This window comes from Xyrauchen texanus, chromosome 12 (assembly GCF_025860055.1).
Source record: "Xyrauchen texanus isolate HMW12.3.18 chromosome 12, RBS_HiC_50CHRs, whole genome shotgun sequence".
NCBI lineage: Eukaryota > Metazoa > Chordata > Actinopteri > Cypriniformes > Catostomidae > Xyrauchen > Xyrauchen texanus.
This window is the reverse complement of record NC_068287.1, coordinates 9,797,794-10,070,026: the sequence shown is the minus strand read 5'-3', so window position 1 is coordinate 10,070,026 and position 272,233 is coordinate 9,797,794. Positions and strand designations below refer to the sequence as shown.

The following is a 272,233-nucleotide window of genomic DNA, read 5'->3' as shown; positions in this document are numbered from 1 at the left end:
TGTTACATACTCTCCACGAGAGCCACGTCCACCCTTTTGTGTCCTCCTTCACTCCTTACACACACACACACACACACACACACACACACACACACACACACACACACACACACACACACACACACACACACACACACACACACACACGTTGTGTTTCCATGTTTTATGAGGACTTTCCATAGACATAATGGTTTTTATACTGTACAAACTTTATATTCTATCCCCTAAACCTAACCCTACCCCTAAACCTAACCCTCACAGAAAACTTTCTGCATTTTTACATTTTCAAAAAACATAATTTAGTATGATTTATAAGCTGTTTTCCTCATGGGGACCGACAAAATGTCCCCACAAGGTCAAAAATGTCGGGTTTTACTATCCTTATGGGGACATTTGGTCCCCACAAAGTGATAAATACACGCTCACACACACACACACACACACACACACACTTTCATCTCATGTATTATAGGCTTATGTATTACCATATGTAACCATGTTACTGTTTAGTTTGTAGTTGGAAGTCAAAAGTTTATTGACTGCATTGTATTGATTATTGATTGATATTACTGCATTAATAAATTTTGTTATACTTTAAAGAGAAGTGTTTTGGTATTATTCTGCATGCACCTGTGTCAAGGGCTGGCAGGGGATGTCAGTGCTCGGATTCAGGCCTTCATTGTTTTCCTTTTGAATGTTGATGTTCTCTGGACGTTTTCTAAGAGAACAATCCTATATTGAGGGGAGTGGATACAATGACACCTTGGACAGAGCGGTTTTGGCAACCTTGGTGTGTGCACATGTTAAGTTTGTACATTTTTACAGAGATGATTTCACTTTAAAGAAATAATTTGTGCAAAATAAATGACTAAAACATCAATTGCGAGTGGGGTAGCCAAGCTTCGGTCAATGGTGGCCAAGGCCAGCCCTGGCCACCTGCTAGCTCTGCCACTGACAACAACTAAACTACACTTTAACCCCTCTATTTGTTACCATCTACAAATGGTTGTTAAGTGAAAACATATGGATATTTACAAAATAGAAAAGGAGCTGCTATACCGGATGACATCACTGCATTTCTAACAACTTTTTTAATGAAGATACTTACAATTTTTTTTGACACTCAAAAACATCCAAAGTCAAACAAGAGTAAATGGAGCTTGAAATCTCTGTCAGTAAATAATTTTAATAATGGTGTTCTGATACAAAAATGAATACATTTTTATCAGGGATGTAACTGAAATTCTCTACATTTTCAAGTATGCCCCCATTTCAATCTTAATAAAAAAATAATAGAATAGAATGGAATAATTTATCCTATTGTTGCCACAATTTTACAAAAGCAATAAGCTTTTGTCACCTCAGTTTATGGGATGTTAGACATGTTAGACATGTCACATTGCCAAAAGTAATGATCTCACACAAAATATTTTATTCATAACTGGTCTTGATTTTCTAACATTCCTCAACTCCTGCCTCTTTTACATGAGTTTACAATTTTTTTACATGATTATTATGAATGTTAAAAAAAGAAAAGAAACAAAACATAATTCGTTATAACTTGTTTAGTAAATTAATCATAATACATGCATTGCTCCTGTTAATAAGCGGTTTAATAATGTTGATCAAATTCATAAATTCATTAATATATATTTTAACAATTACTTATGTAATTGAAATTTTTATGGAAGAAAAGATTTTAAATATATTGTGTGTCAAACATTATTGAAACAAACAAACAGAAGCTGCCACTTTCTCTACCTTACACAACAGGGTGTTCTGTGCTGTACTGTCGAATGGACTGCAAGGAGAACAGCACACATGCTTCAGAATAGCTGACCCTCTCTGTTCCTCAGAAACAGACACAGTGTTGCCACTGGCCATGTCTAAACTCTCTCATAAAGGTCAAGCAAGACAACTGGGCTTATGTATCAACCCTGTCATTCTCAATAACATTTACAAAACATGAAAGCTGGCTGTTATTTATATGTAACTATTATGTCTTTACAGGTTGCCTGGAGATATTAAATATGCAATAACTGATCAAATGTTTCTTGAATTCTAATATTACAAACACGAAAATTAAAATATTTTGAATGAAAGATTTATTATTGAGATATTTGGGAATCATGCATTGCACACAAACGACAAAATAATCATAAATAATATCAATAAATCAATGCATTCTATCTGTTTTTGGTAGTTTCAAGACAAAAACACAAGTAAGTGTTATTATGTAAATACAGAGAAAATAGAATAAAAAACTAAGTTTTAATTTAACAGTAAGACCTTTACTGTAGGTGTCCCATAATTAAGGTGTGCCTCAGTACTACAGTAGTATTGTGGAATGAGAGAGACACATAAGAAAACACATAAAATACACCAAATAATCCTACAAAATGTGTCTCTTATTAATTTCTATGTATAAATAAATACTATAACAATGAAAGCTAATGCCGCAGTTATCTGCTATTAATACACAGTCATAAGCCATGCGCCATCAGAGTCATAACCTTCAGCCACTGTGTCTGCCTCTGAGCAACAACCACGATCAGGCATAAGATCCACCTCTGTGCTCAGTTTCTATTTATGTGGCGTTGCACCGGGCAGCCCCATCTGTGGTCTAAAATCCTTCCCATAACTGTACTTTAAATCTACTGTAGTTAAAAACAATGACATTTTGGCTAAGGATGTCACACCTACTGACAGTTTTATCAGAGATCTTACTCTTTGTCCTTGCCTCCTCCACAGAGGATGTGTCAATCAGGTTTAGAAGTATCCACTGCTCGACTATTTCACTAGGCAAGGTCAGCAGTTCTCCACCATGGATAAAAACAACCTACATAAAACTATGCTACATACCCCTGAGCCATCTTATGGTTTTCAAGAACCTCTTTGAGGCCAACCAAAAGTCCTTCATTAAGGCCTCCACAAACTCATTCTACAACCAGGATTTTGCTTCCACAACCACAGCTGCGGTCCTTCTGTCTTGCCAGTAGCTGTCAGCTGATTTAGGAGTCCATCATGCTAACCAACCCTGAAAGGCCTCCTTCTTCAGCCTGGAGGCTTCCTTCAAAGCTGATGTCCACCAGTGGGTTCTTGGGTTGCTGCCCTGACAGGCACCAATAACCTTACATCCACAATGCTATGGGAAGCATTAAGGTTGCCCAATATAACTATGGATTCCCGAGATGGCATGCTTTTCAGGACCACACTCAAGGTCTCCAAGAAGGAGAAGACTCTGCGGTTCAGAGCATAGGCACAGATCACAGTCAAAACCTTCCCCCCTGCAACATGAAGTCGCATTTATGCGACCCTCTTGTCTTCTGGGCTAAACTCCACATCCCATGTTCCAAAAGATAGTTTCTGTAACCAAGGGTCAGTTCGCCTTTGTTTGCCACCCGTTGGTTTGCCACCCTATTTATCTCCTTGCAGGCCCACAAGGAGGCGGCCTCATTTGGCTGAGCCAAGTCTGGCTCCAGGAGAGGGCTGTACCTGTCATCTGCAGATGTTGACAGTACTAAAGTTTACCTAAAAGTAGTCATAGTGTGCATGCGTTAAATGCGTCTATACAGGTTTACAGTCAAAACAATGTGGTTCAATGAGGTACATATTGAGGCAGTTTCCTGGTGAACTAAACAGTTGAGATGCTACAATAACAACTTAAGTAACAATGTGTTCGCTGTCCATTCTGCATAATGCGGCGGCTCATTACTGTCCCCACAATGGCCAGTCCACCCCTGATCGTCCCCAAAGAGTGTCGGCCCACCAGGAAAATGCCTGGTATGCCAGATTACCAGTCCAGCCCTGGGTATGAGTCCTGAAGAGCATGTGACCTGAAAGTGTTGTTGAAGCACCACAAAAGGGCGTTGTAGCTTTAGCAATTGTGTTTTTATCTCACATTTGCTTTTATGACATTATGGGTTAAGTTTAGGTTAGGGAAGTATGTTTTGTTGATTTAAAACTTCATAGAGCATTAACCCGCATAATGTGATTTTGCAAAAATGTTTTCACAGTCACATATTTTAGGTTTAGGCTGCAGAAAAATTAAGCATACCCTTTGGCTTTAGCCAGCCATCATACAGTAATATATCCTCACATGTGAACATTAAAAGCATTAAATAAGTGTAATGTGCTGGTTATTAGGGAACAGAGAAAATGGAGAGCTAGCAGCACATAATACCTTTTAGGCCTCTGGTGTAATGTAATCATTTTACTTGGCAAACAATTATTGTCATGTCAGTTTTCTTGGGTTCTGGGTAAAACATCGCACGTAAGACAACAGAAGATTAATTGCATTAGAATGGTGTCTCCACTCACCACAGCCTCAGGAGACAGAAGAAAAACAGTGTGAAATGTGTGTCTTTGGCTCAGCAGACAATCTTGTCATCAGTCTTAATAGTGGTGCCATGGCACGCACTGAATAATTATACCACCGATATTTCAAAGAAAAGGATTATTTTTCTGTAATATATAATCCTGTATTTTTGAACCCTAGCAATTGTACAAAAAAAGCAGCATAAATGTGTAATAAATGGTCCATACAACTCGTGTGCCATATTTGAATGCAAGTAAAAGTGAATAAGATAAAAAAATAACTTTTTTTTTTTGGACATTTTTGGTGCCTGATTGCCCTACATAGTTTCCATTCACTTCTATTGTATGGAAAAGATCAGTCTTTACAATCTGCCAAACATTACGTTTTTGTGTTTCACAGAAGAAACACATACAGTGTCAAAATGACATGAAGGTGAGTAAATGAGAAAAAATTTGTAAATTTTTTGTGAACTCTTTAAAGCTTCAACATTATTATAAATATTTAATATTTTGAGACTTTGGAGATGTTGTTGTTATTGTAAGAGAGGTTGGCCCTGATTATTACAGTACTTTTCAGCACCCATCTCAGCAAAATCAGAGTTCTAGATTTTAGCACAAGCTTCCAAGTTGGAAATCCAATTTCAAATGGCATCCTATTGCACTTTTCCAAGTAGGAAAGTAGGAAAGACATTATGATTTGAATGGAAAGCAGCACTCTCTCTGTTCCAGCAGCACCTGCATCTTTCACTGCATTTCCAAGAATCTGCTTCCTAGCAAAGATAATGACCTTCAGTTATCATGCACGAAAGAGAGTTATATTTCTTTAGAACAGGACTAAATCTTTTAAGCCATTTTTTTCTTAAATTATTAGGTGATAAACTGAATGAGATTATATGCTATATGAGAGGGATTTGAGATGATTGGAAAGAATGAATGCCTTAAACAGCTTTTAGACCAGCAGTTTCATTATCCATCCTCACACAGTCTAATTCCATATTTGATATTTCATACTGAGCTTCCTTAATTTATTCTGTCTAATGCCTAGGTGAACTCTCTGGGAGAGTTTATAAATCTGGGCCTGCATTAACAAAAACTCTTAAGGCTAAAAGTAGCTCCTAACATGGAAATTATGGAGCATTTTTTACATTTACATTTATTCATTTGGCAGATGCTTTTATCCAAAGCAAAAGAGGAAACACATAAGTGTGTCATCTAAAGGAGACAGTAGTACAAAAAGTGCCATATTACAAAGATTCACTCGCATCAAAATAGTATTCAAAACAGATTAAAGTGCATCAAGTGACTGGTTAAGTGCTCATGGAAAAGATGTGTTTTAGCCATTTTATTTGAAGACAGAGAGTGAGTCAGCTTCATGGGTGGAGTTGGAAGGTCATTCCACTAACATGGTATGATGAAGTCGAAAGTCCAGGAAAGTGTTTTGGTGCCTCTTTGTGTTGGTATGACAAGGCAATGTTCCTTAGCCGACTACAAGCTTCCAGTGGGAACGTAGCTCTGCAGAAATGATTTTAGATATGCTGGAGCAGACCCAGTGACTGTTTTGTATGCCAGCATCAGAGCTTTGAACTTGATATGTGCATCAACCGGCAGCCAGTGAAGAGAGACAAGAAGTGGTGTAACATGCGCTCTCTTTGTTTGATTAAAGACCAAGGCCCGCATCCCTAAAGAATTTTTGTGCAAAAAGTGGCTCCTAGCGGCCAAATTCTAAGAAAATTCTCAGAGTCATGACGTTTTCTTAGAATTTCCCCTAAAAGTGACACGAAAATCCCAGTTAATATAAAAGCTATTCCTCAAGATTCCTAGCGCTTAAAAGGGCTCCTAAGGCGAGATCTGCTAAGAGCAGGGAAGAGGACTTTTAGTGGCTTAGGAGTTCCCCTAAGCAGCTGCACAAAATGGCCAACAGAGGAAGCAGGAGAGATGTCCTGCAAACACTGGATGACAGGGAATTATTGAGACGCTACAGATTGGATCGTGCAGGAATCATGTTTGTGGTGGATCTCCTTAGAGATGCAATTACTTCACCAACTCGACGCCACAACGCTATTACACCGGAGAAGAAAGTAATCACAACCCTGAGGTATTTGGCAACAGGGAAAATGCAACAGTGCAGCAGTGATGACTTGGGTCTGTCCCAATCCTCCGTCAGCAGAGTCATCACCCAAACACTGACAGCTTTGTCACAACCTAATATTGTGACACAATTTGTTTCATTCCCGCTGGATGCCCGCACATTATACACACATAAAAGGGCATTTATGGACATTGCAGGATTCCCTGGCATTGTGGGTGTAATTGATGGAACACATGTGAGAATAATTGCGCCATCAGAGGACGAGGCTGTCTTTGTTAACAGGAAGAATTTCCACAGCATCAATGTGCAAATGGTGTTCAATGCGGCCTGTAAGATTTTGGACATTGTGGCTAAATGGCCAGGCTCCACACATGATGCGAGAATGCTCTCCGAGAGTGGCATCAGACAGCTTTTTGAGAGACGCTATGTGCCAGCTAATTGCCACTTGTTAGGGGACAGTGGCTACCCATGCAAACCATGGCTCCTTTCACCTTACCTCCAGCCACGCCAAGGGCCCCAACTAAACTATAACAGGTAAGCCAAACAATACAAAAATCATGGAAATGAAATGCAAGCAATATGTTAGAGCATCCAAGTAGTGCAATATTTCCATCAAATAATTAAAGGTCTGTATTCTATTGTTGGACCCACAAGACAACAAGAGCGGTGGTGGAGCGTGGCATAGGCCAGCTTAAGAGGCGCTTTCATGTTCTCCACGGAGAGGTGCGGCTGAGGCCTGAAAAAGTCAGCAAAGTCATCATAGCCTGTGCAATATTACACAATATTTGCAAGGTTAGACAGATTGCAGAACCTCTGGAGGATGGCGATGAGGATGAGGATGAAGACAACGATGAGGATGGTGGTGAAGAAGATATTCACATTCCACAGGGGAACCTAGCCCAGAGTGGACTGCCTTACAGGGCAAACTTCACAAATTTACATTTCAGGCAAGCTGTAGCCCCATGTCATTTGAGAACTTGTGATGGTATTAAGAACTACCACAGTTTTACTGCACATCACCTGCAATTGTTAAATGCAAGACACAGAACACAATCTCTAAATGGTTTATTTTTTAGGTGTTCAATTTTAAGGCGGTAGTACTCCTCCTGAAGGGAAAGGACTTTTTTTTGTTGTTCAAACACATCAGTTGTGAGTTGCAATCTTCTCTCCTGCAGGGATGCTGACGGAGCAGGTGCTGCGGATGGGAATGGTGTTTGATCCGCCGGGCTATCCTGAGTAGCAGCTGCAGATGGTTCAGGCGGCAATCTTGTCGGCAAACTTGATGGGCCCAGTTCTTGTGATGGCTCCATGCTACAGAAATACATAGGCCTAGTTTAATTATTGTTTTGATTAAATTAATTTAATACAATGAGCATGGATAACACATGAAATGGCTTCTGCAATGAATAAACACTGTTGATATGAATAACCCTGTGTCCTACCTTTGCTGCATTTCAAGGGCCTGCATCATTGACGTGTCAATGCCTGTTGGCAGCCCGGTGACACTGACCTCAGAGTGTCCCAGGACTTGAAAGACAGTGTCGGCCACTTGGGACAGCCGCTTTGCAGGTGGTCCACCCCCTAGAAAGAAACAGTCAATGAACACAGTACTTAGGCATGTAAATTAACTTTGCCAGCAGGAGCAAGTTGCCAGATTATGTGGTAGGCTATAGTATTTTGCTCACCTGTGAGTGAGGATTCCCGCTTGTGTGCTGCAATCTCATCTTTTTGCCTTAGACTGCAGCACATACCACCTTTCCTCACAATCGTCGCCTGTCCGCACCACCAGTGGAAAAGAGGCATTGATTGTTTGGGATATTGTGTCCCAGGCGCACCTCTTGCCTTGGCTAGTGACAGTTGGGCCAAATTTTCCTCGTAACATACCTTTATGTTCGTTCACCAACTGGGCCAGCAACAAACCTTGTTCCTCAGTCCAGTTCGGCTTGCGATTCCTTTTTTTCTCCATTTTCTGTGTTTGTAGGATATTTGTTAACAAGCCTTCATAAATAGACCAGCCAGCAATCACAGACATTGGTAAAAGCTGAGCCGTGTTACCCTCGTTAAGACCACACTGAGTTGTAACGTTGCAATTTCTACTTCATTAAGGACAGCCCCTTGAGATAGGCCATCTTGTTTTCAATGGGGTCCATATGGGAGTGAAAGTACAAAATATGCCAGCTAGGATATTAATATGAGCAAATAAGACACGAATCATTATTTGAACAGGGTGTAATGAGCTTAAGTTTTCACATATTTTAGATTCTAATGTTAGGCTATAACCCCTACAGCTTACTATTCATTTTCCAGATATTTTCTTGAATGTGAAATATTATTTACAATTACAGTCTGCATAAGATTAGAGTATATAATTATGTTTATTGATTTGAGGGTACATCCTTTGCTCATTATCACCAAAAGTAAATTTTCATCAAACTTGTAGGATCAACCAATCACGGCTTTTGAAATGATGACTCATACCTAGCAACGGGGTCAACCACACCTCCTCACTAAGATAGGATTTTCCATCCATTCCTTGCTCAGAGTTCACTGAAAATGTTCTGGAATCACTTCTAAGCTAAAACTCCTGGCAAGGAATTTTTAGGTTAAGTTAGGAGCTATCTGAGAGGATTCTCAGAATCTTTAGGGATACGGGCCCAGATGTGCTGCTGCATTCTGGATCATTTGGAGAGGTCTAATAGCACATGCAGGGAGGCCTGCAATAAGAGTGTTACAGTAGTCCAGTCTAGTTATGACAAGTGAATGAACAAGAGGTTGTGTGGCATGTTCAGAGAGGAAGGGTCTTATCTTCTTGATATTGTTGAGTGTAAATCTACGCAAACTTGCAGTCTTTGAGATGTGGTCTGTGAAATTTAGCTTGTTATCGATAGTTACCCCTAGATTTCTGACCGTTTTGGAAGATGTTACTGTAATTGCACCTAGCTGCACAGTGATGTTGTGTTCAACAGCAGGGTTGGCTGGAAAGACAAGGAGTTTGGTCTTGGCTGGTTTTAGGTGGTGTTCCTTCAGGAGCAATTCATAAAAAGTAGGGGCATGCCACTCCTAGCTGTAGGACTTTAGGAGAAGATTTTAATCTAAGTGTAATTCGTGAAACATTTTAAAGCTAAAAGTAGCACATAAACCAACGACAGTTTAGAAGTTGTCCTGAGGACTTCTTAATCCCTAAGAGTGACCCACAAACGATTTGAAGCATGACTGCTGTCATCAATTCACATTCAAAACAATATATCAGAATATTATTATGACTTAGACCATTTTAAGAGTAACTGCCTGAATTACAGTTTAGTTGATGTATTTAAATCATATAATATTATAAATATTATAATGTTGACATTGACCTTTATAAAACGTTTCGCCTTAATCACGAGGATGTTTTCATTATTGTAAACTTCGTTTTGCAGTTACCACTCCCACAAACACAAACAACCAAATTACATGGAGATAAAGGTTTTGACAACTCTGCGCTCTCTGGACACATCAAAAGGAAACTGTGCAGCACGTCAGCAAAATCATCTATAAAATAGATATGCCCTCTACAGACCACACATCTTCAACAAAAAAAGCATATTTTTTCCTGTGGATTCACGCTTGCTTGAATGAAAAAAGGGGCCATTCACAGGGAATCGCAGCAATTGCGGGGCTACCTGGTGTTTTGATGCTAACAAGGTAGTGTGTGTGTGTGTGTGTGTGTGTGTGTGCGTGTTTTTGTGATTTACGAGGACAATTTTGTAAGTTACAAATTAGTAATTACAAGGGTATTATGCTATAAATGTGATTTATGAGGACATTTCTAGTGTCCCCATAATTCAAATCGCTTAAAAATCATACTAAACAATGTTTTATTGAAAATGTAAAAATGCAGAAGGTTTTCTGTGAGGGTTAGGTTTAGGGGTAGGGTTAGGTTTAGAGGATAGAATCTATAGTTTGTACAGTATAAAAGTCATTATGTCTATGGAAAGTCCTCATAATGATAGGTAGACCAACATGAGTGTGTGTGTGTGTGTGTGTGAGCAAGAGAAAGAGAGAAACTGAGAGAGATCGTGTTTGGAATTACCTGTGTTTAAAGTGGCACTCGTCAGGAATAACAAACGCTTCAAATTGCCAGTGTAAGTTTAAGTACAGCTTTTCAATTGCTAAACAACTGTTTACAATCCCACTGAGTCACGGGGGTGCACTGACTTTGCTCCCGAGAGAAATTGCGTGAGAGAGAAAGAGAGGTGGAGGGGTTGTGCGACGATACTTTCCACTATAGCTATGTGAGGCTAATTAGGGTGAAATACATTGAAACATTAAAAGTTACACATATTACAATTTATTTTTAATAATATAAACTGTTGTATTGATGAAGTCAAACTCAAAATCAAGAACAAACTCTGCTTGTTGGTCATGACTCGAGTCTCTATGGGTGTGTGTGTGTGTGTGTGTGTGCGCAGTTATGTATGTGTGTGAGCGTGTGTAAGTGAGGGTGAGACACTAAGGGGCATGCTCTTATATAAGCCAGCACAAAAGAAAACATGTACACCCCATATCTTCCCAAATTTTTCAACATCCTTAAGGGAAATATGCATTACTTTAAGAATTTCTTCATATTTCTTACGTTTAAGAAAATAAACAACCTTTCCTTCTTTTTATGGTGTTCCCCAACCCATTCACATTCCACATAGAGAGAGACAATCCGCTCATATTCCAACATTCATATTCGCTCACACGACCATATTCCAACATTAAGGCAACAATCAAACCCCGAACATCCCCCAGAACTAAAAAGACCAAATATCATATAAATATTTAGCGGCCATCCTTAGTATCATTTCTCAATTTTGCCGTTATTGAATAGTTTCTTGCATTCCTCGAATCGATCAAGTCTGGGAACAAGTAAATGCTGTGATTTATGGAGTTAATTTTGTGCCATAATTAAACAAACAAATGCAGCATTTTGCAAACAAACTCAATCTGCTTTGCAAAGGAAAACTCGACTCGCAATCAAACAGAAAGCAATGTGCAAATACAAAGGTCAATTTGAGTGAAAATGAGCAGAGGAGTAACAAATATGTATAGTGTTTTACAAATATAAATAAACGAGCCAAGATCATATTTTACAAATAAATACAAACCATCCTACAAATTGCTTGTAACCTTTGAACAAATACCAAACCTATTGCATACAAATGCATACCTGTCTGTTACGACTGCAGATGTCTTTTTATGAGATCTCTCGGCTCGATTTTCTCACAAATGTATCCAGGCAGATTTTCTCACAAATGTATCCAGGCAGATTTTCTCACAAATGCAGTTGAGCAACTTCCTCTTCCAAAACAGTAGATGGCGCTAAGCTATGTGATTAATTTAGAGTTAGTCTCCCGGGAGAAGGACTGGTTTGGAAACGCGTGCTTGACGTTGCCTACTACAGCTGTGGAAAATGAGCGGTGAACAGGTGAGTTTCTGTCTTCTTACTGCATCTATAATTAACCTTTTGAGGTTTTCTTTGCAAAATGTTTATTACATATCTAGACAGAAATCCACATTAGCACTTAGTAGCACTCCACTCTCTCTAGGATAGTGCATTCTAGCTATAAGCTGAAAGCCCTGCCGGCATGTTGCTTTTTAAAAAAAAAAAAATTCTACATCGGACTCGTGCGAAATGACTAAATTGGTGATTATGTCTACACTGAACGACTCTATTTCTTTCTTTCTCCATAAATTAATGAGAACATTAAATTTAATTTGAGATTCTCAAAAAGGAGGGTTTAATTTTTCTGTCCAAAATAATTTGGGCACTACATACGTCACCGGCAAGTTAAGAAACAATTGTATATTTTTTGTTTCGTTCATTAGGCCTAATTATTTTATTGCATTAACATTTAAGCTGACTGAATTCCAACTAAATAAATAATGAGAGGCTGAGACCCTTTCAAAAAGTAGACAAAAAAAGTTGTCAGTGGACGGCTACAGAGTGAAAGATATTTTTATCATGTGTTATGCTTTTTCCTTATTACATTTCACGTTTTTAATGGGACTTAAGTACTGTACTACTACCACCCTTTCTAGAACATTACAGTCTTGCATTCCAGATTACATTTTGTATAAACCATTATTAATGTTTAGCATATTGCAGTTCAAATTGTAATAACTATCTGTCTGTGTCTGTCCATCGATATCCCAGGTGGTTCGCATAATGATGGACCGGCTTCAATCTCGACTTCAGCACATTCTCGGTCGGCAACCTCTGGACCTAGACTATTTACAGTTCATATGCACACAGGAGATGGTGTTGTTTAGTGCATTTTCTGATCAGGTTTATCTTCTTGAGAGTATTGCGGATGGTCTCGCAGAACTGTACAGATTAGTAACTGAGGAAAAATCTAATCAAGTCGTGGAAGTGTTAATTCAAGTCACTCATGGGGCAGCTGGATGTCCACGCTTTGATGTGTCGCAAGATTACCTGCTGCATCTACTCCATCAAGGTCTCCCTGTGTCATGCATTGCCAGTCTTCTCGGAGTGTCTAGGCGGACAGTGTACAGATGAATGGCAGATTTAAACATCACAGTTAGAGGTCTATACAGCACTTTATCAGACTCAGAACTTGATAACCTTGTTGGTGAAATCAAAGAAAGCATGCCACATGCAGGTTATCGGCTTGTTAAGGGGAGTTTGCAAGCCAGAGGACATAGGGTTCAGTGGGAGAGAGTTAAGGCCTCAATGCATCGTGTTGACACCATGGGTATCCTTTCCCATTTGAACATGCTAGGGTGTGTTGTGCGGCGCAAATACTCCGTTCCTGGACCAAAATCACTTGTACACATTGATACCAACCACAAACTGATCCGGTGAGTGAGTGTCTATCTGTCTCTACATCTTTATGTCTGTATCAATCAACTTTTCAATGTAGGTGATTTTGTTGTCTCAAAGAAATGCTTAATTTTAAAATGAGTTGTCTATTGAATACTTGGGTACAATATAGTCATCTTTGGTGGCATTGATGGATTTTCCAGAAAGGTAATAATATCTTATAAAACACAAGTCAACAAGGTCAGCTTGACCAAACTTTTTTAACTAAATTATATCCTGCTTTTTTCCGATAGATCATGTACCTAGGTGTCACAAATAACAATCTGTCATCTACAGCCTTGGCCTTCTTCCAGCAGTCCATTGAACATTATGGATTTCCACTGAGGTATTTTAATAACTAAAACAATAGTATTTCCAGCAACATCTATATAGGAAATGCATATATATATATATATATATATATATATATAGTATATATATATATATATATACACTGACGTCGTGGTCTGGGTAGGCAAACTAGGCACTGCCTAACCTGCCAAAATTCAAAAATAAAATGTTTATTAAATAATAAACTTGTATTTGTATTTTTACTTTTTATTCTTGTGATTTATATATGCAATATGTTTGTTATTCCAATTGTTTAGACATTATGATGACAAATGTAGCAGTTACGCATAACAAACTAAAAACAAATGGTAGAATAAGCAGTGCTTTTACGGTCCATTCATTGCAGACGACAAGCGGAAAACCCATGTTGCGCATGCGCACTTCGATCCTGTATTCTTTAACATGTACGGCAAAAAGCACAAATCTGCTGTGCCTTTTGACGTAAATATGTTATGCCCGTAATCATCTCCGTTACGTATCAGACATGGACCAATTAAAATCGAGATATTCCTGGACATTTGCGTAGCTAACGTCATTACACCACAGCTAGCGTACATGCCTAATCCCCGCCAAATTCAAAATCAAAATGACAGCACCGGCCGTAATCATGGAATTAAGAAATTTTTCCAAGCTCGATTTTAATTCCAAATAGGAGTTAATTGCAAGAGGGAGGTCTACTCGAGCCTTAGATGGACTAGTACAGCAAAAGGGCACAAAAAGTATCCGATCATTTCAAACTGATTGGTATGTAAGAAAAAATTGGCTATGTGGCCGCGCTAACAATCAGCGGCTGTACTGCTATCCCTGCCTGCTTTTTTCAACCAGTCAGACTGTTTGGACTTCAGCGGGATATTGTGATTTGAACAAACTGCCCGCAGCTTTAACCAAGCATGAAAAGTCGTCAGCTCACATCCAGTGTCAAATTACACTGAAAACCTTTGGAAAATCTCGGATCGACCTTGCACTTGACAAGCAAAGGAAGCTGAATATAACCTACCACAATGAAAAGGTAAAGGATTGTTGTATTGTATCTTCTGTTATAAAGATGAAGATTGCACATAAAAAAATAAGCACATAATGTTGTAAAAAATAAACAACTTATGTTCTGTGTTTTGACTACTGAATTTTGTATAATAATATCTAATGAAGATATATTAACAAAATCGTATATATTATATATAACACATATATAAAATACATACATTTCTTGATATGCCGCGCTTGTGCGTAACGTTCACTGTGTGTGTGTGTGTGTGTGTGTGTGTGTGTGATGAGAGAGAGAGAGAGAGAGAGAGAGAGAGAGAGAGAGAATACACGATATACATACTGATTTTTTTTAAAAAAATTTTATTGACAAATAATTCATCCTGATTTTTTAATTTCTTGATATGCCGCGCTTGTGTGTAACATTCACTGTTATTACGTATTATTAGCTTAAACAATAAATCAGGTAATCTGGCTTTCATAACTCAGTGCCTAGCCTCTTTAAGACATCACCGCACGTCACTGTATATATATATATATATATATATATATATATATATATATATATATATATATCTCAAGTGGAAAATTTAAAGTTCGAATGCAGAGGAACATGTGTGTACTCTGTGAGTGCGTTTAGTTTTCCGGTTAACCCTGCTAATTCTAGCATTAAACAGTATTGAGCTGAAATTTCACATTCTGCAGTTGTCAGTTTTAATTGGGTGTCTAAATAAAACCTCCATGCATGATGTTAAAGGGTTAGTTCACCCACAAATTATCATTTATTCATCATTTACTCACCCTCATATCTTTCCAGACTTACTTTCTTCTGTGGAATATAAACAATGTGTTACCAATAAAACAGTTTCGATTCCCATTTATGGACCAGAAAGTCACTGGGAATTTAAACTGTTTTCTTACTGACATTCTTCAAGATTCTTCTTTTGTATTCCACAGAAGAAAGACAGTCATGCAGGTTTTAGTAAATGATGAAAGAATATCATTTTTGGGTTAACTATCCTGACTATTTTTATATGAAGCTACATAAAAAATAAGGCTTTGACAGGAAATTGATGTAAATGCTGCATGTATTCACTTATATTTATTTTTAGCATGATTACAATTCTTCTTTAGAGTAAGAGGTGACCATGGTGTAGAGAATGTCGACATAGCACGCCTGATGTTCACCGTACGGGGTACAGGAAGGTCCAGCTTTATTGCTGGAAAGAGTGTCCACAATCAGAGGCAGGTAGTTTTTCTCTTCTCTTCAAATGTATTGTTATGGTATTTTTTTTTGTTGTTGCTTTATATGTTTGTAGGACTTTGGTTGTCTACAGGATGCATTTGGTTTAAAGATCCGTTGCTTTTAAATGGCAGATGTATCAAGTTTCCTTACATTAAATTACAGTGTTAAAAACATAATTCTAATGAGACTAGTAAATGTATAATTGTACATTAATCACTTAAAAAAAATAATTATAGTGGCGCTCTAAAACCTGTAGTGTTAATTATTTGCCTTTGGTTTTGTAGAAAAAAGTAATGTATCTACAGGAAACTATGTTTGGCATGAGACTAACTTCATTAAAAAAATATATATATATATTGAAAATAATTATTTATAAAATATAACTTTTTCAGGATTGAGAGGCTGTGGAGAGACGTGTGGTGTGCAGTAACCACCATATACTACAGTGTGCTGCACTCACTGGAAGATGATGGGTTCTTTGACCTATCTAACAACATGCATCTTTTTAGTTGCCATTATGTGTTCTTGCCCAGAATACAAGCTAGCATGGACGCATTTCATGATGGATGGGATAACCACCCAATTCGAACCGAGGGGAACATGACACCCAATCAGCTCTGGGAGATGGGAAACATTCAGCATGCGGTGGCAGAGCCAGAGTTTGAAAACACTGAGGTAATAAAATGTCATCAAACAAATTGCAGCAACATTAGGAAGTGTAAGCTTTCTTTTGTAGAAGATAGAAATTTGACCTTGCTGACCCAGCTAATGTTATTCAAATATTTAGTTAAGCCATGTTATATAACTTGCTGATATAAAGAAATTGAATATTACAATTTATAAATAAAATACTGATTAATCCGTTTTAGGAACTGTACCTTCAACACCTTGACTGGGAAGATTGTGGCCTGCCTTATGATTCACAACATGGAGTCATTGTTCCCATGGCTGACCGCCTATTGAGCCCAGAAGAGCTAGCAGGACTTCAGGCAGCCATTGATCCCATGGGACCCTCAACGTCATATGGCACAGATATCTATCTGGCAACCACTCACTACATACAGCACATACTGGGCAAACAGTAAAGAACAGTTTTAATGTTATTCTTTTCAACTTTTTATCCATGTTGAACTTTCAGTAAACAAAATGAAAAGACTGACTGTATGTAAAAATACAAAAGCTACAGTTACATTATATGAACAGGTTGTATAGCACATATCACTGCATAGACAGTGAAGAACAGTTAGGTTATTCTTTTCAACCTCTGTAGTGCTTTTATTTTTTCAAATAAATCAAGTAAAAAAAAAAATTGAAATTATATAAACAATTCCACCTCACTATCCATGAACAAGGATTAGATATCTATATCCATTAATTCTGATTCATAAAACAAGAAATAGACCTAATACTGTTAAAGAACAGTAATGACACCAGCCCAAATCCTGTATCCACAGTACTGATGCAGGCAAGTAATTCTTTCTTGAATGCTGGGTAATCAAGATACCGTGATGGAAGCCGTAGGGTCTCAAAGCATGTGGATGCCTTAGGTAGGTTACAGTTGGTTACTTCCAGTTTGAGGGAAGTAGTGGGAACCTCCCAACCGACCCAGAACTTAACGAGGGCCTTCAGCTCATGACTGGAGGCTGTGAATATATTATAGTGACAATTTTAAAAAAAAGAAAAATAAGGATATCCAACTGTTTCTATTTATTTCCATTAATAGCACATTGGCTGATGTATTTTTATCCTGCACATGCATCTAAATATGTAACATATATATATATATATATGTGCACTGTCAAATCGATTAATCATATCTAACAAAAGTTTATAACACACATATATATATATATATATATATATATATATATATATATATATATATATATATGTTACATTTCATTATTTATTTAGTTGGAATTCAGTCAGCTTAAATGTTAATACAATAAAATAATTAGGCCTAATGAACGAAACAAAAAATATACAATTGTTTCTTAACTTGCCGGTGACGTATGTAGTGCCCAAATTATTTTGGACAGAAAAATTCAACCCTCCTTTTTGAGAATCTCAAATTAAATTTAATGTTCTCATTAATTTATGGAGAAAGAAAGAAATAGAGTCGTTCAGTGTAGACATAATCACCAATTTAGTCATTTCGCACGAGTCCGATGTAGAATTTTTTTTTTTTAAAAAGCAACATGCCGGCAGGGCTTTCAGCTTATAGCTAGAATGCACTATCCTAGAGAGAGTGGAGTGCTACTAAGTGCTAATGTGGATTTCTGTCTAGATATGTAATAAACATTTTGCAAAGAAAACCTCAAAAGGTTAATTATAGATGCAGTAAGAAGACAGAAACTCACCTGTTCACCGCTCATTTTCCACAGCTGTAGTAGGCAACGTCAAGCACGCGTTTCCAAACCAGTCCTTCTCCCGGGAGACTAACTCTAATTTAATCGCATAGCTTAGCGCCATCTACTGTTTTGGAAGAGGAAGTTGCTCAACTGCATTTGTGAGAAAATCAGCCTGGATACATTTGTGAGAAAATCAGCCTGGATGCATTTGTGAGAAAATCTGCCTGGATACATTTGTGAGAAAATCGAGCCGAGAGATCTCATAAAAAGACATCTGCAGTCGTAACAGACAGGCATGCATTTGTATGCAATAGGTTTGGTATTTGTTCAAAGGTTACAAGCAATTTGTAGGATGGTTTGTATTTATTTGTAAAATATGATCTTGGCTCGTTTATTTATATTTGTAAAACACTATACATATTTGTTACTCCTCTGCTCATTTTCACTCAAATTGACCTTTGTATTTGCACATTGCTTTCTGTTTGATTTGCGAGTCGAGTTTTCCTTTGCAAAGCAGATTGAGTTTGTTTGCAAAATGCTGCATTTGTTTGTTTAATTATGGCACAAAATTAACTCCATAGTGATTCTTCCAAGAAAGCCATCAATTCCTTTTTTTTTTATTTGTTTTTTTACAATTTTAACATATAAGCATTTTTAAAATCGAAAGATGTATATGTTAACATTAGTTAATGCACTATTAACTAACACGAACTACCAATGAACAATTGTATTTTTGTTGAATAAATACTGTAAACATTATATTGTTAATTGTTAATTCATGATACCTAATGCAATAACTAATGTTAACATAAACATCTTTCGATTTTAAAAACGAATGCTTATATGTTAAAATTAACCTTAACTAAGATTAATAAATGCTGTAAAAGTATTGTTCATTGATAGTTCGTGTTAACTAATGTTGTAAACAATTTTTACATATGGAACCTCATTGTAAAACGTTACCGTCTTTTTTAATGCTTTACTTGTGTGCCACAATAATGTAATGCATTTTAATTATCTGAATTATAGATTGAATTATTGTTATATGAGGGGCTTTCTCAGCAAATATTTATATATGCGATTACCGCAATTAATTAATCAGCAACTATGTAATTAATTTGAATAAAATGTTTAATCGATTGACAGCACTAGTAAAAATACCATACATATTCTCAATAGAGAAATAACATTTTTAACAATATAAACCTTTCAATACAGACCTCATATGAGCTCTAAGGTTAGGTGATGATATATTCTTCTGTAGAAATGTTTTATTTATATATTTGTAAATCATGCTTAATTGCAGAAATGCCAGTTAAGAACTACACTACCATGATCATGAAGAGAAAAATCCACCAATCAGGCAGGTTGATTATGGCAAAAGAGCTCAGTAGTGACTGGCCAGGCCCATTAAGCCTTGTGAATGATGTAGTTTGTATATATGCAAATATTTAGCAATAAACTTGACTGTAAGTTATTATTTTTTTATTGTATTGCCATTTCTTTAATTTGATTTCATAATTTGCAATACTTAAAGGAATCAGTAGTTCCTTGCCTTATAGAAGACGCTAAATACACAGTCTTGTACATTTTTGTGACATTTTTTTAAGATACTTTTCATGAATCGTTTTGAATCAAATGCTGTAATGTTGTGATTCATCTTGGAGCTGGTTGGTTTGGTTCATGGCTTAGAATTCTTAACTAAAGAAATAAAGCTTAAATTGAAAATTTCAAGCTCCAAAAATGACAGAAAGGCAGCACAAATATAATTTGTATGACTCAATTGGTTTAATCCATGTCCTCCAAAATGATACAATCGGGTTTGGGAGAAACAGAACCTGCCTTTATGTCCTTTTTTGGAGCTTGAAAGTCCCCATTGACTTGTATTCTATGGATATAAACAAATAATTATTTATGTAATGTTTGGTGAAACACCCATGCATTTAAGGAATAAACAATAAAGATACACATTGTTGTCGTTTGGGTTTTAATATTGATCAAGGTCATCACTAACAGCTGCTTGCTGGATGAAATTGTATGACCTCACAGCTCCCTCAAACAGCAGTCTATCTCTCTTCACATGAGCAAAACAGTGAACATGACATGAATTACCTTAAAAACTTTTCATGTTTAAGCAATTTATCTTGTTAAAAATTTAATTCAGATAATGGATAAATTAGAATGTTCCGTTGCTTAATGCAAAAACAATTTATGTCTCATTAAAGTATGTAATAGTGTTGGAACGTTGTTATGTTTGGATAATTAAAGATGTTGCTAAAATTGTGTTTGATGGATTTTAACATTAATTTATTATTAATCATTAGATTCAGATGTCAGGTTATGGTATGCAATTCTTGAAACCGGTAATGGTCCATTAAATTTTCACATTTAATGCATCTGTGCTATCTTTGTAACCTCTCCCAAGCACATACCTTGAATTTAGTTTATTTTAGAAATGCACCAATACTACTTGGTAGTACTCGTATCGGGCCAATACTGGGGGGTAATTACTCATACTTGATATTGGTTTCAACATGTCATATTTCAGAGTATGAGTACATTTACATACTGATGTGGTTGCACATTCTATGTAAATACGGTGCTTCTAAGACCATTTTGAAAACGTAAAATTTAGATTTTTTTTTTATTGCAGATACCTGGAGGATATTTTTGATTTATGGGATCATTTAGTGCAGGAGATTGTACATTTTGTAAAAATTTTAGCACATACTATTAATATCACTGTAAAGCACACCAGGAATTTCTGAATACAATTGTCTTTTTTAAAGAGGCCTGCAGGGGCTTGAATACTTTGACAACTAAGGTGAATTTTAAACCTACAGATATTGAAAAAGTCACTCTCTCTCCCACTGATGCTGTAGTGTGGCTCTTAAATCTCCCTCCGCCATCACTCTAAAGAGAGACAGGTGTTAAAGATCATTGTGAACCAGGTGACAGGCCTCTCCACTCTCTCTCTCCCGCAGACCGACACATAACCACGCCCCCATGCCACACATACCTTTAGAGGACTGATCAAAACTCAGCTGATTAGGTTTCTTGGATGATTCATATATTGAAAAGAAATAAATTGAAACATAACTACACAGTAAAATCGAATTAGTTGACCTAATGCATCTGTGATTAAAGTATCATTGTTTTTATTGAATTATTTAAATTGAGTTATAGAACGTATTTTACAGTATAAGGGAAATTATGACTAGATGGTAAATTAGCCACATGGCACATTGGATTGTTTTCCTATTTGTGTGTGTATATATATATATTGTAAAGGGATTAATGGAAAGGAGGCGAGAACCGGCTTGACAACATAAATAATAGTTTAATATAAAACTGAACCAAAAAGACACAAACACACACACACACACACACACACAGGTGTTGGGCAGCTGTCCATTAATCTCTCTCTCTGTCGCACTGCCATCTTCGGTCTGCCTTTATACCTCTCAAGGGCTAATTAGCCTGATTAGGGGCCGGGTGTGCGGAATCACGACCCAGCACCGCCCTCCGCCCTGCCACATATATATATATAGATATATATAAAATGTTTAGCTAGGGTTGGGGAGTAATGGAATACATGTAACGGTATTACCCATTAGATTCAAAGTGCATTTGAACAGCAGTGAAACACTTTCTTATGATGTGTTACATTCATACGAGCAGAAAGAGAAGTAAGTTTGGAGCAGAAGAAATAGAAATAAACCTTGTATAAATTGTCAACTTTACGCTAAACTAAAATTGTATTTCTAGCCATTTTACATGCACATGTTACCAGACCCAATTATATTTTTATCAAGGAAATTCACATTGGTGGGCCTGGGTAGCTCAGCGAGTAAAGACAGGGACCACCACACCTGGAGTCCCGAGTTCGAATTCTTACTGTGAGATGTTACCCCACTCTTCCAACAAGGCACTTGCAAGTTCCCAGACATTTCTGGGGGGAATGGCCCTAGCCCGTGAAGCCCCTAGCGATCCAAAGGCCAAAACCGTGACTCGCCAGTGAAGAGCACTTTTTGCAAGACCTGTCTGGTCCAGCGAAGGTGGGTTTGTGCCCATAGTCGACGTTGTTGCCGATGATGCCTGGTATGGACCTACCTTACAACAGGACTACAAGCCCTCAGTCCAGCCTCTTTCAGCCTATTGCGGACAGTCTGAGCACTGATGGAGGGATTGTGCATTCCTGGTGTAACTCAGGCAGTTGTAGTTTCCATCCTGTACCTGTCCTGCGGGTGTGATATTCGGATGTACCGATCCTGTGCAGGTTACACGTGGTCTGCCACTGCGAGGATGATCGGCTGTCCTTCCTGTCTCCCTGTAACGCTGTCTTAGCCATCTCACAGTACGGACATTGCAATTTATTACCCTGGCCACATCTGCAGTCCTCATGCCTCCATGCAGCATGCCTAAGGCACATTCACGCAGTTGAGCAGGAACCCTGAACATCTTTCTTTTGGTGTTTTTCAGAGTCAGTAGAAAGTTCTCTTTAGTGTCCTAAATTTTTATAACTGTGACCTTAATTGCCTACCGTCTGTAAGCTGTAAGTTTCTTAATGACTGTTCCACAGATGCATGTTCATTCATTGTTTATGGTTCATTGAACAAGCATGGAAAACATTTCCAATAAAGATGGATGAAAACCCTTTGCAATAAAGAGCTTTAAAGTTATTTGGAGTTATATACACACACACACTTCACTCAACGGTGCTGCAGCATTGTGTTTGAAGACTGAAAAAGTTCAAAATATGTTGTTTTTGGTGGCTATATGCCTGTTTATGCCCTAGACTACACTATAAGCTGTTTCTCTGATTTACTATCATTAGCGCCACAAGGCACGGAGTCTTGTGATGGTGCAAATGCTTATAATAGTTCCCATCCTGCACAAGTATTTGCTAATATAGCCTAATCCTTTTTATTTCACGTTGAAGCTTATGCTTATTGTTCATGGTAAACATATAACAATAACACTAGTTCCCCTTCTGTCGCTCTCTCCACGTTGTGTCGGAGAAGCGACACTAGGGGTCTCTCTTGAGTGCCGATATCCACCTCTAATCTATGAAAAAAGGCCAATGAGAGTTGGCAGCCAGTATTTGCATGTCCCGCCCCCGGACATACGGGTATTTAAGCGGCGCAAATACGGGAGTTCATTCAGAAAATTTCTTCGGAGCCGATGGTCTGTCTGCAGTTTGCTGCGAGTTTACATGACCATGACCACGTTGCGGTCGCGGCTTGCTTTCAACAGAAAGCAACAGAAAGCAAGCCACCCCAGCTGCACCCCGCATTGCTCCTTCTTCCCACGGGATTGAGGACGATGCGGTTGGCGCTGGGGGCGATTTGGGGGCGGCAGCGGGTGCAGTTTCGCCGGGTAGCCCCCGCGAACCTCCCGTTCCCCGAACGCTCGCTGGTCCCCGTCCACGCTCGCGGCGATAGCGGCTCGCCTCACGGCCTGGCTGTCTATCCTCCCGAGCCCGAAGCAGATGAGCTCGCCGCTGCATCGGAGAGTGTGATGTCTGATGCCGAGGACTCCCCTGAACTGCCGCCTTCGGGCCAGCAGGCCCAGGCTGAGGCAGACGCTCAGATGTCTGATATGCTTTCCCGGGCCGCCGTGAGCGTGGGGTTGGATTGGAACCCTCCATCCTCCCCACAGTCTTCACGGTTTGATGACTAGTTCCTGGGGGCAGCGCGCCGTTCGCGGCCTTGCATCCCCCGGTCCCGTTTTTCCCGGAGGTGCATGACGAGCTGACGTCTACATGGAGAGCCCCGCTCTCCGCCCGTCTAGGTGCCACCCGCTCCACTCTCACCACCCTCGACGGCGGAGAGCGCCACGGATAGGGGGCGATTCCCCAGGTCGATAGGGCAGTTGCGTACCATCTATGCCCCGGTAGCCCTACCTCCTGGCGTGGCCGCCCCGTACTCCCATCCAAGCCCTGTAGGACAACATCCTCGCTCAACACGAAGGCCTACAGTGCGGCTGGATGCGCTGCCTCCGCCCTGCATGCGATGGCCCTCCTACAAGTCTACCAGGCCAAAGCACTCATGCACGGGGGTGGACCTGATCCTGATGTGCTGCAGGAACTGCGCTCAGCGACCGACCTCGCCCTGAGAGCGACGAAGGCCACAGCGCAGGCACTCGGACAGGCGATGGCCACCCTAGTGGTCCAGGAATGCCATCTTTGGCTCAATCTGGTCGAGATGCGTGAGGCCGACAAGAACCGCCTCCTGGACGCACCTGTCTCTCAGATTGGCCTTTTCAGCGACACCGTCGAGGACTTCGCCCAACAGTTCTCCGCGGTGAAGAAGCAGATGGAGGCCATCTCTCAAGCATCATGCCCCGCCGCAGACCTGCCACTACGGGCCCTGCCCCGTCTGCCCACCGAGGGTGTCCCCCTGCGAAAAAACCAGCTCCTGCTCCGCCTCAACCCGGGCCCAGCACTCAGCCCCAGCGTCGAGCACCCCGCAGGCGGCGCACGCCCCCTGTCTCACGAACCCCCTCTAGGACCCGGAAGGCTCCCAAGCGTTCCTGAGACAGCCGACCCAGAGCCGAAGATGTTAGCTCCGGAGGTGGTAAGACCGTTCCGTCCCCCGGTGGAGGGCCGGGAGGAGAATCCTTTGTTTTTTCATTTGCCACACCCCTTGACGGGGGCTATGGTACCCACATTCTCAATAAGAGCTATTTCCTTTGCCTCTGGGTCACCCGGCCCGCAAATGCCATTCTCACGGCAATCTGCTTTCAGATTACGACAGTCCCGGTACACCGGACGCGGCGATCCCGCCTTCCGCCTGCCCACGACTGTCCCCCGGCCGGCCGTTTCAGACGAGTCCAGAGGACGCCGACATCAGACCTCCTCCTCAGTCACGAACCCACCCCCTGCCGGGTGCGCGGAGCAAGGTAAGTGCTTTGAGTCTATTCTCAGCACCTCAGCCTCAGGCCGCAATGAAGCCGCCCGACGCTGCATTACCTGTTCCGTCCCGCTGCGAGGCCCCGCCGGGTACATCCAAAATACTCGTCCCTTTGGTGCCCCTAGCGCAGATCCGGGAAGCGTGGCTTTCGCTTCCCAACGCATCACGCTGGCTGCACCGGACCATTCGACTCGGTTACGCAATTCAGTTTGCCCGGCTCCCGCCCCCCTTCAGGGGCGTCGGCTTTTCCGCAGTACATGGCGAGCATGCCAGTTCCCTGCGCACGGAAATCACGACCCTCTTGGCCAAGGGCGCGGTAGAGCCCGTCCCTCCAACCGAAATGAGGAAGGGTTTCTACAGTCCTTACTTCATTGTACCCAAGAAAGGCGGCAGCTTACGACCAATCCTGGACCTGCGAGTTTTCAATTGGGCCTTGTTAAAACTCCCGTTCATAATGCTCACGCAGAGAAATATTCTGGCTGGCGTTCAGCATCTAGATTGGTTCGCAGCGGTAGACCTGAAGGACGCGTACTTCCACGTCTCAATTCTGCCACGACACCGACCCTTCTTACGGTTCGCATTCGACGGCCAGTCGTTGCAGTACAAAGTCCTCCCCTTCGGCCTGTCTCTGTCCCCTCGCGTCTTCACGAAGGTCGCAGAGGCGGCCCTTGCCCCGCTACGAGTAGCCGGCATCTGCATTCTCAACTACCTCGATGACTGGCTCATCCTAGCACACTCTCGAGAATTACTATGCACACACAGAGACCAGGTGCTCCGGCACCTCAGCCGCTTGGGGCTTCAGGTCAACTGAGAAAAGAGCAAGCTCACTCCGGTTCAGAGCATCTCTTTTCTCGGGTTGGAGTTAGACTCCGTCTCAATGACAGCACGTCTCACGAGTCAACCGTGCTCAGTCGGTGCTGGACTGCCTCGCTTCCTTCAAGCCAGGCAGAGTGGTCCCTCTAAAACTTTTCCAGAGGCTCCTGGGGCATATGGCGTCCTCCGCGGCGGTCGCGCCGCTGGGGTTATTGCATATGAGACCACTCCAGCACTGGCTCCAGACTCGAGTCCCGAGACAAGCATGGCACCACGGCACGCATCGGGTAAGGATCACCCCCGCCTGCCTCAAAACACTCCGACCCTGGACAGACCTCTGCTTTTTACGGGCAGGAGTGCCCCTGCAGCAGGTGTCCCGACGTGTTCTGGTCACAACCGATGCCTCCCGGTCCGGGTGGGGTGCCGTGTGCAGCGGGCATGCAGCAGCGGGCCATTGGAAAGGGGCCCCGCTGCATTGGCACATCAATTGCCTGGAGTTGCTGACCGTCCTTCTTGCTCTCAGGAAGTTCCTCCCGTTAGTTCGGGACAAACATGTCCTCGTGAGATCGGACAGCACCACGGTGGTGGCGTACATAAATCGCCAAGGTGGCGTACGCTCCCGCCACATGTCACAACTCGCCCGCCGTCTCCTCCTATGGAGCCAGCAGCGACTCAAGTCGTGCGTGCCACTCACATCCCCGGCAAGCTCAACGTTGTAGCGGACGCGCTATCACGACAACGCCTGCCCGGCGGGGAGTGGAGGCTTCACCCCCAGTTGGACCAGCTGATTTGGGAACGGTTTGGCAAGGCTCAGGTAGACCTGTTTGCCTCCCAGGAAACCTCCCACTGCCTGCCCTGGTACGCCCTAACAGAGGGTCCCCTCGGGACAGACGCGCTGGCACACAGCTGGCCCTCGGGGCTGCGCAAGTACGCATTTCCCCCAGTGAGCCTTCTTGCACCGGTGCTGTGCAAGGTCAGGGAGGACAAGGAGCAAGTCACGTTAGTGGCCCCCTACTGGCCCACTGGGACTTGGTTCTCGGAACTCAGGCTCCTCGCGACAGCTCCTCCCTGGCGAATTCCCCTGAGAAAGGACCTCCTCTCTCAGGGACGGGGCACGCTCTGGCACCCGCTCCCAGACCTCTGGAACCTCCACGTCTGGTCCCTGGACGGGATGCGGAAGAGCTAGCCCACTTACCGGCGACCGTTGTGAATACAATTAACCAAGCCAGAGCCCCCTCTACCAGGCACCTTTACACCCTAAAGTGGCGCTTGTTCGCAGATTGGTGTTCTTCCCGAACTGAAGACCCACAGAGATGCGCGATTAGGTCAGTGCTCCTGTTCCTAAAGGAGAGGCTGGACAGGAGGCTGTCCCCGTCCACCCTCAAGGTGTATGTTGCCGCCATTGCCGCCCACCACAATCCTGTAGACGGCAAGTCTTTGGGTAAGCACGACCTGATCCTCAGGTTCCTGAGAGGCGCCCGGAGGTTGAATCCCTCCCGGCCAGGCCTAGTTCCCTTCTGGGATCTCTCGGTAGTCTTGGCAGGACTCCAGAGACCCCCCTTCGAGCCGCTTGAATCAATTGGACTCAGGGCCCTCTCTCTTAAGACGGCCCTGCTGATTGCGCTCGCCTCTATCAAGAGGGTCGGGGACCTGCAAGCGTTCTCTGTCAGCGACACTTGCCTGGAGTTCGATCCGGCAGATACGTCTGTGATCCTAAGACCGCGACCGGGCTATGTGCCCAAGGTTCCTACCACACCCTTCCGAGATCAGGTAGTGAACCTGCAAGCGCTGCCCCAGGAGGAGGCAGACCCAGCCCTTTCATTGCTATGTCCAGTGCGCGCCCTGCGCATTTACAGGACCGCACACAGAGCACTAGATGCTCTGAGCAGCACTTTGTCTGCTTTGGGGGATGGCAGAAAGGGAATGCTGTCTCCAAACAGAGGCTCGCCCACTGGGTTGTCGATGCCATCACACTGGCTTATCACACCCAGGCCGTGCCCCTACCCTTGCGGGTCCGAGCTCACTCAACAAGGGGTGTTGTGTCCTCATGGACACTGGCCAAGGGCACCTCCCTAGCAGACATCTGTAGAGCCGCGGGTTGGGCAACACCTTCGCAAGGTTTTACAACCTCCGCGTTGAGTCGGTTGCGTCTCGTGTTTTCTCAGGTCCGAGCCCGTAGAACTCGGTAACATGCAGACTGACTGGCCGGGTGGATCGCTTGTGCCCAGTGCCCTTTTCCTGATGTCAAGGTAAAGTAGTGCGCCTTCTTCCCAGGGCTCCCCACTCCGAGTTGGGCCCCTGGTCGATTCCTCCCCAGCCCTCCGGGTCCGCGGTTCAGCGGAGGAACTCGCCGACCCAAGCCACTGCGGGTACCCTGATGGCTACCCTGTACTGGTATAGATGCTCCACAGGTAAGGCCTCCTGCGCGGACTCCCCCTGTGTGTAATTCCATGGTTCTGTCCCCTTACGAGCGGACCCCCGTGTCTCCCTTAGGCAGTTACAACTGCCCCGGTCACCGTGCTGTAGCAACTCCCCCCTTTCGAGGCTGGATCTACCACCGCACCATACTTTCCACACAAGCCCTTAGACGGCCGTGTGACGTGTCTACCACTTTTCCTCCCCAAGAAAAAGGGCAGGTGTGGATTCCGCAGGGTCTGGGTAAGACCCCCTTCCCTATATGCGTGTAAGGGCCCCGGCCGTGATTGCTCTATGCGAGAAACATAGACAGAAAAGAGGCCCAGCCAGGCTGGCCCGTTCCCATGTTGGCAAACATCGCCTTGTTCCCCTCCCAGGGTAACTAGAAGGATTCCGATGTTCTTATGGGGCATTGGGGAAGGGTACGTGCAGCCAGGTACAGATGATGCGCGGCACTGGATGAAATCCCTGCCCGCCTCTGTTTCGGCGGTTCACGTACACGGTTCAGCGCATGGCAAGATTGGAATGGGTCCCCTAGTGTCGCTTCTCCGACACAACGTGGAGAGAGCAACAGAAGGGGAACGTTTGGTTACGTATGTAACCTCCGTTCCCGAGGGAGGGAACGACACGTTGTGTCTTTCCTCCGCCATGTCGCTGAACCGAGCCACTGTTGTGGCCGGACCATTTCCGGCTCCTCAGAAAAATCCTGAATGAACTCCCATATTTGCGCCGCTTAAATAACCGTATGTCCGGGGGCGGGACATGCAAATACTGGCTGCCAACTCTCATTGGCCTTTTTTCATAGATCAGAGGTGGATATCGGCGCTCAAGAGAGACCCCTAGTGTCGCTTCTCCGACACAACGTGTCGTTCCCTCCCTCGGGGAACGGAGGTTACATACGTAACCAAACGTTTTAAAATAAAACATTTTTAATCTATATTTTTGTGAGGATCGATATTTTTGATACAACATCAGTGTCTGAAGAATCAATATTTTAGGATCAATCTGCCCATCCCTACTTCACACTGTAACGTGTAGGCAGGCTGAAGACACATGAGCAGATGAAAACGATGAAGTGTGTGAACCCAAGTGCAGTTTATTTATATGAGTGAAAAATCAAAAAACGTGAATCCAAAACGAACATTTCAAAAGCCAAAAAGTCCAAAAGCCTTTTTTTTTTTAACAATTTGAGATAACCATTAGTATTTACAGAGTATTCAGAAATATATTGATTAACCATTATATATTGCATTAACTGTCCCTAAATCTTCCCATAACAGAGTGGACACATTATGCTTGACCACATATGATTAACGTTTCAAAATAAAGGAAAACATTAATAGAACATTAATAAACACTTTTAAAATACGTTTTGCATTTCAATTAGCTCTAAATGATTTAGCTGAATTGCTGATTTCACCTCCAGTGTCATTAATTATTACTGTAATTTAATAACATATATCTTCAATTAAAGTTCATCATGATATAACAGGGTAGAAAATAAGTGAACAGGTGCATAAAAGACCTCTGCTATCAGTGTTAAAATGACACATTACCACAAATGAATACATGTTATAGAGAAAATGCAATTGTAAATACTTAATTTTATGGAAAGAAAAATAATCTGATGATTTAGAATTTATTTTACAAAGTTGTTCGACATGCAGCTGTGGAGACATGAAAAATTACATTAATCCAATTAATTTGGCTTTTAGGCCCACAGCAATTGAACTTTTAGGTCTCTCCAGAGATTTTCGATTGGGCTCAAGTCTGGGCTCTGGCTGGGCCATTCAAGAACATTCACAAAGTTGTCCTTAAGCCACTTAATCCAATTAATTTGTCCTTAAGCCACTTAATCCAATTAATTTGCATTGCATTTTCTTGGCTGTGTGCTTAGTGTCATTGTCCAGTTGGAAGGTGAACCTTCGGCTCAGTCTGAGGTCCTGAGTGCTCTAGACCAAGTTTTCATTAAGGATATCTCTGTATTTTTCTGCATTCAGCTTTCCTTCAACCCTGACCAGTCCCCCAGTCCCTACCGCTGCAAAACACCCCCACAGCATGATGTTAGCACCACCATGCTTCTCCGTTAGGACTGTATTGCACAGGTGATGAGCAGTGCCTCGTTTCCTCCAGACATGATGCTTGGAATTGAGGCCAAACGGTTCAATCTTCCTTTCATCAGACCAGAGAAGTTTCTCAAAGTCTGAGAGTCTTTTAGGGGCTTTTTTGCGTCTTGCACCGAGGAGAGGTCTTTTGTGTCTTGCAATTGTGTCTGGCCTCTCTAACATAAAGCCCAGACAGAGTGTTGCAGTGATGGTTTTCCTTCTGCAAGTTTCTCCCATCTCCACACATGATCTCTGGAGCTCAACCAGAGTGACCATCGGGTTCTTGGTCACCTCTTTATCAAGGCCCTTCTCCACCGATTGCTCAGTTTGGCCGGGCAACCAGCTCTAGGAAGAGTCCTGGTTGTTCCAAACTTCTTCCATTTAAGAGTTATGGAGGACACTGTGCTCTTGGGAATCTTCAATGCAGCTGATTTTTTTTTTGTAGCCTTCCCCAGATCTGTGCCTCGACACAATCCTGTCTCGGAGCTCTGCAGGGAGTTATTTTTTCCTCATGGCTTGGTTTTTGCTTTGATATGTCTTTTCAGCTGTGAGACAGGTGAAGACAGGTAACTTATACTTATATAGATAGTAGATAGATACGCAGTTCACAAGAATGTTGCCCCAGCTCCAAGCCTTACCCTTACCCCAACACCTTTGACTGATAGGAATGTTGTTCTAGGACCAACAAGGATGTTGATTCTCACAAACTACTTGATGCTTACCTGCACCCTACATGGAAAACATGGAAAAATTTGATAGGTAGGCAAACTTGTGAAACCGAGTTTGAGTTTGTATGTGCATGTACATATATTTTTGTCGATGCTCCATAGCATAATGCTTTTTGATGGGGTGTAAGATGCAAAAAAGCCTCTGAGATGGAGTCACAGAGCGTGACCATTAGATCTTTCCCTCAGGCATGGTGCACGAATTCTCTGTTCGCCACAAACATTTGTTTCATTACCCCCTCACAAGGCTGTCACAGTCGGACCCTACATCTCATCTGGGATGTTGTGAGTGCTCAGCAAGCGCAGATGAATAAGTTGATTCTTTCCATCTCGCTCTCCAGCTGTTCAGATTTGCTGCTCAGTCAGAGACAGAGCTGTCACTCATTTGATGTTCATTAGCAGATCTCAAACAACAGAAACAGATATGGCAATATAGAGATTTTGGTTGGGAAAAACATTTACACATAATATCTCCCTGGTATTTTACATTAGTCTTGAAAATTAACTAAGTGTTATAATCTTTCCGATCACCAAATGGAACTAATCACACAGGGCCATCTATAAACTATGACTAATAAAAACCTTTATAAATTAATGATGGGCCCCATTCCATCTAACTTCTCATTACCTGAGTGTAGGAAAAACTCCTTCATTATTTCTAATTCATATATTAGACATTTTCTCAGTGATAATATCTTTGAAAGTGATTCTCAGCTGGTTGGCCGTGATCCAAGAATGGGTTGCAAGTCTTGAATTTTCTGGGGAGACTGATATATAAAACAATATTGAAAAAAACCAAAGAAATATTGCTATTGGTTTATTATCATATTATAATTTTTTTTTACAATAATTATCACCCATGTATAGAAAAACTCCTTCTGCTTCTTTATTGAGTTAATTTTATATGACCCAGTTGTTCAGTATTTAATTTGTTTTAAAATCGTTCAGTAATTTGATTTCAGCAATATTTTCATTTTTCTGCCACATATTGGACAGAAGAAAATAACATGCATCATTTGAATGGCCATCCTGATTGGTTAGTTTAGTAATGAGAAGAGCCTTTATGCCATTAACCTCTTCTGGCATTTGTGCAGCAATTAAAACTCGCTTTGGTTACCGCACATAGTGTGTGTGTGTGTGTGTGTGTGTGTGTATATATATATATTACTTTACATGCATCTGAATTATGCACTTTAGTAGGCAAACTGATTAAAGCAACAGTTTTATCACCTTAGTGGTTACATTTAACTTGAATCTATTGTTGCCTCCTCTGATGGTAAATTAAATAACATTAAATTAAATAATGTAATAATTCTATAAGTGTATAGAATTTTTACGATATTTCTAATTGTTAAGAGTATACTGTATAACATGCTGTGTCTCGTCGCCAAACAATTGCAGCATTACTGCATCATGGTTTTAAGAATCTATACATGTGTCCTTTTCAATGAACGTGGGAACGTGCAACAATCTCTAACTCAATCAAGATAAATATAATCAAATCCGCACATGCATTTTCAGCAAGACGTAAGACAAAGTAGAAGATCTGGTATACGTCATATTAAGCGATGAACAAAGAATGGGACTGTTTTGAAAGGGGTTGTGAACAGTACACTGAAATGTTTGTGTAAATTTACAGTAACATTCTAACAGCCATAGAATTTCTGTTTAAATAATTATTTCTGTTTAATAATTACAAAATTCTGTAACTTTTAAATACAATTGTTTGCTATTAAAATATGTGCATTCTGGGAGATCAAGAGCAGGCTCATTAAGATTAGTAACATCCTAAAATCCTAAGATCCTTGTTTCATCTTGGTTGGCAAAAGCAAGTGACATTTTCAACATACATTTTAAAAGTAATAGAGCTGTGGAAAATAGCTGTTGACACATAAGCACAATCCTGGTTGCAATCCTGCCACCCTGTCACATAGCCTTCACTTGTCTGTATACTAAAAAGTACAATTCAGCCTCATGGAATCCCCAAACTGCAAATACAAAAACTGAGTTTAGATTTTGCACCGAGAATATATGTGGCTGAAATGTCTTAGAATAGGGTTTCTCAACAACTGGGTCACGACCCACTGTCTGCTGGGTTGCGAGATCTTTTCTGACGTGAGAACAAATGACCAATTATAAGGATGGAACTGTGCATTTGCAATGTTTGGGCCAAAAGTGACCGCTATTGCATAAACAGACATAAGTAAGAGGCTGCATTTCTCTGACGTAAATTATTAGCCGTCCGATCACAATAATCCATCAATGCTATGAATCGCACTTTTTCAATGCAAGCTCCATGTAATACCGTGCTAGTATAAATGCAATCCAATCTCTGGACATTATCATTTCAGAGTGGCAGTCCCAAGTAGGGTTGTCAACATCCCAAAAAATACGGTATTTAAAGATTAAATGATGCGTCCCGTATCGAATCAATACAGATGATGCAAACTTTCCCGTATTTAAGCTATTCAAATGCCATCACTGTGAAATGTTTCAATATCATTAATTTAACATTGATATTTGTTGGAAATTGTGCCTAGTGAGTGTTAGGGACCATCTGAAAAGTCCTCACTTTGTGCTAACAGGTGCTAAAACTGTGGAGGGTGTGGTAAGGGCCTGTCTGAAAATTTCAGCCAGCAGCACTACTGCACCAAAGCTACAAATATTGGCCTATAGATATTAGGCAGCTATATTATAAGCATATAAACATAACTAGATTAATTAAGTACCTATTCATTTTTTTCTCGACAACGCTCCCTTTGGTGGGCCATGAGTGACTGGCATTAAAAACAAATGGGTCGCAGTGGGCAAAAGGTTGAGAAACCCTGTCTTAGTGCAATTACTTTTTTCTCAGAAAAAGTAGCAAATTGCATTTTGCACCATTTCATTAACATACAATACACCCACAGTTTGCATACATATACCCACCGTCAGTACAAACTCTCCCACCAACACCCTCACATGCATTGGGCTGGCATGGAAAATTGTGCTTAGAATTAGTGGTACACAAAAATTGGATGAGAAGAAGCGCACGGTCATCGTGCATTGCTAGAGAGCCCACAGAGTGGAAAAAATAGTTTATTACTGGAAAAACTGCCGCCAGTAACATGCTGTATTTTTCAGTAACTGGCTGGGATCCCTGCTGCGAGAAATAGAAGCATAGTGTTAAATCTGTCAGGAAGACTTGTAGTAGCATACGCCATTCATTCAATTCAGGCATCTCCTCCAGTTATAATCTAGCATCTTCTTTATAACTCTGCAGCTGTCAGTTATCGCTCATGTGCCTTCTGACACCTAGTGGTAGGCTATTGTGCAACAACATTATTAAATTCAGTCAAATAACCGAGCAATACACCTGGGTCATAATCTAATATGGTAACAAAACATGTCCCTTGACTTTCAGTAATGGTAATGATTCAAATAGTCATAAACCCCATTTAAAGGCATCTTTCTATAACTCTCCTTATTAAATAATTTACATGTTTTGATTTTACTGTTTGCACATTTTAGTTTATATATTTAAATGGTCAATCACCTGATGATCGCTTGTTCCCTTTCACCTGGTACACCAGTTATGTAATCTATGTTTATTCTTCTAAGGTAAGTGGTGTTAGAGCTAGGGCTTTTAAGTGTGCAAACTAATCATTTAATTAAACTATTGTATTGTCCATTGTCATTGATGTTTATTGCAAATGATCATGTGAAAGATTTTATTGCAAATAATTATTTAATGGTATTTTGATTTAGTTTGATTAGTGGAGTGGTTGAAAAGATTTTGACACCATTTTATTATTAATCTCTTTGAGAATTTGTCATTGTGTTCGTCACTGGTGGTTCAACAAAGTTCTACCCTCATCTTCTATGGGCAAAAACGGAAATATAATTTAATAATCTTAATTTCTGTAGTCACCTATATAGTGTATGACTTGGATAATTTGCTTAACACATCTGATAACCAATTTAACAGGGGAATTAAACTTCACATAATTTGTCCTCTTAATCTGCCCCCATGCCTTGCATGGGTAACCCTTTTCTCGCTAGAGTAGCATAATTGAAAGCTCAAATTAATAATAAAAAACCTTATTACAGCATTGTTTTTCCTTTTCATGGGTATTTCACAAACAATGCTCCCCTCCCTTAAATCCCATAGTACATTTGTTACTCTTTCAAGGCTATTGCACAAACAATGTTCTCCCTATTCATGGTTCAGACGCGTCAAAAGCATTGTAATCCTTTTCAAGGTTATTGCAAAAATAATGCTCCCATTTTCAGGGCTTGCATGCATAGCTAAGCATTGGTTATTCTTTTTTAAGGGTATTGCAAAAACAATGCTCACACTATTTAGAGCTCAGACACATCATATGCATTGTTATCCTTTTCAAGGTTATTTGAAAAACAATGCTTCCCTTGTCAAAGGCTCGGACCCATAGGTAAGAATCGGTTATCCTTTTCAAGGGTATTGCACAACCTGTTTTATGTTTCATACAATTATTTCTTTTTTTCATCTTCACCTTCTGAAGACCTGCTTTGTCTTTCTGAGTTTTTTCTTTTACTTTTGAGGGTTTAATTTTAATTAGGCCTAAATTCCTTTTGAGGTAAGTTCCCCTCCTCTGCCGTCATCGTCTTCCAATAGGATCTGACGGTTCATACGGGAATCTTCTCGCTGAAGTGTAGGATGGGGCATATGCCAAAGGAATCTATTCTATCCTCATATTATGATTATTCTAACATATTTTTTCTTTCTGGTAGAACTGTACTGTATTAATTTTAAAATCAGTATCTGCCAGCATTTGATAATTCCAGTAAAAACTGTATATTTGCAATATATTGCTGGCACCTCTACTGCCAGCACTTTACTGTAAATTTACCAGGACATTTTACACTGCAGGAAAAAGACAGTGTTAAGGGACCTGATGCTGACTTCCACCCCTGGAGTCGTGAGTTCGAATCCAGGGCATGCTGAGTGACTCAAGCCAGGTCTCTTTAGCAACCAAATTGGCCAGGTTGCTAGGGAGGGTAGAGTCATATGAGGTAACCTCTTTGTGGTCGCTATAATGTGGTTCGCTCTTGGTGGGGTGAATTGTGTGTTTTTTGCTTCAAATTAAATGTTGAAATGTTGTAATGTTGAGACTGATCTTGGAGCTGGTTGTTTTCGTTAAAGGCTTTGCAATCTTTATTTTTATTATATTTTTAAATCCATGTGGAGCAATTGAAGGTCACTGAAAAAATAGTCAGACACTGTTGCACTCTTGGCCGCGCAGCCCAGATAAACCCTTCACACGACTACTGTTAATCACAGGCCGCTCAATGTGCGACACACATCAGGTTTAGCAGCGCTGCAGTGGAGGGTCGCGTGAGCAAAACTCATCTGCTTTGCATTGGTCGTGGTGTATGGTTGAGCAGAAGACAGCCTACAGTTTTTTTTTATTATTATTAGTTGCTTTTTGCTTTCAGAACAGCTTACTTGCCTGTTGTAAATAAATAGTTACCGCTGAGATTATCAAGCTGGCATACACGGTCCTTTACGTTCGACACATACAATTCTTTCTTTTTGGAGGAGGTTTGGCACAGGGATTAACAGTGGAAATTAAAGATGTCACTTTATGCAAAAATGTTGCAGACCCCTGCTGTCCCTGCTGAAAAGACCAGCTAAAACCAGCCTAAGCTGGTTGGCTGGTTTAGCTGGTCACCCAGTCTAGCCATCCTGGTCAGTTTGCTGGTTTCAGAGGGGGTTTGAACACTTTTTAGCTGGTCAGTTTGCTGGGAGACCAGCTAGACTCCCAGCTTAAACCAGCTTAGACAGGCTGACTAGCCAAGACCACCCTGAACAGCTAAGACCACATGGACCAGTTAAGACCAGCCTGATGAGCTAAGACCTACATGACCAGATAAAAAAAGTGTTCAAAACCCCTTTAAAACCAGCCTGACGAGCTACTGTATGACCAGGCTGGTCAACTAGCTAAAACTAGCCATCTTATGCTGGTTTTAGCTGCTCTTTTCTGCAGGGCATCATTTAATTATTATTTAAATAGCTTTGCAAATTAAACAACATGAAATATGTACATACATTAATATGGGATAGACGTTTATAAAGGCATAAAATGCAGTACTCAATCCAAAATTAACGGGGGTCCTGTCTCCGTCTCTCTACCCACAAAGGGGTCCTTGGCCTGAAAATGGTTAAAGACCCTGTATGATCAATGATCAACCCATTTTTGAGGATGAAAATACTCACCTAAGCAGTTAATGTAATAATTAAATATGTTTCTGATTTTAGCATGGTTGTACTGCACTTGTCATTATATATAAATATATACTGCGCTTGTTTTTGACAGATGTTGTAGCTATTGCTAAACCAGGGCAGGGTGCTTGATCTGTTCTGTTAAATCACACAGTGTATCAATATTTACACAAAGATGTCTTTGCTTAAGGCAGTGGTCAGGTAATCTATTTTGATTTGAATCAGTGATCAAGCAGAATGTGAAGCAATTTAATTTTATTTTTTTAGATAAGAGCATGTAGTGTATCATGCCTTAGAGGATTATATAGTAATATTGAGGTCACTGTTCCATAAAATATGAAGCTATGCAAGGAGTACGTGAGAAATGACCATGAGCATATTGGAAGAGACAGATTATGTTTACACTGTAATGTTTGTGTGTTTGGCAGCTGTTGATATGTAGTTGAGTGTCTCTGTACTCTAGTTTTGTTCATGCATCCATTTGTCATCTTTTTTTAATGTGAAGTGAGTGGACCATTGTTAAAGATATCGGGCTTGGGGTTTCTGCTAACAATGTAATGATGGATAAGTCCTTATGTCCAGTCTTAATCAAGGATGTCCGGTTGCTCAACCCTAAGAGATCAACAATCTGCTGGTGCATACACACCAGGTAAGAGCCAATAAATTGATCCATAAATGCCATGTGATGAATCACTTTAAAGCCACTGGAAAATGATGTCCTGACAATGCCGATTGGCTCCATGAGAACACTCACAGTCCCAAGTCCAAACTAGAGACTATCCTGAGCTGTTACATTGAAAGCAGCAAACAGGGAAAAAGACAAGTCCAAAAAAACAGACAAAAAAGAATATAATTACATTTGTGTGGATTATATCTTGCTTGCTAAAAAAAAAATGTTTTGGTGTTGTTATACCATCTACCATGTTAAATAGGGTTGCCAACCATCCCGTATTAATAACAAAATGATGACTGCATTTTCCCGTATTATAGTGGAAGGCTGAATGTCTCATATTGAAGGCATTGTGTCCTGTATGGAAGCAAAAAAGAAAATGCGCAAGCATCCCGTATTGGCTTGATGAATAGATTAGTTAGCAACCCCGCCGCATCTCGACCACTCTGGTCAAACTGTAACAGTAACAGATGGGGTTGTCAACTCTCCTTTATTAGCCAGGGCTTTCCGTGTGTTGCCGAAATAAAGGTGTGTGTTATCTCGTATTTAAGCAGCGAGAAACTCGAAGGCAATAAGCCCCCAACGCCCTTTAAAATATTACAATTACAATCCATATTAAAGCCATATTGATCACCAAAACATTTGGAATGGCAAAATGCTCTTTGTGACCCCATTCCCATATTGAAGCTTTCAAAATGCTCAAGAATACCATATTCATAAGGCGAAAAGCTGGCAGTCCTATGTATATGAATGTGTCCCATTTGGGTTTATTGAGTTTATCTAACCTTGGGTAAAATGAATGCTGTTGCAATGCAATAATTACTTCCAGCCAGACAAGAGACTGTTAATGACTTTATTCTGAATGAGAAAATTACCTTTCAGAAATGTTCTCTTTTATTCACTTTAGACCACCAACCACTTGCAAGAAGGCATTGAAGACTTTTTTTTTTTTATATATATATAAAAAGGTTTTAAATTTAAGGAAAATAATAGTCATTTTGACAAATGTTTAAATGTACATAATTGGAATTTCCTTCAAAATGGCCTTGATATTGAAATCACATGACCAGCAAAATTACTCACTTTATCTCTGTCACCCCCCTATTATCTGACACTTTTACTTGCAGTATAAATGAATTCTGGATGACAAATAAGACTGAGAATAAAGTATTTTAACAATGGCATAGGAAACCAAAAAATTGGTGCTGTGCAGAATGGTCAAATCTGTCTTGGATACCATTATTCTGATGCAGTTGAAACTTTGTAATACAGCACTTTTCATACTACTGTCTCTTTAAGATAAATCGCTTATTATATATAATTCCTCTTTTGTAAATCGCTTTGGATAAAAGTGTCTGCCAAATTAATAAATGTAAATGTACATCCACGCCATTAGGTGGCAGTATTAAGTTCAAGAACATGGATCTTAATATCAGGCGTAATTAGATCTTTAGGCCAGAAACATACTCTATGCAAATACGTGTTGCCTTGTATGTAGTATTTGTTGTAGCCAGGGTTGGGAAGGTTACTTTTGAAATGTATTCCACTACAGATTACTGAATACATGCTGTAAAATTTAATTTGTAACGTATTCAGTTAGATTGTTCATGGTCAGTAACATATTCTAAATACTTTGGATTACTTCTTTTTTCACTTATTTTGACAATAAAAACTCTGAACGGTAAGACAAAATGTTAAAATACATTCTCTGAAAAACCTAAATATCTTATGCAGTGTTTTTTCTAAAACAAGATAAATCAAATTAATATTTAGGTTATTTAGATATTTTTTTTACAAAAAAGAACTACAAAAATTATTATCAAGAATATGATTTTTGCCCTAATATCAAAAGTGTTAATAGAAAAAAGAAATTATGATCGAATGTGAATTTTCGATAAAACATCATCGTGGCTGGTAACTTGTGCATGTAAAATGGCTAGAAATAGCATTTTAGCTTAGCATAAAACTAACAATTTACACAAGGTTTATTTCTATTTCTTCTGCTCCAAACATACTTAAAACATACTTCTCCGTCTGCTCGTATGAATGTAACACATCATAAGAAAGTGTTTCACCGCTGTTCAAATGCACTTTGGATCACATCATTTATATGTATAAATGTTTTCCCTCTGAAAGGACTAAATATTAAATTAAACAAAAGACAATAAAATGCAAAGTAATCTCATCAGTAATCAAAATACTTTTTGAATGTAACAGTATTCTAAATACCAATGATTTAAATTGTAACTGTAGTGGAATCCAGTTACTTATATTTTGTATTTTAAATAAGTAATCCCGTTACATGCTGTGGCAGGGCGGATGGCGGGGCCGGGTCGTGATCATACACACCCGGTCCCTTATCAGGCAAATCAAGCCTCCGAGAGGGATAAAGGCCGACTGCAGAGGATTGTGCGGAAGAGAGAGATTGTTTACGGACATGTCCGTCATGTGTGTGTTTGTGTCTTCTGTTTAAGTTTATTATTAAAATATTATTTATATTGCCAAGTCGGTTCTCGCCTCCTCCTTTCCATTGAACAACGTTACACATGCATTCCGTTACTCCCCAACCCTGGTTGTAGTTATATTACTCCAACGCAAGAACACATAATAAGTATGTTCAGCGTGACCACATGCTTGCAAAGTGTTGGTCAAGCATTTGAATCAGCTTTTTATGTTCTTGCATAAAGCATGTTTCTGGCCTTATTCTCTTGTGTTTTGTCTATATTTAATCACTCACACTGTCTTTTTCTCTTTTGCCAGCTGTTGAAGAACTCCTGAGCGCCTGTTTTTTGTAGCCTCAGGCTCAGCTCATCCAGCTGAAAGAGACACTCTGTCCAGACAACACAATGTATTACAACTATGTCAAGTTTGCTTAAAAGACAGATAAAACACAAACAAGAGCTAATCAGTGCAATTTCAGTCAACATTTCAAACGCTGATCTGTTAGCCTTCTTGTTATGAATCTATTCATAATGATGATTCAACAGTTTGTTTGAGTCATCACTCAAATTTTTCATGGAAGTGTACAGTACATGTTAGAAAAACATAATGTGTGTAGGATGCTGTTTATCTCCATTCATTGTTATCTTAGTGCATTTGTGTTTTTTAGTAAGAAACAGAGTGCAAACATGCCTTGGTAATTGTATCTACGCTGTATTTTAGTTTAAACATTTTGAATTTTAACTACAATGGCTGTTTGAGGGAAATTCTGGTTCCTCTTGGAAAAAAAGAATTAGTCTGTTTCAAAGTGAATACAGAAATATATAATGAATATCATCAAAAGGCCAATCAATTTTGAGAATTATGTTTTAACTATATAGCCCAGTTCTACTATATATTCACCTGTATGAGCTTGATTGTGCTATTGAAGGAACAAATTAATTACATAGCAAAAGCAAAGGACTATTCGTTCATTTTCTCGAATGTGACAACCTGTGTCATCGTTGCACAGCTGGCCTGAATCATGCAATAGAAATGCACTTCCTGTGCAAGCAGCTCACAACAAAGACCACATGTGGTGCACAGTATGTTTTATAACAGATGGTCTTGTAGGGGAATTTGTTTTTAATTTACTTTTTAATTAACATACTTGATTTGCTTTTTATGGACAGACTTGTTAGCATATGCAAATTTCAGATAATCATGTTTTAAATGTAATTATAACAGTAAGATATACGTACAAAGGTCACATTAAAAGTTTGTTAGATCATATTAGGGATTTTTACAACCCTTCATTTTCACTTATTGCACCACATGTAGCATGATTACAGTTAAATTGGCTTTAGAATTTCCTCACAGCTGTTCGGAAAATTTATTTAATGTAATTGTCAAATAGATTAACATGACTTCTTTTCTGAGCCTATAGTCATATAGGTATGCAACTGAACATTGGTTTGTTGAACCTGAAAATTGCTATTGATCCTTTACAAAGCTCCTCCTACCTTGCTTATTGTGGCTTGCTCAGACAAGCTGTACAGGATGTCGCCAAGGAATGAATTGGAGATTACCATGAATAGCACAACTTTCAGTAAAATGTGCTCATAAAGTGGTAAAAATGTAATTGATATTATATTTACATGCTGTGAAGGCAAATGCTTGTCAAAGTTAACTAGATGACACAACCGAACATTAATGAAGTTGAACAGAACATATATTACATACTTTGCTACAGTGAACTCTTTAGATACTATTACCACTACTATAAAATCACTACGTAAATAGAAAATATTTAAAAATAAACAATAGTAATAGTTACTATAGTAATAGTCAATAAGTAAAAATTCATTGACATTACCTTTGAGCAAATGTATTCTACGTTGTTATAATGTCATTATATAGACATTAAAGTGGGTATTTGCAAAGAAGTTCTCAGTTATATCCAATCTGGTTGTCCAATACACTTGTCTTTCTGTAAGTGTAAAAAAGCCTCAGCTCTAATATTTCCTTTTCTATTGTACTTCTCATACCCATACAGTCAGTGGTTGTATAGAGTTGAGTATTCGCCCTGCAATGGTTATTCATATGTAACATTTCAGTGAAACCATCATTTTTAATGATTGAAAAATTATACAGAAGTGTGCACACCAGTTGGGTACAGGTGCAGCAATAAAAAATAAATAAATAATAAAAAAAAAATAGAATTTGTAGCATTAATTTGACTTCTCAGGTCTCATAAGGATTTAGGTCAAAAGTTCTCGCAGTGAGCAGTGGTTTTGTATGTTGGTTTCAAACAACTAGGTCAAACCCATACACAGAAATCTGATATATGTCAATATTTGTAAACCAAATATGAAATATATGTTCATATATGGCTTTCACTGATATACAAAATAAAATACTTATACATATATGGAACATTAAAGAATTTGTTCACTCAATAAAAAAATGTAGTAATCGTTTACTCACCTGTGTTGTAATAACACAGTACGAATTAATTTTTTCTTAACACAAAAGGGAGAAATTGTGAAATGTTGTGATGTCATACAATGGCAGTTTATGGTGACCATCTCTACAATCTTCAAAAGAACACGAAAGTATAATTTAGAAGTCTAATACATTATTCCATGAGACTCATGATTGCTATGAAAGCATATGATAAGGTTCGGTGTGAAACAAACTGAAATCAAATGTACTTTTCACAGAAAACATTCACTGACCATTATACTCCTGTGCATGTTCATGAGTCTGCACAGAAGCTTTAGAGGTCTTTGCATGAGAGCAACAGTAGATACGCAGAACCTGTGAGATGGGGCGTTCAAGCGAAAACAGGACCACCGTCATAATTAGCAACAAAAAAACACAACATAGCTGCACACAAAGCAGGGAACGGAACTTACAAAACATGCCTGAAGGGTTTGTAGTGGAAGAATAGATGCATTTCTATGTCCAGCCTTATTTGTTTGTCCAGATCCTCAATCAAAAAGTGTGATGGAGGAGGCTGAATGTAGCTACCAGTACAGCTGCTCCCCAGTCGCATATTACGCAGTGTGCGTGGGGCACCAACTCCCTAGGGGGCACCATCTTACCCGAGGGGGCACCAGAAACTCCACCGGCTGCCCTTACTCGCACATTATACCTTATTCAAGGAACCGAATGCAGTTGCGAATGCCGAACGCCTTACACTCGGACCGGCATTTTGGACAGACATTGAAATACATTATTCTTCCACTACAAACTCTTCAGACATGTTTTGTAAGTTCCGTTCCCTGCTTTGTGTGCAGCTATATTGTTTCTCTATTGTTAATGTCACTGGTGGTCCTGTTGAAGTGAAACAAAATGCGTTCTGCATAACAACTGTTGCACTCCTGCAAAGAGCTGCAGACTGATGAACACGTTTTGAGATGTGGTAGTTAGCAGGAAGTTCTAATAGGTAACTGGGTTTATTTGACAGATAATTATGAATGGACCCACATACCTTGTACTGAACTTCCAGCAGGGTAGCAGCAGCTTGAGATCCCTTGTGGATAACCAGACCCTTTATCCAGGCTGATAGTTGGGGTGAGGGCACCTCCACCAGTCAGCCTGAAAGGGTTGCGGTTGGACCGCTCGCTGTAGCCGGATGTGTGCACTGTCCCTCACCCTCTTGCTACGCCTAATCCAATCTTCCACCGCTGGCACTGTAGATGGTTTTCCTGTCCAAGGGAACATCGGGGGTTGGTAGCCCATCACGCATTGGAAGGGTCCCATTGGACTAACCTCCAATGGTTAGTCCCATTGGAGGTATGAGTGAGGGAATTCTGTGCGTATTCAGACCAGGGCGAGAAGTCACTCCACTTTTCCGGTTCATGGCTACAGTAGCTCTGAAGATATCTGCCAATCTGTCCGTTGGCTTGGTGGTGATAGCCTGAGGTGAGACTCACATTGATGTCCAGTTACTTACAGAATGCCTGCCAAATTTGAGACGTGAATTGTGAACCTCAATTGGACACGATGTCTTCTGGTAACCCATGGACTCTGAATACTTGGTGACAGAGCGTTAGCGGTTTCCATAGCAGTGGGTAAACCCTGGAAAAAGAGGAACAATTCTACATGATTTTGAGAATCGGTCAGATGGCCACCAGAAGGAATTACGTACCATTGTGATTGTTCTTTGGATGCCAGGGTGTCCTGTGCTCAATGAAGTGTGGACCCACTGGATAGTACTCGAACGTAGAGCTTGTGGTACAAAGTGCTTGGTTGGGGGGCCAGTCAGGTGGTGACAGTTCATGCTGTAAAAGTGCATCTGCTTTGCAATTCTTGCTGCCAGGGTGGCAAGTGATGGTAAAATTTAACCTGGTGAAAAACAATGACCATTGGGCTTGATGTGCATACGGTCTCTTGGCTGTTTGTTTGTATTCAAGGTTCTTGTGATCAGTGATAACTTGGAATGGGTGGACTGCCACCTCTAACCAGTGAAGGCACTCTTCGAGTGCTGACTTCATGGAAAGTAATTCCTTGTTCCCCACATCATAGTTTCGTTCAGCAGAATTTTACATTCTGGAGAAAAATGCACAAGGGTAAAGCTTGCCCGGGGTACCGTGATGTTGTGACAGGACTGCTCCAATTCCCAATCCAATCAGAAGCATCTACTTCTTTGAGGAAAGGAAGTCTGGGGTCAGGGTGTTTCAGTATAGGAATGGACGTGAAGCTTGACTTGAGACGAAGGCTTGGTATGCGGCATCGTTTCATGGCAACTTGTTGGGTTTTCCCTTGAGCAATGACGTGAGAGGTGTTGCAATGATACTGTAGTTTCTGATGAAGCAGCGGTAGAAATTGGCAAAGAAAAATATTTCAAGGTTCAGGCCTCAATAGTCGATACATGGACGTAGACCTTCATACTTTTTCACCACAAAGAAAAAATCTGCAGCTATTGAAGAGGGATGTATGTAACCTTCCTCAATGTGTGGTGGTGTAGTGGTCCTCAATGTGTAGGAGTGGTGGTGGTGTAGTGATCTAAAGCACTAAACTGTTAAGCTGAAGGTTGTTGGTTCGATCCCCACAGCCACCACCATTGTGTCCTTGAGCAAGGCACTTAACTCCATGTTGCTCCAGGGGGATTGTTCCTGTAATAAGGGCTCTGCAAGTCGCTTTGGATAAAAGTGTCTGCCAAATGCATAAATGTAAATTTCCATAGCTAAGGTGTCGGGCGTGAAAATGAATATGCCTTGCTTCATGGTGGAGCTGTATTAGGCTGAAGTTCAAAGGCGCAGTCCCATGGACTGTGAGGAGAAAGTAGAGTAGCTTTAACTTTACTTAAAAACGTCATTGAATTCTGCATACTCCTCGGTAATCATGGTTACGGTTTGGAATTCAGAGCTTTCAGTGCTGGTGGTTAGACAAGGCATGGGATTAATGACAGAAACTTGACCATTTTGTGAGCTCACCCTGGTTTCAGGATAAAGGATTGTGGATGGCCAGCCAATGATGACCCAGGATAAATGCGTGATTGGGTGAGTTGATGACATACAGTGAAATTTCCTCCACATTAAATTGTCCAATCTTGACGGTTATGGGAACAGTTTGTTGGGTTATACCTGTACCAATGGGAGCATTGTCAACTGTGGTGATATTAATCGATGGAATGCATTAAAAGGCGGGAATATTGAGTTCTTGTACGATCTCTTGATTTAGGAGATTCACAGCAGCCCCAGAATCCACTAAAGCCATAACAAAATTTATATAATCACCAATAGGGATCTCTACAGGCAACAGGAAGCTGTGAAGGATAGGTGATACAAAGTTTGTGGTACTCACTTTCAGGGGAACTTAATTTCTTGTATGGGCATGCAGCATTGAGATGACCTGGTTCACCACAGTAATAGCAGTTTTGTAAAAAGTTGTTACATCGACGTTCCTCCATAGAAACATGGGTGTAAACAACTTGCATATGTTCGGGTGATTCAGCGGATGCCTGTGCCTCTACTAAGACTTAGAAGCGGAGTAAAACTGGGGCTGTGGAGCATTACGAAACAGGTTATCCATCTTGATAGCCATGATAATGAATTCAGACAGAATAGCCTTGAGTTCTTGGTGAAGCCCTTCGCAGAAAACAGAACTGGATTTGAGGATCTTTTTGTCCCAAACAGTGGCTGCCCAATCAAGTGCTTTACCGGTAAGCAGAGCCATCATAAAGGTTCATTTCTTGGCATCTTGATTAAATGAATCAGGTAGATTAGAGACATAAACTTTATACTGTTGTAAAAAACCCCAGCATTCCTCAGCAGAACCATCACACTTGTCAGGAAGAGCAAGGCTTACTGGTTTAGCATGGGGAGCTGGCAGTGAGTGAATGTAGGGAGTCAAACATTTGTTGGCGACTCGTAGGTTGTTCAGCTGGTCTTGATAACCATTTAAAACCTCACACTGGTTTGCAAATGCAGCCTGGAGCTGTGAATCTTCCGCTGGATACATGGAAGGCAAAGTATTCTGTAACAAACTGGCCATGGAAGAAGGTGTTAAGATTTTTTTATTAGTTTAGGAAGTTTATTAAAAGAGATACAAGCAAGCAATCCAAAACAGCAGGCAGAGAGTCATAGTTGTAAAGCAGGCAGATAAATCCAATAAACCAAATAGACAGTCCAATCAGGCAAACAAATATAAAGGGTTATCCAAAAAGTAGAAAATCCAGAAAAACAGGCAATGGTCATAACATGAATCAATAAACAATGGCAATGGCAAAAAGCAGGGTAAACTGGCAATACTTCACACAGAACAATGGCAATGCATGGCTATATATACATGTGGAAAACAGGAAATGAGCAGTGAAGAAATGGGTGAAGATCAGTATTTGGGAGAGGGCTCCCTCTGGTGGTTGGTAGGATGGGTAACAACCTCACATATTACAATAATACATTCGATTTCAGTTTGTTTCGCACCAAAACTTTTCATACGCTTTCATTCCAATCATGAGTCTCATGGAATCATTTTATTATATATTAAATATTATATTAGACTTCTGAATTATACTTTTGTGTCCTTTTGAAGCTTGAAGAGATGGTCAACATAAACTGAGAACTAAATTATTTTAACAATTTCTCCATTTGTGTTAAGAAAAAAAGAAAGTAATATAGGGTTATAACAACACAAGGGTGAGTAAACAAATTCTGAATTTACATGTTTGGGAGAACTAATCCTTTAAGTACAATTTCTATATAATCATACTGTACTTTTGCTAAAGCTGATAGGCTAAACAAGTGAACACAATATATCCACACTAGATTAATGAATCAATACAGATTTAAAATGAAAATGTAAATTATAGTAACTCATAATTTCTTTAAATGTTATGAATTTATATACAAAAGCCTATAGTGTGATAGTATGCTCTGTTATTGGGGCAAGTTGTCACAAAAGGTTATCAGACTGAAAATGTTTAATAGCACTGAAAAATATTATATTTTTTCTATTCTATTCAGGACTAGCCTGATCTCCCCTTTAATTTACGAGAGGAAAATACTCTAAATATCTAGCAGAATTGGGTAAAATACGGAGTACATTGCTGTGTGTGCAGTTTCATGACCCTATAGGACATGTTTATGTATCTTGTTTTATTCCTGTGACAACATTCCTGTCAAAGAAACAAAACCTTAAACCTAACTATAAAATCTGATTAGTTTATATAAATATTGTTCCAGCACCAAAAAGAATGCGATCGAAGAACTTTCTGACAAAATCATGGTCCTACAATTGGTGGCCATACAATTGAAAGTTAATGAGTATTCAGTTTTGGGGCACACATGAAGAGATTGGACAAATGGAGAGAAAGCAAAAACAAGAGAGCGAGAGGGGTGTGTCCTGTTTTTGACAACAGCAGGATGGGCAGTATGGGTCACACAGAGATTACACCCAACAGCATGTTGGCATAACTAACCATAAATCAAATGTTCCCGTTTGAGAGAACCAGTTTTAATGCAGAAAAGGTTTTTTTTTAAGACAGGCTTGCATGTGAGAATGCAGGCTCTATAGATTTATGACTCAAACAATGAGAGTACTGTGACAGTTGAGTCTGAATACAGTATGTGTAGAGTCTGCAGTGCAACTGTGCAGTTGGTTCTATAGGTACTCATAACATCCAGTCCATCTCATTAACATCAAGTTCTGTCACTGGAATGTGGAGAAGGCACATTTATGACATTTTTGACTGAACATATCACTGTCTGCTGTGCTGAACAATAAGCCTCTCAAATTGATAGTATTAACCTCATCAATTGGCCCCTACTGATATTATTAATTTGTATGTGTACTGAGGTGTGCTATTCCAAAAGTAATTGCTGATATTTCTTTGGAGGGCAGGGTTTTGGAGAGAGTGTTAAGTGATAAGGATGTATTAATTCAGTCTACAGCATATATTTAAGCACATATTTTGCAAATAAACCGCATTTAGATCCTCACCACCCGTCTGCCTTCTCCTGCCTTCATAACAGAACAATCGACCATAATGGATCTAGCGGTGCAACGGGCGAATTATCGACTGCTCAGCCTCATGCAAGAGGACCGTCCTGTGGAGGACCACATTTGTGACTTTCTAGAGCTGGCAAGTGTAGCGGACTTCCTGGACTACTCCCTGGTGGTGTTCTTCAGGGCTAACCTGAACCGTTCTCTCAAGGAGCGGTTGCCACCGTCGATGTGCGGCTGGACGCTCCTCGAATTCGTGGAGGAGACTCTGCTGGCCTGCGGCTCGCCGTTCACTGTGGGCGTAGTTGAGGAGGACCCTGCCTCTCCTCCCACAGTGGTCACCCCCCAGTCATCCATGGCTCGTCCCTTCATGCCTGCCATCATATTGAAGTTTACATTAGCATTCATTAATCCATCCAGACATCCATCCCCTTAAAATGTAAGCTTTTAAGAACTTTCATTAGCAATTTTTGGATTTGGATCATTATGAAGTTTTCATTACCATCCATCCATCTACCCATCCATCCCCTTAAAATGTGACCTTCTGAGAACTTTTTTTTTTAATCAGCATCCATCCATCCATTCCCTTAAAATGTGACCTTCTGAAAAGTTTTTTTTATCAGCATCCATCTCAGAACTTTGAATAGCAGTTTTTAGATCTGGATCATAATGAAGTTTTCATGACCATCCATCCATCCATCCATCAATACCTGCATCCCCTTAATATGTGAGCTTCAGAGAACTTTCAATAACAATGTTTGGGGGGATTTGGATCATAGTGAAGTTAGTTATTTATGTCATCAGTTGCTTTATAAACCATCACTGAGGTGATAATGAATAATAATGTATTCAGCACAGCATGTCAGACCACTTACAGTATTACCTCACACTGTCAGCAGTCATTGACATTTCTCCAGAGACCTGAAGATCTGGTTACAATCAGGCAAAATTACAATGATCCACAAACACAACAACAGCAGCAACACAACTCAGCCCACTTACATTGTAAACATGCGTGGAAGTAAGGCAGTTTAACTCAGAGAGAGAGGTTTAAGAGCTCCCGTTTAAGAAGCGTCCCAGTAATCACATCAGGAATGAGTCCATTAAGCTCTAATGGAACCGATAACAACCTGACAGGAAGCAAAGGTCCCAATATGAGCAATATTTTTAGCAGATATAAAATTGGCCCTCTATCATTGTCAATTTGACTTTTGACCATTATGTCTGCACGTCATGAACATAAAGAAATAAAAGGACAGAAATTACACTTCAACCGTCTATCTTCAATATCATTGGACAGAGCAAAATTGGTCGTATTTAGGCTATTTTTGGCAGGAAGTACACATGTAAACTAAAGCTCTAAGTGAGTGTTCGCTGTCATCAAGGCACACATCATTGATATTATTCAGAAAAATTTACTTAAGTACATAATATGTGAACATTAAGTGAATTTGCCTTGGAGGTAATTTTTCCACTAATAATATAATTAAATGCCCATGACATTGATGTATATTGTTACTAATTACGTACTTTATGTAGATTACTATATGAAAGTAAAGTAATGCCTCAATAGGTCACCAAAGCTAAACTTTGGCTTATCCTTAGAGAAATAGTTCGTAACATAGCTCCAAACAGAGTATACTGTTTTGTTTTCTGTTGAAACACAAAAACAGAGCTTTTGAAGAAGGTTCATGCAGCTCATTTCCATAAAATAATAGTTCATTGTGACCATGGCTGTAAAGCTCCAAGGACAAAAAATACCTTAAAAAAGATTCTTTCAATTTCTTCTTTTGACATACAATGCAATCATATGGGGTGAGTAATAACAAAATTGTAATTCTTTTGGTGAACGTTTCATTAAAATGTTCTTTGTGTTCTTTGTATGTACAAACATGAGCATTCATGTAAGCGTATTGTAAAGTCCATGTAATCGCCTGTGACTGTTCCAAGCACCATCTGCCCTAGAATGAAGCACTAGTAGTGCATGATGAATGGTGTGGAAATGATGTGGGGCCCAACAGATTATCGCACTCTCGAGTGAAGTAGTGCTGTTGCCAGGATATAAGCAAACAAACTGTGTGGTCTGAAAACAAAAGAGAGGCTACTGACCAAATACGAAACACGATCCCCCCAAATATACCACAGAAGACTACTGGTTGTTTTAAGCATTTAATGGGGCTTGTTAACTGTAAAAGTGCATCATAAATCTTGCCACACAGTATGAGGCAGACCACTGTGGTGATATAATAAATAATAATTCATGGTAGCATTTAAAGCAACATGTGATAACAATGCCCTTATATGGTCATATTCCAACATCAGTCTCTCACAGTGCACAACGCTAGCTCCCTAGATCATCAACACTCAACACATTTGTCGCTTCACACTGTGTCTCCCCTTTGGAGAGAAAATCACAAATGAGATCTCTTTAATATTTCTATTGTTTCTCGAGAAGCCAGCATGTTGTTTCCATGAGTTCCGGTACCCTAGGATCACACGCATTATGCCAACTCACCAACAAGGGCATCTCCTATCAGACATTTTTGCATCAGCTCTGGTGTGTTTACTTCCCCTGTGGTGCAACCATAAGTGCATTGCGTCAGCAGGGTGGGAGACCCGAGTTTGACTCCCCCTTTGAAACCAGGAAGAAATCACATTTGCATAATCAGCAACGAGTGATTCAGAGATTGAATTTTCCTCTCAAACATAATATTTGTAATCCAATGATGGTTAGGTTTAGATTTGTAGTTTGGGGATTCTGTTTATAAAATATGCATATCCAATGCTGACCTGTCTCGTATCTTTTATCCCATACTGTTCAGACTGAGACACATTAAGAAAAATCTGAGTTTTATTGTGTTCCAAACAACCTACGAATGTGGTTGGAATCATACTTGTAAAAATCAGATTTTTGTTTGTCCTGTTCAAAAACCTAAACTGATTTGAGTCAGATGGGCCAAAAACATCTGATTTGTCTAATTTGTGACCATTTTTATTTTTCCCAAGGAATTTAAAAAGAAACATATGAGACAAAATTGATACTTAACATTACTTTAATTAGCAGATAACTGAGGACATATTAAGTGTCATAACAACCAGGGCTTCAGTGGGAAAATGTTCAGTGTTTAAGCTATGAAAAGCATAGAAGCGAGAAGCCTATGATGAAACTGACAGATTTATTGTTTGTCTCAATAGTGCCTAGAAATAACCCCAAACACCTTAGATACCACCTAACAACCAGTAAGAACACCTTAGCAACAACCCAGCAACCACCCAGATCACATTAGAAACCACTGAGCAGCAACTCAGAAATTTACAAAAACACCTTAGCAACCACCCAGAATACCTTAAAAAACACCTAGCAACTGCCTAGAAATGAACCAAAACACATTAGTAACCACTCAGAACACCTTAGCAGCCTCATAGCAACCACCCATAGAAACCAACTGACAACTTCCTTAACATGACCAAAACACCTAAGCACCTGCTAGGCAACCACTGAGAACACCTCACCAAGCACCTAACAACCGCTTATCAACCCTAATCCTAGTCTCACTAATGCCTAAAAACAACCCGAAACACATAAACCTAACAACCACATAGCAACCACATAGCAACCACCCAGATCACCTTAGAAACCAAAGTGCAACTACTTAGAAATTTCCCAAACACCTTAGCAACCACCCAGAACACCTTAAAAAACACCTAGCAACTGCCTATAAACGAACCAAAACACATTAGCTACCACCTAGCAACCAACAAAAATACCTTAAAAAACACCTAGCAACTGCCTAGAAATGAACCAAAACACGTTAGCTCAGAACACCTTAGCAGCCACCTAGCAACCACCCATAGAAACCACCTGGCAACTTCCTTAACATGACCAAAAACACCTAAGTACTTGCTAGGCAACCACTGAGAACACCTCACCAAGCACCTAACAACCATTCAGAATACCTAAGCAACCACTTATCAACCCTAATCCTAGTCTCACTAATGCCTAAAAACAACCCAAAACACATTAACAATCACCTAGCAACCACTGAGAACACCTTAGCAACCACCTAGCAAGCCTAGTCTCACTAGTGCCTTAAAACAACCCTAAAAACCTTAGCAACCACTAGGAACAACTTAGGACACCTTATCAAGCACCTAGCAACCATTCAGAACACCTTGTAACCGCTTAACAACCCTAGTCTCACTAGTGCCTTGAAACAACCCAAAACAACTTAGCAACCACAGAGCAACCACTGGGAAAACCTCACCAGGCAACCACTCTAAACACCCTAGGAAATGCATAGCAACCATTAAGAATACCTTTAAATTCAAGTCTCACATAAACTGTCCTTAATGCCTATAACCTTAAACTTTTAGTCAAGACTTTGTGAAGCCATTCATTGTTTACACTATTAGTAATAAAAAAGCCGGGATTTGGGGATTTTGATCATTCAATGTTGCAATGAACTCTAGTCTGTGTAACAAAACAGACCCATACCGGAGCTATTTGTCTATTAATAGTGAGAGATAAACTACACACATTTTATTTTACTTGAATTTATTTTTTCACAATTTTCATATCAGAATTAATAAAAAAACAAACAAACAGAAAACATACAAGCACAATTTGTATCTACAGGTTTGCAGGCCTTCTCTGTTCCTCTCGAAGTTTAGACCAGCCATCACCCCATCTTCACAATAAGCAAGATATACAACACCATAAACAATAGAATACTCTATTTCTGAACAAAACTGTCTTCACTGCAAGCGTTGTCACATTACATGGCTTGATTGCAGTCTAGGCAGCATCGTTGATTATAATGGGAGAATTTAAATTTTATTGTGCCGCTTGTTATGTAAATGAGGTGCATGCCATGGAACACAGACACTGTGATAAATAATAATACAAATTCCTGTGGGAAATCTTTACTGAGGTATACACGATACAATCAATCAAAGACACTGCAGTAAGAAAAAACACTATTTCAGAGGCAAAATAAGGATCTCTTGTCATATATTTGTAAGGACCATTTTTTGTTGGTCATTTTGTTTCAATATTTTCATATACTGACATCTTCTATTTACTGTTTTGGGACCAACCAAAGTTAAGGGAATAACTTCACAAGATCCCAAAAGGAAAATTTTACATGTACTCATCGTTATGTCCAACCTAATTTTTTTTCTTCCTTGGAAAATTAAATAAGATGTTAGGCAGAATGTCTGAACTGCTCTTTTCCATTCAATGAAAGTGTATGCTAATTTATACTGCCAAGACACAAAAGGACCCATAAAAGTAGCCCATAAGGCTTGTACGTTATTGTGGCAGGGCGGGGCCGGGATTCCGCACACCCGGCCCCTAATTAGGCTGATAAGCCCAAGAGGGATAAAGGTGACCGGAGATGGTAGTGCGACAGAGAGAGAATTACGGGCATTTTTTTTCTTCTCTCTCTCTCTCCCTCTCTCTCGTGTGTGCGCGCGCGCTCTCTCTCTCTCTCTCCCCCACTGCTGCTCTGCATTAGCCTCTTCCCTCTCTTTTGAAATATTAGTGTTTTAAATTGGTACCTTCGCCGTTATGGCGTACAAGTACCGCATTTGTTTTTGTTGTGTCCCTCCCCTTGTCCCCTCCCAGATCCAGGAAGGTGCGGAAGACCTGCCGGCAGACGGGGCCGGAAGGGCATGTAATTGTATGTCATGCCGGGTGCTCCCTGGCCTGAGAGATTGCAGTAAGCAATATTTTTTTCATAAAAAGGGATGCAAAAATGTTCCTACTCCCTGAAAGATATTACTGAAAAAAGTGTCATAATATGTCTCACCAGTCGCTATGACAACTCTAGACTCTGTAAACAGCAAACAAAAATGTGTCCGCAGGCCGAGGTCTCTGACGCTTTCGTCCTGTCAATAATGTTTGCGTGTTCTCATAGTGTTGTCATTGTAGCAAATTATTGAGACTTAATGCCATATTCTGATTTGTAATTTGTCAGTTGAGGGTGCTGTCACTACTGTTGTGTTTGACAACCGTGAGAACATGCTTTGTATTGGTTTCAACATTATCGGTGCTGTGTTATGGAGAGAGAGGGTGTGGCTAAATCAATGGCTCAGTCTCGAGGAAGTTAGAATGGCTAAAGTCACTTACATCTTTACAACAAGTGTTACGTCAGATGCCATTGGTTCTCTTAACTTATGATAGATTATGACATGCTAATGTTTATTTTTTTTAATGAGATGCAGCTGGCTTCATCGAGAGGAAGATGTTCAGAGATTAAACTTCTATTTTCCGCTGGAGCTATCATACGATTTCAGAGGACTTTAAAAGTCATCTGGAATACTTTTATGGTGCTTTTTGTATTTTTTTTTATATATATTATTGCGACTGTATTTTTATTTGCTTGTTATGTCTTTATTGTTGGTTGATTACAGTGATGATGTTATATATAATTTGTTAGTTATAGGTGTAGGGGTGGGGTTAAGTGTTCAAAAATATCTTAAAATGACAGTGTTGAGACAAAACTTACCAGCCAGATGCATGTTTTATATTGATATGATAATGTAACTAATACATTTATAAGTAGGGGTAAACAGTGAAGCCACTATCTGTATCTGTATCTTTTGCGATCCAAAATAGTCTGATCTGTATTCAGATATAACCAGATGTGGGCAGGGCTTAACCCGGATGTGCTTCCATACGAAATGAAAATTCAATTTTTAAATGTAACTATTCTATTCATTGTTCCATATAGCAAATATGACATATAGTTCAACAAATATTTCTTCTTTTATCAATATTATTATTATTTATGCACTCTGAGGTGAGACCATATAGGCTATTCATTTCACAGCTTTTTGTGGTGTAATAATCACATATAACTATACCACAATTGTGATGTTTTTATTCATTGTGCAGCCCTGAAGGATTGTGAAATTCGTTTAATGACACGCTCTTTAGAAAATCAAGTGGCCAATTAAAAAGTGCATTAAAATCATTGCGACGTTCACGCCTGTTCTTTGCAGGTGACTTGCGTTCGCATTGTTTTATAAAGAAATCACGTCATCCCTCCCTCACCTCACACACACTTCCTGCTTGAGGGGTGACAGAGCTACAGATGCATGTTCTCGCTCGAAAGGTTTTAAACATAAACAGACATGTCAAATAGTGGAAATTGTGTATGATATAGTGTCTTAATGTTACTCTTGACAACTTCACATTTCTGAGACATGCAGAATAAACAGAGTCTGCATCGCAGCCATCTGATTTAAACTTGAGATATCACATTGTCATTTTGCATATGTTTATTTAAAATATAAGTCTATTCGTGTGCTTGTTGTTGGATATCAGTCTAACGGATATATTTTCTATTATTCGGTAGAATTCGTTATTTATTATTGAAGTCATTATTATAAGGTTTTTTTACATAAAGCAGTGCGATAAGCATGTGCGATAAAACATGTGCGATAAAACCAAAGATTGCAGAGCCTATAGAACCGTTTGAACTGAGTTGAGAATGGTGCATGATGAAAAAGTCCTCGTCATGAGACTACCCTGTTTATGTTGGGTTTTATTTTTTCGTTCTTTTCAATGCTTGGCAGTATAAATCTTCATCCACTTTCAAGGTATACAAAATAAAAGCTTGGAAATTCTTCCAAACATGTGTTTGTGTTTCATTTGTAGTAGAAAAGACATGAGAATGAGTAAATTATTACATTTTTATTTTTGGGTTAACTATTTCTTTCAGAACTATTGGTAGTTATCACCGTCTTATATCTTCTGATGCTTATATATACACTCACCTAAAGGATTATTAGGAACACCACACTAATACTGTGTTTGACCCCCTTTCGCCTTCAGAACTGCCTTAATTCTACGTGGCATTGATTCAACAAGGTGCTGAAAGCATTCTTTAGAAATGTTGGCCCATATTGATAGGATAGCATCTTACAGTTGATGGAGATTTGTGGGATGCACATCCAGGGCACGAAGCTCAAGAAACCAATTTGAAATGATTCGAGCTTTGTGACATGGTGCATTATCCTGCTGGAATTAGCCATCAGAGCATGGGTACATGGTGGCCATAAAGGGATGGACATGGTCAGAAACAATGCTCAGGTAGGCCGTGGCATTTAAACAATGCCCAATTGGCACTAAGGGGCCTAAAGTGTGCCAAGAAAACATCCCCCACACCATTACACCACCACCACCAGCCTGCACAGAGGTAACAAGGCATGATGGATCCATGTTCTCATTCTGTTTACGTCAAATTCTGACTCTACCATCTGAATGTCTCAACAGAAATCGAGACTCATCAGACCAGGCAACATTTTTCCAGTCTTCAACTGTCCAATTTATGTGAGCTCTTGCAAATTGTAGCCTCTTTTTCCTATTTGTAGTGGAGATGAGTGGTACCCGGTGGGGTCTTCTGCTGTTGTAGCCCATCCGCCTCTAGGTTGTGCGTGTTGTGGCTTCACAAATGCTTTGCTGCATACCTCGGTTGTAACGAGTGGTTATTTCAGGCAAAGTTGCTCTTCTATCAGCTTGAATCAGTCGGCCCATTCTCCTCTGACCTCGAGCATCAACAAGGCATTTTCGCCCACAGGACTGCCGCATACTGGATGTTTTTCCCTTTTCACACCATTCTTTGTAAACCCTAGAAATGGTTGTGCGTGAAAATCCCAGTAACTGAGCAGATTGTGAAATACTCAGACCGGCCCGTCTGGCACCAACAACCATGCCACGCTCAAAATTGCTTAAATCACCTTTCTTTCCCATTCTGACATTCAGTTTGGAGTTCAGGAGATTGTCTTGACCAGGACCACACCCCTAAATGCATTGAAGCAACTGCCATGTGATTGGTTGATTAGATAATTGCATTAATGAGAAATTGAACAGGTGTTCCTAATAATCCTTTAGGTGAGTGTATATATATATATATATATATTTGTATATGTGTTGTTTTTTTTAATTCACCAAATGCATCTCATGTTACATCTTAACATCTGCTACTAAAAAAGCTTGGCTCTTGTACCTCTGGGATCACTGACTTGCACAGAAAGGGGGCTAGACCCTTTCGTTCCCAAATGTAATTTGCCCTTCACAAATTTTGGTTGAGGTTAGATTTAGGTGGAGTGCCTGCTACAGCACATTCCCCTGCTGACAGGCAGAAGCGGGCAAGTTCACAAGTTCATGCCCTTTGATCCCATGTTGCGATAAAGAATTTCCCTTTTTGGAAAAGAATGTGTAGCATGTTCTTCGTAACAGTCTTTGACCTGCAATTATTACAAAATAGCCGCCTATACTTTACCTTTAACACAGATTTATCTCTGTCTGCTTCACAGAAAAGGCAAAATTGGCCAATTTCTCTTTTAAACTGATGAACTTTAAACCAGGACCATAAGGATTCTCTCACACTCCATGAAGCACACAAGCACAAAATACGCACATCACAAAACAAAGTCATTACAAATCTCAACAGGCATATACTGATATTTACATTTCTAACAAATATAAATTAAAATTGTGCAAATTGCCCCACACAGTTATTTGCAATAATCATTATCAGCATGTGTTTGACGATCCAAACAAAATATTATAAATGTGCATCTTTTAAGCACACAAACACATAATATAGGACATCAGCTGCTCATTGTCATCATCTGTGTTGACTGTGGCAACACCTTTGCAAAATAATATATCATGGTTCCCTATATGCAAGGGCGTAGATTTGTCTTGAACACCCCATCCCCCTGGAACCTACACCTCTGTATATATGTATCGCGGCAGTTCCAATGTGAAATTTCCAATGTGGGGCCCTAAAATGCTAAATGTAGGTACAACTTGATTCAGTGAGACCAGTATGTTGATTTCTATGCCAATGGCGGCTCCAAACAGATTAGCAAAAATAACTAAATTTAACTTTCCATTTATTTTCTGTTTGGTCCCACTAGTAGTGCAGAATTTACACACTTCACCTTTAAACTCTTCTGCAAAATCATTTTGGTGGTGTGATTATGCATTTTTAAAGCAATTACATGTTGAACTGAGCATGAAAACATCCTTTGAGCAAGGAATTGCTTTGATCAATGTCTTAGGTTGCAATTTGTTCTAAATGTTCTCATTGTTGCCGCCTGTCTTCCTTGCGGATACTCCTACGCTTCATGAACTTCTTTCAAAGATCTACGCCAATGAATTAAACTGCCTATCAGGAGATAAGAAACACGCAAAACAGGTAGCCAACGAATACTGACTGTTATCAACATGTCTGGTGGAATGTCATTATCGCTTTGACCAGCGACACAGGACCCATATCTGGCATGCAACACCATTAAGGCATTGAGCTCGTTTACATGGACACCAGAAACCTATGTGTATTAAACGGCTTTCTCTTAATCCCTTAAATGGCTTAAAGAAAACTGCATTCAAGTTTACATGGCGTTTCAGAATGCAGCTTTCTGCAAAAAGCCTGGAAAAGACAATTTATTAAGTGCATGTAAATGGGTTCATTGACTTAGACCCTTTTACATATGGGTATTTTTTACATGCTTGAGTATACCGAGCATGTTTCCTTGAAGGGAGCACATCATCTTGATTAATAGTGGCACATTCACATAACTTGTGCTTGAGCTCATGCTCAGAGTACAGAATTTGCCTTAAGCAACCTTCACCTCTGAATTATATATGTGAGACTAATGGATTTGTACTAGACATGAATTGTGTTGCACTGTATAATCTTTGTGTTTTTGTAATATTTGGGTCTGTCACCAACAGAAGAAGTACTGTTTGATTCATTCTTGCCTTGACAATAATTTCTAACCAAGTCAAAATGGTTTTAATTCAACTAAACAAACAGCTTTAGGGTCAGTTCACACAGGACACATTTTTGCATTCCATTTGCGATTTATTGTATTTACCAGACAAACATCTTTTGCCCCTGGGGCATGTTTTGTTATTTTTTTTTTTTAGCACTTTGCACCATGAGCAACAGATTGTAAAGTTTTACAAGTTAAATTTATGGATCAATGTAAGTTTTACAACAATGGATAACGGACCAACCAGATCACTCTACGGATGGGATAAGCAACTCTTACATATTGAATGGGTACATCAGCAATGATGTATGGGAGTTAATGCACCTATAAACACGCCTTCTGTTCAATAGAGCACAGCAGTCTGGTTTCGGGAGTAAATATCCCATACATTATTCCATATTTACGATAATTTATAAACTTTTAAAGAAAGACCTACGGTTAGCTAAGAGGTTGTCAATCAATGGTATATGCTTCTGATTAAGCCATCAGTCTGCGTTATTTCAACTTCCGGAACCAAGACAGCTGAAAAAGTGGGTGGCCACAATTGCACTCTATTACAATCCATTCCGTCTAGCTTGCCAATGCGTCCTGTGTGAACGCCCCCTTACTTGTTACATGTATGCAAAAAGCGTCAATTGTTTCCATAAAGAGATTGAAGGGATGGGTTATAGAGAAGATGCTGTTAAGACAAGAACCTGTTGGTTTCTCCTTGTCCTCAATAATACTATCTGGAATGCATAAACCAGTTTATTTAAGTTCAGTTAAGCGTGTCTCTTCTTATAGTCCATCCATCCGAGACATTGTAGATGTGTGGTTATGATGGTTCCTTTTGGTCCCATGCTTGATTTTATGTTTTTTCGGTGTGTATTTGTCCAGACGGGTCTCCTGTATTGAACCACCAACATAATACAAATCTATACCAGACTAGATGTAAGACTCACGTTTTTTAGCATGTACACTTGTGCAATTCCTTAAGGTATTTCCACCTTTTAGTATTACTGATCTTTCATGAGATCCATCATGAGCTGCCTGCTGAGCTTTAGAGACAGCAGGTGTTCTCACACACTCATCCAGGCACTGTTGGCACACATACACATCTTTCGCTCCAGCTAGGACCAAGGGTTCTGGTTCCTTGTCCTTAGGATGCGAGAGTGATCGAGCTAAGGATTGCCGCTGAGACACGTTTCCTCCAACTCACAGGTTGCTCTCAGCATTGTCCTTTGAAATGCTATAACGCCGTGCCCTGTCAGCTCCCACTGGATCCTCTGTTAGCGAACTGCAGATGAAACCATCTTGTGGAGTAGAGGTGAACTGCAAGCATCCTTGCCCAGCTTCTATACCGTTCTGGCTGCTAGACACCAACATCTGCTTCTCCTCTGGACTGCAGAGCATCGAGGTTGTGGTGGCGATATCGGGCAGTCGGGGCAGATTGGGTGGATGGACCATGATGCTGCAACTCTTCATCTGCAAGGTCTGGCTGTAAGTGTGGCGGTACTCTTCTTCAATGTCCCTCCCAAGCTTCCAACGTCTCCACTTCTTTAGAATCTCAGACTGAACCTGAACAATCAGACAAATGAAAGGTCAGGAAACGGATTTGCAAAAAAGTTGGGTATTCATTTAGAAAAAGGGAGTCAAACTCACCTCTTTGTTTACAAAGCAATATAAGATTGCAACCAGCAGCCCCTGTGAACATATCAGAGCATGAATAAACAAACTTTACTACCATTTACTGTAAGACTTCATCTGTCTACAACTAGTTGGTGTATGTTTTGCAATATAGAGTGTTTTGTGCCTGACAGGTTGATCAGCCGTACAGGCTCAATCAGGATCGGGTTAGGGGAAGGTTTAAAGTTAAGGCTTCTCTACTCTAACCCCTGAAATCATTAGGAAACAACAGATTGATTAGATTTATGTTCAAGCCCCTAATCTCAGCTCTAAGCCAAACACTATTCCTGTGAATCCTAAAATGTGGTTAATAAGAATGTTGTCCCATGGCCTACAAGGAAGTTCACCCAGGAACCTGTCCAATAAGGCTAAATTACTTTAGCCATGTTGGCTAGGTTAAGTTTTCCTGGTGAATATGCACATCTACTAACAAGACCAGCACTAATCACCACAAACCAGGATCAGCTGGATCAGCATGGAAATTCAAACTGGTCTAGGTTGGATTTCCAGCAGGGTATGCCATGACGTTGCTGTAGCTCAACTAGTATAGCATGGTGATAGAAATGTCACAGTCACTGATTCACACATACTGGTAAAAGTATGCACTTTTTAAGTATGCATACCTTGAACGCACTGTAAGTCTCTTTTGCTAAAAGCATCAATCAAAGCATAGATAAGTGTTCTGAGAATTGCTTTCACAGCCAGAAGCCCAGCAAAACACCATCTTTTGAGGAGTTCATAGTCATATATAAACAAATACCGATACTTTCATAAATCTATAAAGGTAATAATAGCTAAACCTGACAATATACACAGACAATTTGAATTAGGAGTGTACTGAGTGCAATCTGCAATAAGTTAAAGCCAATTAGGACTGAAGTGTCTACAGATGGATACATACAGTAGCAGTCTATCTTTATGGTCTCTCTCTCTTTCAACCTCCCTCCCTCTGAATCTTTAAGCATGAAAAGTCTCATCAGAGCTATTGCTCCAGGCAGATGATACGAATTTGACACATTACAGCTGCGCTCCACTTTAGTGTCATTATCAGTTTGTCAAAGGATATGTCTGCCAATTTACACAGCCTGCTCACTCAAAGTAATTAGTTCTGACACTGTAAAATAAGCTGCCTCCTGATCAAGGGACATTCCCACTCATCTCTTTAATTAGCAGCATATGAGACTATATAGGAAAATATGCTGTATATTGGCAAGATGTATTTGCCAAAAACGAGCAGTATACAACAATGCACAATGCACGGATTACTTAATGCCACAATTGGTAATAGAAGGTCAGGCTGAGTGCATTACATTGTGCGATACAGTATACTGCACATTTAGGCAAATCTACAGTATGCATACAGACAATTTCAACCTAGTCTCATAGAATGGACATTAGAATAACAACATTTTTGCAAACTGAGTTTTACGTGATGCTTTCTACGTTTTGCTGCAGTTGCCTGGTGTGATTAACACTAGAGGTGATACAATATCTGAGTTTTATTCACTTTTACACAAATCAAGGTTACTTTGGCTGTTTATTACTTTTTTTTAAGACTTATTACTTATTACTCACACACTGCAATGTAATTATATCAAAACTTTTATTTTAAAGCATCATTTGAAAAATGATACATTTTAACTAGGGCTGTCGATTTAATGCGTTAATTCAGTATGATTAATTTTATTAAAAATAACACGTTAAAAAATTTATGCAATTAATCGCATGCCCCCGGACTGCAATAAGGAAGATTCCTGAGAAATGCAAGCTTGTAGTACCACCTGTTTACTCCGGAGGGCAGTAAGTGAAACTTCAGCTGTATGGCAATGAGCAGTTTATACAGTGAAGAAAACACTTCAGTAGGCAGAACAACACAAACATACGTTACATTCTTGCATTCAAAACACTTGATGGAGCGCAAATTCGAACTAAGAGATCTCAAGATGTGTTTTAAGTATTAAACTACATTTAACTTGACACAGTGACCTAAAATACGCACCCCGAGACGCTACACAAGCTAAATTGACAAGCTTAAACAAACCCTCATAATAAATCTCAAACTGATTGTCAAATTCACTTGTGAAATGGATTGCTGTGAACTCAGGGCCATATCAAGACAGTGTGGTGCCTCTGGGCACTATACCTCAAAAGGCCCCCCCCAAAAAAAAAGTTCGATCACGCGCGCGCGCACACACACAAACACACACACACTCCAGCATTGCAATCTTGATCAGACTGTTCATTATGCGAAATAAAACGATATGTATCGCTATTTAGTTTTATTTATTTTTATACCGTGTATTCTCCGTGTAAATTCATGCACCGAGACGTAACGCCCGTACCGTTTCGGTTCAATACGAATAACTTACATGTACCGTCCCACCCCTAATATTTATCTTCATTAATGTCCTCTTCCTCACCCAAGTCTTCCTCGCTCCTGTCTCCCCCAAGGACAAGGAGAATATCCTCATTCGCCTGGCGGTCATCGCCGACGCCCTGACTAACATTAGCAGCTGCTGCATCTCCCCCGCTAGCAGCGCCAGCAGTGTCAGACTTAGTGCTGCTGGTGTCTGCAATTCCCGTGTTCTCCCAAAAAACTAGTGATTTAACAAAAAATTTGTCGATCCCTGGAACATTTTTTATTGTAGCTAAATGTCTAGCAAACCACTCAATTGCCGTCTGTCCATTTTGGATTTTGATTCATTTTCTGTAGAAGCCGTTAAAAAAAAATGACACATTTGCGTGTAATTGTTGTGGACCAACTCAACTCTGACAGATTGGGGAGGGGGGGAGTGATAGTGGTCATGTAATCTTCATTTATTTATAATTTATTATTATTATTATTATTATTATTATTATTGTTAAATTAGTGTTCATAAACAAGTTATGTATGGTCTTTCAAGAATTTCAAGTTAATAATATAATAATTTACGAAAAATATTTTTAAAGCTTGTGTCATGTGGTGCCCCCCTAGTGGTTGTGAATGGTTGGTGCCCCTGGGCACTGGCCCAAGTGCCCTTATGGATAATCCAGCTCTGTGTGAACTGTGCGCCAATGATTGACTAATGATCAATAATATGGTCGTAAACAATACATTGTATTCTAAAGACACTTTTTATATTGTCTTATCAATGATTAACTCTTCTGCTACAAGAATGTAATGCATTTTAATTATCTGAATATTTTTTATTTTATATATAAATATATATAATTTTTTTAAAATATTTAAAGATAACTATGTATAATTATTTCATCATTATATATAGAATTATTATTATATGAGGGGCTTTCTCAGCAAATATTTGTATACGCGATTAATTGTAATTAATTAGATAAAAAAAAATAATTGATTGACAGCCCTAATTTTAACACTTGTATTACCCACCAACCTACATTTACCGTATTTTCAGGAATATAAGTCACGCTTTTTTTCATCATCTGAAAGGTCCTGCGACTTATAGTTTGAAGTAACTCATATATACACTCACCTAAAGGATTATTAGGAACACCTGTTCAATTTCTCATTAATGCAATTATCTAATCAACCAATCACATGGCAGTTGCTTCAATGCATTTAGGGGTGTGGTCCTGGTCAAGACAATCTCCTGAACTCCAAACTGAATGTCAGAATGGGAAAGAAAGGTGATTTAAGCAATTTTGAGCGTGGCATGGTTGTTGGTGCCAGACGGGCCGGTCTGAGTATTTCACAATCTGCTCAGTTACTGGGATTTTCACGCACAACCATTTCTAGGGTTTACAAAGAATGGTGTGAAAAGGGAAAAACATCCAGTATGCGGCAGTCCTGTGGGTGAAAATGCCTTGTTGATGCTAGAGGTCAGAGGAGAATGGGCCGACTGATTCAAGCTGATAGAAGAGCAACTTTGCCTGAAATAACCACTCGTTACAACCGAGGTATGCAGCAAAGCATTTGTGAAGCCACAACACGCACAACCTTGAGGCGGATGGGCTACAACAGCAGAAGACCCCACCGGGTACCACTCATCTCCACTACAAATAGGAAAAAGAGGCTACAATTTGCAAGAGCTCACATAAATTGGACAGTTGAAGACTGGAAAAATGTTGCCTGCTCTGATGAGTCTCGATTTCTGTTGAGACATTCAGATGGTAGAGTCAGAATTTGGCGTAAACAGAATGAGAACATGGATCCATCATGCCTTGTTACCACTGTGCAGGCTGGTGGTGGTGGTGTAATGGTGTGGGGGATGTTTTCTTGGCACACTTTAGGCCCCTTAGTGCCAATTGGGCATCATTTAAATGCCACGGCCTACCTGAGCATTGTTTCTGACCATGTCCATCCCTTTGTGGCCACCATGTACCCATTCTCTGATGGCTACTTCCAGCAGGATAATGCACCATGTCACAAAGCTCGAATCATTTCAAATTGGTTTCTTGAACATGACAATGAGTTCAATGTACTAAAATGGCCCCCACAGTCACCAGATCTCAACCCAATAGAGCATCTTTGGGATGTGGTGGAACGGGAGCTTCGTGCCCTGGATGTGCATCCCACAAATCTCCATCAACTGCAAGATGCTATCCTATCAATATGGGCCAACATTTCTAAAGAATGCTTTCAGCACCTTGTTGAATCAATGCCACGTAGAATTAAGGCAGTTCTGAAGGTGAAAGGGGTCAAACACAGTATTAGTATGGTGTTCCTAATAATCCTTTAGGTGAGTGTATATATATATATATATATATATATATATATATATATATATATAATTTATTCATAACTGATGTCTGCCGGTCAAACACAAAAACAGATGAAAACATCAGTCATAGAGATGATAGAAGTGTTTTAAAGTTGCCACTTTTCTTTCATGAAACATAAGCAGAATATGAAAAACTGTTACATGCAATAATTGTCCTTTTTAAAACAAGCCCAAAAACACTGTGGTACAATGTGTAGATTCTGAGGTAGGCCCACTTTAATCTTCACTGCATGAGCACATTTGACATTTGAGCTTCTGAAGGGAAGTCGGACGGCTGCTCCCAGGTCCTAGTGAGTTCATATGCAACCTCTGTCAGTGCAACTTATACAGAGATGCGACTTATCTGTGTTTTTTTCTCTAAACAACGTAATTTTGACCCATTGTGACTTATAGACTTTATTTCCGCAAAATACAGTACACACTTATTCCAACATAATTAGCTTCTGGTAGCTCATCTGATAGATTGTTGGACTTTGGACTCGGAAACCAAGCCTCGAGCCCAGGCAAGGCAGCTCGAAATTAAAGTGAAAGTGAAGCAATATTGCCATAAATGTGACACAATATGACGTGGTTGCACGTACACGTGCTTTTCATTCGAATTTGCTTTTAGGACACTATTGGTTAGGTTTAGGTTAAAGTTTTAGGTTAGGGAGGTATGTTTTACTCATTAAAATGTCCATCTTATATTAACCTTAAATACCTTACATAATTTCACTCGAAACTGCATCCAAATGTGTAATAAAGCATGTCATTTTGGTTTGCAAAAATGTTTCCATTGTCTGGAAAATGTGCATACTGCACTCAAAATACATGCAATATACTGCAGCAATAGTAAGAGTAGTAAGGTAGTATGCTATTCTGAACCTAGCCAATGTGTATTAAGAACCTAAATTACTATCTGACCTGAAAGGAGTTGAAGAAGAGGTCAATGAAGAGCTTTGTGAGGCGCAGTGGTAGAGCACCATGTAAGGTAGACTCATCAGTAACAAATGAAAACAGGACCGAATGGATCCCCAATAACGGAATCAGGGTAAGGGTGGACTTAGCAAGCCTGAAAATGAAGAGAAAGAGAAAAAACAACAACACTGTGTTAAAGGAATAATTTAGGGTAAAAATGTTTATGAGGAGATCTGTAGGACACCCACCGGAACTTGTAGTCAGAATATCTCATTTGATGTGCCCTCAGTTTGGACACAAGGATCTTAATGATGTGCATGAAGATGAAGAAGTTAATCTGAGACAGAAGAAAACAAAACAACATCATAAGGCCCTGCTTAAGACCATTACATCATATTAGCAGGACAAAACTGACACAACAGTTTCCTCACACCACAACAAATGACTCAAGACAGAAATGAGGGGCTGGGGCGGCAACGACCATGGGGAAGGAAGTCAGTCGTGCTTGGCGGAATCTGGGAACAGCAGCTGAACCGTCTCTAACCCTGTGAGAATGCAAACATAGGAATTCCTGTCGAATAAAGAAGCACTTGAGATCTGGACGGTTGTGCAGAAACATCACTGCGCATTGTTAAATGATCATGTGCACCTCACAGCCAATGCGCCCTTTATGGAAGCAATTTTGAATAGAGAGCCTTTCAATGCAATCATGTGGAATTAGCAGCTGGAGGAAGAGGGTGACTCTTTGCAATCATGGCCGTAGGACTTAAAGTGAATGTGAAATTACATTTACAACCGATTTAACTTCTTTATTTACACATACAGTATTTCTGACTATTCAACCTGAAAAAAAAATAGGACGCAACTTCAACTCTCTCTGTAATCTATTGTAAGTCTAACTTAATGTATTATTGTGGCTTGTTCTTGATATACTAGCTTGTTTGAAGCTCTATCAAGTATACATTTAATCTTTATTATGCAAGTGAACAATTGTAATATGATGTACTGCCACTGTCAGAAAAAAAAAAAAAAAACCTGTTAGGAAATTGTACATTGTTGTTTTATTCACATGGATCTGATCGCTGCTCTCCCTGCTCTGTCCATGCACGGGCAGGGAGTTTGCCCAGAGCAGAAACATCCCACCAACACCACCAGATTGTCATATAGGTCAATAAAAGTATTCATTTGATGGAAGTGGTCCTGACTGAAATTTTGTTGTAGAGTGGATGTTGTTTTGTTAAGGAAGAGTGGGAAATGGAAAACCCGGAGTAGAACTGTAGTGGAGTAATTACAGAATTTTTGAAATAGCATGCACCAATGAAACGTGCACAATAACTACCAAACTACAATTAAAGGGATAGTTCACCCAAAAATTAAAATTCTATCACCATTTACTCACACTCATGCCGTCCCAGATGTGTATGACTTTCTTCTGCAGAACACAAAGATTTTTTTGAAGAATATCTCAGCTCTAAGTTCATACAATGCAACTGAATGTTGACCAAAACTTTGAAGCTTCACACAGTTCATAAAGGTAGCATAAAACTAATCCACAAGACTCCAGGATAACAGAAAAATAGAAACAGATAAACATTTCTGTCGTTTTTACTATAAGACTCCACTTTCACTTTCAGAATATGAAATAATGTAAGTGTTTTATAGTAAAAACTATAAATATTGATCTGTTTCTCACCCACATCTATCATATCACTTCTGAAGACATAGATTTAAGCACTAGAGTCTTATGGATTAATTTTATGATGCCTTTATGTGCTTTTTGGAGCTTCAAAGGTGTGGTCACCATTCACTTGCATTGTATGGGCCTACAGAGCTGAAATTTTCTTTAAAAAAAATCTTCATATGTGTTCTGCAGAAGAAAGAAAGTCATAAACATCTGGGATGGCATGAGGACGAGTAAATGATGAGAGAATTTACATTTTTGGGTGAACTGTCCCTTTAATTAGAATTTACTGAATTTTACTTATGTTAAACAGTTTTTATCTTCTTGGCAACAATTGAGGTTTGGTTAATATTATGTTCACCCTTTTTAATGAAAATCAATTGGGTGGACTTTGTTTTGTTATGGAGGAGTGGGAAATGGAAAACCCAGAATGGAGTTCGAGCGGAGTGAATACAGATTGCTTTTGTTGTTTAAAAATATATTTGATACTCGATGCACATACTCTGTTTGGAATAACATGCACTGATGAATCACGCACAACAAGACCAAAGTGCATTAAGGTAAATAGGGTCAATTTTGATTTCATGTTGACTTCGCAACATATTCCGCAATCATATTTATATTCATATTTCCTAGAATGCAATATTTATGGCACTGTGCTTTATGACTTCAATATTGAATGGTGTGTTTAATACAAAGGCGAATGCAATGTAATTGGTTGTGACAGTTTAAGCATAGATGGAAACTGCAGGGCATGAAACAGAATAAAACATTTAGCCTGGCTGTGCTCTTTGCCCTATTATTATGTCAAAAAAAGGCCAGAGGGCTGAGTAATGGTAAAATCATTATCAGAAATGTTACTATAGCATATTTACCATGGATATGGTATATGGATATGGTTGGTGTTTATATGCTAATAGTGTGGATTTTGATTAATCCCAGTGACTTTTGAATCTGTTTGTCAAACAATCTCATTCAGATTTATTCACAGATTTAATCAGTGATCTATTAGGTGGCCAACAGTGAGTGAGGTATGTACGTAAACTCTAATTATTTTATACAAGCTTGATTTCATGCATCGTTGTGTTATTAAATGTATGTTCATAACAAACTGCATGTACACATCTTCTATGGTCATTTTCCTCTTTCAGGTCAACTAAGTTAGATCTCACTCACCAGGACAGCCAGTAAAATGGGAGAACGAATAATCCACCAGTACTCCATGTGTTTGTTCTGCACCCAGCATCTGATAAACAACAAGAGTCAGAATACCTTACTTTAGTGTAAATAAGCAAATATGTCTTACATATGTTCACAAAATAAACTTCTATGGCAGAGGGTAAGATTTTTTGTAGTAAATATTCATTTAAATTTCAATCTGTTCCCCATACAAAGCTTTTGTAAAGCTGTAGAATACTTGGAATACAGCATGCAAGTTATAAGGACTACTTTTATGGTAATTCTTTGCCCTCTTTAGAGCTTAACGGCTGCCAATACAATAAACAAAAACAAAAAATTAATTTGAATCTTTCTGTCAAAATGAGGGTGAGTAGTTGCTGACAGAATCTTTAATTTTAGGTGAACTATTCCTTTAATCCTGAAATACAGTGTTATCTCTGAATCTGTAACACCATCACTACAGAGTTAAATCTGTGCAGTATTTACCTGTCGATGATGGTGCAGAAAAAACAACAACACTGCAACAAATAACATCACAGACACATGAGAGACGATGTCGTTTGTTGAGTAGAGAGCTACAGTTAAAGAGTGGAGACAGTGCTTGGCTTATCAACAAGAAGGAAAGATTATTTATCTGCTCAGGGCTGTTTAACACAGCTAGATGGACAAGTGATGAGTGTGGAAGAGTATCAACCTAGACTGCGTTTCCCAATATATATATATATAGCCAGGTTCAATGTTGAATGCTATGACAGTTCTCAATGAAACCCTCCTCCTTCTCAGCACCACAGGTCAACATCTGCTTCACAGGGATTGTATGCAGGGTTGGGAGGGTTACTTTTGAAATGTATTCTATGTATTCTAAATACTTTGGATTACTTCTTCAGCACTGGTAGATTTTTCACTTGTTTTGAAAATAAAAACTCTGCCAGTACAGTAAGACAAAATACACAGGTTAAAAATATATTCTTTGAAAAACCTAAATATCTTTTGTGTTGTTACTAAAACAAGATCAATCAAATTGATCTTGTTTTAAGTATTTTTAGATATTTTTTTTTACAGGAAAACAATTAAAAAATGATCAAGAATGCAATTATTGCCCTAATATCAAAGGTCTTACTAGAAAAAAAGAAATTAAGATCTAACGCGAATTTTCTTGATAAAAAAAATATGTTCGTGTCTGGTAACTTGTGCATGTAAAATGGCTAGAAATAGCATTTTAGCTTAGCGTAAAGCTGACAATTTACACAAGGTATATTTCTATTTCTTCTGCTCCAAACCTACTTCAAACTTCTCTGTCTGCTCGTATGAACGTAACACATCATAAGAAAGTGTTTCACCGCTGTTCAAATGCACTTTGGATCGCATCATTTATATGTATAAATGTTTTCCCTCTGAAAGGACTAAATATTAAATTAAACAAATGAAAATACAATGCAAAGTAATCTCTTCAGTAATCAAAATACTTTTTAAAATGTAACCGTATTCTAATTACCAATTATTTAAATTGTAACTGTAGTTTAATAGTTACTATATTTTGTATTTTAAATACATAATCCTTTCACATGTATTCCGTTACTCCCCAACCCTGATTGTATGTATGTCTAATTGTGCAGCAGCAACATGTTTTACAAACTCATAACAGCATGTCTGTGTATGTTCTATCTGTACGTGTATGTTCATACTTGTTTTGCTGAAGCATAAGCAGATCTATTCCATCAAGACTAAACCTACTAATTTGTTAAATCCATTATAATAATATAAATCTTATTCTGAGAGTTGTCATGACTAAACTGTATTGTACTTATTACATTATTATTTTTTTTTTAAATCTGGGGCAACAATGGGTGTTTGGTTGAAACAATTGTACCCCTTTTTAATGAAAATCACCCTTTAAGACTAACTTCTTGGTAACTTCTTGTTTTGTGAGTCTGAAGTTCATTTCCTACTTCCATACCTGCTCATGATCACAAAAATGAACTGTTGATTGTTATCAAGTGCTCAGGTCTGCTTGCAAGGCTCTGGATCTTGATTCTATCACAATTTAAGCAAAGTAATGTTGTCTAATAGACTACATAGCATGCATTAAGTGTCATTTTACAAGGCTTCCGTGTCATGGTACATGACTAAATACCATAAAAACCTTTAACCAAGTATACATTTAAAAGCATGGTATAATTCAGTGCTGCATTGCTTGAGTAAAATGAATAAATAAAGAGTGAGTAAAAATTACTTGGAAAAAGAGAATTGCAAAATACACTTTACTTGAGAATTTCTAATTGAAGAGACCAAGAATTGTGTGTAGCCTTTACTTATGGTCTGTTAAATTTACTAGCAATTTCTGATTTTACTAGGGTTTTTTTAAGTAATGCTCCCTCCAAAACAATTTCAATGTACATGTAGAGTACATTTTACATTATATATTGCTCTAGTTTTAACTGTTTGTCTTCTGCAATACTGTAATTTCACCTACCACATAGTTAAATAAAGGTTACCCTATCCTTTTCAAGAGAACAGCATGCACACAGTAATAAATTAAATCAGAAACTAAATCCCCCATGTCATAGGATTTATCAAGAAAGTGCTAAGAAATGTAAGCGCAGTGTAGTTCTAGCAGGAAGACTAGCAGCTCTATATCATCGCACCATTAGCTGGGTAATTCCCAGCCAATCACAAGTAAGCCGTTGCTTTATAAGTCTGCTCACAATCTATCACATTGCTGTTTCAGTGTGCTAACACGGCAACCTCCACCACCCCACCACCACAAGTTGAGTCCCGACCTGCACGGGGGTAGGCTCCTCACCCTTGCCTCCTTGCCTCTGCCTCCGTGCAGTATATGACGGTTCTGAGTACAACTACTTCGGACCGCCAGACGGGGCCTACGCCAAAGAGAGACATTACTTTTCTGTTTTATATTCATCAAATAAATGTCATCTTAAATTTCACTCACGTCTGCAAGTCTTCCTGCAGTGTATTACTTTGTATTTTACTGGAATTCTACACTGCAGGTATGTACTGCTAAACTGTGGCTGAAATTGATTAATAAAGTATGTAGGGCTGGGAAACTTCACGTGATCATTTCTGCAATTAATAGTTCACTGTTTAATGTGTTAAAAACATTCTGCAAATAATGCAGTATCCTCTTTTTCACTTCCTGAAACTTTAGAATAATTTCCCCACTTCCTGTGGCTAAAATTAGCATATAAATTTCAAGGAGATAAACGCTTGACTCGATTGCACACCCTAGCACAGAAACTGATTGTGTGGAGCAGTGCACACTCCGCAAATCATGTCCTGGGCATAATAAACACAGGAGCAGATTTACTGTATGGAGAATGGAGACTTCACCAAGTCATGAGCCATGCGTGGGAGAAATACGGACAAGCTACCATTTCCCTTCACATTGCCAGAAAAGGCTCACTCACTTTTATCTGAACTGTCAAAAGGGAAGCCGCGAGAATGACCAAGCATGTATGAAGGACCTGGCTGTTCAGCAAGCTAAAGCCAGGTATGCTCGTAGAGGTTGAACACCAGCCAGAGAAAATAATAGTTTTGAGATTTTTAACTTCAGGAAATGAACCTTCTAATAATGCATCTGCAATGCACACTTAAATTTATATGGCCAAAAAAGTTTGATATGATTGAATCACCCCATTCGATCCTATTATTAAAAAGTACAGTGTTAAACAACAGATGATTTTGCCCAACTTTTAATTACAGCATGTCCACAGAGTTTATGGCATATAAATGACATGGTATATACTTGTATCAAAGATTTATAAAAATGTGTCAAATTAACTCGGCATGTACATATTTAAATAATTAAAATAAGTGATGACTAACCAAGTTTTTTGAGACAAAATATAAAATAAATATATTTATGATTATATATTTTTTATTTTTGTTGTATAATTTACCATGATTAATCATGACAATTCACAGAAAACTGCAGATAATTAGTTAAAAATGTTTAATCGATTCACAGCACTAATAATATTTAATCACAGCATGGCCTTATGTTCAGTCGTTAAAAGAAATTTACATCTTGAAAGTTCCTTCAACAATAAAAGTGGCTGAGAAAATAATTTATTATGAGATTTTACAATGTTTAGTGTAACTTTTAGGACAATGCAGTGCAGAGGCTGCTGAATATACATCCAAGGATTGGAGTGGATGTGGAACATAAAACTGCTCATTGCTCTCGTCATCACAGAGAAGCCAAATATCTGGGTAGCATCAGAATCTTTGGCAGAATATCTAGGCTAAGTGTAGCTTGTGATCACCATTTATATTTTTGATTTGTTATAAAGCAAATGCTACATTTACAGAGTACTTCTCTCTGCTAACTGCAAAAAACACACTGACTATTTTACTAGTGCTGGGTTTCATCAGTCCCTCTGACTGTGTGACACAAACACACTTAGCCCAAATGCAGTGATGGAGAGTGAATATACCCATTTAATTCCACATTTTTCTCAGATGAGTGGGCACATGTATTTTACTCATTGGATAGCCCAATGAAAAACATTGTATGCCTTTTCTATTTATTTATTTTAAAGTCAGTGAAAGTACGAGATTTATTCTTGGTCACAATTGTAACCAGTGGGAAAATACAGAATAAGTGTGACACATAATTTTACCGAAGGAGGGATGGAGGGAACGAGATGTTGTGTCAATGTAGTGACACTAGGTTTCACTCTCGGGAGCCCCAAAACACGGCGTCAGCCGTGGCCTTTTCTCTGTAATATTTTCTCTCCACAGAGTATTAGATTTGGCTGGGGCCTTTTAACGCTCATTAAATGTGGCGGGGAAGGTGTTCTTTTCCTTTCCTATTCTTTCAGGGGGAAAAGACCCCATGGAGACCACACCCTGCCCTGAAAGGGGGGTTAACATGTGGCAAATACTTCACATATGCTCATGGCCACACATGGAAGAGGCACGGCGGTAGGTCCAGCCCCTAAGGGGAGGAGCTCTAAAAACACAGCGACCGGAGACGCGTGTCTACCGAAGGGAGAGAAAAGAGTGCACAACTTCACTTCCTGGAGGGGAAAGGTGCTATATGCAAGCAGTAGACTGGCCAGCTGCCCCGCATTATGAAACTTACCTGTTTGTACCTGAAAGAACACGGGACGAAACCGGATCATCCCAGAGATTGTAAAATCTCGCAAATGTTTTGGGTGTTGCCCAGCCAGCTGCTCTGCAGATGTCTGCTAGAGTGTGCTCGAACACCCAAGAGGGCGGGCACGGCCTGGGTCTGGTAGGCCAATATGATGGCGTCCACGATCCAGTTGGCAAGCCTCTGTTTGGCGACAGTATTCCCTTTCTGCTGTCCACCAAAGCAGACAAAGAGCTCCAGGCACGTTTCGCTGACAGAGAACGCTTGCAGGTCCCCAACCCTCTTGATGGAAGTGAGCGTGGTCAGGAGGGCGGTCGTTAATGACACAGCCTTTAACGCAACTGACTCTAGGGCCCAGCAGGGGGGAAAGAGGTGCGGCCCAGGAGGGTTTAGCCTCACAGGAACCTGATGATCAAGTCGTGCTTACCAAGAGACTTACCTTCAACTGCATTGTGGTGCGCTGCTATAGCAGCTATGTACACCTTCAGGATGGAGGGGGACAGCCTCCACTCCAGACTCTCCTACAGGAAGGAAAGCACTGACCCGACTGTGCATCTCTAGGAGTCTTCGCTACAGGAAGAATGCCAGTTCGCAAACACACGCCACTTCAGGATGTACAGCTGCCTTGTGCAATGAGCCCTGGCCTGAGCGATCATGTTTACCACTGTTTACCACCCAACCAGGGACCAGACGTGGAGGTTCCAGAGGTCTGGGCATGGGTGCCAGATTTTACCTCGTCTCTGAGAAAAAAGGTCTTTCCTCAGGGGAATTTTCCAGGTAGGTGAGGAGCGTGATTTCCGAGAACCAAGTCTGTGAGGGCCAATTCGGCGCCACAAATGTGACTTGTTCCACGTCCTCCTTGACCTTGCACAGGGTCTATGCAAGTAGGCTCACTGGGGGAAACGCGTATTTGTGCAGCCCCCGGGGCCAACTGTGTGCCACCATGTCTGTCACGAGGGGTGCTCCCGTCAGGGCATACCAGAGACACTTGTTGCAGTGGGAGGATTTCCAGGAAGCAAACAGATCTACCTGTGCTTTGCCAAATCGACTCCAAATCAGCTGGACCACTTGAGGGTGGAGTCCCCACTCTCCACTGAGTGTCACCTGCCACGACAGTGCGTATGCAGTGGCATTGAGTTTGCCGGGGATGTGAGTGGCCCACAGAGGCCTTCGTTGCCGCTGACTCCAGAGGAGGAGATGACGGGCGAGTTGCGACATGCGATGAGAGTGTAAGCCACCTTGGCAGTTTATATATACAACTATCGCCGTATTGTCCATCCGGACCAACACGTGCTTGCCCTGAATCAACAGCAATAGCCTCCATAGGGTAATCTGTACTGCCAGCATTTCGAAGCAGTTTATGTTCCAATGTAGGCATGGTTCTGTCCAGGAGCTGGCGGCTGCGTGCCAGTTGCACACAGTGCCCCAGCCTGACTTGGAGGCATCTATCTTAACCGCAACATGCCTGAACACTTGCTGTAGGGGGACTCCAACCCGCATAAACGCAAGGTCTGTCCAAGGGTTGAAGAAGTGGCAGCAGGCCGACGTGATAGCCACGTGATGTGTGTTGTGCCGCCATGCCCATCTAGGGACTCGAGTCTGAAGCCAGTGCTGTAGCAGTCTCCTATGCATCAACACGAGTGGCGTGACCACCGCTGAGGATGCCATATGCCCCAGAAGCCTCTGAAAATATTTCAGTGTAACCTTCGTTCCCCACCTGTATAAGTTCAGGCAGTTCAGCAAAGAAGGTGCGTGCTGACATTAAGACTGAATTTAACTCCATGCCAAGAAAAGAGATGCTCTGAGGTGCCCGGCGGCTGTGGGCACCTGCGATGTGACCCAAGGAGAGAGGAAACTGCAATTTTTTGACAATGTGGGTACCGCAGCCAGTCCGGGGTGCAGCGAACATAAAAGAAAAGGGGAACAAAAGATTCTCCTCCCAACCCTCCAATGAGGGACGGAGTGGACTGTTCACCAGCTCCTGAGTTCCAGCAGACATCTCCTTCCTTGTGTCGCTTGTCTCACGGGTGCTTAGGAGCCCTCTTGGGGGTCTTAGCGGCAGGTTGAGAGGCGGGGCCGTCAATCTCTTTCGGGGAGCTCTACACCAAGGCCGAGAGCTCGGCATGGACTGGGGTGGAGCCGCTTGGGCTTGTGTCAACGAAGGGGACGCATCTTTAAAAAGACGTTCACGTCAATGTGTTTGTTCTAATAGAGGAAATATACTATATTTAGATCAGAAATACACTGCATACTCGGTGTTCGGATGGAGAGAAAGCAAAATCCAACAGCAAAAGCTTCTGTAGAGGTGAATTGGAACAGCAGTGGGATTCAGCTTGCTAACACACAACCGCTCTGCTCCGAAGAAAAAATCTGAATGAATCATGCATTCCAGCTCCCTTTTATACCCGTATGTCTGGGGGATTGGCATGCAAATTCCACTCGCCGATTTTCATTGGCATTTTCTCAAAGATCTGAGGTGTTTTGGGGCTCCCAAGAGATACACCTAGTGTCACTACATTGACACAACGTCGAGTGAATGACAGAAGGGGAAAGGGATTAAAAAACAAGAATATCTGAATATTTATTTATTTATTTTGTTTCAATTATTGTAATAATATTTTGAAATCTGCAATTTTATAATGGGAGTCAATCAGTCGCTTATTTAAAAATGGGTCTCTGTGTTTTCCCGCCGGTTACAGTTATGATAACCTACAGGTTTACTTGTCCTTTGAAAATGATTGATATGATACTGAGAAATGAAAATAGAATAAAAACCTATTCTAAAAACCAACTGTTAATTCCCAACAGAATCTTTGCTTTGAAAATGTCAATTCTCCTCTGGATTATAGAACTACAAAATTATAGGGTAGTTTGAATGCAGTTAAACTTCTTTAAATTATGACAACAATGTAGCTTAAAAACTACAGTTTAAATGTAGATTTCCCAGGACATGCCCACATGTGAAAACAGTGTTTTGGCTGGTACTAGGCTCTATAACTTACTCTTCATTCTCATACAAGTACTTCACAATCACCCACGGGAACACGAATATCAAAGGAGCACCTGTGGAAAGAGAGATACAGAGCGTAAACCATCTGTGACGCTCTGTTTGGACAAGCGATGAGGAAGCTCTTTAACCATGTTAATGAGGTCAAGGTATAAATCTGTGTCACTCACCCCAGCCAATGCACAGGTAGATGCTGAAGTAATTCCTCTCTGTCAGCACTGTGACCACCAGCAGGCTGTGCAGATAAATTCCCTCCACCAGCAGCCAATAGCTGTTAGCTAGAATACTGTATTGCATCATCACCACAGCAACTCTGCAGCCGACAGCCGTCTGAAACACACATTTGTGTGTTATTGGATCACTTTGACTACATTTTTACCTGCCATTTCTATTCAGTTAGCCTGATACAAACCAAAATGCTGCTTACAGTATACACAATTTAATGTCTATCAACGGCATCTGTGAAATACTGTCCTATTACTATTAACCGTTTTTAATAATCCCTCATAAAATGCATTTACTTTCGTCCACTTATAATGGGAGCTTGTCAGGCAAGCAGGCTGGAGAGATAAAAAGAAAAAAGCTAGTATTTTTGTTAAAGACCCTACAATTTTCTTTTCTGTTTTGATGTATTTCCAATCGAAAAAGGAAGTTGAGGCATCACAGACTGTAATGATATGTTTCTGCCTTATTTAGCATTAAATAATTTATTGTAAATTTACAACATTTTGTTTTATGTTTTATTAACCTTTAATTATTTTATAAATAGTTACCACAGCTGAGATGGGGTTTCTAATACGGGGGTTTCTAATAATAAACTTTTTTTTCATTACAAATTGACATACAGTATTGGGAGTATGTAGAGACCCTAAAAAGTTTAAAAAGTATCTTATAGTTTTGCTTCTTCAAAATAGTTGCCTCCCTTTGCATAGATCAGGGGTTTTCAAACTTGGGTCCGGGTATCACCAGGGAACCGTAATCGGTCCTTGAAAATTTTCATAAACAACTGTGTAAATAAAAATTCCAGATTAAATGTATTTGTATTTTTGGGGATTTCGTACAATGACAATATAAACTTTAATTTTGCAATCACCATGTTGTCTTCATAATATCAAGCCTACTATTTTTCTAACACAGTATAAATTGGTATTTATAAATTTGTTTTAAAATCATATGTAGTTTATATTTTAGGAATGGGGTTCCTTGGGAATCATAATATTTGGCGTTCTTGGCATCACAATTAAAAAATTTGAGTTGTGTAAAGAAATTCTTTCACAGAAACAATTTTTATTTTTCTAGATAACATATTTCAATCATTTAAGCATACAAATTTAGATAAGGATTTTAAGATCATGAGAAACTACAGGTGAAACTCGAAAAATTTGAATATCATGCAAAAGTTCATTAATTTCAGTAATTCAACTTAAATGGTGAAACTAATATATTATATAGACTCATTACAAGCAAAGTAAGATATTTCAAGCCTTTATTTGATATACTTTTGATGATTATGGCTTACAGCTTATGAAAACCCCAAATTCAGAATCTCAGAAAATTAGAATATTGTGAAAAGGTTCAGTATTGTAGGCTCAAAGTATCACACTCTAATCAGCTAATTAATCCAAAACACGTGCAAAGGGTTCCTGAGCCTTTAAATGGTCTCTCAGTCTGGTTCAGTTGAATTCACAATCATGGGGAAGACTGCTGACCTGACAGTTGTGCAGAAAACCATCATTGACGCCCTCCACAAGGAGGGAAAGCCTCAAAAGGTAATTGCAAAAGAAGTTGGATGTTCTCAAAGTGCTGTATCAAAGCACATTAATAGAAAGTTAAGTGGAAGGGAAAAGTGTGGAAGAAAAAGGTGCACAAGCAGCAGGGATGACCGTAGCCTGGAGAGGATTGTCAGGAAAAGGCCATTCAAATGTGTGGGGGAGCTTCACAAGGAGTGGACTGAGGCTGGAGTTACTGCATCAAGAGCCACCACACACAGACGGGTTCTGCACATGTGCTTCAAATGTCAAACGTCTTACCTGGGCTAAAGAAAAAAAGAACTGGTCTTTTGCGCAGTGGTCCAAAGTCCTCTTTTCTGATGAGAGCAAATTTTGCATCTCATTTGGAAACCAAGGTCCTAGAGTCTGGAGGAAGAATGGAGAGGCACACAATCCAAGATGCTTGAAGTCCAGTGTGAAGTTTCCACAGTCTGTGTTGGTTTGGGGAGCCATGTCATCGGCTGGTGTTGGTCCACTGTGCTTTATTAAGTCCAGAGTCAACGCAGCCGTCTACCGGGACATTTTAGAGCACTTCATGCTTCCTTCAGCAGACAAGCTTTATGGAGATGCTGACTTCATTTTCCAGCAGGACTTGGCACCTGCCCACACTGCCAAAAGTACCAAAACCTGGTTCAATGACCATGGTATTACTGTGCTTGACTGGCCAGCAAACTCGCCTGTCCTGAACCCCATAGAGAATCTATGGGGCATTGCCAAGAGAAAGATGAGAGACATGAGACCAAACAATGCAGAAGAGCTGAAGGCCGCTATTGAAGCATCTTGGTCTTCCATAACACCTCAGCAGTGCCACAGGCTGATAGCATCCATGCCACGCCGCATTGAGGCAGTAATTAATGCAAAAGGGGCCCAAACCAAGTACTGAGTACATATGCATGATTATACTTTTCAGAGGGCCGACATTTCTGTATTTAAAATCCTTTTATTTTATTGATTTCATGTAATATTCTAATTTTCTGAGATTCTGAATTTGGGGTTTTCATAAGCTGTAAGCCATAATCATAAAAATTATATCAAATAAAACCTTTTAAGTTGAATTACTGAAATTAATGAACTTTTGCACGATATTCTAATTTTTCGAGTTTCACCTGTAAATAAATTCAGTCAAGTGAGATTGGCTGGTACCGTACTTAAAATTTTTTTTTTTTTTTAAATGTATATGTGTTGTGTTGGCCTGCTTGCTTACTAGACTTCCATTGTAATACAGTGGTATGTACTGTAGACAAAATCTCTGGGCATATATACCAATTGAGGGATGGGTCAAGGTATTTCCTGTACTAATTTACAGAACATGGCAAATGCTGTCCATAAAACAAAGTTATAAATAACCAGGAATGTAAGACAATAATATTAAGGATTATATTATATTTATATTTGAAATAGATTAATAATCAGCTTATTAAGAAGAATAGCAGGCTCGGACCTCATTTTTAACCAGCCACTCCACCTCCAGTTCAGTGGTGATGTCCTGACCAACATGAAAGGTGTCTGGTTTCTCCAGCATGGCATCATTGATAAGAATAGAGGAGGCTCGCAGGATGAAGGAGGCAAACAGGTTCATGTGGATGTTGTTTCTCATGCAGTGCAGCTTCCTGACAGAATCAGAGTGCAATGAATAAAAGCCAACAAGCATTATACTGTTCACACAGAAAAACCCAAATAGTTAACCAAAGACACAGACAAGATTCAAAAACACGGTTCTCATTTAAAGTGTAAGCAGAAGGAATGTGATTCCTACTTGAGCTGAATGTTACCTAAAGGCCACCAGGATCCCCAACGCCAACACTAGCGCCCCAAGAGACAGAGAATATCCAACAGTGTACATGGTGCGGAATTGACTGAGGATCCTTCCATAGTGTTGCTGTATGCACATGTGTGTACAAATACACAAACACACATACATTTGACTGATTACTCAAAAAAGGCATGCCTTTTGTGTCATTCATTAACATGTGTGTGAATTTAAAGGGTTCATGTCATGAGGAATACAATTTTCCTTAATATAAGAGGTCATTGTATTATAAAAACATATTGTAAGTTTCTTAACTCGAAACTCTCCAGTCAATAAAGAGTATTTATTGTTTCCTCCCTGCAAAAACAACTGGTTTTGAAAACGGCTGCATTGTGGAGTCACAGCGCAGATTCATTTCAATATCCCCACCTCTGCAACATACATAAATATTGTTGTAAATTAATAGAGAATGAGCCCAGGAGGCTGAGGTACTCAAACACTAAAAGTGGTACTATTGTTACTGTAATTTGATTTAACCAACAATATTTACATGTCGAATAAGTTTCCCAGTCATAGTGGTGTTCCTGGTAAGAGAACTACTGTATCTCTACATAGCCTTCTAAAAGACCCCAACTTTAGAAATAAAGGTCTTAAATGTATTTTCATACTGCGGCAGTGTGGGATTATATGTTTGTGTGGCACATTTCCCTAAGGATTCTTTTGAGAACCATTATGATTCAGGCTTTGCAAAAACTTTTTTCTGACCAAAAACAAAAGTGAACTAGGTCAAAATAAAGAACAAGAATTTAAACCAACCTGACCAACGATACAGCTATAAAATGGACAAGATCAGACAATGAACAAGGGGAAAAAAAAGGGGCTCATGGGGGCTAATTACAAAATAGACACACCCAAACAAGGTAATAACAGGTAACAGGGAAAAGGGAAACAGGAAAGCATAAGAGTCAATAAAAAGAGATCTTTAATGGACAATGTAGCTTAGATGTATAAAATTTGAAGACCAATGGGGTGCCAGCAGAGCAGGAGACCAGGAGACACTGGTGGCACAGGACCTGTAGACAGTAGGTTGAGCAGGAGATCATGGGGGATCAGGAGTGGGCAGAGACCATGGGGGCAAAAGAGGGGCTGGCAGGTGACCAGGAGAACAGGGCAGAGGTGGCAGACGACAAGAAGACCAGGGTGATGGCAGATGACCACTTGACCATTGGGGACCCAGTGGAGGGACTGGAGACCCCATAGAATCTTGAGACCTGGTGCTGACAGACCTGGAGACTCAGGTGAGGACAAAGCAACTGGGAACTCAAGCAAAGTGTACTGGCTGTGGTTGTGCCAGGCCATGGCTTTGACAGACTGGGGTGCATGGCCAGGTGAGATGGACAGGGGAGCAAATCTGGTCGTATGGTTAGGGAAGTGAGGTCTGGTAGGACTGGCAGGGAAGCGAGGCCAGGGGACTGACAGGGGAACAAGGGCAGGCGAGACTGACAAGGGAACGAGCCCTGAAAGGGCCTTGACAGGAAAATCTGGAGGGGCAATGACCTTGACAGGGAACTCTGGAGGGGTGATGGCCTTGACAGGGGACTCTGGGAACTTGAGGATGGCTTCTATGACCATGACTGGAAACAGTGGAACGGCCTACTTAGCCATGACAGGAAACTCAAGGATGGCGTCTATAGCTGAGACAGAGAACTCTTGAATTACCTCTGTAGTAATGGCATTGAAGTCGAAGATGGCCTCTTTGGTTGTGACCAGGATAAGAGTTCTGACAGGCAGCTCGCCCCAGGGCGAGTTTAATGTCTCGTTAAGGGCTCGAGAGCAGAATGAGCTCTCGATCGAAGCATTGGAGAGCGGGTTGGCATAGTCGGACGCGGAGGGCCCCACCTTCAGTGTGGTCGCCCAGTCTGAGGCCAACATGGGCTGACGGCCACGCTTGCCCGGGCTGCCGTGAATGTCAGGCTGGATTGGAACCCTCCATCCTGCCCTGACCCCTCGCGGCTTGATGACTTGTTCCTGTGCTCACAGCCGCGCCCCACCCTGGATCCATTCTTCCCAGAGGTGCATGAGGAACTTACAAAGTCATGGTGGGCACCTTTTACTGCCCAGACCCGAATTCTGGGTTCCTCCGCTCTCACTACCCTCGACGGTGGGACAGCCAGGGGGTACACGGAGATTCCTCAGGTGGATAAGGCGGATGCAGTGCACTTGTGCCTGAAAAAGGCCGCCACCTGGTGGAATCGCCCAAGACTCCCATCCAAGGCCTCTAAGTTTACGTCGTCTCTGACAGCCAAGGCTTACAGTGCCGCTGGACAGGCTGCCTCCACACTGCATGCCATAACCATCCTGCAAGTACACCAATTGAAAGAGCTGCACGAGGGTAGTCCTGACCTGGGAGTGATGCAGGAGCTGCGCTCAGCGACCAGCCTTGCCCTATGGGCAACGAAGGTCATGGCGTGGGCTCTCGGGCAGGCGATGTCCACCTTGGTGGTCCAGGAGTGCCATCTATGACTTAACCTGGTTGATATGAAGGACACCGACAAGGTCTGCTTTCTCGACGCCCCCATCTCCCAGACCGGCCTATTTGGCGACATCGTTGAGGACTTTGCCCAGCAGTTCTCAGCGGTTAAGAAGCAGATGGAGGCCATCCAACATATTCTGCCTGGCATAGTTCAAGTTCCGGCATCCCGTCTGTTGCCTCTCATCTAACGGTCCAGTGCTAAGAGCCCCAGGAAGGCCTACAAGTGCACCTGAGACAGACGACCCAGGGATGAAGAGACCTGCTGGAACCCAAAGACCACACCATCCCCCGGTGGAGGGCAGAGAGGAGAATACTTTGTTCCCTTTTGTTTTGATGTCAACACTGCCCTGCCTGCGGAAATACAGCCTGTTACTCCAGCCAAGATGAAGAAGGGATTCTACAGCCTCTACTTCGTGCCAAAGAAAGGCGGTGGATTGCGACAAATCTTTGACCTGCGAGTGCTGAACCGGGCCCTGCACAGACTCCCGTTCAAGATGCTGACTCAGAAACGCATTCTGTCATGTGTCCAGCATCAAAATTGGTTCATGGCGGTAGACCTGAAGGACACGTACTTTCATGTCTCAGTTTTACTGACACAGACCCTTTCATGGGATGGGCGGATCAGTACAAGGTCCTCCCCTTTGGTCTGTCCCTTTCACCTTGCGTCTTTGCGAAAGTCACAGAGGCAGCCCTTGCCCTGTTAAGGGAGGAGGTCTACATCCTCAATTTTCTCAACAACTAGCTGATTCTGTTCTGTTGTGTGCGCATAGGGACCTGGTGCTCACGTGCCTTACGAATTAACTCATGCAGTAGGTGCTGATCTGCCTGAAGTCGTTCAGGCTTTTTTTTTTTCTAACCTCTGAGGTTAGAAAAAAAGTGCTATATAAGTGCAGACCATTTACCATTTTACCATTTGTATGTGGCCGCTATAGCGGCACTCCACGACACGGTGGACGGTACGTCCCTGGGGAAGCATGAATTGATAATCAAGTTCCTTAGAAGCGCTAGAAGGTTGAATCCTCCTAGGCTGTACCTCGTTCCCTCGTGGGATCTCGCAGTGGTCCTACTGGGCATGCGGGGAGGCCCGTTTGAGCCTCTAGAGTCAGTTGAGTTAAAGGCTCTCTCATTAAAGATGGCCCTCCTCACTGCGCGCATGTCCATCAAGAGGGTTATGGACCTGCAGGTGTTCTCTGTCAGCGACACCTGTCTGGAGTGTAGTCCTGCATACTCTCACATGGTCTTGAGATCTCAACCAGGCAATGTGCCCATGGTTCCCACGACCCCTTTTAGGAATCAGGTGGTGAGCCTGCAAGCACTGCCCCGGGAGGAGGCAGACCCAGCCTTTTCGTTGTCCGGTGTGTGCTTTGCGTATCTATTTGGACCACATGGAGAGCTTTAGATGCTCCGAGCAGCTCTTTGTCTGTTTTGGGGGGCAGCGGAAAGGGAATGCTGTCACCAAACAGAGGATTGCCCACTGGATTGTGGATGCCATCGCTTTGGCATACCAGGCCCAGGGAGTGCCGTCCCCTTTGATGCTTCAAGCACACTCCACTAGGAGGCATCCTCCTGGGCACTAGCCAACGGCATCTCTCTAGCAGACATCTGTAGAGCAGCGGGCTAGGCAACAACCAATACCTTTGTGAGATTTTATAATCTCCGGGTTGAGACAGTTTCATTCCGTGTGTTGACAGGTACGAACATGTAAGTATACGGGCAGCTGGCCATGTGTACTGCTTGGGCACAGCACCTTTCCCCTCCCTGAGATGAAGACGTGCACTTTTTTACCCCCATGTGAGTTCCCGAGGCAGGTAACCCCTTGTGACATATTTTCAAAGGTACAGTTTCCCTGAGGGCAAATCCGTGTCTCCATTTAGCAGGTCCCTCCCTGCAACCAGTCTCCGTGCTGTACTGTAAAACTGTCAACCCTATTACCTTTATGATGGCACAGTTCAATGCCAGCATTTAATAATTTAGCTTAATATGACACAATGTGATTTATTAACATTTCAAGGTGAAGTGTGTAATTTCTGTGTAAATTTTTTCAGGAAAATAGCAAATTGTGATTTGTGGCACTTCATATACATTCAATACACCCACCGTTTGAACGGATATGCCCACAGATAGCACAAGCAATCACACCTATTCCCACTTTCTCAATGTGCCTAGGATTATTGTGCCGCTCTTATGAAAATGGAATAAGACACAGCACATGGTAGTTGCGTATAGCACTGCGCTTAGCGTAACAAACAAAAATAAAAATGTTGATAGAATGTTTAAAATCTTAAAAATGTACTGAAAAAAATAGAATTTTTATCAAGCCTAAGAGATGCAGTGTTACAGATCTTAATGGTCTCTCACATACCATGTTAATTTGGGTGGGGTCTCGTGATACACATTCACTGACGTTCTTCTGCTTACTCCACTGTCCATCGGCATCACATTCCACATACACCAGGCCATGTCGGACTGACACAAATACATTGAGTGATCACCCAGAGTACACACATGTACATAAGAGAACACAATACAACCATAAGATAATACTCCATACAGAGTAACAATGTTTTAAATAAGGGGCAAATAGATAATAAGAAAACCATTCTAAATCCTGTAAAGATGTGACAGTTAAAATAATTATTCCTAATTATATAAAGTGCAGCCACACAAACAAAAGAAATTTTCACACCATTATTGATGTGTACTAGTTTATGTGACTCTCACAAACTCTATCAATAACATGTCCTTGTCACCCTAAAATCAAAGAAATTACATAAAGAAAAAAAAAATTAGGACTATGGAGCCTTTTTGGAATGCTGAAGTAAACAATAGAAGGATAAACATTGCAACTGAAATAAAGAGGTAAATTAAAAAAATCATAGCAAATATTATTGCTGAAAATAGCCACAGATGTGTTTCCATGACTTTCCAAAAGAGGACAAAATTTATAAGAATTGGATAACAGCAGTTGGAAGAGAGAAAGATTACAAATGTACTGTCACTCCCTTAGCAGCTGTATAAAAAAAAAAAAAAACATAGCAGCAATGGTGTCTCATTTTTTTTTCTTTCTTCTTTTTTCCTTTTAATTAGTGCCAGGGTAATATTAAGAAGCCCTGAACCGCAAAGTGAAAGTACTTAACAATTTAAATAATATGTTTTTTGCATTACAATAATTTTTTGGGAGGAATTGCAGTAATGTAATTTTAATATGTCCTCTCCCCACTTCCTGGGAAATGCAACACAGGAAGAAAAAAATAACGACACTCATAAAAGCAATTTTTCAGTTGTTTAACTTAACTATTCCAAGATTTTGTATTGCATTACAGTAATGAGAATATTTGAGGGGTAATGTGCTCAATTGTCATGAAAATAATGTCACAAATAAAAAAATAATGGTACTTTTAAGATCTTGACAGATATAATGAGATTTACTCTGCTATATTTGCAGTAAGTCTTACCTTCTCTGTGCCAGGGTAGGTACCAGGGGCAGGCCACACCCACTGTGGTATTGGGTAGCCCATCCGGCCAGCAGGCATAGTTATCAAATGTTCTATTGCACACAACACCTGGAAAGCAACCATTCAAGTTCAAAGATGCTGAAGTCCCCTAGTTTCATCATGGCTGTTGACAGGATTTTGGAAAGACCCATGCTGCACATACACAAAGACCCTCACTTTAAAGACCCCAAGAAATTAATTTTGGCCATGTTGTTTGTCTTTTTTTATTTTATTTTTTACCAATTTTGTGTTTTAGGCTGTTTATTATCTTATAAGTTATCTATATTCTAGAGCAGGGGTTGGCAGCCTTTGACATGGAGTGTCATTTATTATTTTACTTGTCAATGGCTACATCTTGTTGTAATCCCTCCTCATGATCACGCAGCATGTTTTCATCAGCTGAATATGAGGCTAAACAGTATTAAAGTGTGACGAGACTTGCGCTGTGCATGCAATGTCATTCGCGCATCACAAGCCGATCAACTATTAAGCCCTTTTCGGTGAATCATACCTGCAAAATCCTAAAACTTTATTTCCAGGTTTAATTTATATTTTGAACAGACTCAAATTTTTTAACCACACGATGTGGGTTTATATTTTCTCTTTTAGTGTGACCATAGTTTAAGGAGGGTGTATCTGTATGCTGGGTTGGAAATCTCAAGGATTAATAGTGGTGGTTTCTTTATTAAATCATGTGTTGTTCTGAAGGCAAAAAGATACAAATGAAAAACAGAATGTAGTCTGTCATCCAGGCAGCCTGACCGAAGCACAGCGGGTGCGTTTACTTGCGTGATTAACCGAAAGTGAACCGCTGCCGGCTTGTAATGACTTGTACGCGCTTTAGCAGTCTTTAGCCTCCCATTCAGTTCATGAAAACACGCTGCATGATCATGAGGAAGGATTACATCAAGATGTAAATTGCAATGCAGGTGCAGAATTTATATAAATAAAATTGTCTACTCCTCTCTCACCGTTGCAGGTGTGCCAGTGATTACCCCTCCGCGAGCCAGTTCTGGCATGTGTACAATAGGTTGCTGACCCCTGTTCTAGAGTACTCTTAAAAGTTCATCCGATTAACTTTTAGCACATATACACATTTAAAATGTACAGTCTAAATTATTTTGCTTGACAAAACTACACTTGTCTAGCGATTTCTTGTTATCTTTTACTTTTCCCTTCATTTCCTGTGGCTGGATGCTGAATGACTCACCTGTCAGTGGGTTTTCTCGAGTAATATTTCGAAAACATTCATCTCGGTACATCATCCATCTTGCCATCAAAGTTTTGAGGGATACAGCAGTGGACATCTGTAAGATATGTTTTAAAATGCAGCTGTGAGACCTCCAAAAGCTACCAAAAATTACAATTCTAACATCATGTTGCTCAAAATAAGTATAATGTTACTTTTTTGTGGAAAATACAAGAAGTTAGCTAACAGATTGTTTAGAGTGCTCTTTTCCATATAATGAAAATGGAAGGTGACAACAAAATTCAAAAAGAAATCTAAAGGCACTTTCACATTTATCTTTGAACAGCAAAATTCCTCGGGTGAATAAAGCATGGGCGGATGTTGAGTGTGTGTGAAAACATCAAAAACGAATTGCCAAGCAGCCTATTTTTAATGCTGCACTTTATACTCTGGGAGAGTGAAGTTAAAAAGAAACTTGCTGCCAAAATTATATCCATTTTGGTCACCATTCACATTCAATTGAATGGAAAACAGACATCACATTTCCATTAAAATATTTTTTTGTGTTCTGCTGAAGAAAGAAAGTCATAGAGTTTGAGGCAACATAAGCGTGAGTAAATGATGAGAGAATTATCATTTTTAGGTTAACTACTCCACTTCAGGTTGTAACAGATTGACCTAATTGATTGGGGTGCCAAGCAGGTGTTTAAACCTACTACATTTCGTTGAGTCAGTCAACCATACAATGGATTCAAACATAAAAATGTAGGAACCCTTAATATGTGGATGAAGAATTAACACACAAACAGCAATAGGCTCAATTCATATAAATTGTTATTAGTTTTTTGAGCAAGATAATATTCAGTGAGGGGAAAGCATTAATGATTCACAAATGCCAACACAAAAAACAACAAAACCGGAAACCCAAAAAATCCCAGAAATTAAATACTCATTTCCCAATTCTGGGGCTCTTTTAACATGACAAAATCTTTCAACAAAACAAATCAGTTCATTCAAAAATTAAATTAATTCAAATTCAGTTCCTTTCTTTTCAACTCATTTAGGGTGCAAACCACCAGTTTCACAAGTTCACATGAACAGTTCATGACCGAGTTCTCAACCCAGCATAATTGCTTGCACATACACTTAGACCTTTAAGTCCATTCAGACCAGCACTGAGCAACCAGTCCACTGTGCAGTCCAAAAAGAGTTTTCTCAGCACTTTAAACAACATTTACACAGTCTCATGGTCAAAAGTCTCCACCGGCAAACCCAACATAAGAATAGTAAAAAAAACAATACTTGTTTGGTTTTGTCCAGTCAGTCAGTTAGAGAAATGATCTGTCCTCCATGGTTGTTTGGACCATAAGTAGTCTCTCTGAACATCCATCAAATGAAAATCAATGAAAGGTTTTTAAAAGGAGATATGCAGGGATTAACTTCCCACATCTTTCCACATGGCATTTTTAAACTGCCATCTTCCCACTCTCTTAAACCATGTGCTCCACACATCATGTGACTCAGTGCATCATGTCCGTCACACTCCCTTTCCCTTGTCAAAAGCAAAACAATTAGGTGACAGGCTTATTGGTGAGGTCAGAAAATCCAAGGAATTCCTCTTCATCGGTATCTTCTTGGAAAAGATCCATCAATTTTACGCGCTGAATCTCCTCCAGGTCTTTTGCTGTGGGATAACATGGTTTTAGTTGACATACATGTATAGTACGCAAATCCTCTCCTGTTTCTTCCATTACAACCTGGTAATTTAAAGGACCCATCCGACGTATAATCCTATAAGGACCTTGCCACCTTGGTGCAAGCTTGGCTGAGAACTTCTTTTCTGCTCTAGAAAGGGGGTGAGAACGTAGCCAAACCCTATCATTGTTTTTGAATTCAAGATTAGCGTCTCTTCTTATCATAATTCCTTTGTTGTCTCAGGCGAGCTTTGGCCAAATTTTTTGTGACAAGTTCTTTCAAGTTGTTGAGCAAGGGTACTATATGCTAGTGAGTCAGGAAGAACGGTTTGTGGTTGTAACAAAAGGTCTAAGGGACCTCTGGGTGGTCTACTGAGATTAAGCTCAGCAGGTGTGACACCAGTAGACTCTTGTACTGCTGAATTAAGAACCAATACCTATTGGTTTTAATCAATCTGTAACCCGGACAGAAACAGAAAATCAAGTCCCAGAACAGCAGAAAAGGCAAACATTTTATCAGACAACACTACGGCAGGCAACACCCAGTGACGACTGTGCAGCTGGAACTCTATCTCAGTCCACCCAAGTGGTTGCTTTGCTTCACCATCTGCCAAGTACAATGGTCCTTCTTTCCAAATGTTCAATTCTTTCTGAAAAACTTTGGAAAAATTTCAAAAATCCAGAGGAAGAAGAGTAAAAGAAGATCCTGTATCCACAATAGCAGTTCCTTTCCACTGGCGTAAAGTTAAGGGAACGACTAGTTGGTGAGGACTTGAATTACCAGTGGCCAATACAGGGGTTCTATACAATTTTTGGTTATCCGTATTACGGTCTTTAAAATCTCTTTTTGGTGTTAAGGTACTTACAGTAGGACGATTTTGAGGAACATTTGCATCCCTAGCAACAGCATTTGGACCTTTCGAAAAGTCCTTATTCCTTTGAGCATTAGGGTGCTGACAGGTAGCTGGTGAATGGGACCCTTTGCATTTCCAACAGAACAATTGTCGAGTTCTATCTTGTTCTGGTTTACCTGAGATTTGCTGGCTCTGGGTGTCTGGTTTGGAAGCTACCTTGCTGGTGAAACGTTTACGTTGTTCGTATTGTTGTTGACTGTCTTTATCCTTTAATAATTGTTGTCCTAGACGAACCAATTCATCCACAGAAGAAACTCTACGTCGAAGCTGACTTGCAATGCGGGGATTGATGTTTTTCAGGATGAGTTTGATCACTTCTTCATCATCAATTTCAGGCTTCCATCGTCTGCAAAGAGAACGGTACATGAATGCAAAGTCTCTTATACTTTCATTTTCTCTTTGTATTCTATTACTGAACTCTTTCTGCCAATTCATCCCCATAATCTTCAGACAAAAAAGCTGAAAGAAAGCTAGTCTCAAACTCAGTCCATGTATGAATGGACCCTCGGGCTACATCCCACCAATCTCTGGCAGTCCCGTGCAGCACATTTCAAAGGGTGGCCATCAGTTCTTCATTTGATAGAGGGACCAAGGCTAGAAAATCATGGCACTTTTCAGTGTAAGTTAAAGGATCTGGGTCATCCTCTTTCCGACCAAAGGGAGGGAATTCTAGCTTAATAGGACTATTTCCCACATATCGTCGACTGAAGTCTCCGGGTAACAGTGTGTCTGTGAGCCCCTTTGAGCTCCTGTCAGGAAGCCCTGGCTGCATGGTGGACTGTAAGGGATATGATTTCTTTGTAACATCATGTACAATAGTCACAGGGGAAGGTTGAGAGGAAGATGATACTTGAGAGGTATTCCCATGGGCATGCATGCTGGACTTCAATGAAGACAAGTCCTGAGACACAGCGTTGACTTGCTGAGTTTGAGCGTTAATTTCAGTCCGAAGATCTTCAACAGCTGTCCTAAGTCCAGTATAATGGCGTCAATGTCCTTTAAAACTTGGTTCTGGAAACGTTCCAATCGCCAATTGATGTTAGCAGAATTCTGAGTTTGATGATATTCCAATTGCTTAGTTATTTCTTTTTGCAAATCATTCTGCCCGTCAACATACAACAGTCTCAAATCTTGATTGATTGTTGTCAAGGTATTCATAAGTTCTCCTTTGATGTTTTGTTGTTCCTCTTTAATTTTTGTGAAGGTTTGAGCAAGGAGTGTCTGGAGTTTTGCTTGATTGGATATAATATGGGAGTCATCAAAATCCCTGACATAGACTTCTCTGTGTTGGGGAAGGTCCAAAAGCTTGGTAGTAAGGGAGGGAAAGTGCAATATCATGACACAATTCCATATCAATTAAAGAACGAGTTGTAAGATTAATTGAAGTGGGTGGTGGTTCTCGAAGAGGACTAGAAATCTGTGGTATATTCAATAAGGGAACATCCATTTCTGGAATGAACCCAGTATCCAGTGCTGGTAATATATGGTCATCTTGCAATTTAGGAATAACACCTCTTATGTCAGAAGGGGTAGCAGAAATGTCTGAGAAATCCATTTGAAAAATAATTCACAAAACAAATAACGGCTTAAAAAAAATCTTCATCCAATTTAGGTCCCTGTTTGGGTGCCACCTGTTTGGGTTTCCACAGGGAAACGTCAAAAGTCTCCACCGGCAAACCCAACATAAGAATAGTAAAAAAAACAATACTTGTTTGGTTTTGTCCAGTCAGTCAGTTAGAGAAATGATCTGTCCTCCATGGTTGTTTGGACCATAAGTAGTCTCTCTGAACATCCATCAAATGAAAATCAATGAAAGGTTTTTAAAAGGAGATATGCAGGGATTAACTTCCCACATCTTTCCACATGGCATTTTTAAACTGCCATCTTCCCACTCTCTTAAACCATGTGCTCCACACATCATGTGACTCAGTGCATCATGTCCGTCACACTCCCTTTCCCTTGTCAAAAGCAAAACAATTAGGTGACAGGCTTATTGGTGAGGTCAGAAAATCCAAGGAATTCCTCTTCATCGGTATCTTCTTGGAAAAGATCCATCAATTTTACGCTGAATCTCCTCCAGGTCTTTTGCTGTGGGATAACATGGTTTTAGTTGACATACATGTATAGTACGTAAATCCTCTCCTGTTTCTTCCATTACAACCTGGTAATTTAAAGGACCCATCCGACGTATAATCCTATAAGGACCTTGCCACCTTGGTGCAAGCTTGGCTGAGAACTTCTTTTCTGCTCTAGAAAGGGGGTGAGAACGTAGCCAAACCCTATCATTGTTTTTGAATTCAAGATTGCGTCTCTTCTTATCATAATTCCTTTGTTGTCTCAGGCGAGCTTTGGCCAAATTTTTTGTGACAAGTTCTTTCAAGTTGTTGAGCAAGGGTACTATATGCTAGTGAGTCAGGAAGAACGGTTTGTGGTTGTAACAAAAGGTCTAAGGGACCTCTGGGTGGTCTACTGAGATTAAGCTCAGCAGGTGTGACACCAGTAGACTCTTGTACTGCTGAATTAAGAACCAATACCTATTGGTTTTAATCAATCTGTAACCCGGACAGAAACAGAAAATCAAGTCCCAGAACAGCAGAAAAGGCAAACATTTTATCAGACAACACTACGGCAGGCAACACCCAGTGACGACTGTGCAGCTGGAACTCTATCTCAGTCCACCCAAGTGGTTGCTTTGCTTCACCATCTGCCAAGTACAATGGTCCTTCTTTCCAAATGTTCAATTCTTTCTGAAAAACTTTGGAAAAATTTCAAAAATCCAGAGGAAGAAGAGTAAAAGAAGATCCTGTATCCACAATAGCAGTTCCTTTCCACTGGCGTAAAGTTAAGGGAACGACTAGTTGGTGAGGACTTGAATTACCAGTGGCCAATACAGGGGTTCTATACAATTTTTGGTTATCCGTATTACGGTCTTTAAAATCTCTTTTTGGTGTTAAGGTACTTACAGTAGGACGATTTTGAGGAACATTTGCATCCCTAGCAACAGCATTTGGACCTTTCGAAAAGTCCTTATTCCTTTGAGCATTAGGGTGCTGACAGGTAGCTGGTGAATGGGACCCTTTGCATTTCCAACAGAACAATTGTCGAGTTCTATCTTGTTCTGGTTTACCTGAGATTTGCTGGCTCTGGGTGTCTGGTTTGGAAGCTACCTTGCTGGTGAAACGTTTACGTTGTTCGTATTGTTGTTGACTGTCTTTATCCTTTAATAATTGTTGTCCTAGACGAACCAATTCATCCACAGAAGAAACTCTACGTCGAAGCTGACTTGCAATGCGGGGATTGATGTTTTTCAGGATGAGTTTGATCACTTCTTCATCATCAATTTCAGGCTTCCATCGTCTGCAAAGAGAACGGTACATGAATGCAAAGTCTCTTATACTTTCATTTTCTCTTTGTATTCTATTACGAACTCTTTCTGCCAATTCATCCCCATAATCTTCAGACAAAAAAGCTGAAAGAAAGCTAGTCTCAAACTCAGTCCATGTATGAATGGACCCTCGGGCTACATCCCACCAATCTCTGGCAGTCCCGTGCAGCACATTTCAAAGGGTGGCCATCAGTTCTTCATTTGATAGAGGGACCAAGGCTAGAAAATCATGGCACTTTTCAGTGTAAGTTAAAGGATCTGGGTCATCCTCTTTCCGACCAAAGGGAGGGAATTCTAGCTTAATAGGACTATTTCCCACATATCGTCGACTGATGTCTCCGGGTAACAGTGTGTCTGTGAGCCCCTTTGAGCTCCTGTCAGGAAGCCCTGGCTGCATGGTGGACTGTAAGGGATATGATTTCTTTGTAACATCATGTACAATAGTCACAGGGGAAGGTTGAGAGGAAGATGATACTTGAGAGGTATTCCCATGGGCATGCATGCTGGACTTCAATGAAGACAAGTCCTGAGACACAGCGTTGACTTGCTGAGTTTGAGCGTTAATTTCAGTCCGAAGATCTTCAACAGCTGTCCTAAGTCCAGTATAATGGCGTCAATGTCCTTTAAAACTTGGTTCTGGAAACGTTCCAATCGCCAATTGATGTTAGCAGAATTCTGAGTTTGATGATATTCCAATTGCTTAGTTATTTCTTTTTGCAAATCATTCTGCCCGTCAACATACAACAGTCTCAAATCTTGATTGATTGTTGTCAAGGTATTCATAAGTTCTCCTTTGATGTTTTGTTGTTCCTCTTTAATTTTTGTGAAGGTTTGAGCAAGGAGTGTCTGGAGTTTTGCTTGATTGGATATAATATGGGAGTCATCAAAATCCCTGACATAGACTTCTCTGTGTTGGGGAAGGTCCAAAAAGCTTGGTAGTAAGGGAGGGGAAAGTGCAATATCATGACACAATTCCATATCAATTAAAGAACGAGTTGTAAGATTAATTGAAGTGGGTGGTGGTTCTCGAAGAGGACTAGAAATCTGTGGTATATTCAATAAGGGAACATCCATTTCTGGAATGAACCCAGTATCCAGTGCTGGTAATATATGGTCATCTTGCAATTTAGGAATAACACCTCTTATGTCAGAAGGGGTAGCAGAAATGTCTGAGAAATCCATTTGAAAAATAATTCACAAAACAAATAACGGCTTAAAAAAAATCTTCATCCAATTTAGGTCCCTGTTTGGGTGCCACTTTTTATGTAACAGATTGACCTAATTGATTGGGGTGCCAAGCAGGTGTTTAAACCTACTACATTTCGTTGAGTCAGTCAACCATACAAAGGATTCAAACATAAAAAAGTAGGAACCCTTAATATGTGGATGAAGAATTAACACACAAACAGCAATAGGCTCAATTCATATAAATTGTTATTAGTTTTTTGAGCAAGATAATATTCAGTGAGGGAAAGCATTAATGATTCACAAATGCCAACACAAAAAACAACAAAACCGGAAACCCAAAAAATCCCAGAAATTAAATACTCATTTCCCAATTCTGGGGCTCATTTAACATGACAAAATCTTTCAACAAAACAAATCAGTTCATTCAAAAATTAAATTAATTCAAATTCAGTTCCTTTCTTTTCAACTCATTTAGGGTGCAAACCACCAGTTTCACAAGTTCACATGAACAGTTCATGACTGAGTTCTCAACCCAGCATAGTTGCTTGCACATACACTTAGACCTTTAAGTCCATTCAGACCAGCACTGAGCAACCAGTCCACTGTGCAGTCCAAAAGAGTTTTCTCAGCACTTTAAACAACATTTACACAGTCTCATGGTCAAAAGTCTCCACTGGCAAACCCAACATAAGAATAGTAAAAAAACAATACTTGTTTGGTTTTGTCCAGTCAGTCAGTTAGAGAAATGATCTGTCCTCCATGGTTGTTTGGACCATAAGTAGTCTCTCTGAACATCCATCAACTTCCAAAAGATCCATAAATCCCAAGGCAAATCAATGAAAGGTTCCTTTTCACCTCACAGGTTTTTTTTAAAAGGAGATATGCAGGGATTAACTTCCCACATCTTTCCACATGGCATTTTTAAACTGCCATCTTCCCACTCTCTTAAACCATGTGCTCCACACATCATGTGACTCAGTGCATCATGTCCGTCACAAGGTCAGCAAAACTTTTGCATTGTTTCAGATTGTAATGAGAAGTTCAGGTTGGACTCATAGTTTGTCCAAATATCAAATGTATCCAAGCCAATACCAATAAATAATGTTTCTGTTATTTTACAAACTGTTGTGAATTAAAACGTAAACCTAAATTACAACAGGCTGGATTCAAATTAGGGTCGCCCATCGCATTAAAAGGTCACCCACTACCCACTAGGCCACGTCTCCAACCAGTGCCAATTTTTTATCCAGTGATGGGTATATTACTTCCAAAATGTAATTTGTTACCGATTACAAATGATACACCTAAAATTGTAATCAGTAATGCTATTTTTAGATTACACTTTAAGGTAATCTAATCGGATTACTTTTGGATTACTTATTTCATAGTTAGATAATGTTTTGTTGAAAATCTCATTCTAAGTTCAGGTTATTAGTCACCAGTTTGCACTCATTTTATTAAACATAGGTAAATTAAAATGTAACCTAAAAATGTAATGTAATCTAATTACAAGTGCTTGATTTTTGTAATCTGATTATGTAATCTAGATTACATGTAATCCATTATTATTTTACACTGTTTATAGCATGTCAACTGGTCACCCTAAGAGAGAGTGTAAGAAAAAGAGGGTGAGAATAAAGGAATCTCTGACCTGGATGCAGGATGAGAAATTGAGCAGGATCAGGAGGAGGAATACTTGTGACATCCCTTATTCCCTGCTGCTTCTGCCACTGGGAGGGGACCGAGGGGCCAAAGGGATGCTCAGGTCATAGGAATGCTTTAGGTATCACTACACTGCCTAATTCAGAGACAGAGAGAGGGAGAGAGCATGACAATGAGATAAACACACATTATCAACATGGTTGGGAACAGAAGTTGCACCACAACTTTACAAAAGACTGGGTCGTAAATTTTCAATCATGCTCTATTTTTATCAACCAGTAGAATATTGTAAAGCTTGGTATTTTTAATGTCACACTGATATCACATGAACTTACTGTATTTTGGTCTTACTAAGTGCTCTGTTGCCTGTTTTATAATGCTTTTACAGTGTGATAAAACAACAAACATTTCCTACTGAAAGCATAGTTCGCAAGCAGCTTCAAAGACAGGTCCTGGTCCTTTATAAACTAGGAAGTAATTGCTTTCACATAAACAACCATGAGCACAATTTGGAGGTTGCATTTCCTCTAAGATTACTTTTTCACGCCACTGACAATTAGGTTTAGTGTTGGGGTTTGTGTAAGGGTGGAGGGTTACTAAAATATTCATTCATTTTAACTGCATTACATCATTTACAAGTAAAAACAACTCGCTTTAAAACTTTTTGTGGACATTTCACCCAGAAACTGGAGCTCACACTTGCCCATTAGTTCAGGAACACCTCCAGCTTCAACCATTGTGGGCATTAGTTAAAATTTTGGTAAGCACAGGCCAATTTCAGCTGAAGAACTTCTGAACCACTGTTGCTGGATTCACAGTGCGATCAGTCTAAATCAGTGTAAATACTAACTTTTTGTTGAATTGACAATGTGAAATTGTGTGAAGAGTTTTGTAGTAACCATGAAAACATGTTACCAAAATGTTATTGTTTTTGTTTAATATATAGTTTGGACCAATTATAGGGTGGAGCGGAGCATTTCCATAAAGTACCTAAAATAATAATTATTGAATTCATGAAGGACCCCAAATCGTTAAGTGGAATGATAGTCAGAACCACAATCCTTAAATTCCTTTCAATTCCTATCCATTATCAAACAGCTAAATATTCTACAGCTTGGCAACCTTGCACTAAAAACTTCCAAAACAAGTGTAACGATGTGCTGGCACTGGCAGTGATGAAGATAATGACGTGAAGATGAAGAACCCAAGTGCAGTTTATTTACATATGTGAAATACAAAAACCTAACTAGAAACATGAACTAAACTAAACATAAACATGAACATGAACAGGAACATAAACTTGACTTAAACTAAACTTAGCAAACAAGGTATATTAACACATGTAGACATGACAAAAAGACTGTCAACCTGAAAGCTCATGATTTTGGCTCTTTCTGCTGAAAAGAGTATACAGTAAAAACATCATGTAGAATAATAATGTGAGCAGTGTGGCTCTCACTGGCACCCCAAGATAACTACATTGTTTGCTGAATGTGTGTAATCAGGATAGAACACAAGGGCATAGACTGTTGGCAATTTTGTGCAACCTAATTAAGACATGGGTTATTGATCTATATAAAACAACAGGCTCATTATTCCACATTTGGAACAATGTACAGTGCAGAAGCCCCTGAGCAAATAAAGCTCACAAACTGTTGACCATGCCGATGTCTTGGCTTCAATCTTTAGCTTACAGTGCCAGTTAAGGCAGAGAGTCAGGGACAGGATAAACTCTGCCCTCATTTACACCAATTCTAGCCCACTTACTGCAGTGGTTTAGAGTGGTAAAGACTAAAGGTGTGTGTGTCATTGTGAAATGATGATTAGTGACAGATAGGATCACAGTACAGATATTGGCTCTGTAGTGCAGTCCACCTAAAAAGGAGTAAATATACATAACAAAGAATGGCAGGTCAATGATTAGGCTTTTGATGTGAACCTTTCAAACTATTGAGGCAATGCAATGAGCCCATGAACAACTGATCAGATAACTTTCCTGAGGTAAATGTGTACAGTTAATTGAAGGTAGTTGAGGTCATATGCCCCATTTACACCTTGCATTAACATGCGTTTCATATCCGGACAGTATCTGGATATTCAGTATCAGGATCAATAATTATTACTACATGATAGCTTCTTCCCCAAGCAACCAGACTGTTGAACACTTGACCTATCAGGATCAATAATTAGCACTGCACTTTATTCAGCTATAATCTCACACTGGACTATCAACATTTTCTCCTCAATACAACTACTTATATATATTTTATATACTCTTACTTATTGTATATTGTGTATTCTATATTGTGTGTATTGTCTACTGTACATTGTATATAATTATTGTGTTGTGTAAGTATGTGTACATTTGTTATGTAAATTGTGTTGTGTAAGTATGTTGTTTATTGTAATTGGTATATGTCTCGTCACTGTCATGACTGCTATGTTGCTCGGACCTGCACACAAGAATTTCACCTACTGTGCACTTGTGTACATGGTAGTGTGACAATAAAGTGGTTTGATTTGATTTAGCTGGATTGCATTTACACCTTGAAGACAAACGCATTGCTCAAATACAGATCTGATCAAAGTGACCTGCACAAAATTGAAAACGCTACTTGCATTTTACATCAGAGGAGGTGGTAACTGAAAATGATCTGTCTTTAAGAAAATTTTAAAAACATTGATGGATAATTCAAATGCTTTCCATCACTTTGACAGTCAGAGTTTTTCCTTCATTGAAAATGTCTTGGCAACCTCCAAAGCTAAATTTGGGGTCAGCGAAGCAAATCGAATAATATTCATCTCGGATTCTGTGCTTTGAAAGTGCTTAATTTGCTTTGCATGTGAAACGCGAAGCTTGGTTTCATGTGAATATCGTAAAAGCCACATATTGCTTAAAAAGCAGAGGAGAGATGAGGGCAAGTGGGGATTAGGAGGAAAGCCAAGATATTCCAATGAAAGAACACACAAAATAGCACTTTAATTACGGATGACTTTTGCGTAATCTCACCACATAATTCATAATTTAAGAATGTATATCTGGATAACGAAAACACATTTGGATTGACACCTTCTTTGAATGTGGTCAGAATCAGTGTTTGGTAAGTTACTCTAAAAAAGTAATTAATTACAAATTACATATTCTACAGCATAATTCGATTTCTGTACTAATTACTCTGTCTGAAAAGAAATTGCATTACTTTTTACTAATTACTTTCTAAAACCCTTATCAACCTCGACCAGATGAAAAATACAAGGATAGACATGACATTTTTTCTATTAATTCTTTCAAATAAATCATATAAAATCAAATAAATTATTCATGAACTGGCCAAACAATTTAAGAGGGCTGCATTAAATTAGAAAACATAAATTTTTAAATTATATGTTACATTTCTATTTTAAATTCACTATTGTTTTATATAGAATTTTTCTATAGTCTATACAGTATTTAATCCAATTACATGAGAAGTAACTGTAATTAAATAACTGAAAATTAAGATGAATCCCTTACTTTCCTTTTTTCAATGAAAATGTCATTTAATTACAGTTATTCATTACTTAGTAATACATTACACAAATGCGTTTTGGGTGCATTTACACCTGTCAAATTTACTGTGGTCAAGTGCTATACGATAGCAATCCAATCACCGAAAACACATGTTAATGTAAAGTGTAAATAGGGCCTTTGATGAAACACTGATTTGCTGATTACATGGTTTATGATTATTTTAGCCAATGGCATTGTGTCTTTCAACATCACATCTCATGTTAATTCATGTGTAATTTTGCAGTAAAGAGGACTGTGGATCGGAGAAGAGACTCTATATGCAGTGCTCCCATCTGAATTGGGAGCAACGTGATTTGGCACACCGCATTTAAGAGGATACCTTTTTTTTACAGTTTGAATTTCATTATAACATTGACATCATCTTGGAAACACGTAATCAAATCTGACTCACTTTCAATCAGCTTTTCTCATCAGTGCGAAATGTAGCCTATATTTAATTTCTTCTTATCCCTTCCTTACAATGTTATACTTTAAAATGTACACAATGTACTGCTTGACGCACCCACAAATGATGCAGAATGCTACCTGTAACTGCATTCGACGGTGTCTCATGTGCCTGGTGGATATTGTGAGAAGTGCAACAGATGTATTTTAATTTGAATAAGCCCACCTACGCAATGCTGCAGGATTTCACGTGATGGATCGCCTGAAAGCACATGAAAAAAAAAGGTTTTAAAAGTTGCATCTGTAGAGTCACTTGATTTTGGATCTTAAAGCTAAAGTGTGGTGCATGATTTCTGCACCACAAGTGCCAGCTATCTAAATTGCAAAAATAACATTTGTAACAGGGTAAAGGGAAAGGAGGCGAGAACCGGCTTGACAATATAAATAATAATAAAAAGCAATTAACTTAAAACAAAAACACACAATAATAAACACATACAGGCCAGCTGCCTGTAGCTCTTTCTCTCCCAAACTGCTGCCTCCAGTGACCTTTATCCCTCTCGATGGCTCATTAGCCTGAAGAGAGGGAAAGGGCAGTAACGAGCCCCTAATCCCCTTGCGGTCGGCGGTCATTCCTTTGCGTTCAGGCAGCCGGGCTCCTCCGTCCCCGGCGGATGGCTGCGGCTGCTCCTTTGGGGTGGATGGTAATGGCGAGGACTCTACTACGGCCTACAAATAGGTTACTTATCATTGTCTCTGCATATTAAGCTGGGATAGGAAAATTCCTATTAAAAAATTCTTAGCACAATTTTAGTGCTTGCACTATCTGTGGGAGTATGAGCGCAAACTGTGGGTGTATTCTTTGTTAATGATGTGGCGCAATGTGCAATTTGCAATTTTCTGGAGAAATAGGTAATTTGACGTTTGAGAACCAGGTCTATTCACACCGCAAATTCTAAACTCAGTTCATGCATTTGCAGTTTGGGGATTCCAACAGCAGATAATATCAAAGAGCTATCAATCACTTTTAATACAAGCCATGATTTTTGTGTCAGTAGATCAATTAATAATAATAATAATAAAATGTTCCATGCATATATAAGGAGCATAGTACTGTCATTTAAATATGCCTGACATTTAACAAGGAAGTCCTTAAGGTTAACACACTAAAGAACGTAAAACACAAAAGGTCCATATTTTTTTTTTTTCGAATGATTGCATTAAGCCCATTTACACTACTGAATTCTTATGAATGGTCTACATTTATATCTATATTGCTTGAATGGTAATGGAATATATATAACAGGACACTCTTGACCCATCCCATTAGCTCTTTTCACCCGCAATTTCACTAACACACTTGCACCTAGACTTAATGCATCCTTGCAGAAAAATACCAAAGTCAAAGTGATGCCCACTGACATTGCACATATGATGTATTGCTCTCATAATAGGGCTCTTAAGCTTTTAGCATAGTAATGCTCACTTACCTGTGTATTGATCCACATTGTGCCCCCAATTCATCCGTAGTCAGAGAACAGAACGAAATCTGAAACGTTTCTGCAAAAAACACCTTTACCATGGAAACATTTTTGGCTAAAACGTTTCAAATTACATTCTGTTCCAGTCTCTGGGCAGGTTGGGGTAAGCGTGTCAGTTAAAATACCTTTCGAATTCGATAAATTAATAAGGTTTGTGGTGGAATAAAATACATTAAGAAAGAGTAACAACATGTCAACATTAAGTCATTAAGTCATTTAACCCCATTTCTGGGATTATTATCAGCCTAATCTCATAAAAGTTACATGGCTGTGACAACATTTTAGCAAAATTACATTTCGTAGTTCATAACACATAGTGCGGCAGTTAATAGGTGAAATGTCCTCTGTGTGGTGCTAAAAGTGATTTAATTTGATCCCATACAGATGAGGTTTATAAGGTTTATGCTCTGTTTAGTTTTAAATAAATAAAACCTATCTCCCTACCATACACCTTAAACCTAGCCTAACTGACAGTTGGGCTGGGAATTGCCACAGACCTCCCGATGCTATTTAGATACTGATTCAATATGTACTGCGATTTTTTAAGTATTGCGTTCCTGTAAGTATTGCAATTTGATGTTTTAATATATTTTGCAGTGTTAACCCCTTTTTTTCTTAGAAAGAATTGTTTATTGACGAACAGGTCACAGGAGTCACAGGGTAATCCTCACTGCATTATCAAAAGTTTATAGCTGTTAGATTATAAATATTGTGGGGGCACAACACTATGAGGAGCCTTTTTACTGCTAAATTATTTATTAACACCTCACAGTCAAAACTGTGGATTATATATGTGTGTCGAAGAGGAGGGTGTGGCCAGGCCATGGGGGTGCATGGCTGGCGCTAAGTCAACTAATCAGTGGGTGAGAGAGATAAAGGAGAGCCGGAGACAGCTGTTCAGGAGAGAGAGACACACACACAGCCAGTGTCACGATTTGTAACAGAATAACTATTTTTACCTGACTAATAGTGTTAAAACATGAGATAAAAAAGACAATTTCTGAAGAAAATACAGCATTTTGTGGTGGTTCTTTAGTACTTTTGTAGTTGGTTATGTAATGCAAAGGTAAAAATGTATTGCCTTAACAGGCATACATAGTAAAAGTGTTTTGATATCATAAACAGGGCAAAAGGTAAGTGTTTATGAACTGATAACCTGCCATTTTACTCGTGATTCTCGTGCCCGCTTAGGACCTGTGTGGGAAAGTTGGCGTGCTGGTAGATTCAGCCTCGTAGAGGGGGGCCAGCACGGCGACCGAGGCAGCTGGAACTGCCTAAGGGAGACACGGGAGTCCGCTCGTGAGGGGACTGTACCGCGGAATTACACACAGGGGGAGTCCGAACATGAGGCCTTAACCTGTGGAGCACCTATTCCAGTACAGGGTAGACTGAGTACCCATAGTGGCTTGGGTCGGCAAGTTCCTCCGCTGAACTGCAGACCCAATAGGGCTAGGGAGGAATCAACCAGGGAACCAGGGGTCTCCTGGGAACAAAGGCGCACTATTTTACCTCGGCTGAGGGAAAGGGCGCTAGGCACAAACGATTCACCCGGCCAGATCATCAGCATGTTACCGAGTTCTACGGGCTCGGACCTGAGAGAACACGGGACAATACTGACTCAATTCAGAGATTGTAGAATCTCGCGAAAGTGTTAGGTGTCCCACCCTGCTGCTCTGCAGATGTCTGCTAGGGAGGTGCCCCTGGCCAGTGCCCATGAGGACGCAACACTCCTGGTTGAGTGAGCTTGGACCCGCAAGGGGGGTGTGATAAGCCAGTGAAATGGCGTCGACAACCCAGTGGGCGAGCCTCTGTTTGGAGAAAGCGTTCCCTCAAAGCAGACAAAGAGCTGCTCAGAACGTCTAGAGCTCTGCGTGTGGTCCAGATAGATGCACAAAGCACGTACCGGACACAGCAACGAAAGGGCTGGGTCTGCCTCCTCCTGGGGCAGCACTTGCAGGTTCACTACCTGGTCACTACCTGGTCCGGGCGCCTTTTAGGAACCTGATAATTAAGTTGTGCTTACCTAGAGACTTGCCGTCTATCGTGTCATGGTGAGCCGTGATGGCGGCGACATACACCTTGAGGGTGGAGGGGGACAGCCTCCTCTCCAGCCTCTCCTGTAGAAACACGAGCACTGACCAAACCGCACACCTCTGTGGGTCTTCAGCCCAGGAAGAACACCAATTTGCGAACAAGCGCCACTTTAGGGCGTAAAGATGCCTGGTAGAGGGGGCTCTGGCTTGGTTGATAGTATCTACAAAGGTCGATAGTAGACCGGCTAGATCTTCCACATCCCGTCCAAGGGCCAGACGTGGAGGTTCCAGTGGTCTGGGTGCGGGTGCCAGAGCATGCCCCGTCCCTGAGAAAGAAGGTCCTTCCTCAGGGGGATTCGCCAGGGAGGGGCTGTCGCGAGAAGCGTGAGGTCCGAGAACCAAGTCCGAGTGGGCCAATAAGGGGCCACCAAGGTGACTTGCTCCTCGTCCTCCCTGACCTTGCACAGCACCTGTGCAAGAAGGCTCACTGGGGGAATGCGTACTTACGCAGCCCCGTGGACCAACTGTGTGCCAAAGCGTCTGCCCCGAGGGGAGCCTCTGTCTGGGCATACCAGAGCGGGCAGTGGGAGGTTCCTTGGGAGGCAAACAGGTCTACCTGGGCTTTGCCGAACTGGTTCCAGATCAGCTGGACCGACTGGGGGTGGAGCCTCCACTCCCCGCTGGGCAAGCGTTGTTGTGACAGCACGTCCGCTATCACATTGAGGTTGCCGGGGATGTGAGTGGTGCGTAGTGACTTGAGTCGCTACTGGCTCCAAAGGAGGAGATGACGGGCGAGCTGTGACATGTGGTGGGAGCGTACTCCGCCTTGGCGATTTATGTAGGCTACTACTGTGGTGCTGTCTGACCTGACTAGGACATGTTTGTCTCGAATTAACGGAGAAACTTCCTCAGGGCAAAGAAAACAGTCAGCAGCTCTAGGCAGTTGATGTGCCAATGCAACGGGGCCCGGTTCCAACAGCCTGCGGCTGCGTGCCCATTCCACACAGCGCCCTAACCCAGTTTGGAGGCATCGGTTGTGACCTGGACGCGTCGGGACACCTGCTGCAAGGGTACTCCTACCCGTAGAAAGCAGAGGTCTGTCCAGGGTTTGAAGGTTTGGTGGCAGGCGGTGGTGATTCTCACACAGAGGCCAGTGCTGAAGTGTTCTCATATGCATCAACCCCAGCGGCGCGGCCGCCGCGGAGGATGCCATATGCCCCAGGAGCCTTTGGAAACGTTAAAGGGACCAGGGAAGCGAGGCATTTCAGCACCTACTGTGCACGCTCGTTGGAGAGACGTGCTGACATTGAGACTGAGTCTAACTGAGAAAAGAGATGCTCTGAACCGGGGCGAGCTTACTCTTTTCCCAGTTGACCTGAAGCCCCAAACGGCTGAGGTGCCTAAGCACCTGGTCTCTGTGCGCGCATAGTAACTCTCGTGAGGGGGCCAGGATGAGCCAATCGTCGAGGTAATTGAGTATGCGTATGCCGGCTTCTCGGAGCGGGGCAAGGGCTGCCTCTGCGACTTTCGTGAAGATGCAAGGAGACAGAGACAGGCCGAAGGAGAGGACTTTCATACTGATATGCCTGAACGTCGAATGCGAACCGTAGAAAGGGTCGTGTCGTGGCAGGATCGAGACGTGAAAGTACACGTCCTTCAGGTCTACCGCTGCGAACCAATCTAGATACCGGACACCAGACAGAATTTTGTTTCTGGGTGAGCATTTTGAATGGGAGTTTGGACAGAGTCCGGTTGAAAACTTGCAGGTCCAAGATCGGTTGTAAGCCGCCGCCTTTCTTGGGTACAACGAAGTAAGAACACCAATTTCCGGGAAGAACACCAATTTGTGAACAAGCGCCACTTTAGGGCGTAAAGATGCCTGGTAGAGGGGGCTCTGGCTTGGTTGATAGTATCTACGAAGCAAGCGTGCCGGGGAGGCGGGGGGTTTCGAGGGGTTCACCCTGCAAAACGGAGCCCGTCATTGTCCCCAGATCGTCTTCATCACCCGTGGCGCCTGCCTCAATCCCGTAGGAAGGAGGCGAGGTGCGGGGGGTGGCTGAAGTGGCTTTCTCTCACTACAAGAAAAAGCCTACGACAGCAATGCCCGGTCGCGGTCTTAGGATCACGTATGTGTCTGCCGGACCGAACTCCAGGCAAGTGTCGCTGACAGAGAACGCTTGCAGGTCCCCGACCCTCTTGATGGAGGCGAGCGCGATCAGCAGGGCCGTTTTGAGAGAAAGGGCCCTGATGTCCGGGGGCGGGATATGCAAATGCCCGTATGTCTGGGGGCGGGATATGCAAATACCGTCTGCCAACTTCTCATTGGCCTTTTTTCATAGAACAGAGGTATATATCGGCGCTCAAGAGAGACCCCTAGTGTCGCTTCTCTGACACAACGTGGAGAGAGCGACAGAAGGGGAACAAATATTTGTCTTTGTAATCTTTCATCAAAATGTTCTAACTTATTTCCCCTCTGGCTAATGTCACAAACACCTCTTAATTTTTAACAATCACCTGGCTCCACTTTGGTATCTATTACCCACTTTTCACAATCCAATCAATTCCTGATTAATAAAATCAAGTCCTGTACTGTCCTAGAGTACATTATTTTTCTCACTACATATCCTGTTACAGTATGTCACATTACAAAAGTAAAATGGGTAACAAATGCAGTTTCCTGCTGACTTAAAATAAAATGAGTACCACAGGATGCTGATCTAATGACTGACACAGTTACTGAGGTTTAAGACTTTGATGACACTGAGTGCACTCATGGTAACAGCTCTAAACAAGAATTGCTATCATTGTTTAACTTCAGGGTTAGTAGAAAATGGCCTGTTTAATAATAACAACAGTTTCAGGGATGGAAACAGAAGAATTAGAGTGGCAGGCATATGCCTAGAGCAGCACAGCCCACCCACTGTTGGTTGGTCAAATAAGGTCAATCAGTGAGAAATTAGCTTCAAACCAAAGCAGAGGGCAGTCAAAACAATATGGCTGTTTTCATACTTGGTTCGAATGTTTGGTTAGAACAAGAGTGCTATTCCATCCCCCTCCACTTGTACTTTTGGGTCTGAACTACAGTTTGTAAGTAATACTGATAGATGTTTACGATAGCAGCTAGGTAACAATGACGCGAGTGTCACTGTGTTATTGAAGTATTTGTCCCATTGTCTGCCATGAATGAATTGCAAGAGATGCAAAGGATTTCACTTCAACCAAACAAACGAAACTATGACGTCAAATGGACTCGATTTCGTACAAAAACCTCTAGTGTGAAAGCACCCTTAGAGAGGCTTCAGCAATTTAAACTCTGAAAAGAAGTGCTGCTTTATTGATGATGACCTTACTATAACTTTTGCCCAAAGAGAAACGGGCTGGATTAGAATTATTTCACGGATTCTGGTTTTATATCCTGGGTATCAGTCCAGAGAGCTGATATGACTTTTCACCAAAACAGTTTTCTTGTGGCAGCTTTTCTGATCAAAGCTCCAGACTAAGGTGGTATAAACACTTGGTCACTTCATGCATTTTTACTGATCGGATTGCTATGCAATTGAATAAGCACATTAAATTTGCACTTAGCCAAACTGTGAATTTAAGAGTTAACTTCCAGGATTATGCTAATGGTCAGTAGCATGTTGTTCCAGTAGCATGGTGTAAACACTTGAAAGGATAGTTTTCAATCAGATCTCTGCCTTTTGCTCACATAACAAGCTGCTAGATGACAATCAGTCAGGCTTCAAAAGTGGATTTTCCACCAAAACTGCCCTGCTGTCACCTAATCACTGAAACAGCTGGATCCAGATTATCCATCCTTATTTTTCTGGGCCTATCTGCAGATATTGACATAGTCAACCATCAGATCCCCCTGTCCACCCTCTACTCTGGGCATCACAGAAAGTGTGCTTGGCTGGTTCAAGTCCTATCTCTCAGGCAGGTCTATAAAGGTAGCCTAGAGAGGTGTGGAGTCCAAGTAACAACAGCTACATACTAACAAGCTATTCAAATTACAAATTAACCTAGCAAAGACCGAGATTTTGTCTTCCAGCCAACCCTACGGTTGAGCACAACATCTCTGTCCAGCTGGACTCATTTACAATAAATCCTTCCAAAATGGTCAGAAATCTACGGTAGCCATTGACAACCAACTAAATTTCATTAACCACATCTCAAAAACAGCTAATCATGTAGATTTACACTTTACAACATCAGGAAAATAAGACCCTTCCACTCTGAACATGCCCCACAACTCCTTGTTCAGTCACTTGTCATAACTATTGTAATGATCTCATTGCAGGCCTTACTGAATGCACATCTGGTCTTCAAAGAATCAATGAGAGCACACGTTACACCCCTCTATGTCCCTCTACACTGGCTGCCGGTTGCTGTATTTATCAAGTTCAAGGCTCTGATGCTGACATATAGAACAGTGACTAGGTCTGCTCCGGCATACATAAAATGATTCCTGCAGAGCTACGTTGCCACCAGAAGCCTGTGGTCAGCAAATGAGTGGCACCAACACACAGAGGCACCAAATTACTTTCCCGGACATTCGGCTTCACTTTACAGTACCTCTGTGGTGGATTGATCATCCCAACTTCATCTGTGAAGCAGACTCCCTCTCTGTCTTCAAAAAAGTATCTTTTCCACTATGAAAGTAATACATAATCTGTCTTGGATAGTATTTTTCTGATGCCATTGAAATTTTGTGATGCAGCAATTTTTGTACAACTGTCTCCTTTAGATTAATTTTGTTTTATTCCATTTTAGATGAAAGTGGAAAAATACAAAAGTTGTATTATTCCACTTTTGTAAGTCACTTTGGATAAAAGTGTCTGCCAAATGAATACATTTGCATGTAAAATGTAAATGATGTTGCTGGTGGTGTTATTATTTAATTATTTAATAATTATTATAATCCATGGAGTATTAATAATTCAATGAATTAGATGTATATTTGGGAAAAAATGATAACCTACATAGGCTAATTATTCAGTCTTCAATCAAACTTTTAATTAATTAAACATATAGGTGTTTATAGAGTATATGTATATATGCATAGGTCTACACTGTATATAATTCAAAGAGAAAATGTTAAGTTACCTTTCAGATTAATTACTTTGATATTGGATTCTGATATTTGTTTTAAATATGTAACATTATATCAGCAAAAGAAAATTCTAAATTAAACTCTTTCTCATGTGGTGTTTCTATTTTTCATCTATCCCCTGTCATAAATTACCAGAGAACTAAATCAGCTCCTCTAAGCTACCCATCTCATCGAAATCTGTAAGTTATGCGCTTTAAAATCCTGGAACTGATGGCTGGGAAACATTGGAAAATCACCTCTATCTTCTGCCAAGGCACAGACACAAAGAGGTATAATCTTGATAAAGCCTCGCAGAACGCCACAAAACACTTAGCAAATGGGAAAAATTAAGATTGTCTGCCGCAGAAGTCATCCATCATTTTATTTCCTATTTCCAGAAAGGCTTACATTTGGAGAAAGTCAAAGCATGCCTTCAACCCACAAAATATGCTGCCAGTTCTTGAGGGATGAGCAGCTGTGACAAGAGGTAATTTACATAACTGTTTGCATCTGGTGTGTAGCAGGATAAAAAAGACCAAAAGCACACTGCCAGTTTAACAGTGGTTTAATAAACCAAACACATTCCTTGACCTCTCAAATCAACAGAACTAAATATCACTGCACATTTATGAGCTAAGGTTTTGAGCTAAGAGCTCATATCATCCACACCTCAAAGCTGAAGCTACTCTGAAGGTCTAAATTAGGCATTAGTCTCTTAGGCATTTGCAGCTCTACATCAAATCTAGTGTTCTTTCCATCCTGCAGAAATCCATCAGAATGATTAGTTATGCAGTGTGAGGCACTGTTACGAATGAGGTCAGAGTCAGACAAGGGATGAGGATCCAAATGCGGGTTTATTGATAAAAAGGAAACAAACAGGCATGAACAAACAAAACTACCACGATGGGCAAAATGAAAACAAAACACGAAAACACAGGAACTGGAAACACGGGAACACAGGCATGGGAGCGAGCATAAACTACGCACAACAACATTCAACGATAGACAAGGACTGAAACAAAAACCAGGATATATATACATGAACATAGAACTAAGTGGCCAATGAACAAACAGAACACCAAACAAGATAACGAGGGAAGAAACAGAGGCAAGTGGCAAGTTAACGAGGGACAGGTGAAAGCAATGACGGAAAACACGAACGCTAACAAAGAGACTATGGAGTTACATACGGGACAAAAGTGAAAACTAAGGAATGCAAAAAGTGACAAAAATGGCAAACAAGAGGGAACAGTGAAACAAGACAGGGTAACCGTTACATAGCCCCCCCCCCCTCAAGGATTGGATACCAGATGATCAACAAAAACAAAAAACAGGAAGAACAAATGACCAATGACTGGGGGCACAAAGGGCAGACAGGCAGTCCGGGGGGCAACGAGGGGCAGACAGGCAGTCCAGGGGGCAACGAGGGGCAGACAGGCAGTCCGGGGGGCAACGAGTGGCAGACAGGCAGTCCACAGGGGGAACAAGGGACACGGAGACAGACCAAGGAGGGCGAGAGGGCAGATAAGCAGTCTCTGGGGGTGTGTGCTGGGAACCAGGTCAGGTGGCCTGGGGAGCTTTCACCGGGTAGGGGCGGGTTTAGGTGGACTGGGAGATGGCCGTAGAGCAGGGGCCGGTTCGGGAGGCCTGGGAGGTGGCCACAGGACAGAGGCCGGTTTAGATGGCCCGGGAGCTGGCCACTTGGCAAGGACACAGACCGGGTCAGGGAGCCTGGGAGGAGGCCACTGGACAGGGACTGGGTCAGGGGGCCTGGGAAGAGGCCACAGTACTGGGACCGGGTCAGGAGGCCTGGGAGGAGGCCACAGGATGGGAACAGGGTCAGGAGGCCTGGGAGGAGGCCACAGGACGGGAACAGGGTCAGGAGGCCCGGGAGGAGGCCACAGGACAGGGACAGGTCTAGAAGGCCTGGGAGGCAGCCTCAGGACAGGGACAGGTCCCGGAGGCGGAGCTGAGAGGGGCTCTGGAGACGAAGCTGTGGGAGGTTCTGGAGGCCCAGGAGGTGGAGCCAAGGGAGGTGGACCCATGGAAAGCTCAGGAGGAGCAGGAGGCAGAGCTGAGGGAGGCTCTGGAGGCTCAGGAGGCAGAGCTGAGGGAGGCTCGGAAGGCCCAGGAGGCGGAGCCATGGGAGGCGGAGCTGAGGGAGGCTCTGGAGGCTCAGGAGGCGGAGCCGTAGGAGGCTCAGGAGACAGAGCTGAGGAAGGCTCGGGGAGAAGAGCCGTAGGACGCTCTAGAGGCAGATCCTTAGAAGGCTCTGGAGTCTCTGGGAGCAGAGCCGTAGGAGGCTCAGGAGGCGGAGCCGTAGGAGGCTCGGGGAGAAGATCCCTAGGAGGCTCGGGAGGTGGAGCCGCAGGAGGCTCTGGAGGCGGAGCCGTAGGAGGCTCTGGAGGCGGAGCCGTAGGAGGCTCGTGGAGAAGAGCCCTAGGAGGCTCGGGAGGTGGAGCCGTAGGAGGCTCTGGAGGCAGAGTCGTGGGTGGCTCGAGAAACTTGAGAGGCGGAGCCCTGGGAGGCTCAAGAGGCTTGAGGGGCGGAGCCCTGGAAGGCTCGAGAAGCTTGAGGGGCGGAGCCCTAGAAGGCTCGAGAGGCTTGAGAGGCGGAGCCCTGGAAGGCTCGAGAGGCTTGAGGGGCGGAGACCTGGAAGGCCCGAGAGGCTTGAGGGGCGGAGCCCTGGAAGGCTCGAGAGGCTTAAGGGGCGGAGCCCCGGCAGGCTCGAGAGACCTGAGAGGCGGAGCCCTAGAAGGCTCGAGAGGTTTGAGAGGTGGAGCTCTGGGAAGCTCGGAGCTCTGGAAAGCTCAGGAAGCTCGGAAGGCGGAGCTCTGGAAAGCTCGGGAAACTCGGAAGGCGGAGCTCTGGAAAGCTTGGAAGGCAGAGCTCTGGAAAGCTCGGGAAACTCGGAAGGCGGAGCTGTGGAAAGCTCGGAAAACTCAGAAGGCGGAGCTCTGGAAAGCTCAGAAAACTTGGAAGGCGGAGCTCTGGAAAGCTCGGGAAACTCGGAAGGCGGAGCTCTGGAAAGCTCGGGAAGCTCGGAAGGCAGAGCTCTGGAAAGCTCGGGAAACTCGGAAGGCGGAGCTCTGGAAAGTTCGGAAGGCGGAGCTCTGGAAAGCTCGGGAAACTCAGAAGGCGGAGCTCTGGAAAGCTCGGAAAACTCGGAAGGCGGAGCTCTGGAAAGCTTGGAAAACTCGGAAGGCGGAGCTCTGGAAAGCTCGAAAACTCGGAAGGCGGAGCTCTTGAAAGCTCGGGAGGAGGAGCCCTAGAAGACTCGAGAGACTTGAGAGACTTGGGAGGCGGTGCCCTGGAAGGCTCGAGAGGCTTGAGAGGCGGAGCCCTAGGAGGCTCGAGAGACTTGAGAGGCGGAGCCCTGGAAGACTCGGGAGGAGGAGCCCTGGAAGGCTCGAGAGGCTTGAGAGGTGCTGGCTCTAGGACGGGCACGACCACTGGCACTGGCTCTTGGGCGGTCCTGGCTCCTGGCGCTGGCTCTTGGACGGTCATGGCCACTGGCGCTGGCTCTTGGACGGTCACGGCCACTGGCGCTGGCTCTTGGACGGTCAAGGCTACTGGCACTGGCTCTTGGACGGTCATGGCTACTGGCACTGGCTCTTGGACGGTCGAGGCTACAGGCACTGGCTCACTGACTTCTGAGGCGACAGGCTCGCTCACAGTGACATGCGTTGGCGCAGGCTCGCTCACAGTAACATGCGTAGGCGCAGGCTCGCTCACAGTGACATGCGTAGGCGCAGGCTCGCTCACAGTGACAGGCGTAGGCGCTGGCTCGCTCACCGTGACAGGCGTGGGCTCGCTCACCGTGGAAAGCGTGGGCGCTGGCTCGCTGACCGTGGAAGGCGTGGGCACAGGCTTGCTGACCGTGGAAGGCGTGGGCTCTGGCTCGAAGACCAGGGCAGGCGTGGGCCGGAAGGCGGAAGCCCGTCTTCTCTCCCTCCTCCGGGCAGACGAAGAGGGCCGCGCTGGCTCGTGGAAGGCGACTGACGTGAGGGTGACCTCGTTGACAGGTGGAGTTGGTATTACAGGGGGCGCCGGGGGTGGCTGAAGGGACACCACTGTGGACGGTGAGGCAGGGTCCTTCTCAGCAACGTCCACCGCGAGCGGTGAGTCGCACACCAGTAGGGTCACCACCAGGAAGTCGCGGAGGGTCCAGTCACATGTCGCCTGTGGCAGCCGCTCCTTCAGTGCAGGGTGCAGATTGCCCCTGAAGAAGACCACCAGAGTGTAGTCCGGGAAATCCGAAATACTCGCCAGCTTAAGGAAGTCGTGGATGTGGTCCTCTATAGGGTGGTCTTCTTGCCTCAAGCAGAGCAGGTGGTAATTTGCTTGTTGAACCGCTGGATCCATGGTGGTCTATCGTTCTGTTACGAATGAGGTCGGAGTCAGACAAGGGATGAGGATCCAAATGCGGGTTTATTGATAAAAAGGAAACAAACAGGCATGAACAAACAAAACTACCACGATGGGCAAAATGAAAACAAAACACGAAAACACAGGAACTGGAAACACGGGAACACAGGCATGGGAGCGAGCATAAACTATGCACAACAACATTCAATGATAGACAAGGACTGAAACAAAAACCAGGATATATATACATGAACATAGAACTAAGTGGCCAATGAACAAACAGAACACCAAACAAGATAACGAGGGAAGAAACAGAGGCAAGTGGCAAGTTAAAGAGGGACAGGTGAAAGCAATGACGGAAAACACGAACGCTAACAAAGAGACTATGGAGTTACATACGGGACAAAAGTGAAAACTAAGGAATGCAAAAAGTGACAAAAATGGCAAACAAGAGGGAACAGTGAAACAAGACAGGGTAACCGTTACAGGCACAGTCACACCTCCTCTAGTGAGAGGAGGTCAACCATTAAACTCTGACAGACAGAGGAGAGAAATGTGAGTTATATTTGTTTATGGGCAGTTGGTCAGTCACGGATATGTATTCATTATCCAAACAAATAGATCAAAGACATCAAGGTTATCATGATGTAAAATGCATTCTGCTGGAGAAGCAATCAGACAAAACTGCCACAAAAACAAAAAAGGATAAAACTTGTTACCACTTTAATAACATGGTATTCTATGAAGCACCTTGGAGGGCCATGTAAAAACCATGGTATATGAATATTGTAATTCATAGTACATATATGCATGGGCAGTACATACCATTTAACGGTAGATATGTGTCAACCAGTAGAGATTATGGTATTTCACTATATCATGGTAAAAACTTGTAAGAGGTTCAAAGGAGGAAACGGGAAACTTGGGATTGCAACTCAAAGGTAGAACTTTAATTAAAAAAACTCAAAATAGCTTAACAGCAATACACTCATCAGATCAGATCACACTTTTAACACAGTCTTTTCCCTCAGGTAGCTCTCTCCCACTTGTCTCTGACGTGGTCCCTTTTTATCACTCTACCCGTTGTTTACTGCAATCAGAAAAAGGTGTTAGATATTATAGCGCTCAGGTGTCTACACCCTTATCGCTTCCTCTCTGTCCAGACGAATGCTTGACCACACCCACGCCACCACATATCCCTACCGCCTGACTCTGGCTGGGTAGTCACCCGGTCTGCCCACCACTCAACCCTCCACCATTCCTAGAAAGGAAGTCCGCGACACCCCCGGTCTGTGGACCACCTTGAACCTAAACGGCTGAAGAGCCAGATACCAACGGGTGATGCGTGCATTGGTATCTTTCATGCAGTGGAGTCATTGGAGTGGGACGTGATCTGAATAGAGGGTGAAGGCCCGCCCCAACAGGTAGTACCAGAGAGGGAAGATGGCGCACTTAATGGCAAAACACTCTTTTCCAATGGTGCTGTTCTTAGTCTCCCTCAGTGAGAGCTTGTGACTAATGTACAGCACCAGGTGTTCCTCCCACTCCACCACCTGCGAGAGCACTGCCCACAGCCCCCTGTCTGAAGTGTCCATCTGAAAAATGAATGGAGAGAGAAATAGGGTGAATGTAAAAGTGGTCTGCCACAAAGTGCAGCTTTCACCTGCGTAAACGCCTGTTGACACTGCTCCGTCCACTGGACCATGTCTGGAGCTCCCCTTTCAGTGAGATCAGTCAACGGGCTGGTGAGGTCTGAATAATTATGCACAAACCTTCTATAATAGCCAGCCAGCCCCAGGAATTCTCACCTCCTTTTTGGTCTTGGGTCTCGGGCAGGTCGCAATCGCCACAGTTTTATAAATTTGGGGATGCACCTGCCCGTGGCCAAAGTGGAACCCAGATTCCGTACCTCCACCCACCCAACTGCGCACTTCTTGGGGTTTGCCATGAGTCCCGCCCATCACAGTGACCACAGAACAGCCCTCAGATGCTACATGTGCCACTGCCAATCATGACTGTATACAATGATGACATCCAGATAGGCAGCGGCGTAAGCAGAGTGTGCGGTCCATGAGGTGCTGAAACGTAGCTGGGGCACCAAACAAACCCAAAGGAAATGTCACAAATTGGTGTAAGCCAAATGGTGTGGAGAAGGCTGTTTTTTTTCAAAGCATATTGGCATTAAGGGAATCTGCCAATAACCCTTTGTCAAATCCAGTGTTGAGTAAAAGCAGATCGAGCAACTCATCAATATGAGGCATTGGGTATGCGTACGTTTTAGACACTGACTTTCCTATAATCCACACAGAACCGTACAGACCTGCCGCTCTTAGGAACTAGAACAACCGGGCTAGACCAATCGTTGTGGGATTCTTCTATTACTCCCACATCGAGCATTGCATCTAATTCACCCCAAACTATTTTCTATTTGTGCTTGACAGTCGTTAGGTATGGCTACCTCAGGCGGCATCTTGATGTGGTGCTGGATGAGGTTTGTACGACCAAGCAGAGGAAAAAATACATCTGCAAATTCTTTCTGCAACTTGGCAACCTCTGTGACTTGATATGGTGTGAGGTGGTCTCCGCTAGTGACCGGGGTGACATGATTGGCATTTACGTTCACTTCCAGTCCGAGCTCCGCCCTCTCTGGAACTACCTTTGCCAACGTCACAGGGTCCACCTCCCTCCATAATTTCATGAGGCTAAGATGGTATATTTGACGTGCGTCACCTCTATCTGTTCGTTTCACCTCATAATCGAAATCTCTTATTCATCTCTGGTGTGGTCCCTTTTTATCGTTCTACCCAGTGCTTACTGCAATCAAAACAAAACTGTAATTTTTAAATGTTTTGAACCACTGAAATGTTCATGTTTGTGAAAGAAAATTCTCCACAGAGGATGCTTTAAATTGATCAGGAATTACAGTGAAGGCATTTATAATGTTAAAACTATTGCATTCTATTGAAATAAATGCTGTATTCTTCAAACTTTTTTCATCGTACACTGAACATATGCTTTTGTAGCTTGAATGAGCTATTTCTTCCTCATTTAAACTATAAAAATGAATTGTTGGTGAAATCAGTCTTGAGTGAAACCCCGACCTCTCGTTTGTCTTTTTATCAGTTTATCAGTTACACCTGCTTTCCCTTGTTACCTTCCTTATTTGCTTCCCTATTTATTTCCCCTGATGTGCTCTGTCCTGTGCTGGTCGGTCTGGTTTGTGTCAGTTGGTACTATGTTTTCTTTTCTCAGTTTTTCCCTCTTCAGGGTCATTTAAGTTATCTGCCGTGTTTGGCTAAGACTGGGCCATTTGTATTAGATGCCCAGTATTTGAGTTTTATTTTCTCCCTTATAAAGGATTTTTGGTTTATATGACTGTCTGCACATGGGCTCCTTCCGTTGCACCAACCCCTTTGAAATCAATGCATTTGCAGCGTTCTCATTCAGATTCAAAGAGTTCAATGGGGGCATGAAATTAAATTAAAGTGAAAATGTGGTTTGACCTGAATAAATTAATGAATTTACATTAAAGTAAAAATGTGATTTGACCTGATGAAAGCAATGAACTTACATTAAAGTGGAAATGTGATTTGACCTGATGAAAGAAATGAACTTACATTAAAGTGAAAATGGGATTTGACCCAATGAAAGAATGCCTTAGTAAAACCTCACTATTTCAGGTTGGTTAAATTCAGTTATATTCAGTATCTTAAACACTTTCTTTAATTTCAACAAAACCAGTTAATTTAGATGTTACCACATGAAGTACATTTTCTAAGTTGAACTGACACATTTTTTTTCACTGAAGGCATTCTAGCTGTTTCTAGATCTTCAAGTCAAGTTTTATCCCATGCTTTCTGCAGCCCTCCCCAATGATGTACTAAAATTGGCTTGTATGACACTTCTCACTGATTTCAACCAAGCTTTTATAACAACAGCTCAACAACTCAAAACTAGTTTAATCTATCCATTATACTAATTTCTTATAATTTACCACTCATGGTTCCGGTGAGTTTGTTGGTTTGTTTTGTTATTTCTCTCCCTCATGTGTCTCAGGCGCTGCAAGCATGCATGAACAAACCTTGATTGATCCCAGGGGAACACTGATCATGCCACTAATTAGCATGCTAGCAGAACCTGGTTCTCAATTGATTCACTGCCTACTTAATCCCTTTGTTGTGTCAGTATCTTTGCAGATTACTATTTGATGTGAAGCAATCAAATTACCTTACTCTCTCTGCGTAGTTGGCCCTGTCTTGTGTATCTGTTTGGTTGCCCATCTCTGCCCACATGTCAGAAGTGTGGTTACCTTCCAGTTTGCTCTAGGCTTATTCACTGTGCTCATGACTCTTCAACGGAGGATTCCTGATAGATTTGCTCCTGACTACCAAGACACATACACTCGCCTATGAACACACTCTTCATGGAGGATTCCTCACGTATCTGCTCACTGCATGGCAACGAACACCTATCTCCTGCTTACTGCAGCCGGTGCTGGGTTCGCCACTCTTCACCAGCCCAGTTGAAGTTACAATTTATTGTTAATAAATCCTTTGAACTGTTCCTCTACTCTTTGCTCCACCCTGTCTCAGCAGGGTGCTTTAATGGGACGTCAGCAAGACCAAATCTCCACATCTAACCCTGCTTTGGAGATGATGGTTCGCAGCTCGCTGAGCTCACCTCTGTCGTTCAACAACTCCACCAACCTCCCCATGTTTCTGGACGCTCAGAGGCTCATATCCATCCTCCAACCCATTCTCAGGTGAGGCAGGATACTGCAGCAATTTCCTTTCAAAATGTTCATTGTCCTTCACATTACAGCCCTCTGCTTTCACATCGGAGACAATGAAGGTGGCTGTGTTATCACACTCCTCACCAGAAGGGCCGGTGAGGGTCTTATCCAGACTGTCTCAGGGAGATCGGTGTGTCACAGATTATGATATTGAGTTCTGCACCCTGGCTGCTTATTGTGAGTGGAACGATCAGGCCACGTTGGACCAGTTTCTGCATGGGCATTCCGACGACATCCAGGATGAAATATATCTCTTGGATCTGATGATTTGGTGGACATGGCCATCTGAGTGGATCAACGTCCGGCCCTACGCCATTGCCGCCATCGCTCTCAACATTCCCAGGTAGCTGGCCATCCTACCCAGTCCACAGCTTCAGCCAGGCCACCGGAATTATGGTCCGATGCAGAACCCATGCAGGTTGGGAGAACTCAGAGCTCTACAATTGATGCCTTGTTCAAGGATTATGCTTTCATTGTACACGGTCTGGTAATTTCTCCGCTTGCTGTCCAGTAAAAGACACCGCTTGTCAGTAGGCATGGGGTTACTGACGAGCACACCACCCTTGGACAAAGCCCCCGGATTATACACACTTTTCCCGGCCTGGCTGCATTATGGATCAGCCAGTCACACAGTCTCCACATTGGTGGATTCCGGATCCGAAGGAACTTTATGGACATCGGCTTGGATTCCGAATGGCGGGTTTCTATGATCCAGTTGGTTGAACCTATCAGCTCCCACACCTCTGACCATCATCACCCAGTCAACCAAGCCAGTCACCTTCTTCTTTAGAAATCATACGGAACAGTTGTCCTTTTACCTGATCCAATCATAATTGTCACTGGTAGTGTTGGGGCATCCTTGGTTGGTATGCACAACCCACACATAGACTGGTCAACTAACATTGTTCTTACTGTTTGTCGCACCATCTTCACTCTGCTGTCTCCCCTGTCCATTCTTGTGTTTTGTTTCAGGATGAACCGGCAGATTTATATGGCGTTCCGTTGACATACTTAAGGTGGTGATCAGCCAGTTTTAGGAGAAAATAAAATCAAAAGCGCCTTTAACCTCGGGGGCCTTCTGCCCCGTTGTACCCTAAATATTTTTTCCATCCAAAGGACTTTGCTTTTTGCTTTAAATTAATTGTTTGGCAAATATTCATAGTCTCTGTTACTTTGCTATAGTAATTAGTCAATATTGGCATTTTTGCTGCATTTTCAATAACAGCTAACATTTTTCATTACTCAGTCTCTGCCCAATCCAGAACAAAATGTAATTATAGGGGAGATTGAGGATGTCTATACAGTGAACAAAGCATTAAAGCATCAAGAGTTCACTCATAATTCACAAGTGCCACAAAACAACCATTGACTATTTGTATTTAAGAACTCTCTTTTATTCTGCCATTTGCAAAACTGATAAGCCAGCAAACAAACCTCTCAGGATAAATCGCACAATGCACAGCTGCACTCCTGGCCCTCTGAAGAGGACAGTGAGAGTAGTGCAGGGGCACACACAATTCAACAGATATGTAATTAATTGTAATTACAGAGTGTGTAATTACAATGACGGCATTCATGTGTGGCACGTGCAGAGTGACGCTTACATGAGCAGTTCCATCAGTGGATCATTTAACATCACAAACACCATGAAACAGACTGAGATTTCATATTTATTCAGGGACAAATTTGGCATCTTGCAAAGATACATTAATGCATCTTTTCCACTCAAATGGTGCTGGTGATAATCTCCAAAGAGAGTCTAAGATAACTGGAGAGAGCTACAGTATATGTTGGCATCAGTTAGCATTTCCATTCATCTCAATAGCAGTTGCTCAGCCTGCGTATGCAGCCCTGAATGTAAATAACCTGGATGCTGCCATCTTTGCTTCATGGACACTCCTTTCTGGAGAATGTCTTGAACAAATCACCTGAGCAGTTTATTTCAAAATGTCAGTCACTTCTAAACAATCTACTTAAAAATAATATATATAATAATATATGTCGCTTGCAACTTTTGAACAGAAGTCTATGGAGAAGGATACTTTGTCGTGCATAATTGTGTAATTACAGGATCTACAAGTTGTGTTGGGTAGTAGGGGATTATATGTAATCTGGATTATTTAATCAGATAACAAAAATCAAGTACTTGTAATTAGATTATATTACATTTTAAAATGTAAGTAATCAAGTTAGAGTTGCTTTTTATGGATTGCATGATTACATTTTTTATTGCATTACAAATCAGCCAACAGCAATAACTAGTATGTTATTTACTTATTATTAGAGATGCACCGATCGACCGGCCAGGGACCTGAATTAGCTGATTTTCCGCATGCTCGGCCCGGATCGGTGACCAGCCGGTCAGCCTCACGTCTTACCGATCCCAAGCCGGTCCGTTTTGTTGCCAGCGGCGCAGGCAATAACGTCACAGCCGCATGTAAACATGTCATTGGCGTAGAAGATCTTCACTTTGAGTGAAGAATACATAAAGTTCGCAATTTGTAATAAATGTAAGGCTAAAATGAACCGTGGGGGAACCACCACAATAACTTTCGGAACAACAAACCTAATTAGATATTTAAAACACCATCACCCAGCTGAAAATGCCCATTTTAAAAAAGAAGCTAAAAAGTGAAAGCGGCTAAAGCTAGCCAGAGCTCAGAGCCAGTCACGAATCAGCAACGTCTCCTATCATTCCTTGGAATGAGCAGCGAAAAGACCAAAGCAATTACGAGGAAAATTATGGAATTCATGGCCCTGGATGACCAGCAGTTCTCCATAGTTGAGGACAGAGGGTTCAGAAATGTGATAAATTTCCTCGATACAGAGTAGGTGATACTTTTCCGACGTCACGTTGCCAGAGTTGTTTAATCTCGTGTCATGTCACACACGCAGCTGGTTACCTGTCAACATTTGGGTACACAAATCCCGGAGAGGGGAAGTGGGGTGTTGGATGGCAGAGGCAGGCTAAATACATACAAATTGTGCCGTTGTGAGTAACGTAATTCTTCCCACCGTGTCCGATATTAAAATCAGTGCGACACACTTTGCAAAAGGTGTGGGCATTGTTGATATGGCTTCGGGATATTAAATTAAATTCTTCCGTCCAGCTGTTGTTAAATGTACATGTATATTTTGTTTTTTTCACCGACCCACCAGCTGAGTCTTCTTCTCCCATCTACCAGTGATGCTTGATTTAACATCCCGTGTCTACTGCCTGCGTAGATATCAACAGCGCAAATGGGTTTTGGTTGCCAGATTGTGGTCATAAATTATTTGTAATTTGTATGATGTGTCGATTGTGTGAGTAGGATGCGTTTCATTCAAGATCTGGCAACTGGACCACCTTGGAATAATATATTGATGTGATTATTCATATAACGTGGCTTGGGCCATTCAAATTGCGGGAGTTTTTTTTGGGAGAAATAACAAAACGGGAGACTCCCGGGAAAAACGGGAGTGTTGACAGGTATGGTTTTCAGATCTTTGGAATGGTTTTGTTAGACGAGTAATAAAGAGAAAAAGGTCCATTTATAATAGTGGAAAATGACATCTGTTATATAAAGCAACTCATTTGCAGTTAATTGTTATTTCTACCTCTTTCCAGTTGTTTAAGTGAGAGAAGATCCTGTAACTTAGTGCAGTTTGGGGAAATTGTAATGTTTAATAATTTATTTTATTATGAAAATACAATTTTGCATTGAAGAAAGGTAGATTTTGTTTGTATATGCGGTCAATAATAGTTCTTAGAAAGAAAATCGAAATTGTAAAAATCGGTATTGGCAGGTCACACTTGTAAAAAAATCGGAAATCGGAATCAGCCAAGAAAATTGCAATCGGTGCATCTCTACTTATTATGCTCCTCAATTTTAAAAGAGTGGTCTGATATTATTTTTGGTGTTGGATTAAACTACAAGCATCATTGTTTCAGTCAAGCCCTCATACACCAATCCATAATTCAAGACACTCTTCTGTAAATACTAGTGCTGTCAGTGAATAATTTTTTAATCGCGATTAATCACATATTTTTTGGTGATTTAATCAAAGAATTTAAGAGATCTGACATTTGACAATATACTGTATATTCTTCTTATTTTTGTCAAAATGCATGTCTTACTGTTTTAGGAAAGAAAACATTACAATATGTAAAAATATGCTTTATTAACATTTTCCAAACAAAGCCTTCCACAGTATAAAGATAGAAATGAACTGAAATAGCACCAATTCAGTTAACATTAAACATTTCCAAAAGTCAAAGTTTCCCAAAAGTCTAGTTTGACTAGTTTAAATAACTAGTTTCCACATAGGTGGCATATTCATTGAAATGGGCATTATATCTCTTAAACTCTCATCCTCCACAATATTAATCAGCCAGCAGACTGCAGCTATCTGCTTTCATACAGCAATTGTGAAACTGCGTTCATGATTCGCGTCAGAGTGTCAATGTCAGCGTCAAGCGCTGCTTTGAACTCCACATGAAAAGCGCTTGCTTACAAAAATGTTTGTAAGTTTTGGTGATGGATAAGACTTAACATGCTTCTGTGATAATTAAAATGCACCTTAAATAGGCTGAAAAATATTTGATTTCTGTGCCAAATCACAAGTTCCATCTGAGCTAGTTTTGTACATCAAAAAGCCTTGTGAGCTCCTTTCCCCATCACTGACATGAAGCACTGTTGTGTGTTTTGAGTCTGTCAGTGTAATGACTCCGGGCGGACACATTGCAAAGGTTCCGCCATTTTAGCCAGTGTTTATCCTGGTTTATGCTGTATTAACGATAACAGCATTAATTGCAATTAGGAAAAATTAACAAGTTAAATTTTTTATGAATTGCATGTGTTAATGCGTTAAATCTGCTCTAGTAAAACATTTATGTTGCATATACATTTTTCAGAGGAGTCGTCACATGCAGCTTTGTTCTTTTGCACCTTGCAAATGCACTTTGGCCCATGCATCAGGATAGCAGAAAAAGCACCTGTCATAGACATTATTTAGAGTAGTGCCATATTTATTTTTGACAGGAATGAAAGCGAGGCTGTGAGAGATAAGACTTACAGTCTCTTCAATGGCATGCACTGTATGAATCTGTTTAAAGCTCCTAGATCAAATCTGATTTTCACAACTGCTTGAAGTTTTATTTTTTTTCCATCATCTGAACAATAAACATCAATTTAAACAACAGCACAGCCCATTGAAGATTAAGTCTATCCCTCAAATATTCATTTTCATTCCTGTCAAAAATGTAATATGGCACTGCTGTGAATATGGTCCATTAGTTAAGGCCACATCTTCTCAAGAATAATTATAAGGAGGTAAAAATGCTAAATTTCTCCATCTTATCCAGAGACATTATTGAGCCTGTGCTTGGCTGTGGGAACTGTGAAACTTTTTTAGAACCAGCCCATGTTTTCACTGAACCTGAAACATTCCCATGAACCTGACTAGACAACCGAATTATGATGTTACTGACAGTCACAACATAACCGGCCCACAAACAAAGTGTCAGTTTTGAAAACTTATTTCAACATTCAAATTAATTTAATTCAGTGTCTTAATCCCATAATGAGCTGGCCTGGATTTAACGGTCATTTAACGTTTTTATATTGTAATAGGTGAATGATGGGCAAGGAGGAGGTGGGAACAGGCCCGAACAGTAAACATAACTTAAGACAATATAAAAATAACAAACACAAACACACATGCAACGTGACCGCATGCATCTCTCTCTCTCGAACTGGTGCCTCCAGCTTCCCTTTATCTTTCCCACTGATCAGCTGATTTAGCACCAGCCTTGCACCATCATGGCCCAGCCATGGCCTCCTCCTCATCACATTCCTCCCCCACCTGATTCAGGCTGGGATGACACCGGTCTGACTACCCCCCACCCCCATCTCTGGAGGAGAGACTTTGCCCTTCCAGCCGTTCTGTCAGCCGGTGGCCCACTCCGCCTCCTGTGACCATGTAGGAGAGACAAGGGGAGGCGTGGGGAGAGGGAAAGGGTGAGCGGAGACACAGAGAGAGAGAATGAGAAGAACTTTCTCGCCGGCTCCCGGACACGCTGTCACCCGGCCCTCAACCGCTCCTCCGCCCTCTGGCGGACAACAGCTCGCTCCTCCCCCGGCGGACAGCAGCAAGTTCTCTGGCCCCTGCCGGACGGGATCAGTTCCTCCTGCTCTCAGCAGCTGGCAGCGTCCCCTCCGTCCCCAGGCAGATGGCCCACCTGGTGGATGGCAGCGGCGAGGGTTCAGTGACAGCGCATCCCTCCTCCCTCCCGGGTTTTGGCACCACTGAAACAGGTAAAAGGATGGGCAAGGAGGAGGCAAGAACCGGGTGAACATTCAACATAAACTTTAATGATATAAATGAACTTAAAACATCATAAAACATAAGGACACAGCCACGCATGCAGCACGGCCGCATGTGTCTCTCTCTCTCTCTTGAACTGGTGCCTCCGGCTCCCCTTTATCTCACTCTCCCGCTGATCAGCTGATTTAGTACTGGCCGTGCACGGCCCGGCCACACCTCCTCATCATCACATACACACATACACACACATATATATAAAATGTATCTTTAATTCACACAAATACATAAACAACATTATTTTGTATCTGATGGACTGGGAAAATAAAGTGGCTGGAGTAGTTGAGCAGCATAACAAAAAAAAATTGAAAGCGTCAGTCAACATAATGCATGTAGCAACACACCTTATCGGGCGCAGAAATATTAATTGATAATGTTGGAACTGTTACGAAAGGAGGCAGCGGAGGCAGACGAGGAGAGCGGATCTAAGTGCAGACTTACTTTATTGGAACAGACAAACCAATAAACACAAAGGAAAACCCTCAATGGGGAAATAAACATAAAACTGGGAACTCGGGCAGGGAACACATACCAGGCATGACAACATTCAACGATTGACAGCGACGAAACGAACAAACAGGGTTTAAATACATGGACATAGGAAGACAGGAACCAATGAACAAACAGAACTCAAACAAGATAACAAGGGGATAAACAGAAACCAGTGGCAAATTAACGAGGGCAGGTGAAAACAATGAACGGAGAACACAGCTAACAGGAGACTGGAGCTACAAAGGGACAAAAGTGAAAACTAGGAATTACAAAGTGACAAAATGGTAAACAAAGAGCACGTGAACAAGACAGTATGCCTACAGAGCTCCCAAGGATCGGTTCAGATGATCAAAATAAAAGAACAACTATAAAAAAACACCAAGAGCAGCGGCAGACCGGGGCATGAGAGCAAGAAGGCAGTCCAAGGGGGCACAAAGGGCAGGCAGGAAGTCCAAGGGGGCACAGAGGGCAGGCAGGAAGTCCAAGGGGGCACAGAGGGCAGGCAGGAAGTTCAGGGGGGCACAAAGGGCAGGCAGGAAGTCCTGGGGGGCACAAAGGGCAGGGTCAGGGGGCCTGGGAGGTGGCCACAGGACAGGGGCCGGTACAGGAGGCCTGGGAGCTGGCCACAGGGCAGGGACCGGTTCAGGAGGCCTGGGAGCTGGCCACAGGGCAAGGACAGGTTCAGGTGGTCTGGGAGCTGGCCACAGGGCAAGGATAGGTTCAGGTGGTCTGGGAGATGGCCACAGGACGGGAACAGGGTCAGGAGGCCTGGGAGGAGGCCACAGGACAGGGACTGGGTCAGGAGGCCTGGGAGGAGGCCACAGGATGAGAACAGGGTCAGGAGGCCTGGGAGGTGGCCACAGGACAGGAACTGGGTCAGGGGGCCTGGGAGGAGTCCACAGGATAGGGGCCGGGTCAGGAGGCGGAGCCGAGGGAGGTAGCGCCGTAGGAGGCTCTAGAGGTGGAGACCTGGAAGGCTCTGGGAGCAGAGCCATAGGAGGCTCGGGAGGCTGAGCCGAAGGAGGCTCAGGAGGCGGAGCCGTAGGATGCTCGAGAGGTGGAGCCCTAGAAAGCTCTGGAGTCTCTGGGAGCAGAGCCGTAGGAGGCTCCGGAGGCAGGGCCGAAGGAGGCTCGGGAGGCGGAGCCGTAGGATGCTCGAGAGTCTCTGGGAGCTGAGCCGTAGGAGGCTCGGGAGGCGGAGCCGTAGGAGGCTTGAGAGGCGGAACCCTAGAAAGCTCTGGAGTCTCTGGGAGCAGAGCCGTAGGAGGCTCGGGAGGTGGAGCCGTAGGAGGCTCTGGATGTGGAGCCGTAGGAGGCTCGGGAGGCGGAGCCGTAGGAGGCTCGGGGAGAAGGGCCGTGGAAGGCTCGAGTTCTCTCAAGATTAGACTCACATATTCCCTCCACGTGAGGTCTCCAGAGGCCAGCAATTCCCTCTGCCGGTGTGTCGGTAGCCCGAGCCGGTAGATGGTCTTCAGGGATGTGTCGTCGAAACTGGTGTGGATGGCAACAGCGGAAAAGAAGTGGGAGTACTCGCGGATGGTCAAATCCGCCTGGGTCAGTTCCGTAAAGTAAGCCGCTAGATCCATATTTGGTGGTCAATCGTTCTGTTACGAATGGAGGCAGTGGAGGCAGATGAGGAGAGCGGATCTAAGTGCAGACTTACTTTATTGGAACAGACAAACCAATAAACACAAAGGAAAACCCTCAATGGGGAAATAAACATAAAACTGGGAACTCGGGCAGGGAACACATACCAGGCATGACAACATTCAACGATTGACAGCGACGAAACGAACAAACAGGGTTTAAATACATGGACATAGGAAGACAGGAACCAATGAACAAACAGAACTCAAACAAGATAACAAGGGGATAAGCAGAAACCAGTGGCAAATTAACGAGGGCAGGTGAAAACAATGAACGGAGAACACGAACGCTAACAGGGAGACTGTGGAGCTACAAAAGGGACACAAGTGAAAACTAAGGAATTACAAAAGTGACAAAAATGGTAAACAAAGGGCAACGGTGAAACAAGACGAGGTATGCCTAACAGGAACTCGTGGGAACAATCTAGTTGTGTACCATGTACAGTTATTTTGTTCTGTGTTTTTACCAGACAGTGTGGCCCCACATCCCTTTCTATGCCCTTTTACCCCATTGTCATTTAAATTTGGGGTAAGAGAACATGTAAAGTTTTCTTTCCTGCTGGGCTGCAGACCCACCATTAGGGGCCCATGAACTAATTAGGGGCTCACAGAGAGTTCGGCAGTGATGAGGCCATGAACCAGTAAGGAACACAGTGGGAAACCAGGCATGCCCCGTCACATCACACCCCCACCAGCTGTCACTTCATTCAAGTTCAGATTAATGTCACTGCTTTTGTGCCTCTGTCAGCAGCAATACTCAAAGTCTAATGCTGACCTTATTTACACTACCATTACAAAGCTCTACAGTATCAGCACCATGTGTTATATTACCCAAATGAGGATGTACAGCTCTGTTTCAAAACTTAGTGAGCTGCCTTTCTGTCTAGTGCTGCTGTGACAAGCAAGCACATGCATGATTGCTACATACTAAAAAATGTTCAGCAAAGAAACACATGTTTTTCTTAAAAACATACAAACCAAAAAAAAAAAAAAAAACAGGAGGATATCTATTCTGGGACATTTATATTATTAATCGCTTTTGTTAGCTTGAGCATCAATTGCAAACATATTTTTACAATTGAATTTGGCATTATAATCCACCTACACAACTGCTTTGGCTCAAAAACAGCTTGAGTGTTGAAAAAGCTAAACAGGGTTTGAGAAAAAGCAGCTGTGTAGGCAGATTACAATGTTGACTTCTTTTGTAAAATTGAAGTGCTTTTCAGAACCCCTAACCCAGTGTTAAACTAACTCATCCTGCATTGTTTGTGCTACAAGCATGTATTGTACCTCAAACAACGCGGCTTGTTAAGAAAAGGTGTACCTTGACTTTTCTTAGCATTCTGACTTATAATTTTTATCTAGCGGATGGTAAAATCCCCAATGACCCAAGTCACCAGAATAACATAAAGTACGTGGTGTCTTTAGACTTGGTCCAGGAGGTAACCACCTATCAACCACTTGCTTTTTGGCAGTAAAATCGTTTAGTTAAAGTGTTGTGCAATATTCAGTCCCCCCATGGAGGTCTGTCCCCCTTGGACCCCAAAGCGATTCCAATGGCAGAAAGAGGTAATTCGAATTGGTCTGACTGGAAAGCCTACAATATTGCTTAAAGATATATGCTGTCTTCAGAATGAAAATACATCAAATAATGTTGTGTAGTCTATACCGTATTTGACATATTCCATGATTTAACCAAAGCAACAATGATAAAAATTTACAGCATGCAACTGAATAGCAAGCTAAGCTAACAATCTATTGGGTTAGCACACTAATACATTTCAAAAAGCAAACTTTTTTTTAGGATCCTATGATTTCGGTGATGCTGATAACATGGACGGAATCACAGAATACAGTTATCAAAACTTTAAAATCCAGAAATATCCTAGTGTGATGATTAAACTACAAAAGGCTGAGATTTAATTCAATAAATATACAGCCTGTGTGTGCTGAGTGCTTCAATGCAATGTGTGAAGATGGTCATTCATCATTAACATCACACACACTCTGTGTGTTTAGATGAAAGAAAGTAGAGCGTGCATTAAACTAAAACCATGCAGCACATGCAGACTATATGTATACAATGAAATCGCAGCCTTTTGTGGTTTAATAAGCACAATAAGACATATAGAGAGCTGCTTATATGAAAGTCATCAAAAAACATACAACAGAAGTTTTTCTGCCAAAATAAAAGCTACATTTAACTAGACAGTAAAATTGAGGAAATTACGACAAAATTATTCTACCCCATGTTCAGCCAAATATTCAATGTAGTAATAAATAATAATACTAAATATATTCATAACAATATATTTAAGCAACATCTTACTAGCAAGAGTGCAGTTGTACAGAATACATTTTTCATCAATTATTTCATTAATACCAGCACTGTATTTGGCACAAATAAATAAAAGTCCAATGTTTTGTTTTTTTCATTCTGCAGTGAGATTCTATATAGAAGGACCATCGGATTAAAATAAATGCAATGGAATGTTGAAAAATAATTGGTTTGATCATTTGATTCAAGTTCTATGAATTCATCTGATTAGACACTTTATAATGCTCAAGTGTAATTATACTTTAAAATGGAAAAAAATCAAATAGTTAAATGGAATTTTGAAAAACATTAAACAGATTTCATATGGCCCAACATATTCAGATAAAGTGTTTGTGGGGCCAAGGCATGATTATAAAAATGGGTCCCACCAATTGTAAAAAAATGTCCATTACATTAAAGGGCAAAAAGTGGTTTCTTTATTTAAAATTGCAAAAAAAAAAAGTACACTTTACATGTGTAGTTGACAAATAATATGTCCATGAACTTTTTTTTTTTTTTAAACCAAGTTTTTATGTTCAAATGTATATGAATGTATGATTTAACATCTAATATTTTAGATGTTTTGACTGGTCACCATTAAAGGATTATTTCACCCAAAAATGAAAATTCAGTCATTGTTTGCTCACCCTTGTGTTGTTATTACCCTATATTTTTTTCTTTCTTTTTCTTAACACAAAGAGAGAAATTGTGAAAAAAATTTATTCTCAGTGATATCATACAATGCCAGTATATGTGACATACAAGTGAACACCTCTTCAAGCTCCAAAAGAGCACAAAAGTATAATTCAGAAGTCTAATAAATTATTCCATGAGACTCATGATTGTTAAGAAAGTGTATTATAAGGTTTGGTGAGAAACCTTATAAAAAACTAAATCTAATATATTATTTAGTGAAAATGCTCACTGACAGTTGATCTCCAGAGCACGTTCATGATAGGGCGCGAGAGCAATACATTACGCAGCTCCTATCTGTCACGATAGAAGAAGAGAGGCGAGGACTCGAGCGCAGAAGTTTCAATGGGCTTTTTTAAACATTAAAAATAAACATAAACAACCCTGTAGGGGAGAAACCAATGTCCCAAAAACAGACTGGAACCAGGTTGGCTGGGCAGGAGAAGGGAGCCTCTTGAACCAGGCTCTGCACAAGATTCTCCAGAAACCTGACTGATTGACTGACAGACAGACAGACAGACAGACAGACAAATGCAGACAAGACAGGAAAACATCCATGTGTAAATTCAACGAACTGGCACAGGACAGAAAGAACAGGGAGATTAAATAGGGAAGGACATAAGGAGGGTAATGAGGGAAGGCAGGCGAAGCAAATTAAGTTAAAACCAGGTAACAAGGGGGTGGTAACAAGAATGAGTATCCGGATCCTGACCCAGGTAAATCCATCCACTGTGAACTGGCATAAAAATGCATAAATTCTTCAACTACAAACTCTTCAGATATGTTTAGTAAGTTCTGTTCTCTGTTTTGTGCGAGCTGTGTTGTGTTCTGTTGTCACTTTCTCTGTGGAGTACCTGTTTATAGATAAACAAAACAAGTTTTCGCTTGAAGCCCGAATGCTGCAAGGGGCTGTGTGAACTGTTACTCTCGTGCCCTATCATAAACGCACACAGGAGATCAATGGCCAGTGAACATTTTCACAAATTAATACATTTGATTTCAGTTTGTTTCTCACCCAACATTGTTGTATGCTTTCATTACAATCATGAGTCACATGGAATAATTCATTAGACTTCTGAATGATACTTTTGTGTTCTTGAAGAGGTGGCCACCATGAATTGCCATTGTATGACATCACTGAGTACAATTTTTTTTTTCACAATTTCTCCCTTTGTATTAAAAAAAAGAAAGTCATATGGGGTTATAAGAACACAGGGGTGAGTAAACAATGACTGAATTTTCATTTTTGGGTGAACCAATCCTTTTCTTTTTTTTTACATCAAGCAAATAATGCATAAACTAGTTAGTCCACTTGAGCCTTCTATTCCATCCATCACTCATTCTCACCACTTCCATTGCAACAAAGGTCTGCTTTGACTCAGACTCCCATGCGGTATCGCAATGTACTGTAAACAACATGGCGGCGCACACACCGACAATTGTGTTCGTAATCACATCTATCATAATCAATCATTATAAACGTTGTAAAATCACATTAAATGTTTAATAAAATTAAATGTCTTTCTCCAGTATCTCTGCTGTGAAGTGTGAGCAAGTTGGATCATCATGTAATGTTAGGCTATTTGTAAAACATTATGGTACAAAGTTTGCCAACAGGGATATAGGGAGAGTTGATCAAGAGTTGATCATGTCCTCTACCAATAATAGATAATCTGTATTAAAGGCCCCCATGCATGAAATATAGACTTTTCAAGCCGATAAACGATGTCCTGAGATCATCCGTCAAGTTCTACAGTTTGGTTTGGCCCCTCCTCATCCAGTATATTTTTTTATTTTATAAAAAATAAACCAGTTCAACACAGGTAACCACTTTTGCTTAATTTCTTTGATGGTTAAAATGTATGCTCTAGTAAATGTTGTGTTTTGCCCATTTGGGAACTGCTTTAAACTCTTTGTGGGTGTGACTTTTTGCCGTGTCGCCACCATTCATATCTATACAACCAATGTGTTAATGATTAAATTGCTACTAGAGCACAAAATTGTTTACATGAGCACAAAAGTTCTTAATTTTGCTCTCAAAGTGCACCAGATTGATGCATATAACTTTAAAATGTAAAACATTTTCTTAAAGGGGGCATGCCCCCGTACCCCCCTAGAGGGTCCAAGGTCCACCCACCACAGTCTCACAAAATCCTGTGGTTAACACTGTGGTAATGTTTCAATTAGTTCCCCAGATTGTTCTTGACAAAAAGTGAGAAATTATGAGATCTATTACCTGTCAAAAAGACAAAGTTGCAGTAGTTCAGCATTTGTAAAGGAGCAAGTGATCATGTGTTGGGCTATGACAAAAGAGTAGAGTATACAGTTTCTCCATGTTGCGTTGCTCGCTTCCAGTATTTGGATGTCCAAATACGATCTTGCGTCAGTTGTTAAAGTAAGAACATAAGTATGCGCATCCTCACCGGGTTCTAGATGGCCGCCTATATTGCTTATAGGGCAGCCCGGGCTTCCGAAGTAATTCACGTAAATTATATAAAAATTTTACATTTTTGAATGTTGAATTTCAACCTTAATGAGAACACAATGAGCTCAAGGGAGGGAAATGTAATATATTTTCTCATTAAAATGATTTTGAGAAATAGTTTTCTGACCCTTTGCTTTCTCTGAGAAATCACCCCTGAGTATATTATTTATCCCCAGATTCAAAAACATAATGACTGAAAAGGAATCTACCTGTCAGGCAGTCATTTACTTTACCTGAACATCAATACATTTACTGGACGTCTGCCCTGGCTGATAGATACATGCAATCTGTGTGTGGATGTGCGTTACCTTGAAATGTCCGGTCTGAATGATTATTCTGACTGGTTTGTCGACCTTAACCTCAGAACACTTCCCTATAGTGCTTCATTCTTCTTGTATAACCTAAAACAGTATTATCAGCACTTTAATCCACATTGACAGCCCTGTCAAAACACTGGAAGGATGCACACTCTGAACACTGTGAATAGTCATAGAATGGCATGGATTTGGATTTTAAAAGGCAGACGAAACACCATTAACTTGATTTGGGTTTTTATGAAACCCCCAATTCCAGCATGGGTAAGTTCTCAATAAAATTTTAAACGATGAAATTGCAAATAATGACTGTTCTCAAACAGGCTTCCCAAACACTTCCAAATGTCTTTTGTGCTTTCAAGCAAAGTCAAGTTTAGCAATACTTGTGATATTTTGATTCTTGTTGAAATCTACTCTGTTCTTGTTGAAGTCATGCAAAACAACGGACAAAAATCTAGCTCAAATAAAATCCTGAGTGACACATTGACATGTGCTGCTTGTCACAAATATGCAGGGACAAACAGCTAAATAATACCACTGTCATAAGAATAACAAAAATTATATTTAAATGAAAACAATGCAAAATGCATTTTTAAAGAGTTCATTTTGGACCTTGCATATTTGTTTTCAAATATAGTATAAATATAACACATCTGTCACTTCCACTTGACATTCACTCTAGAAGGAGGAAGAAAAAAAATTGCTATCATTGTCTACCTTCATATTTGCAAAACAACCATATTACCTCAAAAATATGTTTTCAAGTTTTATTTACCTGGTCATTTTGGCTGCCACATATGACCTTGTCTAATATAATGTATCTTATGCATACACAGAAAACACACACAGTTAATATATTTATAGAGATCATTATAGGGGTGATTAGAAGTGGCTGTATGCCAACCATGACCCCTGAATGCCCGACACATCCCGACAATGTGCCACACATTAGCAACTACATAACAATGGTGCCTCATAAATCATTAGTACAGTAGACAGGGGACTGTTATAATAGTCAGTGATTGTACTTATTACCTGTTACATTGAGCCTGAAGGCAAAACATGGCCTAAATAGCTCATCTGAATCTAGCACAAATGCAGTTCTATGCTCATTATTTCTGCTTTGCACTTTGATTTTCTTTAGTAGATCTATACACTTCTTCAAAAAAATTAAGACACCCTCAGATGAATCAATTTTATATCAACACCATATCACCACTATATCAACCATAACACCTAATTGAGATTTGAATGTTTTTTAAAGTCAACATGAAATAAAAAATGACCCTATTTACTTTCTAATCGCACATTCCTCATCTTGGCATGATTCATTGGTGTATGTTATTCCAAGTAAAAAAATGTCTTTGTAATCTTTTATAAAAAAAGATATATAATTAAGGCTTTCAATGCAACATGTTAATTTAGTGTGAATAATTACATAAAAAATAGTGTGTTAAAAAAAGAACAACTATTTGTTGCCTCCTGGCCCAATTCTGCAATAAAAGTTTGCATTAGATATGTGCCCGAAGCCGAATACCCTGTTCAGGCACGAATAATGACTTCAGATGGGCGTGGTCTTGACTCCATTTGTGGTGTCTGTTAATTGTGCGCGTCTGGTTTGGAACTTGTCAAGTGCAATATTAACTGAGATACGACATCATTTCCACTTTCCACTTCTTGAAATGTTAATGTTAATGTAAGGTCTATGTTAATGTATCACACAATTCACACGTGATTTTCATGTATTTATTTAAAGCCTAAAACTGATGTTAAATTCCTGACCTGAACTGATGATTTCACGTCTGAGCCTGTCTAGCCGTCTCTTAAAGTTGAGCACATTTATATTCACATCAATGATTAAGACTCTATTATGGAGTTCAAATGCTCCGTAAAGGTTTAAATGCTCCATAGAGTATTCATCTATTCAGAATATACCTCCTTATGTAAAACGAAGAACCTGAAACATGCGCCGTCTTTTTTCCCCTTCTTCTTTAAACTGTGCTAAATTTGAGATTGTTAAGTGTTCTTAAGCACTGAAAAGGTGCTGTATAAATGAAAAAATATTATTATTTAACTAAATAATGGTGTCCTATCTTAAAAAAATTCGTTTGTAGGCTGTATTTATTTATTATATTTATTTTAATATTTGAATTTGTATTTATTATTCACTGCAAAATGTGTGCTTGACCTTTCATATTTTGCTTGACACCTCCTGCAGAATAATTTTGTTAAACATGCACAGAGAAATGAAAATTCTGTTTAAAGCAGATAATATCAGAAATAACAGGAGAAACCAAAGTTAACAACATATTCCACAGTTAATGGGGCCAACAAATTCAGCTTCATCTGGTAAGAGAAAAACTAATTATCATTTAATTAAATAATATTATATAATAATAATAATAATAATATTAGATAATAATTATTATTTGACTTTTATTATGAAAAGGCATACACAAAGCATATTTTATTAATAGAAACTATAAATGTAAGAGTAACATTTAAAAATGGGCGTTTCCTTTAGTTTAACGCACTAAAGGATGGTTTAAGCCCCGCTCACATCCGTCTCTATCCGAATACAGAGACAGATACAGATAATTGTGTCATATGATCAAATAGAAATACAGATATAGATAATGGCTTTGCTGCACACCCCAGCTTGTATAATCCTACCATTGAAACAATTCAAGCTTGAAGTACATGTAACTTTGTGTTTTTACGAGCCACGTCAGCATGATATATTGAAATATGCAATTAATTGCTACATCCCTTGTAATAATGTAATACTAACTAGTTCCATTTTGGTATGTAAAGCCCACTTATCACGATCCAATACATTTTCAACATATAAAATCAAGTCCTACTTATTTCTTATTGAATATCCTGCTGCAATACAAAGTTTCAAAGTTAGCCAGAAAATTACAAAAGACCTGACATCAGAAAATGTAGAAGTTATAAATGGTTTGATAGGCTTTTAAGATTTAGAGCACACTTTTCTATAATTTCTATCTGCCGGAATCCATTAGCAACCCACTTGCAGTTATTGTCTTGAGTTTTTTTGTCTGCTTCAGTCTATATTATTTCTCATTGTCCCATTAACTAACAATCTGAGGAGAGTGTTACACACTGTGCTGAGATTTTAGAAACTTGAAGCTTCGATTCCTCTAAATCTAATCCTCTATAATCCACTTTTCTACTCACACATGGAAATAAATGTCATAACTTTGATCTCATTAGAGTGTTACTGTTAAGTAATCGAAAGATTTAACAGATTAAGATGCAACCGCATACAAATAATTGATGTGTTTAGCATACACTCATTTATAATTGACTATTTTCAACTTAATTTACATCATCTGTTACATGCTGTCAGTTACCATGAAAATATTTTTACACCTCCCTCAGTATGTAAAATGGTGAATGCTGCGAAACATGTGTGGTGATGGGGCGTGGTCGTGTGTCTGTCTGTGGGAGAGAGGAATTGGTATGGCAGGTCAAGCTGGTTGACATAATTTCTAACAGCTTTTCTCATTACAGAGATAGCGGAGAGATGCCTTAAAACAAATGTTGGGTTAGTGTAACGATTTAATAAAACCCTGAAAAACATGATCTGTTAGTTCATACAAGAGGATGCTAGGAATTTATAAGTGGCTTGAACCCCTGTTATTTGCCGTGTGAGAGGTCCCACAAGACTCTACAGGGTTTTCCCCATTCAAGCTGCTGCATGGGCATTGGCCGTGCGGTATGCTCGATGTCACACAGGAAGCTTGGGAGGAGGAACCTTCAAACAGTAAAAACGAAATTCAGTACGTTCTTGATTTAAGAGCAAAACGCCACACTTTGGGTCAATTAACACAGGGAAATTTGCTCCAAGCTCAGGAACGTCAAAGCCGGCTGTATGACGGGGCAGTCGACTGTGGGAATTCGCACCGGGAGATAAAGTGATTGTATTACTGCCCACCTCAAGCTCTAAATTACTCGTCAAGTGGCAAGGGCCCTTTGAGGTCACACAGCGATTTGAAGATCTTGATTATGAGGTTAAGCGAACGGATGGGGCGTAGCGCGTCAAGTTTACCATCTCAACCTCCTAAAATCATGGAGGGAGGTGGTCCCTGTGGCATTGGCAACGATAGTTCCCGGGAGGGTGGAGCTTGGGCCAGAGATGACGCTCAAACCTAATCAGTTCACCCTGGTCCCGTGTGGAGACCACCTCTCACCTTTGCAGCTCACAGAGGTAGCCAAGTTGCAAGCAGAATTCGCGGACGTGTTCTTGCCTCTCCACGACCGCACAAACCTCATAGAGTACCACATTGAGACCACCCCGGGGTGTAGGTTCATAGCCGCCCCTATCACCTTCCTGAAAACAAAAAAGGTAGTTCAGGAAGAATTAGAGGCAATGCTCGAGATGGGTGTAATAGAAGAGTCATACAGCGATTTGCCCAGCCAGGTGGTTCTGGAACCTAAGAGCGACGGGTCGGTCCGATTCTGTGTGACAATCGAAAAGTGAAAGCTGTGTCTAAATTTGAAGCATACCTAATGATTGACGAATTGCTCGATCTGTTGGGTGTGGCTCAATTTTATTCGACACTGGATTTAACAAGGGTTATTGGCAGATCCCTTTAACTCCAATCTCCTGAGCAAAAACTGTATTTTCCACACCGTTCGGTTTACACCAATTCGTGACCCTTCCGCTTGGTTTGTTAGGGCCCCTTGCACGTTTCAGCGTCTCACTGACAAAATTCTCAGGGCACATACTTCATATCTAGATGATATCGTACTTTTTAGTAATGATTAGCGGCGGCACAAGCTGTCTTGAGATCACTGCGGTGGGCGGGGCTCACGGCCAACCCAAAGAAGTGCGCAATGTGTGGGAGTGGTGTGGCTTGTCAAGCTGGTTGACAATTTCTAACAGCTGTTTCTCATTACAGTGATAACAGCCGAAAATGTCAGAGGAAGGCAGAGAGAGAGAACGACACCAGAGCGCAGTGAAAGTAAACCATGCCTTATTGTGTGTTTTATTATTATTATTATTATTATTATTATGAAGCTGAAGTATTCGAAAGTTATTGAGAGTTTTTTTGCTTTGAACTTATAAATAAGAAAGCCATGAGAAGGCTGCACTCAAACAAACTGAAAGCAGAGAATAAAAGCTACCTGAAGCATGTCACTGCTCTTCCGAACCTGAAGATCAATTACAACATGTTAAGAACATGTTTAGGAAGTGACATGCAAAGAAAGGGGGCAGCAGGGGCTTTAGTCTTTTGTGCCTCTTTTCGTTGATTTTAAATATTATTTGTATTAATCCTAACAGGCATTGTAGCCAAGTAGATTAAAAATGTTTAATAAATAACAATACAAATTTTCACTAAATGAACACAAGAATGGTATTTCATTAATAATAATAATAAATATAATTTATATGAACCAATACAACAATATAGTAATACAAAGGCAATGTTTCCTACATACAGTATATTTTTACAAAATTTGTTTGTGAATGAACAGGGTGTGCAAAAACAACAACTTTACGGTAGCTGAATATTATTTATTATTGTCCAGTCAAGTTTAGTATTATAATATGATGCTGAATTAGTATTATTAATCTGAGGGCTTGTTTTAAACAATAGTTATACATTTCTATACTTCACCTTCAACTGGGACTTTTATTTTGACTGAACATTGTGTATTATGTTCCTCTTTACAAATCCGGTGAAACGCTGTCACCTCCATTTCAGTGATACTGCATCACGTTTTTAGATTTCTATGATAACTTTTAAGTTGCATGTTTGAATGGATGAACCTGCAGCACTTCACAATTCAAGTGAACCTCTCTGCATCCAATGAAAACAGTATATCCACATGTGAACACAGAACACGCAATTGCATGATTTGTGTGGTGGTTAACACCTCTACTGCTGTAAATTCATCAAAATAAAATAATACTAGATTGTTTCACATTTTGACATTGTACACTTGCAGCTTTATTAATAATAATGGAAGCAGTTTAAGTCAAGATATAAATTCAGAATACTTGTACAGAATACTGTCATAAACAGAAGGAGCTCTCCGAATCAGCCAAAGCCAGTTTACTTTTTGTTTAAACTAATACGCCATTTCAAAGGTTTGGAGTTTTTCTCTTCCCAACACTAGGGGTTGTATATATGTTTATGCTAATCCATATATGGAAGGTTATATGGGGTTACGTGTTGATGCAGGCGAGGACAAACTTTTTTGACTGTGAGCGAGAGTGTTAGCATGAACGGAGTTGCCATGAATGAAAAGTTAAGTGCAAATTTAGAACTGGTATTATGAAATACATGCTTTAGTTTGTATTACCGAAGTTGTGAAAGAAATGGACAATAAATGTATTGGCATATCCAACTTTATCTCCAACGTATGGACATTTGTTGTGCTTTATTTTCAGTTATCTATTCAAGGCTACAATTACTCATCAACCGACAAGCCAACTGGATTTACCTTGCATCACTACATTTAGTCAAAAAAGTTTGACTGTGGTTGGAAATAGTTTTGGATTTATTGGGCTTTAAATCAACATTGAGGGATTGAATCAGGTCAAATTGGAGACTACAAGACAAGTCAACTGATCTGCATATAGATGTTCACTAATGCACATTGCATGGATTTTTTGTTAAGAACTACGGTGTACGATTTAAAAAACGATTTTGTGGCTTTTACTGTGGATCATTGCTGTGGACTCGATTGTAGATTAATAGGACTATGGAGTCAATACGATGCCTTATAAATTTTAATGTTCGCGGTACCTCTTTCCCTTTGCGCTTTACTATGTGGCACTGTTATGACATAGGGCGGAGTTATAAGTATGGGCCGTGGCTTATTCACAAGGTCAAGGAGCATGCATGTTTTACATGCACCATGATGCCCACTAACTTCAAAACAAATGATGCGATCAGCAGAAAAATGTCACTTTGATTTAAGTTGTCTCATTTTCTCTCATTTCCAACCAAGAATAATATCACTTATTATTTATCACAATGTTAAAAGCTGAAAAACAGCTCATTTTAGGGTGAAAGTTCTGGTTACAGTGTTTTTGTGATTCATGTAGCTTTTTAGCTAATAATCACTGGCCTGTGTCATTTGATGTTACAGACAGCTATTTTCACCTTAACTTGGCTTTTAAAAACTCCTATTTACATATTGGGAAGTATGTGTTTGTGCCATCAAACCCTTGATTACAGTTCTAACTGTTAACTGTCTGATAAAAACGTATGATTCTGTGTAAGGAGCTGTTACTTTAAGTCCAACATAACACAACATAATCTTCATGCCTTATTTTTAAATGTTCTTAATAATAAAAAAAAATAAAGTAATTAATGCAGAAGAAGAGCAGAATAATTTTACAGCATTACAGTACAATTACCCTGTAAACAATGTGTATTCCAGTTATTTACTGAGGAAGTATATGGCTGTGAGGTACAAGACAAAAGAATTTAGAGTATACTTGAGAATTGGGGATCTTTGCTCCTTATTTCAAGATGATGTGCTACTGGTGAGGCATGACAATGCTTCATTGCCCATGATCTTGTTTCTTTGTGTAAAATGTTCCTTTCAGTAAAATAGTGAATTTTATGTATAAATATAATTATATTTATTTGACCAGAATGCTCTTGCACAGACTGGATTGTCCCAGACAACGGACACGACTACACACAAAATGCCAGAGCTCCAGCTGTCATGTTGTATACCAGTGTGTGTAAAGTGTACCCAAATTTGTTGTCTTTTGAAGTAACATGATGTAATGATGTTGTCAACAGGCAGACGAAGAGACGATGATGTAGGAGTGATGAACCCAACTGCAGTTTATTATGAATCGTGAAATCCAGAAACCCTTTCTCTAAACGTGAATAAAACATAAACTTGACTAGACTAAACTAAACATGACTTGATTAAACTATGAAAACATAAATATAAAGATGACTTGACTTGACTTGACTTGACTTGACTTGACTTGACTTGACTTGACCATGGAACATGGAACATTACATAAACACAATACCAGACACCAGACAATGGCAAACATGAGAGCTTAAATCAAGGACATGGGTAACAAGTAAACAAGACAACCAATCACAAGACTAAACTATAAACAAGATAACAAGACTAAATGAACTATAACCAATGAAACGATAAGACTAATAACAAAGTAATCAACCAATGAACCAATGAAAACAAGACACATGAGGGAACAGGAAATCACATGACAGGAACAGGAACTAAACTTGAAAATAAAAGACATGAAAAAACATGAACCGACAGAATAAACATGACATATGCTCAACAATTTATGATATTTGACAAGATACTGAATGTTTTTAATAATTTATAAACAATACTTTAGCAAACAGACATGCTTTTGCGTCATTTTTGTGTTGTTTAAAAACTTAACTAACCTCAAGTGCCTTGATAAAACACAGAATAAGAGATTTATGGGATTTATAGGGATCAGTTCACCAAAAACATAAATTACGTCATTTACTTACCCTCATGCAGTTTCAAACCCATATGACACTCTTCTGTGGAACCCAAAATATGTTAGGCAGAATGTTCGAGACTGGGAGTCTTAGTCACCATTTACTTTTATTGTATGGGGAAAAACAGCGACGCCAATATTCACAATTTCTCATGTTCCATGGAAGAAAGTTGTACATGAGGGTGAGTAAACTAATCTTTTAATGTAGCCAAAAGAAGACAATGTTGCAAATTTTGTCATGGAAATATTGAGGACATGGAAATATTACTAAAAAGTCTGACAACCACCACAGAGAAGAATTACTGATCTTATGTTACACATTTAACAATGTATCCTATGTTGGAGCTGGGACCACAGTGTTTGAGAGCAGGTGAGTCAAGTGCTCAAAGTAGATGGGAAGTTCACAGGGGAAACATCTGAAAAAGATGGCATTAACTAATGAGTCTATCATCACTGAACATGATGAGAGTAATGGAAGACTGGTCTGCCATAACAAACAAAATAATACTAAATATAATATACTAAAGGTAATTTGTTTAACAAATGTGTACATTAACAAATGAGAAACCCAATTCTTGCACAAACTCTAATTTAGAGTATTAATTTATGGTATATGTTCTTCAGGAATTGTTATTCATATTCCATAAAGGCACTTCTATAGCTATACCGCTGTTCTTCTGCGTTAATGCCTTATTTTTGTATTAATAACATTTAAAAACAAGACAAACACATACTTCCCAATATGTAAATAAGAGTTTTTAAAAACCAAGTTAAGTTGAAAATAGCTGACAGTAACATCAAACGACACAAGCCAGTGATATTAGCTAAAAAGCTACATGAAGCACAAAAGCACTGTAACCAGGACTTCCACACTAAAAATGTACTTTTTTCAACTTTTAACATCAAGTAATATTATTCTTGGTTAGAAATTAGAGAAAATGAGACAAACCTTAAATCACAGTGACGTTTTTCTGCTGATCGTGTACGCTTGTTTTGAAGTTAGTGGGCATCGTGGTGCGTGTAAACTGTGCATGATCCTTGACCTTGTGAATAAGCCACGCCCAATTTCAAAACAGTGCCAAATAGTGAATCGTAAAAAGAAATGAAGCGCAAAGGGAAAGAGGTACCACGGACATTAAAAGGACCATCACAAAGAAACAATACTTTCCATATACAAGGCATGTTTTTGTCTCCATATAGGACAGCTCAATTAATCAAAGCTGCACATGCCGTGGAGCAGTGCACAAGGACGCCAAGGCCTCTTCAGCCACGGATTGCACAAGCTCTGGAACATTGAGGTATGAGTAGAGCCACAATTAGACTGGAGCTTAAGCTAGCTACCACTAAACTGAAACCTGAGTTCCATGGCCATTAAAAAGAGTGAGTAGCTACACTGTTTCAAGAGTAAAAAAATAATAATAATAAAATTTGTGTTTCTGTTGCTTCATTGATGGAAAGTGTGTTTCTATTGCCCATATATCATGTTCATGTTTGCATTATTTGACAATGCTTATTAAGTTGGTGTTCATGTATGTGATGCAAAATGAGCAGTGAGTATTTCGTTGGGGTTTAAAATGGCAGATGAAAATCAGATTCATTGTTCTGAATTGAATGAGCCTGACGAGTCTCAAACGCAAAATACAGAGGGTGATGACAAAATTGAACAGTCTGTTTGAAAACCTGTACTTATGCAAATGGGTTATTGGTAAAACTCAATAAGTTAAAAAGATAAATTATGATTGCATGGTTAGTAGAGAATTTGAGGTTAAAAGTCTAAATCCAGTGCAAAGAGGCAAGGGAAGCATACAAGTCTTTGATAGTTTTATTGCCTGATGAAGAGAGATGAAACATGGCTGATGTCAATAAGTTGCTGGAACAAGATTGGGAGGAAAATGATCATGCTGACAGTGAAATTAACCCCAATGATAGTATTTCCAACATTGAAACGCAAGTGTGCAGTCATACTTCAAGCCACAAAGGTAGCTGAAACAGTAGGTCAGGCTCTAGTAGATCCAAGTCATCTGTGCAACCTCTCTTGCTTTTGAAGCTCATGCAGAGTCTTTAAAGGAAAAACGTTACATTGAGGAACAAGAGGAAATATTAAGGAAATGAAAGGAATAAATGGATCTTAATGCTGAAATAGCAGCCTCCACTGCAAAGATATCTGTTCTCAGGACGTTTGAACAGCAAACAACTGAGAGCATGCTATAAGATGGAATGGAATCCTATATTAACAAAGGGGAAAACACAAAATTAACAACTTCATTTTTCAACCCAGATATAAATAAACCATCAAGGGCTACAATGCAAAGCCACACAAGCATACCTCTAGAACGTAAAACATCCCATGGTTCACAGCAAGATGCTCAAAATGGTTATCATTTGCACAGAGAAAATGCAGAGCTAAATGTTCAATCTAGAGGACCTGACACGGGAGATCAGGTTTCATTAAATGCTGGGGATTCAGGTTCAGGTTCAGGTTACTTTATTTATACCCGTAGGTAGATTTGGTTGAGTTCATACATTTTGACACATTTTATGCAAACACCACAAACAGTGTACAACATGATAACAAGTACTGCACGTTCCAATCAACATTTAAATACAATGTTAAAAATAAATAAAATAGACATTGCATCTATATCATCATCTTAGCAATGTTGCTACGACTTGTTCAACTGAGCAATAGCTGCTGGAAAAAAGCTGTTTTTATAGCTGAAATTCATTGTGCAAGGGATGGGAGTCCTCATTTAAATTCGAGTCAGCCAACCGCTGTAACTGTGTAGTATACAGGGATGCTGGGTTAAACTGTGACTCCCCAATCAGCCTACTAGACCATTTGACAATTTGGCTCAAAAGATTTCTGTTCTTTAAAGATAGATTTCCGAACCAAGACACAAAAGAAAAGGATAGAATTGATTCAATAAAGCACGATAGAATAAGGTTATCTTAGTTTTGTCAATGTGAAAATGGGACAGTTTCCTCAAACAAAACAAATGCTGGTGCCCCTTTTACACACAGCTTCACAATTTGCTTCAAAGTTCAGTTTTGAATCAATAATTGTTCCGAAATATTTGTAAACGTTCTACTGTCTGACCCTTAATGGATGTGACTTCATGTGTATGAGCATGTTTTCTAAAATCAATTATCATGTCTTTTGTCTTTAATAAGTTTCATTGAAGAAAGGATTTCTCACACCACAAGTCACCGATGACCGGACAATAACTGGTCTCACTCTCCTGAAGCTGACTGACAATAACAGTGTCATCTGCATACTTGAAGATGGTCAAATTTTCCCACCTACTCTGACACATATTTATGTATAGAATAAATAATATGGGTGAAAGCACACATCCTTGTGGGGAGCCAGTAGAGGAGCAAATTTGGTCAGACAATGTTCCATTTACCTTCACTCTTTGTGTCCTATTAGTTAAAAAGTCAAGAATCCAGCCCACAAGATTGTTGAGGATAAATCAACAAATAGAAGTCTAGCATAATACCCATTTCCCTCCAACTATTGCATCATCTACTCATCTGTTTGTCCTATAGGCAAACTGTATGGGGTCAAGTACATGCTCAGTTTTCCTTAAGATTTCTGACCTTACCAGTGTTTTGAGGATTTTCATTCAAATTCATGTCAGAGCAATTGGTCTAAAATCATTAAGAGTTTTAGGGCAGCTAGATTTAGCTGCTAGATTCAGACTGTTGGTCTATATCACAGTGCTGATTATCTTGTGCCTCATTTCCTGAATTTCATTACTAAAATGCAGCCATCATGTTTTATAATACTGTTTTGATTTTAAGATTTCTATTTCAGCTCCCTATTTGCAGATCAGGGGATACTCACTGTTTAAAAAGTTTCTTTTTCTGTATGCTGGACTTCCCATGGTTTGTTATTGGGGTCGATTTTAACTCGCTTACAGGGGATGATCATGTCCCTACAAAAGGCAACATATGAGCATTTGCCTTCGGGTGGATGTACACTATTATCTTAAAAAGTTGTGGAAACTCTCGGGACATAAAAAAGGACGTAATGATACTGATAAATGTTCAATATCTGATATACAAATGCATTATCTGACAGTCACAGAGCTACTGTATCGTTTGTTAAAATATAAACATACCCTATGACATTGTTTTTTCATCCTTACTTCAGCTTTTCGATCCAGATGAAATGGTGCTCCAAAATCATCGATAAACAGATCGGTGTCCTGATCATGCTCAGATCATGTTCCCCATAATCACAGAGGGCAGAGGAATCCGGGTGAGCTGTTGCATTTCCTCAAGCATAGTCTAACGCCTCCTCGTTTACCCCGCTTCCTCTTCTTATCCCTCGTTGCTCCAGAGGTTTCATGAGAATCTCTCAGAATAAAGTCTGGTAGCTGTAGCATGATATTCATCACGCGAGCTGAACTCGCAAAGTTCAGTTGCAGTAGCACTCTGGTGTACTACGTCCAACCTATGTAGACAGCCCCATTGACATCGCAAGCATGCAATAAATTAAACAAAATCTACAAAGCGGCGAGATAGAGGAGATCCATCTTAAATTAGCAAAACTAGGAGCACTCAATCATGTGGAAACCTTTAAAACAAATATAAAAACACCAACACGAGGTCGCCAAACTCTCACTGCTGGTCGCTGCGTGTGCATGCACCCAAAAAAGAGTGCAAATCTGACTCAACGCTAAATGTGCTTCAAAGGCAACAAGAAATAACAGAGTTGCTAATACAACAACAAAAGGCTCACCACCTTTCACCACGTGATATTCGATTGTTTGAAGAGGATCCTTTCCAATTAAATTATTTATGAAAGCTTTTCAACACTGTGGAGATTGCTTGTATTTTTTGGAAAGGTACACCAGAGGGCGCCCAAGAGACATTGTCCGCAGCTGTATGAATATGGCACCAGAAAGAGGATAAACAACAGTTAAAGCTGTGCTAAAGCAGCACTTTTCAAAAGATCATGTTGTATCTACGGCATACATTGAGAAGGTGCTTGGATGGCCAATGGTTAAGGCATAGGACTCCACAGCTCTTCAAGATTACACACTCTTTCTGCATGGGTGCTGTAATGCAATGGCTGATGTGCAGTACATGCATGAACTGGATATGTCAGCAAACATGAGGGCAGTAAATTTGAAGCTTCCATTTAAAATTAGGGAAAAATGGAGAACAACTGCATGTGATCTCATGGAAAGACATAAACAAAGAGCCAATTTCAATGATGTTGTCACGTTGATAGCGCATCAAGTTTTATTTCTGATCTGATATTTGGATACAGTCAGAATGCAAAAATCAATAAACAAAAGGATGTGTACAAATGGAAATCACAATCCCAATCCAAGCTGATACTCAAAGGAGACAGTTTTGCTACCATTGACAAACCCATAGTGGAGGAAATCAAAAAAGCAAACTCTGAACATCTAACCAGCCAATCCAAGAGTAACTCTGCAACTTGTCTGTTTTGTTCTCAAAGTATTTCTATTGAATATTGTAAAATGTTTGAGAACAAGCATAGGAATAAGGTCAACTTTCTAAAGGAGATAGCTATCTGTTTTGGTTGCCTACACATTGGGCACAGGAGCGTGGAATGTAAAGGGCGCTTGACTTACAAAATATGCCACCAGAAGCATCCCATTGTTCTTCACATTAATTTCAAAGAGAAAGTTGATAAGGCTGTCAACACAAACAATGATCACAGTAGGGAACCAACAGTAAAAAACACACTTGTATCCGCACAGTCGTGTGGTCATACAGGGGCCGAGAGTAGCGATGGCATCTTACCTGTTCTTCCAGTCAAATTAAATTCTGCAATGAGCAATAAAATCATTCAGACTTGTGCATTTTTAGATACAGGTAGTACCTCTACTTTCTGTTCAGAGAGTTTGATGAGAAAATTAAACCTGAATGGAAAAAAGACAAAAATCTTTTTACATACCCAAAGCAACAGTCTCAAGCTATGTTGTAAATGGAGTGGTGGTGGCATAGTGGGCTAAAGCACTAAACTGTTAATCAGAAGGTTTTCGGTTTGATCCCCACAGCCACCACAATTGTGTCCTTGAGCAAGGCACTTAACTCCAGGTTGCTCTGGGGATTGTCCTGTAAAAAGTCGCTTTGGATAAAAGCATCTGCCAAATGCATAAATGTAAATGTAAATGTAAATAATTCACCGATGAGGACTTTCATGGGCTTCCAGAAGTTTATTATCAGAAGAAGATGCCTGCAAGCCCAGCCAATACTATCAAGAGAGAGAACCTTGCCAAGTGGCCATATCTTGATGTTGTTCAAATTCCTCACATTCAAGCGTAATAGAGTCATTGATTCGTACTAATACCTCTAAGCTTCTTGAGCCTCCTAGTAAGTAGTAAATAGTCACAGAGATGGACCCTATGCCATTCATTTCTTAATGGGGTGGGTTATAAATGCTTCTCTTGGCAGTTGTCAAAATAAACACCATACTGCTACAGTGAATACGATCGCTGTAGAAACATTTGGAAAAGGAATATCAGCATGATTTCAATTAAAATATCTGAGGACAAGGAAGACATTTCCAGAGAGGTTGCAAAGTTCATGAAAATCATGGAGGAATCTGTGAACATTAAAGATGGACATTATAGTTGTTAAAGTGCAAGGATGTTGCTGTGTCAAAAAACCTCTGCATTGCCAAACAGCACCTCCTTGGAATAAGGAAAACATTGGTAAATAACATCCTGGTTACTTTCGTAAAAGTTCCCTGATGGAGGGAACAAGACGTTGTGTTGATGTAGTGACACTAGGGGTCACTCTTGAGAGCCAGGAAACACCTCTGATCTTTGATAAAAGGCCAATGGGAATTGGCGAGTGGTATTTGCATGCCCCTTGCCCAGAAAAACAGGTATAAAAGGAGGGGACGTGCATACCACTCATTAGGTTTTGTGCTGAGGAGCTGAGAGTAAGGTCCTGGCCTTTTCTTTGGTAGTTCAGTGTTGTGGCAGGAGGGACACAACGTCTCGTTCCCTCCATCAGGGAACGGAGGTTACGAAAGTAACCAGGACATTTCCTATCAGTCACTCACTCAACATTAAGTCGATGTAATGACACTAGGGGTCCCCTAAAAAAATGCCACAACTGGCTGAACTGGGTTACGTGGATCGGCAGTGCGAGACAGGCAGACTGCTGTATGCCGCTTAGCCAGCGCATCAGGTGTGAGTGTCGAAAAGCCCTTTGGGGATGAGTCGAGTACTCAAAAGAATGGGGACAGGCTTGTCCTCATCGTGCCTCTTTTCCCTCTTTTTTTCTTTTTCTCCCCGAGGGGAAGACAACACAGAGACCACACCCCGCCCAGAGAGAGAGGGGGGGATTAAGTGGAAATATGTCACATGGTCTTGCCGAGTCTAATCGGATGTCATCTGGGGAGGAAGCTCTACGAGCATGGAGACTGGGGCAGAGGGGTCTCTGCCCAAGGAAGACAAACATTTTCAGCAGAAAATACATTGCAAGGGGTTGCCTATAGGGAACCAGCACATGTGGAGCACCTGTCCCAGCACAGGGCGTAGTTAGCACAAGTACTGGTCTGGCAGTGAGTTTCCGCAAACTCATCTGCCGCAGAGCTAGGAGGAAATCAACCAGGGAACACATTTGTGAACACTGCTGGGAAACAACAACACACATCTTCAGCTCGTGGGAGGTGACAGGTGCTAGGCATAAGAGGTATACCCGGCCGGTCTGTTCGGACTTACACATTTGTTCCTGCTCAACCTGGAGATTGTAAAATCTTGCAAAGATGTTGGGTATAACCCAGCCCGCTGCTCTGCAAATGTCTGCTTGGGAGGCGCCACTGGTCAGAGCCCAGGAGGCCACCACGCTCCTGGTGGAATGGGCTCGTAGCCCTGCAGGGGGCGGCACATGCCGAGCCTGGTAGGCGACGGCTATGGCATCGATGATCTAGTTGGCGATCCTCTGTTTGGAGACAGCGCTGTCCACCAAAGCAAACAAAGAGCTGCTCAGAGATCCTAAAGCTCTGCGTGTGATCCAAGTAGATGCGCAAAGCACGCACCGGACACATCAACGCCAAGGCTGGGTCTACGTACTCCTGGGGCAACGCTTGCAGATGCTCGTGGTGGATCCCTAGCAGGGGCAAACAAGCATGCTGGGGAATGGGAGGTCCACAGGGATTTCACAGGTGGAAATGGTCCCATTGAGGTCCCCGAATCGCCCCCAGTGCTCGCTGTGCTGGCCTCATACCCATAGGTAGGAGGACTTGCAAAGTAGCCATGGTCATTGCCTCGCAATGAGGCCATGACGCATCCATGAAAGATGTCTCGGCTTGGGCAGCACCCAGACATGAATGACAGTGATCCTGTCGAGAGGTATTGACCGCAACCAGGAATAACACACAACCGGAAGGGCATCTTTAAAAAGACGCATCTTTAAAAAAACGTTCCGATGTGTGCCACTCTTTTAGTAATATATTCTCTTTTGTGAAAATCTAATGAGCGGTATGCACGTCCCCTCCTTTTAGACCCGTATGTCCAGGGGAGGGGCATGCAAATACCACTAACCAATTCCCATTGGCCTTTTATCAAACATCAGAGGTGTTGCTGGGCTCTCAAGTGTGACCCATAGTCTCACTACATCGACACAACGTTGAGTGAGTGGCATATAGGGAATGAGAAATTTCAGCAAGAATACACAGATTTTCTCAATGATATGGTCGACCAAGGCTATGCTGAAAAGGTGCCAGAGCATCAATTTGACCGATGTGATGGTAAGGTTTGGTACATTTCCCATCATGGCAAGTTACATGTTGTAATTGACAGCTGAGCAGAATTCAAGGGCACTTACTTAACCCTCTTGGGCAATCAATGCAAATGGTAAACACCCCCGACAGTGTCTTAAAAACATAAAGTTCATTCTCTTTTCTGCGCGTTTGGAAGATGGGACAATACACAGGTTAGGAAGAGTCCACATTTTCCTCAAAAGAAGAGCGGGACTCCGATGAACATTTGCATTTTGTAGAGTGAATTGATCCAGCCGTGGATACAATTTCAGATGAGTAAGTCATTTAGTTTTACTTACATTAGTTGACATGCTATTTTATATAAACATGTGAATATTTTACTACATATTTTTGCCAGCCAGGATTCAGAGTATTTAAATTTGAAATATGCCCTAATATGCAAGTTTTAGTTACATTTAAATGTTGTTTAGGCTAAGGCAGGCATTTAAATCGTATGCTGTATGATATAAATATGATATGTAATATGATATCAAAATAATATGAATGTTTAGATTATATTTTAACTAGTGTTTATGCTGCCTCATTATCATCAACGACACTTGTGCTTGCAAATATGTGTCCGGGTGTAAATGTGTCAAATGTTATGTAAATATGCACATATTAGAAAATCTGCATATTATAATGATTTCTGAAGGATCATGTGACACTGAAGACTGCAGTCTGTGACAACTTCCGTGAAAGAGGACAGGGAAACAGGTCTCCGGCACAAGGTAAGCCTTTTTATTGACACTTTATAATGTGCACACACACACATATCGACACAGAAACACTGGGTTGCTGTAGGTCGGGGCTCTCCTCTGCTCTGTGGCTGCTGGCTTTTAATCCGCTCTCCTCGCTCTACTGCAATTAGAGACAGGTGTTAGACATAATTTAGCTCAGGTGTGAGCACCCTTACCGCTCTTCTCTCCCGGACGGGCGCTTGACCACGCCCCAGCTGCCACATACCCCCACCGCCCGACTCAGGCTGGGGCGTCATCCGCCTGCCTACCACTCCCCCATTTCTGGAGAGGAAGTCGGCGCAGCCATCTGCACCCCGGTCTGTGGACCACCTTGAACTTAAAAGGCTGGAGGGCTAGATACCAACGGGTGATCCGGGCGCTAGTATCTTTCATGCGGTGGAGCCACTGCAGTGGGGCATGGTCCGAGCAGAGGGTGAAGGCCCGCCCCAGCAGGTAGTACCGAGGGTGAGGACCGCCCACTTGATGGCCAGACACTCCTTCTCCACGGTGCTGTACTTAGTCTCCCTTAAGGAGAGCTTCGGCTAATGTACAGCACCGGCGCTCCTCCCTCCACCAGCTGCAGAGTACGCCCCCAGCCCTCTGTCTGAAGCGTCCGCCTGTAATAGAAAAGGGAGAGAGAAGTCAGGTGCATGCAAAAGCGGCCCCCACAAAGTGCAGCTTTAATCTGCGTGAACGCCTGTTGGCACTGCTCCGACCATTGGACCGGATCTGGAGCCCCTTTTTAGTGAGGTCAGTCAGCGGGCTGGTGACGTCCGAATAATTAGGCACAAATCTTCTGTAATAGCCAGCCAGCCCCAGGAACTGCCTCACCCCTTTTTGGTCTTAGGTCTAGGGCAAGTCGCAATCGCTGCGGTCTTATCAATTTGGGGACGCACCTGGCCATGACCCAAGTGGAACCCCAGATACCGCATCTCCACACGCTCAACCGCAAGACTTCTTGGGGTTTGCTGTGAGCCCCGCCACGCAGCGCATCTCAGGATCGGCCCTCAGATGTTGCATGTGCCGCTGCCAATCATTGCTATAAATGATAATGTCATCTAAATAGGCAGCGGCGACGCTGTGTGCGGTCTGAGGACCCGATCCATGAGTCGCTGAAACGTGGCTGGTGCCCCAAACAAACCGAAAGGAAGCGCCACGAATTGGTGTAATCCAAACGGCGTGGTGAAGGCTGTTTTCTCACGGGACATTGGTGTCAAGGGATCTGCCAATAACCCTTTGTTAAATCCAAGGTCGAATAAAATCGAGCAGTACCTAACCGATCGAGCAGTTCATCAACCCGGGCATTGGGTACGCGCCAAATTTAGACACCGCGTTGACTTTTCTGTAATCCACACAGAATCGAATAGACCCATCACTCTTGGGAACAAGAACAACCGGGCTGGACCAATCACTGTGGGATTCCTCTATTACGCTCATATCCAGCATTGCATCTAATTCTTCCCGTACTATTTTCTTTCTATGTTCGGGTAAGCTGATAGGGCGGCAACGCACCACCGCGCCCGGCTCGGTCTCGATGTGGTGCTGTATGAGGTTTGTACGGCCCGGTAGAGGGGAGAACACATCCGCGAATTCCCTCTGTAATTCAGAAACCTCTGTGAGCTGCCGCGTGAGAGTTGGTCCCCACAAGTAACCGGAGTGTTGAGATTGAAGTTTTTGTTTATCTCCGGTCCGAGCTCCGCCCTCTCCGAACTACCGTGGCCAACGTCACAGAGGCCGCCTCCCTCCATAATTTTAGGAGGTTGAGGTGATAAATTTGGCGCGCCTCTATCGGCACGCTTAACCTCATAATCGAGATCCCCACTGCGTCGTGGTGACCTCAAAGGGTCCTTGCCACCTGGCGAGTAATTTAGAGCTCGATGTTGGGAGTAATACGAGTACTTTGTCTCCCGGTACAAATTCCCGTGAGTCGAGCACCCCTGTCATACAGCCGGCGCATGCGTTCTTGAGCCTGGAGCAAATTTTCCTGTGTTAGTCGCCCCAGTGTGTGGAGTTTTGCTCTAAGATCAAGAACGAACTGAATTTCATTTTTACTGTTAGAAGGTCCTTCCTCCCATGCTTCATGGATGACGCCAAGGACACCGTGGGCGTCGCCCGCACAGCAGCTCAAACGGGAGAACCCGTGGAGGCTTGCGGACCTCTCGCACTGCAAACAACAGGGGTCTAGCCACTTATCCCAATTCCTAAGCGCCATCGCGGTACGCAATTTACTGAATCATGTTCTTAAGCGCTTTTATTAAATCGCTCCACTAGGCCATCTGTCTGAGGATGGTAAACGCTAGTGCTGAATCGATTTGATGCCCAAGAGCCCGTAAAGTTCGCGAAGTGCCCGTGACATAAAAGTCGTAGCCTTGATCGGTGAGGATTTCTTTCGAATCCCCACCCGGAGATTATCTTGAAGAGTGCCCCTGCAACACTACGCGCGGAGATGTTGCTCAGAGGCACTGCTTCCGGATATCGCGTCGCGTAATCCACCAGGACTAACACGGCTGATGTCCGCGTGCTGACCGTTCTAATGGCCCGACGAGGTCCATTCCAATTCTTTCGAAGGGGACCTCGATTAACGGTAGAGGGCGCAACGGCGCTTTTGGGGTGGCCGTGGGTTTACCAGCTGACATTCACGCACGCCGCACACCACCTGCGGACGCCACCGCCAATGCCCGCCAATAGAAACGGGCTATTAGACGGAGAAGTGTTTTCCGCTCCCCTAGGTGACCGGCCATGGGATATAGTGAGCCGCCTGGAAAACCATTTCCGGCTGCCCGTGGAATCAATAATTGGGTTACTTCCTCCTTTGTTTGGGCGCCCTGCGCCACCCTGTATAACCGATCTTTAATGAGTGAAAAATACGGGTATGAAACGGCGACACCCGGTTGGAGATGTTGACCATCGATCACTCTCACTTGGTCAAAGGCGTGCTTGAGGGTTTCATCCCGCTGACTGCTCCAAGGGGAAGTCCCCTCCGAGAATTCCCGGAGAGGAGGAGCGCCCACCTCGCCCCTTCCCACGCTGCTCGGAGCAGCAGAGGACGGCCCTGGCTCCGCCTCCCGCCAAAGCATCGCACATCACACACCCCTTCACTTCCACGCAGGACCCATCCGCACAAACTCCCTCCAATAACTTTCTAAAATTCGCCAATCCGCACTCCAAAATTAGCGGATGGGTGAGGCGGGACTAACCGCTGCCTCTACACTATGTTTTTCTCCCCTGAATTTGATCGCCAGAGTCACCACGGGATATTTGTGAACATCCCCGTGCACACACCTTACCCTCACCAGTTTAGCTGAGCCCAAAGCCTCGGGTTGAACCAAGCGCTGGTGGATGGTGGTCTGGTTACAGCCGGTATCCAACAAAGCTTGGTATGTACCCCTGGATTCTTACCGAATCTGCACGCTCCAGCCCGATCGGGGCAGCCTGCGGAACATCGGAGACCCGCACCACTGCCCCTATTTCCATCAGCGGACACTGATCCCGAAGTGGTCCGGTCTCCGCACCTCCAGCAGACCGGCCCAGGCGCTGCGGCCGCACCTGCGCTGGCGGGTGCCCCCACCTGAGGAGGAGAGCGGCTGAAGGATGGGGAAGGGCTTGGCGGGTGTTCCCAAGGCCGGGAGCTGGGCACGAACGCCCAGCGCCTGCGGGGCAGGAACGGACCCTGGGGAGAGAGCAGAGCGAGAGGGAAGAGGGAGGGAAAAAAACAGGGGAAGACACAGGGAAGGGAGACAGACAGAGAGGGCTCATCCGCCCTGGGAATCGCCGCCATGTGGTCCTCCGCATGAGTTGGATCGGCTTCCTCCAGCGACGCCGGGCGGTGGCACTGGACCCACTCGGCCGCCTTCCGGGCAGACGCTGAACAAACTGCTCCAGTACCACCTGGTCGATTAGTTCCTCGACGCCGCGGTCCCGCGAGAGCAGCCACCTCCGACAGGCATCACGGAGCCGCTGAGCTTAACGCAAACGGGCGGTCGGACTTTTCGAGCTTCAGGGCCCGGAAGAGCTGGCGACTTTCCTCCGGGCTCCGACCAACCCGTTGCAGGATGGCTTTCCTCAGGTCGTGGTAGGCCAGGAGGCTTGTTGCCGGCAGTTGTTGGGCCGCGAAGTTGTGCTTCCCGGACAGAAGAGGGACTAGACGGGCCGCCCATTGGTCTTGGGGCCACCCCCAAATTTCTGCTGTCCGCTCGAAGAGGTCGATCTAACGCCTCAGGGTCATCTGCCGCCCCATCTTCTGCAGCGGGTGGGGGCAACGTGGCGCTGGTGTCCGGGGTCGCGGCTGCGGCTGGAGCGGCCTCCTGGCTGAGTAGGCTCCGGATGGCGTGTCGGTCCTCTGCTTGAGCCCGCATGATTTCGAAGAACCGACGATCCTGGTCTTGCCGGAGCTCAAGCAGGGATTGCTGGTGGCTCTGATGGAGTGTCGCGAGGGACTGGAGGACTTCCGCCAGCTGGGAGGACTCTATGGGGCGACTTTGTTCCATTATTAATGTTCCCGGGTTTTGGCACCAGTGTGACAACTTCCGTGAAAGAGGACAGGGAAACAGGTCTCCGGCACAAGGTAAGCCTTTTTATTGACACTTTATAATGTGCACACACACACATATCGACACAGAAACACTGGGTTGCTGTAGGTCGGGGCTCTCCTCTGCTCTGTGGCTGCTGGCTTTTAATCCGCTCTCCTCGCTCTACTTCAATTAGAGACAGGTGTTAGACATAATTTAGCTCAGGTGTGAGCGCCCTTACCGCTCTTCTCTCCCGGACGGGCGCTTGACCACGCCCCCGCTGCCACACAGTCTTTTTCCAAGAGTTATGCTGGACAAGCTACAACTGGGATGATGAGATTCCTCTAGTTCTTGAGCAACAGTAGATTGAATGGATTACTGCCCTGGACCTGTTGAATTCTTTCACAGTTGGCAGATGCTTAAAGCCATGTGATACTGGAAAACCTGTTCATGCCCAGCATTTTTCAGATGCCAGTGGAAGTGGATATGGCTCTGTGATCTACGTACCTTAGGTTACAGGATAGTTTACACTGTTCATTTCTCCTTTCTACATGGCAAAGCCAGAGTGGCACCCCTTAAACCAGTCACTATTCCTCATTTAGAGCTTACTGCTGCCATCCTGCTGTTTGCATCGATAGAATGCTACGAAGAGAGCTTCAGCTGAAAAGATCTTGTTTTTGGACGGACAGCACATCTGTCTTGAAATACATAAAGAATGAAAACAAAAGATTTTGTACTTTTGTGGTAAATAGGATATCTGCCATCAGAGAAGCTTCAGATGTGGCACAATGGAGGTACAGTATATCTATACTTCACAAAATCTGGCAGATGATGCATCTAGGGAATGGTGCAGAAGCTCGTAGCCAGCAAGAGGTTGTTAATTGGCCCAGAGTTTTTATGGGAAATGGAGGAGAAGTGGATAAATCACAAAAATGAAACAAACATTTCTGGACACCAATAATGTGACCCATAGGCTGATCACATACTTATCTGAGTGGGAAAGACTCAAAGCAGCAGTTGCATGGGTGCTTAAAATAAAGAAAGCTTTACTTGGAACTTAGCCGCCAAAGAAAGCAATTAATGGCAAAGTCAGTCGATTCATCGTGGTGACATCATGGTGGAACAAGAGTTGAAGTAAGATAAAACTTCATTAGGAGGACGATGCTTGTCTACGGATTACCTTTTTGAGGGTAAAAAAGCTATTACCCAGTTCTGTCAGTGGGAAAAATTAATCATGGAATTACATAATTGAAATCTGGAAAATCTGAAGTCAAAAGGAATAGTGATATTCACAAGTCCTATTCTTGAAGATGGATTGCTGAGAATTGGTGGCAGGCTTTGCAAGACAGCAATGCCTGAGGAAATGAAGCATCCCTTTATTTTGTCCAAAGATTCACATAGTTCCACCTCATTCTTATGCATATCTATGAACGGATTAGCTTTCTTCTGGTTGAAGAAACCATATTCTCTCCATATTGAGAGAAAAATAATCTAATTACGGATTACTTTGGCCTGATTGAGGTAAAAAGAGGTCGCATTTGTGTAAAACGCTATGGCTTGATTTTTACATGCATGGCCAGTAGAGCAGTCCATTTAGAGATTGCATATTCTTTGGACACTGATGCTTGCATCAATATGTTGCACCAATTCATATACAGAAGAGGACAAGTGTCTCATTTAAGATTAGACAATGGAACAAATTTTACTGCCACAGAAAAGGAATTGAGGAAAGCTCTTGCAGACTTGAATCAAAGCAAGATACAGAGAGCCTTAGCGTATAAAGGAATCAAATGGATTTTTAACCCACCTGCAGCTTCACATTATGGTGGTGCATGAGAGCACATTATAAACATGGTAAGAAGAGTGTTACCCTCAGCTTCATCAACACGCTTTGATGATGAAGGATTGCACACTCTTCTTTGCAAAGCTGAGGCCATTCTAAATGGTCGACACATCACCACAGTGTCTGAGGATCCTAACAATCTTGAGCCACTTACACCCAACCATCTTCTTACTATAAAAAGAAAACCAATCTTTCCTCCTGGTCTATTTGAGAAAACGGATCAGTATATAAGAAGAAGGTGGCAACAACAAGTGCAATACCTCTCAGATATTTTTGGGAAACGGTGAATAAAGTAGTACATACCTTTATTACTGGAAAGACAAAGGTGGACCAAAAAATACGTAATCTTATGCCTGGTGACATTCTTCTCATTGCAACTACAACCCCACGCAATACTTGGATGCTTGGAAGAGTGCTTGAAATTTTCCAAGATAAGAAGGGATTGGTTAGATCTGCACAAGTTCAAACTAAAACAAATGTTATAGTAAGTCCAGTAAAAATACTTCTAGGAATCTGAGATGAGAATGGTTAAAGAGTTCATAAACACATGAAATAAGGCTTACCTATTTCTTTGATTGTTGTGTTAGAGCCATTTCAAAGGTTTGGTGTAATTTGTCTTCCCAACACTAGGGGGTGTATATATGTTTATGTTAAGCCATACAAGGAAGGCTACACAGGGTTACGGTTATATATTAATTGAAGTGAAAGTACTATAGTAATTTTCAGTTCTATCATAAAAGATATGATCGAAAGGAATTCAAATGTTACGATTTTTAGATCATTTAGCACTCAGATACTTGCTTAAATTGTCAGATTCTACCAGAAGGCAATAAAGGCAGAGGAGAGGCTCCCCTGACACATTCTTGCGTTCAAAACATAGCTTGATGGAGCACAAATCTGAATTTAGGGATCTCGAGATGTTTTTCTAAGTACTAAACTACGTTTAACTTGACACAGTGACCTATAAATTGTATGTTTATGACACAACGCAACCAAAGTGAGACGCATCGAAAGGATCCGTCAGACACAGGTACACACTGAGGCACCCTTAGACAAACCCTCATAATAAAACTCAAAGTGATTGACAAATTCAATTGAAAAATGGATTGCTGTGAACTGTAGGCCGAAGATTGGCTTATGTGCATTAATATGCAAATAAACAATACATTGGATGCTAACTCCTCTGCCAAATTTATTTTATGCGTTTTAATTATCTGAATATTATTTGTTTTATTATATATGTATGTAAGGGATAATCCGCGGATAGTTAATTATTTAATTAAATAAAAGTTAACCATTAAACGATTTTAAATGCACGACGTGGAAGCTAAGAACCAACCAACGCGAAGTGCATTTAAATCTACATATATCTACAGCTCCGCCTGTTCTCAGACACAGAGAAAAAGTAGTGCGACCACACACTTGGTCAAAACTGTAAATTTAAATACACAATCCAGAAATAATAATATCCACAGAATGAGGAGTTGACACTCCAGAGGAAATGTATTTGTAAAGTTTCAATGGAAAGGAGGAGGCGAGAACCGGCTTTTCAATATAAATAATAGTTCAATAGTAAACTTAAAAGAAGACACAAAAACACACATGACGGACATGTCCGCTAACGATCTCTCTCTCCCCACGATCCTCCGCAGTCGACCTTTAAACCTCACGGAGGCATAATTAGACTAATACGGGACCGGGTGCGTAGGATCATGACCCGGCCCCGCCCTCCGCCCTGCCACAGTATTATTACATTTAAAAAGTTTAAAAAGGTACTCCACAGATTCTTTCAACAATAACCCTGGTAAGGTTGGGCAGAGGAGCACTCAGTTACACTCAACATTCAGAGCAAGCAAGGCTGGATTCAGCCAACAGTTACACAGCCCCTGTCAAATTCCTGAAAGATCTTTCCATAGTGAGAGGTAAGTGCAGCATACTGATTTATCTTTATCGAGGTGTAGAAATTCAAGACAAGAGAGGGAAACTGAGGGTGACTTTTTGAGTTTGTTTACTCTGCACCTAGTTCTCATCTGTATTTGTAGAATTTGTTTTTAAGCAATCATTTCAAATCATGTACTTCTCGGGGCTTGCACTGGCTGAGCAACTGACATTGTGGTGAATAGGAATGCTAACAGCTAACGGTTAGCTCTCTCCAGATATTATACATGTGTTTATGTGCATTAAAATGTGCATATTTAACAAGTGTATTGCCATGCAGCATCTCAGTGATTGAAATGCTTGATTTGCCTTTGTAGAGGCAGGCTTGATTTTGTCACATAGATAATTATCTGATAATACATTCACTTATCTCTCATGCCTTGGCTGATCAACAGAGAAAAACACTCTAGCATGAGTGCTGACAACATGTTACAGCATGAGTATTAGCAGCCTGTTTCTCCCTGTCAATGCCACTTATGATAAGAACTTGTCCTAGTTGAGTTAATAATTTATCAGAATGCAGATTCAAATAAAAAGAATTAGTTATACACTGTAGTAGAGTTCTAAAAATAGCATGTAAGAACGAAATATTAATTCTGCCAAAGATGAATTCTCACCCACAAATTAAATTCTGTTATTATTTAAGTACTCATCCTCATGAAGTTCCAAACCTTTCAGACTTACTTTCTTCTGTGGAACACAAAAGGAGATGTTTAGCAGAATATTCACACAGCTCTTATCTATGCATTAAAGTCATATAATGACCACAGGCTTTTATGTCCCCAAAAGGACAAAAACGCCATATAAAAGTAGTCTATACGTCTTGTGTGCTTTATTCCCAGTCTTCTGATGCAATACAATTTCTAGGTTTGAGGAATGGTATGAAACTTAGGTTGTTATTCTCTGAAAATCTTCCCCTACACTACAGCTCTCAAATGTATTTTGCACTTCCACATATTCAAACAAGGGCTTGCATGAATGCTAATTTTTACTAGTCAAGTAACCACCCGCAAATGTAGTTAAGCAGTCAATTATTCGGCAGGTCAATGTTTATTTTATGTAAATGACTTATGTAAATGTTCTGCTATTTCACGCATTTAAAAAACATTGACGGCTAATTCCAAATGATGTCCATCATTTTTACAGACAATACTGCTAATACTCACAAGAAAGAAAACCATTTAAAAAAAAATTGTGCTTTCATCTTTACTGGATATGTGTGGTTTCTCTCTCTCTCTCCCTCCCTTTATGTGCTTATGTGTGTGCGAGAGAGTGAGAGAAGAGAATATCTGCATGAATGAGATGATGTGGGCGAGAAACCAAAACATGTGTTGTGCTGTCATAAATGGTGTAAAAACAGTCATGTTCCAAAAGTTTCTTGATTGGTTTCAAGGGCACGTTGCAAGAATTTTGGTTTGTACTGTATGTGAATGAGAAGTGCAAGCAGCCATTGCCCGCCAATCAATCATCTTCATGCAGCATTTTTGAAAATATATAACCGCGAAATATTTCGGAATATTTTTAGTAAGTATTTACATTTTGTCCGTTTCCTCACACAAAGCTATTAAATGGCTTCAGAGGGCTGGAAATGTAGCACTTCAGTTGTATGGACTGCTTTCATGGTGCTTTATGGTGCTTTTTGTCACTGTCTCCAGCTTAAATAGGCAGCAGTCTTCTATGGCAGCATCCTTACGGAAATGAAGCCTCATAAGTGAGTTATTTGGAATGCTCTACATAAGTGTAAACTCCACATGTCATTCAAATAATTGCATTACTGGTGACACAAGAGGAACGACACGATCATCTAATGAGCATATATATACAGTACACACACATTTTGAGTAAAATAGTCTTCTATAATTTAAGTTTTATCAATACTATTCAGTATTTAATGGTTTATAAGTACCTTTATAATGAAAAATTCTCCATCTTGGATTTAATTTTACACCAAATATGTAAACTTGTTTACTGAATGTAAACTTTAAGACTAATTCTAGGATTTCCTATTATCCCATATATATTTACAAAGTAGTTTATTCCATTGTCTAAAAACACTTATTGATATACTAACTGGTAGATTTTGAAAAAGGAAAAAAACGTTTTTAATAAACTAATATTAATATTTATATTCTCTATTTGTTTTGTAATCAATATTAGCATATTTATTTGTAATACGTTTGAATGATTTATGACGTTTGAATTCAAATAAATATAAAAGCTTTTATATTTGAAATAAATTTAAGCTTTTAAAATGAATACGCCTGTGTGTTCTTGTTGTGGGAATCATATTAATTCACTAACACATTAATATACCAGCTGTTCAATATTTTTTTATCTCATTAAGAATTTGTTTGCAGCAGTCCTCTTGAGCTCTCTTAGCAGACACTCTATCTTCTTGTTATGTAAATGTCTTCAATTGCTTAATCATTTTACAGTTATCCCTTGTACTGTGTAACTCATCTCTTTTAAGTCTTCATGATTTCATGCTGAACTACTGAGCAGTGTAAATGCATTTTCATTTTTTTTATCTTTTTATAACAATGCAATTTAAATGAATTTACATTCTTATTTTCATAATCATCAACTTTCAGCAGAGAGTTAAATACTGAGGAGTCTCGTGAGAAGTGAATCGTGTTCTCTTTTGGTTCTCGATTGGTTGTTTACTGCAAACATCACTCATTCATGTGCACAAGCAGTTAATCTAATGTTAAAGTCAGGATCGAAGCCTGAGTTGCCAGAGAAAATTGATGAGCTTGATAAGCCTGATTGGTTTAAATTTGCCCACCTGAATCAATCCTGAAACCCTGAGTTCACTCATCTACCTTCATGGTACAGGCCTCAGGCCTTCCATGGCTAACTATTCCTACCATAACACCTAAGGGACCCATCTGGACTATGTTTTATTAGTTTGTATATAAACATGAACTACACAGACTCTTTGACTGCTGCCATGTATCTAGCCACTTTTAAAATGTGCGGTGTCAAGTTACAACTCTGAAAGTGAGAAGCAATTCTCTCATTCAGCTGCCTCTGTCATGGATGCGTTCTTTCGCCAGAATGGTTTTTGGACTCCCTGACCAGTTTGGGTTTGTGGTGGGGATAATATCTAGTATAAACATTTTAGATCGATATTTAACAGTGGTAATTCAAACTTTTTTATTTTCAAATGCAAATATTATTTGAATCAAGCAATAGATTATAAAAAAAGCCTACAAACTTAAATTATACATGTATTAAGTCACCATAACATTTCTGAAATGAGAAGAGTGACAGGTTGTTCTGTCTATCCTAAGACATTTCAGCTCTCAGTAGTTTTAGAAAGTCTTAACTTTCTAACTGATATTTACACAGGATTCAAAATTACTTTAAATTAGGGTATTGTTACAGATAATCAGATTCGATTTAGGCTTAGGAGGTTAACATGGGAGGAGACAAGGCAGATTATAGGCGAACTTCCCATTTTTACAGGTGGAAAACATTGTCTTGAGACATTTTATTCCGACCAATAGCATTTTATTACTAATGATAATATAATTGAGTATCAATGAAGCCTTTCTGTGGGCCCCCCTCCAGTGAGGGCCCCTGTTACTCAGGTTCATCATTACCTGTGGTTCATCATTACCGATACCCCAGAGTGCATATAAGTAATTAAATGGATTGGCGCTAGATTATTTAGCAGAACATTCAAGACCTTATGAAACAGTTAGACCTCATATATCTTCTTGTCATGAACTGTTGGCTGTTCCAAGATCCAGATACAAAACTAAAGGTGATAGAGCTTTTGTAGCGAAGGCCCCACCATTATGGAACAGCCTGCCTGGGATATTGTATTTACATTTACATTTATGCATTTGGCAGACGCTTTTATCCTAAGCGACTTACAGAGCCCTTATTACAGGGAAAATCCCCCCGAAGCAACCTGGAGTTAAGTGCCTTGCTCAAGGACACAATGGTGGTGGCTGTGGGGATCGAACCAGCGACCTTCTGATTAACAGTTATACACTTTAGCCCACTACGCCACCACCATATCTGCTGAATATGTACCTGTTTTTATTTCTCATTTAAAAACTAATTTGTATAAACTTGCTTTTAATACTTTATGGCTTGTGTGTGTGTGTGTGTGTGTGTGTGTGTGTGTGTGTGTGTGTGTGTGTGTGTGTGTGTGTGTGAGCGTGTATTTATCACTTTGTGGGGACCAAATGTCCCCATAAGGATAGTAAAACCCGAAATTTTTGACCTTGTGGGGATATTTTGTCGGTCCCCATGAGGAAAACAGCTTATAAATCATACTAAATGATGTTTTTTGAAAATGTAAAAATGCAGAAAGTTTTCTGTGAGGGTTAGGTTTAGGGGTAGGGTTAGGTTTAGGGGATAGAATATAAAGTTTGTACAGTATAAAAACCATTATGTCTATGGAAAGTCCCCATAAAACATGGAAACACAACATGTGTGTGTGTGTGTGTGTGTGTGTGTGTGTGTGTGTGTGTGTGTGTGTGTGTGTGTGTGTGTGTGAGCGTGTATTTATCACTTTGTGGGGACCAAATGTCCCCATAAGGATAGTAAAACCCGAAATGTTTGACCTTGTGGGGACATTTTGTGGAAAATTTTGAGGAAAACAGCTTATAAATCATACTAAATGATGTTTTTTGAAAATGTAAAAATGCAGAATGTTTTCTGTGAGGTTTAGGTTTAGGGGTAGGGTTAGGTTTAGGGGATAGAATATAAAGTTTGTACAGTATAAAAACCATTATGTCTATGGAAAGTCCCCATAAAACATGGAAACACAACATGTGTGTGTGTGTGTGTGTGTGTGTGTGTGTTTTGTGAAGCACTTTGTGCTTGTTTTACTAAGTGTGGCACAGCTCAAAACAAAAACAAAAAACTTGTCTTTCTCTTTTGATTCAAACTTGCTTCCACCTTTAATTTGTAGTAATATGCAAATTGTTAAAGTTGAACAGTATATTGTAATTTCTGAAACATTAATGTCACCAAATGGAATTGCAAAGGTAATGACTGTTTTCAAACGGGTTTCCCAACTCTCCCAAAAAGACAGTCCCATCCCAAACATGTGTCGGGCTGGTTGGGATGCCACAATGTTTACACTCTTTTGGGAATTCACTTGTATTTCAACATTGAAAAAACTTTACACTTTTACACACTTATACAAATTAATTATACACTACACACCTTTAAATTTCACACATAGAAACATGCTTGCAGAATGTGTCAAGAGTTTAGCTGAAGTACGATAGCAGCCTCAAATCAATCTAATAATTCCAGGAATGTTCTGAAAAGAGAAGACTCCAGGACATACAGTACAATGTACAGTGGAAGAAAACAGAAGGGATGAGTGCTAATACTGTCTAGCATTTACTGGTAAGCTATCGCAGAAAAAGGATTAGAATAGAAATTAGAAGGGTATGATGTTTCAAATCTCCCAGGTTTTTTAATTGAACCGTTTCATGCGACTGGTTTCCAAAATTAAGCAGCATGTGAAAACACAAATAAGCTCATATGGGAAATTAAATGGTATTTTTAAGTCCTGTCAATTATAACTGGAGCAGGATACATTACAATATGTGCATCAGTGCAATAGATAGTTTGAGTAATACAAAACAATTGTAATATAAAACAGTTGAAGAGAATGACTCAAGGTGAGGTCAAACTAGACTTTAAGCATGCAAAATTATAAAGCTAACCGTTAGCATTCCCATTCATCGAAACTGCAGTCAAAATGTATCAGATCTGTTATAAGCTATAAGTATACAACCCAGCAGTGTGGTGATAAATAAAACATTAGGAAGTTTCTACATTATGTATGTATGTGGCTGAAGAAACATGGCAACGAAATTAATACACAGAAAAAATAAAGTTGAAGGTGCCCTACTGGAAAAAGGCTTATACCAAGGTGGTTTGCTGATCTAGCTGCTCTCCCAAACTGTTCAGTGGACAAAAAATTCATGATCACTTAGAAATATAGTAGGACACTGGAAAATGTCAATTATTCCAGCTGCATGTCATCATTACAACACACTTCACCCTTGTTTTATTTCTTATCATCATAATCATTCACTCTTGTTCCTTGAAATCTAGGATCCACTCCTGTGGAATAATACAATTGCTTTCTCTGTGTTTTGTTTCATTTTGTCTCATTTAAGTGGTTTTCTACTTCTCTTTCCTTGTCGTTCTCATTCTGTTTTTCTGAATCACACTTCCATTCTTACATAAATATGCTCCCATATGCCAAGCCAGAAGTTCTCTCTCTCACACACACACACACACACACACACACACACACACACACACACAAACTTGTTTTTATATCATTGTGGGGACTCTCCATAGACTTCCATGCATTTTATGGATTTTATAATGATAATTTCTATCTCCTAGCCCTACTCCTAAACCTAACCCTCACAGAAACCTTTTTGCATGTTTACATTTTATTTTTAAATCATTGTTTAATAAGCCATTTACCTCGTAAGGACCGCTATCTGGGCCCCACAAGGTAGGTGATCTCAGGCTTTACTATCCTTGTGGGGACATTTGGTCCCCACAATGTAGCATAAACATGTACACAAACACACTTATGTAAGCCACATCAAGTTGGCTGGAGGCTCTTTAACTTCCATTTTGGGCAGTGAGCAAGGTCTCATTTGTTCCCAAATATTTCGGAGCGAAGCATGGGTGACACAGTCCCGAGCCTCTTTAACAAAGTTTTCATTAGCTGGCACGCAAGCCCCTGAGAACATAAATAATGAAGTAAAGCATCTTGCCATGCAGCTGTATATGCCAAGAAATGTTATCTTCTCAGCTACCATACTGTATATTTCTCCTCAGCACAAAATTGTTCTAATGATGTTTAAATAGTGTAGGGATGTAGGAGCTTTCCACTCTTTCACTCACCTTTCATATGTGTACATAAACATCTTAACGCAAATTAAACTGAAAATTAATGTGACGCTGCTATCCACAATAAAGTATATTGTGTACTACTTTGTGTACATTTATTTTGAGAACAGAACAAATGTTTTCTTCCATTTAAAGCTTACTTAAATGTAATTAATTTGGTTACACACACTTAGGGACAAAATTATTATCTGTTGTAATACCCAACACAGTGTCATGGCAATTCATACTAATTCGTACAAGATGGCAAAATTAAAATGTAACATTTTAAGACCAACCAATCACATAAGCTACCGATTCTAAACCCTGATATATTCTATCTTCCATGTTACACAAAATGTATTTTACAATTAAAATCATGGTAAGGGTTTGAGTTTGCATCAAAGTACATTATCTGTACCATGGAACAAAGGAAATATTGGGCTTTAACGACCTTATACGCGCAGGGGGGCGTGGGCGGGCCGTGGGGGCGTGTTTATAATTTTATTACCTTTGTTTTATAACAAATATTCAATCAACTATCATAAACTATGCATCATTTGATAGCTAAAACACTCAAAAATCACGTTCTGAACTTGTTTTTGCAATCAATACACCAGAGAGGAAAGGGTTAAATTAAATGCTGACAGACCGACCCTGTAAATATGAACAAAATGAACGGCAATACTCATCTTTCATCTCCTATGGTTCAGATCAGTTCGGACGAATCCAAGAAACACCAGCATACATTTCAATGTAAGGGTCTACTCTTCAAAATGCATCCCACTTTTTAATCCAAAACAACAAAAAACAGGGAAAAAAACGAAATATCCTCCTCAGTTTTCATGAGCGCTTCCAGTTAGAGTAATCCATCATGTTCACTTTCAATGAAATATCGATTCTAATTTGTATTCCAATGTTCAAAAACCATCTCTCCCCCGTAGTTTGGACTGTTTCCGATAAAATGAGCCATTCCCTGTTTCTCTCCTTCAATCAGAGGCTCTGTAATGACCAAAATATGAAGGGAGCGCACCAACAGGCTGCGGGACCTGTCACTCTCACACCTCTGTTTTTGATTGGATAAAAGCCACCCAATGTCTGGTCAGCAAAATTTTGATGGATGGGAGTATTAACCAACTAAAACACGATTGCAGTTATTGACAGTTTGCTTAGTTTACCTCAGAAGATCTGTCTAATACATAGGTCTAATACAAGTGCGTCCACGTGCGCTCTTCGTCATTTTACGCACAGCGCGCACAGTTTTTACCATTGTTTTGCTACACGGAGCTCGTTTCAACGCGCGGATTTATTCTAACAATCTACATCATGGATCGTCGACTGAAGAGGAGTTTTTGTGGTGTTGAGAGTGTTTTGGAGGAGTTAATGAGGAGTAGCGACGAAGAACAGCAGAAAGACGCAGAAACCGACATCTTAGACAGAGAGAGCACGGTGTCGAGTGTCGATTCAGCTGAAGAGGAGATGTTTCTCCATGGACTCGATCCCGTATTAGATCGGTAAGTTGAAACACATCGTCTTGAGTTTTTATGGTTATGAAGTATTGGCAGTTTTTCTGTTCATATCATGTTTTTGATTATAAAATGACTAGCAAAGACACGAGGCTACACGAGTAGCTAGGTGATAGCTGTATATTATACATAAAGACATAATATTTATATCACACACACATTATATTTATGATGCATATAATATAACAAAAATATCTTTATCTTTATCTTTCCTGTCTTTCAGTGGCTTTGGTTTCCAGTTGGTAACAAACCTTGTTAGTGACTGCCTTGGATCAACATAAATACTGTAAATACTGTAATTGCTTTTTTTTCTTTAGTAATTGGATATTTATTATAATTATCAGTTTATTGTAATTTATTTGAGTAAAAACACTGTTGCAATTACAAATGTTGTTTTCTTTTTATATAATTTATTAATTAGTTGTAAAACGATCACTTTTGAAATGCATACATGAAGTGAGTTTTTTTGTTTCACTGTTTTTGCTATCAGAATTGTTCAAAATAAAGAGTATTTTGTTAAAATGTTAAAATGTTGTGCTGAAATCATTTTTTCTTGTGTGGTTTGATGAGCAGAACAGTTCTGAATTGATATACATGTATGTAGTATGTAGTGTTTACTCCTTATGTCATTTGTTACCAGATGTCCATTTGGAGTCTCCAAATGGCCTTTTGGAAAGGACGCCTAGACTTTCCCTGAATAAAAGCTTACAGAAACTACATTTTTGGGAGTATCATCTTCAAATTTGAATCAGAACATGGTCAGACATTCAGTTTTATCTTTATGGTGTTTTCAGGCCTTTAACATAAAAGTCTGATACATTTGTCCCTAAATTAAGTTCATTCATAGAAATCGTGAGTCACTTTCATGTAAATTTGACCTTGTTTTACTCTGTTCCTATGCTACTTTTGAATTAATATGACTCTTGGGTAACAAAGTTTCAAGTGTCTAGTTTAAAAAAATATCAGAGTTATGAATGTGGACCATATGGTTTGGGAGCTACAGACATTTGTATTTGGGTATGTCATTTTCAGAAAATTCTCAAAAATAGGGGTGCTGGTTAAGAGGTTAAAATGAAACGAGGGAAGCACATGTGATTGGTAGTAGTGGTAATTTGTACGCTTTTGTATTCATGCAATTTCTTATGATTTTGCCATATCGTAGCATTTTTACAACTTTTAATGAGATCAGGTTGGCATGCCACAGATGCTGTCTTTAGACATTATTATGATGAAAAAAAAAGAAAAACCCTGAATCAGAGTTCGGGCGTAACTTACAAAAAGTAGTGCACCCTACTAACTTTACTATTTTTTTAGTAGCATGCAGTACATTAGCTGTATTCAAAACAGCTTAGCTCTCAGTATAGCTGTATTCAAAACAGCTTAGCTCTCAGTATAATCAACTTTTTCCCAAATGTAGCAGTGCAGTGAGATTAAATGTGATAAAAAGATTTATCATGATAAATGAGATAAAAGCATGATAAGGTTTTATTTTGTCACATTGTATTGTACCCGGCTGCCCGCGGCTTTACAACCCATCTAACGCACTCCTCTAAACTGTTTCCTTTCACTCTCATATGTAGCATTTGGAAGTTTGATACATTTGAGTGAATTGGCTTGTTAGAACCGTTAATGCAGTTAAATGATTCACTGTGTCTTTTTTTAAGCGAAATATTTCATTAAATTCTGCCATTCATCACTATGCATTCAATTCAGTAATGAATTAGAGTATTGTTTCTATATATTAGTTAGCAGCATTTATAAGAAATGTGTGCATTTAAGCAGTGTTGCAGTTCTCAGACTCGAGATCATATTTTTATGGACACAGTCTTGACTTGAACAAGACCAGACGAGTCCCTTCAAAAAATATACCATGAGTGCAATGACTTACATTATGTGAACATTTCTCTGACTGACAATATTAGCGATTATGACATCACAAATTTTTGTCTGCTGTGTTGAATCAGAACTAGTGACTCCCAATTCACGAGTCGGTTCTTTTCAGTGAGTTTTCCAAACGGGTTAGCAAAAAGGACTGAATTGGTTTGCTACTCAGTCTGATTGATTCGGACTGCTATTTAACTGAACTATTTGCAGCATTTGCTCACTCAGTAAAACAGTATCAGGATATTTAACAACACAGAGATCATACTAATTGTTGGATGTAGTGGATATTTACCTCCAATCATTTGAAACAAAAGGCTACTTTTTTGAGAGGTAACTTTGAAAAACATCTCGGTTACTGTCATAACCTCCGTTCCCTGATGGAGGGAACGAGTTGTTCTGTCGATGTAGTGACACTAGGGGTCACTCTTGGGAGCACCAAAACACCTTCAAATCTTTGAGAAAAGGCCAATGGGAATTGGCGAGTGGAATTTGCATGCCACTCCCCTGGACATACAGGTATAAAAGGAGGATTGCTCACTCTCATTCAGGTTTTGTGCTGAGGAGCCGAGGTAAGTTCCTGGCCATTTCAGCGGCTAGTACAGCATTGTGGCAAGAGGGACATAATGTGATGACAGTAACTGAGACCTTCCCCTTCTGTCATTCTCTCAACGTTGTGTCAATGTAGTGACACTAGGGGTCCCTATAGAAAAACGGCACAACAGCTGAACCGTGTTACGTGTACTACCAATGCAGGTGCAAGCAAGCTGCGGCATGCGTAATAGCAGGTGCATCAGACTGCATGTAACCTCTCCCAATGCCCCAAAAGACGTCATGTAGTTCCCCACATCCCTGAGGGGGAGAAGTGACGTAACTGGCATGGGAGCAGGCCATGCCAGCCGCGGCCTTTTCTCTCCATGTTTTCTCTCCACAGAGTATTAGATTTGGCTGGGGCAATCTAACGCTATTATACGCATCGGGGAAGGTGTTCTTTTCCTTTCCAATACTTTCAGGGGAAAATGACCCTGTAGAGACCACATCCTGCCCAAATGGGGAGGTCAACTTGTGGCAATATGACACATGGGCTCACAAGACGCACATATAAGAAGCGTGGTGGTAGGTCCAGCCTCGAAGGGGTGGAGCTCTACAAACACAGCGACCAGGGGCAGAGAGAGCTCTGCCCAAGGGAGACACGGTCTACCAACAGGGAGACTGTACCACGGAAAATACATCACAGGAGGTTACCAGAGTAATCAGCACCTTTGGAGCACCTATCCCAGTACAGGGCATATTAGTACCTGTAGTGGGTCTGGCTGCGAACTTCTCCATGGAATTCGTGAACCACAGAGCTAGGGAGGAAGGATATCCAGGGTTCATGACTTTTTTAACTCGACTGGGCGTAAAAGTACAAATCTTCGCCTCAGGGGAGGGGAAAGGTGCTATACGCAAGTGATACACCCAGCCAGTTGTTCTGATTTACCAAACTCTACCTGTTCATACCTGAAAGAACACAGGACGAAACCGGTTGAGGGTGTTGCTCAGCCCGCTGATCTGCAGATGTCTGCTAGAGAGGTGCCACTGGCCAAAGCCCACGATGAGGCCACATTCCTTGTAGAGTGTGCTCGAACTCGCAAGGGGGCGGGCACAGCCTGGGTCTGGTATGCCAATGCGGTACCAGTAAAACACATTTGTTTTGCCCATATTTTAGTTGAAATTATTTTACACCCAGTTGTTCTTAGATTTCAGTATACAATGCAGTATACAAATATAAATTATGTATATAAGTATACAGGGCCTTAAGTCTGTGGTTGCAGTTATGGTGCTGCTTCAATTATGCATTGCTTGAGTATGCAATGTGAAACAGGCCCTACTTTATCTCATATTTTTGCAGACATTGCTCGGGAATTCATACCAGCTAATCAGCATGGACGAACATAAACAGCTTTCAGTGTCATTCACTCTGCTTTGCACTCTTCACATTTCCTGTCTGACTGGGCCGTCTTTGGGCTGCTGCCCTAGCGTAACCATGCTCAATTTTCCGTATAAAGGATGGTCAGCTCACCTTGGCATAAGTTTTACCACCATCTATCTTTCTGTGTCTTTTTGAAATCTGATCATTTTACTCTTACAGGAAAGTCTGTGCCAAGTAGTTAAAGAATATTTTTGCTTTGAGACGGTAATATTATCTAGTTAAAAAGTACTTACATGTTTATCTTTTTAGCAACAAAAGCAATCATTTCGCTTTGGAAGACATTCATTTAACCAGCTGAGTCATACAGATGACATTTATGCTGACTGTATGTTCTTTTTGAAGCTTCAAAGATTGTAGCCCCATCCACTTGCATTTTAAGGTGCTACTTAGCAAAGATATTTTTCTATTTTTCTTCAAATGTGTGCTGATGAAGAAAGTCATACACATCTAAGATGGCATGATGGTGAGTAAATGATGAAAGAATTAAGATTTTTGGCTGAACTGTCCCTTTACGAATATAATATATGATATATGAGCCAATAGTTGTTTAAACTTTAACTATACATTTAACACATTGGCTTCTCCTCTTGTTCAACCAGTCAGCAGATCCCAGTGAACAAGATGACTGATTCATTAATTTAGTTTGTGAACGAGTGTATCAGAACATCCCAGATCCCAGTGTACTCATTCATGAATGAGATGTCTTGTCTCTTTCAGACTCAAATGACTGCCTATTAGTTCATAAAGGGTGTATTTGTTCATTGGGCCAGAACCAATGATATGCGTGTAACAGATTCGGGCAAGAAGGAGCGAGGGAGCTGTTCAGGTACTATAGCTTTTTAATTAAACTTCAGCTTCACAAATGAAATACGGCTTTCCAGCCACATGAATCAAGCTGAGTCTTTTCAGCTAAATAGAGGGTTCACTTGCACACAGCAATTTCTGCTTTCTCGTGTCGTTCTCTCTCCCCTCACTGGCATTCTCAGCGGCTTTTCAAGCCATCTCCGTCGTCACTGTAACGAGACACAGGTGTTATGCTTATGACCTGCGAGTTCTGAACCGGGCTTTTCACAGTTCTACCTCTGTGTACCAATCTTGATGCCAGACACACGGGAAAATGTGTTTCTGCATCAGCATCTTGAACAGGAGTCTGTGAAAAGCCCGGTTCAGAACTCGCAGGTCATAAACATAACACCTATTAATACGTTTATAGTGCTTTTTTTTTTTTTCTTTTCTGCAGATTACAGCACACTATAAGTGGCAGATTTCTACTTGCACGTATGGTTCTTACACAGCACTGCCCTGTGTGTGTATCCTCTAACATATTAATTTGGGAAGAATAAATGAATATACATCGTTTATGTACCGCTTTCACATATGTTGTGAAAAATTCCTAAGAATGACAAAAGGCAAAATGGAATGTGGATGAAATGGGCCAAAGTTCAACAATTTGTGCAGGAATCTCAGAAATTCTACTTTTAGCATGAACGGTGGTTAACAGACAGGATGAGGCAAAATACTGCTCTTATTTTAAATTGAAAAGGAATCAGTTAAAAATAAAATGTACGTTAGCTTTCATGTTTTTTGTGTAATTACTTTCAAGCCTCAAAGTAGTAGCAAACATTTGTGTCTTAACATTTTGGGTTTTAGAAGCTATCCATACATTGATTTTGTACATGTCAGTCTATCAAAACATAAAAAAATGTATGCATATTAGAACCACTTTTTACATGCAAATAATGACATCACATTCATAACTAATCTAAGCTGAAGAGCTGCATCATAAAGAGCAAACATGAAGCAATACAATTTTACTTTTGCACACAGCAGTGTCATATCGGTTAATGCAATGCATACATTTGCTCTTACTGCTTTCTCTCAGCTTGTGCGTACATCAAACTGCAGGAAATTAATCATCTGTTTCACTGGAGCACAACATGAAGGGAAAGCTATCAGTTTATGTGAGGATCAGTACAAAAGACCCAGAGAAATATTCCCAAAATTCTTCTATTTCTTTAACATCTGTAAACAGATTAACTAAAATATTCTGCATCTTTTCAGTTGCTTTAACACTTCTATTATATAAGCCAACACAGCCAAGATATTTCAATAAATTCATGCTGAGATTCATTTGGCACTGCTATTTTAGTTTGGCACTGTTTTTTCCAGCAAAAGGATGTGAGTCACACTTAAGCTTGCATAAAAATGTATGTGTTCCCTGTTGCATTTTATTTTATTTTTAAGCTTTTTTGAGAACAGATTCATTTGTGATTGTTTTATTGTGCATCAATGTCTGATCTTTGTCAAATGTAAAAAAAATCTGATTTTTTTGTTTCAGTGTAAATGCAGCCAAATGTCACACTGTTGTTAATTATTTCAACTTTAAACAAATATTTTTAGCACTTTTTTTATTATCTTTGTTTGTTTGACAATATGTATGAAGTGGGAGCGAAATCCACACATATTTAGATTAATCTGGTAAGAAAATAATAATAATAATACCACTATTAATAAGTAATAATACAACTACTACTAATAAGAATATAATTTTAAGAATTTTAGAAGGCATATTTAATATCTGATCAATATTAATGTGAAAGAGTTACATTTTAAAAATGGGTGTTTAATTTAGTGTTGACGCACTTCCGTTTTAAGCCCCACCCACATCCGGTTATTTCCAAATACAGATACAGATAGTTTCAACATTGCAGACAATTACAGATAATGGATTCGCTGCAAACTCCTAATAACTTTAGTCATGTATCAACATATTTGTAGTAATGAATTATCAAAACTATGTTGTGACATGTGACATTAAATGTTTATGTTTTTCACCTAAGGACTTCGCTTCTAGTTGGGACATCTTAAGATTTATTCCATCAAAAATTTAAGACTGAAGACTGAAGACTGAAAATTGTGACAATCAAACCCGATTTCCCCTACAGCACTTCCCTCTCACCACACAGCAATATGGCCCATGCCTCAAATCTGAGACATATCTGTTGTGCATTTTGAACTCTTAAAGTGAACCACAGCTAAGCAGGGGCAAAGGGAGTCTCTTCACCTAAACAGTGTGTTTGTGTCCAGTAGGTCCACAGTTCCGCCATGAGCATGCAGGGCAAAGTTCGAGGTCAACTCTTCCTGTTTGTTTACACAATAACGCAGAGCTGAGCTCTGACTACAAGGGCCACACTAAAAACACTAGCATCAGGAGTCCACTGTGATGACGCAAATCACACTGATGTTTTTCAGCCTCTCACAGAGTGCCACTCATTGAAATCCAATTCAACTGAATAAATGCCATGCTCAGTGACAGCAACACTTCAGTCTGTGCGAGAGGTACAGTGCATTGACAGCCTCTTACACAATTAAATGCAGTGGTAATTAATTTGGCCCAAAAGTAGAATGACAGTAATTAACCAAACTGTTCACGAATAATAGGTTCAATTATTAAAAATAAATAAATAAATGTGCCCGATGTGGTGTTCTGCTGTTGTAGCCCATCCGCCTCAATATTCAAAGTGTTGTGCATTCTGAGATTAGATTCTTTTTATCACAATTGTACAGAGCAGTTTTCTGTTACAGTAGCCTTTCTGTCAACCAGTCTGGCCATTCTCCGTTGACCTCTCTCATCATCAAGGCATTTCCGTCCGCAGAACTGCCGCTCACTGGATGTTTTTTGTTTTTGGCGTCATTCAGAGTAAGTTCTAGAGACTGTTGTGTGTGAAAATCCCAGGAGATCAGCACTTACAGAAATACTCAAACCAGCCTGTCTGGCACCAACAATGTGACACGCTCCAAATCACTGAGATCACATTTTTCCCTTCCCTGACCCGTATTTACATGATTTTATGCACTCCACTGCTGAAATATTTTTCTAAAAATCTTTGTTTGTGTTCAGCAGAAGAAAGTCATACATATCTGGGATGGCATGAGGGTAGGGATGCTCGATTATGGCAAAAATCATAATCACGATTATTTTGGTCAATACTGAGATCATGATTATTTAACACGATTACTCATTGACTTTGGAAACATTATGCATTTATTGAACTTTTTTTTTTTTTTTTTTTTTACTTTTACTTTTTAACTTGAAATGTAAACTGCACTGGGTAGGGGAGGAGGCTATTGTCATATAATAATTATTTTATGTTATGGATGGTAGTCAAATAAAGGAAAGCCTCCATCGCTATCATTTACAGCAGGGGTGCTCACACTACTATGGAATGAGATTCGTGATGATACATTTTCATCACGTTATTGCAGCAAGATCTACCATGTACAATAAAGGCTATACATTATCGCAATAACAAAATTTCAGTAGTTGGTTGTGAAATTTGACGATTCTCAACACCAGCTTCAATATCACAACAAATAATAACACTAACTAATATGTTCATTATGGAAGAATGTTTTCAAGTTCTCAAGTAATTATTCAAGGCTAGTAAACAGTCAGTAATACAATAACAATAAAAAAACAGCAATTAATAGACATGTATTAAAAATAATAAAAAGAAAAAATACAAATTGAGAATATTCAGTGCTTTTTAACAGCTTTAAAAAGTTTTAACAGCAGTAGGCAATCAAGTATTCAAGTAAACATTTAGAATGAAATGCAACATAAAACTACAACTAGTCTTCACTGTATGATTATAATAAATTAATAATTTTTAAAGCTACTAAAATTTCCCAGTCAAGAGCAGTAGGTGTTTTCTCATTTTCTTGTTATGGTTGTTTGATTACTATTATGACACTCTAAACAGCAGCAGGTCTATAAGCTAACACTTATACTTACAAGTCCGACATTTTAATAAAAAAAAAAATTATCCGTTGTTTACATTCACTTTAGACATCACTCTGTATTTACATGAATACCTCACCGAGAGCATTTTGGCGAAATTTTTAAATGTATTTGACCATTCAAGTGCATTAGCGTGAGCATTTCTGCACATACACAGCCTGTCAATCAAACAGGGCACAGCAGTTACTAGATCGATAAAAAATTATAAAATTACTTTCAACAGCAGAATAAGAATATTAACTTTCTAACAAGGTCAAGGCTATCACAATATAGCTGTTATTGACATTGTAATCAGTCTGCTTGTCCGGTCGGGCAAGTAAAATTCTCTTTCACTTGCTCCTTCAAAAATCCACATGTCCCAGACAAGCGTTTATGTTGAGCCCTAATTAAATACTGTATTAAATTGTTACAAAATTGTTATTGCATTCTCCAATAACAATTTTTTCTTCTGCAGTATAGCTCCTAAAGTAAATGTATGTTGTTTTAAAGGAGTTATAGATATTATTTTGGAAAACAAGCCAAAAAAGACTGATCAAAAATGTATTTTGATCCAGTGTATAATGGATCCATCTTGAACTAAAAAAAAAAAAAAATCTCTTCTGAATAGAGCTGCGTATCACTGATTTTCTTCATGATAAGATACACACAGTGAACACATATATGTGACACATACATCACGAGCCATCACGTAATAATCTAGCTGCAGCTAACAGCATAATCACGGCTCCAGAGTGTGCATCAGCCGAGAGAAGATTCAATCTCTTCCCCGGTCGCTTCACGCAACCCATAGATGTGACGCTGACCACACAGAGAAATGCCAGTTTCTTTACAAACTTTATTTTCATAACCCGCTTCCTTATTATTTGAACTTTAATAAAGGATGCTTTAAAGATATAATGCCGGAGTGTTTCATTTTGAAACGGAATGTGGCACAATAATCGTTTTATCTCGATTATCTTGTTTTCATAATCGTTGGAAGCCAGTGTTGGGTAAGTTACTCTTAGCACCAAATTACTCATTTCTGTGTGTAGCTGAGTTCATAACAGCTTTATATTGTGCTCCTCTTCTTTTGCTCTGTCCACAAATACCCGGTGTCATGGGGCAACCTGAACTTGAATTGTGTTATCAATTTATGAACACAATGATGCAACAACAAAATTGAGCTTATGTAGACAAAAACACCTGCGTACAAAAGAGAAAACTGTTGAGTACTTAAAAATTGTTTTATCTAGTAAAAAATTGACTGTTTTTCCCAATATTTGAGTGTGCTATGTATTTTGTAAGGCAGCAATCCTAACTGAAGTATAACATCATAAGTGGCTGATTTAGAATGATCTAAATAGGCAGAATTTTAGCACATAATACAAATGCACACAGTAGACTCGACTTAAAATGTATTAAAAGCAAGAACTATCATTATCACCCCTGAGTCTGGTAAGCAGTGTGGTTTCCACACTTTCATCCTCATTACTCATGCCTCAAGAGTAATGGTGTTTCGGTCGTGAACAACTCGTGTTTTTGAACCTTTAATCTATTCAAATTTAATCAAATCATTCTTGTTCACATCCATGCACTCATAAGTGTCCGATTTGGAATACTTTCCATAGGTAGCAACTCCGCACATCATACACACATGCACAGAAGTCTCAACTTACAATTAATATCCGTTATGTTAGCTAAGCATAAAAATTCGTAGCACATAAATATTGGGTAAAATAGTCAAATTTAATAAGAATGGACAGCACTCGCCGACAGTGAAATCCTGCCCAAAATTACACATCAAACATCATATATGTTTAGATTGGTGATTGTGTAGCATTGCAGAGCATTTTTTCAATTCAGTGCAGTCAAACAAATTACTTGTTGCAGGAAACTTGTTACGTCACGCCTGTTTAGGACACAGTGTTACGCTATGGACTGACAATGGCAGATTGTGTTAATGACATGAGTGTCTGTCCCTCCTCAGAACAAATGACACAGCGGTAATGTAATTTCACAGGCAGATAAAGAGCATGTGTGTGTTTGAGAACATTTTATTAAATGAGCCCTGACCAGCATCCAGCTTCATGTGCCGTGTTTCATGTACTCGGACAGATTTAATAAACTCGGTGCTGATCCGTTTAACACACCACAAGTAGGAAAGCGTGGCACGATTGCCAATAAAATCTGAGCTGGTAAAAAACCGAGAAATCAATGCTAATTGAGTAATTGAAGGTTTATTTTTTCCTACAGTTTTCAGGCACTGTTTGTACTTGTTGAACGATTGCACATACAGCATGCATGAACACAAGGTAATTATCATGGGCTATGTGAGTTGCTGCACGTGTAATTCTCTGAACTATATGACCTCTGTGTAACCCCATGACATAAACCCCAAATGGCAGCTGGTGCTCACCTCTTGCAACACCATGTTACACTCAATTCCATTTGAATGATTAAATGGTTTGAACAGTGGTGGGTTTCATTTATGTTAAAGTAACCCTAGCCGCAGCCTATCCAAAGACTGCCCACAGTCTGTTCAGAGCTGTCTGATGCATATATTGCACAAAAATGGCAAGCTTTTTTTTTGACCTGGCATAAAATCAGATCTGGTCAATCAGATCTAATCTAATTGGATGCTTTATGCAACTTCCGAGAGTCAGGTGCACTGACTTTTATTAGTCCGTGTTGCATCTGTTTGAGTATTTGTAAGTTTTGTTCTATGTTGCGTCTTAATTTTGTCAGGTTTTTAGTTCACTTGTCTTAATTCATTGTTTCCTGTCCTGTCAAGTGATTTACCTGTTCCATCATGTGTTTATTAGATTCCTCCGTAGGAGGGAATCTATTGTATTTGACAGTTTTATTATTATTATTATTATTCTCCTTGAGCCCAAATAGCTCAAAAAGTCACTGGTCAAAAATGTTCTAAATTGGCACATTGATACTCCATGCCAACGGGTACCCCCAAACCAAGAATGGTCAACATTCGCCCATATGTGGCGCTACAGGCCACGCCCAAAAAAAATATTTTCAAAGTGATACCATTTCCACGCCATTTGTCCAAATCTTCTGAAACTTGGTGTACATGCCTCATTTCTCATGGGGAACAAAAAAGCCTCAAGAACCCATAACTTCCGCCATGATGGATTTTCCCATATGGTGAAAATTTGCGAAAACCTACAAAACTCTTCTTCTCCTGAACTGTAGCTCCAATTGACTTGAAATTTGGTACACATGTGTAGAATTGAAGTCTTTGAAAATGTCCAAATTTTAACAATATATACCTGTCAATAAATCAAATGTAATTTTGACTGATGGTTTTTCAAACCTAACATGCTTCAAGATGACATCACTCTGAAGAACTGCGCAAAGAATGGCCAACATTCGCCCCTAGGGGGCGCTACAGGCCATGCCGAAATTCCCATTTTCTGGTCTAAAATGTTCTAATTTGGTACAATGGTACTACAGGCCAACAGGAACCCACAAACCATGAATGGCCGACATTCGCCACTAGGGGGTGCTAAAGGCCACGCCAAAATTCCCGTTTTCTGGTCAAACATTTTCTAATTTGGTACAATGGTACTACAGGCCAACAGGAACCCACAAACCATGAATGGCCGACATTCGCCACTAGGGGGCGCTAAAGGCCACGCCAAAATTCCCATTTTCTGGTCAAACATTTTCTAATTTGGTACATTGATACTACAGGCCGACAGGAACCCACAAACCAAGAATGGCCCACATTCGCCCCTAGGGGCGCTACAGGCCACTCCAAAATTCCCATTTTCTGGTCAAATATTTTCTAATTTTGTACATTGATACTACAGGCCAACAGGAACCCACAAACCAAGAATGGCCCACATTCGACCATAGGTGGCGCTACAGGCCACGGCCCCAATAAATATTTTCAAAGTGATACCATTTCCACGCCATTTGTCCAATTCTTCTGAAACTTGGTGTACATGCCTTATTTCTCATTGGGAACAAAAAAGCCTCAAGGATCCATAAGGTCCGGTATGGATTTTCCTGTACATTGAAAATGTTTAGTTTAGGATTCAGACAAAGACATGTTTTTTTGAATTCCTTAATTGGGAGGGTTTATCCCCAACCATCTACTGATCAATTTTAAATGATTTGCCATTTTGAGGAGGAATTCGCATTGCTGCTTGCAGCTATATTTATTATTATTCTTCTCCTTGAGCCCCAATATCTCAAAAAGTCACTGGTCAAAAGTTTTCTAAACTGACACATTGATACTCCATGCCAACGGGTACACCCAAACCAAGAATGGTCAACATTCGCACATAGGTGGCGCTACAGGCTATGCCCAAAAAATATATTTTCAAAGTGATACCATTTCCACGCCATTTGTCCAAATCTTCTGAAACTTGGTGTACATGCCTCATTTCTCATGGGGAACAAAAAAGCCTTAAGGACCCATACTTCTGCCATTATGGATTTTCCTGTACAGTGAAAATTTTGGAAAACCTACAAAACTCTTCTTCTCCTGAACCGTAGCTCCAATTGACTTGGAATTTGGTACACATGTGTAGAATGGATGTCTTTCCAAACTCGAAAAATTAGAATATCGTGCAAAAGTTCATTAATTTCAGTAATTCAACTTAAAAGGTGAAACTAATATATTATATAGACTCATTACAAGCAAAGTAAGATATTTCAAGCCTTTATTTGATATAATTTTGATGATTATGGCTTACAGCTTATGAAAACCCCAAATTCAGAATCTCAGAAAATTTGAATATTGTGAAAAGGTTCAGTATTGTAGGCACAAAGTGTCACACTCTAATCAGCTAAACACCTGCAAAGGGTTCCTGAGCCTTTAAATGGTCTCTCAGTCTGGTTCAGTTGAATTCACAATCATGGGGAAGACTGCTGACCTGACAGTTGTGCAGAAAACCATCATTGACACCCTCCACAAGGAGGGAAAGCCTCAAAAGGTAATTGCAAAAGAAGTTGGATGTTCTGAAAGTGCTATATCAAAGCACATTAATAGAAAGTTAAGTGGAAGGGAAAAGTGTGGAAGAAAAAGGTGCACAAGCAGCAGGGATGACCGTAGCCTGGAGAGGATTGTCAGGAAAAGGCCATTCAAATGTGTGGGGGAGCTTCACAAGGAGTGGACTGAGGCTGGAGTTACTGCATAAAGAGCCACCACACACAGACGGGTCCTGGACATGGGCTTAAAATGTCAAACGTCTTACCTGGGCTAAAGAAAAAAGAACTGGTCTGTTGCTCAGTGGTCCAAAGTCCTCTTTTCTGATGAGAGCAAATGTTGCATCTCATTTGGAAACCAAGGTCCCAGAGTCTGGAGGAAGAATGGAGAGGCACACAATCCAAGATGCTTGAAGTCCAGTGTGAAGTTTCCACAGTTTGTGTTGGTTTGGGGAGCCGTGTCATCGGCTGGTGTTGGTCCACTGTGCTTTATTAAGTCCAGAGTCAACACAGCCGTCTACCGGGACATTTTAGAGCACTTCATGCTTCCTTCAGCAGACAAGCTTTATGGAGATGCTGACTTCATTTTCCAGCAGGACTTGGCACCTGCCCACACTGCCAAAAGTACCAAAACCTGATTCAATGACCATGGTATTACTGTGCTTGATTGGCCAGCAAACTCGCTTGACCTGAACCCCATAGAGAATCTATGGGGCATTGCCAAGAGAAAGATGAGAGACATGAGACCAAACAATGCAGAAGAGCTGAAGGCCGCTATTGAAGCATCTTGGTCTTCCATAACACCTCAGCAGTGCCACAGGCTGATAGCATCCATGCCACGCCGCATTGAGGCAGTAATTAATGCAAAAGGAGCCCAAACCAAGTACTGAGTACATATGCATGATTATACTTTTCAGAGGGCCGACATTTCTGTGTTTAAAATCCTTTTTTTTTATTGATTTCATGTAATATTCTAATTTTCTGAGATTCTGAATTTGGGGTTGTCATAAGCTGTAAGCCATAATCATCAAAATTATATCAAATAAAGGCTTGAAATATCTTACTTTGCTTGTAATGAGTCTATATAATATATTAGTTTCACCTTTTAAGTTGAATTACTGAAATTAATGTACTTTTGCACGATATTCTAATTTTTCGAGTTTCACCTGTACAATAACAACAAAACCTTGTGCCTTTGTAAAATAAAGAAAATAAACCGGGTGTGCCGTCTCCGTCTTAGTTTTTATGACGTGTTTCAGAAAAATAATCGCTAACAGAAACGTACATGAAACATATGTCTTCACGAAGGTTTGTCGGTTGTATACAATGTTTGCCTGTTTGAACATTCAAGCGATTTTACACTATTCAACTCAACAAATGTGAAAACAACTCAAATGTTTGCGAGCTGTTTGTGTGACACAGTGAGCCGCGTCGCGTAACTCACGCACGCCGATGAGACTTCGCTTTCGCTGCTGCTTGCGTCTGAACGGACAATTTCATACAACGAAGTGTAAAAATACATGATATATTGAGGAGCCTGTTATGTCAAGTGAACAAACAGTTGAGAAAGAAATCTTGTATAATTATATTGAATTCTGGCATTATTCCAGGTGACATCCTGTTAGATGTTTCTCTCGAAACAGCGGAAAAACTTAAATAAAATACTGCGTCATATTTGCCCATACAGAAACATGCGAGACATCATTACGAACTATGAAACGTGTCCTTTTATTTGTGTACAATTACAATAACAACAAAACCTTGTGCTTTTGTAAAATAAAGAAAATAAACTCAGTCTGTCTCAGTCTGTCTTCACGATAATCTTTCTGAAACACATCACAAAATTCACGCAGTCTGTATTTTATCACCTCACACCCATAATCTCTGAAATGAATACAGATGCAACAAGCACACACAGAAGGTAAATAATGATACTTCACAGTTCTCAAAAGATTAAACTGGACTGTGCATTGAATATCGATCGTATCATGCGATAAAAGCCTCTTAAAGAGACAGTAACAATTTAGACTTAGCCCAGTGCATTGACATCCGAAGTAATTGAAAAGTACAAATGGTATTATTTTAAGTTTTTTTTATTTCTCTCTTACGTGGTAGAATGCCACGTTTTTGAATGGCATGTAAAATGTAAAAATAATCACTCAATCTCCATTTTTTTTCACTGGATCTGTTGCTACTTTAATGATTTCAAAATCAAAGCACTGACCATTTAAAGTGTGAGCTTGTACATTTTGAAATAGTTATAAACAGTCACAGCTATGCAGTGTTATTATGTGCCTACATAGTCTTTCAAATAAAATTAGTTTACCCCAAATAGATATTTCTCTCATCATTTACTCACCCTCTTTCTATCCCAGATGTGTATTTCTTTCTTTCTCAGCCCTGTTGGTGCTTTCAATGCACTTGAATGGTGATCAGAACTCACATCAACAAACATAAATGCAACATAAAAAGTAACCCATAACACTCCAGTGGTTTAATCCATACTTTCAGAAGGGATATTATAGGTGTGGGTGTGAAAAAGATCAATATATGTAGTATATAGAGTATTTTAATTTTTTTTACTATAAATTGTCCACCCTGCTCAGGAGGGGTGATATGCTTATGTAAATCACAAAAAAAAGAGAGAGAAGAATGCTTGTGAAAGTGAAAGTAGAGATTTATAGTAAACAATGACTTAATTATTGATCTGTTTCTCACCACTTCTCATTTACTTACATTGAAAGGACCAACAGAGCTGAGATATTCTTCTAAACATCTTCATTCAATTTCTGCAGAAGAAAGTCGTACACATCTAGGACTGCATGAGGGTGAGGAAATGATCAAATATCCCTTTAACATTCACTTATTTTTACAATGCATAAAATGAATGCTAATTTGGTACATTGATACTACAGGCCAATAGGAACCCACAAACCAAGAATGGCCAACATTGTCCCCTAGGGGGCGCTACAGGCCACGTCAAAATTCCCATTTTCTGGTCAAAAATTTTCTAATTTGGTACATTGATAGTACAGCCCAACAGGAACACACAAACCAAGAATGGACCACATTCGCCAATAGGGGGCACTACAGGAAATGCAAAAATTCTCATTTTCCGGTCAAAAATTTTCTAATTTGGTACAATGATATTACAGGCCAACAGGAACCCACAAACCAAGAATGGCCCACATTCGCCCTTTAGGGGGCGCTACAGACCATGCCCAAAAGTCTCATTTTCTGTTCAAAAATGTTCTAAATTGCTACTTTGATACTACAGGCCAACAGGAACCCACAAATCAAGAATGGCCCACATTCACCCTTAGGGGGCGCTACAGACCATGCCCAAATGTCCAATTTTCAAACTGATGGCATTTTCACCCAATTTGTCAAATTCGTCTGAAACTTAATGTACATTCCTCATTTCTCATTGGAAACAAAAAAGCCTCAAGGATCCATAATGTCCGGTATGATGAATTTTCCTGTACACTGAAAATGTTTAGTTTAGGATTCAGACACAAATACGTGTTTTTTGGATTCATCCATTGAGAGGGTTTAACCCCAACCCTCTACTGATCAGTTGTAAATGATTTGCCATTTTGAGGAGGAATCCGCATTGCTACTTGCAGCTATATTTAGTCTTGTGTTTTGATTGATCTTTGGTTCAATTGTCATTTCTTGTCATTGGTTATTGTTTCATTAGGTGTGTTCAACTTCATACAGTACTGTGCAGACCGATCGGCTCCAGGCTTAAATAGTATATGTGGGTTAGAAAAGTTTTTCTACTTGAGACGCCCCCATCGCCGCGTCACATTAACTAACGTATGCCATCAAAGTAACGCGAGAGCAGTTCAAGACCAGCCATCTGACTTAGCTGGCACAGTTGCTTCAAAGCAAATGCACAAGCTCTGAATGACGATGGGAAGCGCAAAGTGTCCTGATTGATGGCTCTCTTTTCAAATCCTCATCCAACTGCAACCGCAAATCTCGCTGATCGTTAAGACAAGTTACAGTTTCAGCTGTGCCTTGCCTTACCGAATTTCACATATTTAGCATTTTACATATAGTATAATAACCAGAAATGCAAGCGCAGTGTAGTTCTGGCGGGAAGACTAGCAGCTGTACATCATCGCACCATTAGCTAGGTAACTCCTAGCCAATCGCATGTAAGCCATATGTCTGCTCACAATTGATCGTGTGCTAACACGGCTAATCAGTCTGACATCGAGTCCAATTCGCTCTCCGACTAGCTAACATCCAGAACGGACACAGACTCATTCACGGTTCCTTACCTTATACAGAATCAGTATCTCCTCGAGCAACACATGTCTGCATATTTTCAGATTCTCAGTGAGATCGCGCCCTCTAGGAACGATAATAGACATGTTCCGACCTCTCCAGGCCACAGGCAAATCAGTGCACAGAACATCTCCGGAAGCCCGCCTTCCCTTCCTAACAACGCCGTCACTTCATCTCATCTTCTGACCACATCAAACCCATGGGGAGTAAACAATCAGCAAACCCGGATCTTCATCCATATCTCATTAACTTAGGAGATCTCCCTCAATCGAGCCACCGCATCCTCAATCGGAATGCACAACCCGGCTCGGAAGGAGTGCGCTCCAGGCCAAGTCTGTCAAAATAAAACGATCAGACAGCAGCTGATTTCCATCAGAATTAAGCTAAATTATTAATATATTCATCAAATGCATTCAGGTTTAGTGATGGGTCCAGGCCTTCTGTTGCCTATGCTGTCTATCCATCATAACACATCAATATCAAAAGCCAATATTTCATGTCAACAGCGCATTCGCTCTCATAGTAACGGGAGACATTCACAAGTTCACAGCGTGATCACATGAGGGTAACTCGTTAAAGGTTCACTCGCAAGTCATTCACCGTTTTGCATGCCTGAGCATTTCCCATTGGAGAATTAAGTTCATTATTCAGGCATGTCAAGATGTACAGTGCTCATTGTACGGGGTCCCATCACTCCATTCAGAAGATATCCCTGTTTTGTTGGTCGCCTTTGCTCTAAATCACTTCCATACTCACTACGAAAAACAGAGCTCATGATGTTGGCACTCTGAAGGGAACATGGCATCACAGTTTAATATATCCTTCACTAAAGTCTTGTGAAAGGGTCCTTATTGAAATAATTAACTTATTTCGAGAGGTTCAACATTTCGAGAGGTGTTCCCAAACCGAGCGCCTTCAAGGGTGCATTAATGCCGCTTCAGAAAATGCTGTGTTTTCTTACTCTATTCATACTTCCATATTCTCATCGGAAGCACCCTGTCATGGCGCGCCTCTGACACCTAGCGGTAGGCTCCGCAATGCATTCCCTTATTCATCAGAATACAATTCCAGCATAAAGCATTTTCACCTATATGATCAGATCATACAGGGGGTAATTCCTAATTCATAGCATATTTACATTTTATTCTCATTCAGGCATCATTAAAGTGCAGAAATTTGTATCGTATGTCTTCATAAATCATTCACTTTCATCTCTGTTTGGACCATGTTTCAATCTATGGGGATCTTCAAGCATTGGGGCTTTATCAATGTTCCAAATTTCAAAGCTCATGAGTTTAATAGCCATGTCAGCCTATTTACATTCATTTTAATTTAAGTTTCCAAGCATTTCAGTATGATGCTGTTCACTTTTAATGCACGTGGTTGTGGACGTTACATTTAGTAGCAAGTAAGTAGGTTTGGTAATCATTGGATTTCCTGCTCATCGATCACCACGCTGCCCACACCCCTATTTTTGATGTTCTTTCAAGCTTTTTCACAAGTTGGGTGTTCCCTTCTCAAATGAAAAAACCACGGGTCCCACCACGTCCCTCGAATTTCTCGGCATCATGCTCGATTCTCTAATCATGCAAGCTTCCCTGCCTAAAGATAACTCAACAGGATCAGGTCTATTTGCATGTCTTTCTCCGGTCAGTTTGGGTATCAAAACGCAATCTCCTGTCCCTATTAGGCCGCCTCAATTTTGCTATGCGCATCTGTGGCAGGGCGGAGGGCGGGGCCGGGTCGTGATTCTACACACCCGGTCCCTTATCAGGCTAATTAAGCCTCCGAGAGCCTCCGAGAGGGATAAAGGACGATGGCAGACAGTGCCATCTGTCTGCCATCGAGAGAGAGAGAGATCGTTTACGGACATGTCCGTCATGTGTGTGTTTGTCTTCTGCTTCAGTTTTATATTAAACTATTATTTATATTATCAAGCCGGTTCTTGCCTCCTCCTTTCCACTCCTTTGTTTCCTGCCTCCTCACACTAGCCTATTCCGTAGACAACATCTCCGACATCATATCAATCGAATACAGATGCCGCTAGGACCTCCTCTTCTGGCCACATCTATTAAATCCCTGGAATGGCATTTCCTTTTTCACAATGAATAACCAGAATCTCCAGAGACATGTCCCTTTTCACGGACGCGGCTACCTCCGTAGAATTCGTGGGATATTTTCTAGGATGATGGTTCACATGGAAGTGGTCAGACGAATTCTCAACATAGCTTCCTACGCTCCCTCATTCGCTCTCTTTGAAATTTATCACATCGTTATGGCCAGTGAATATGGGGATCCCCTTGGAAACGCATCATGCTTTTGTGACAATTCCACAGTCATCACTATAATCAATAAAAGCGGTCCTCCTCTAGCCTCATCATGTCCTTTATGAGATGTCTGACAAAGTAGAGCATTTCCTGCAACTTCAATATCTCAGCCAAACACATTCTTGGGTTTTTAAATGTAATTGCTGACTCCTTCTATCATTTCGCTTCCAGGAGTTCCACACACCCCACCAGCAAAAAAACCTGTTCCCTGCCTACCACTCTCAGACATCCTGCTGGATTAACTACTCCATTTACTACCCCAAAATTTTAATTCCGATCCAACTCTCATGAAAAAGGACTTGCCCGGTCCACACTTACTTCCTACAGCTCCACCTGGGCCCACTATTCCTCCTCCTACCAATCACACAGTAATCCTCTATTTTCTGTTCCAATCTCCCAATGTGCAAGTTCATCTCCTTTTGCTTTCACACTAGACATCTAAAATTTCCTCCCCTTTCATCACTCCATCCCTAGCCCCCATATCACGCTACTGGTTCAGAAAGCACCTCACCGCTACCCTAAACATTGTGGTCTCTCCCCTCATATCTTCTCGGGGCACTAATTTCTCATCAGAGAAGCTACTACTGCTGCTCTTCGAGGTATACCTGAGTCCACCATCAAGATGCTCGGCCGCTGGTCTTCCTCATTCTACCTGAAATATAGTCAACCTAACCCAAATCAACAAACAAGCTCAACACTCCATCTCTCTCATCACATCTTTCCCTACACAATGATTAAATTCAAGTACGTCCATCGTTTCGCAAGGATAACGCATAACTATTTCGGACAAAAATTCCAGACAAAATTCCTTCAAAACTGCTTCAAGTTCTGTGCCGATCGGTCTGCGCAGCACTTTATGAAGTCGAACACACCTCTTGTTAACCCATGAGAATTTAAGCCCTCATGTTTGCCTTTTCCTTTGTTGTGTTTTGATCATGTGTCTTTTTTTCTTGTCATTTGTTCTTGTTTATGGTTTTTGGTCATAGTCATAGTCACAGTGTTGTCATAGTTAATGTTTATGTTCTGTTTTGATTTACTTTTTTGTTTCTTCCATGGTTTAAAATATATTTAATAAAACTGCATTTGGGTTCTTTTATTCATTACTTTGTCTTCAAGTCTACGTCTGTTCCTGCTTTTGCGCCTGTGAAAACATGATGGTATCTGTGCAGTTGAATAGTTGTGCACTGCTTCAGGCATTTCAAGCATTTGTTTTGCCGCTGTCCAACATGAAGGAAAGTAAGAAATAATGAGGAGATTGTTTGAATGTGCAATTGCCATCGCAAAATCCTGAAGGGACTGATTATCGCATATCTTGGAAAACTATGATGTTTTGAAACTGAAAACTGAGTTTTCAAATTAAAATGGATTAGTGTGGTCTAATATTGCCCACTCTTAAAATGGACCTTATTCACAATAGAGCCATCTTTAATTTTTGAAGGAAATGACAGAGGCAGTGAGCGATAGACTTACCAACCCCATCTCGTGAAAAGTCGTACATAATTTACGAGTTGGCTATTTCGTATGGTCTTGAACAATGTTGTTCACATACACTCGTACGACTTCATCACACGCAAATTCCCGGATGTCTAATGCGTAAGTAAGTGCGAGTTCCACACACGAGGTGTTAAAGACATACTTATTAATATTATGCCCTTACCAAAACCCCTTATCTAAACTAAACCAATCAGTAGAGTGTGTAAACATGATAGGAAGCTGTTGTGTGTGACAGAAGCAAGTAATTGTTGCGTATTAGATTGAAACAATGTCCAGCGACATCATTGGTTGTAGTTAAAATCGTAGGAATTAAAACGAGTGCAGTTGCACGATATCATACAAATTAGCCAAATTTAGAAAAGTTCTATGAATTCTGACGATTTCACCATGAAAGTGTGATGGACTTACGGTCTTTTCAATGGGTTGTACTGTTGTTTAAAGTGTTTAGTGTTACACTGATGAAACATCGCAAACATCTTTCCAACAATTTCAGAAGACAAAACCTCAAGAAATCATAAGATGTGGACAATTATATATAATATTGAAGCTTCATACAGCTTTTTACAGTGCATACCACTAAAGAGACCATCACAGCCTCGTTTTCATTAACATCAAAATATGATGCTACTGTGAATCCATTCTGTGGGATGGAGGAGGGTTAATTCTTCATTATCGAGACATCACAGTGATATTTCAATATGTGCTCATGATTAGTGCCGACCTGTGATATGTTTTCCTCAAATTCAACCCGTCTAGCAGAGCTGTTTGACATTACAGGACAAAGAGCAGCATCAGGACAAAATGCATCGTAGAGAAGATGCAGATGCATGTATCCTCTGCTCGGTCACCTGATTCGGTACTATGATTCACCAGACTGAGGAAACTTCTCTTAAAACATCCTCTTTTCTCCCTTAAGTGGGAGAACGTATTCCATTTTTGATAGCACATGTAGTGGAAAAACAACAATAAACAGCAATGAGATAAAAACACACACATTACAGTTTTAATGTTATGCATCCTGCATCACAGTGTGTGTATGTTTATCAGCCCCAAGGCATCGCACAGCTATTGATTACAAACAAGGACAAAAATTCTTAGCACTAAGCAGTCCAGTTAGTAGTGTGGTTTTCAACACTTTGCATTAGTGCCTTCAGAATAGTTTTGGTCAAGAATCATTCTCGATCATTGATTAAACTCATACTTTATATTTTGGCTATCACTGTCGTCTTTTTCTAAAGCTTGATCAAATTTAAGCCAAAGCCAGTTTACAAAATAAAGTCAAAAATAATAGATCAGCATTTCTGGAGAAAATGCTTATGGTGCTTAAACACTATTTCTTGAGTCTCTTTGTATATTTGAGTCAAGCAATTTTTAATACAGGATAAGACTTTTGATAGTGTTTAAATAACCTCATCTTATGCCCAAAATATACTCTATGGAAGTCCATGAATGCAAAAAAAAACCTAGCTAATGCACAGGAGTGTAAAAAGTACTCTGAAATTATATTTAAAAGAAAGTATGGATACTGAGTGAATATTTTACACAATTAAAAGTCCAAGTATCTAGCCCAAAACATACGTAAAAAAGTATTCACATTAAATTGTACTTAAGTAATAAAAAATTAAGAAGTAACTTTTTTCCTAGCTAGAATGAAATGAAGAGAGGTGATTGTGTGAGAGATGATGTTGTTAAATTCAACTGGTTTGTTAAGTAGCCTTTTTAATGTCTCTGACGACATATTTCTCCCACACTAGCATTTAGAAACTGGTCAAAGAATCATGTTAAAAGAAACCTACATTTTTGCTAAATTATTTGTATGTGGCCTGTTGTATGTAACACTGCAATTTCCTGGTGGAATGAACACTAGAGGTGCAACAACAAAACAATTGTATTCCCTTTAACTCAAATCATGAGTAAAACGGCAGATTATCAGTTCCTCACACAATGATATCTTATGACATCTAAACAATTTTACTATAGCGCATGACTCATTATAACATTTGCATAACATACCAAACTACATTTGCAAGCTTCTTGATGTGTGATCAAATTGTCCAGTACCTCAACTAATAGAGCATTGCACTTGTGATGTGCAGGACTGGGGTTCGAGTCCTAAAGAGCATGCAAGTCGACAAGTGAGCCAAAAGTGTCATAGAAGCACCACAAAATGATGTGGTTGTTTCAGAAATTGTGTTTTTCATCTCATATTTGCTTTTATGACAATATCAGTTAGGTTTAGTTTCAAGGTTTAGGGTAGAGACGGGAGCTTGTTTTTGTTGATTTAAACCTTGATAGAACATTAACCTTAAAAACCTTATCTGTTAAGGAGAACATTTCACTCGCCTTTAGCGCCACACAGTGGACATTTCACTTGAAACTGCCCTGAGACCTTTTATGAACTATATCATTTGTTTCAAAAATGTTTTGCAAAAACTTTGCCACAGTCACGCAATGTTCGTTGCATGTGAGAAGGCACTCATAAATTGTGATCCCTTGAGACATAAAGATAAAAAAAAATCAGATGCAGCTTTGAAGAAAGTTAGTAATGTTAATGATTTTGTGAATTGTTTTCTGAGGATTCCTACCAAACCTTGCTGTTGAGCAGATGGATGAATTCAATAAAATGAATAATTCATATTTACTCAGATTCTTTAATTGTAATGATCATTATTATTATCTTTAGTAGGCATTTATAATTAAGTTTAGGACAGTCAGTGTACTAAAATCATCAGTGTTTCTCACATCATGTACATAGTTTTGAATGAATACATCACATTCAGTCAGGTGTTCATATACGGTCTAGTTGTACAAATGTTTAAACGTATATGAAGCTCAAATCAGATCCGAATTCTGCATCTGGAGATGGTCGGAACTCCACACAGCCACCGTACGACGCTCAATTTGAAATGACTGACCTCTGTTCTGTAATCTGTCATTTGTCAGATGCAGTGAAAAGGTTGCTTCTGTCCAGTAAGATGAAAGAAAATTATCTGAAAAATGTAGTGAGTACTTTTCAAGTTTAAATAAAATTGTAGGAAGTAAAAGTACAATTTTTTCTTTGGAAATGTAACGAAGTACAAGCACAAGTATTCCGTTGAAACTGCACTTGAGTAAATTACAAATCCCCCTGAAAAATACTTAAGTACATACATAGTATTTTTACTCAATTATTTTACACTCCTGGGTATGAAAGGGAGGAGTTGCACCACGATTCCCCACTGCTGACAAATGACCCAAACCCACTTAAAGAAAAATGTAAAAATAAATAGCAGTTTCAGTTTTCACATTTTACCACTATATCATTATACCTGCTGGTAGGATTACAGTTTGTTAGAAGTCATACTGGTAAGACTAAAAAACTACAAATGTGGAAAACAAAAACTCTTTATTATGTGCAAGCATCCATTTGTTCAAAAGTAAGATGAAATAGCAAGTAAGCCATGGACATAGACCAATTATCTGCATGGTGCAGAGCAAGTTTGTTTACTTGCGTGACCTTTTGAATAGCTCATGTGTAAATTATGCTGTGTTCTAATCATGTTTGATTATAGAAAATGTCACTGGCTTAATCTGCCTTCAGAAAATCCAAGATATGACTTTATTTCTATTATTTCAAAAGCCTCATGAAAAGAAAACAATACTGAGTTCCAAATCAGTCCCACTGTCCAAATATTTTAACATTGCCCTCTATAAATTAATTGGTAATTAACTTTTTACTACTTATGTTTATTCCAAAATATTATATATCTACATATATATATATATATATATATATATATATATATATATATATATATATATAGATGTAGATATACAGCACATTATATATATATAATGTTGGGCTTCATGTACACAGATAGGACACAAAGGCAGGCCTACATACAGTCATAAAGCCTGACTCTAGCCTGATAAACCAAACAGTACTAAAATCAAACAAAGGGAGTCCAAAACAGCCTACAGATCCCATCAAGCCTTGCTCACTTTACACCTATGTGTGAAATTCTGAAGGATCAAACTCTCAACTCCTATTGGATGAAACACAAGACAGAACGTGTCCTTCAACCATGACGTCATCGAAAGTGTAAAATCTCAGAGATCCTTCTAAGCTTTGCTTCCAGAGACAGTATGAGCCTAGTCTAGTTGCAGCCCTGCTGCTTCCAGGTGTAGCTTTGTTGCCCAAGGAAGTAACGTACATACCTGAACTTTGGCCATACAATCTCCATCTCGCTGGATGAGCCAAGATTTCTCCGTGTTCCACTGAACACGCTAATGGATCCGAAGGAGACCGCTGAGCAATCCGCGTCTCACCCTTTTGCCTGGATTTCTCTTCCTTCTTCAACCAAGTCGACTTCACTAATATCTCCGCCAACCAGCCAAGCTTAGTTGACATACCACCCACCAACAGAGCGAGGAAACGGCCTCCCGTCATCACCCGAGCTCGAGGAACCGAGTCAGAGTCAAACGACTGACGAACACACATTCTATCCATGTCCTCACACGACTCAAGTAAGAGGTTTACGTCTGGGCAGAGATAGATTATTATAGTGTGTTATTCTTGTGTATCAAGACTATTGCTTGTACAGTTTATGGGCCGCTGAGTCTGCTCATTGCTGCTAATAATACTCAAGGTATTACTGCAACTTACTGTTACCACAAATGAGATTTGATGTGTTGTCGTCCAACCACGTTGGGCTGCTTGTGAATTTCCGCCACAGTTCATCCATTAAAGAATCAATGACCGGGATTACGAGCCATTCACCACATCTCTGAGTGATAAAACTAACGGTTGCCTAACCAACCACGATCGCTAAAACCAGTATCAGTGCCGTCACTCTGTTCTCTCTCTCTCTCGGACTAACCGCACACACACACACGACCCCTCGCAAACATACCCGCACACACCTTTGGCGAGCAGATAACTTGGCGATAGAGACCAGCTTTGTCCCTAAATTATCGTACCAGCGGAGATACATTAAAAGGGCAGACACCAGTAACCAGTCTCTTCACCCATATTTGTGGTCACATTCTCTGGCCAGAAACCTCACGTGACGTACTCTCAACAAGAGCCACGTCCACCATTTTGTGCCCTACTTCCGCACACACAAACACGCACGCTCGCGTGAAATGGCACGTTTTCTTCGGGTCAAATGAAGTAACCCTAAGAGAGTGTCATCAAAAATGCATGATATTTGTGAAAAAAAAAATATAAATATATATATAGATAAATAGATCAATTTTTTTAATAATTAATATATTCTAGGAAAGCATTTAATACGTTTTAGTTTTTACATTTTTAAGTCATTAAATCAATTCTATTTATTTATTTTGGTAGAAAATGCTACCTTTTTTAAAAATTGTACACAAAGATAACATTTCTTCGAACTTCACACATGTGCGCTAAACTAGATTTTTAAAAGATTCCTCATTTTATCACCTCTGATCACCTTATTATTCAATGACCCAATTATTGATGTTTTTATTTTAAAGGATCCGAGCTACCAAATCAGTTGCGTAAGCCACCACCTAGAACTTAGTGGCACTCTAATATGTTACCCTGGAGCCTTCATTTACATTTGGCTTTTTGAAGCACATAAGTAAACTTGTAATCGATCTATTTATTTATTTAAATGGTCTTTGTCTTGGTGATCAACACAGGGATACTGCATTCATTAAAACCAGAAAGAAAATCAGTGTGTGCACTGAAGTAGGCAAAGCCAAGAAATTAAAAATAGCTCCTACGCTCATGAAAAGAGATGATGCCATCAGGGCATGTGAAAAAGTTCATGGCTGTTATCGTTCAAAGGCTTCCTAAGAAAGTGGCCCACAGTTACACATGCATTCATCATTAGACCATCTAGGAGACATAGCCTTCATGATCATCTGACAAAAAGTGATGCATATGCAAGAAAGAACTTGTCCTAAAGGTCTATAACAAGCCAAATCCACGGCACAGTTGGTCAGTGCACCTCAGGGAAAGAGATGAGGTTTGATTTGAATGAAAAGGGGAAGAGAGAATGGGACGACAAAATGTTTAATGGCTTTGAAATCATCACTTGTGTCACATACTGGGACCATCCCTGCATGTAGATTAAAAAAACATTAGAACTAATTCATGTAAAGCATGCCCTGAGGTTTTTAAAGCCCTTAATTTCTTGTTATGAAATCTTTATAGTCTTGTCTTGAAACAGTTCATAATCTGCACTATATGTGATGCCGTAGTAGAAAGAATTTAGATGTGAATATTTTCATGAATCAGATGGTTAACGGCCACTTCAGTTCTCTTCAAGCAATAAAACAGGTCAGGAGGGGTTTACTGTATGTGTGCATTGCAAAGTAAACATGTTTACACTCCTAGATAATGCAGAGGTATTTGTAGGCACCAGGACAAAGCAGATGTTTAGTCCAGCTGTACATCTTTGACATTTAAGCAACAGCTCTGTATAAAAATGCTTCAGACAACCACATAGTACCAACACAATCAACAAAACATACAGCAATGAATATATTAAGCTAAACAGTGAAGCTGTATGCGCTTCTAAATTAGTGCAAGCAAAGACATACTACAGTATGGAGAAGAGAGAAACAGCTATGTTTTAAACAGTAGCCTACCAATATAACATGTAATGTAAATAAAGAGAACATGCTAATTATAGAAACACTATTTAGCACAAAAAGTAACCTTAACCGTATACGAGAAACATTTGTGGTTATACTGTTTCATTTCAGAAAATAAGAAATTCTACTAGATGTAAAGGCTAAACCAGTGCGTATAAAATAATAAAGGGTAGAAAAAGTGCCCATATATAAGAGTAAATAACTAACCTACACATATTGTGGCGTTTCAACTAACTGGTCAGTCAGTTCTTCCAGTTCTCGCGACTCGCGTTTGCAGTAACTAAAATGTAAAGACAACAAAGTTAAAACTGCAAAGACACATTACAGTTGGCACACAATGTGTAAATTGAATATGGGGGGTACAATTTACATGTTTCAATTGATCATTGTAAAAATGGAGGGAGGGGGCTTGCTTGTTTTGATTATTGGGGGTTACCTCCCCATCCCCCTTTAAATCTACGCCTCTGGTCGGCAGAATACAGGTTATGCTTTAAATTAAGCAAGCATATGTAGGATATACGTGAATAACCAACTACCTCTATTTCTGAATCTGGACAAATGTCAACAACTCGCGGATCAGTCCTGTCAGTTCTACTGCCTCGCGCGCTGTCTCTCTGCTGTTCGTGCGCGCGTGGATTCAATCCACATTGTGGAAATATGGCTACATAAATTATGAAAAATATAGTATTTCGTCATGAATTAATTAACGATTACATTTAACGTTCATAGAATTAAACTACGTAGAACAAACTACGTAAACTATATTTAAACGTAGAATAAAACAACGAATCTTTTTTGGCTTGGGTGTTAAATTAATTTAGCTCATTTTACTAATGAAACTGCAGATTTTGTCCAAGCTACATATTTACGTATTTACGTAAAAAAAAAAATAAAAAAAACATGAAGAATGATGTCAAGCAAACTACTTTTTTAAGAGTTGCGCAAGAGTAACCTACATGAAACAATATTTTTATTTTAAGCATTAGTTTCTTTTTTCTCTCCATCAAAAATAAACAAATGGCCAGATCTGAATAATCAATCCACGTACAAACGGATCAATTAATAAAGTCGTTTTATTCAATGAACACACTCTGCAAACAAGAAAGAAACAAAGAAAAAAAAGCAACTTCGTCTAATTTAACTATCCAGGACAAAACGTAGCTGAAGTTTAATAATAAAATATATATATAAAAAAGTAATCCACCTTAATGCTCGTTTAATTCCGCGAAAATCCTCAATCTGCGATCCACAGCCACGCATCTTCCGACGAACAAAATCAGACGGAATCCCAGTTTAGGATTACACGTAGCCTAATCCAGTCCTGAGTGGAATGATGCAGCATGAATCCTTCGGAGAATATAAAATACTTTTCTATTTGTTGTAAGTGGTTTATGGTGACACGCGTCCCGCTGAAGGAACCGTAGACTCGAATGAAGAGTTCAGTGAAGCTTCTCAGCGTCTATCTGCATCAACAGCCTGACGTCAACACTCAGTGCCTAATATACAATAACTGAATTAAACAATGTAACAAAATGACATCATTAATTACGGTCAACAGCACTGCGATCGTTGGCACAGTGTGAAACGGTTCTATGAAGGAAGCAACTTCCAACTTCTCCAAATATAATGTTGAATATGAAAAGGACATATTATTTGTTAAATCAGCCTACTTTTGTTCTCTAGATCTATTAACGTTTGTATTCAACATTGAAGAACGAGGCTAGTTGTCACTTTTTCCTCCAATAAATATCTCAGGATGGGTTTCATTTTTTTTTAATGTTTCTGTATACATTAAAGTTGTGGGTAAAAATCTGTTGAGTATTCTCAATGTTATTATCCAGGAAAAAAAAAAAATACAGCTCATTTAACACGTATTGACCTTTTGTGACAACCTGCCCCGTCAACATGTATCACAAGATATTTTAAACAGTACCACAATTCACGAAACAGAAAAAATGAAAATATTTATCATGCAAAATATCAAACCAATGTTTATGCCAACAGAACGTGTAGTTCATAAATTGTATAAAATAAATTACAACAAATAAAACATATTGTATGACAACTTGCCACAATAAAAATATGATTACCTGCCACAACTTAAAAAAATAAATAAATACCCTTGTCTTGTGAATTTATTCCTGGTAACTATTTGTTATGGAGGACAGAAATCACAGGAAACATTTTTATTACCTTTTTACAACTAGCCCTGGTCACGTTTTACTGACGTTAGACACGTAAAACTGCAATAGGACAAATCTCTATTTTAAGCCATGAAAAGTACATGACTGATATGCACAAAGAGAACTCTCCATTTAGGGACTGTCCAAAAGTAATCGCAGCATGTGCAGTAACTCACTCTGAATAAAAACAATGTCATTGCACAGGCGTAATCCCATTACCTTTATTTCTGCATGTAAACATCATTTTCAACACTTAAAGATGGGCATATGGAAACTTGCACCATTAGAAAGTCATCCTGCTATACAAGCACAATGTAAATGAGATCCATTATTGTATGTCTGTAAGAATCTGGTCCCCTCTGGTGTCTGATTTATTTTTGTGTGTGAAGAATCCTTGGGAGGTCCAGCATCAGAGGTGGGTAGTAATGCGTTACAAGTATTCTGTTACATTTACTTTTGGAGTAGGTTTAAAAGTGGGTACTTTTTACTCTGAATCAAGTACATTTCTTATGAAAATGTTTTGCTTTAACTTCGTTACAATGGGCAGTGTTCCTGTCATTACATTACTGGGTTTAATTTGAATTAATGTATAATTTATTGAGAGATTATTGAATGGGACATTTACGACAGCGGATGTTCACACAGCTGCGCATGCTGTCACAGACTGTCACTCAAGTCGTGGCCATCAAACTCTTCAAAGTGAAACACTTTCTTCACTCCGCACATTGAAAAAATAGTTTCGTCATGCAGTGCCTTTATTTAACACCAAGACAAGCTGATATTACATGATTAAAATCTCAGCTTCAACTTAAGGCAGCACACTGTGGTAAGTTATGGCTTTTATGATAATGCAGGCTTTTCTGTGACATGGTCATAATCATTTTGATTCTGTAAATATGGGCTCTTGTGATATCAGTTTTTAAGTCGCGGTAATACTGAAAACTATTGCAGCTACTATGTGTATTATGTAATGGAATATAGGGAAGTTAATGTGTATTATGTCATTTCTCATTTGTGAAAGTAATGAGCTACTCACTACTTGAGTACCCCTTTAATTGGATACTGCCTTACTCTTATTCAAGTAATTATTTACATTAGTACTTTTACTTCTACTTGAGGTATTATTTTTTAAAGTAACTGTAATTTTAGTAGAGTACAGTTTTTGGCTACTCTACCCTCCTCTGTCCAGCATTACTCTCAGATCCTGTGCAATGACAACGTTCACTTAAAAACAATGAAATGATAAAACATTATTAATGGTGCTGCTTAGACAAGAATATCATATAAACTTGGGGATGGGCTCATTTCACATGAGCAAGTATGCAGTTGCTTAGTACAGTGGTTTCCAACCCTGTTCTTGGATATACAAAAAAAAGTGTTGTGTTTGGGGGGTCTCCAGGAACAGGGTTGGGAACCACTGGCTTAGTAACTCCTCAGCAACACCCTGGCAATGACCCAGAACACCCTAGAAAATAACTTAGCAACTGCTTATCAATAACCTAGCAACTCCATAGAACACCCTAGCAACCACCCAGAAGACCCAAGCAATGTCTTAGCAATCACACCAGAACACCACAGCAACCACTTGGAAAATACTGAAAAAGTTGGAAACAAGTGGTGGTGAGCTTTGTTCTATAGCAACACACTTAATGACCCAAAACACCCTCCCCAAGCAACTCTAGCAACCATCCAGAACATTCTAGCACAAACTTGACAGCAATGCCCTGTCAACCACACAGTAACACTTTAGCACCCGTCTAGCAATGCCCTAACAGACCCCCCCCCCCCCCTTTAGAAAACTAGCCTAGGACTAAATAATTTATTTATATAAATTATTGCAATTATAAAAAAATACACACGTGTGCTAGCAAGTGAAAAATTCTGCACCGATTACAGTATAATTATTTTATTTCACTCTGTATGTAATTACACAAATATAAACCATATAAAAAAAATATCTTACCTGTTGAGTAAAAAAAAGTCATCTCTGGGTCGCTTTTACATTTGAAGTCAGAAGTTTGCATACACCTTAGCCAAATACAACTCAATTCTTCGCAATTCCTGACATATATTCATCGAAAACTTTCCCTATCTTTGGTCAGTTAGGATCACTACTTTATTTTAAGAATGTGAAATTTCAGAATAATAGAAGAGAGAATGATTTATTTCAGCTTTCATTTCTTTTATCACTTTCCCAGTGGGTCAGAAGTTTACATACACTTTGTTAGTATTTGGTAGCATTGTCTTTAAATTGTTTAACTTGGGTCAAACTTTTTGGGTAGCCTTCCACAATCTTCTCACAATAAATTGCTGGAATTTTCGCCCAGTCCTCCAGACAGAACTGGTGTAACTGAGTCAGGTTTGTAGGCCTCCTTGCTCGCACATTTTCAGTTCTGCCCACAAATTATCTATAAGATTGAGGTCAGGGCTTTGTGATGGCCACTCCAATACCTTGACTTTTTCATCCTTAAGCCATTTTGCCACAACTGTGGAGGATACTTGGGGCCATTGTACATTTGAAAGACCCATTTGCGACCAAGCTTTAACACCCTGGCTGATGTCTTGAGATGTTGCTTCAATATATCCACATAATTTTCCTTCTTCATGGTGCCATCTATTTTGTGAAGTGCACCAGTCCCTCCTGCATCAAAGCACCCCCACAACATGATGCTGCCACCCCCATGTTTTATGGTTGGGATGGTGTTCTTGACTGGCAAGCCTCACCCTTTTTCCTCCAAACATAACGATGGTCATTATGGCCAAACATTTTTTTTTTTACATTTTTGTTTCATTAGACTAAAGGAAATTTCTCCAAAAATTAAATCATTGTCCCCATGTGTACTTGCTAACTGTTGAATGGCTTTTAATGGCTGTTTTGGAGCAGTGGTTTCTTCCTTGCTGAGTAGCCTTTCAGGTTGTGTCAATATAGAACTTGTTTTACTGTGGATATAGATACTTGTCTACCTGTTTCCTCCAGCATCTTCACAAGGTCCTTTGCTGTTGTTCTGGGATTGATTTGCACTTTTTGCACCAAACTGAATTCATCTCTAGGAGACTAAATGCATCTCCTTCCTGAGCGGAATGATGGCTGTGGGGTCAAATGGTGTTTATACTGGCGTACTATTGTTTGTACAGATGAACGTGGTACCTTCAGGCATTTGGAAATTGCTCCAAGGATGAACCAGACTTGTGGAGGTCCACAATTTTTTTCTAAGGTCTTGGCTGATTTCTTTTGATTTTCCCACGATGACAAGCAAAGAGGTACTGATTTTGAAGGTAAGCCTTAATATACATCCACATGTACACCTCCAATTCAGTACACCTCCTATCAGAAGCTAATTGTCTAAAAGCTTGACATAATTTTCTGGAATTTTCCAAGCTGCTTAAAGCCACAGTTAATTTAGTGTATGTAAACTTCTGACCTGCTGGAATTGTGATATAGTCAAAATAAATGTGAAACAATCTGTCTGTAAACTATTGTTGGAAATATTACTATGTCATGCACAAAGTAGATGACTTGCCCAAACTATAGTTTGCTAAAATAAAATCTGTGGAGTGGTTAAAAAAATTTGTTTTAATGACTTCAACCTAAGTGTATGTAAACTTCTGACTTCAACTGTAAATCCTTTCAGATCTCGCAGTTGTCGCCACCTCTGAAAAGCCAAGCTGATTCTGGTTTTATTACGGACTCTATAATTTCCCTATTTGCTTGTAGACTCTACAATGTTCGAGGTTTCTTTGTTTTTACAACCGGTGATTCCCAAGAGGTTTGTCGTTTTGACAAACAGTTTTTAAATTTGTTTGTAGTTTTTTTGTAGTTTTCGGCTACTTCCACACCATACACGCACTACAGTAGCAGGAGCATATTTTCTCTGTGTACGATATGACGTCAACGTATGTATGCAATTCCCATGAAATCTGTCCCGACAGCTCTAAAATATAAATAATTATTATAGTTTTATCAAAGTGTATTTGGGTAAAGACATGGTTTGGAAGATTGCAATCTCTCATTAATAACATTTTGTTATTTTTTAACAAAAAAAGATACATAGTGTGGCTTTAAAGGATTATTTCACCCAAAAATGAAAATTCAGTCATTGTTTGCTTTCCCCTGTGTTGTTAATACCCTATATTGTTTTCTTTCTTTTTCTTAACACAAAGGGAGAAATTGTGAAAACATTTTGTGTTCAGTGATGTCATACAATGGCAGATTATGGTGATCCCCTCTTCAAGATTCAAGAGGACACAGAAGTATAATTCAGAAGTCTAATAAATTATTCCATGAGACTCATGATTGTTATGAAAGCATATGACAATAATCTGGTGAGAAACAAACCAAAATCAAATGTATTATTTGGTAAAACCAGTTGAAGCAGTTGGCTGATCATTGATCTCCTGTGCACATTCATGATAGGGCATGAGAGCAACAGTTTGCTGCACAAAAGCAAAAGGACAGAACTTACTAAACATATCTGAAGAGTTTGTAGTTGAAGAATTGATGCATTTCTATGCCAGTTCACAGTGGCTGGAGTTACCCTTTGTGATACCAAAAATAGAAAACAAGTGATCGATAGAATGTACCTGTCAGGATATAAGCAAGGAGGCAGAGATAAGTGAATCCAAACACAGCTTTATTTTCGGTGGCAAGAGTGTTAGGTGAGTATATAGTAAGTTCAGGTGCAGATACTGTGAAGATCACTCGGTGCAGGGCAGGCAACAGGCAAGCACAAACACTTCGGGAATATGGGCATTGGGTAGTAACAGTTTAGTGATACCAATCCTTTCTTTCAGAAGCGGTCAATAGCACCCAGGTTCGGAAGACTAACTGGCGAATCGGAGGGATACTGGAGAACAGGCAGTAGGTGATACGAACAGGAGTCCTGGAGAACAACAGAATGAGGACACAGGGGTTAGAGGTTTTCAGGTGAGTAAACGTTACATTTTCAGCAATCGGGATGCATCAGGGGTTCAGAAGACGAAGACGAAGGGTCTGTTCCTGTTGGAGGCTTGACGCTGAACTGGGTTTATGGTGAGTGATTTATAGTGTGTGTTGATGAGGTTGCTAATAGTGAACAGGTGTGTGTGATTAGTCATCCGGGGAGAGTGATCGTTGAGTGGAGGGTGGAATCAAGCTTGGCTGATCTCTCACAGTACCGTCGCTCATCACTGCATATTAGGAGAAAAAAATTACATATACCATATACTATACCTTTTATCGCATTTCATTTGCCATCAGGTTAGGACCGGTGTAGATGTTGCTGCCTGTAGCATCAGGCTTGATTTCCGTGTGCTCCGTAAAAAAAAATAAGGCTGGACATAGAATTGCATCAATTCTTCGACTAAAAAACTCATAAGACAGGTTTATTAAGTTCTGTTCTCTGTTTTGTTGTTTTGCTGTGTTGTGTTCTGTTGTCACTTTTGCTGTGGAGGACCTGTTTTTAAATAAAATAAACAAGTTTTCACTGTTGATTTCATGTCATTATCATGAACGTACACAGGAGAATTAACAGTCAGTGAACATTTTCACTAAATAATACATTCGATTTCAGTTAGTTTCTCACCAAAGCTTATCGTATGCTTTCATTATAATCATGAGTCACATGGAATAATTTATTAGACTTCTGATTTATACTCTTTTGTCCTGTTAAAGCTTGAAGAGGAAGTCACCATAAACTTCCATTGTATGATTGTAAAATGTATTTGGGTCAAAGACGAAAAGGGGGTTTCAAGCATCAAAAAAATAAAAGTGTAAAAGAGCTTTAAATTTAGTCTTTTTCACATACATTAGAATATGTATTGTTTAACTTTATATTTTTCTGAGCAAAAAATAATTACTACCATACATTTTACTGTGATTTTACTGAAGACACCCAGTAAAATGTCATTCAGTGTAACAATATTTTTATGCAAAAAAATCTTATCAGACATTTTTAGAAAAACTATCATTTGATGACATATTACAGGACTCTATTTAAAGATCACAGTGCAGCCCCCAAATACTAATTATTTGTCATTTCAAACCTTGATACTTCGCCAATATCCTTTAAGCCATTAGGTTTTACCCATTTGTCAGCAATAAGTTTTTGTAAGGAAGTGAAAATCAATTAAAATCTAATAAAATTTAGTAGGGGCACATATTATTTTACATATTTTAATAATTACAGCTCAGAATAAGTATATCGTTTCATTTTTACATAAATATATCTGTTACACCGAATGACCATGGTTTGTTACGCTGAATGACATTTTGAAAAAATGTCATTGTTTCTATTATTGCAATGTTTTAAAATATTATTCTGTATCATTAAATTACTGAGCAAATCACAGAATCAGATGCTGAAACGAATAAACTTTTTATTCCACAATGCATATCATATTCGTAAAAATTAACTTACAAGTTGTATGAAATTACAAGTTATTACAACTCTAAAAATTAACAATTATATTGGTGGTAATACTGTATAATCAATATCTCTTATTTCATTGAGAACTTGGAACATGAAGGACACACACACACACACACACACACACACACACACACACACACACACACACACACACACACCTTAACAATTTTGAAACAAACTGGTGGTAATATAATCAATATCCCTCATTTCATTGAGAACTTGGAACTTGAAGAACTTGAATGATTTCATTAATGAGAGAGAGAGAGAGAGAGACACCTGTCTACTCAATAAATTTCACCCAGTCTGCTGTAGTGAGTTTGGACTTCCTCAGGGTTAATGGCTCAGGTTCAGACACTATTGCCTTCACATCAGATGTGAAGTAAAATAGTTTGTCTGGTGTCTCAGGCCACACAAATGCATTCTTTCCAGCTCCACTTTGATGCATGCAGTTAACCTCTAATTCATCACCTTCAGCCCTCAAAACCTGCCCAACAAAGGGCTTGCCATCATAGAGGACCACCACAAATTTGCCAGATAAGTCATCATCAGGTTCCAATGTCACAGAGGCACTGTATTTGTTCCACTGACCTCTTGGAGGGTTTGGAAGTCGATCTGTACTGATGGTCCACATTCACAAGTAGCATTGATTCTGTAGCAGAAACAGGATAACTCCCGATGCTGGATCTTCCCAGGCTTGTCTGCCACAATTTGGTGGATTTTTAAAGTTCCCTTCACAAGTGGCAACTCATTTGGAACAGCTTCGTCATATCGGTTTACCTCAGTCTCATCAATCCAGAAGTATTTGATGCTTGATGCTGTGTCTTGAAGGACATTGAAGAGATCTTTTGGGTCCTGTATGTCTCGTCCCTTTCGTACAAAGTCATCAGCACATCTCTTGGCAGCACCACCCACTCCATCTGGTGCCCCTTTGCCATGACTTTTCTCTGAGAAGTTCCATGTCACGTTTTTGAAACCAAAGAGAAAAGGAACTGTGCTCACCAGGTAAAAATTCTTGCGATTTCTGTACTGGGTTACTGGGCCATCACTCATGCAGTGTAGTGTGGTGATTGAAGGATTTTCTTCCCTCAAATTCTCCAGTATTGGTTTGAGGTGAGCCCAGATAGCACGCTCATCATGACGCAAAGAATTTGAAATTGTAACATAGGACTGGTGACTCTTAGAGGTGTATGCTACACTTGTGTGAATGGTAGCCTGTCTTCGGTTGCCACCAAAATGAAATGCCTGCACTTCAGTGGCCAATTTGCAGGCATAGTTTTCTGAAAAGTCCATGTGGAGTACAGCCTCTTCCTCAGACAGGGTCTCTTTTAGACTTCTACACTGTTCTGCCTGGTGGAGCCAATTATACTGGTGTCTTGCTAGAGAGTCAAGCTTACTATTAAAGACTTTCAGAAGATCATCCCAGGTCCCATTGTTTGTCTTCTTCACAATGTTGGTGAATGGCTTATCCACATCTACAGTCTTCTGTCTTTCCCACTGTAGCCACATAATATTTACAGGTTCTTCAGGCACATCAGCCTCAATCTCATTATAGCAGCACTTGGCACATACACGGTACATGCAGTTTCTTTGGCGGGGGTCACAGACGATGGCTGCTATTAGTTCAGAAGTGCTTGACGTTTTAAGCAACCCCTTTTGCTTGAGTTTTTCAACCAGAAGTTTAACATTCTCATGATCCAAGCACATGTGTTCCGATCATTTGCTTTTGGCTCAGTGATATGAAATGGCCTTAACCGTAAGAACTGTCTATAGGCTAAGGAGTCCTCTCTGGCCACCTCTGAGTTATACTCTCCATGGAGTTCTTTCAGTGTCTTGGTGAGGATGCGTCTCTGAAGTTTAGTTTTGTTTTTCGTTACAGTATCTTTCTTACCAGACAGCTGTCGGCTGTTCTCATCTCTGCTGAGAAAAGAATGGACCTTTTCTCGTCGTGCTGACTTTTTCTTCAAATACCCTTTCCTCTTACTGGCCATTTTCTCCCTGCTTTGTGTCTTAGACCTTTGTAACTCTTTCCTTAACTTTTCTTTATTTTTTTGAGCTTGGGCTAGTTGTTTCTTCAATTGGAAGAGCTGTTTCCTCAATTTCAAATTTTGCTTTTTCAGTATTTTGCACCTGTTAGACAGCTTTTCTTTATTCTCTTTTGGGGTGGAAAACGCCAGTGGTGGTTCTGGCAGAGACTGAGGCTGTTGAGTGGGTTCTGCAGGAAAGGGTCTTTCAATATTTTCCTCAGGAGGCTCTTCAAAGGAATCTGGTGTAAGATCCAGAACTGCCCTTATACGTTTTGCTTCTGCCCTGTGTTTTCTTTGATTTTTCTGCCATTGCTTTCGCCTCTTCTCAGCTGCAGCATCTGATAAATTCCTGATTGACGGGTGATCAGGATTTGCAGCCAAGGCAGCTTGCTTTCTTCTCTGGTAGCTGAAATACAGATTCCATGCAATTATTGACACAATTACTGACAGATGTAAACCGTGTTATTCATTAAAAAATACTTTCTGTTGGAAACATAAATTACTATTAAATTGTAAATTAAATTGGTATTATGGTAGGAGAATCCGCTCAGTGGCCTCTCTTGAACTTGTGGTATAGGTAGGGTAGACTATCTAAAAACAGTAGCAATCTATTATTCTGTAGGGCTGGGCTTTGACACAAATTTCATGATTTGATTCGATTTCAAATCAATTTGATATTGATTAACATCAACTGAAAACAGCATAGGCTGGTAGATCGATTGATGGGATTTACAAATCAGTATTGTTTCTTCAAAATGAGAATAAATTAAAATCAAGAAATCTATCTTTTTAACCCAGCCCTATTATTTTGACATTGCACTCCTCAATACCTTTCTCGTCTCCTTGTTAAAAGCGCTGCCCTAGCTACTGGGTCTGCATTAACTTTCTGCCGGTGCCTAGTAACTCTCTCTTTGTTTGTGGGCATCTAAAAGAAATCAGTAACAAAAAGACAAAAATGCATTAAAACATTAAAATTTATAAAGTTTAATATATTTTTTTTAGTGCTAAATATCCCTCATTTATCTGAAATATAAATAAAATGCTAAAAATGTTATCTAAACAGTGACACTGTCATTCAGTGTAATGGATGACACTGTGGTGTAACAGACAATTAGCATTACACCGAATGACAAAACATTACCCTGAATGACGAAACTTCTACTTAAGCCAATATTGCAGGCTAACAACTAGCCAGTTATATCAAACAGTGAACTTGACCAGAACGGTTAATCATAATTATTCACAACATCTACTTATTTTTCAAAAAAACTAACAATAAAAGTGTTTTTTGGCATTTCACTGAATGACATGCGTTTTTGTAACTCAAATTACCACACTATGAAAAGGTGAAATTATCAAATATTTAAGAGCAATAAACTTACCTTGCTTCTTCTTCTTCTTCTTCTTCTTCTTCTTCTTCTTTGGGGTTTTATGGCAGCCGGCATCCAATAAGTTGCATTGCTGCCATCTATGGTATTAGCACCTAAGTGCACTATATCCTATTATACAATCCAGTATCTTTTAGAAATTTAAAAAGACACTGCTTTCCCCTTGTGCTTGACCCTACTTCTAAAATATTTTTTAAAGATACTTCTTCCAAGCCAATTACTCGCATTTCTCTGAGCAGATCTTGTCTTTGGTGGTCATATTTTCTACAAAAAAACAAAACATGATTCACTGTCTCAGGTTCTTGACATGAACATAAGCCACTCTGGTGTTTTCCTAAAATAAATAAAGTGCTGTTCAGAAACGTATGCCCAATCCTCATTCTAGAAATAATAACCTCTTCCTTACGTCTAACCTCTCCTCCTTTACAAACCTTAACTGAATCAGTTACCCTACTAGAAATAGAGAATAGGTGCCTCCCTTTATTTTCTTGCTCCCAGAACTGTTGCCATTTCAAAATTGTTCCCTGCCACACAATACTTTTACCCTCCGCTTTGGACAGATTTAAGTTTATATCTATTGTTTCCTTTTGAGCAGCTTCCTTGGCCAACTTATCAACCTTTTCATTTGTTGCAATACCTACATGAGCTGGGACCCATACAAATGATATTTCTACTTCTCTCCTTTTCACATCTGTAATTGCCAGAAGAATATCATATACAAGGTCTTGTCGACTCTTTGAGGTCCCTTTCCCCATACTATTAATAGCTGACACAGAGTCACTACATATCAACACTTTATGGTTCTGAATCTGCTCAGTCCATTGCACTGCCATCAGGATTGCATATAGTTCCACTGAAAACACACTTAGGAAATTTGAGGTTCTCTTACAAACTTGGGTATTCCACTTCTGAACAACAAAAGCTGCTCCTGTAGCACCTGTTTCCTGATCTTTTGAACCATCAGTAAAAATTAATATGTGCTCCTGATATCTCTCTATTATATGACAGTGAAATTCATGCACCAAATCTGATTCAGGATTCTCTGACTTAATCCTAAGTATCTCTAAATCAATCTTTGGAACCTCCAATTGCCATACAGGAACTGATGGCCACAGTACTCCTGGACAAAAGTTCTTATCATGTATAGACATTTCCTGGGCCAACGCCTCCCCTGTCCATCCAAAACTTTGAGGACTTGCCATCTCTCTCTCCCAGCTTACCTGAATTGTCGCTTTAACTGGGTGATCACACTTTTGACCCATCAAGTTAACCCAATAGTTAGCCTGAAGCTGCTGTCTTCTCAAACAGAGTGGCATTTCTCCTGTTTCTACCTGCAAGGAACACACTGGGGAAGATCGCACAGCTCCTGTACATATTCTTAGTGCCTTAGCTTGAACTATATCTAATCCAGCTAAAACTGACTTGGCTGCAGATCCATAAACCAAACACCCATATTCAATTCTTGCTCTAATTAAATATACATAAATTTGCTTCAAAGAAGCAACATCTGCTCCCCATTCTGTTCCAGCAAGACATCTCATTAAATTCATTACCCTTTTACATTTGTCTACTACTTTTGAAACATGCTCCCTCCATGTAAGTCTTGTGTCAAAAAACACACCAAGAAATTTAAAACTTTTCACTCTTTCCAAATTCCTACCATATAACTTCAATTTTATACTTTCATCTATTCTCCTCCTAGTAAAAAACATAGCCTTTGACTTCTCAATAGAGAATCTAAACCCCCATTTCCTTCCCCAATCCTCCACTAGGGTTAGAGCTTCCTGCACCTTCTTCAGTGTATACTTTACATTTTTCCCCCTTTTCCATAGGCTACCATAGTCTGCAAATAATGACTTTCCAATTCCCGGCTGAACATTAGAAAAAACATCATTAATCATTATATTAAACAGCAATGGACTAATAACACTACCTTGAGGTGTACCATTTTCTACAAAGCGGCTTCTAGATTTTTCTGACCCTATTTTCACCTGAATACTATTATTTAAAAAGTCCATTACCCAGTTAAACATATTTCCCCTAATTCCCAACATGTGCATCTTGATTAAAAGACCCTCTACCCATAGCATGTCATATGCTTTTTCTACATCTAAGAATACTGCCACAACAGTCTCTTTATTTATCTGTGCTTTTCTTATTTCATCCTCAAGGCATATGAGTGAATCAATAGTACTTCTCCCCTTTCTAAAGCCATTCTGATGACTAGCCATCAACCCCCTTTCTTCAATAAAGTGCATTAGCCTTCCATTCACCACCCTTTCCATTAACTTACCTAAATGAGAAGTTAAAGCTATTGGCCTATAATTTGCTGGATTACTAGCATCTTTCCCGGTTTTCTTATTGGGACAATAACTGCCTCCTTCCATCCTACAGGAATCTTTCCTTCCTCCCAGACTTTATTAAATACATTTAAAACCTTATTCATTCCCTTATCACTTAAATGTCTTAACATAATATAACAAATTTCATCTTTACCAGGAGCTGAATTCTTACACTTATCCAATGCATTTCTTAATTCTCTCAGTGTGAGAGGAACATTATATTTATCCTCTAATTTTTCTTTCTTTTGAATAACCTCAACATATTGACTCCTTGTTTCTTCCCTAGCCCTCCTTTCTTCTTCTGAAAGATTACTGGAGCTATGTACCTTACTCAGTGTGTTCACCATCATTTCTGCTTTCTCTAGGCTTGATATAGCCAACTGCTCTCCATCTGAAAGAATCGGATAATTCCACTCTCTTCTGTTACCTTCCATTTTCTTAATCATTCCCCATGCATCATTTATATTAATAGTACTTCCAATTGAGCTACAATAATCCCTCCAGTATGTTCTTTTCCTTTGCCTTATACTCCTTCTCACTACTGCCTGTGCTTTCTTGTATTCAATCAAATGTTGAAAGTTATGAGTTCTTTTTAATTTTCTAAAAGCTCGGTTCCTTTCCCTAACTACCTTTTCACATTCAACACTCCACCATGGAACCACTTTTTTTACTAGTTTTCCTGAACTTTTTGGTATTGTAGCCATTGCAGCCATATAAATACTCTGTCTCAACTCAATTTCATTTCTTTCAACATCATTTGTTTCTTGGACTGAACTAATACATAATTCACTTATTTTCATAAATCTCTTCCAGTCTGCCTTTTTGAAAATCCACCTTCCATGACTATCTTCTGTGCTCAACCTTACATCAACGTTCACTTTACATATAATTGGGTAGTGGTCACTTCCAATAGTGCTTTCTCCATGCACTTCCCACTTACACTTTGAAGCCATTCTACTAGACAAGATTGTGAGGTCTAATACTGACTCTTTACCAGTTCTAATATCAATCCTAGTTCTTCTACCATCATTCAGACACACTAAGTTCCTATCATTCATCACCTCCTCAATCACCTGTTCATTGTTGTCTGTCTTTTCTCCTCCCCACAGTGTATTGTGGGCATTAAAATCTCCACACCACACAACATTATCTCTATCCTGGCCTTCTATTTCCTCAACTTACCTTGCTGCAGCAGCACACAGTCTTCAGGAGGGGCTTTGATGATGTCACAGACTGCTTGATGACTATTGGTTGTTTGTTTAATTTCAAAATGGCTTCCTGATCCTGTTACACTGAATGACCTCTGACAAACTGCATATTCGGGACAAAAGTCCCCTAGTTATTTCAATACTTAACGAAAAAAATAACACACAGTCCTTTTAATATAATACAGTCAACACTTATGTGAACATGCCAAGGAAGCAAATATTTTTTTTTACATGGTATTTTATACTTTTATTTAAAAATGTATTAGTAAAATCATAGTCCGGACCATTACGCTGAATGACAATTTTACACTTTGGAGCATTATTTAACTCATATTTTGTCATTGCATTTCCACAAAAGTTATTTGAAACATGAGAGTAGACACTTTACTTGCATTTAATATGTTTTTTTTTTTAAAGTAAAATCACTTTTGTACAGTTTATTTGATGCGGACACCAAAATGGTGACGTCTCGTCTTTGACCCATTTACAATGTCTCCCTTTGTGTTAAGATAAAGAAAAAAAGTCATATGGGGTTATAACAACACAGGGGTGAGTAAACAATGACTGCAAAATAAGCTATTGGTTAAGCCATTAAATTACTTAAATCAGCTTTTTACCATAAAAATGCCATAGTATCCACACAGACCACCCTAGCAATTATCTAACACTCCCATGAACACCCTAGAAATGCCATAGAAACCACACAGACCACCCTAGCAATGCCATAGCAACCACACAGAACACCCTAGCAATGCAATAGCAACCACACAGACCACCCTAGCAATGATCTATCAATCCCAAGAACACCCTAGCAATGCCATAGCAACCACACAGAACACCTTAACAGTGCTATATTAACACCCAGAACACCCTAGAAAGGCCATAGCAACCACATTGATCACCCTAGCAACCACCCAAAATACCATAGAAATGCCCTAGTAACCCCAAAGAACACCCTAGTAATGCCATATCAACTGCACAGAAAACCCCATCAATGAGCTAGCAACCAAACAGAACCCCTTAGCATTGCCCCAAACCCCCAGAACACCCTAGAAATGCAATAGCAACCACACAGAACATCTTAGAAACACCCTTGCAACCACCTAGAACATCCACAGCAACCACATATCAAATACTGAGAAAGTTAGCAACTTGGCAGCGAGTTTTGCACAAGCACGTATCACTCACACTCTTCAGAAAATGTAAAAATCTAGTTACAGCACAACAGGGCACAGAAGCTGAATGCTGTCAGATCTTAATTGCTGGATTTAAGCATGAGTGAGCTTCTTTCTGACAAAGACAAAATTACAGGTGTGATGGTAAATGTTAAAGTTAAGAATGATTGTCCATTTCCATATACAGTATAAGAACGTCAGTGGACACATCTCTCCAGTATGTCTTGCTTTAACCCCATTGCCCTGACTAATAACCTCCTCATAATGTTCCTCTGACTCCACGCAACCCTAACACTGTACTCATTAGACAGTTCAGCTTCAAGCCATTTGTGTGTTCAGTCATGATCTCCTGCTTACGATGACACTGCTTTAATCGCCACTGCGTGGGAAGCATCAGGCCCATGGCTGCATATGTTCGTGGGGGCCAGTGAAATGCCAAGCATAAATAAATACTGCTGTCATGGGTGACTGACCCCGTGATGAGTGACTAGCCCACTTGGGAAATATTCATAATTGCTAATCAAATGTGTTAATTTGAGAGAAGATGCCCATGTCTCAATTTAAGTGATTACATCAAAACAACGAAAAGGCAATTCATTAGGGGAAAGGGGAATTTTCACTTGGATTCATTATGTTTAGAAGTCTGGGTTTTGAGAAGACTGCTTCATTAAATGGACAATAAATGTACAACTCTTGTGTTTTTCAGATGTCCAGAGATGTTAAAACAAAACAATATGTGATGTTCAGCGAAAGTTCAAAAGACTTAACACATGTTCACTTTGAACTTTGCCCCACTACAAAGTTCAATGCTCCACTTTTTAGATAAGCTTTGGTGAGACAAACCACTGAACAACACAGTTCAATTTGTTTATTTTATGGCAAGTATTTCACCCTATGAAAAGAACACATCACTTTTGAGTGCAAGAATGGCTCTTAGTGTTGCTTAAAGAATTCTTCTAAAAAACATGACAGTTATCATTCTTATTTCTACATGCTTGTGACCAGGAATAAAAGAGTGCAGTAGCCCTCACAAATAATGGCAAATGTCGATCAAGTTATCAGTATTTAGAAATCATGGTGGGCAATAGATGATATAATACTGAGACAATACAATTTAATGATAGCAAATGATTACTAATTACTTATTTTACATTTACCCAATACCTAAGATATATATATATATATATATATATATATTATATATATAATTATATATATAATAATATGTATGTGTGTGTGTGTGTGTATATGTATTTGAAAACAGAAAATGTAATCTATCTAAGGCTGAACTGGCACTTGGAAGAGTGACCAAAATTATTGGCCAATACGATAATCACAAACTAGCCAAAAATCTAACAATAAATCAGCCTTTTAAATCTCATCTTAAGACTGGGGTTTTAGTTCCCCTTTTGAGGCAAAACCTCCGTTCCCTGGGGCAAGGAATGAGACGTTGTGTGACACAAGGGGTCTTGCTGGGACGCCAAACATACCAGAATTGGAGAGAAATCAACCACATCCAGGAACTATACAGAGGCGGAAAGACATCTTTAAAAAGACGCGTCCTGAAAAGGACGTTCAACGCCTGCTGTGTATTGCTCTTTTATGAGTGGGAACTCAAACTCTTTTAGAGGAAATAAACTCTTTTTAGGAGGAGAAACACTCTTTCAGGCAATGAAAGCGCTGTCGAAGCGCCCAGGGGCGTGGACTGCACAGCGTGCAGGGAGAGAAAACGCCAGCTGGAAACGCGCCGTAGATCCAACAGCATTGCTTCTTCCCAACAGAGGTGAGTGAAATAGTGGTGAACTCAGCTTTGCTGTTGCACAACCGTTCGGCTCCGAAGAAAAATTTGCTGACACTCGCTGCCCCACTTCCCTTTATACCCATATGTCCGGGGCGGGGCATGCAAATTCTGTCTGCCAAATTGACAGTGGCCTTTTGACTGGTCCCAGGAAGACCTCTTGTGTCACTTAATTCGACACAATGTCGAGTGACAGAAGGGGATCAACAATAATGTTCCATAGTCTTACTGAATGTGTGGTTTAGCATTTCTTTATTAATTTATTTGATTTTTTTATTTGATTTTACCTATTTTTTCTGTAAAGCACTTTGGTCAACTTCTGTTTTTTTTTAAAGTGCACTCAGTAACTTTTGTCTTTGTGTCATCTTGGACTTACACTGACACCTAGTGGTTTGGATGCAGCATAATTTTAAATCAATAGTTTTCAGTTTCAGATGTCATTGTAGAAATGTATATAGTATTCACTGTCAGCCATGATTACTATAATCAATGAGTGAAAGTGTCAAACAACAGGAGGGTTACTGAGATTAAGTGAGTAGTATTCGGCTGGTCATGTGATTCTAACATGGCAGCCCCCATGTGTGGACCCTCTCCATGTAGAGTAAAACAGCTTTTATAAGGATACAGATATGTCTTCATTTTCATGTGAGTGCTCGTGATTTCCCACACATTTTAATTACAAAATTACAATTCATGTTCACAAAATTCACAAATAATTTTTTTTAATGAGGACAAAATTAATGAGTGCACCTTTAAATGTGAAATAGAAATCAATTGTTTTGGTTTGGGGCTATGTTGTATTGAATATTGTATTGTATCACTATTCAAAGGAATGTAAACAACATCTCTGTCTACTCCAGTATCAATATTTTGGATAAACTTTGAACTTCAGCCAGCATGAACAGTTGTCATGGTACTTGTGCTGAAGGTTGGTTTGAATGGATTTTTCCCTGAAGTATATTTCTTGCAGGTCCATCTGTCTAGACTCCCATGCACAGAAACATCAAGCCTGCTGCTGAATACTGAAGAAAAGCTACTGGAGCCATAAAACCTAATCCTTGATATCTGGCATGCCAGATATCACTTTTAGATGAGGGTGTCAGTAAATTTTGTCAAAGTTTGTATTAAAGGATTACTGAGTTCTTTGAACTGACAGTCGGTGACCTCATTGCAAAATGGTGCCGAATAAGTATATCCAAAGTCCAACCGGGTTACTATACCTACAATTGTGCACCATGGTTTTTATGTGGCTTGTTGTACGGATTGTGGCAGTTTCCTGGGGTAAAAAAAACACAGAGGCGCTACAACAACTTTTATTCCCTTTCAAACAAATCACGAGTAAAACTGCAGATTATCATTAAATAAACACTTAATTTTCACCTTCCTCCTCACACAATGCACATCTAAACACTTTTTCTATTGTGTGTGACTTGTAAGGTGAAACATTTTAACACTTGCATTACAAAAACTACACTAAACAAAAGCTTTTTTAATGCAATGAAATTGTGCGGTAGAGACACTGATAGAGTGTTGCACTTCCAATGTAAAGGACAGCGGTACGAGTCCTCAAGAGCAAACAAGTTGACAATTTCTGCAACTCCATTTTTCATCTCACATTTGTTTCATGACACTATTGGTTAGGGATAGGTTTAGGGAGGTCGGTTTTGTTGCTTTAAAACTCGAGCATTAACCTTTATCGATTTTAGCGCCACGTAGTGGACATTTCACCTCGGAACTCCCGTGATTCGTGTAATGAACCACGTTAAGTCATTTTGCTCAAATATATGGCCACAGTCATGTAAATTTCATGAAATCTGCCAAAGTCCCTTTAAGGCTAGTTAGGTCACTTAGCGGCCATGCTTGTAATGCCTCCAGGTAGCCCGCGGGAAGTTGTCTTGTATGAGGATACAAGTACAGCTCCTATCTACTTGGAAAAAACGGAAATCTCCAAAATGGTTGGTCAAGATTTTTAGCAAGTAACATATTTCAAATCAGCAGTAAAATCGGACAACATTGGTATCATAAATTGTGCTTCTTTAGCTCAAATCACGCTAAAAAACACTTTTTTTCTGGTACATCTCTAGAGTCTGAATTCAAAGTCCAGATTGGGGCAGTGCAGTGTGAATACCTGCATCAGGTAAGATATTAAGAACATTTTGTTCAGTTATGATAAAGGAGCTTTGATTCGTATAAATTATTCTTTTAGTTGAAGTTGTATTGAAGTCGGATTCTTTTAGAAAAAGTTGAGAACAATTTACTAAATTGCTTTTGAGTCATTCACTGCACTGTAAAAAATGTCTGTACTTTTAGCGGTTAAAGACTGTAAAAATGCTACATGTTAAAAAAATGTTAATTGATAAGCGACCTGACATCGGATAAGCAGTTGAAGATGGATGGATTAGCTTGTATTAATAGTACAATATACAGTATATTTTATATGTATTTTAAAAGACAAGACAGTAGTTTTTACAGTAATTTTTTTTTTTTTTTCATTTTTAGATGTAAATAGTAACATTTTCCTGTATAATTAATGGTAAAAAAATTACATGATGTTTATAAAGAGAGTACATGTACTTTTTACAGTACATTATTGTAACAATAATAATAATAATAATCAGGCATTCCCAGAATTCCCCGAGTGACCCATCATATTTCATTATATTTTATGGGAATAGTTATGTTTCTTCTTATGTTTAATATCAGTTATGTACTTTGGGGTGTTCAGTGTTATAATTAATATAGTTTATTTAATGTTTATTGCATTATTTTAATTTCACATGTGTTAATCTGATGGTGTTTTGTGTTTGTGTGAGTGACACTGAGCACTCTCTACATGTTCATTGCTCCAGGAAGAGCCACTATTGATGAACTTCATGTCATCAATTTATATGGTAATTAACATTACATCATAAAGTAAAAGGCAGATTTTTACAGTTTCAGAAGGTTAATATCAAGTTTATGTTTTTTTTTATTTAACATAATTGTTTTTTTATTTTATTTTTTATATACAGTGCCAGCGTGGTCATGAAGAAGAGCAAGACACATGGGAGTGCCATCTGATGTTTACACCTCAGCAATATAAAAGAACTTGGTGTTTCCATTCTACTACAAATGTTTGTATTCCAACAAATTCCAGAAATTATTAGACAAAGTGTTATTCTGCGGAATTCATAAACAGTGTCTGTATTTAAAATGCATTAGAGTATCAATGTGTATAGAAGATAAACCGTTTTAATCAATTTTATAGTACGTTTGTAATCAGCACAGAAATTCATAACATTTTTCCAAGTAAATTGAATTTGTCTGATCAACATTCACTCTTTGAATGTTCTATACTTTCTTACTGACTTTCTGCAAACTCATCCTTAGCCAGATGCAGAATATGGTTTCAACACTCTACTGAACATTATTCTTATAAGAAATCAACCACTTCCCAAAACCATTGGCCATGTCCCATCATGCCTTGAAGCTACTGTATGTCACATTGTGTCATGTGGAATTTACCCAGAACCCCAGATTGAAAGACCCTTTAGAATCTTAAAATTGTTTAGAAATTGAAATTGGAAAAGTTATTACACATTAATCTTGTTGGTACCTTTATGGACGTGTCAGTGTCCACATATCAGATATTTTATTTATAAGAAAAATAAGTGTAGCCTGTTAAATTACTTAGTATGTGAAAAGTATGTGGAATAGTTACATTTATCAACCATATTTGGAGAATAAATAGAGTTCCTCTGAGAATTTCACCTTCTGTGATATGATAACAGGATAAAATGCCCTTTATAGTAACTGTAATTCAGAAAGGTACTGCTAGGTGGCGCTACTGTTCAAAGTCAGTACAAATGGCATCTGTTCATATCACACGCTCACAGATGTGTGTGTAAAATGAGCTAAAAATACAAAATTCTGTCCTATTTATTTAGAAACTATTTCTTGGAGAGGGTCAAATAGTCACAAAATGGAACAAAGTATAATATCCCAGTGTATCAGGGACAATATCAAAATAAAAGCAAAGTTTTTTCGAGGCAAGTCAGTCCACTCTATGGCCATCTTGGGAACGTTCCCTTGCAGCTGTTTTCTATGGATATGCCTTACCCTGATTAACTATGGTAAGCTTACAATAATAATCTTTGCTTAATTTAATAATTTAATGTCTGTAAACTCAAAAAATTAAGTCTGGATACTGTGTCACGTGTGTCGGATGGTGAAAAGAGGACCCTGAATAGTTTTTTTCAATGACAGTTGAAAGTGCATCAAAAATGGTCTTAGCAGAGAAGGACAGTATAAAGATTCATTTATAACAAAGTTCAAATAATAAATTTAATGTACAATTTTACCAGATAATTTACATCTAATTTATCTCATAGCACTTTCTCTGCAAATGACTATTCTCCACTCTTTAGTATGGGTGTTGCCTGCCCAAGGAGCATATCAGTCATATAAAATGCTGCCAGATAAGTAAAAAACTGACTCAAAAACTGCCCTCATGTTTACAGGGACACAATATGAGAAGAAAACTAGGACTAAAAACAAGTTTGTGCCAACACAGAGTCTAGCATATTCACACATTAATAGAAGTAGAAGGACAGTTTTAATTTTTGAGGTTATGAAGGGAAGAAAAGTTATATTCCATAATGTATGCCTATAATTGGGATATATACTGTATAAATATATATATATATATATATATATATATATATATATATATATATATATATATATATATATATATGTATTTTTTAAGCCGACCTCGGCAGGCAAATAAATAATGTGTTTAAAACATATTGCTTGTAAAAAAATATTGCTTGGTTAATTATTTATAAAATTATTTACACAGAACATAGCTCAGAGTCCCTGTTGTTTTAAAGAACCAAAAGCATTTGTTAAAAGTTCATTTGTTCATTTGACTTTTTTATTACATACAGCATCTTTCAGTCTGCAGGGCTGTTTATTATTATGTCTCTGGAACCATAAATTGATCATAGAGTAATGCCATGCTCACATCAAGAGCTCTGTCATTTGGCGTGAGCATGGCATAGGGATGATCACTTTCACTTGTAAAAGCTCTATTTATACACCTAGTTTCTGGTTGATGTTTCAAACTTACGCTGATTTTTTTTTCTTTTCCTTATATACTCAGAAGATCCTGCACAGCAGGTCATCAGACGATATAACTTTCTAATCATAGTTGGAGAGGAGGGCTTTAGCTCCATTGTACCCTTACCTACCTGACAGATTTATGTTATTTGGGGCAGCATATATTCAACAATCCAGACCATTCCCAAAAATGCATTAATTATTTTTTTTTTTAGCCAAATAGTACATACATATCAAACTTAAAATAGCTGAAAATACATAAAGCAAAGGTAACTGCCAACAGAACTTGTGTAATGGCACAAAACTACTAGAGTTCCTATGAATGATTCAAAGCTCGTATTATACACACTTCCATGCTCCTGAATTCAGTCTAGACAGCACAGTGTTGTTTTACCACACTAGACAAATCTATCACAAGCTTCATGCCATGAAACAGCAATAGAATACAATATACTGTAGTGTCACTCACACCCCCATTAATTGCAGTGTGCCATCATGCTTAGCTCACAGCTGCTATAGGGTTGAGGAGATATGGTTGATTGTGTCTTCTGACCCACTTTTCTTCTCCGTCCAAAAACAGACATATAATACAGCGCATCCGGAAAGTATTCACATCGCTTCACTTTTTCCACATTTTGTTATGTTACAGCCTTATTCCAAAATGGATTAAATTCATTATTTTCCTCAAAATTCTACAAACAATACCCCATAATGACAACTTGAAAGAAGTGTGTTTGAAATATTTTCAAATTTATAAAAAATATTTTTTACTTAAGTATTCACAGCCTTTGCCATGACACTCAAAATTGAGCTCAGGTGCATCCTGTTTCCACTGATCATCCTTGAGATGTTTCTACAAATTGATTGGAGTCCACCTGTGGTAAATTCAGTTGATTGGACATGATTTGGAAAGGCACACACCTGTCTATATAAGGTCCCACAGTTAACCATGCATGTCAGAGCACAAACCTGACATGCGTTATGCCTGGTGAGGACATTGCATACTTATGTGAACAACACCTGTCCATATATGCTGTCAGATCTTTGCTGTGATAGTTGATGCGATCACCCTCACTTACGAATCACAGGATGCAAATTGCCCTATTCGTTTCAAAGCGCATTCAACCAGAGGCATGGCCTCGTCATAGGCGTGGACAAACGGTGTGTCCTCACAGGACATATGTTTGGCAGCAGGATGGTCCTAACAAAACACATTTGTGAGATTTTATAACTTGGACATGGTCTCCATCTCCTCACAAGTCCACTCTGCATAGAGCACTCCTTATATTCAAGCGGGTGAGCACAAGCCCTTATTATGGGTGGGCTACCAACAATTATCAACACACCCACCTAATTAAATGCTGTTGAACTGCCCCTTTAAAAGTCATAAGCACTCCCATAAGAAATAAAACCTACTTTTCCAACCATGTTGTGAGAGGGTTACCATACTGTGTAAATCTATATATTTCATATAAATCTCATTCTACATTAATTTCCATCTGCCGTCTGCCACGTGTGATTATTCATATACAATTAAATATGACTGTGGCCTGTGACTCCTTATGAATATCTCTATTTAGTGTTATAACTCTGGGAGTGTGATGTCACGTAGTGTGGCGTGATGGGATATTGTTCCCCATAGTGCTTACAGCTATGTTGAGTGAACTAAATGGGAAGGGAACACCTCCGGTTACACATATAACTTTGGTTTCCTGAGATGGGGAACAAGACATTGCGAAAGCTGGCCACACTACTACATCAGAGTTTCATAAAAAGAGTGACTCACTGTTGTCCCTCAGTCAGAAATGGTGACTGATCGCCCTCTTATATAGGCCAACTGTCCGCCTGAAGGGGCGGGGCTCAGACACCATTGTCAATCAGAGGATTGGCATGATTGTCTAAGGGTTTTAACAAGGTCATGTAGAAGGATACTCCCCCATAGTGCTTACAGCAGTGTCTCATTCCCTTGATCTTAGGGAGCCAAGGTTACATGTTTGAGAACTGCACTGTCAGTTTCTTAATATCATTGTTTTCCATGTTTTCCAGTGTGGTAATTGAGAGCGTTTTCGAAACAGTGGAGGAAAATGCATTTCTTGTGTGATGTAAAAATTGCAGCATCAATGTCATTTTCAGACGAAAATGTAATTGTCGACATTGCCTACAGTAAGCACTTTTATTTATGTACAGCTTTAGGCCAAACAAATCTGTTTTCTTTTGAAAACTAAATTTTTATTTTGCTAACATCAACATTTTGCAAAGTAAGCTGTAATGGAGAGCATTTTCGAAACACAAGAGCAAAATGTCATTCTAGTGTGGATGAGTGGCATTACTGTAGTAGCAAAATGAATGAGCTTTCATATAAAAACAAATTAGTGTGGACGTGGTCTTAGAGACGCACAAACCTTCATGAATTTCCTTTGTATGGCTGAATTTTATTATCATCAATCTCAAACAATATAATATAAAATGAAAAATTGTCAATGTTACAATGTATTGCGTGTTTCACTTACTTCCTGATGTGTGTGTGTGTGTGTGTGTGAGCGTGTATTTATCACTTTGTGGGGACCAAATGTCCCCATAAGGATAGTAAAACCCGAAATTTTTGACCTTGTGGGGACATTTTGTCGGTCCCCATGAGGAAAACAGCTTATAAATCATACTAAATTATGTTTTTTGAAAATGTAAAAATGCAGAAAGTTTTCTGTGAGGGTTAGGTTTAGGGGTAGGGTTAGGTTTAGGGGATAGAATATAAAGTTTGTACAGTATAAAAACCATTATGTCTATGGAAAGTCCCCATAAAACATGGAAACACAACATGTGTGTGTGTGTGTGTGTGTGTGTGTGTGTGTGTGTGTGTGTGTGTGTGTGTAAGCGTGTATTTATCACTTTGTGGGGACCAAATGTCCCCATAAGGATAGTAAAACCCGAAATGTTTGACCTTGTGGGGATATTTTGTCGGTCCCCATGAGGAAAACAGCTTATAAATCATACTAAATTATGTTTTTTGAAAATGTAAAAATGCAGAAAGTTTTCTGTGAGGGTTAGGTTTAGGGGTAGGGTTAGGTTTAGGGGATAGAATATAAAGTTTGTACAGTATAAAAACCATTATGTCTATGGAAAGTCCCCATAAAACATGGAAACACAACGTGTGTGTGTGTCCGTGTGTGTGTGTGTGTGTGTGTGTGTGTGTGTGTGTGTGTGTGTGTTGTCGCAATTGTTCTGAAACGTTTGATTCTTTGAACCCCAAAGAATTCATAAAAATGTGTACATCCAACCCGGTCTCATGACAAGTTATTAAAAAGCTTACACCTTTTACACCCATAGAGAGAAATAAAAAAACATATGATGATTTTTATTATGATTTTTTATAAGTTTAACCACTAATCCAAACCTAAACATAACCATATAGTCTAAACCCAAAACCAAACCCTAAACCTTACCATGATTTTAATAGGAAAATTATTGGGGTTTGGAACGAGACAAGGAAAGCGTATTACAAGTTATTGAAAAACAGTTATTCGTATTTTAGAAATCAATATGTATTGAGTGACCAAATTTGTTCACATATGTTTCCTACCTTAAAATAAAGTTTTGAACCCTGTCCCATATGTGTGTGTGCAGGCGAAACAAGTAAGTGTAAAAGACTGTTCCATGTCTGAAACATAACAAAGCTTGGTACACTTAACCCACACTAAACTAAACTACATTAGCCCAAATACCGCTTGGCAGCGGTCTTTACGGCTAAGCGTTTCCCAGAGGTCATCATGTTCAGGAGCCGACACACCGCCTACCCAAGCGATTGCCGTGACGTCAAGGGAATCTTTTTCATTTGAGTTATTTATTATAATCAGAAAATATAATTGAAGCATATGTTATATGCTGTATGTATGAATATAAATTGCAATAACATTAACAAATTGTTGGGATAACAATAAACATAGTAAATAAAATCTTAATGACAAATAATGCAAAGTATTTTCTTAAAGTAAAAATACAGAAATATTTGTGTGAGGGTTAGGTTTAAGGGCAGGGTTAGATGATAAAAACAGTAGACAATCAAGAGTGCCCACCATGATAATAAAACAAATGTGTGTGTTTTTGTTTTTCTTGAGTGACACAAAGTAAAATCTGACTTTGCCCTGAGATTTGTGAACAGAATGATTCTCACAAACAGCCATGGCAATATTCACCCAACACATTCAGGTGAGAGAAGGCAAAAATTTGCCTGAAGCAATGTCTGCATATCATACAAGTCAATTATCATCAAGTTTACTCTTAGTGATGAGATGAACACACACCATTCTCTGTTTGGAGGTCACAGGCTTTTGAAATGTTTGTAACTCCAAGAACATGGTGTTATCAATACTGAAGGTTGTGGTATAGGTAAATGTCAGCTTTCATTTTGAAACTGGTAAGCGAGGCAATGAATACTGAGTTCTGTACGACAGGAAGCTCTCAAACAGTGGAGTGTATAATAATTCTAAGAGCCTGGGCAGGTGTTTATACTAAGAGACAGCTGAGAGACAATGCTATCCCATCTTGGCCAGTGGTTGAGGTCTTGGCCCCGGCCCACATTCCTGCAAGTAAAAATAACCTGCGGCTACAGTGCATGTCTCCTGTCATCTGTCACAACACGGCAGACTGACAAGAGCTTTCTCTAAAACACATTCTAACATGCCCACATTCCCCGCCTTATCCATTACCAGCCATCAGACTACTTATTTAAAGCCACTGTCCTTCACTTGTGTACAGCTCTCTATGTTTTCTGTGTTTCATCCTTTGCTACCACTTCTCTTGAAAGTTGTATCAATGCACTGGTAGGTTAATTTTCCTGAAAACTATAAAGACTGTGACATTTTGATGCTATCAAAACATTGTTTATTTGAAAATAATTATGGACAATTCAAATTTTGACAATTTTATTACGTTTACAATCTTTCATTCAAATTTTTATGTTGATAATATAACGTGTAATGAAATATGTTCTATTAAATTGGAAAAGTATGCAAAACAGAACCATTTTCATCAGTGGTCACAGACTATCAAAAACCGCTGTATTTTGCAATTTGTTAATATAAGTTTAAGTCAGCAGTTGGAAACTGCTATTGCATCATATAATCTACACGTTAGAGGTTACAGCTACATCTCAGGTGCATCTGATGTTTGTTGTTGTTGTCATCAAGGCAAGACCTCTGGCTTGTGATTGAATTATTTATTTAGCTAGGGTAAAAAAGCTTTGTTAAGGGTTTTTAAAGAGGTTCATGAATGACTAATAAGTCATTTACAAATATATTATAAATCATTGATATATGGTTATAACAACTACCATAAAGAGGTTGACTTTCATGCAATACCTGCCTAATGAGCCGTATTACCTCACATGTTATAAATGCCTAATAACACTTATTCAACATTAATAACCTATGAAAATGTATCTTAATGTAAAGTGGACACATATTAAGTATTTATTAAGGAGTTGCCAACATTAGAAGGCTGTGTACATACAGTTCCCTTTCGAGAGGTCTCTCCTATTGCGTAAGTAGCTTACGCTATGGGAAAACTCAGTTTCTTGAGAAATATTGAAGTCTTTATGTAAAACGCATTGCAGCTAAACAGCAGACAGCAATGAGCGAGGCAGCTCGGTCATTGGCTGTGCTGCGGCAACTTGCTCGAACCAATGACGGGGCGACTCTGAACGCGCGACCAATGAGCACGCTTCACGCCCACGCGCTAAGAGCCCGCCAAGATTGGCGTGGCTAAGGCTATATATTAGGTGCCCCGTCATGAGAGTTCTTTAGATTTAATCTCCTTCAGCAAAGACCTTCCCTTCGCTGGATCCTCTGGATTATTGGAGTCTTTTCGCCCGCCATCGACAAGCCTACAGCAGGACTGCTACGAGGACGCCGGCGCCTTCAGCCGCCTTCAAAGCCTTCTGCTACGCCATCCGGCGCGCATCACCTTATATCCTTTACTAAGCAATAACTTTTCAAGTGTTCGCCTCTGCGACACTTTTTTGTCCTTAGTAAAGAGCAAATTTGAGGCGTTGTTTAAAATGCCTTCGACCTGCGCCTCGTGCAGAGGCCCTCTTCCTGACGGGGACCGTCACATTATCTGCGCTCGCTGCCTGGGACCTGACCACGCAGATGCTGCTCTCACTCGAGGCAGATGCCCCAAATGTGACTCCCTGGGCCTCACCGAGCTGCGCGCTCGCTTTGCCGCCTTCGCCGCGAACGAGCCTGCTACCACCGTGCTGCCATCCCCTCTGTTCGAGCCGCGCAAGAAAGAGCGCCGCTCACGGAGGCCGCCAGAGCATGCAGACTTCAGTGACATCACGCCGGGCCAGTCCCCGCGTGCTTCACCACCACCCGAGGACTCCCTGCCGCCAGTTCTATTCACGCAGGCAGTCCGGAGTGCTGGGTCTCGTCTCGTTTGCCGCGTCAGGGGACGACGGTGAAAAGGATGACAGCCTTTCCATTGACGCTGCATCCGACGACTGGCCGGGCTCGGCCTTCGACCCCGCGCCGTCGACACTAGCGGACACGAGCAGGGGCACCAGCGTGTCTCACAAAAGCCGGACCACTCTCTCCAAAACGTGTAAAACATTACCCAGTCTCCTTACAAGCAGCTGGAAATGTCTGTACAGCAGTCAATGGGCCAGTCACAGAACTCGCTCACCTGCAATCAAACGCCGTTTTAACGGCAACACGAAGAAATCACAAAAAGAGTCATTTTCTGCCTGTGTCACTAAGGGGTAACGTGTCCACACTAAAGTGCACATTCCCACATATCAATACTGTCCAAACAGTGCCGAATACTTCCCCAGCTCAAGCTGGACGCCCCATAAATGTAGATCGTGTGCCTATTGTCATGTATGCACCACTACACACAAGCACTGTTCCCACAGTTACAAACACTTCCCCAGTAAAAGCGGGAAATACTATAAAGGTAATGCGCGTGCCTGCTGTCATGCATGCACCCCTACACACAAACACTGTATGCATGCCCAAAAACCCCCCGCCGCGAGTGGGAGGCTTTATGAAAATTGCGCGCGTGCCTACTACCGTATATGCACCCCCACCCGTAAACACTGTCTATACAGTTTCAAACATTTCTCCAGCTCATGCTGCGAGCATTACGGAGATAGCGTGCGTGCCTGTAATCTCACACGCACCCCTGCACTCGGCACTCAACAAAGCTGCTCAGCGCGCTCCCGCGCCTCTGAGAGCTGTAAGCTCAGTGTTAGCACAAGGCAATTCGCCGGCAGGGTCCATACGTCACTGCGACACGCCCCCAGCCAGCATTCAGCCCATATCTGTGCGAGCAAAAGCCTGGGAAAAAATCCCCGACATGCCGAATTGGGTTTTGAACATAATAAGACACGGTTACTCGCTTCAATTCGCTCGCAGACCACCCCGCTTTTCAGCGGTGGTCGAGACGAAAGTGAGGAAAGATGTTTCACATGTTCTATGCACCGAGGTGCTCAAACTGATAGAGAAGAGCGCTATAGAAACTGTTCCTCCCTCTATGAGCGAGGTGGGTTTTTACAGCCGCTACTTTCTCGTCCCGAAAATGGACGGTGGCCTCCGCCCCATCCTAGATCTCAGACATCTGAACAAAGCTTTAATGATTCGCTCATTCAGAATGTTAACGACCAAACATATCCTCGCGCAAGTTCGCCCCGGGGATTGGTTTCTATCAGTGGATTTGAAAGACGCTTACTTTCACATTCCGATAGCGCCTCATCACAGGCCATTTCTGAGATTCGCTGTCGAGGGACAGTCATACCAGTACACAGTACTACCATTCGGCCTATCATTGGTCCCCCGTACATTCACGAAATGTATGGACGCAGCACTTTCCCCCCTGAGACAGCGGGGAGTGCGAATACTGAATTACCTCGATGTTTGGCTAATCCTAGCACAATCAGAGAGTCAGTTAACGACGCACAGATCTTGGATTATCAGTCATCTAGAATGTCTGGGTCTGAGAATCAATTTTGCAAAGAGCGTGCTATCCCCCAGCCAGAATATCTCTTTTCTGGGAATAGTGCCAGACTCAGTGCAGATGACAGCACGCCTCTCATCAGAGCACGCGCTCGCTATTCGGCGCCTTGCAACATCATTCAGAGCGGGCGCGCAGGCCCCCGTCAAACGATTTCAAAGGATGCTCGGTCTCATGGCCTCGGCATCAGCTGTACTCCAGCTAGGATTGTTGCACATGCATCCTCTCCAACGCTGGCTCAAGAGCCGTGTCCCCACTCATGCGTGGCGCTCGGGCCACTTTTTAATCAGAGCGAATCACGGCTGTATAAAAGCCCTGACGCCCTGGAAGGCCGTCGACTGGTATCAAACCGGCGTGAGTCTGGGCGTGAACACGTGGAGAAAAATGATCACGACAGATGCCTCCAAAATAGGATGGGGGGCCCTTTACGAGGGCAGGCCTGTCTCCGGTTTTTGGTCAAACCCGGAAAAGCGCCTACATATAAACTGTCTGGAAATGAATGCGGTCGCCTTGGCTCTCAGAGCCCTGCTTCCGTACCTGAAAAATGAACACGTCCTGGTCCGAAATGACAACATGACGGTAGTGTCGTATCTAAATCGCCAGGGTGGACTCAGGTCGAGCTCCCTGCACTCTATGGCCAGGGAACTCATCTTATGGTCACAGCACAACCTGCGCTCGCTGAGAGCAGCGCATGTGCCAGGCATCCTGAACCAGGGAGCGGACATGCTGTCCAGAGACAAGGTTCTCCCAGGAGAATGGTCTCTCCACCCCCTGACGGTCCAGTGGTTATGGCAAACCTTGGGCGAAGCAGAGGTCGACCTCTTCGCCTCCAGGGAAAATGCGCACTGCCCTCTTTTCTTCTCAAACAGCACGGACGCGCTCGCCCAAGTCTGGCCGAGCCGCCCCTTGTATGCTTTTCCCCCGATCGTGATGCTACCTCAGGTCATCATTCGGATCAGGGAGGTGAAATGTGCAGTGCTCCTGGTAGCCCCACTCTGGAAGAACCAGACGTGGTTTCCAGAACTGATGCAGATGATGCAATCTGCCCCATGGTCGATTCCGTTGAGGCTGGACCTCCTCAGGCAGGCCAACGGGATCATTCTTCATCCCCGCCCCGATCTGTGGGCCCTTCATGCATGGCCCCTCAACGGGTTCCAGAGAACCTCCCCAGCGGAGTGTTGAGAACCATCACGGAGGCGCGAGCGCCCTCTACGAGGCGCTTATATGCCCAAAAGTGGAAAGTGTTCAGTGACTGGTGTGATACCAAGAGCTTGAACCCCAAATCGTGCGAGATACCAAGTGTACTCGCCTTTTTGCAAGAGCTGCTGGAGGCGGGCCGCACACCCTCCACGCTCAAAGTCTATGTGGCTGCCATAGCGGCGTCACACAATCCTGATAAAGGACGCTCATTAGGGAAAAACGACCTAATCATTCGTTTCCTAAGAGGCGCTAGTAGGATGAACCCTCCTCGCACCCCCTCGGTACCGATCTGGGACCTGGCCACGGTCCTGGATGCACTCAAGAGTGCCCCTTTCGAACCTCTCCGAACTGTGCACCTTAAACAGCTCTCGCTCAAAACTGCGCTCTTGCTGGCACTCGCCGCAGTCAAGAGAGTGGGTGAACTGCACGCGCTGTCATTAAGCGCTGCTTGCCTGGAATTTGGACCTAACGACTGCAGAGTTGTCCTTAGGCCAAAGCACGGGTATATTCCTAAAGTGCTCTCCACACCCTTCAGAGTACAGGTGATATCTCTGGCAGCGCTATCGTCTTCAGCAGACGAAAGCGACGCTAATTTACTCTGCCCGGTCAGGGCGCTCAGAGTATACTTGGAACGTTCTGCCCCGTTCAGACAGACGGAACAATTATTCGTATGCTTTGGCGGCCGCACTAAAGGTCTCGCAGTTTCAAAGCAAAGAATATCGGCTGGATAGTAGATGCTATAAGCTGGCTTATGAAGCCAAGGGCCTTCAATGCCCCTTAGGAGTCAGAGCTCACTCTACGAGGAGCATGGCCTCCTCGTGGGCGTGGTCGAGTGGGATACCCATTGAGGATATTTGTGCGGCGGCAGGCTGGGCCTCGCCTTCGACATTTATCAGGTTTTATAACCTACAGGTCCCCTCATTGCATTCCAACATTCTATCAGCCTGACTGTAGTATGGACTGGAGTACATATATGCTGAGCATTATCTCCTCCCTTATAAGGTCCGTCTCTGACTGACTTAGGGAGTTTTTTATGCATATCAGTAAATAGAATAATCAGTACATAAGATATGTGCGTGTGTTTTTACAATGAGCGCCCCACCATGGGCCACCTTGAGGCAAAGGCGCTCTGTATTATCCCATTATATAGCTCGCCGTTGGCCGGCTCGTTGAATAATCACTTTGCTTTAAGGCTCAGGCATCTGCCTCTGGCTTTATAGAGCGAAGTCAGCACGCACGGCGTTTTGCATGGTGTTCCCATAGCGTAAGCTACTTACGCAATAGGAGAGACCTCTCGAAAGGGAACGACTCGGTTACTAACGTAACCTCGGTTCCCTGAGAGGAGGGAACGAGTATTGCGTAAGCTGCCGTGCTTGTGCTTGGTCAGTCGCTTCAGTCAATTGAACCTAAAGAACTCTCATGACGGGGCGCCTAATATATAGCCTTAGCCACGCCAATCTTGGCAGGCTCTGAGCGCGCGGGTGTGAAGCGCGCTCATTGGTCGCGCATTCAGAGTCGCCCCGTCACTGGTTCGAGCAAGTTGCCGCAGCACAGCCAATGACCGAGCTGCCTCGCTCATTGCTGTCTGCTGTGCAGCTGCAATGCGTTTTACATAAAGACTTCAATATTTCTCGAGAAACGGAGTTTTCCCATAGCGTAAGCTACTTACGCAATACTCATTCCCTCCTCTCAGGGAACCGAGGTTACGTTAGTAACCGAGTCGTTATGCGCGGTTAAATGGTCATCAGGCTTTATTATATGATGCGTGCTTTATTATATGAAGTGTTTTTGCAGAGGACTTAAGGTAACTAGTACTGAGGTTTCGGGAGTAACAGAATATATGTAACAGGATTACGTATTTAAAATACAAAATATTAGTCGCAGTATTACACTACAGTTGCAATTGAAATCATTAGTAATTAGAATACAGTTACATTCAAAAAGTATTTTGATTACTGAAGAGATTACGTTGCATTTAATTTTTAGTCTGCCTAGTTGGAAAACATCCATATAAATGATGCAATCCGAGAAGTGTTTGAACAGCCGTGAAACACTTTTTTATGATGTGTTATTCATATGAGCAGATGGAGCTTTCACGCTGATATTAATAAAAATAGGTGGATATGATGTTATACGATCAGAACATGGTGTTATTGTATACACTCTGTGGGGATTTGAAATTTGGAACAGCAGCCATCTTGTGTAAATTGACAGTTAGCTTTGTGCTAAGCTAAAATGCTATTTGTAGCATTGCCTTTGACATGCACCTGTTATCAGGCACGATTATATTTTTCTATGAAGAAAATCCACATTAGATGATATAAAAAAAAATGTTCTCTAGTAAAACATTTCAAATTAGGGCAAATATGTACCAGTTAAACTATCAAAAAAAAAATATTAAAACAAGATACATTTACTTTACCTTGTTTTATAAGCAACACTGTTTAAGATGTTAGGTTGCTGAAGTTACTAACAACAAGTAATCTAAATGAATATTTAACAAATTACATTTCACAGCATGTATTTTGTAATCTGTAGTGGAATACATTTTAATAGTACCCCTCCAAACCCTGCTAGTACTTAATAGGTACGTTGGGACAGTTAGCACCATTGTTTTGACATCAATATGACATGGACAAGCCTTTACAGTAATTAATATAAACACAAAGTGGACTGTAGCAAAATTATATAATCGCTCCTTTTAATCTCACTATAATACACTATATTTTTTGGATTGTGACAAAGGCATTTTACATGGTTGACTAATATGAATAGTGTATTTATTAAGTGTTTATAACATGCAAGTTGAAATGCTCACTGTTTGGCAATAATTGCAATTGCAAGTCATCCTTTTTTTACATGTTGTTTATTTATAATGCATTTGTAAATGACTTATTGGCCATTAATGAACCCCTTTATAAACCATTAACCAAGGGAACATTAGAGTAATGTGTTACTGTTAGTTAGTCAGTTTGTTGACTAGTTCACTGCAGTTCTTACCGTCGTGTTACATTTCTGATGCAGTGTCTGTTTTGCCTGTTTTTCATTTTCTATTAAACTTCTATTGTTTTATTTTTTTGGCTGACTGGCCAGAATTGTTTTCACAAATGTTGTTCAAAAATATGTTTTCTCATTTCCATTTCCATCTCTAATATATGTAATTAAATATTGTCAAATTTCATGTTTAGATTTAAAGTACTGTGTAAATGTTTTGAGGCAAATTTTGCATAGTGAGAATTTCTTCAAAAATAATGCCATAAAAAGTTCTAATTTATCAATTAACTTCATATAAAGTCCATTAAACCTAAAAAAAAAGCTAAATCAAAATTGACTGTGACCGCCTTTGCCTTCAAAATATCACCAGTTCTCCTAGGTACACCTGGACACAGTTTTTCTTGGTTGTTGGCAAAGAATGATGCTCTTAGCTTTTTGGTGAATTTCCCACAGTTCTTCTATCTGTTTAGGATGTCCCAATTGAACTGACTTTGTGTTCATTGGGGGGCTTTGTGGGGTGTCAATATAAAATGTATATTTTATATTGACACACTAATGCTGAAGATATAAATAATCATCTTAAGAAATTTTTTGTGAAACATCTTATGTGCCTAAACTTTTTGCAGAATACTTTGTGTGTAGTAAGAAAGTAAATAGCAAGCTGTCATTTAGAAGATGCTTTTATCCATAGTGATTTACAACAGCCTACACACACACACACACACACACACACACACACTCACACACACACACACACACACACACGTTGGTCTACCTTTCATTAAGAGGACTTTCCTTAGACATAATGATTTTTATACTGTACAAACTATAGATTCTATCCCCTAAACCTAACACAACCCCTAAACCTAACCAAATTTATAGCATAATACCCTTGTAATTACCAGTTTGTAACCTGGTTACAAACCAGGTTACAAACTGGTAAGACACCTTTGTGTCCTTGTAAACCACATAAACATGCCCCCCCCCCCACCCCCCCCAACAAACACACACACTTAAATTCCTTTGAAATGTTATTTCATTGACAAAAGTAGCTTTGTAAAGAATATACTAGGGTTAATTGTAGAGATAATTGCTCTATTCATTGATAATTGCAATACATTTGACATTTTCCAATCCTTTAAATCATTTCTATGTAAAACTAATAGTAGTCATAGGTCAAGAACTTTGCATGTTTAGTTTGAAACTTGAACTTGCAAGCTGTTGAAGTGAAATAATGTTTTTTTGCTGTCTCAGCGGCTTCCCCATCTAAATTCACAAATAAACACATTTTGCTTTCACAGAAGTCCATTTAGCCAGAGGCAAAAGCATATACTCTTTTCTCTTCTGTTCCCATTTTGTATGGTGTCATAACTTTTACAGCTAAGGACATTGTGGAAACACAGTATACTTTAGTACTACTGCATGAACCCTAAACTTATGAGGTCACAATTGCCTTCCATTCTCCACGGAGAATGAAAATGTGTAATCAATAAGGTTTTTTTCATCCCTTTAGTTTCTTTAAGAATGTAGAAGTACTTCTTTCTCAGACCTTTTGCTTGTTTAATTGAACTGGGTTATAGGTCACATTATACATTGCTTGGCCAAAACAAAAGTTGCCATTTGGATTTAAATAAGCAGATACTTAAGAGCCTATGATTGGATCATTATTGCAGTGATATGTTTCAGCTGGCAACAATTATTTGAACCCTAACTGATGCAGTGTGTAGTTTCTAATGTCTTAAACAACCATGTCAGAAGATGTGGAAAAGACGTGGTCATGGAAATGATGTTCTGTGTTTCAGAAGGTGCAAATTATTTGGCCCTTCTGGAGGAGATTGCTTAAATTACTGGAATTGGGTTAAGAACTGTCCAACACATTATTAAAACATGCAAGGATAGTGGTGAACCTTCAGTTTCACGGAAGAAATGTGGCCAGAAAAAAATCTTGAATGATCGTGATCGGAGATCACTAAAATGCTTGGTGAAGTCACATTGTAAAAAATCGACAGTAGAATGTTAAATAGTGAAAGTAAGAGCATTCCAAATTCACAATGAGATGAGAACTTACAGGGTTGGGACTAAACAGCTGTGTGGCAACAAAAAAGCCACTTGTTTGTGAGGTTAATTGGAAACAATTACTTCAATTTGCTAGGGAGCATAAAGATTGGACTGTGGAGTAATAGAAAAGGTCATGTGGTCTGATGAGTCCAGATTTACTCTATTCCAAAGCAATGAGCGTGTCAGGGTAAGAAGGAAGCGCATGAAGCGATGCACCCATCATGCATAATGCTTTCTTCCCAGAAGGCACAGGCATATTCCAGGACAACAATGCCAAGATGGAAAAATGCTGCCTTACTTTTCCTATTTGATGGACAGAAACACGGAAACTTTATAGGATACATTGAACCACTGAACTTGTACAGAAAGCACTGGTCCATGCTTCGAAATTTAATTAGTAATTGACCATTAATTCAATTGAAAATGTTGTTGAATGGCAATAGACTCTGTAAACGTAATTTGGTGACAAGTTTTGTATTCATTTCCAGAATGATTGCTGTCCATGTTGAAACACCAGCAGGTGCGCAAATAGGGGTGATACAGAAGATCTTGCTGAATAAATTCTTGTAACTTTTCCCAAGTGGAGCCTGTGAATTAATAGTATAATCGAAATAGGAACTGATTATGTGAGTGTTCCTGTTTTGGTTAGGAGAGAGAAGTGACCTCCTGACCTGTTGTTATAGTAATGGGGAGGTAAGCAGTCCCCATGGTACCACAGAAACACTGACATCCAATAATAACTGGTGCTAACTGCAGCCATGATTGCCCATATTTGTGGAGGCCACAGTATGTGGAAAACAATTTCGGTATAATAACCGCCTTCCGCCATCCAACGAAAGAACATATTTTGAAGGTAATGACATGGTTTTTGACATATGAGTTGTTTGGTCCCCGCCTAATCAGATAGTGACGTTTTGAAAATGGCTTGGTACCCACCATTATTTCATTAATGAACCTATGTATATAAACATGAATGTGATGTCTTGCTTCTCATACGGCATTTTATTTTCTCTCTTACATATGGCACCAAGAGTTGGCCTCTGAAAACAAAAAGGAAACAAACCATTTGAAAGGCACTGCCTCCTAATGTGTCTGAATACAAACATCACACAGTTGTTGAATATATTAATAGATGGAGGTCACACAGTAGGCACGTTCCTCAATGCTCTGGAGCTGTGAGGTGGCAAGAGAGAAAGGATGAGCAGATGGGTTCACAGCTGTAAGGACAAAATGTTGAAAGTAGCCATTATTTGATGCCCTCTTACATTTAGACCCACTACAAGGTGTCCAGTAAAACTTTTCTCAACTTGTAGGTCTTGACCCAAAAATGGGTCGCAGACAGAGAAGTAAGTTTGAAGTAAGTTTGGAGCAGAAGAAATAGAAATAAACCTTGTGTAAATTGTCAGCTTTACGCTAAGCTAAAATGCTGTTTCTAGCCATTTTACATGCACATGTTACCAGACACGATCATATTTTTTTATCAAGAAAATTCACGTTAGATCATAATTTCTTTTTTCCTAGTAAGACATTTGATATTAGGGCACAAATCATATTCTTGATAATAATTTTTGTATTGTTTTCCTGTAAAAATATCTAAAAATCCTTAAAGTATTTCAGAGAATGTATTTTTAACATGTGTATTTTGTCTTACTGTACTGACAGAGTTTTTATAGTCAAAATAAGTGAAAAAATCTACCAGTGCTGAAGAAGTAATATGGAATACGTTACAAATGACATTTGACAGCATGTATTCTGTAATCTGTAGTGTAATACATTTCAAAAGTAACCCTCCCAACCCTGATTATATGTTTAATACATGTTTTGATTAATACATGTTATCCTCCTCAGACCCGAGCTTTGGTTTGGTGTGCATTTTAGATTTCTTCTAGCTTTTTGGGGTTAGGAGGGACCAATACATATAATAACCAGATATTATCTTTGAACATGAAGCACTTTTTGAAAAAAATGATGTCCACATATGTGGACACTGGGTCTGTATTCACATAAAAAAATCAATACACCATTGTGTAACAAAGTGTAAAGCTCTTTTATTTACAGCCTGAGCACGGCTGAGCATTTTTCGTTGTTGCTTGGGTTGTCCTTCAAAGCTTGGTCCTGGTGTTGGCTCTTCAAGGTCCTCGTTTGAGCCATCAGACTCAACCTGCTGAGTCCGACGTCTGGTAGTGTGCAAAACGACAGTGCTACGGTCTGAACGACAAGTTTCAGCACGTTTACGTCCCCGGGTGGCCTGTGGAATGGGGTCTTCATCCCCACTACTCTCCTCCTCGCTGCTGCTTGGCTCCTGTTGTGGAGGATGGTAATCATCGTCATTTACTGGTTCATCATTGTCGGACCAGTCTTCTACCTCGGAGTTGTCCCCAGAAATTGAATCCAGTATCAATTCCAGTGCCGTTGACGCAGGAAAACACTCTGGAAATGAGATCATGAGGAAAATAAAATAAAAATCAATGTAAAATTATTTATCACACATGCAATGTCAATATATACTGTTATAAACTATTGCAATTGATGTTTTCTAACGAATTCTTCCCAAACTAAGTTTTTGCCAAATTTTTCAATCTTATGCGCGACTGTGTGTGTGTGTGTGTGTGTGTGTGTGCACGCAATCGTGAGTGAGCAAGATAGTGTGTGAGTGAGCATGAGTGTGTGTGTGTGCGCGCGAGTGAGCAAGAGTGTGTGTGTGTGTGTGTGCGCGATCGCGAGTGAGCAAGAGAGTGTTTGTGTGTGTGTGTGTGTGTGTGCGATCGCGAGCAAGAGAGAGAGTGTGTGTGTGTGTGTGTGCGCGTGCGTGCTCGTGATCGTGAGTGCGATTTTACTAACATTCTTATACAGTTTCAAGGAAGCTAAGTCCCATTGTCCACATATGTGGACATCAAATTTAGCGGCATAGTACATCTTTACTGTTACAAAAGTTTGTCAAAAGTGCATGCCATTTTAATCATACAACACTATTATGCATAACTTAACAAGAATCAACAATGAAATGTTATTAGATTGTTTACCTTGTGGACGTTTTGGTCTGGAGTGGCTGTGTGACATGTAGCCTGTGTTCTCCGACATCCTTAAATTATTCATGTTAATTTTTTTTCTCTCCTGACGCCACCAGATGGCAGTGTAAGTGTCCTCGTTTGTGAAAAACATGTTCCAGTTACACAGAATTAAGTATTATGCTGCACACAACCAAAAATGTGATGTCCACGTATGTGGACACCAGGTCTGAGGAGGATATAACATTTTTATAAATGCTTGAATATTTTATTGAAGTTTGGTCTGTTACAGTTTGACACACATATGTCATTTTGCACCTTATCATCAACAAAGTGAATATGAACTACAATGAATGAATATGACATGATGAAATATTGACCAAATTTAAAGGGCATTTTCATCAAAAGACTATGACTAAAACAAAAAACTGGAAAACGTAACATTGTTCACCACAGCACTCAGTTTGCTAGCTTAGTCATAAGGAAAAAGTGTGAATGTTTATGTAGCTTTTGTTCTCTTAACTCAACATCTCATTGTTGCAGCAAAGTTTGGTTTTGCATCCATTTCCACATCTCGATTAATTCAAATGTGCTCCATGTGGTGCTTTCGTGTTGACCTCTGGATGCTCTTTGGTCCCAAGAGGATACTGTGTTTGGACTGGTATTGTCATGGTGGGAGAGACTGACATTTAAACTCAGCAGCAAATGGTAGCCTTTTTTATTTTTTACCATATTAAAACCAAAAAGTCACTTAGTAAGAAATGGCAGGAGATACTCTGTCAAGGTTTACTGACCACTGCACCACTGGCTGAAGAATCAACCATCTGTTCCCTAGAGGGATTAAAGACATTATGTAATATGACAAACCATCCTCTTCCTCAGGCATGCTGGTTATTTTTTATCGCTTTGAGAAAAATTGTCGTCCTGTTTTGGCCCAAGGGATGTAAAGCCAGAAGACTGGAAAATACATTTCCCCTCTCTCATTCTCTCTCTCTCTCCCTTGTTCTCTCTCTCTCATTTCCCCTCTCTCGTTCTCTCTCTCTTTTCTCACTCTCTCTCTCTCACTCTCAGACACACACACACACACACACACGCACACACACACACACACACACACACGTAAAAACTAGCCACCTGTTTCATGAAACTATTTCTTCGGAGAATGGCACTAGAGACAAAGCCCAATAATAAATCTAGTTTCCAGACATCTGTGGCCTATTAATTCTAAATTAAAAGAAAAATCCATAAAGATGAACACTCCAGACACATTCTCAGTATGAAGTACTCAAGTTGTTCAATCAGGCATAGAGCACAAAAATGATGAGGTAGAAAAGACTGGCTGAAATTTGATGTTGCCTTGAAAAATACTTTTCAACCTTAAGTGGCCTCAAATCGATATGATGGTAAAGCAACTACAAATAAAAGGATTTAAATGACTTTTTGACCATAAAGAGGTAAACTGCATAAAAAATAAGGTAATTGTGTACAAAAAGCTAGTGACCAAAGATTAACATTTGATTGCATTAGCTCTTAAAGTGGAGGAACAGAGAAAATGAAAGCATTAGCTCTAAAATTGTAGAAACGTCAGAGATAATCTTTTGTGAGATAGGAAATGGATGGACAGCAAGACAAAACATGCATTTACCATATTAGGCATAATACACCAGACTCTAGTAAGGTTTGGAACAGTTATAATAGAGCCCTGTAAATTCCTAATGGATGTCTAAAGTAGAAGGAGCATGGGGTATATGCTTAAAAAAGAATGACCCAGCAGACTATTCCATTTAAAAAGAATTGACAGAGGAAGCATTTAGGCAAAAAGTCAAGTTATAGATATATCTTACTTGAAGAAAGTAGGACTATCAAACCAAATGGAAGAGTTAAGAAGAATTTCCTCTGTCAAATCCAATTTGCCACTGCATACTCAATCATTTAGCGCAAATGCACAATAGTGTGCCTATTTATAGATCAAAGATAACTGAAGAGGAGCATGGCTATAAATTATGTATAGATGTGATAAGGGATAAAAGCCTTTATGAAACATATATCAAACAAACATTAAAGTTCATGTTAAATGCAATTTGGAACACATATACATCCATATTCTGATGTATTTCTGAGTGGAGCAGGATAATTACAACAACAAAAAAAGGTAGCACAGCACTTAATTTTATCCATCAATAAATTGATTGGATTGTTGAAACTGGTCTCTATATGACAGGAAGTTGCAGACGAGCAAGATATAGCAGCAAGCGGAGTTGTGTGATTTTGACTCAAGCGAGGGATGGCGAGATTCTGTGGTTACTCTCACTTCAAGATTTCTCTGTTATTTTACTGCTTCATCTCAAGCATAATGCTTAGGTTAACTGGCCAAAATGGCAACATGATCACACAGGAAATTGATATGTTGTTTTCGAAAATTCATGTACCTTGAAATCAACCCCTACTGCACATTGTGCAAGCAGCTTCCAAGACATGGCTTTTGGTCCCGTGGGAACCAGGAAGTAATTATGTTTACATCAAAAATAGTAAGCATGATTCAGAGGTTGCATTTGCACTCTAAAATTATACTTTTACTCCACTGTTGGTGAGGTTAAGGGTTAAGGTTTGCCGTTTGGGTTTGGGAGTAGAGTTATTCAAATATGCATTCCTGTTGACTGTATTTGCAACACGCACAAGAAGAGATAGTCACAATGTCGGGTAAAACTGCTTTACTGGCAGAATGGCAAAAGTACAAAGGGGCAAATCCAGAGAAGAGTAGTCGAGGGGAGCGTAAGGTCGAAGCCTGGAAATCAGAATAATAAACAAACAAACAAACACTGGAGTAGTCGAAACAGGGGAAAGCTAGCGAAACACTAGAGCTGGCAAAGCGAAGGGGTAACTAAACAATAACCAACAAACGTGGGGGGAGAGGGCAGAGTATATATAGAGGAAATGAACCATGCAGGTGAAACTAATATTCTGGTGATTGGGAGCGAGCGTGAGAGCTAGAGGGAGCGGGGTGAACTTGAGGATCAGAGTTCGTTACAGTACTCCCCCTCTGCTACGGACGGCTCCGGACGGCCGCGCTCGGTTACGAGGAGCGCGACCTCTGAGAAGTGGTGCGGGACGATCGGGATGCTGGCAATGGTAATCCAGCTTGAGGGCTTGGTCCAAGACATCCCTCGACCGTACCCACAACTGTTCCTCAGGTCCGTAGCCCTCCCAGTCTACCAGATACTGCAACTGGCCACCCCGACATCGTGAGTCTAACAAGGCCCGGACCGTATAGGCGGGCTGACCTCTGACATCGAGTGGTGGAGGGGGTGTCTGGGATGCCGTGGGCGGGAACATGGGGCTGTAAAACACGGGCTTGAGAAGGGAAACATGAAACACAGGACAAATTTTGTAGCGGAGTGGCAAAAGCAATTTATAGGTGACAGGGTTAACTCTCTGAACAATCTTAAAAGGGCCGACGTACTTAGGGCTCAGTTTCTTGGACTGGAGACGAAGACGGATGTCTCGGGTCGACAACCACACCCGCTGGCCCGGATGGAATATAGGGGTAGGTCGGTGTCGGCGGTCTGCCTTCGATTTCTGGGTCTGGGTGGAGGGTGGCTCTCCAGACCTGGGTACACTTCTGGGCCCAGGCATCCACAGCCGGAACATCACTGGGATCGGCCTCCCAAGGACAAAGGGGTGGCTGATAGCCCAGGACGCATTGGAAATGGGTGAGGCGAGTCGAAGAGCTGACCAGGCTGTTTTGGGCGTATTCGGCCCAAGGAAGGTAGGTGTGCCAGGTACCCTGGTTCTGGGCACAGTAGGCCCTCAGGTATTTACCTATCTCCTGATTGAGGTGCTTAGTCTGGCCATTGGTTTGGGGGTGGTATCCCGAGGAGAAGTTGAGTTGGATGCCTAGTCTGTCGCTGAAGGCTCGCCAAAAGCGAGAAGTGAATTGGGTTCCTCGATCTGATGTAATCTCCTCGGGAATGCCGAAGTTCCGGAAGATGTGGTTGATCATGTGGTCGGCCAGTTGGGTAGCGTTGGGTAGTCCTGGCAGGGGAATCAAGCGGCACATCTTGGAAAACCTGTCTATCACCACTAGGATCTCCGTCCGACCGTCGGAGGGAGGTAAGTCGGTGATGAAGTCCATGGCGATGTGGGACCACGGCCGATCGGGCAACGGTTTGAGGAGCCCAGCAGGAAGGAGACGAGGAGTTTTGGACTGGGCACAGACTGGACAGGAGAGGACATAGTCATGGACGTCGTCCTTGAGTGAGGGCCACCAAAATCTCCTAGCGAGTAGCTCAGTGGAACGGGTGATACCTGGGTGGCCGGAACAAAGGGAAGTGTGGACCCACTGCATGAGCTGAGGGCGAATAATGGTGGGTACGTACATCTTGTTGGGGGGGGTTTGAGGAGGCGCGGGCTCGTTACCTTGAGCCTGCAGGATGGCCTCCGTCAATTCCCACCTAACGGGTGCTACGACGCATGATGTAGGAAGAATCGTCTCCGGCCCCGGGGGTTCAGAGCCGTAGCTGAAGAGACGAGAGAGCAACCTCTTGGCCGAGCGAAGGTACTCCAGGTTCTTGTGGTCAGTGAAGACAACGAACGGAAACTTAGAGCCCTCCAACCAATGACGCCATTCCTCGAGGGCTAGCTTAATGGCCAGCAACTCTCTATTCCCGACGTCATAGTTTTGTTCGGGGGAGGACAGTTTATGGGAGTAGAAGGCACAAGGGTACAGCTTAGCGGGAGTCCCGTGTGGTTGTGAGAGTACCGCTCCCACCCCCACCTCAGAGGCGTCCACCTCTACCACGAACGGGAGAGTGGGATCAGGTTGTTGGAGATCAGGCGAAGTGGTAAAGGCATCCTTTAGAGCTTGGAAGGCCTGCTGAGCGGGTGCGCTCCATGTGAGGGACTTCGGGTTTCCGCGTGTCAGAGAAGTGAGGGGTGCGGCGATCTTACCGAAGTCTCGGATAAAGCGCCTGTAGTAGTTGGCAAAACCCAGAAACCGTTGGAGCTCCTTCAGCGTCCTAGGTTCCGGCCAGGACAGGACTGCGGCAACCTTGTGGGTCTCCATCTCCATAGTTCCTGCAGACAGGACATAACCCAGAAAGGAGACGGAGGAACGGTGAAAGGCGCACTTCTCAGCTTTAACGAACAGGTCATGCTCTCTTAGTCTCTGTAACACCCTCGAGACGTGGTTGGTGTGTTCCGAGAGTGTGGAGGAGTGAATTAAAAGATCGTCTATGTAGATGACGAGGAATTGGTCTCGGAAGATCTCGTTCATAAACGACTGAAACACAGAGGGGGAGTTAGCGAGGCCGTACGGCATCACCAAGTACTAGTGACCCCTGGTGGTGATGAACGCAGTCTTCCACTCGTCCCCCTTACGCTCCTGAGGTCAAGCTTGGTGAAGTTCTTGGCCTTGCTGACTTGCTCGAGGGCCGGCTGGATGAGAGGCAAGGGATAGGCGAACTTCACCGTTGCTTTATTTAAGGCATGGTAATCGATGCAGGGGCGAAGCCCGCCATCCTTCTTGTCTACGAAGAAGAAGCCAGACGCTACTGGGAAGGTGGACGGTCGTATGATGCCGAGACTAAGCGCCTCGTCAATGTAGTCCTCCATGGCCTTGGTTTCAGGCAGTGTTAATGGGTATACTCTGCTCTTAGGGAGCGGAGCCCCCGGAAGGAGATTGATGGCGCAGTCGACACTACGATGTGGGGGAAGCTTAACCTGGGTTCTCTCGAAAACATCAGCGTATGAGGAATACTCCGGGGGTATGGAGACCGGAGATTTCACCTCGGGGCTCTCTACGGAGGTTGAGAAGACAGGAAGGGAGATACAGTGGGACAGACAATGATCAGTCCAACGCAACAGCTCCCCCCGTGCACCAGGAAATATGGGGGTCGTGAAGCGATAACCAGGGGTGACCCAAAACCACTGGGTCCCTGGGTGACTGAATAATAAAAAACTGAATGCCATTGTCCCTCCTACTTGGAGGGACAATGGCATGGTTCTGAAGGAAATGAAACCCGATCCGAGGGGTGCCCCATCCAAGGAATTAACTTTGAGAGGTGGCACGACCGGACTGAGTGGGATACCTAGTCTTTGGAAAAAGCCATTGTCCAAAAAATTCCCCGCTGCCCCGGAATCAACTAGGGCTTGGGTAGAAAAGGAGACATGATTAAAAATCAAAACCACAGGGAGACAGACTTGTTTCTGGGTAATGCTAAGAATGACGGACATTCTAACCTGCCTTCTGGAGAGCGAGGATTGGGGACAGACCGGGCATGAGGCAATACGATGACCCGGTTTGCCACAGTACAGACAGAGGTTCAGTGACAAACGTCTAGTGCGCTCCTCAGGGGTTAATGGAGTGCGACCAAGCTGCATGGGTTCAGAACCGGAAGAGTTTTCGAGAGGTGAGGGTTCTGACGAGTTGGAGCCCACTGAACGCCCTTGGACGACTGAGGGCCTGCGAAAAGCGCGATCGTGTAGGAGATTATCCACAGTGATGGAGAGCTGAATATAATTCTCCAGCGACAGTGACTCTCCTCGACAGGCTAGCTCCATCTGTAACTGGCTGTTCAAACCCAGGCGGTAGACAGTTAACAAAGCGGGGTCGCTCCACCCGCTACCCGCGGCAAGGGTGCGGAAATCAAGTGCGTAGTCTGCGGCAGCGCGTGACGCCTGCTTAAGAAACATGAGGCGACTGCCCACATCTCTACCAGCTGCTGGGTGATCAAAAACCACGGCAATCTGGTGGCAAAACTGATCATATGAAGCAAGAATGGGGCTATCGGCCGTCCATAATGCGGTGGCCCATTGTCGTGCTTTTCCGGTGAGAAGTGAGATTAAAAAATGAATTCTCTCACTGTCAGAGCGTAAAAGGGGGTGATACTTCATGTAAACGCTGCACTGCATTAAAAACCCTTGGCAAGCGTCCGAAGAGCCATCAAACCTCTCGGGGGGTTGAAAGCTTATGGCGCTCGGGAATGCGTTAGGAGCATCAACGGGTTCAGGGACAGACACAGGTGGAACAGGGTGAAATTGATCAGAAATAGCACGTACCGTCAGTAGTATCTCCTGTATCTGCTGCCCCTGGGCAGTGAGCGCTTGGTCATGTCTCCCAACCGTAGATCCTTGGGCAGAAAGTGCCGCACAAATCCGCTCTAGTGAGCTTTGAAGGTCCTCCGTGGGATCCATTGTGACTATTCTGTGGGGATGGTTATTATGTAACACGCACAAGAAGAGATAGTCACAATGCCGGGTAAAACTGCTTTATTGGCAGAATGGCAAAAGTACAAAGGGGCAAATCCAGAGAAGAGTAGTCGAGGGGAGCGTAAGGTCGAAGCCGGGAAATCAGAATAATAAACAAACAAACAAACAAACAAACAAACACTGGAGTAGTCGAAACAGGGGAAAGCTAGCGAAACACTACAGCTGGCAAAGCCAAGGGGTAACTAAACAATAACCAACAAACGTGGGGGGAGAGGGCAGAGTATATATAGAGGAAATGAACCGTGCATGTGAAACTAATATTCTGGTGATTGGGAGCGAGCGTGAGAGCTAGAGGGGGCGGGGTGAACTTGAGGATCAGAGTTTGTTACAGTATTACATCATTTACAACTAAAAACAACTAGCTACTACTACTGTGAGTCACATATGCCCATATATTCAGCAACACTTCCAGCTTCGGCCACTGGGGGCAGTTATTCAAATTTCTGAAAACATAGACAGAACATCAGTCTGAAAATTCAATTCCATGGCAGCATGAATTTATAATGTATTAAAATGTATTAAAAACTGTTGAATAAACTATTATTAGTCAGAATTAAAGAGAGATTTGTGAAGGAATGGAGAAGTATTATTCCAAAGACAACGATAAAAAAATGCAAATGTTTTGTTAAAAAGTTTTACATGAAAGTAGAACACCCAAATTCATTGTCATTACAGATTTGTGTAATTATAATAAAAAAGGAAATGAAATGAATGTTTACATTTGTAGTTCTTTTTACTTATGAAAATAAAATCTAAAGTTGGGTAACACATCTTTCTTTCTCCTCTTCCAGATGAGTAGCATATTAAAAATTTCAAAGAGTCAAAAACAAACACTTCAGCATGATCACATGGGAAGTCAGCATGTTGTTACTGAATGCTCCAAGACCTTGACATCAGCTCCATTATGCTGAGTTACTGACTATAGCCATCTTCCATCAGACATTTTTATACCAATTCACATGTGTTTACCTTCTCCTGTGGTGTGACTGATTAAGCATTGCATCAGCAGCATCACAGACCTGGGTTTGCATCCATGAAACAAGGAAGTAATTGTGTTCACAATCAATGACGAACTCTGATTCAGAGGTTCCATTTTCCCTCTAAAGTTAACTTTTTATTCCACTGACGGTTATATTTCACATTGAGGTTAGGTTTAAGGGGTAGAGTTCATAAAACATGCATTGCTTTTCATTGTATAACATCATTTACTACTAATAACAACTCACTTTTGGCGCCCCTCTGTGGACATTGCACCTGGAAAATGGAGCTCACACTTGCCTATTCATTCAACAACACTTCTTACGAATCAATAAGTACAGACCATGATTAGTTCAAGAAATGTCAACTTCAATCTGACAAAGTCTACGGTAACTCAGATAACCGCTCTGTACAATTGTGGTGAGAAGAATAGCATCTCAGAATGCTATTCTGAGATGTGAGTTGGTGCTGTTTTGGCAGCACGAGGAGGACATATAACAATATTAGGCAGGTGGTTTTAATGTTGTGGCTGATCGGTGTATATATATATATGCATATATACTATGTGTATATATATATATATATATATATATATATATATATATATATATATATATATATATATATATACACATAGTATATATACGGCAAGCTCTGCACACTTAGCTAGTTTTAACACTATTGGTGTCATAAACCAGTGAGATTTGATACACTCTGTTCCATTACTGTTCTAGGAGGACAATATGTCAAAGAATTAAAAATCCTTGGGATCTGGAGACATTAAAAGACACTTACATGCTCAAGCTGACACCCTTGCGGAGGCCTCGAGCCCGGGACCATATTTGGTCTGGGAAGTGTGGGAAATTCGGTGACAAATGCCGAAATTTTCAGCAATGCTGATGAAGGTCAATGATGACTTGGAGGACCTTACTGTAATACGTTGATCGATCACTGACATGGAGACGAAATTCACGGTGGTTACAAGAGTGGGGGATGCAGAGAAATGGATTGATTATTTGGAGACATCGGAGAGGGAATTATCTGCTAATCTGCTAGCGACCAAGATGGATTTGGAGCATTTCTAGGAGAAGTTGGAGGACTTGGAAAACTGTAGCGAGTGAAATAACGTCCATATTGTTGGTATTCCTGAGGCTGAAGAAGGTCAGGGTATGGAGAAATTCCTGGACGGGTTCTTTACGAATCTGGTTGGCATAACAGGCCATAATCTGGAAATCGAGCGAGCTCATAGGGTTCCGGCTCAGCGAATTGCTGAGGGAGACAGGCCCGATCAATTCTGGACAAATTTCAGACATCATTCGATAAAGGTCTTGTGTTACGCGAGGTGAGGAATAAAGTAAGGCTGAAGCGCCAAATGTTGTCTGATGGCCTCAGAGAATTGACCCGATTGAAATACAGATATAATGCTATTTTGTTGTGATGACTATTAAGGGCAAGACAGCTATACTTTGAGTTGGTGGACAAAGCAGGGAAGCTTTTGCCTAGATATACAGTGCATCTGGAAAGTATTCACAGCGTTCACTTTTTCCACATTTTGTTATGTTACTTATGCCTTATTCCAAAATCAATTCAATCAATTAAATTCATTATTTTCCTAAAAATTCTACAAACAATATCCCATAATGACAACGTGAAAGAAGTTTGTTTGAAATCTTGGCAAATTTATTAAAAAAATAAAATAAATCACATGTACATAGCCTTTGCTTAATACTTTGTTGAAGCACCTTTAGCACCAATTACAGCCTCAAGGGTTGAGAGGTGATTACTGCTTTTGGAAAAGGTCATGAGGCATCAGTGTATTACTCCCTGTTAATTCAGAGTCTGGGGGACAGACCTTCAACTTCTCTCAAGAGATAGTGGGAGACAGATTTAAACTTGGTATTGGAGGAGGGAGTGTGGGCTGGGATTCTAAAAGAACGTCAAGTCAACATTTAGAGATGCAAGGGTCTTAAAGACACACCCACCTTCTCGGGGGGGGGGGGCTTAATGTATATAATTTGATTCCTTATTTTCTGTTTATTTATTTTGTGAATGGAATCAATAAAAAAAAAATTATAACAAAAAAACATTAACACAAAGAAACTTTGAATTAAAATTACTTGAACTAAAAACCTGCTGAGTAAAAATAATAATTCTGGAAATAATTTAAATCTTTTTACCTCAAATATTCATCCTTATCCTTGTCCATGTTGTCGTAACTGTCGTGAGTGACTTGCACAAACTTCACAGTGGGATGGGTTGTCATGGAACTGATATGTGGTACATAAGCTGACAGGCGTTAATCCGCAAGCACTGAATGTTGAGTGTAATTTAAAAAAATTAAACCGATGATGCAAGTTATAACATCCATGCAACACAGAATATTAAAATGTTTATCTGCTCTGCTGTAGCTTAAAATATCATCGTACCGATTATGTAATAGGCTAAATCAATGTGAATATCTGTATGCCTTTTTTTCCTCAAATCATCCCGCGGGGCCCATTGCGGGCCACATTTGACACCCGTATGTTTCAAACCCCTGGTCTAGAAGGAACTGCCCAGTTGTCATTTTCCCAGAGTTCCTTCCTGTATACTCCTTAGGGTGACATGTAAATATTTGTGATTAGCAGACGGGTGCTTGACTCTAAAGGTTCTTATGGATTTTTTCAATTTGTGACCTTTTCCCCCTTTAAAATAGTAAGTCTGCTGAAGCTTGATATTATTTCTAAAATGTACAACTCATCTAGGTTTCTGAGGGGTCATACTTGGTACTGGGTACATCCCGCTTGCTTTGCTGGATTAATTTTTTTTTATAAATAAATTCCATTTCAATGGGTTGACAGATCCTTTGATGTCATTTTTGAGGGACCGTCTAAAAGGTGGTAAGAGTGAATGTAAAGAATATTTCTACATGTTTATCATATGGATCTCTCACTGCTGATTCAAATCACATGAAATTTAAATCTAGTTGTCTGTTTTTCTTTTTCACAATCATTCATCACACACAGAATCGAATCAGTATTCATAAAATAATGAAAAACGTTTTGGACAAACGTGACAAGTTAAAACATTGACCACAAACATGCATAATTCCATTCAAATTTCAGCTCTTGAATTGAAAGGAAGCCAATTTTGAATTTTGACCAACTCTGATAATGGATACTCCAAAGGTAAAAGAGGAACTGGAAACATTTACATTGATGACTGTGGAGTGGAGGGGGGCGGGGCCGGGTCGGAATATCACGCGCCCGGTCCCCAATCGGCCTGATGAGGCGCGCGAGGGATAAAGGCGGCCGGTGACGATGGTTCGAGAGAGAGAGAGAATTACGGGCATGTCCGTCATGTGTGTGTTTATGTTTGTGCTTTTGGTTTGAGTTTAATTAAATTATGATTTATGTTGACAAGCCGGTTCTCGCCTCCTCCTTGCCCATCATTAACTGTGTTACATTGGTGCCGATACCCAGGAAGGAGAAGGGATGCCCGTTGAAGAGTCCTCAACACTGCCGTCCACCCAGGGGAGCGCCGCTGGCATCTGCCGGTTGATTGAGTAACCCGACGGCACGGACGCGAGGAACGGCCGCCATCCGCGGGGCAAGTGGGGACTGGATACCCCGACCGCCTGGAGCGAGGGAGCCGCTGCCGTCCCCAGAGATGCATAGGTTTCGAGGGAGACCGCCGTCCGCGAGGTGAGGAGGGAAGAAACTCCCTGACCGCCCGGAACGGTAGGGCCGCTGCCAGGGGCGAAGGAGTGTCCCCATTTGCTGCCAGAAAAGCGGAGGGGCATTCTGGCCGCTGGGGGTCGGAGGTTTGACTCCGGATCACCCGGGGTTGGAGCGGCTGTCGTCCACCTGAGTGTGGAGGAGTGTTCGAGGACCACGCGACGGTACATCAGAGAACCGGTGAGTGAGCTTTTTCTCTCTCCTCTCTCTCTTTCGCACCGTGTTGGCCTTTTCCCTCGCCTATTTTGTTTTCTTGGTTGTTGTTGTCTTCCCCTCCTGTCTCCTCCCAGGGCGAGGAAGGCATGTATGACCACACGGGATGCAAGATACACCCCGCCCCAGGGATAGGGGGGGGATGTACGTCATGCCGGTGGCATCCCGACCTGAGATAACGCCGGAAGGAGTGTGGAGAGGAGGGGGGGCGGGTCCGGGTCCAAATATCACTCGCCCGGTCCCCAATCGGCCTGATGAGGCACGCGAGGGATAAAGGCGGCCGGTGACGATGGTTCGAGAGAGAGAATTACGGGCATGTCCGTCATGTGTGTGTTTATGTTTGTACTTTTGGTTTGAGTTTAATTAAATTATGATTTATATTGACAAGCCGGTTCTCGCCTCCTCCTTGGCCATCCTTAACCGTGTTACAATGACATATAGCTTAACAACTGATCAGAAAATCACTTATTCTGATCCATCAATGAAAATGCAAACTCACCTGATCCCATTTGATCTTAAGTAATTCCCAGCTTAGTCAGCAGATTTTGACAAAATTAATGGGATAGGGTTGAGATGATAATAGCAGAAATCTGAAATATTTAAGAGGATTATGGAAATGTGTACACAAGAAACTTTTTTTCATGAATTTGTGAATATTGAAGTTTCGAAAGCTCTTTACAACTGCTATTACTTCTGCTGCTGCTAAAGCCAATCTATTTGTTTACAGTCCACTTGCGAAACTTGGGTAATAAAAACCTACTCGTTTGATCTCTGGAACCATAGGCCAAAGTGATGCTGTTTTAACCACCTCAGCAGGGCTGGACTGGTAATCTGGCATACCGGGCATTTTCCCATTGGGGGAAAGACGTACTTTGGGGCCGATCAGGGGCAGACTGGCCATCTGGAGAACCGAACAGGCCGGTGGGTCAGTTGGGCCAGTTGCTATGTAAAATTCTGGGCCGATTTCTCTTCCCAGTCCAGCCCTGCACCTCAGTCAATGTTTTCTCCTCTAATTTTTAAATATATAGGCTAAAACTGAGGCTCAGAGACTAAATTAAATGTTAAACTTTTTTAAAGAAAATGATAGTTGTGTTTGCCATCCTAATGCTATTGTGTGCTGGGTTTTTGCCAGGTCAGTGCTAAAGTGTTCTGAGAAGTCCCTAGTGCTCTATGCAGTTTTTATTTTTGAAGAAAAATTCACTGTAAAAAATTAAAATGGCATTGCTGTACGATTGCTAATGTATTAAGAATGGTTTTTAATATGTTGCTACAGTATGTAGTTGCCAGGGCATTTCTGGGTGGTTGCTAGAGTGATATAGGTGGTTGCTTAATATAAAGTGATTACAACTGAATTGTTTATGTGAACTACTTAGTTTACATGAACCGTCCAAAATAATTGGATCACTAAAATGAATCTGAGATTCCAACACTACAGGAGAGAGAGAGAGAGAGGACAGTTTGTGTGAGCATGTTTGATTACTGCTCTGTTCGCAATGCAATGTGACAAATGTAGTGTTCTGTGACCAGGAGACCAGGGCGGAACCGGCAGACCTGGAGACTCAGGGTGAGGCCATGGACCTTGGGACCAAGGAGGCGCAGGTGGACCAGGAGAACATGGTGTGTCCAGCAGGCGGCCAGGAGAACAGGGTAGACCAGGCATTCAGACAGCAAACTCAAGCAGGGTCAAGGTGGCAGATTCCCTGGGGACTTAGAGGGTGGAGCCTTGGGCAGTGAGGTCAAGGCAGCTGGGTGCTCAAGTGGCGAGATCATGGCAGCTAGGGACTCAAGCAGCGAGATCATGGCAGCTAGGGACTCAAGCAGCAAGGTCAAGGCAGCTGTGAACTCATTTGACGAGTTCAAGGCAGCTGTGGAATCGGGCAGTAGGGTCAAGGCATCAGTTGAGGCAGCACTGCCTCAAGGGTGTGAAATTACAATCATATTCTGCTTGAACAGTTTGAGTAACAAACTCTGTTAATTAAACTCCCATCTATGCCCAATTCACCTGCTCCATGAAAATTGTCCTAAATAGTCTTTTCAACAAACTAGTGTGAGGGACCAACCTCCAAAAAGTTAAACTGTAATTCAACTCTGTCTTGGATCCCTGGGCAAAAAGAACTATTTGCTCTGCTGGGTTCATTTTCAGGTCTTGAATTTTGTAATAATACTCTGGAAAGTTGGAGCTGTGGAACCCAAATGCATAATATATTAGCAAAGCAATATAAAGCAAAGAACACCAAAATAAATTAACAAAGAACAATGGCAAAAGCTCTTTTTTTCATTAGTTGACTGCCATATACAGTACAACAAAGTAATATTATTAAAATATAAAAACAGTGCATGATTGTTGATGTCAGATGGGCTGGTAGGAGTATTTCTGTAATTGCTGATCTCCTGGGAATTTCACGCACAACAGTCTCTAGAATTTAATCAGAATGGTGCCAAAAAAAAAAAAATCTGTGGATGAAAATCCCTTGTTGATGAGAGAGGTCAAAGGAGAATGACCAGACTGGTTCGAGCTGACAAAAAGGCTACGGTAACTCAGATAATCACTTTGTACAATTGTAGTGAGGAGAATAGCATCTCAAAATGCACAACACATCAAACCTTGAGGTGGAAGGGGTATAACTGCAAAAGACCACATCGGGTTCCACTTCTATCAGCAAAGAACAGAAAGCTGAGGTTGCAGTGGCACAGGCTCACTGGGTTGAAGACTAGAAAAACTTAGTCTGGTCTGATGAGTCTCAATTACTGCAGAGGCACACAGATGGTAGGGTCAGAATTTGGTACCACCAGCATGAATCTGTGGATCCAACCTACCTTGTGTCAACAGTCCAGGCTGGTTGCGGTGGTGTAAAGGTGTTGGAAATGTTTTCTTGGCACACTCTGGGGCACTCTAGTATAGTGTTCCTTATAAAGTGCTCAGAGAGTGTATATTGATGATTGAGAAATAGTTTTCTAGCAAGTTCCTCACAAAAATTGATGAACATTCTACACTATATTTACTTCGAGGCATTTAAGTGACTAAGTTAAGTTGATGCCAGTATAATAGTTGTTCAGAGCTTTGCTGCTTAATCATCCATAGTTTTCATCTACTTTTCAATAAATGGTAAGCATTTTTCTAATGAAACAATGTGTTGTGTGCTCATGAATGCTTTGAATAGACATCCAATAAAATGAATAAACATCAAAATACTGCAAATTAACTTTAGAGCGTCCTTTTTAATGCTTGAAAACTGAAGGCTCTTGAAGAGAGATCTGCACTTCAAAAAAGGTTTTTCTGTTGTGATATTGTTGGGATGGAAACATCACCTCATAGACAGTGCAGAGCAAAATGGTGCAGGCCAATAGCTTTTCTTTACAATGGTCCTGAGAGGTTACAGTAAGAGGCAATCCTGTAAACATCACTTTGTTTTTAACGGTCAAAAACTAGAATGCACATACCATGTTTGACTGATGCTCAGGGGCCTTTGGTCAAAACAAAGGACAGTTAACATATTGTCACTCAGGATGTGTTCACACTTGTTCATTTCAGAGGTATCACAAGAATTGTTTCCTACGTGACAAAAAAAAACCCCTTTATACCCGTTTTATGATGAGATTCCTTCTTTTTCCATTTTTTTTATTGGGGCTCGAGAGACACCAGATATGTAAATGTAAAAATAATATTGATCATTTCAAAATCTCTCCGGATTTTTTAAATATGTTCCTCTGACATAATCAAAAGAAGTGGCCAGATATTATTGAATAATTTAAATATATTCATTGGATTATATTAATCCCTCTGCATCTGTTAATAAATGTGATTGTTATCTAATATAGTCTCCTTGTCCCTGTGTTGATCAATGCAACCCCAGCAAAACAATATCACTGCTTTTCCACCATCAGGCCGAATGGTTCTCATTTGTATAACTGAACCGTTCTATGTTCATCCGGGCCAGTTGGACCAGTTAGGGTATCTGTTTTTGAGAAATTTAATCCAACGTTCTAACAAGATTACCAGAGACAACAACTACGCTCAGGACGACTGGTAACATAGGTACATTGTATGATCATTGAAGGCGAGGTCTTATTTTCTCACCTGCCTAGATTCTACCTCCCTCAATCTTCTATCTGGATGCTCAGATAGTCATAATAATAGGTTTGGTGGATTAATAAATGCAACACTGTATGTCCTATTGAGAATTTGACTATTATGACATAGACACTCTTATTATTCAGTGGGGTAATAACTAGGTGGGGTAATTTTAACCTACCTGCCTGGATTCTTCCTCCCACAATCTTCTGGCTGGATGCTCAGAAAGTCATCAAAATAGGTTTGGAATATTTAAACAAGCAACACTGTATATCCCAAAAAGAAATTTGATTGTACTAAAATATACAGTCTTATTATTCAGTGGGGTAAAAACTGTGCGGGGTCATTTGTACCCACCTGCATGGATTGTACCTCCTTCATTCTTCTTGCTGGATGCTCAGATAGTCATAAAAATAGGTTTGGTATGTTAGCACAAGCAACACTCTATGTCCCATATGGCATTTGATTTGAATAACATAGACAGCCTTGTTATTAAATGGGATAAAAACTGGGTGGGGTAAATTTAACTACCTGCCTGGATTCTACCTCTGTCATTCTTCTGGCTGGATGCTCAGACATAAAAATAGTTTTGGTTTATTAACAACTGTGTGTCCTTTACCACGTCTGATCTGAATGATATAGATCATTAAGCCTTTTTGAATATGTCCTTCACGTCTGCATAATTGTAACAGGCAGGACAATGAAAATGCACTTTTGATGTCCCTGAGCACATGATTGGTGGTACCATCAGTTGCAGCAATCACAGGCAATGTTACGGACTGACACCGTAACAGTTGGTGGACTGAGTACTTGCCCAGTTATTATCACCAATTTCCTCCCCACAGGCATGGCACAGCTGGCTCAGGTCATCTATAACCTGAATGCTCTAACTCCATCAATGTACACTATGTATTGTAAAATAAATTGTGTACCCTTTTAAATCTAAATGATACTGGTGAAGTTCTGCTACACGGGAAAATCTAAGTTTTCTCTCAAATACTTTGCAATTATATTAAACACACTGCTCTTTTGGGGAAGAGTGAAATCTATTTCCTTCCTTATTCACTCCCTTTGCCGTATTGAGGAAAACACTAAGCTCCTCTCTGAGGACACATTCAGCAAAAAAAGCAATAAGCAATAATAAAAGAAGCAATTTGTTCATATACAGAAATCAAACATAAATTAGACATCAGGAGACTATATACACCATAATTATTCTACGTTGTGTTTCCCAAGATGCTTTAGGGGGTTGACAGTTCAGGAGGATAACATACATGAGCTATTTTGCATCATTTACTTTCAAAGCAAAGACACGACTGACAGGATGTGCCATCTTGTTGTTTTGGGTGAGGCAGTGTATTGCTTGACCAACTTGACACATTGCATCCCTTATGACGCAACTCAGTATTACCCCATGGGTCTAACTTTAAATTTTCACTTTAAACAAAAAGTCATATTTTTTGCTCCACAAATCTACATACATTTCTGTGTCCAAAAAGTTTAATATCCAGCATGACAGAATGTTACATATCACTATTTTACAATGACACACAAGTTTATCAATTAACCTCTTTACCCATCTTTCATTACATTTTTAGGATGGGTAAAGCAATGTTTTATATGCATAAATGTGTATCTGGATAGAGAGTTAGCTATGGATAGACTATGACTGATTATAAATATCTGTAAGACAGTTTATTAAAAAAAATATATATTTTGCTACCGTAAAAGAGGGGTGTATTTTCAAAACATTCCTATTAAACTCATTTAATTCTTAAAAATCTTTCTATAAGGTATTAATTTATTCCAAAAACTGTGCTTTGTTGTGTGGTCCAGTTAAACATGGCTTGGAGACCATGGCTATACATCTAATTGGATATACATTTCTTTATCTTTCTCTTGGTCTTCCTCTCTTTGTCCGTTCATGTTCTATTTTTGGTTTACAATGAAATATTGTGTGCATTTTATATATTTGAGACAATGATGAATTGAGATTGTGTGATTTTGGTAGATGTTTTGGTTGAGTCTGCACAGATTATACATGTTTTCAATACAGAAAAATGTCTGTATTAGCTCATTTAGTTATATGATTTTAGATTTGAGTGTGTTTACCATGATAATTGTTCTAGACAACACTTCTTTGACCTCTTTGACCTCTCTAGTCATAGATTGCATTATCTCTCTTACAGTCTATGAAGACAAACTGCTGCAAAGGCTCACACACATTAAAAGTTTATAATAATGTAAACAATTGTGGCTACGGGCTACCATAACCTGACAATACAACAAAAAGAATTAACCCATTTTTAACACTATTTAAGCACCCAGACAGAAGAATTAGGGAGATAGAATCCAGGCAGGTGGGAAAATACGACTCTGCCCACTTGTTAGCCCATGGAATAAGACTATGTCAAAAGAATAAAATACAGTATGTGACAGTATGGGAAGCGTTGCTTGTGTTAATATACAAAACCTATTTTTATGACTATCTGAGTATCCAGACAGAAGAATGAGGGAGGTAGAATCCAAGCAGTTGGGTAAAAATGAACCTGTCCAGTTATAACTCCCTTGTATAATAGGACTCTCTATTTCAGTACAAAAAAATGCTTTATTGGACATATAATGTTACATTAATAAATCCACCAAACCTATTTTTATGACTATTTGAGCATCCAGTCTGAAGAATGAGCAAGGCTCAAAATTACCCTGCCCAGTTATAACCACCTGAATAATGAGGCTATTTATGTCTATATAATAGTGTTGCCTGTGTTTACTGTGTGATATATATATATATTTCACTGTTTTTTGGACCTGCCACAAAATAACCAACCAACATCATTTCACTAATCATATCAGCAGCACCTGGGAAAGTGTGAACGAGTTCAAGTCAGGTGAAATCGGTGAAATCTGATTGGATTATAAGAGCAGACTGATTGCTATAAAAGGAGGGAAGAAGTGCTTCCAATCACTGTGTTCTTTTTAGTAATGGTTACCTCAAAAGAAAGATGTGCAGCCATCATCGCTTTGCATCAAAATGGCCACACATGCAAGGAAATTGCTGCAAAGAATATTGCACCTGAAAGAACCATTTACTGGATCATCAAGAACTTCAAGGAGAGAGGTTCAACTGCAGTGAAGAAGGATTCAGGACGTCCCAGAGTATCCAGCAAGCACCAGGACTGTCTCCTCCTGAGAGGAGAGCTTGCTCAATATTGGCAGCAGGTTGGTGTGAGTGCATCTGCATGCACAGTGAGGCAAAGACTTTTGGACAATGACCTGGTGTCAAGGAGGGCAGCAAAGAAGCCACTTCTCTCCAAGAACAACATCAAGTACAGACTGAAATTCTGCAGGTATTACAAGGATTGGACAGCAGAAGACTGATGCAAAGTAATTTCTCTGATGAAGCCCCCTTCCAACTGTTTGGGACATCTAGAAAAACGATAGTTCGGAAAAGATAAGGTGAACGCTACCATGAGTCCTGTGTCGTGCCAACAGTGAAGCATCCTGAGACCATCCATGTGTGGGGTTGCTTTTCATCCAAGGGAGTGGGCTCTCACAATTCTGCCCAAAAACACTGCCATGAATAAAGAATGGTATCAAAACATCCTGCAAGAGCAACTTCTCCCAATGATCCAGGAGCAATTTGGTGATAATCAGTGCATTTTCCAGCATGATGGAGCATGTCACAAGGCAAGAATAATAATCAAGTGGCTCGGAGATCATTACATTGAAATTTTGGATCCGTGGCCAGGCAACTCCCTGGATCTTGATCCCAAAATCCCATAGAGAACCTGTGGTCAATCCTCAAAAGGTGAGTGTAAAAACAGAAGCCCACAAATTGTGATCAAATTCGAGCACTAATAAGGCAAGAATGGATCACCATCAGTCAGGATTTGTCCCAGAAGCTGATATCCAGCATTCCAGAGCGAATTGCAGATGTTATGAAGAACAAGGGTCAACACTGTAAATATTGACTCTTTGCATATATTGAATGTTTTTGCCAATAAAAGCCTGTCAAACTTATGAAATACTTATCATTGTTTTCCAGTATACCATAGAAACTACAAATAATCTACAAATACTGAAGCAGCAAACTTTGCAAAACACAAAATGTGTGTCATTGCCAATACTTATGGCCACGGCTGTACATATCTGGATATTTGGCAATTAACACAAAATATATATTTTTTATACTTATAATAAACAATGCAAATTGTCAATAGTGTTATATATACCCATCGTTTTTCATTTTTCATTCTTCAGATGTCTTTGAGACCTTTATGATTTAGAATGTTGTAAATCTGATCTTTTTAAGATGTTTAAAAGATGTTAATTATATTGTGAAGCTTTCCAGATGAAAAGAGCAGAAAGATGCAAAGTCAAGGTTTTTGCCATTGCGATTTTGACAGCCAACAACGCAGCTCTACGTTTCATTTAGCTTAACCAGACAATGTATAGATATTAGCTAGCTTTTGAGGACTGTTTGGTCAGCTAACTATAGGTTTGATTTACTGTTTGTGCTGGTCTTTTTGCCACCACTTCCATCTGTGACATAGGTGGTGACATTGCCAAAGTATTGGTCTTTAAACTTTAACAGCGGATATAGTTATTTCTACATAACATAACCTTGGTGTAGCAGATGTTATTTTAGATTGTTTTTCCATAGCATATAATATTATATTTACAACTTGGTTTAGAATTCCTTCAGTTTACTTAATAGATTGCCATGATCTTCCTAACTAAGTGAGTAGCTGGCCAAAAAGCCCCTTACAAACAAGAACAATGCACAAAATAAGATGAGAGAAGTGTAAGGAATGCTAGCAAAGTTGGCAAATGTAATAATTTATCGAGATCAGCTGCAGAGGACACCAGTGATTCAGTGTTTGTCTCAAGCGTGACTGTCCCTGTGTAATGGTAGCCAGCTGGTGGGTAGCTGTGCAATGTGTAAACCTCACTCCCATGTCCTCAAGAGGTGCACTAGCGACTGATACTAAGGGCTGTAGTCTGTAGCCTCCTTGTTAGTGTGCCAGCCTCTCATGCTGGAAATGCCGGTTCGAATCCTGCTCAGAGTAGGTCGAGTAGGACCAGTTACACCTGAATTCAGTACATTTCTTGCTGTATCTCAATGTAGACAATTTTTTTCCCCTTTCCATTCCTTATTTCCATTAAATGTCCATTACTCACAGGAAAGAAAACTCACGAATCAGATCTCTTGAATATCTCAAATGTTTCCGAATGAAAGCCATATGAGATTGAATGGAACAAATGGATCAAGCTGTTTTCGTCTGTACAGACTGTAATACAGTGAATAGAAATTCATATTTTATAAACTAAACCACCCAACCCAAACCCCAAACCTGAACCTAACCATCAGTGGAGTAAAAATATAATGTTAGGGGGAAAATGCATCATATGAATAATGCTTATCACAGATTATGCGAACATGATTACATCATGGTTTCAACATGGGATCCAAACCTGGGTAACCCACGCTGCTGATGCCACGCACTTACGGTCACGCCAAAAGAAAAGGTAAACATGCTTGAGCCAATGCGAAAATGTCAAATGAGATTTAGATCTTGTCTGTTAGTCGGCATTTTGTGGCTGATCCTAGGGTACTTAAACTCTCGGAAACAACATGCCTCTACATCTCTGAAATTGTGGGGACCTCCCAACTGTCCTCCTGAGGAAAACTGCATAATAAATCATAATGATAAAACTACATAAAATAAAACTTTGTATAATTAAAATAAAAACATATTCAAAGGATTTCTGTAATGGTTTATGTGTAGTTGTATGGTTAGGGTATAGCAAAAAAATAATTAGCTCCATATAAAAATGATAGATGTCAATAGATACTGTAACCCCTACTACCATCATGAATTCACATGAAGAGTATGCAGAGTAAACAAAAATGAATAACTTACCAAACGTAGCGAATGACAGTGGATATTGAGATTACATACTGTAGATGTATTTAGTTTTAGAAAAAGGTTATGCAAGATTTTTTATTACAAAAAAGCCAGACTGTCTGGAATGGTAGATTATATGTATATTTGACAGTAGGCTCTCATATATCTCTCACAGTACATCTTAATGTGCTTCAACGTGGAAACAGTGTAATAGGATTCCACAGAGGTCGCTCTAAAGGGAAATGGTACAATTCATATACTTTGGCAAAGTTGCGGGGCTGGGAATGGAAAACGCAAACAAAAACATATAAATGGTGCTCTTGGGGTCAGAAATATCAAAACGGCACCTAATATGAGCACAAATCCATGTTCCACACACTGTGTATGGTGTGGTATAATCTTACCTGCTTTTGTGAAGAGGCCGCCCTTAAATCATATTTTCTTATGGCCCTCCATTGCATTCTCAGATATTTCTCTCTGTTCCCATTTAGTGTTTGCTTTTTCTTTATAGTGTATGCTGTCTAAATCTAAGTTTTATCAATAGATTTATTCATTCATTTTCAAGCACTGCATTATGTAGCAGTGGCAATTACTTTAACACTACAGGGGAAGCATAGTTTCCTTTAAAATTTCATTATGTAGCAATAACCAGTTTATTATAATGTAAAAATAATCTAAATTACATATTACTCGAATGAGTTACTTTTATGATGCATTTATATGCGTTTTGTACCTTCAAAGTGCTAGACACCATTCACTTACTGTCACGATTCCCTTGTTGTCTGCCCTGGGTTTCACTTGTCATTGTTAAATGTACTACACTTCCCAGAATCCACCTGCCATCACCACTGCCATTTTGTTCATTGTTCTTACCTGTGTCTAATTCAGTCATCACTCCCTGGTTATTTAAGCTCTGCTTTTTGTTCACTCCTTGGTTTCGTTGAATGTAGTTCAAGCCTGGTCTGTGTTCCTTGCCCTAGTTCTCTGTTTATGTTTATTTCCCCATTGAGGGTTTTTCCTTTTGTTTATTTGTTTGTTCATTTAATAAAGAAGTCCTGCATTTAGATCCTCTCTCCTCGCTGCCTCATTCGTAACACTTACTTGTATGGACCTACACAGCTGAGATCATCTTCTAACAATCTTTGTTTGTGTTCAGCAGAAGAAAGAAATTCATACACATTTGGGATGATATGAGGGTGAGTAAATTATGAGAGAATTTATATTTTTGGGTTAACTTTACCTTTAAATAAAGCCATTCACTTTTCTCTTCATAAATATGTCCATTGAAGACAACAGGGTTGTACACATTCAGAAATGAATGAAAAATGCCTATTCAGTTCCATTTAATTTACTGAATTTGAATTAAGGTAGCAAAAAGAATGTAGAATTACAATCTGAATTTGAATTTAAAGAAGTAGAATTTAAATTAATTGAAATTCAAATCAATTAATATATTATTTCAGACACTATTTTTGGTCCCAAGTATATATTTAACTGACTAAAAGTGACTTATCAACTGGCTTGCTTGCTATAAACAGTGTTTCAACAAGCATTCAGTAGACCTTTAGTAGCCTGTATAACAGCAGCAAAATAACAGCTTATCGACTGACTTGCTATAGCTAGTAAACAGTGTTTCAGCAAATATTCAGTAGACTATAAATAGCCTGTATAACAGCAGCAAAATAACAATTTATCAGATTTTTTATGCATATGATAATATGATGACATGTTTCATGTTATACTGAAAAAAATCTAATGTATTATTATTAAATAAAATAAACTTAAAAACAGGGTAACACTTTATTTTGATGGTCCCAAGTAGATGTTTATCTAACTAAATGACATATCAACTGGCTTGTTATAGCTAGTAAACATTGTTTCAATAAACATTCAGTAAACTTTCAGTAGCCTGTATATAGATCTCTATTAATTACCTACTTACATTATTGTTGAGAAAATCAGTTAATTAAAAGGTCATTAATAAAGATCTATATACAGGCTACTGAAAGTTGACTGAATGTTTGTTGAAACACTGTTCTCTAGCTATAACAAGTCAGTCAATAAGCTGTTATTTTGCTGCTGTTATACAGGCTATTGATAGTCTACTGAATGTTTGTTGAAACACTGTTTACTAGCTATAGCAAGCCAGTTGATAAGTCACTTATAGTCAGTTAAATAGTCACTTACAGTCAGTTGAATATCTACTTGGGACCATCAAAATAAAGTGTTACCCTGTTTTTAAGTTTATTTTATAATAATAAAAAACAAAATTCAGTATAACATGAAACATGTTATCATATTATCATATGCATAACAAATGTGTTGTTTCCAGTAACATTAAACTGTAAAAATAATTTCTTATATCGAGTAAATAATGCTGAAAAAAAACTATTGTAATGGCTCTGGTGAGTTTGTCAGTTTATTCTGTGTGTTTTTTTATTTTCTCTCCTTCATGTCTCACAGGCGAAGCCAGCATGCATGAACAGTGTTTAGATGCAACACCTGGTTATCCTCCAATTAAATCCCAACTTAAACTTTTCATGTTCTCAGTATCTTATCTAGATTGTTGTTTGATGTGAAGTAACTTACTTCACTCTCTCTGCCTTGTTGGTCATGTCTTGTGTATCTGTTTGGTTGCCCCTCTCTGCCCACGTGTTGGGAGTGTGGTTACATTCCAGTTTGCTGTATGTTTGTTTTCTGTTCTCACAGATCTTCAATGGAGGATTCCTCGTCTCTGCCTGCATGTTGGGAAAGTGATGGCCTTCCAATTTGCTGGCCGTTGTTCTCTGCACCTCACTACGCTTCTACAGAGGATTCCTACAAATCTGCCTCTAACGTCCACAATGTACACACTCATCTATGAACACAATCTTCACAGATCTACCCATTGTGCGGCAATGGCTTGCACTCATCCCCAAAAATCCTTCCCTCAACTGCAGCTGGTGCCGGGATCTCCAGTCTTCACCAGCACAATTTCAGTCATTATTTATTGTTAATAAATCCTTTGAACTGTTCCTCTGTTCTGTCAAAGTGTGAGAGTGAGACAAAGAGATCCAAGAGCAATCTAGCCAAGTTTTGACCCAGCGCAGGAATCTATTCTTTGCTCCACCCTCTCTCAGCAGGGAGCCTTACTGGGCCATCAGCAGGATCAAATCTCCACATCTGGAGATGATGGTGGTGCAGCTTGCTGAGCTCACCTCCCGCCAACCTCCCAATGCTGGTCCCTCTCAGGAAGCACCCTTACTGGCTCCGGCGGTTCCCCACATTTCTGGGCTTTCAGAGGATCATACCCCTCCTCCAACCCTGTATTCAGGTGAGGCGGGATCCTATAGGATCCTTTCACAATGTTCCTATTCTTCACATTACAGCCCTCTGCTTTCCTGTCAGATAATATGAAGGTGGTCATATTATCTGACAGTGTGATCAAACTCCTCACCGGAAGGACCGGTAAATGGGGGACTGCCATGTGGGACAAGAATCACGCACCGACACTGAACTCATGCAAGTTGGGAGAACCAGATTTCACATAAGGAGAAGCCCCATTAATAGACTATGCTTTCATTGTGCCCGGTCTGGCCACCTCTCTGCTTCCTGTCCAGTAAAAAGGGTGTTACTGACGAACGCAAAACCTTTGGACAAAGCCCCTGGTTTTATGTTCATTGACTTGGCTTCTAAATGGCGGCTTCCCATGGCCCAGTTGGATGACCCTATCAATGCACACACCATCAGTGGCATGCCCCTGTCCGTCATCACCCAGTCCACCAAGCCATTCATTTCGAACTCTTGCATGGAGCATCCATCTTTACGAATTTGGACCTCACCTTGTCTGAATTAGGAAGAGGGATGAGTGGAAGATGGCTTTTAACACCATTAGAGGACACTTTGAATATTTGCTTATGCCTTTCGGATTGGTCAACGCCCCCACCGTCTTCCAGGGGCTCGTAAATGATATGGTTGATCATTTTGTGTTTGTCTTGATGATATTCTGAACTTCTCCCTGAATATCCAGGACCATGTTCAGCAGGTCAGGCAGGTGCTTTAACGTCTGCTAGAGAATCGGCTGTTCATCAAGGCAGAGAAGTGTGTTTTCATGCACAGTCAGTTCTGTTCCATGAGGTTCATAATTTTGTCTTAAGTAGCGTACATGGACCTTGCTACGGTCAGAGCCATCTCCAATTGGCCAACCGGGAAATGTATGACAGTGGATTCATGGCTCATAGAGTGCTATTCAGAAGCCATGTTTCAATGGGAGTCTATGGCAGATGACTGTACCATTAGATTTCTGGTGAATAAAAAATGTTTGGGTCTTGTCCAGATGCTGTGCCTCTCTAGGAGACTATGGGAGATTCGTAGACACTATACCACAACAGTGCCAACCCACTATTTCAGATATTATGTTTCTGGAATCGTTTTTCCCATTCATATTTTCCTTATGGATTTTAATGAGATTGTGCCTGAAAAGGTTTTGGATTTCTTATCATATATTAATCTTAAAAGAAATATTGTATAATATGACTTGCTATTTATATTTGTTTTGTTTTTATTGTATTTATATGATATTTGTTTTTTGTAATTGAATTCTTGCCATGAAAATAGCTTTGATCGCTGACATGGCATTAAATAAAACATACTACTACTACTACTCCTTATGGATTTGATAAAATTCTTCAGAAATGTATTCTAGGGAGAAATCAAACCAAGCACATCAGAGGTGAATCACAAGATTACAAGCTTTAATTTGAAGCAAAAAAGTGTTTGAGAATCAGACGAAAAAAACAACAACAAAAAAAACACAGTACTTACATCTTTCAGGGAATTAATTGCAATCCCATGAAGCATTGTGAATGATGTAATTGAATACAAAATTATGGAAATATATATAATTATTGATTTTAAGTTATTGATTATAAATATAGAAAGAAATATTTATTGCAAAATATTAAGATACATGTATAAGATATAAGTAGTTTGAGAGTTTAGGGAGACAGACGTGATTGTGTCATTCACAGTGTATCATGGAAGTGGGTGGTCGCTGTAGAGCTCATTCAGTGCATTTTGCCACAGATATAAATGCTCAGATATTTGCAATCTTAAGGGAACACATTTATTTCAGCTTTCATAATCTGATATTTTGCCTGTTTTGTTGCAAAAACTGTTTTGAGCCTTATTCTTATTTTTCTTCAGAGATTTCATTGTTTGAATAGTCTAATAATTGTTATTATTTGAGTAATACTTTGTTACAACAAAGCACTAAAACAAAAAAATCATTTGTTTGAGCCGTCAGGTGCTTTACAGATATTCAGATGTTTTAAAATAATTTATGTTCAGCGAAATCATAGAATTTAGCTCTGTATAATTGAGATACACTGTACACCTGAACCCCAGTAAATTGGGCCAGAGCCCTCAGGGGCCTCTGACTCTCAGGGCACTCGAGCTTAGAGGCCAGGAGTGGCACAACACCTGGAAATAAGTAACTGCAGATGTATAGATGAACAGAACTTCAATGTGTGCCAGTGACTATTGCACAAATGAAAAAATACAAAATTGTTATCCATTGCTTGCCACTTCTCAGCACTAAAAGTGCTCTCTGAACACATTATTGCACCTCATTACATGCCCAAGGAGTGTTCATTATTATAGTTACACCTTTATGAAATTATATCTTTAAATTGTATGTGTGATGTAATTTTGAGTTATTTGGATATATCATATGCAATATTTTCAATTTCAAGTTTTATTTGTCACATACATAACCATACACAGTACAACATGTAGTGAAATTCTTGATAGGACTTTGTCTGCCCACCTTTACTGCTTGAGGTCTGTCAGTCAGGAAGTTGGAGATCCACTGACAAAGAGGTGGGCTAAATCCATGGTCCTCCATCTTGGTGGTGTGTTTTGAAGGAATTATAGCATTAAAAGCTGAACTGAAATCCACAAACAGCATTTTAACATAATTTCCCTTCCTTTTGTCCAGATGTTCTAGGACTGTGTGGAGGAGATGTTTGATGGCATCGTCCATTGAGCGATTTGGACAGTAAGTGAACTGTAAGGGATCCAGGGTGTCAGGTAGTGAGGAGGTGATGAAGTCTCTGACCAGTCTTTCAAAGCACTTCATCACAATTGAGGTCAGTCCTACAGGATGATAGTCATTAAGGCAGGAAGGTTGGGTTTTCTTTGGGATAGGAACAATAATCTCGAAGAAACCCCAACCTTCCTGCCTTAATGACTATCGTCCTGCTTCACTTGAGACTTATTGTTGTCTTGTAGAGAGGGCCGTCTTACAAACCTTTACCAAGCGTTAGTATAAGGTACACTATATAACAATTTGACCAAAGATCAGAAAAAAGCTTTACTGGAAATAAAACTCACATAGCATTTATAACTAAACCATCAGACAAGGGTGGCTCCATTGTAGTCAGGAACACTGATTTTCTGATTATGATTTAGAAGTGAAATGACAATGGAGTGACAAAAATTGAATTCTGATCCCGCTAAGGTTTTTATGACTGAGATTCATGAATAGTTGCATAATTTTTTTTATGCATTCATGAAAGTTTATAACATCCAGGAAGACCTATTATATCTGAGACTTAATTTCCACTTTTGTTTACTTATTTTTTTAACCTGTTATGTCTTGATTGCCCTCTTTTGTAAAGGATGCAATTGAAATGATAAAACATCTCTGAAATATCTGATGATATATTGTTTGTCACCTTTGAAGTTGAGTCACTTTATATCAACACGAGGGTGGCATTGAAGCTAAATACAAGCAGTTAAAAATATATTTTGCATCAAAATATTAACCAATTTAGTGCTAAACACACACACACACACACACACACACACACACACACACACACACACACACAAACACACACTTTTCCCCTCCATAACTCACTCCACCATTGAGTTACAGCGACAGTGCAGCACTGCCTCCTGTAGGACAATCTATGTCTTACATACTTGAATCATGATGTCAGAAGCAGGATTTTATGGTTTATGATGGTCCTCAATAATTAATATCTTAAATTATAAAACACACAATCATGAAACATTAATTTATACAAATACAAATCGAGTATCACATCATATGGCCGCACAATAGCATAAAAATCAGAACATCACAAATTAATATTAGGCCCAATTAACAGAAAATTTCATGTCACATGCAGACAATTAGAATTTTAATATTATGGCACTGCAAAAAGCTAGTAAATAAAGAAACACCAAAACAAATGCACTATTGTTGTCAACAGCACTTTGTGCCTTTTCTCCTCTTGAATCAATACTCTTTCTTGCTTGGCAATGGCAAGTTGTCCTACTTCTTGTTTTAAAGATGGACATGCTCTCTGCTGTGTCTCTTATTCATTTTTTTAGTGTTTGTCACTCTTTGATATTCGAATAGCTCCGAATGTACTTTGTCATTAGAGTCATCACCTCTACATGAACTCTGACCCCTCCTGTCTGTTTACCCCAAACGCCAGTGACTGCTACAGTGCCTCAGGTAAAATGTTGTTCACCTTGTAGAAACCTTGAGGTCCAAGTTTTGCAGTATCTATCAGATAGCGAATCACCCCCTAAAAAAAGAATGTATAGTATCACAAATACTACAGTATATGATAAATGAAAATAATGGAGATCTTACCCTGTATTCTCCCTTTGAATTCATCAGTCTGGTTTTCACCACATCCATAGGCTGGCAGAGAATATTGGCACAGCCATCCTGTATATAAATGTAAATTTACTTAGTAAACTTAATAGAAGTGCTAATTGAACCAGCACCATTCAATTTAAAGGGGTTATGTTATGAAAAGTCAAATTGTCTTTGATCTATTCAAATAAAATCTGATGTATTATATAAACATACTCATGAACTTTCAGAACTCAAATTGCCCTTCCCGATTCAAAAAGACCACAAAAAAAGGCAAGAACTACTCATTTCAAAATGTGTGATTTTGTCATGTTGATGAAATATATTAATGACCACCTATATTTACACATCAGTGATGCAGTAAATGTTCAGCTACTCGGCCTGCCCAGTCACATTGAAGTTATAGATAGATACAATTATTCCTAAGCAAAAAAATTATGTATAGAGCTAATGATAAAATTAAGATGTGGGGAAATTCCACTAAACGTATTGCAAACTAGGACCCGACAGCAAACCTGAATCCTGTAAGTAGTTGCATTGTTTCTTATTTCACGTGTTAAATCACATTTACAAATAAGTCTTAAAGGAACAGTAGCAAAAACTGCTGTTTAATTCTAAGGGTAATGGGTGGAAAATTGAAAAACTAAATTATGACCTAAACAAAAACATAATTTATGAACTAAATTATGTTCCCTTTCAAAGTTGGTAACTTCAACACTACATCCGTGGCTACGCCCGGTGACCTTGAAACCCTACACCGTGACCCCAATTTGATTGGCTGATGACACTTGGTGCTATGTCCTTTACATGTGTCATTGTGGGCATATAAGCTGGAGCTCAGTGCCACACTATCATAATTTTCCTCTTTCAGGTTCAGGCAGACATCTCTCGCAGCTCTGGCACCCTAAAAAAACACCTCACATTTTTAATATGCACCTGGTCACGACACATGAAACTCGTGACGCTTGGCTTTAACAGCTCACTTTCTTTGTGAAAGCCACTCCCCTCATCTCCCAATTGCTCCTCTGCAGCTCCCAAGGGACTTTATGAGTGAGATGGCAGAGGATGGATTCTAGAGCGCAGAGGGTTTTTGCAGTCTGAAGCCTTGTGTGTGGTCCTTTTTAAGCTGTTCACCCATTCGGTATATGCACTGTGTATAGCCTGTGCTGAGCCATTGCTGACACAGTGTTCACTGAGATTGATAGATAAGGGGAATACTACATCTATGGTTTATTATTGAGATGTGTTTATGCTCAGGTGAGGCACACATAATTTCCTTCGAGGGTAGGAAACGGGACAAAGCAGCCACTGAGTTACTTAGAGTTCTCACTTGAGCCCTAAAAAAAAAGCAATATAATGGTGCACATTATAACTCCCTGCTCAGTGAGAGTTCAGTTATCTGGTGCAGCCACCTTTGTAGTGCTTGTTAAAAGCTATATGACACAAATTGGCACTCCAGCCACCATGATCTCTGCCCAGGAAATTGGTAGGTCTATGGGCGGCCTTATGTCAGTGGAAAGACACCCCAGGCTAAAAATTGTCAGGAAGTCACTTCTTGCTTTCCCCACTGTTGTGAACCAGAAACCAAGTGTGACATCTCCCTTGTAACAGGACAGTTTAGCTGTTTTTACTATTATTGACAATTGCTATTTCATAGCACAGAGATTTAAGGTGCCTCCATATCACCTAAGCAGCCCTGTCAGTTTCCCCTCTATTGCGAGCAGGAAACAATTACTGTTGTTGGGAACGTACAAGAAGACTGCCATGTCACAACATGAACTTAACACCTCGATGCGAGGCATGCATGTTGAATAGACCCTTTGAAGTGGTTTCTTCCACATTCCCAGGGCAGAGCTCTCACATTCACTGCTGTATGCCGGCAAAGAGAATACTATTCCAGTCTTTGCAGTTGGCGGTGTACTAGAAGTCTGCAAAATGACTGACAGACCTCATAGTGGCTGCAAAAATGTTCACAAAGTGAGCAATAATCAAACTTAACTGATTCGGTTGCACTGAGCGACTGCCCCTAAAGGAGGGTGACGTTCAGCCGCCACCGGCTACACCCACATGTCCCTGGGTCCACCAGGGGGTCTCCAGCTGGAAACTGAGCACAGTCGAACACAGCTATGTGTTTCAGTTTGCAAGGCAACTGTCTCAAAACCTCAACAATGTTCTTTCCTCCACCATATGGTGTGGGACATGCTGATTTTTTTAATGCTTCCACCCCTTAGATGTGATAAAAGGAGCAGGCATGCGAGGAACAGAATGGCTTCTACAGCCGCTAATTTTCTGGTCAACAAGTAGGACAGTGGGCTGTGGACCATACTGGAATTGAGGCACTTGAAATGGACACTTCTAAGACTCCATTCAAAGTGTTTACTACAGATTTTATCTCATGACCATTTGCTGGACTGATTTGTATCAAGCGATTTAAAAGATATGTGCAGATAACCCCTTGGGTTGTCCCTGGCCCTCACATATTAACCAAATGTGTCAATGTGGTTCTTGCTCCACTGAGGCTGTGTGGCGGCCGTGTTATCTCAATGATTGGTTGCTGCTCGCTCAGCTGGAGGTACAAGCATACAAGCAAAGAGACCTCTCAACTCTGTAAACATGTCAGCACCTGACCGGTGAACACATTTAGTCCATTCTCCTACAATTGACAAAGATTAACCTGGGGAGAACCCTGCCGTTGTGTCAGTACCAGATAGCGCTGCAGCCACTGTTGCCCTGCTAGGCTTGCTAAGGATGAGACCTCTCCAGTGCTGGCTCAGCAAAAAGGTCCCTCATCACACTTGCTGACATGGTCACTTTCGCCTCCTAGTAACACGATGCTGTTTAGCAACAATAGCTATGTGGAGGAGGGCTGAGTTTTATGATAAATGTGTGACATTCGGCAAGATGGTGGGGCACAAACTTGTCACCACAGACATGTCCGACACAGGGTGGGGACCCTTGTGCGAAAGACATCTGGCCTTTAACACCTGGACCCTCTTTGCTCCGAAAGCCTTTTGATCAGACGTGCAAGGGTCTCATGTTCTGATTCATTCAGAAAGTTGTGCCATATATAAAACACAAAGGAGGAGTATGGTCATGCCCAATGCTGAACCTAGCAAGCTGAATTCTCCTTTGGAGTGAGACTATCTACTATCGATACATGCACAACTTCTGCCTGGCCACCTAAACAGCAGAGCAGATTTACTTCAGGATGGGGGGGTGGAGACTCCACCCTCAGTCAGTTCAGAGGATTGGGAGGTATTTAGGGAAGCCAAGCTGGACCCGTTTGTCTCCCTGGAGACTATGCATTGTTGCCTCTGGTATTCCATGATGCAATCTACACTAGGCTTTGACAGCTTAGCTCACAGATGACCAGATAAATGTAAATATGCATTTTTCCTTGTCCGCTTGCTAAATTGTGCAAGATATGGTAAAACAAGGAAACAGTGATACTCATTGTGCCAAAATGGCCCAACAGCCACTGGTTCCCAGAGGTGGTAGAGCTGTTAGATGCTCCCCCCTGGGAATTTCCTTTGAGGAGAGATCTGCTCTCGCAAGCTTGAGGCAAGCTGGAGACTGCATTTCTGTCCTCTGACCAGGGCTCATCTGACATAATGCGGTTGTATCGGTGCTAGGCACCATACTACAGGCCAGGGCCCCATCAACAAGGTGGCTGTATGCCTTAAAATTACTTTCTGCAGATTGGTGTTCCTACTTTATAAGGTCCTTCCCTTCTGGGTTAATTCCACCTCCTCCTAAAACTCTCAGGTACACATGGTCTCCAGGAACTATGGGACAGGGCACTTCTTCTTCTTCCCTGGGTCCTCTGTTCTTTTCCTGCGAATAAATGGCTTCATGTAGCATATAGTCTCATATAAGCACTTAATTGCATTTGCAACTGTTCTAGAGGTGGGCCTTCATAATGACCTCTTAAGTATGGTACTGGCATGGGTCTGCCTGTTAGCATTTCATGCAGTGTTAGATTAGTGATTCTGTTGGTCTGAATGTGGTAACTCATCAGTGCAAGTGGTAGGGCATCAACCCGATTGAGTTTAGTGTCAGCACAAATTTTGTTAAGCTTAGCTTTGAGAGTTCCATTTACTCTTTCTACCATTCAGTGTGACTGTGGTTGATATACACACCCTAATCTAATTCTCAGCTGTTGCAACACTGTTTTCACTGTTCTTTGAATGAATGCTGAGCCATTATCAAAACTGATTTGAGATGGTATGCCAAATCTTGGAATTACCTCTCTGGTCAAAAATGTAATCACAGTTTGGGCTACCTGATCTGCTGATGGTACTGCTTCTACCATCTACTGAATCGGTCTATTATCACCAGCATGTATCTTTTTCCTCTCACTGATTTGATCATATCCACATAGTCTATTAACAGATGTTTAAATGGTCCTTCTGGGACTGGTATGTGACCTATTGGCTGACATTATTTTGGGCACAGATTCCACATTCAGCTAAAAATCGACCTGGCCATGTCCGCAAACCTGAATGCATAAAATAAGTCACAAGGCAGAAAGCGTTTCTGATTTGCTAAAAAAAAAAGTGATTGCCGATCCCCTGATTTTTTTTTGCCATTTAGAGTCTAGGACTGTCACAGAGGCAGGTGTGATTATCATCAGACACCTATAGTATAACAGTGATATCTGGCAGTAAGGACATTTTATGAATGGTTTTAAAAGTGCTTACTGAACCGTAGGTATGATTTCCTACATTTTGCATTTAAACTCAGCAAAAAAGACACGTCCTCTCACTTTCAACTGCTTTTTTTTCAGCAAATTTAACATGTGTAAATATTTGTATGCACATAAAAGAT

General features: G+C 40.4%; 1 protein-coding gene across 2 annotated transcripts; it reads right to left on the bottom strand.

Moving 5' to 3' along the window:
- Positions 1-55,516: 55,516 nt before the first annotated feature.
- gcgra (glucagon receptor a) lies at positions 55,517-198,122 on the bottom strand. 2 transcript variants are annotated; one of them, XM_052139861.1, is made up of 15 exons: positions 197,914-198,122; positions 196,917-196,989; positions 97,583-97,729; positions 88,772-88,868; positions 87,523-87,630; positions 86,430-86,533; positions 81,557-81,663; positions 81,226-81,394; positions 78,186-78,345; positions 78,011-78,071; positions 69,890-69,959; positions 67,281-67,369; positions 67,039-67,186; positions 61,376-61,417; positions 55,517-61,291 (listed from the first exon to the last, which is right to left on the bottom strand). In XM_052139861.1, the coding sequence occupies exons 3-15, from the start codon at positions 97,634-97,636 to the stop codon at positions 60,929-60,931; spliced, it is 1,572 nt and encodes a 523-aa protein (XP_051995821.1). In that variant the 5' UTR covers positions 97,637-97,729; positions 196,917-196,989; positions 197,914-198,122; the 3' UTR covers positions 55,517-60,928. The 2 variants fall into 2 exon arrangements, with proteins under 2 accessions (XP_051995821.1, XP_051995822.1); XM_052139862.1 differs by lacking the exons at positions 196,917-196,989; positions 197,914-198,122 and adding an exon at positions 101,690-101,779.
- Positions 198,123-272,233: the final 74,111 nt, after the last annotated feature.

What these genes read in the sequence shown, in the direction of transcription:
- gcgra (XM_052139861.1), bottom strand. Translation starts at nt 97,636, where the DNA reads ATGTCACAAGTATTCCTCCTCCTGATCCTGCTCAATTTCTCATCCTGC. An exon ending in CTACCTGTGCATTGGCTGGG is followed by an intron (nt 78,072 to 78,185) that starts GTGAGTGACACA and finishes CTCTTTCCACAG; the next exon opens with GTGCTCCTTTGATATTCGTG. An exon ending in CCATTTTACTGGCTGTCCTG is followed by an intron (nt 67,370 to 69,889) that starts GTGAGTGAGATC and finishes CTTCTGTCTCAG; the next exon opens with ATTAACTTCTTCATCTTCAT.